Source organism: Manis javanica, chromosome 5 (assembly GCF_040802235.1).
Source record: "Manis javanica isolate MJ-LG chromosome 5, MJ_LKY, whole genome shotgun sequence".
Taxonomy (NCBI): domain Eukaryota; kingdom Metazoa; phylum Chordata; class Mammalia; order Pholidota; family Manidae; genus Manis; species Manis javanica.
The window spans coordinates 20,410,912-20,686,115 of record NC_133160.1 but is presented as its reverse complement, the minus strand read 5'-3'; the positions used below and the strand labels follow the sequence as shown (position 1 = coordinate 20,686,115).

At 45.5% G+C, this 275,204-nt stretch overlaps 7 protein-coding genes and 1 long non-coding RNA gene across 34 annotated transcripts; 3 read left to right on the top strand and 5 right to left on the bottom strand.

Moving 5' to 3' along the window:
* The first annotated feature begins 4,333 nt into the window (after positions 1-4,333).
* On the top strand, positions 4,334-11,154 carry MYL9 (myosin light chain 9). The gene is made up of 4 exons (XM_017645183.3): positions 4,334-4,488; positions 7,409-7,617; positions 9,491-9,652; positions 10,423-11,154. The coding sequence occupies exons 2-4, from the start codon at positions 7,434-7,436 to the stop codon at positions 10,593-10,595; spliced, it is 519 nt and encodes a 172-aa protein (XP_017500672.1). The 5' UTR covers positions 4,334-4,488; positions 7,409-7,433; the 3' UTR covers positions 10,596-11,154.
* A 36,780-nt stretch (positions 11,155-47,934) lies between these two features.
* Positions 47,935-64,382, top strand: TGIF2 (TGFB induced factor homeobox 2). 9 transcript variants are annotated; one of them, XM_073236640.1, is made up of 4 exons: positions 47,935-47,977; positions 50,291-50,362; positions 51,583-51,808; positions 61,705-64,382. In XM_073236640.1, the coding sequence occupies exons 3-4, from the start codon at positions 51,617-51,619 to the stop codon at positions 62,218-62,220; spliced, it is 708 nt and encodes a 235-aa protein (XP_073092741.1). In that variant the 5' UTR covers positions 47,935-47,977; positions 50,291-50,362; positions 51,583-51,616; the 3' UTR covers positions 62,221-64,382. The 9 variants fall into 9 exon arrangements, with proteins under 9 accessions (XP_073092741.1, XP_017501936.2, XP_036868578.1 ...); XM_037012683.2 differs by lacking the exon at positions 47,935-47,977 and adding an exon at positions 48,056-48,106; XM_017646450.3 differs by lacking the exon at positions 47,935-47,977 and adding an exon at positions 48,056-49,043 and having other exon boundaries at positions 51,666-51,808.
* LOC108388033 (uncharacterized) lies at positions 62,389-72,672 on the bottom strand. The gene is made up of 3 exons (XR_001850972.3): positions 72,195-72,672; positions 71,253-71,344; positions 62,389-62,622 (listed from the first exon to the last, which is right to left on the bottom strand). It is a non-coding gene; the product is annotated as an uncharacterized lncRNA (long non-coding RNA).
* A 41-nt stretch (positions 72,673-72,713) lies between these two features.
* RAB5IF (RAB5 interacting factor) lies at positions 72,714-80,522 on the top strand. The gene is made up of 4 exons (XM_017646452.3): positions 72,714-73,024; positions 74,285-74,388; positions 78,468-78,597; positions 79,998-80,522. The coding sequence occupies exons 1-4, from the start codon at positions 72,911-72,913 to the stop codon at positions 80,037-80,039; spliced, it is 390 nt and encodes a 129-aa protein (XP_017501941.1). The 5' UTR covers positions 72,714-72,910; the 3' UTR covers positions 80,040-80,522.
* Positions 80,523-80,665: 143 nt separating this feature from the next.
* SLA2 (Src like adaptor 2) lies at positions 80,666-99,620 on the bottom strand. 3 transcript variants are annotated; one of them, XM_037012680.2, is made up of 8 exons: positions 99,399-99,620; positions 96,148-96,292; positions 92,426-92,525; positions 91,961-92,047; positions 90,148-90,251; positions 82,926-83,075; positions 82,015-82,147; positions 80,666-81,612 (listed from the first exon to the last, which is right to left on the bottom strand). In XM_037012680.2, the coding sequence occupies exons 2-8, from the start codon at positions 96,236-96,238 to the stop codon at positions 81,447-81,449; spliced, it is 831 nt and encodes a 276-aa protein (XP_036868575.1). In that variant the 5' UTR covers positions 96,239-96,292; positions 99,399-99,620; the 3' UTR covers positions 80,666-81,446. The 3 variants fall into 3 exon arrangements, with proteins under 3 accessions (XP_036868575.1, XP_036868574.1, XP_017501933.2); XM_037012679.2 differs by having other exon boundaries at positions 96,148-96,280; XM_017646444.3 differs by lacking the exon at positions 99,399-99,620 and having other exon boundaries at positions 96,050-96,275.
* Positions 99,621-105,054: 5,434 nt separating this feature from the next.
* Positions 105,055-179,175, bottom strand: NDRG3 (NDRG family member 3). Of its 8 annotated transcripts, XM_073236631.1 has the most exons (17): positions 179,059-179,175; positions 163,260-163,356; positions 154,454-154,489; positions 137,191-137,296; positions 135,945-136,065; positions 134,077-134,139; positions 133,018-133,078; positions 131,902-131,988; positions 128,084-128,140; positions 116,378-116,481; positions 115,239-115,304; positions 115,061-115,112; positions 111,188-111,235; positions 109,084-109,119; positions 108,947-108,998; positions 107,723-107,761; positions 105,055-106,624 (listed from the first exon to the last, which is right to left on the bottom strand). In XM_073236631.1, exons 2-17 carry the CDS (start codon positions 163,314-163,316, stop codon positions 106,443-106,445), a joined length of 1,167 nt encoding a protein of 388 aa, XP_073092732.1. In that variant the 5' UTR covers positions 163,317-163,356; positions 179,059-179,175; the 3' UTR covers positions 105,055-106,442. The 8 variants fall into 8 exon arrangements, with proteins under 8 accessions (XP_073092732.1, XP_073092735.1, XP_073092734.1 ...); XM_073236634.1 differs by lacking the exon at positions 111,188-111,235; XM_073236633.1 differs by lacking the exon at positions 154,454-154,489.
* Positions 179,176-182,191: 3,016 nt separating this feature from the next.
* DSN1 (DSN1 component of MIS12 kinetochore complex) lies at positions 182,192-201,951 on the bottom strand. Of its 7 annotated transcripts, none has more exons than XM_037012714.2 (12): positions 201,804-201,951; positions 201,194-201,259; positions 200,238-200,286; positions 199,677-200,006; positions 197,610-197,683; positions 196,903-196,975; positions 195,170-195,257; positions 193,648-193,707; positions 192,699-192,773; positions 184,724-184,871; positions 183,742-183,829; positions 182,192-183,186 (listed from the first exon to the last, which is right to left on the bottom strand). In XM_037012714.2, the coding sequence occupies exons 3-12, from the start codon at positions 200,269-200,271 to the stop codon at positions 183,095-183,097; spliced, it is 1,062 nt and encodes a 353-aa protein (XP_036868609.1). In that variant the 5' UTR covers positions 200,272-200,286; positions 201,194-201,259; positions 201,804-201,951; the 3' UTR covers positions 182,192-183,094. The 7 variants fall into 7 exon arrangements, with proteins under 7 accessions (XP_036868609.1, XP_036868611.1, XP_036868613.1 ...); XM_037012716.2 differs by having other exon boundaries at positions 199,677-199,781; XM_037012718.2 differs by lacking the exon at positions 201,194-201,259 and having other exon boundaries at positions 199,677-199,781; positions 201,804-201,942.
* A 2,478-nt stretch (positions 201,952-204,429) lies between these two features.
* MTCL2 (microtubule crosslinking factor 2) lies at positions 204,430-274,340 on the bottom strand. 4 transcript variants are annotated; one of them, XM_037012710.2, is made up of 16 exons: positions 273,519-274,340; positions 255,356-255,580; positions 249,297-249,455; positions 239,655-239,717; positions 237,839-239,020; positions 235,771-235,911; positions 233,338-233,463; positions 232,102-232,332; positions 220,719-220,823; positions 219,588-219,755; positions 217,829-218,080; positions 216,715-216,786; positions 215,623-215,693; positions 212,950-214,300; positions 212,652-212,843; positions 206,005-212,257 (listed from the first exon to the last, which is right to left on the bottom strand). In XM_037012710.2, the coding sequence occupies exons 1-16, from the start codon at positions 274,191-274,193 to the stop codon at positions 212,108-212,110; spliced, it is 5,163 nt and encodes a 1,720-aa protein (XP_036868605.2). In that variant the 5' UTR covers positions 274,194-274,340; the 3' UTR covers positions 206,005-212,107. The 4 variants fall into 4 exon arrangements, with proteins under 4 accessions (XP_036868608.2, XP_036868605.2, XP_036868607.2 ...); XM_037012712.2 differs by having other exon boundaries at positions 217,859-218,080; XM_037012713.2 differs by lacking the exon at positions 212,652-212,843 and having other exon boundaries at positions 204,430-206,147.
* Between the last annotated feature and the right edge of the window lie 864 nt (positions 274,341-275,204).

Genomic DNA, 275,204 nt, shown 5'->3' with positions numbered 1-275,204 from the left:
GCAATGGCTCACTGGATGTGATACCAAGAGCAAAAGAAACCGAAGAAAAAGATAAACTTCATCGAAGTTAAAAACATTTTGCTACTTGAAACTATCAAAACAGTGAAAAGATAACCTACAGAATGGAGAAAATGTCTGCAAACCATGTATTTGGTAAGGATATAATAGCTAGAATATATATAACACTTTTACAACCCAAGAACACCACATTTTTTAAATCAGTACAATGTCTGAATACAATCATTCCTCCAAAGAAGGTAAACAAATGTCCAATAAGCACATGAAAATGTGTTCAACATAACTAGTCATTAGGCATATGTTCATCAAAAACACAATGAGATACCACTTCACACCCACAAGGATGGCTAGAAAACAAGTGTTGGTGAGAATGTGGAGAAACAGGAACCCTCATATATTACTGCCAGTGTTAAATGATGCAGTATTGTGGAACACAGTTTTGAAGTCCCTCGAAATTTTAAACATTAAGAGTTACCAAGTGACCCAACAATTCACTCGTACATATCCAAAAAAGTGAAAGCATACATCTGCGCATAAACTTGTACACCATCGTTCGTAACAGTACTCCTAAGGGCCAAAGATGGAATAACTCAAATGCCACCAACTGATGAATACATAAACAGAATGTGTTATGTCAACAGAATGGAATACTATTCAGACTAAAAAGAATGAAGTTCTTGATACATGTTATAACATAGATGATACGTTGAAAACGTTATGTTTTAAGCGATAGAAGCCAGACACAAAAAGGCACATATTGTATGATTCCATCTACACTGAAATTCCAGAGTAAAAGAATCCAGGACAGAAAGTTGAGTAGTGTTTGCCAGGGAATGGAGGGAAAGAGAGGCAGGGAGTGATGGCTAATGAGTATAGAGTTTCTTTTGGGGGTGATGAAAATTATCTAGAATTACATAGTGGTATTGGTTGTGTAACTGTGAATATTCTAAAACCACTGAATTGTATATTTAAAAAGGGTGAATTTTATGGTATGTAAATTATCTAAATTTAAAAAAAAATTTAAGCAGAGAAGCCCACAGAATGAGAGGAAATTTCTGCAACTCATAGACCTGACAAGGGATTAATATCCAGAATATATAAAGAACTCTTAGAACTCAACAACAAAAAAAACAACTAACCTGATTTTTTAAATGGGCAAAGAATTTGAGCAGACATTTTTCCAAAGATACACAGATGGCCAATGAGCACATGAAAAGATTGCTTGGCATTAGTTATTAGAGAAATGCAAATCAAACATAATGAGATGCCACTTCATACCCATACAGAGTGACTATTAGTTAAAAAAGAAAAACAGAGAACAGTAAATGTTGGTGAGGATGTGGAGAAACTGCAACCCTCATATACTGTTGGTGGGAATGTAAAATGTTACAGCTTCTGTGGAAAATAGTGTGAAGGTTCCTCAAAAAAATTAAAAACATAATTATTATATGATCCAGCAATTTCAGTTCTGTGTCTATATCCCAAAGAATCAAAAGCAGGGACTCAAAAGGGTATTTGTACACCAGTGTTCACAGCAGCATTATTCACAATGGCAAAGGGTGGAAACAACCCAAATGTTCATCAACAGATAAAATGGATGAGCAAAATGTGGTATATACACACAGTGGAATATTACACAGCCTTTTTTGAAAAGGAAGGAAATTCTGACACATTCTATAAGATGGATGAACTTTGAGGATGTTAACACGAAGTGAAACTGGCTGGTCACAAAAGGACAAACACTGTCTGAGTCCACTTACATGAGGCACCTGGAGTAGTCAAATTCGTACATACACAAAGTAGAATGGTGGTTGCCCAACCATTGTGGGAAGAGAACAGGGAGTTACTGATTAATGGTATTGTTTTATTGGGGAAGACGAGAAAGTTCTGGAGGTGGATGGTGATGGTCATACAATGTGAATGTACTTAACACCACTGAACTGTACTTAACAATGATTAAAATGGTAAATTTTATGTTATTTTATCTCACACCCACACACACATCAGGGAAATTAAGAAACATGATAACTTTGAATTGGCTCCTAGACAAGAATAAACATTTTCTGTAAAGAGCATTATTGGGATAATTGGCAAAACTTGAATATGGATTGCATATTAGATTCTAATATTAAACCAGTGTTAAAATTTTCCTGGTTCTCATAGCAGCAGACTCACAGACTCCAAGAAGGGACTGGCAGTTACCAAAGAGGAGGGGTGGGGAGGGTGGGGGTAGGAAGAAGGGGATTGAGGGGTATTATGATTAGTACACATGGTGTGTGGGGTTCACGGGGAAGACAGTGTAGCACAGAAAAGACAAGTAGTGACTCTGTGGCATCTTACTACGCTGATGGACAATGACTGCAATGGGGTATGGGGGGGACTTGATAATATGGGTGAATGTAGCAACCATTGTTTTTCTTGTGAAACCTTCATAGGAATGTATATCAATGATACCTTAACAAAAACATTTTAATAAATAAATAAATAATTTTCCTGGTTCTGATAATAGTACTATGGCTACATAAGAGAATCTCCTTTTTAGGACACACTAAGTATTTCAGAGTAAAAAGGCTAAATGCAAGTTGCTCTCAAATGGTCCCAGAAACACACACACACACAGAAAGATGAAAGTACAGGAGTTCTCTGTACAGTTCTTACAACTTTATTACAAGTTTTAAATTATTTCAAAATAAAGTCTATAAAAATTATTATGTCCAAAACAGACCTTATCTCTCCTGAAACCTGCTCCTCCCATAGCCAACCCATCTTGGAAAATGGCAGCTCCTTCCTCTCCAGTTGCTCCCATCAAAGCTCTTGGAGTCATCCTTGACTCTTTTCTTTCACAGACATTCCAATCCATGTGCAAATCCTACTGGATGCAATTTCAAAATATTTCCAGAATCCCACCCCTTCTCGCCACCTCCGTCATTACCACACTAGCCTGAATTCACACATCACCTTGCTGAAGTGCACTAGCCAGTTTCCCTGCTTCACCCTTGTTCCCCAACAACCCACTTTCAACACAATACCCAGAGAGATTCAGTTAAAAACCAGGTCACGTTGCCCCTCTGCTCTGAACTCTGATGCCTTTCGGTGGCCTACAAGGAGCCACAAGCTAGGTCCCTACTGCTTCTCAGACCTCCTGTCCCACCCGTGTGCCCTCACTCCCAGCCCACAGTCGGCCTGGCCTCCTGTGCTCCTGGACCACTGGCCGGGCAAACGCTCGCAGGCCCGGCTCGCTCCCTCACCGCGTCAGGCCTGCTCCCAGTCCCTTCCTGCGGGGGCCCCTCCTGTTACCCTCTCCCCTTGGCCTGCCTTTTATTCTCCTTCGGGACACTCAGAGCCACCCTCCAAGCCAGGTAGCTACTTGTTCACTGTATTTCCCTCCGCAAGAAAATGCTTCCGGACTTCACCCTGTTCCACCAGCACCCATCACAGGGCTGGCAGGTAGTGGGTGTCAGTTCATCTTCACAGAGTAAGTAGTTGGGTGTTGGGAAGTCCCCTTGGGGACGTCTGTGTTGGATCAGCGAGGGCCTGAAAAAAAAAGCTGGGCTGGAGTCCAGGCAGGGGCAGAAGGACAAGGAGTTCCTGCAGGGTCAGAATGATGGACAGCACCTGAGGCCCAACTGTGGAGGGGGCGGCTCTGTCCAGTCGGACTCCATCCTCCGACTGAGACCAAGAGGAGGTAGGGGTGCTGCCGAGGAAGCACCCGGGGTCCCCCAAACCCTGCCCCTTGCTGTGGCTCCCCACGCTGCGTGGCTCTTTCTGGCCACTCATTCTCTGTATCCTCACCACCACCCTCCCGTTTTACAGGGGCAGAAACTGAGGGCGGCTGGATAGTGACTGGCCCGGGGGGTCTGTCTCGGCGTGGTCCTTCCCAGCCTCCGCGCACACCCCACATCCGCAGGCGCCTGAAGGCGGCCTTCTTTACAGGATAGAGGGTCCTCTGACATGCCTCCTCTCTTGGACCAGGAAAAAGCCATACTTGGCTTGGTGGAAGGAAGGCCTCCCACGGGACGCTCTGGGCAGGGGCAGCGGGGCCTTGGGAGGAAAGCGGGAGGGGAGGGTCCAAGAACTGGAGGCTCCGGGATGCTTGGCGAGGTGGCCTCGCCAAAGAGGAAGGGGCGGCCCAGACGTCTCCCCCTCCCCAGGATGTCCAGGCCCCCCACTGACCACCATCACCACCACCCCGCCCACAATGGAGAAGGCCCGGTAACTTGGGGGTTCGCCCGGGCGCGCCCCAGCCTCCCAGCCCGTGGGTCAAGGCCAAATAAGGCCGGGAGCCAGCCGCGCCCGCCCCGCCCCCGCGCACATTCTTCTGCCTTGTAAGGCCCTGCGCCGCGCCCCGCCCCGCCGCCGCGGCCCCTCGGCCCCTCGCCACCACTCGCCACCGACGGCGGCTCGGCACCGGCTCCGCAGCCAGCACCGCGCAGCCAGCTCCGCGACCAGCGAGCGCCTTCTCCGTACCAGGTGGGGGCCCGCCCGCCGAGCCCGGCGGTCTGGAGTGGGCGACGTGATGGCCGGGGCTGGAACGTGGGGCAGGCCCCGCGGACGGGGACGTTTGAGGGGCTCGGCTGGGCATGCATAGCCCTCGTGGGGCTGGGCTGCGGGGATGCTGGGGCCCCACAGGGATTCTGCCTGGGGCTGGGCAGCAGGGAGAAAGTTCCGGGCTCTGGGAGCCAGTGCTCCATTATGGAGAGGACTGTCCAGGCCCCGCACCCGCTGCCTGTGGTTACAGACGCCAAGCCCAGAGCTCCGGGGTGCCCAGGAGGAGGGTTGGGGGCTGTGGTCGCCAGGGTTCCCAGCCCCAGTGGACCCCGTGTATTACAGCCAGGAAGCAGAGCCCTGTGAGGCACCCTGAGAACCCTCCAGGGCATCCGTGTCCCCTCCCCCACCTCCTGGGACAGAAGAGAGGGATGGAGACTGGGGCAGCAGGGCTGCAGGCTCACCCCTGGGGGCTGGACAAGGACCTGGGCTGGGAGAACTGGTCCCTGCCCCTCCCCACCCTCTGAGAGCCCCGGCTGCTCTCCCAGCCTTGATTAACAGCCTCAGACTAGCCTAGTTTACCAGCAAGGTGTCTGGCACTGCCCGTCATTGGGACTGAGACCCTGGGGGCCGCAGGCCTTATCTGCACGGTTATGGTGGGATTTCAAGAACAGAAGGGAGGAGGGGGCACCTAGTTGCAAGCCAGGCTAAGTCCCAGCTCTATCTGATCCCTCCTTCCCCAGGGAAAGGCCATGGCTCTGAGGCTAAGCGCCCACCCTACAGCCAAACCTAGAAACTACCTCCGTCACACACAGCCCTCAGCCTCTCAGCTACTGTAGGCCCACCTTGAGCCCCTTAGGATAGATGTTTCCTTCTGCGTTTAGGCATGGAGGGCAGCAAGGACTGACCACCCACTGACCCAAGCCCAGCACTCAGCCCCTCTCCTGAGCATGCACTTCCCTTCTTGGGTGTGTTTTACTCACTGCACTGGAGGCAGCGGGGCCCAGGCACTATCAGAGCAGTGAGTGAGTCTTGGCCTTTCCTGCCCCTGGCCTTGCCTTCCTCTCCCCTCCAGCCATGTCCACCCTGGAGCTTTGCAGACAGGACACTGGTGGTGACAGGGATGATGACCAGCACAGCCTCTGCTGAACACAGGGGCTACTCGGTTACCTTCTGTAGGTCCATGCATCAAAGTTCCCAGAGAACACAAGTTTCAGGGAGAGATTGGGCCCTGCGCAGCACTGCAGCCCAGCCGATGGTGCCAGCCCGCTCCCACCCAGGCCATGGGTGGGAAGGGATTTTGTCTACCCTGAACTGTGTGAGGAACACCGAGGCGAGTGCTGGTCCCACAGGACACACAGAACACAGCAGCCAGTGTCCCATGACTACAGGCAGCTGCGGCCCTGGGGATGGGCTGGGGCTGGGGCTGGCCAAGATCCCAGCTGAGGGTTTAGGATCTCAAAGGCCAAAGAACTCACAGGATAAAGGTCTCTAGGACAGTTCTTAGCCACACACCTTGGGATGAAAACAAGCAGAGGTGGCCTGTAGGCCCAAGGCCCCAGGGCTCAGGGTGGAGGAATGCAGGCAGCAGCGGTTCTGGGGCACTGGCCCGGCCCACAACTGCCCCAGCCAAGGGGAACAGGGCACAGGGTCTTCAGGGCACAGTCCCCAAAGCCATGACAAGGGGAAGGGCCCCTTGCTGGGCCTCAGTTTCCCCATTTGTAGAGTGGGACAGTCGGCTGGCCAAGGTTGCCCTCACAGTCATTCATTAAATAAGCACCCAGGAACCTCACTGTGGGCTTTGGTGTAGATCGGGGTCTGTGCCAGCCCCGACTGACTGTGGGGGAGAGAGACCTTTACGTGTTTCTTGTCCAAGCAGGAGTGCGGGACCTGCTCCCCAAGGCGTGTCTCAAGAACTGGGCTGGAGAAGGGAAGCATTCCAGGGGGACCAAGGACAGTCTAGGGCACAGCCAGAGGTCCATCTCCGCAGGATCACAGACGGCGGGAGGGACAGGGTGAGGGGTACCACGGCCAGTCAGACAGAAAGGCAGAAGGGGTTCTCACAGGGTCTTGAATGCCAGGCTGAGGGCTCAGACTTGCTTCAGGGGGTGGCAGGAACCTTCAAGGGCTTCAAGGGGAAGTGACAGGTGCAGGTCTGGGTCTGTATGGAACAGGAGAGGCTGCCTGGGGGCTGGGAGGCCAGAGCTAAAACAAGAGTGACAAGAAGCTAGGGTTCTCAGCCTGAGGGAACCTTGCACCCCAGTAAGCACTGAGGAGGGAAAACAAGGAGTAGGGCCCACATCAGTCCGCCCCCCACCGGAGGGGCCAGTGTGGGCAGCTGCAGGGAGGGGGGTGCCCAGAGCACAGGAGAGAGGATGGGGAACGTCAAGAACGCAGGGCTGCTGACCCAGCTCCTTCCCACTGGTGGGGAGGCCCCTCGTCGGGCCTCACAGCTCCCATGTGTTGACCCACCTTGTCACCTAGAGAGGAACGGCCAGTGGAAATGCTATCAAGGATTAAGGGAGGTAAAGCATGGAAATGGCCGGCACCAAACCCAATCCTGAGTGTCTCGCCCAGATAGTCACAGCGAAAATGGCTTACTCCACGTGCAGCACCATTCCAGGCAGCACCATTCCATTCAGACACAGTCAGTTAATCCCTCCTGCTGGATACTCTTCGTGTCCCATTCCCAGATGAGGAAACTCCCTCAGAGAGGTAACAGAAGTTGTTTAAGATCACACAGCCCACTCTTGCCTGCTTCTGCGATGAGCTGGATGGCAGGAGCCCCATGCCTGTGGGAGGCCTTGAATGCCAGGCCCAGGCACTGAGAGCTGGTGTGGGGTAGGCAGGAAGGTTCCCTGGCTCCGGGTCATGGGCTTTTCCCCCCCACACCCTCTTTCTGCAGGGAAGTCCACCCGCCTGAAGCCAAGATGTCCAGTAAGCGGGCCAAGGCCAAAACCACCAAGAAGCGGCCACAGCGGGCCACATCCAATGTCTTCGCCATGTTTGACCAGTCCCAGATCCAGGAGTTTAAGGAGGCCTTCAACATGATCGACCAGAACCGAGATGGCTTCATTGACAAGGAGGACTTGCACGACATGCTGGCCTCGCTCGGTGAGCAAGGACGGGGGCGGGCCCGGGAGGGCTGCTCCCCACTGTGCAGCACGTCCTGCATAGTGATACATGCGCTCAGCCTGGAGTAGAAGCCATTAGTGTCTCCATTTCAGATAGGGAAACTGAGGCACAGAGCGTTCAGCGTTGGAACTGAACCCAGACAAGCTCACTCTACAGCAGGACTGCCTGACAGATCTGTGGAGTGGGCTGTCCGGTACCATTTGATTCAACTAAAAAAGTGTACTGTATAAACTTTCCATAGTACAGATGGAGAAAGTGAGGCTAGAGGGAAGGCCTCCCTTCAGAGGTCACCCTGGCCAGGCTCTCTCTGAGTTCAGTGACTTACCTAAAATCAGAATCTTAGAGCTGAAGGGGCTTAGGAATCTAGTACAATTCACCATTCCTCAGATGGGGAACAGGCCCAGAGGCCAGGCCTGCAGACCCCCCACCACCAGCCTGTGGCCCTGACGCCACATCCCCCACCAGCCGCCCTCAGCCCCAGTTCCTGATGCTGCCTCCAGGTGACAGTGTCTCCACCAGACACTGGCCAGGGACAGGGGAAGCCTCTGGCAGCACAGACAGCAGCATGCGGTAGTTAGGCCCCAACTTCTGGGGCCAGATAGGCCTGAGCCAGTCCCCAGCACTGCCCCTTACAGCCTGGTGGCCCCCCTCTGTGCATTTCCCTTCCTGTGCAACAGTGACCCTGCCCTCGCGTGCACCCTCGGAGTGTCAGAAGGCCACCCTGAGCAGAGGTCTAACATGGGACACCACCCCGGCCCTGTGTGCCAAACCTCTCCCAGCTTCAAACCAGCCTCACTCGGAGGTTCCCTCCTCCCGGAAGCCACCTGGCAGAAGGACAAGGGAAGGGGCTGTGCGTCCTGATGTCACAGCTCTGCTCAGGCCTCAGCCCCTCCTTGGGGCACACAACAGGGCGTGTGAGACTCAGAGGAGGGAAGGACACAAAGACTCCTCCCCATTTACCAGGTACCCTGCACCGAGGGCTCTAAACCTCAGAGATTTGAGGACAGCCCTGGGCGTCACTCAGGAACACCCTCACTCCTGTTCACAGCACCTGTCAGGAGGTCCACAGATTAGCTATGGCCTTCTGGTTAAGAACATCACCCTCAGGATAAAAACACAAGAGCAGCAAATAATAACAAGCAGCAGCAGCTCAGCAGGTATCTTAAATGTCAAAGCAACCCTACCTGGTAGATGTGATTATCCAGTCTCACTTTACAGATGAGGAAAGAGGCTCAGGGAGGTTAAGTGATTTGCCCCAAGGCACACAGCTACTAAGTGGTAGAGCTGGGATCTGAACCCAGCAATTGACTGAGTCCATGAGGTCCTGCCCATGTGCATTTTACGACCATTGCCTTCTTCATCCTCACAATTCTCCTAGCGGCAGGGGACACTGAGGCACAGAGCTGGGACCCAAACTCCGGCCTGTGTGACACCAAAGCTCACTGGTTTAACCATTTTCAAAACAGCCTGGAATCTGGGGTCTGGCTGCCTGGGTTGCAATACAGGCTCTACTTCGTACTCGCTGCGTGACCTGGGCCAAGTCTCCTCCCCTCTGGGCCTCAGGTTCCACAGCTGTGAAGGCTGAGGAGGCAGGTGGGGTGGAGGGCTGACCTCAGGCTGGGGAAGGACCACGCAGTAAAGCACATGAGGCACCAGACGCGTGCGCAGTCAGAGATGGCGGCTCTCACAGCTTGGAGTGCCACCCATCTCTGATGTCCCGGGCCAGAGCACCAGGGAGCCCAGGGGAGGGAGCAGCCAGAACTTTACAGTTTCCAAAACTTCAAGGGACAGGACAGGGAGGCGGGAGGGGACAGGGCGGTGACCACAGGCGCGGGTGCCCCACCTGCCACAGGGAAGAACCCCACGGATGAGTACCTGGAAGGCATGATGAGCGAGGCCCCGGGGCCCATCAACTTCACCATGTTCCTCACCATGTTTGGGGAGAAGCTGAACGGCACGGACCCTGAGGATGTGATCCGCAACGCCTTCGCCTGCTTCGACGAGGAGGCCTCCGGTCAGTAGCCCCGGGATGCAGGCCTGGATGGAGCTGGGGCTGGGGGTGGTCACCTCGCCCAGGGCGTCCCTGCGTACGCATATGGGGCTGGGCACGCTGCGACAGCTGGACCCTGCCCCCCAGGGCCAGGACAGAAATCACCCAGCTGCTGGTTTCTGCCTCCAGAACTACAAAAGCCACTCTGCTCCCTTGTTCTCCTCCCCCGAAACGCCAGACTGAAACAGCCCACCTCCACCAAGGCTTCCCACCTCGAGTCCACCTGGTGGCCCAACACACTACACCTCTGCTTTAGACCTTCCCAGAAACAGCCATTCCTCAGATCTTCCAAAGGGCTTCCTGACTCCCAGGGATGGGTCAGGGTGACGCTGGCAGTAGTAGCTTCAGTGGTTTCCAGGGATTGCAGGCCACAACCTTAACAGTCCCCTACCAGGCTGGCACAGTGTCACCCCCATTTTCCAGATCAAACAGACAGAGAGATGAAGCTGCCCAAGGTTGCACAGCTAGAAAGCCGGGGGGGCCAGCACTCCGCCTAGGCAGGGGACTGCGGGGCTCACGCCCTTGAGGTTGGCGTGGCCAACTCCCCCCACCCCAGCCCCGCCGCCCCCAGACACGCCCCACAGACAGTCCGCTGCAGAGCTCTGCCCTCTGGTGCAAGGCCAGCCTGAACCCCGCAGAGTCTAGAGCTGAGTCTCTCCTGGCCCCTCTCCCACCGAGAGGCCTGCGGGTGGTGCTGGGACTGTCCCTGTCTCACGGACCCGGCCCTGCCCCAGGTTTTATCCACGAGGACCACCTCCGGGAGCTGCTCACCACCATGGGCGACCGCTTCACAGATGAGGAAGTGGATGAGATGTACCGCGAGGCGCCCATCGATAAGAAAGGCAACTTCAACTATGTGGAGTTCACCCGCATCCTCAAGCACGGCGCCAAGGACAAAGACGACTAGGCCACCCGACCCCCGCCGGGCCCCAGCCCCACACACACTGCCCGCACCCACTCCCTGCCCACGACCCCATGGGACCCTCGCAGGGACTCTGCCCTCTGAGGGGCTGGGGCCCAGCTCCCAGTGCAGGACGTGGGCCAAGAGCACAGTGCCAGGAAGCCAGTGACGCAGGTGTTTCCGCCAAAGGACATGGCGAGAGCTGGGCCAGAGGGCAGGGAGGAGGCTGCAATCAAAGGCCCATCAGGAGAGCCCAGGCCTCAGCCACTGCCTCATTCCCGGGCTGATCCCGCAGGAAGGGCCCTGCATCCTGGTCTGGGACACCTGGGACACCACGTCACGTGCACCCCCACGCGGGGCATGAAAGCCCTTTCCCAGCCACTACCACAAACACACAAACCTCACCAAGGTCCCTTCTCAGAGGACGGGATGCCAGCCCCCTCCCCTGTGCCCTGCCCAGCCACCAGAACACAGCCCACCCCTGGCAGTGTGCTCCAGAAGACAGCGCAGGGTGGACTTCGTCCCGGGGGGGGCGGCAGAATCTCTAATACAAGGCTGAGCGCGGCTTTGGGTTTGTGTTTCTGTTGTTGGGGTGAAATAAGGGAGCCCCAAATACCCTCCTATCCTCTCCTCCCATCCCCAGGGGCTGCCCCATCCTCCCCCTGGCCAAGGGAAGCTTCGGCCAAGATGCCACCAGCCGTGGGGAGCAGACAGAAGTACTGAGGGAAACAGCCCTCTTGGAAGGGAGACAGTGGGGAGGCCCCCAGAATCACCACAGCAAATCCAGGCCAGGGTTCTGGGTCTCTGAGGGGCACAGGCCAAGGCTGCACAGCCTTCAGGACCGCAGCCTGGATCTCCAGGGTCACCTCAATGGTCCTAGAAAGCCAGGGAGGCTTTAGAATAGTGAGGAGGTGCATCCCAGTAGCCTGGGGTGGGGGGGAATGTCTGGGTTTCATGGATTCCCTGAGGTCTGCTCCAGGCAGCCACCAGGTGCGCTCCGGGGTGCACCCTCCACAGCTGGAGGGCCAGTTCAGCCACATGACCAGCAGCACAGCTGGCCATGGCTTTTCACATCCCTGATGCACACAAGGTGGGCAGGGCTGGGATCCTGTTACATCTGAATGGTGGGGCACTGACAACAGTTCTGGGGGCTCAAGAGGAACAATACTGGTTGAATGAACAGGGACCCAAGAAGGGCTGGGACGTGAGGTCACCCAGTGGGTATGGAGCAGAGGGAGGGATGGACCCTAGCCTCAGGACATTTCATGGGGCTCAAGCCGGGGCTGGACATATCCCACCTGACCCCAGCAAAAGTTAGGTGCTAGGCCTGGCTTGGTCCTGAGGCCTTCCCTAAAGCTCACCCAGAGCCAGCCAGGCACAGCTCACAGCAAAGCTCCAAGATCAGACCCAAGGCAGTGCCAAGCACTAAGGGAACCCTGTACTGGCCTGGGAGGCCCTAACTTCCCACAGGCCTCTGCCCTTACCTCAGTGCCAGACCTGGGTCAAAGCCCCATGAAACCCCCCCTCTTGCCTCCAAATTGAGCCCCACAAGTCCCTGATCTCAACTCCAGATGGAGCAAATCCCAAACAAGCTCCAACCAGGCCCAAATACGGCGGCAACCATACCCTAAACCCCGGCCCCAGACAGTGGGCCCTAAGCAGTCCTCAGCCCAAACTGGCACTAAGCCTGGCCACCCACCTCCTGCAGCCCACCCTGACAGAGGGCCCCCAGGACTCCCAGAGCACTGGCTGCACGTGCCCCATGCCAGGGTCACAGGTCACAGGTTACAGGTCAGAGCCACTGTGGTACCACAGGCCTTGCAGGAAGAAGGCAGGGACATGCAGCCAGGAACAAACCTTGGATTTGACAGAACCTCCAGTGTGCGATCCTGTCAAGCTCACCACCTCCCCATCCCACTTCCCAGGGACGGAAGGATTCACACCTGGGTGTGAGGAGGACAGAGCCAGTCCGGCCTCACTGGTTTCTGAGCTGGCCTGGGCTAAGGGGACCCAGAGGACAGGAAAACGAAGTGTTCTGTGGATAGAAGGGCGGGACCAGCAGGCCAGGAGGAATCTGCAGGAGCAGGGCTAAGAGGGAAAGGGTGCTGCGGCAGGTGGCAAGCAGCTCTTTCATTTCTCACAGGCAATGTTTAGAGGTAACAGTGAAGCGAACTTTCAGAGTCTGGCACAAAACCCAGAAGCCAGAAAGGAAAAGCCTGGTGGATATAAATGCATGAAGACTAAACACTTCTGTAGGGCTAATGAAACCATAAGCAAAGTTAAAGCCAAATGCAGATCTGGAGAAAATATTTGTAGCATATTCAACAAAAAGTTAATGACACTAACCTGTAAAGAGCTTCAACGATTCAATAAGAAAAAGACCACTCAGCAGAAAAAAAAAGGGCAAATAATAAAAGGGAATCTCAGAAGAAATTCAAACACATAATAAGCATATTGTAAGTGCTCATTATCATCATAAAATTGTAGAAATATTCCATTTTTTCCTAGTACTTTTCTAGTTTTAATTTTTATACTTAAATCTTGGATGAAAATGCCTGGGTTTTTGATGACTGTATTCCCAGAACAACCGTTCTATCTGGGAAAAGCAGTATGACCTCAGACAACTCACAATAGTATTACCTTTTTTTTTATAACTAGTTTTATTTTTAAAACTTTGTAAAATACACATAAATAAAATTTACCATCAACCATTTTTAAATGTACAGTTCAGCAGCATCAAGTACATTCACACTGTGCAACCATCACCACCACCTCCAGAACTTCTTCATCCTCCCCTCTGACACTCTGTACCCATTAAACACTAACTCCCCAGCACCCTCCCCTCGGCCCCTGGCAGCCACCATTCTATTCTGCTTTCTGTCTTTATGTATCTGACTATCCCAGGGAACTCATTTAGGTGGAATCATACAATACCTGCCCTTTTGTCATTGGCTTATTTCACTTGGCGTAATGTCCTCAAGGTTCATCCGTGCTGTAGCCTGTGTCAGAACCGCCTGTCTTCCTAAGGCGAATAACAATTCTATTGTACATTGTGAAAACTGATAAAAGGAAACCTCGTTTAAAATGGAGTCAGGAGGCCAGGAGGGGGCGCTCTCATACCCTACCGCTTCATCAACAGCAGACCCTTGGGAAGAGACGACCTGCATTCCCAGCGGGAAGAAGCCTCTACTACCCCAGCAGGAGGAAGATTGATTTCTCCTCGCCCAGCAACAGCCCAGCCAATGACACTGTCACAACTCGGGCCAGTGAAAAGCTAGCGCACTTGGAAGTCCCAGTTTACCCCAGGGGACCCTTAGTTTATAATAATCCTCTCCCAACTCCCCCCTTCCTCCTATAAAAGAGCATTCCCCCTCCTTTGTTCTCCAGACTCACCTATGGTTTTGCAGTAGCTTGCTTGTTTTGAATTGCAATTTTTTGCTATTCCCAAATGAACCCATTTTTGCGATTAAATAACTGACAGTTTTAAGGTTAATAGTATATTATCACATTTTGGTTATCCACTCATCTGTCCACGGACACTTGGGTTGTTTCCACCTTTTGGCTACTGTGAATGATGCTGCAATACACATGGGTGTTGATTAGGCTTTCTGTACAGATGTAGAGCACCTACTGTGTGCCAGGCACATAAAAAGCAAACAGACAAATCACAGTTCTAATGCTAAGGAAGTTCACGCTCTCATGGGGGAGACTGTCCGGAAACTAGATGGCCATGACAGGCTCACTCAGGGATGCCCTGAGATGGGTAATGAGGCAGAGGTCCAGAGGAAGTTATGAAATGAGGCATAAATAAGGCCAGGTTCTCCAGGCAGAGGAAACCACTGGTGCAGAAGCCTGAGGTCACAGCCAAAGGGCCTGAGCTGTGGCTCCCTCCTCAACCAACCCAGAGACTTCCAGGAAGCTAGAGGGAGATGAAGGGACCTGCCAACACTATCCAAAAACAAAGAACCTGCTGGATGAGGTGGGGAGGTGAGGAGAGAAGGAAGGATAAACAGCAGCCCAAAGCAGAACCAGGGTTCTGGAAGGGTTAGAAGTCTCAGCTACGCCTCTTTGGCTCCACCACTTACCCAGAACTTCAGGTTGGCCTCAGGAAGGAGGTTGGAGATTACCAAAGCCCTAAGCACTACACTAGTTGGGGGTGGGCATTTAATAGTAACTGTCGAATCACTATGTTGATATTTGCAACTACTGTAAATCAACTATACTTCAAAAAAGGAAAAAGCGCCTAAGCATTCCTCTTCTAATCATGAAGGACACAGTACTTGAAAAAGAACTGTGCCAGGGTGGAACTAAGAGAAACACAGAGGCAAAGAACTAGTGATCTAAGACCAAGAACTCATCAACTACATGCTAACAATTTTGAAAATGTAAAATGAACAAATTCCTAGAATAATAGAGCCTTAGAAAGAAATAAAAGGTATAATAAGGCATCTAAAAATAGGAAAAGATAAAAGGAAAGCCTGAGTTTTCTTTTACATATTGACAACATTGAAACAGTGGCTAAAAATCTCACAAAGACAACACTGAGCCCAGAAAATTTTATAGGCATGATCTACACCACACTTTCAAGGAACAGATCACCCCAATTCTATCTATACTGTTCTAACATAAAACTATGATACCAAAAGCAGACAAAGATATTATCAGAAAAGAAAATAACAGGTCAGTTTCCCTCATGAATACAGATACAAAACTCTTACACAAAATATTAGCAAACCAAACTTTCTAAGTGTATATAAAAAAAAGATAATAAATAATGACCTAATTGGATTTAATCCCAGGTATTCAAGGATGGTTTAATATTAGAAAAGTCATGAACATAATTTGTCACATTAATAAATTAGAAGAAAATAAAAAACACATATGACTATATCAACAGATGGAAAAAAAGAGTTTACAAAAATCAACTATTTATGATACAATCATCCCTGACATGATAATGTCATAGAGGGGAATATCCTTAACCTGATTAAGAATATCTGAGGGGAAAAAGCCTGGATCAAGTAGCATCCTAAAAAGGGAAAAACTAAAGACATACCTTTTATAATCAGGAATAAGACAATGGTGCCCACTACCACCACTTTAATTCAACACTGTGTTGGAAGTCCCTGATAGTACAAACAGAGAGACATGAAAAAAAATCAGAGGCCTAAGGACTGGAAAGAAAGAAATAAAACTGCCAGTAATTACAGTTATGATTGTTTACAATCTACAAATAATTAGAAATAGGAGAATTTAGTCAAGTGGATGGACCTAAGATTAGTATAGGAAAGTCAACTATGTTCCTATACAACAGCAGCAAACAGCTAGAAAATGTAATTTAATAGGAAAATAACACTAAAATAGTATAAGAATATCAAACATCCAGGAATAAACTAAACAAAAGATGTACAAGACCTAAAGTAAAATTATAAAACTTTATCAAGTGAAATTAAAGACCTAAAGAAATTAAAGAAGGGGGAAGGAAGCTAAAATAAACATGATGGTGTGATATTGGTGGAGAGGTAGACAAACTGATCAATGGAATAGACGAGAATCCAGGAACAGACCCACACAATATGTGGCACCTGTTATATAGCAGAGGTGGCACATCAGATGGGTGGGGAGAGGCGCGACTTAGTGAATGGAGCTGGTGCCCACCAAAGGGGCTGCCATGCACAAAACCCTCTATACCAAGTATTGGTGAAAATGGGAACACCTAGAACGCTCACACACTACAGGGAGGAGTGTGAATAGGTACAACCTCTTTGGAAACTGTTTGGCAATATCTACTAATGTGGAACCTCCATCGACCCTGTGACTCAGCAATTCCACTCCTAGTTATTTATGTCCATAACCAACAGACATTGTGGGCACATTAACCAAAGACAGACTCAGGAAAGCTCACAGCAACACGTTACAGCCCCACGTGAGGCAACAACCCCATCTGCCCACCAACAGAAGGGACAAGGAAATGACCATGAACTGCACGCATCGTGGATACCGCTCACAAACATAATGTGAAGCAAAAAAAAAACAGACACAAAAGAGTACACATTTGTATCAATCAGGGTTCCATCAGGGGACAGAAATCACACTGGTTATTTTGACAGAAATTATTTAATATAAGTAGTTGCTAACTCGGTAAAAACTTTAAATTAAGTAACTGAAAGGGTAAAAAGAAAACTCAAGAGATATGAAAATATGAACGGGATTTTTTTCTGGGGAAATACAAGAAGCAAGAAAATCTGAATACAGTCATCACACCAAGAAAGTAAAAATGAAAACAAAATATTTGCAAATCATACATCTGGTAAGACTTGTATATGAAGAACTTTCACAAGTCAATAATAAAAAGATAAATAACCTCTGTTTAAAATGGGCATGGGATATGAATAGACATTTCACCAAAGAAGCAAATGAGAAGATGCTCAACATCCTTAGGCATTAGGGAAATGGATGACAATAAAAACAAACAACAGAAACCCCAGAAGAGATGTAAGTGTTGGGGAGGGTGTGGAGAGATTAGAACCCTCATATACTCCTAGAGGAAATTAATATGGTGCAGCTGCTGACCTAACAATCCTACTCCTAGGTATATATCCAAGAAAATGAAACTACACAGCCTCACAAAAATCTGTACACACAAATCTACACAGCAGCATTTTCCAAAATAGCTGAAAAACCGACACCACCTAGCTGTCCACCAATGAATGAATGGGAAGCACATATGGTGTCTCCACACACTGGACCATATTCAGCAGCAGGAAGAATGACGTCCTGATTCGTGCTACAAGGATATGCCTGAAAACCATCAGGCTAGGTGAAAGACGTCCGTAACAAAAGGCCACACATTGCATGATTCTATTAATATGCAATGTTCAAAATAGGCAAATCTACAAAGAATAAGGTAGATTAGTGTTGGCCTATGGCTGGCGTAGGGAGTGAAATTAGGTTATACAGCTCTCTAAATATACTAGATGAATTGAACTGTATATTTTATTTTATTTTTTATTTATTTTTGTATTATGGTATCATTAATATACAATCACATGAGCAACATTGTGGTCACTAGATTTCCCCCCTTTATCAAGTCCCCACCACATACCCCATTACAGTCACTGTCCATCAGCACAGTAAGATGCTAGAGTCACTACTTGTACTCTCTGTGCTATACTGCCATCCACATGACCCCCCTACATCATGTGTGCTAGTCATATTGCCCCTTCATCCCCTTCTCCCTCCCTTACCCCCAACTCTCTCCAGTCCCTTTCCCTTTGGTAACTGTTAGTCTGTTCTTGGGTTCTGTGAGTCTGCTGTTGTTTTTGAACTGTATATTTTAAATGAGTAGATTTTCTGGTATGTGAATTATGTATCAGTAAAACTAAAAACAGTAATAACCAGTCAAAAAAAAAAGCCCTCCCAAGGGGAGCCCTCCTACACTGCTGGTGGAAATGTAAATTAGTTCAACCATTGTGGAAAGCAGTATGGAGTTTCCTCAAAAAACTCAAAATAGAAATACCACATGACCCAGGAATTCCACTTCTAGGAATTTACCCTAAGAATGCAGCATCCCAGTTTGAAAAAACAGATGCACCCCTATGTTTATTGCAGCACTATTTACAATAGCCAAGAAATGGAAGCAACCTAAGTGTCCATCAGTAGACAAATGGATAAAGAAGATGTGATACATATACACAATGGAATATTATTCAGCCATAAGAAGAAAACAAATCCTACCATTTGCAACAACATGGATGGAGCTAGAGGGTATTATGCTCAGTGAAATAAGCCAGGCGGAGAAAGACAAGTATCAAATGATTTCACTCATCTGTGGAGTATAAGAACAAAGAAAAAAACTGAAGGAGCAAAACAGCAGCAGACTCACAGAACCCAAGAATGACTAATAGTTACCAAAGGGAAAGAGACTGGGGAGGATGGGTGGGAAGGGAGGGATAAGGACAGGGAAAAATAAAAGGGGCATTATGATTAGCATGTATGTGGGGGGCGGGGCACTGGGCACAGTGAAGACAAGTAGTGATTCTATAGCATCTCGCTATGCTGATGGACAGTGACTATAATGCAGCATGTGGGGGGGACTTGGTGAAAGGGGGAGCCTAGTAAACATAATGTCCCTAATGTAATTGTAGATTAATGATATGAAAAAAAAAAGCCCTCCCAAGCTAACATTTTTGTAAAGTTTGTTTTTCTCCTTAAAGCTAGCACATTTAAACTATTAGAAATTCTATTTCTTTATTTTTTAGGAATTTACTTACATACATTCACTTACACAGTTAGCTATGTAAGCCCCATTACTCTAATAAGCCAGTCAAAACAAACCTTAAATTTAAGAGATGTTACAATGTAAACTATTAATTCACATACTATAAAAATAGGAAAATACTTCAGACTCACACAGACACAACCCCACCCATGTGCCAAAGTAAACCACAAACACAACACCCCGCTGGCCCATATCTTAATGGACTGTTCTCTTTTCAGTCTTTCTTAATTCTACTTCTCTCAATATTTTCTTAATTTATGTGAGCTCATAGATAAGCAAACTATCAAAAAATAGACTAACAAATCAGATAGCTACTCCCTCATCTCCCACTGGATAGAAATAGACTCCCACTGCCTTGACAGGGATCAACAAACAGATGGTAAAACCAATTGTCAATCATCACTGCCAACAATGGGATATACCTGGCTGAGAACTAAAACCAATCCGAGTCAGAAAATAAACAAAGAAAAGAAGAAAGAAAAAGAGATGGTATGGGGAGAGAAACAGGGAGCCAGTGAAAATAAAGTTTTATTGATGCTTAAAATTCACTCCAGAGGACAGAAAAAGGTGTGCCTTAAACAACCCATGAGACCCCCCTTCAGACATAACAGTTTAATTGGCAGGTAATTCCTCTGAGCAGCACAGTGACATGGTCTGATATTAAAGTGTAACGTTCAAGACGTCAGACATGACTCCTGGGCCTTCTACAATGTCCTGACCAGTACTGCTCAGAACTGTCAAGGCCATCAAGAACAAACGGACAGATCTGGAAACAACCCAAATATCCATCAAAGAGTAAACAGGTAAAACAAAATGCGGTACATGCATCCGACGGATGCTGCACACGAATAAGAAGGAACCAGCTGCCTACTGGTACACAAACACGTGGGTGAATCTCACATGTGCTGTGTTAAAAGAGATCCAAACTGATCCAAAGACCATATACTGTACAACTCCTTCTACGTGACTGTCAGGATATGGCAAAACTAGAGGACAAAAAACAGCTTAAGGATTTCCCAGGGCGAGGGGTGGGAAGAGAAACTGTAAAAAGGGCCTGAAGGATTTCAAGGGGTGACAGAACTGTGCTATAGCTTGAATATGGTGGTGATTATACGACTGTACATGTATATCAAAAGATGTAAAAAGGATGAATTTGTACTATATTAAAATGAAACAAGGAGAATCAAATAGGCAAATGGGAAAAGCATATAAACAGGAGATTCACAGAAGGGAAGTTTCAACTAACAAGTACAATATAAAACCTCACTGGTGTTCAGAAAGCAAATTAGAAACAAGAGTCCACTTTATACTCATCAGATTGCTAGACATTAGAGAGATGGAGAACACCAAACACTGCAAAGATGGGGAGGAAGGGGAGTCCTCATACCCTGGCTGATGGAGGACTGGCGTACCCACGTGGGGAAGCACTTGACAGCATGTGTGAACAAGGGAACCCTCTGGCTCAGCAACTCCACCGGACACATCTCCCAGGCACTGGGTGTAGGTGCAGAGCAGGCAGGGCACGTTCGCCCGGGCCGCAGTGATGGTGGTGGGGCGCTGGAGGGAACGGACGCGACTGTCACGAGGCGAATGATGGCTGCGTGCTATGGAATACCATGCAGCACTCAGATGTGATGAACTCAACATTCAGGCATCAACAGGGACGGACACATTAAAGACAAGGTGTGCGGGGGAGAAACAGAATGACAGCAACAGCCCTGTAACTCGGCTGGGATTTTAAAGCCGGCACAGGACGGCTCAAGGGACTCTTCACACATTATCCAAGGGCCCAAAGAAAACAATTTAGAGTGGATTTGCAGGGTGGGGAGGAGCACAGCGTGGGAACTGGAAACAGGGATGATGGCAGTGTGTCACCATGGGGAGAGTGAGGAAAAGGAGGAGGTGGGATCACCCAGATTCAGGGAAAGGAGAAACAGAGTGAGACTTACAAAGAGTTCCTGAAATTAACAGGGCCCTGCCTGAGGGACACATCTCCACAGGACAGAAGTGCAGTGATGGGTACACGCACAACAGATTAAGGTTTATCTGAAGTTCAGAAGGAAATGCGGTCACTTTAACTGATGACAAAAGAATTTCAAGCAGGGGAAGGGACTGTGCACACAGTCTCAGACCTGGAGCGTGAGGGTGTGGGGGGCTTAGGGTGAGGAAAGGTCTGAAGAGCCTTGAACGCCAGGTGGACAGCTGGGTTTTCCTCCTCCCTGTCACCAGAGCACCAAGGAGTCTCTGCAGGGTCTGAAGCAGGACAGAGCTGGATCAGATTTGCTCAGGAACATGGACGTAGGGGAGCAGGCTCATATTCAAAGCCTGAATATGGGACGTCTTGGGTGTTGGGGGATTCTGTAGTGAATAAAGGAGTTTATTGTCAAGCAGGGGAGAGAGACAATAAACGACAAAATCAATCATTACAAACTAGACTGTGTGATACTGGAAATAGAATAATAAGGAGCTGGGGGGATGGGAGACCAGTCCTGAGTGGTCAGCGATCAGGAAGGACGCCTTCCTGAGGAGATGACTTTTAAACTGCAATCAGGGTAAATAAGTTAAAAATAAAAACGAAAACTGAGTGGATGTGAACTTGGCATGAAGTGAGGCTGAAACTGATGTGAGACAGAAGCAGGCAGGGGTCCAGTGAGGAATCCAGAACTCTCTAGGACACTGGGGGAGTGTAGATAGGGCTATAAATGCCCTGGGAACCACTGGAAGGTTCCAAGCAGGGACAGGTTTTTGTTTTTATTGGGCACTTACTATGGCCCATGTGCCAAGACCTACATTTCACATGGGTAATCACATTTTATTCTGCACAACTCCTCCATAAAAAGGGGCTGTAAGTAACCCAATTCACACCTAAGAAACCTGAGTCAGGAAAAGGCTAAATGGCCTCCTCAAGCCAAGGTCACACAACAACCCACACTCAATCACTACACAGGCTGTTGCTCAATAAAATAACATCCCACACTAATGAGCAATTACTATATGCCAGACAGTCTGATTCCAGTGCCCTCTACTTCCCACGTTACTGAGGAAAGGGCTCTTTTTAAGAATTTCTCTGGCTGTAAAATTATATGGGCAAATCCAAGTCCCTCTCTGAGCCTCAGGGTCCTCACACATAAAAATGAAAAGGTTGGATTTGTATCAGGGACAGCTAAAGGGACCTTCCATATCCCAGCCAGGGCCCAGGGAGGAGCAGTTCAGGACAAAGAACTCGGAATCTCCAGCCTGGTCTGCTTTCCCGACGCCGCTGCCTCCTGAGGACCTCCGAGGTCCCTCCAGCTCTGTGACGTCAGGATCCCACCTCAGGCCCAGCATCCCAGGCCCAGGGAGTCATCCGGAAGCTCTGGCCGGCTCCAGTGCACCCAGGCTGAAGAGTCCCTTTCTTCAAAGATGACACTCAGGGTGGGGCAGCAGAGGTCATAGGCAACGACTGCAGTGGCAATCAGAAAGGACATCCCAGGACTACTGTCCTGCCCACCTGTACCCTTGGCCAGATCTCCACACATGCCCACGGAGTCACCCCAGGCAAACTGCTGACCCCCATTTCTACCACATCTACCACATAAAGGAAACAACAGAACCAGCTTTATTTTATCTATGAACTTCAGGGTTACTTTATATAATCAGTTAACATGGAACCTACCTCTAGTGAACGTGTAGAAATTAATCCCCCAGAAGAGAAAAGTGGGTATTCCCTAGGGCATACCCTTCACCACCAGGATGTTTATGGAAGGCCCACTCTATGTAAAATTCTGTGCCAGGCTTGGGGTGGGGGGTGCATATGCCAGGAACTTCGTTGTGCATCAAAATAAATCTGAGGAAAGAAATGTCAATAAATCAAACCTTAAAGCAGTTCTTCACATGTCACCCCCAACCCCTCACCCATCTTACAGATGAGTCTCTGGGGACCTGGGTCACCCTGAAGAGAACTGGGGCTCTGACCCGAGGCTAAGTTAGGTTAAGTTCATCTCTTAGTACCTTATTTACTGGCCTATAAGATACACAAGTACATAAGATGCATCCCAATTTTACATGGAAAGTACTGGGAAAATAATTTTGAAGTCAGAGATAACACAATGGAGTAATTAAGAGAACAAAATTAGGTTATGACCCTGGTTTTCCATTCATTAGTTGTGCAAACATGAGCATATTATTTAACCTGAGGCTCAAGTTTCCCCTGAATAAAATAAGAGTAATAACACCAACCCTCACAGAGTGGTTATGAGGATTAAATGTTTCTAGTTATAAAGCACATAGAACAGTACCTACTACATAGAAAGTACTAATTTCTTCAGTTCTACATAAAAAGAATACTAAAATATATATTATTGAATGTCTTAAAGTAGTTTTATAGGAGAAAACACAAGCCTGAAAGGGACAAAAATCTCAAAAGCTAAGAAAAACATGACATTAGTGAATAATGACACATAGTAAGTAACAAGATACACTGGATTTGAATTTGTTGATAAACTAAGCTCCATTCCACACATATAATGGTATAGAAGAAAATACTAGGACAGCATCCAAGTGAATAAAAAGCAAGCTACAATGCAAAAAATATAGTGAAGGAATTTCCACCTGGTACCTGCCCCAAAAGTATACCAGCAAAATTTGGTTCAAAGCCGCAAAAACCCATCCTTGCAGGGATGTTGTGTGTTGCCACACTCCCCCACTAGGGGTCCCCCAAGGTCACCCAGAGATCTCGGGACAGATGATTGAATTCTCAGCCCTCTGCTTTCCAGGATGCCAGCTGCTTCTAGGACCTGCAAGGTGCCTCCTGGGCTAAGATGCTCAAGGGACAAGTGGCCCCAGGCCCACGGAGTCTTGAAGAGCTTAAATAAAGGGATTCTTCAGCCTGGGGTGCCCAATGCCACACTTTGGGCCATCTACAATATAGGCGCATTGCAAGGCAGCAGGGAAACTGCAAAGTGCATTTTTTAGGAAGGAGAAAAGGGGGCAAAAGTTAAACGTCAGCAAATAAGATAGTATCTCCATTTTACAAGTGAGAAAATTGAGGCTGAAAGAGCAACCTGTCCAGAGTCACACTGCTTGGGAACTTCACAACCAGAATGCATACCCCTGTGAGCCAGACCCTTCTCCCTTGGTTACTAATTCCCCACTCTCAGAAGGGAGGTGAGAAGAAACAAACAGGTAGAGGGTAGTGTAATGAAGGAGGGGTCACAAAGGGATGGCTACTCACTCCCCCCATCCCCCCTGCTTTCACCTCCTGGCCCGAAAACCTGGCCCCTTTCTGCAGTGAGCCATGACACCTGAGGATGGCATGTAGGCTCCCTGGCTCCCCATCTTAGCAGAACCCCAGAGCTACAGAGTAAGTTTATTCACTCAGCCAGGGCCCCTGAGCCCCATTCAGAAATGCTCATCTTTAGTGCTCAAACATGACCTGATTTCCTCCCAGTCCTGGCCCCCAGTTCTTCCCCCGATGCCTCCTCCTCTCAGTTTCCCAAGCTCTCCCAAACCCTATCAGTTCTACAGCCAGAATTCCACTTAAGTCCCTGCACTTGTCCCAGTGCTCCCAGTCTGGCCTGGAGCCCCTTTTTCTGCCCGGTGGACATCATGTGGGCTACACTGTGACAGTCTTTTGTTCTCGTTTTTAAAATTCAAGTATAATATGTAGAGAGAAAAACGCATGCATTTTAAGCATGCAGCTCTGTGAACTGCAAGAGCCCCCTACCACCTTCCCGAGCCCCCAACCTGCCTTTCCTGCCTCCTCCACAGGGAACTTCCCTAAGGGCTGCTCTTCCCAGGCACATCTGATCATGTCGCCGCCCCATCGCCTGCTCTGAGGCTAGACACCTACAGGACCAGAACAGAAGCTCTCCTCACCTTTGAGAAAGAAAAATGTAAAATCAGACATAAACCCATCCTTAAGAAAGGAATTCACTTCAGTTAAAGGGAAACTGCTAGCCTCAAGGTCCTTGGACCATGAAGGATTCTGTTTATCCAGATGATGAGCTGGAAAATTTTTCCATCTGGAATGATGAGAAAGTAAATTACAACCCAGTAAACAAAGAGCAGAGTTCGGTGTATATAAGCTGTTGGTTCACTTAAAATTTAATATATGATTAATTTTAACCATTTGGCTTTGAGGCATTTATTATTGCTTTGTCTATATCCCATAGTTTTTTTTAAATAAAATGTATCCCCTTTAAGTGCAACATGAAATTAATTTTTACAAATGTTTGCTTACTCCCCTTTATAGGAGAGCCCTTCTCCCCACCTCTCAGTGCAGACAACCACTGACCTACCTTTTACAAATTCCTTGCCTTTTCTACAGTATTGTATAAATAGGTCCTAACAAGATTTACACCTTTGTGTCTGGCTTCTTTCACTGAGTATATTTTTGAGATTCACTTACATTAGTGCCCATATCTCTAGCTCCTTTTCAATCCTGAGTAGTATTCCCCTGCAAAAATGTACCACCATTTATTTCTCCTTTCACCAGTTGAATACTTGGGGCTATTACGAATAGAGCTGCCACAAACACTCATGCACACGTCTCCGTGTGGCCATCTACTTTGTCCCCACCAAAAATGACAGTTTTCTCTGTGCCGCTTCCTATTCCATGAAAAAATAAGCACGCTCTTGCCTTTGATTTGATTTACTACAGAAGCCTGGCTTTCCCATATAAAACACACACACACACACACACACACACACACAATGATTTGTGAAACACAGATTAGAAAAGTGTAAGAAGTCATAAAACGTAACTAGCAAAGCTTGTTTTGTGCAGTTTCCCTTCCTATTTGCCAAGCACTAGGTAGAGCTGGGCATAAGCATTTTGTCGTTGGTCTCTCACAAGAGCCTCAGGAGGAGACAGTGCTGTTATTCCCTTTTCCCTTATGGGAAGAAGAGCTCAGGGAGAGGAAGGGAATGACCCAAGGAACACCCAGCATCGGGGTCCACCAGGGTCACAGGAAATCCCAGCGCCGGGGCTTGAGGACTGGCTCTACCATTCACTTGCTGTAGGTTTAACCTGGGCCTTAGTTTGATGACTCACTCGGCATCACAGATCTCTGAGACTCTTCTGGAAAGTCCTGCCTTCAAATATTCTGCTCCTACAAATGATTAAAATGTCCAGAAAATGCCAACATTTTACCCAATCAGCAGAAAATCAGGGCAGGAAACCGGCATGGGAAGCCAGGTAAGTTTTCTCATCTAACTGCCGGCCCTACATTACTGTTAAGTTAATCTTGGTTTGGGAAATACCTTGAGGGCCTTGACCAAAGCAGACAAAGCCTGACCCTTGAGAAGGCCATTCAGTGGCCCTGCAGAAGGCACACTTGGGGAGATGCGGCATTGCTCCGGAGAGGGGGAGGTTAAGGGGAGAGGAAGGGGAGTCTGGAAACAGAGGGGAGAGGAGACCAGAGCCCGGAGCAGGTGACAGAAGGTGATGGAAGGCTGCTGGGCCACGACAAACCCTCCAGCAGCTGGGGCACCAGGGGACGCCCATGGATGGAGACTGTGGAAACCGTGTTTCTGTGGAGTGCGCGTTTCCTCTCACCTCCTGTGGTAATGGCTTACTTCTCCTGTGTTAGCAAGGTTTGGTGAAGGGTGGGGAGCCTGAGGGGAGCCACTGGAGAGGTGAAGGGTAAAGTGATTGGGAAACGTGAAGACTGTACAGAACTGTCGGCAAGCAGGCTCCAGGGCCCACGACGACAGAGTGAGAACGTCTAGCAATCTGCAGGCATCTTGGGAAGGGCTTGGACGCCCCAGAGCACAGAATGGAATTTCAGCTGGTCTTATCAAGACCCAGGGCAGGAAGATCCACTGACACAGAACACGTGGGTGAATCTGGAATGCCTGAGAGCACGGGGCCTGGAGGAACCCCTGGGGATGCACCTTCCAGGAGGCAGTTAGGGTGGGGTTGGAACAGTGACTAAGGAGTGAGACTGTCTGGGTTTAAAATATTATTCCCTACTGGAAATAAAGAGGGACATTTTATATTAAAAGGGGCAATCCATCAGGAACTTATAAAGATTTTAAACATGTATCTGTCTGACAAGGGACTACAAACATACACGTAGCACAAACTGACAGAAATGAAGGGACAAGTAGACAATCCAACAGTAATAACTGGACCCGTCAATACTCCACTTTCAATAACGGACAGGAAAACTAGGCAGAAGATTAATAAGAAAATACACTTGAACAGCACTACAAACCCCCTCGTCCTAGCAGACCCCTACAGACCACCACCCCATAATCATGATGCATTCTCTTGACTGCACATGGAACATTCTCGAGGATAGACCACAAGCTAGGCCACAAAACAAATTTCAACAGACATAAAAGGACTGAAGTAATACAAAATATGTCTCTGAGCACAATGGAATGAAATTAGAAAAACAGAATACCAGAAAGAAATTTTGGAAACTCACAAATATATAAAAAGTAAACAACATACTTCTAGATAACCAATGAATGATGCAAAGAAGAAATTACAAGAGAAATCAGAAAATATTCTGATGTGAATAAAAATACCAAAACATACAGTCTATAGCTAAAACAGTGTTCAAAGGGAAATTCATAGCTGTAAATGCTTATTTTTTTTAAAAAAAGAAAAGATTTCAAATCAACAACCCAAACTTCCACCTTAAGGCACTGAAAAAGAAGAGGAATAAACTAAATTAAATCAAGCAGGAAGAAACAATTAATAAAGATGAAACCAGAAAGTAATGAAATAACAGAAAAATAGAGAAAATTAACCTTTGGTTTATTTTTGGTTGGTTTTAGAGAAGATATTTTTAAATTGACAGCCTTTAGCTAGGTTGACCAAGACACAAAGGGAGAACACCCAAGAACACCCAAAATTACAAGAACCAGAAATGAAAGAGGGGACATTACTACTGATTTAACAGAAATTATATCCTATCTCCTCCAGTGACCAGCCTGTCATACCAGGCAGGTTACTTAGCCTCTTTCCCTCCACTTCCTGCACTCTTCAGAAAGTTACCATTTCTCTCAAAGGGTTAGGAAGAGTAAACAAAAGGATTTATGACGAGTAGCTAGTCAAACTCAGTCGATCACTGCCCCTCCCCCAGTTGCTTAATGTCACTCCTTTCCTCTCCCACATCCAATCCTGCAGCCCATCTGTCTCACTGTCTCTACCCTCAAAATATATCCCGGAACCAGCTGCCCGTGCACCCCATCCCTAGCAGGTCCAAGTCACCATTCTCCCTCTCTGGTTAGGATACCAGCCTCCGAACCGCTGCTGTGCCCACCTCCCCTAGCCTGTTCTCTACAGACAACCACAGCCATACTTTTAAAACATAATGATGCTCGGGAAAGGATTAATGATGGCGGCGTGAGAGGAGAGACAGAGGCTTCCTCCTAAACCTGGATACAATTAGAAAATAGAGTTGGCGCCCTGGGACCCCTGGAAGGTTAACTTGACCCCCTGCCTCCATTTTGTGTCCTCCATCTTAAATAACTTAACTTGACCCCCTGCCTCCATTTTGTGTCTTCCATCTTGAATAACTTAACTTGACCCCCTGCCTCCATTTTGTGTCTTCCATCTTGAATAACTTAACTTGACCCCCCTGCCTCCATTTTGTGTCTTCCATCTTGAATAACTTGACCCCCTGCCTCCATTTTGTGTCTTCCATCTTGAATAACTTAACTTGACCCCCTGCCTCCATTTTGTGTCTTCCATCTTGAATAACTTAACTTGACCCCCCTGCCTCCATTTTGTGTCTTCCATCTTGAATAACTTGACCCCCTGCCTCCATTTTGTGTCTTCCATCTTGAATAACTTAACTTGACCCCCTGCCTCCATTTTGTGTCTTCCATCTTGAATAACTTAACTTGACCCACTGCCTCCATTTTGTTCTGTGTCCTCCATCTTGAGTAATAAGTTTCCCGCTCAAGCCACACCCATTCCCACGGAAACCATGCCCAGCAACCTGTGGAACAATACCCTGACCCTCCTCAGCCAATCAGCTAAGGTCACAATAAACCACCCCCCTTGGAAAGCCCCTACCTGTTTTTCCAAAAGTATAAAAGCAAAAAGGGAACTTTGTTCAGGGTCTCAGACCAAGTCCTGTGTTCTGACAGGCCACTGAGACCCTAGTTCGAACGAGCAATAAAGACCTGTTTTGCTCTTGCATCTCGTGACTGAGGCTGGTGACTGCGGCTCCACAAGGGGGACTCAAGGAAACGGGGCACAACATTTGGGGACTCATCCGGGATCCCCGTGAGGGGCAGCAGCCCCAGCCACCAGGTAAGGTCTTTATTGAATCTGGAAGTGACTAGTCACGCCAGCCACAGGCCGGCTGGAATAGAGGGGGCAGAAGTCCTAGCAGGATCTGCCTCCGTCTGGTACAGGGCAACATAAGGCCGGGGCTGGCGGACGTGCCGGGAGGCTGTTGCAGGCTCAGGACTGTAGCGAACGGTCCTGGGTCTCTGGGGTCAGTCTTCTCTAGATATTTCTGTCAGACTTCTGGGAGAATTTGTTTTTTTGGTTGGTTTTGTTAGTCTTATTGTCCTGATTTGTGTTATCATTATTTACTTTTGTTAGTCATGTTGTCCTGTTTTGTGTTGTCATTGTTGTCTGGCCAGTTATGACTTTTTCCCTCTATCACTCTTATTCTCACAGCCATCATCCAACTATGGGGCAAGGGCCATCTTCGCCACTGACCCTCATGACTGACCATTTCTCTGATTTCAGAACCAAGGCTTGTAATCTTACTTGGGAAGTCCGGAAGAGCAAACTCATAACCTTTTCTTCCGCAGAATGGCCCACCTTCGGGGTGGGATGGCCCCGAGAAGGATCCTTCGCCCTCTCTGTGATTCAGGTGGTTCAAGACAGAGTCATGGACCCAGGGCCCGGAGGCCACCCAGACCAGGTCCCCTACATACTCACCTGGCAGTAATTGTTAAGAACTCCCCTCGCTGGCTAACACCTTTTCTCTTTCCACCCGCTCCCACGGCACCTACCCCTCCAGGACTGCCACCCCCAGCAGTCCAAGCCATGATAGCAACCACCTCAGATGACAAGAAGCCAGCAGGCTCCAAGGTCCCCTCAGAGTCGGCCCACTATCCTAGTGCTCTTGATTTGGAGGCCGAAGCAGTCCAACCCACTGCGCCAGCATTACCACCTCTCCCTCCCCCATATCTGCGGGCCAGCAGTCTGCGTCCGGAGGACCCTGAGCCCAATCGGGCCAGCCCCACCCAGGGACGGCTACCAGGGGGGGTTGGCTTTCAGCACCAGGGGTAGACACCAGACTAGCGAATCCTCTGCCTCCACGGATACGGATTCAGACAACTCCAACATCCAAGCCCTTCCGGTCTGAGCAATCGGGCCCCGGAGGCCCGATGGGGGTTGTAACTATCAATACTGGCCTTCTCCTCTAGTGATCTCTATAACTGGAAAACACAAAATGCCCCTTTTTCCGAGAAACCCCAGGGTCTTATTGAACTGGTAGAATCTATCCTCTTTACCCATAGTCCTACTTGGGAGGACCGCCAGCAGCTCCCCCAGGTACTTTTCACCACAGAGGAAAGGGAGAGGATCTTGACAGAGGCTTGCAAACTGGTGCCAGGCATCGACGGCCGACCCACCATACAGCCTCACCTCACCGATGACGGATTCCCCTTAACGTGCCCCGACTGGGATTTCAAAATGGCAGAAGTTAGGGAGCATCTCCGAATCTACCGCCAGACTCTGATGGCCGGTCTCCAGGCGGCTGCCAGGAAGTCCATTAATTTGGCCAAGGTAAATTCTGTTAGACAGGAGCCCCATGAGAGCCCAGCCGCTTTCCTCGAAAGGATAATGGAAGCATTTAGACAATACACTCCCCTAGACCCTTCACCAGATGAGACAAGGGCCGCCTTAGTCTTAGCTTTTGTTAACCAGGCCACCCCTGATATCACGAGAAAACTACAGAAGATAGACTCGGGGAGCAGACTATACAAGACCTACTCCGAATAGCAGAGCAGATCTACAACAACCGAGAAACCCCCGAAGAAAGAGAGGACAGGATCCGGATGGAAGAGAGGGAAGTTAGGGCAGAAGAAAACCAAAAAAATCAAAAGGAACTAGCCTGCATCTTCCACTTGGGGGCCCAGGATGGCTGTCTGCCCCGAGGCTCCTCTGGCCCCTTAAAGGGAAAGAGACAGGAGGAAGGAAGAGGGGTTTACTCCTGCACCTGCCCAGGAAATGGCAGCTTATTTTGGAATAGAGAAAAAGTGGGACCTTTCCCCGGAAAACTAAGACCCACCCAGTGTGCCTACTGCAAAGAAATGGGGCACTGGAAGAATGAGTGCCCCCATCAGCATTGTCCTCACACCCCGCGAGAAGGGCAAAAATCCGATGAGGCCCCTAGACATTAGGTGATGTATGTAGGAGAAGACATCGACTGAGGGGGTTGGGACTCAAGTCCCCTCCCCGAGTCCTGGGTAACTTCACAGACTGAGGGGCAACCGATGCATTTTGTGGTGGACCACGGGGCTCAACACTCTGTCATAACTCGGAGTGCCGGACCCATTTCCTCCCAAAAGAGCTGGGTACAGGGGGCCACGGGCACTAAGTGCTATTCGTGGACTACTCGCCGAGAAGTTAAGTTGGGGTCCAAAACTGTTCAGCATGCTTTCTTAGTGATTCCGGAGTGCGCCACCCCCCTCCTGGGCCAAGATCTCCTAAGCAAAGTCCATGCGTAGATTCATTTCCAATCACATGGAATCAAAGTCACAGACGGAGAAGGGAGACCTCTACAGGTACTGACCGTGAGTCTGCAAGACGAATACCGTCTCTACCAACCTGCTGAACAGAATCACAAGCTATCACCAGAAATCCAGAGGTGGGTACAGGAGATTCCCCAGGCTTGGGCAGAAACGGCAGGGCTAGGGGAGACGCGGCACAGACCTCCTGTGATTATCCACCTGAAACTGGGAGCTGTACCGACTTGGGTAAGACAGTACCCAATTCCCCGGGAAGCCCAACAGGGGATCACCCCCCACATACACCATCTACTGAGGGCAGGGATATTGCGGAAGTGTCAATCCCCCTGGAACACCCCACTACTCCCTGTGCAGAAACCAGGAGGGGGCTACCGCCCAGTGCAGGACCTCCGAGCTGTTAATGCCAGGACAGAAGACATCCATCCCACCGTCTTGAACCCATACACGCTTCTCAGCAGCCTAGAGCCCCGACAGGTGTGGTACCCCATCCTAGACTTAAAAGATGCTTTTTTCAGCCTCGCCCTGGCCCCCAAGAGCCAGGACCTCTTTGCATTTGAATGGACTGATAATGAACAGCGGACACGGCAGCAACTGACCTGGACTTGCCTGCCCCAGGGGTTCAAAAACTCCCCCACCATTTTCAACGAGGCCCTGGGAGAAGACCTCCAGGAATACCAGGCTAGACATGCAGAAGTGACCCTCCTCCAATATGTAGATGATCTCCTCTTAGCCGCAGCAACGCAAGAAGAGTGCGAGCAGGCTACTGTCGACCTCCTGAGAGAGCTGGGGTGCCTAGGATATCAGGTGAGCGCCGCGATGGCCCAGATAGCCCAGAAGGAGACACACAGTGGATCGAAGAGACAGCCCAGGATAGAGAAAATGGACTCCGGATGGTACCGAGACCAAGACAGACGGCTAATATTACCCGAGGCCTTGGGGAACCAGATACTAACTAATTTGCACTCCTCTACCCACCTGGGCGAAAAGAAGACTCGAGTGCTCTTAGAAAAAGCCAAGATCCGGAATCCTGGGGGCCAAGGCCCACATACAGGCTCTCTTGAGATCATGTACTGTATGCCAGGTAATGCAACCGGACCGACTTAAAGGGACACACACAGGACTTCGCCTTCGGGGCCACGCACCAGGGCAACATTGGGAAGTGGACTTCACTGAGGTGAGACCTGGCCGATACAGGTACCGGTACCTGCTAGTGTTAGTAGATACCTTTTCTGGGGGGCTGGAGGCATTCCCCACATAAAGAGAAACAGCACTAGTAGTGGGTAAGAAATTACTAGAAGAGATCATGGCTAGGTATGGCCTGCCCTCGACCATAGGATCAGACAATGGACCAGCATTCTCCGCAGAGGCTATACAGAGGGTGGCTACCCACACGGAGGTAGATTGGAAATTGCATTGTGAGTACAACCCCCAGAGTTCAGTACAGGTGGAGAGGATGAATCAGACCTTAAAGGAGATGCTCACTAAATTGGCACTAGAAACTGGCGGAGATTGGGTGACCCTCCTTCCCTTCACCCTGTTCTGGGCTCAGAACACACCTTATCGGTTAGGATTGACCCCTTTTGAGATCATGTTCGGGGCCCCCCCCTCCTATCCTACCCCGCTCAACCCCAACTCCTGAGTCCCTGGGATCCCGGCCCTTCGGGAGGCCTTAAAGAGGCTGCAAGAAGTACACCGAGAGGTGTGGCCCCTCTTACGAACTATTGGGGGGGGCCCCACCCACCAGGAAGCACAACATGACATTGAACCAGGGGAAGAGGTGTAGGTGAAATGTCACTGTTCCAAAACGTTAGAACCTCGGTGGAAAGGGCCTTATGTTGTACTCCTTACTACCCCTACAGCCCTTAAGGTAGACAGCATTGGGCCATGGAACCATTACTCGCACGTCCAGTGAGCCAACCCAGAGAAGACACCTGCACCTGCTGGGGAACAGTGGACAGCAAAAGCACACCCGCAGAACCCCCTTAAGCTGAAGCTGCATCACCACTCCACGCCATGACACTCCAGCTGCTGCCCCCCCGTCGCTCAGTCTTCTTTGTCATCGCCATCACCGCGGGCACGACTGACTTTGGACCAAAGGACTCACACCAGGTCCTGACTGTAACCTGGCAGGTTGTCGACACGGCTTCAGGGAAGGTCATGAACTCCACCCACGCGGAAAGCAGATCCATAGTGGGACAAGAATGCCCACTCAGGCACAAAAGAAAAGGGGGGAATGTGGGACCCCTGGAAGGTTAACTTGACCCCCTGCCTCCATTTTGTGTCCCCCATCTTGAATGACTATGTCCCCTATTTGACCCCCTGCCTCCATCTTGTGTCCTCCATCTTGAATAACTATGTCCCCTACCCCGCTCAAGCCACGCCCATTCCCACGGAAACCATGCCCAGCAACCTGTGCAACAATACCCTGACCCTCCTCAGCCAATCAGCTAAGGTCACAATAAACCACCCCCCCTTGGAAAGCCCCTACCTGTTTTTCCAAAAGTATAAAAGCAAAAAGGGAATTTTGTTCAGGGTCTCAGACCGAGTCCTGTGTTCTGATGGGCCACTGAGACCCTAGTTCGAACGAGCAATAAAGACCTGTTTTGCTCTTGCATCTCGTGACTGAGGCTGGTGACTGCGGCTCCACACGGGGGACTCAAGGAAACAGGGCACAACAGCGCAACTAATCCTGAGAGAGCAACAGGAACGAGGACGGCATCAGACTGCATATACTACCTGGAGAAAAGAGCAGACCTCAGCTAACGGGGCAACGTACCAGAGCTGTGGCTCCGCGGGACCCGAGCCCCTTCCCCACCCCAGCTCACCGGCAGGAGGGAGAGAAACAGAGCAGGGAGGGAGTGGAAGGCTCCGGACTGCTGAATACCTAGCTCCAGAGATCTGCTCTGGGAGCACAAACCTACATTCCATGGTGCTTTCATGAGACTTACATGACTACTGGGTTGGAAAGTTAATACAGGCAGAGTTCCTGGGGAGACTGGGATTCTGGCTGCTTGTGGAAAGCAGGGATCCATATCTGGCTGCTCTGGGACAAAAGCTTATATCTGTGTGCTCAGCCCACTGGTTCAGGCACTGGAGACAGGCACAGGAGCCAGGAGGTGGGGAACATCTCTTTCCTCCCCCCAGGCACCAATACCACTCCCCTGCGACCCCCAACATTGCTTTAGGGGCTGAGCAGCTCCAAAATAGAGCTTCTGGACACGAGAGGGCTCCATATACAAATATGAAATGCCAAAGAAACCTGGTCCACAGTAAAATTATTAATACAACTCCCGAGAAAGATTTAAATGATATGGACCTTGTGACTCTTCCTGAAAGGGAGTTCAAAATAAAAATCATCAACATTCTAATAGAGGTAAGGAAAGACATCCAAGAACTCAGGAATGAATTCAGGTTGAGATCCAATCATTGAAGAGCACAATGGAGGGTATTAAAAGCAGGTTGGATATGGTGGAGGAGACGATAAATGAAATAGAAACTAGAGAAGAGGAATACAAAGAAGCTGAGGCACAGAGAGAAAAAAGGATCTCTAAGAATGAAAGAATATTGAGAGAACTGTGTGACCAATCCAAACGGGACAATATTCGCATTATAGGGGTACCAGAAGAAGAAGAGAGAGAGAAAGGGATAGAAAATGTCTTTGAGGAGGTAGTTGCTGAAAACTTTCCCAATCTGGGGAAGGAGATAGTCTCTCAGGCCATGGAGATCCACCAATCTCCCAACACAAGGGACCCAAGGAAGACAATACCATGACACACAGTAATTAAAATGGAAAAGATCAAGGATAAGGACAGACTGTTAAAAGCAGCCAGAGACAGAAATAAGATCACATACAAAGGAAACCCCATCAGGCTAACATCAGACTTCTCGGCAGAAACCTTACAGGCCAGAAAGGAGTGGCATGATGTATTTAATGCCATGAAGCAGAAAGGCCTGGAACCAAGATGACTTTATCCGGCAAGATTATCATTTAAATTTGAAGGAGGGATTAAACAATTTCCAGATAAGCAAAAGCTGAGAGAATTTACCTCCCATAAACCATCTCTACAGTCTATTTTGGAGGGACTACTATAGATGGAAGTGTTCCTAAGGTTGAATAGCTGCCACCAGAGGTAATAAAACCACAGTAAAGAAAGTAGAACAGCTAATTACAAAGCAAATGCAAAATTAAATTAACTATCCCCAAAGTCAATCAACAGATAGACAAAAAGTACAGAATATGATACCTAATATATAAAGAAAGGAGGAGGAAGAAAAAGGAGGAGAAACAGAAAAGAACCTTTAGATTGTGTTTGTAACAACATACTAAGTGAGTTAAGTTAGACTCTTAGATAGTAAGGAAATTAACCTTGAACCTTTGGTAACCACGAATCTAAAGCCTGCAATGGTAATAAGTACATACCTATCCATAATCACCCTAAATGTACATGGATGGAATGTACCAATCAAAAGATATAGAGTCACTGAATGGATAAAAAAACAAGACCCATCTATATGCTGCTTACAAGAGACTCACCTCAAACCCAAAGACATGCACAGACTAAAAGTCAAGGGATGGAAAAAGATATTTCATGCAAACAACAGGGAGAAAAAAGCAGGTGTCACAGTACTAGTATTAGACAAAATAGACTTCAAAACAAAGAAAGTAACAAGAGATAAAGAAGGACATTACATAATGATAAAGGCACAGTCCAACAAAAGGATATAACCATTATAAATATATATGCACCCAACACAGGAGCACCAGCATATGTGAAACAAATACTAACAGAACTAAAGGAGGAAATAGAATGCAATGCATTCATTTTAGGAGACTTCAACACACCATTCACTCCAAAGGACAGATCCACCAGACAGAAAATAAGTAAGGACACAGAGGTACTGAACAACACACTAGAACAGATGGACCTAATAGACATCTATAGAACTCTACATACAAAAGCAACAGGATACACATTCTTCTCAAGTGCACATGGAACATTCTACAGAAGAGACCACATACTAGGCCACAAAAAGAGCCTCAGTAAATTCCAAAAGACTGAAATTCTACCAACCAACTTTTCAGACCACAAAGGCATAAAACTAGAAATAAATTGTACAAAGAAAGCAAAAAGGCACACAAACACATGGAGGCTTAAGAACATGCTCCTAAATAATCAATGGATCAATGACCAAATTAAAATAGAGTCAAGCAATATATGGAAACAAATGACAACAACACACAGCCCCAACTTCTGTGGGACGCAGTAAAAGCAGTCTTAAGAGAAAAGTATATAGTAATCCAGGCATAGTTAAAGAAGGAAGAACAAACCCAAATGAATAGTCTAACATCACAATTATCAAAATTGGAAAAAGAAGAACAAATGAGGCCTAAATCAGCAGAAGGAGGGACATAACAAAGATCAGAGAAGAAAAAAAATAAAATTGAGAATAAAACAATAGAAAAAATCAATGAAATCAAGAGCTGGTTCTTTGTGAAAATAAACAAAATAGATAAGCCTCTAGCCAAACTTATTAAGAGAAAAGGAGAATCAACACACATCAACAGAATCAGAAACGAGAAAGGAGACATCACGACGGACCCCACAGAAATACAAAGAATTATTAGAGAATACTATGAAAACCTATGTGCCAACAAGCTGGAAAACCTAGAAGAAATGGACAACTTCCTAGAAAAATACAACCTTCCAAGACCGACCAAGGAAGAAACACAAATCTATTTACCAGCAAAGAAATTGAAGCAGTAATCAAACCAATTACCAGCAAAGAAATTGAAGCAGTAATCAAAAAACTACCCAAGAACAAAACCCCGGGCCAGATGGATTTACCTCGGAATTTTATCAGACATACAGAGAAGACATAATACCCATTCTCCTTAAGGTTTTCCAAAAAATTGAAGAGGAGGGAATACTCCCAAACTCATTCTATGAAGCCAACATCACCCTAATACCAAAACCGGGCAAAGACCCCACCAAAAAAGAAAAGTACAGACCAATATCCCTGATGAACGTAGATGCAAAAATGCTCAATAAAATATTAGCAAACCAAATTCAAAAATACATCAAAAGGATCATACACCATGACCAAGTGGGATTCATCCCAGGGATGCAAGGATGGTACAACATTCCAAAATCCATCAACATCATCCACCACATAAACAAAAAGAAGGACAAAAAACACATGATCATCTCCATAGATGCTGAAAAAGCATTCAACAAAATTCAACATCCATTCATGATAAAAACTCTCAAAAAATGGGTATAGAGGGCAAGTACCTCAACATAATAAAGTCCATATATGATAAACCCACAGCCAACATCATACTGAACAGTGAGAAGCTGAAAGCTTTTCCTCTGAGATGGGGAACAAGATAGGGATGCCCAGTCTCCCCACTGTTATTCAACATAGTACTGGAGATCCTAGCCATGGCAATTAGACAAAACAAAGAAATACAAGGAATCCAAATTAGTAAAGAAGAAGTTAAACTGTTACTATTTGCTGATGACATGATATTGTACATAAAAAAACCCTAAAGACTCCACTCTGAAACTACTAGAAATAATATCAGAATACAGCAAAGTTCCAGGATACAAAATTAACACACAGAAATCTGTGGCTTTCCTATACACTAACAATGAACTAACAGAAAGAGAAATCCGGAAAACAATTCCATTCACAATTGCATCAAAAAGAATAAAATACTTAGGAATAAACCTAAACAAAGAAGTGAAAGACCTATACCCTGAAAACTATAAGATACTCTTAGGAGAAATTAAAGAGGACACTAACAAATGGAAACTCATCCCATGCTCTTGGCTAGAAACAATATCATAAAAATGGCCATCCTGCCCAAAGCAATATATAGATTTGATGTAATCACTATCAAATTACCAACAGCATTCTTCAATGAACTGGAACATATAGTTCAAAAATTCATATGGAAACACCAAAGACCCCGAATAGCCAAAGCAATACTGAGAAGGAAGAATAAAGTGGGAGGGATCTTGCTCCCCAACTTCAAGCTCTACTACAAAGCCACAGTAATCAAGACAGTTTGGTGCTGGCACAAGAACAGAGCCACAGACCAGTGGAACAGAATAGAGACTCCAAACGTTAACCCAAACATATATAGTCAATTAATATATGATAAAGAAGCCATGGACATACAATGGGGAAATGACAATCTCTTCAACAGATGGTGCTGGCAAAACTGGACAGCTACATGTAGGAGAATGAAACTGGATCATTGTCTAACCCCATACACAGAATGGACTAACAGTTACCAAAGGGAAAGGGAAGGGAGGGATAAGGGTGGGGAAAAAGAAAGGGGGCATTACGATTAGCATGTATAATGTGGTGGGGTGGGGCACAGGGAGGGATGTGCAACACAGAGAAGAGAAGTAGTGATTCTACAGCATCTTACTACGCTGATGGACAGTGACTATAATGGGGTGGGGGGGGGACTTGGTGAAGGGGGAAGTCTAGTAAACATAATGTTCTTCATGTAATTGTAGATTAATGATAAAATGAATTTTAAAAAATATAGTCATACTATATAAAATTAAAGCAAATAAGTATTGATATCAAGTACACAGCAAAATTAAAATTTTGTTCTCAGTTATAAAAACAAAGTTTTTTTAAAGTATTAGTCTGCTTTTAATGTTAAAAAATTGCAAAAAGTTTTTTAATTGTTTTATCAAAGTAGTTTCTCATGCTAAAAATTTCAATAATTTAAGTATTTAAAATGAAATCTTAATATAAAAAGAACTAAAAGCTGAATTTAAATAAATAAATAAATAAATAAATAATGATGCTGAGTCTCCGTTCTCCTGTTCTCAACTCTCCAATGATTCCCACTGCTGAAGAATGAGATGCACCCCCTTTTCCACAGCCTACCAGGCCCTGCATAATCTGGCCCCGAGTACTGTTCTCTCCTTTGTCCACAGGGCTCCAGCCACACTGTTCTGGTTATTCCTCAAACTCGCCCAGCTCACTTCTGTGTCAGGGTCTTTGGCTCAAGTTTCCAATTCATTAAAGACTCTACTCAATGTGACCTCTGGAGATGGCACCCCTCTGAGCAGTGTACCTACAATTGCCCAACCTCTCACTCTATGCCAGGCCTTTGCTTCATTTTTCTTCCTGGTACTTATCCCTATCTGACTTTATCTATTTCCTGTTTCCCTTCTCCAGTATGCAGTCTGGATGAGGCAGGGGCTTTGCTTTCACCTCCAGTGCTTAGACCAGAGCCCAGCACGAGAATGTGCTCAATAAATACCTGGAAACAGAAGGGAAAGCTCAATACTATAACCACAGACAAATGGGACTCTGTATTTGGTACAGGATTAAAGTGGCATCTCAAACCAGAGGGAGGAAGGTAGACTCACCAACACAGGGTGGTGGGACCACTGGGAAGCCATGTGGAAAAATAATGAAGTTGAAGATGGTGGATTTTTTACAGGTATGTAACTTGGCCCCCTCTTAAAACTCCACTTTCAAAAAGCATAAATCCAAAAGAAAGAAGAGAATGGGAGAGGGGACCACAACAAAATTTCTGACGGTAGAAAATAAACGAACAAGTACTATTAGCAAATCAAGCAAGCAATAAGAAAAGGTGAAAATTTAACCCAATTTACACCCAGAATCCTTACAAGGCTCAGAAATTAGCGGTACCACTAGAAGGGAACATGAAGGTAAGATAGCAGAGGGGGGCCACTATAGGAAGATTGATAGAAGAGGGTTTAAAAAACAACTTAAAAAATAAAAACAGTAGAACCCTAGATCCCCTCTCAACCTTCCCCCGACTCCCACCCCTCATGGCTACAACCCAGATCCTGGCAGACCAGAAATTTATTTTTAGGAGAGGGTAGAAGAAGGTCCCTGGACAGGTGGACACAAGGCACGGGAGACATAGAAGAGACCAACAACAAAGGGATTATATGAAAGTTCACATACTAGCTGCTGAGGAGGTTCAGACCCCAGCCTTCTTTTACCCAGCCCTGGGAGCACTGCCAGCAAGGCACAGAGCTCATAATAAATGGTGAGACCTCCCCAAACAGGCTTTCATCCCCCACTAGACCCCCAGAACTCCTAGCACAGGGGAAAAAATACACTGTCATCAGAGCATATCATCAAGAAATTCCAGTTCACTAAGGATGAGAGGAGGCTCTAGAAATTTCTAGACAAGGAAAAGCAGGTCATATACAAAGTATCAGTATTCAGAATGACGTGGGACTTCCCAACTGCAACACTGAAAGCTGGGACACAACAGAGCAATTCCTTCAAAATCTGTTGAGACTTCTGGGTACATGCCCCAAAAGAATCAAAAACAGGGCCTCAAACAGATATTTGTACACCCATGTTCACAGAAGCACTATTCACAATAGCCAGAAGGTAGAAACAACCCAAGTGTCTACTGATGGATGAATGGATAAACAAATGGTTTATATACTCAGTGGAGTATTATTCAGCCTTAAAAGGAAGGACATTCTGATACAAGCTCCAACATGGATGAACCTACACTAAGTGACGTAAGCCAGACACTAAAAGGCAAATGCTATATAATTCCACTTATATGAGGTACCTAGAGCAGTCAAATGTGTAGGCAAAAACTAAAATGGTGGTTGTCAGGGGCTGGGGAGATGGGGGAAAGGGGAGCTGCTGTTCAATGGGAATGGTTTCAGTTTGAGAAGACGAGAAAGTTCTAGAGATGAACAGTTGGTGATGGTTGTACAACAATGTGAATGTAGTTAATACCACTGAAGTGTACATCTAAAAATGGTCAGAATACGGGTAAGATTCCTCAAGGGAGGAACAACCTAAGACAGGCACAGTCGCAGGGGGGCCATCAGGTGAGAAACTGGGGATCAACAGAGGTGAGGCTTAGAACCTCACCTCCCCTGTTTTGAGAGAAATCTTCTGCATCCGTGGATGTTTTAATGCCCTTGTCTAGCTCGGATTAACACATAGTCTACAGGCACACACCTGATCATCTACATTTGCTCTCTTACAACACTAAACTATGTTTTCTACCTTTATCTTGCATCTACCTACCACTTCAGCATTTTATTAAAAACAATAATAATAATATAAATCAAGTATAAAAATCAAACGAATATTCATATTTGACCTGATTGTTTATAGTTCATGATGCATTATCAAAACCGAAAGTTTCTGTGATATGACTGCCCTTGCACTGTTCACCATGTAAGAACTTATTCACTATGTAAGAACTTGTTCACCATGTAAGAACTTGTTCGTTATACTTCAGAAGATTGGAGACTGACGAGAATTAGGCTTGGGGTGGATTAATGATTGTGCATTGAGTCCCCTATACAGAATTTTATTGTTGTTAACAACCAAACCCATTTGATCAATAAATATGAGAGATGCCCTCTCAAAAAAAAAAAAAAAAAAAAAAAAGAGGTAGAAACTAACATGTAATGATATGGATAGACCTCTAAGTCTTGTTTGTGAAAAATAAAAAACAAAACAATAAAAAAATTAAAAAATAATAAAAAAAATGGTCAGAATAGTAAATTGTATGTTAAGTCTATTTTTCCACAATAAAAGTAAATCTGAAGAAAAAAACCGGCTAAACTTTTCTCATACACTCATGGGAATCTATGAGAATTTATCCCACAGTTGTACTTATATGAAATGATAGAAGTTTAAGGTTACTCACTGTAGCATTGTCTGTGATACCAATGCTGGAACCAACCCAAATGACGGGACAGCAGTGAGATAACGTTATTTCCGTACAAGGGAACAAGAGGTAATTGCTGAAAACAATGAAGCTCTTCAAGAATGGAGAGAGGTCTCCAAGATACACTCCTAAGTATAGAACAGAGTGCATAAGGTATCATTCCCTAAAAAGCCTCTTTAAAGGTTTTATTTCAGGGTCAAATAACATAGCGCTTCTATTAATTAACTGCCTGAAACACCTCTAAGTCTTTTTTTTTTCTTACTTTCTCAGGTATATTCTTTGATTATCCTTCATATGGCAATGGCTTTGTGACATCATTTTACAGAGAAAAAATAAAGATGACTCTGTCTTCTAACATGTACATTTATAATCATAAAACTGCCTTCTTGAGCACATTTCTGACAGAAGAAAATTTCCATTTTCAATAAGTGTTGATAAGAACTGAGTCCTCTGCTTCCATTTTTACAGTCTTTATGATTGAAATAACTTTCCATAGATCAGCTTCTGACTCCAGATGCTTCAGATCCTGTTTACCTTCCTTTATGTATGTCCATCTGGGGCAGATGCCACAGGACACCTTTGTATGGTGATACTACCTCTGTTCCTGCAACTTTGTATCATGGCAGCCTTTCCTTTCAACATCACAGACTGACATCTGACCAAGAGCAAAGTTTGAACATTGAAACAAAAACAAAACAAAACAAAACCCAGCTTAGAAAAATGTCAGGCAAACAATAATCTTGTGGGAAAAACGACCTGCAACAAATAAGACAAACATGAGATGAGCATCCTTACTACTGAGAATAGCTTGCAGGTCAAAAACTCATGAAGATCTCAAGAGATACGGAGGTAATTCACAGGTGACAAATGTCCGATAATCATGGACTTGTAAAATACTCAATCTCACCAATAATAAAAAACGCAGATTAAAAGAACCGAAGGCCATTCCTCCGGCATCAAATGAGCACAGATCAACACAAACTTGCAAACACTTGATGTAGCTAAGGACTGGGTAAGACAAACCCTCCAACACTACAAATGCTGTCTTGGAGGGCCCTTCAGTTCATATGCCTTAAAAACAGTCTTACTCATTGTCTCAGTAATTCCACTCCAGAAATCTATTTCAGAAGATTTTCAGAATTGCAAAGATATTTATGTATGAAATGCTAATTGCAGCTCTGTTGAAAATTGGGAGAAATGTAAATAAGAAGAAGGAGAGAAAACACCTCTTGGGATGTGTGTCTATATTTGCAAGTGTTTACAAGAACGTGGAGCAAGGGGGGAGGATAAGTAGCTGTTATCACCCCTAATGCTGGAAGGTGGGGATGGGGGGTTATTCGCTTTTCTTTATATCCCTCTGCATTGTTCAACTTGCCATGATTAACGTGGTGTGTTTGCTTTTGTAATTAAAAAAAAAAAATGCTCCAGAAAGTCAGAAATTCCCACACATAAAAAAGATGAAACCATACCAAATGGAATCTGATCCCCATCTATCCTAACACCCAGACCCTACTAAAAAGAGCGAATTAAAAAAGTACAGTCATTAGGTCTCCCAGGGCCCACAACAGCCAACTCTGACCAGTACAGCCATGATTAGAGGTGCCCATACCTAGCAGTTTATGGGTAGGAAAGCAGGTTACCAGAAAAATCAAAAGGGATTTTTTAAACCTCCAAATTAAAGCACAACATTCGTGACTTAATCTGTGTCTAGAAGCAGAGGGCATCAAAAGAGGAGACTGGCATGCCTACCTGCAAGTCATCACCACATCCCTGCCACACTGACACCCCAGGTTCAAATGCTGTGACTCGGGCCCATTCAAAATATCCCACTGGAACAAAGCTTAGCCTGGCTGTTTAAGAAAGCCATGAAGACAAAAAAAAAAATACAACTTTTGCATAATACTCCTCACCACTTAAACCAGCAAAGATATTTTTTAAAAAAAAGATAAGCCCCAGTGTTGCCTCAGCTGGCAAACAGGTATTTATATATATGCTGCTTTCAGAAACATCTCAGCCTTTGACAATAGAAGGCCAAAGAAGAAACAGACCCATCAGGGTTATCATGTCCAACTTCTCATTTTTCAGAGGAAGGAAAAGAAACTGGAACTCAGATTGTCAAAGGCCACGCAAGTTATTAAAGGCAGAGCTCAGATAATCTGATAAATGGTACTTGCTCTTCCGTAAGCACTGAGCATTATTCACAAATGGCTTTCACATCATTATTTTCTTTGAGCCTCACCAAAACCGGATGTTTCCGCAGCTGAGAAAACTGAGGCTCAGTGGGTTTGGGTGATTTGCCTACATCACCTGGCTGGTAGCTCCAAGTCTCATACCCTTTCCACCAGCCAGCACTGTTGCCCAACCCATCATGGCAGTCTAGGTAATGTGTTCCCCAGCTTCAAGCACACAGCCTGTCAAGTACTAGGCACTCAAAAATTAGATGAATGAGTCAATACCCAACAACTACGAGAAAGCTAAGCAAATTGTGGGTGACCAACAAGATACAACATGGTCTTTAAGAAGGGAGATGTTGGTAAGCTGAAATCCACATTCAGTGAAAATGCAGAAGCTCACATAAGAGGGCCACAAATCTTCTAGGCCTCCAAGACAGGCCTCCACCTGTTTGGCCTCAACTACCCAGAGCTGCCTCACCTGATCACCCTACTTCCCATCTCTTCTCAGCCAGTCTCAGGAACCCGCAGGGGCTCCCTACTGTCCACAGTGCCAAATCCAAATTTACCCTGGCCTTCCCAGGCCCCACCAGCTGACCAAACCCAGCTGTTTCCTGAATTACTCACTGACCCTGGCCTTTCCTAGACTCTCCCCCTGACCCCCGCCCAGAGCCCCTCCTTTGTGCTGCCAGATCCAGCTTTGACTCGTGGTGACTCCCAGTGAACACTGGTTCCTTTACCCATTTCCATCAACCCCACATGAAAAGGGCAGCAGCGTTTTTTTTTTAATGAAAGTGTATTTACATGATCATTTTTTGAACTTAGATGATAACCAAGGTCACTGGAAACGGACACAATCAACAAGGACCCCATTATCAGGCACTCTCATTAGGGTTTCCAGGTATAGAGGGAGGAATTGCCTCATGAAAGCTATCCAGTCCCTTTTTGGGCCTAAGCGGTCTTGAGTTCTTGACTCTTCCTAAAATGGCTCCCTGGAGGCAGCAGGATAGCCTAGGCTCTGATGCGAGGCCCACCTCTCCCTCCCCTCTGAGCCCCACCCCAGAGCTGTCCCAGAAGTCAGCACCCCAGGTGCATTATCAGTCAAGTCTCTTTTTCTCTGAAGGACCCAGCTTTTTCATATGTGAAAAGGGGGAAGGGGAGAGCAAAACTGGATGGGAGGAAATTAACTCCCCAGTTAGAAAAGGTTTTCCCTGTGAAAGCTCTCACCAAGTACATCCAAAGCTGCTTTCGCTGGGAGTCTACAAACCGTCACAGCAAATATACCTCAGCCATCCCCTCAGTCAGTGCACACAGACTTACCCACTACAACATCCCACTGTACCGAGGTCCCAGAGTTGCTGTAACCGGTCAGCTCTCGGGTGAGGGGTATGGAGTGGTTTGCAATTTTCCACCCAAATGAAAGGTGCTGCAAAGAACAATCTTGTATAAGCACTTATCTTTGTTCTGTGATTATTTTTCACCACAGATTCCTATAAGTGGACTTACTGGCTTAAAGGCTGCACACATTTTAAATTCTGATATTTACTAGTTGAGAAACCTTACATGGTAATTCTCAAACTCTACCTGTACGTAGGTTTTACCTGGGGAATTTTTTAGGCTTGGAAATTCTGACACATTACAGCCTCCCTCAACCTTCCAGCCTTCCCGCTCCCTTCCCCCTCCAGGAAGTCTGGGGAGGGTCTCTTGGAGCTGCTTTGTTATCCAGCTCCCAGGTGGCTCTGCTCCAGGCTAAGGGGAGAAAGAAGCTGATCCCTTCCGTCTACCCCAAACTCTCCTCATCGAGCACAAGGGGAAGCACTGGCCTAAGGAGCTGCCACTGCCTGAATCTGTCCCCTACAAATTCTCTGGCTCCAGCCAGGTCCCCAGTGACTTCTCTAAAATGAGTAGTCAGCACAATGCCTGGTGCGGAGCGCCAGGGACAGTCACATCTCCAGGCTCACCTGGCTGCACCCACCTTCCCTTCCAGGCCCCCCTTCTGAGGGCCCCTGCCCCACACAAGCTCTCTGATCCTAGTGGCCATGATTCACGGTTTTACCTTTCTTACCTGAGACTTCCCCAGCCTCCCTTTTCCTCTCAGAAGGCTCCCATATGGTGCACTAAATCCTCAAGAAATTATTTGGGGGATCCATTCTGGGCCTCAGTTTCCTCATCTTTGAAATGGAGAGTGCTGGGCAGTGGCACTGACAATCTTGGTGCTGCTGTGAGAGGGGTGGGGTGGCCAACTAGGTTCCAAGTATTGCAGGGAAGTCTGGCTTCAATGGGGGAGTCCAAGTGCACCTCAGTCATTTAATCAACATTCTGATGGGCTTAGAGCCTTTGGAGAAAATTCCATTTCTTTCAGAATTCTCCATTGTTACAGTGCAATTAAGACCAAAAAGTGTTTCAAGTTTCAGGGTTCCTGATTTCCAAGCTCAGCAGTCCTGGACATCTGGGACCAGATGAGGAACAGAGGCCCACAAAAGGCCTTGCCCAGGTCCAGGCTGACTCTATGCTGGGCTGTGGGAGGCAGTCTCCCCAGAAAGTCAGGCGGGGGGTTGGAGTGGGGGGCGGTCAACAAGTATTTCAGTATGTGGTACAGAAAGCAAAGAACAGGGAAGAGAGCGCTGGCAGGGCTGGAGAAGGCTAAGGGGAATGTCCAGGAGTTGGGAGCTGCGGTCAGAGGAAAAAGAAACCAACAGGAGCGCTCGGAGAGCCTAGACGAAAGGGCTCCCTCCTAGAGCCTGTCCCAGCGGGGTAAGGACTCGGGTTCCGCTGTCAGACCCACCCGGCTGAGTGACACTGTTGACTAGGACAAGACCTCTCTGCAGGGTAAGCCAGGGACTAATACACAGTCACACCTACCCCACAACCCGAGGATTAGACAGGAGGATTTACACATGAAGTGCCTAGCTCTGCGTCAACTGTTACACACTCCTTAAGAATTGGCTGTTTTTACCTCTGGCTGCTACTTGTGTGCCAGACCCTGGGGCTATGTGCTTTCGGGTTGTGTCCGGGGCAGCCTTCTACCCGCTTCTGCGGGTCCTTGAGGGCAGAACAGGCGTCGCATTCAGAGCCCGGTTCTTACCAGCTGGGGGTAATCCCCGGAATAACTGGGCCTCAGTTTTCTCTCGGTGCAATGGGGACCACCACACCTCCGGCGGGAGATCCTAGTGCAGCGGGCGTTCTTAAAAACGTCTGGATTTGCATTATTTCTCCTCTCAGCAATGGCCCTTCCAGCGAGGAGCACACAGTAGGCACTCCGGAAATGCTCTCCAAAAGGGGGAACGAACACTTCCTGCCCCTGAGGGAGCGGACTATCCCGGTCCGATTCCCGTCGCTCCTCCTCGGAGGCCATGTGGCATTCCTGAGGGTGGGGGTGGGCTCAGGAAGAAGGTGCCCTCACGGCCCCGCCCCCTCCGGGCGCGGTGGGCGGGGCAAAGCCCCTCGCCGCCGTCGGCCCGCCCCACGGGGGGTGGGCGTAGCTGACCGCGCTCCGCATAAAGTTTGTTTTCTGCCTCCGGGTGGGTGGGGGAGGGCGAGGAGAGCGCCGCGGGGAGGAGAGGGGATCTGACGTCAGGCCGCGAGGTGCTTTCCAGCCGCGAGCTGTCAGGCCGAGTGTCAGGCCCGGCAGGTACGCGGCGCGGTCGTCCGGCGCACCCCTTCTCCTGCCAGAACTCCCGGGACCGAACCCAAGGCCGCGTGGACGGAAAGCCGCTCGGGAAAGTCAGTGCGGGGCGCAGGAGTGGGACAGATGGGCGCGGAGGCGCGCGGACAACTTGGAAAGTTTCTTTTTCTCGGAGGGCGGGGGAGGGGGCGTCGTCCGGCTCATGCGATTGTGGGTGTGTGAGCTCCGGTGTTTTGAGTCCCGGCCGCGGGGTGCTAGCGGGGGCTGGTGGGAGGCTGCCCTACCACCCGGCAGGAAGCTTGTTGGGGGCCCTTTTGAGGGGCCCACGCCCTCGGATCCCACTTCGGGAGAGAGCCGACCCTGCCCCGAGCTGGGGTGAGCGCGCGGGGGGGGGGTGGCGGGTTTGTTTGGTTTAAAAAGTGCACGTTGCTAACCGCCGGCAGCTCCCCCCGCCCCCGCCGCGGCCGAACCGGGGAGAGGGCGGCTGAGAATGACAGCTGCGGGTGGGGGCAGCGGGAACGGCTCGGAGCTGGGGAGCCCGCGCGAGTTCCCCTTTCCTTTGGAACAAAGGAAAGTCTGTCTCTGAGGCATCTGTCACTCCCAGGCAGGCCAAGGAAGCGGGGCGCGTGGGGCCGGGGACCCGAAGAAAGTTTGTGCGCGCCGGGACCCTCGGGCAGGCCGAGCGTGAGCCGAGCCTCCAGCGGGGGAAGCGCGCAGCGTCTGAGGCAGGGGGCGGCCAACATGGAGTCTGGGCGCAGGGCTGCGGTGGGGGGGCGGTGCGGAGGTGGGAGCCCAGCCCCCTCCCCTCCCCCTTCGGGCCGAGTTCGGAGCACAAAGCCGAGCGCGCAGGCTCGGCCAGCCCCGCGCCCCGAAGAGTCAGTCTGCGCCGAGCGGCGGGGGAAGGGGGTGGAAACCAAAGTTTTTCCTGCCCCGGGACAGACACGTGAGTTTTCTTTCTTCCAGAGCCCCCGCCCCACCGGGACTGCAGGCCCGCCAGGGGACTGGATCACCGACTCTTGACGCGGGCAGGGGGCGCTGAGGGGTGTGGGCGTCCCGAGCGCAGGCTGATTCCCCTCTGCCCCGGGAGCCATGTGCTCCGATTCGGTCTGGGCCGCGGGGGAGGCTGCACGCTTTGTGTGAACTGCTGGGAATGCAGCGCTAGTGCGCGGCCCGGGGGAGTGTCCGACTGAGCTGGGGGAGTTGTCAGAAAGTTGGTGCGGGAGTGTTTGTAGGTCCGCGTTGTGGAGCGTGTAGGAGGGCACACCGGGTGTTGTGTCAAGAGGGTGCAGCCCCAGACCAGTTAGGTTAAGAATTGATCGCTGTTGTGATGACGTCTGGAGTTTTCCCAGCCTAAGAGATTATGGGTGGGCAGATATCTAGGAAAAGGGCTGATTGCGTGGGTACCAATTGTTCGCGCTAGATGTGGGGTTTGTAGACAGTGTGTGTGTGTGTGCTGTATTTGTGAAAATCATTGGCGTTCCAGGGGTTGAGCGTTGGTGCCTGTTTCAAAAGTGCTGTAGAGTTGCCTGGTGTGAGGGTTTGAGTGTAAGATGTGTATGTGGGAAACCTCAACTGTATGCGGACTGGCGAACAGGACACTATGGTGGAGAGGTCTGTGTAGACTGAAGGGTCATCCCCACGGGTCACCCCTGGAACCCTGCAGACTGGGATGTGGCTGGCAGCCAGGGTGGAATTTGTACAGATAACCTTGAGTAAACGTCTCACAGCCTGCAAAGGGCTGCATCCCAGAGCCCAGATCCTAACTGCCCTGGCCAGCTAAACCTCAGAAACTTGACCTCAGAAAGCAGCCTGCAGTCGGTGCTCTCTGAGGAGTGGCTCTTCCAGCCGATGCCTGTCTTGCTTCCAGGTGGCCTGGCTGGGAGGGCAGACCCTTCCCTCGAAAGCCTGGCCTAGTCAGCCCAGATATCTGGGCTCCGACCCAAGTTGAGGAAACAAAACCTGGAAGATGCCAGAGTCTTGGCCCAGCCTGCTGTGGAGCTGTTAAAAGGCTGGGGAGGGAGGAGCCTTGAGATTCTGGCATCAGCTTGGGTTGGATTTAAAATGGATTTAAAATGGATTTAAATTTTGGTTTTAAAATGTAAATTTCTTTCGGGTGTGTGAACCAAGAGTTTGTCACGGATGGGCAACTGAGTTGGGGTTTCTAGGGAAATGCCTTCCTTCATTTGACAGGTGAAGAGGAGGCTCAAGCCCAGAGAGGAAGAACACTTGCTCAAGGTCATATGACCAAGTTGGAGAGCCCAGGTTTGCTTATTTATATGGATTTTTGATGAGTTGATTCCAGGACCAGGCCATGGGCTAGATGACAAAAGAATGTCTGAGAGACCACCTGTAGGGATGACTTGACGCTCTATCTGCAAGGGTACACAGACGTGCAGTAGAGGTTACATGGGCTGCTACAGGATCATGGTGATTGATAGAGTTTGCACACTCCTAACTGGTCTTGAAAGACCTGGGAGGCAAGATAGTATAGAGTCGGGGGAGAAGCAGGGACAAACTACCTTGCTCCAAACCCTACTTCCAGAACCATGACTTGCAGGTGAGGTTTTTTTTTATAACAGTTTTATTGAGATGTAATTCTCAAGTATGATACAACTTACAACTTACCCATTTAAAGCAAACAAATCAGTGGCTTTTAGTGTTTTTACAACTACAAAACCATCACGGGCAATTTTAGAACATTTTTGTCCCTCAAAGGAGATTCCATACTCTTTAGCTATCACCTTTCTATGCTGCTCCAGCCCATTCTGAACATTTCATAAAAATGGAATTGTACATGGTTTTTGTGACTTGCTTCTTTTACTTGGCATATGTTTAAAGTTCATCTACACTGTAGCATGAATTGGGGCTTCAGTACTTTCTATGACCTAATAATAACCACTGTATGGGCAGCCACATTTTGTTTTGTTTATCCATTCACCTGTTGGTGGACACTTGGGTTGTTTACACCTTTTGACTATTACAAAGAATGTTGCTATAAACATTTGAATACAAGGTTTTGTGTGAACATAGGTTTTCATTCCTATCACATGGTAATGGCCATGGTATCTTGGATGGCTTTCTTAATCTCTCTGGGCCTTGGTTTTCTCATCTCTAAAGTAGTAGTGAGAACAGTGTCTCTCCTACAGTGGATTTGTTAGGATTGAATGAGATAATGAATGTAAAGTACTCAGTACAGAGTGTGGGAAACAGACATCAATGATGACTATAATTATTTCTAGTCTGGTACTTACTGTTAGTGAGCTGCCATTTATTTTGTTAGTCATCTACCAGCCCCATGAAATGGAGGCATTTTAGACTCATGGCTTCTATCTTGCCCAGGCTATGGTATGGCTTGAGACTTTGAATTGCCTGTCCCCCGTTTCTGGTGTCCCAGGCTCTAGTAATGGAGTGTCTGAACACTACAAAAATGGTGTGGCCCTGCATGATGACAATGTCCCTGTCCCCTTTGTCACTTATTCCAGGCTTGCCCAAGGTCCAGCCTAGCCTCTAGACACCATGTCAGACAGTGATCTGGGTGAGGATGAAGGCCTCCTCTCTCTGGCAGGCAAGAGGAAGCGCAGAGGGAACCTGCCCAAGGAATCGGTGAGGATCCTCCGGGACTGGCTGTACCTGCACCGCTACAACGCCTACCCCTCAGAGCAGGAGAAGCTGAGCCTTTCTGGACAGACCAACCTGTCAGTGCTACAGGTAAGGTGTGGGCAGCAGAAGACCTGGCTTCTAGCCCTGTCCTAGTCCTGTCGCTCACTGGATGGTACTGGACTGGTCACCTCCCCACCCTTGGCCTCAATTTCTTGGCTGAGATGAGAACACCCACTCTCTCTGCCTCAGAGGAAGACAGCGAATGACATGAGACCATTACAGCTAGATTTCAGATTTTGGAAAGTTCTGAAGAGGTAAAAAATGCTTATTAATGTCTGAGTGTCATCATTAACATAGGAGGGTGTGAAAAAAAGGCGTTGTGTGGCGGGGTTTTGGCTCTTCAGCCTGAGAGATGCTTGGGTGGCTCCTTGGCTGCAGGAGGTAACTGGTGATCTGCAGTGCAGTTAAGAAATGAGTTGGAATCACAGTTAAGGAGAGAGCAGAAGTCAGATGTTCTGGGTTCAAAACTCAGTTCTGCCACATAGGAGCTGTGGACCACACCTTAATTTCCTCACTTGTAGAGAAAGGATTAGAATCTCCCCTCTGGGACTGAACTGTTGGGAAAAACACCCCAGACTGGACATGGAAGTGCTTTATAAACCACGCACATGAGCACACTCAAAAGACTGTTATCCACTTCTTGTCAGAGTTTAAGGTAGTAACTCCTTTGAATTGCCCTGATTGGTGACCTTTAGGTGTTTCTGGGTTTTTATGGTGCAGAACACCTTGAACTACCACTGTGTAACCTTGCCTCCTTTTTGCCTCTCATCTATCTGAGAGACACAGAGCAGGCCTTCAGCCTAGCAAAGGCCATCTGCTGGCGCCCACTGCTCCCTTCAGAGCCAGCCAAGCCTCTCTCCCAAGCATCCCTGCCTCCCTTTACACCTGTACCATTTCTTAACCCATTACATCAATCCATGGTGCTCGCTCTCCCTCCTGCCCTTACCCAACTCTGAGCCTCCTGTATCTTCCCAGCTCCAGACCCCGCTCCATGAAGCCTCACAGTGAGTCTTCAGCCCCTAGAACTTGTATCACCTGACTTTATACTCCTGCACAGTGGTCAGTCGGAGTCTGTCTGCGAGAAAGGCTCTAGAGTTACAAGACCCTCAGATCCCACCTTCTCCACTAGAGGAAGCCTGAAGCTTCACCAAGTCACCGCCTTCCTCACCTGAAAAAGGGAGAATGTTTACAGCACTTTCCTAGCACGTAAGGAGGAGGGCCTGAGAATTCAAGGCTCACTGTGAGGCGTTTGGCACAGAGCGGGTGTCTGTGCTCTCCCTGTCATGCTCATCTCTCCTGGGTCACAGCCTTGAACTCATCCCATGAGTCTCGCAGTGCCTCACACCTCACTGTGTACTGTTGAGCACCCCACTATGCCCAGCTCTATGCTGGGCAGAGTTGGGATCCCAGAGAGCAACCAGACACATTCCTACCCTCAAGGAGCATCTAGCCTGGAATGGAGTAGCAGGGGAAGACCTGGCCACTGATATTTTCAGAAAGTGATCCTTGCTGGAACAGAAGGCAGCAGAGAATAAGGGCAGGGCTTCTGAGCCAGCCCAGAACCCTCAAAGGACCCCCAAAAGAGGTGGACTTAAACTTACAGATGTAGAATATCGCAGGTCAGAGGCTGGAGCCTGAGAGCAGTGATCACCCAGACAGTCTGCTGGTCCTCCAGCCTTGTTCCTTAGGTCCATTCTCTTCAACACAAAAGTATAACTCTGACTGTGTCTCTGGGCCTCTGGGCCTTCTCCCTTGGCCTCTTTCTGACCTGGCTCGCTTCATTTAAGCATTTTCTCGTGAAAGCATTCCTTGACTCCCCCAGCCTACGTTTGAGCCTGCTGCTGTGTATTCCCAGTGGGCTTCGTACCTGTGCTGTCAAACCACTTGTCACACTGTATTGAAATTGCTTTTTGTCAGGGACACGTTCTCAAATCTGATTTATGTACTGACTCTTTTTTTAAATTTTTTTATTAAGGTATCACTGATACATACTCTTATGAAGGTTTCATATGACCAACTCCTTTTTTAAAGAAAGTATTTTTCATCAGTCCACCTTCCCCAAGCATGTTGACTGATTGATTCATTATCACATCACTTCAGCATGTACAAACAAAACTGGGTAAAAAAAACTTACTGCTTTTTGCTCTTATGCTCATTTTTATGACCAGTTTTCCAAAGGAAATAAATGTGAAACCAATGAGATTCCACTATCTAACTGCATTAATGTGGAATGGGTGGTGTTTGGCTGACTGGGCTGTGGAGTATAGAATGACAGGCACTAACTTGGGAGTGGAGTAAATGTGGGTTGTCAGATGCCACAGTGTTCCTACTCACTATCAAAATGTAAACAGAAAACCAAAACATTCTTGTAGAAAACTAGTGGACCCCTAGGATGACATATCGCCAGGTTCCACTTAGAGAAATGTTACGTTTGGGGCAAGGATTGGCCGCTAGAGACTTCAAGGAAGGGCACTGGGTCCCAGCATCCCGTGGTCGGAGGGGTTCCAGTGGAGGCCACTCTGCTCTAGGTCATGTGGAGAGTTCAGGAGCAGTGGGGGGCATTTGGCACTCCCTGATGGAAATTGTGCCAAGAATCCCAAAGAGCTCCAGCCAGACACTTCTGCTTGGAGGTCTCACGGCACCTTGATTTCCTGACTGATGACAGGTAACTTCTGCAGGGTGGCTCCTTCCTTTTTCTAAGGGGTTCTTCCCAAGATAACCCTTTCTCACCTTATTTGGTCAGTCACTGATTCCTACACATTTACCCCTGAAGTATTTCTTTTCTACCCTGGTCCAACCTGTCATTGTCTGATCACTTGTCACCTTCTCCTCCCCACTTCCCCCCCACTTAGAACCCTTCATTGTCTCCCACCAGCCTGATGGCATCACCTGTCCCTATCTGCGTAGCAGGCCTGTCCCTGGCCTATCATACTGCTGCCACGCTGATCAGTCCCCAAGATGACTTGCCCCAACCCCAGACTCCGCACCTGTAGAGGAGCTGTACCCTTCCACAGCACCAGGACTAAGTCAGCATTTTGGACACTTGACTATCACTGCTTTTCAGAATAGAGGCCTAGTCTTATCCACCATTATATCCCAAGTGCTCAGTTAATTCCCCGTATCTGGTACGTGCTCAGTAAGTAATTGTTGAAGTGAAAAAATAAAAGTGTTGGAATGTCCACAGACAGGGCCTCAAATAAAGAAATATAGTGACTCCTCAATCTGGAAAAGTTAGCTTAAGTCCCTGGAGGCAGCTCTCTTTCTTGATTTAATTTTAGAAATTTGTTTATCAAGAACATTTCCAAATAACCACAAAAGAATATTATAATGCACCCCTGGTACCAATCACCTGGCTTCAACAAGCATCAACAGTTTGCCAAGCTTGTTTTCTCTCTCCCTGGGGACCTCTTATTGTCTCCTTTAACCAGGAGCGATCTCATTAGCAAGTCAATGAGTCATGTAACTAACTGGTTTGCTGGTACTTGCCCGGGGCTAGGCAGTTGGGAGAGAGACCAAAAAAAAAGTCATTTATGGAGTTCCACAGATCCCTGTGACACCTTCTAAACTCACTTTATTACTGTGGTTTCTGGCTGTTCAAGGGGTAGGGAGGGAAGGGAAGTGTGGCAGGGTGGGTGCAGGCCCCATTCCTTCACCCTGTAATGCTGGGTGGGGGTGTCCCTGTGCCAGGCCCAGTGTTTGATGCTGGAAACATGGCAGTGGAATAGACTATCCCTGCCCTTGGGTAGTCCCCTGGGGGAGGGAAGACATTATTGAAAGGATTAAGAATTCAGTGTAATTAATTTCCAACATGCTGTCAGCAGAGCTGCCCTTGTTAGGAAAAGCTGCTCGCAGGAAGTCGCATTTGAATGGAGTCCTGACAGGCCAGAAGGAATGGGAGGTGAGGGGTGGCAGTCCCGCTGGTAAGGGCGCGTGGCAGGAAAGGAGCCTGGCCCTTCCTAGCGCAGGCCGAAGCAGTAGTGAACTGCGACGCGCAGTGGTCCGCCCCGGCCCTCAAGATCCTTTGTCATGAGTAGCTGTTCTCTTACTCTGGCTCCAAAGCTAAGTGCCTCCCAGTTCTGCCCCCTGGCAACCTCTGTCTCCCTACCTCAAGGCCATTCTTTTTTGCTTGCATGGCTTGCCCTACAAGGACAGGTTAAACCAGTGGGCAGCAGAACTCTGGGGAGCTTGTTTAAAAACACACATGCTGCCTCTGCCCCCACCCTCACCAGATATATAAAGTGGATGAAAAATAGCTATTTTTTAAAAACTCTCAAGGTGATTCTAACAACCCCAGCTGCCTTTAAGAGCACCTGGATATAGGGGGGGTCACAATACAAATGGAGGTACTGCAATGTTTGAGAAAGGTCTCTCCAAGGCCTTCACTTCTCTCCCCTCTTGTACTTTGGTCTCTCACAGCTGAAAAGATACAAAAATTACAGCATTTGTGTTGCCTTCTTCAAATGCCCTGCTCTTATCCTCCTGGCCTTCATCAGCTTCCTGGTGCCCCTCTTACTCCCATTTGCCACAGTGATTCCTCCCTCATCCTTCATCTCAGCCACTGATTAAAAAAATACTGACAGGGCAGCAGCCTTTCAGAGACAGCCAGTTTTTTTTTTTTTTTTTTTTTTTTTTTGAGAGGGCATCTCTCATATTTATTGATCAAATGGTTGTTAACAACAATAAAATTCAGTATAGGGGGGTCAATGCTCAATGTACAATCATTAATCCATCTCAAGCCTAATTCTCGTCAGTCTCCAATCTTCTGAAGCATAACGAACAAGTTCTTACATGGTGAACGAATTCTTACAGAGTGAATAAATTCTTACATGGTGAACAGTACAAGGGCATTCATCACAGAAACTTTCGGTTTTGATCATGCAATATGACCTATAAACCATCAGGTCAAATATGAATATTCATTTGATTTTTGTACTTGATTTATATGTTGATCCCACATTTCTCCTATTATTATTATTATTTTTATTTTTAATAAAATGCTGAAGTGGTAGGTAGATGCAAGATAAAGGTAGAAAACATAGTTTAGTGCTGTAAGAAGGCAAATGTAGATGATCAGATGATCAGGTGTGTGCCTATGGACTAAGTATTAATCCAGGCTAGACAAGGGCAGCAAGACATCCACGGATGCAGAAGATTTCTCTCAAAGCAGGGGGGGTGAGGTTCTGAGCCTCACCTCTGTTGATCCCCAAATTCTCACCTGATGGCCCCCCTGCGACTGTGCCTGTCTTAGGTTGTTCCTCCCTTGAGGAATCTTACCCGTCTCTGGCTAACCAGTCATCTTCCGGGGCCATACAGGGAGATGTAAAGTTGGTAAGTGAGAGAGAAGCCATATTGTTTGCAAAGGTTAGCTTTTTACTTCTTTGCACAGAGACAGCCAGTTTTATGGTAGAGACAGGCTTTCAGGCACCCAGCCAGTGTTTTGCCATATCAGTTTCAGAATTCACTTTGGCATTCGCATTCTCCCTACCACCTTCCCAAGGACCCTGAGTGGAGGCAAGTCACGTGTTCTCCTGCCTCAGGCATGGGCCAGGTGCTGGAAGAGGCTTTAGAAAGCCCTGATAGCCCATTAGCACAGCTGTGCTGGTGGTGAGCTCAGGCCTCCTGCCCTGGCCAGGCCCCCCTCAGCTGTGCATTTCTAAAGACGAAGAAGACAAAACACACAGCAGGCTGCCAAGTTTCCTTCAGATCAGGGTGAGCATGTGGGGGAGTGGGTATGTATGTGGGGTGGGGGGTGGCAGTTCTGCTGTTCTCTTCTCAAGAATTATAAGCCAAAACAGGAGGCACAGCAAAGGGCTAGGTGCCCACACAGCTGTTAGTAAACGCTCAGGTTCTCTCCAAGACTGCTTCCTCAGCAAAAACACTTGTCCCTACTTCACTTGACCCAGGGCACTGGGACCTGAGTGGTTCCTGCGTGGGGTGGAGAGGTGTCGCGCTCCCCTGTAGCACAGGTAGCTGAGGAGGCAGCTGTGGGATGGAGGAATGGAAGCGTCTGAGCAAGAAGAAAAGGCCTCAGGCTGACTCCCTTCAGTCCTTTCCACCTGGCACCAGGCTGTCTGGATCAGATCAGCCTTTGAACTTACAACCTTGAGCGAGTTACTGAACCTCTCAAACGGGGATCTCTGTTTCATGAATGGTTCAAATGCAGATCATTACAGGACCTGTTCATAGGCTGTTGGGGATTACATAAGACATCAGATGGGAAATGTTTAGAACTGCACCTGATTTGTCTTGTTTTTAACAAGTGTTTGCTTTCAGGATTATGATGATTCAGCTCTCTGTTTGGTAAGTCAGAGAAAGCACAACAGTAGGGGCCAAAGCCAGGGCACCTGGGTTTGAATCCCAGCTCTGTACTTGGATGCTTTGGGCAACTTCTTTCATGTCCTGAGTTCCGGTTCTCTCTTTAGGCCTTTGGGGACACTGCTTACTACCTTCTAGGCTTGTATGCAGATTAAACAATGCAGTAAGGTGGCTGGCATGACATTTAGTATCAAAGGTGCTTAGTTCCCTTCCTGCATTACACCCCACTACTCCACCTTACCTTTCCTTGGGGCTCCCCTGCAGCCTAGCCAAGAGTCAACTCAGCCAGTATCTGATGGCGCATGCTGTCAGGTGTGCTCAGTTGGGCTAGGAGGACCATAGACCTGAAGCAGGTAAATGAGGATCCCAGGAGCAGGATCCTTCCAGCCTGGAACAGAAGGGAGAAGCCACAAGAAGGTTCCCAACCTGACAAGGCCAGGGGCCTAGTGCTGTCCTGAGTTGCTTGTGGAATTGGTGCAGCTTCAGTTTGCTGGAAAACGAGCCGTGTCAACTTGAGACATCAGCTCCTGTCATCAGTGGCTGTCCCTTGATTGGATAGAGGTAGGGAGAGTCCACAAAAAGATGGTGCCCAAGGACTTGCCTAAGAAAGGTGATAAGCAGAGGTAGAAACTGGTGCAGGATCCCTGAGGAGAGCTGGGCTTCTGGTCCATTCAACAAACATTAGAAGAATGTTACGCATTGCTACAGCCTACATAGTTCCCAGCATCCCAGTACATGGGAGGTAAAGGAGGTGGTTCCTATCTTTTTCCTTTTTTTAGCAGCTGGTACCTGCTCTGTAAAGTGTCTGTTGATAAACGGAGAGGAGAGAAGGGATAGGACCAGGACAAGGACTTGGAGTGTAAAATTTAGGATATGTCACTGTGTAGGCCCATTAGTGGTTTACCATGGTGTTCTGGCCTAGTGGGGTCAGCCCTGCCTGCTCTGTCAGTTCCTTAAACCAAACCCTTTTCCTGCCTCAGGACCTTGGCATTTGCCTTTTCCCTCTGTCTAGAATATTCATTCTTCAGCTTTCCGTATGGCTGGCTCTTTCTTATCCTTTAGTTCTCAGCCTTCCCAGACCCCTTATGTAAGGAAACCTCTCTTATCTTTATATGCTACCCATTATTCCTGTGTGTTTCCTTCCTGGCACTTATTGGTGGCTAGTCACCATATATTTATTCATTGCCAGTCTCCACAGCTAGATTGACGGTAAGCTGCACAGGGCAGAGTGCATGTCTGTTTAACTCACAGAGCTATCCCCACCACAAAGAAGTGGGCCTGCCACATAGTAGTAAGCACTCAGTAAGAATTGAGTGAGCACGAAGCTTTGAAAGGGAGACCAAGGAGAAAGTGAGAAGTTTTAACTTGACTATTCTAGTGAATAAAAAAAGCTGGGCTCTGGGGCCCTGTGACAGACAGCCTGAGAAGATTCAGAGAGGAGGGGCTCCCACTCCTCCACATCCAAAGGCCCAGGACTGGGGAGTGCTGGCTGGAGTTGGAATATTGCTTGACTTTGCTAGGCTGAGCTTTAGGTATGTTCATCAGTAAAATGGGATTTGACCAAACTTACAGGGCTGATACAGCCATAAAAAGAAAATTGTGTAAATGTATAGTGCTTAATAAATGGCAACTACTGGTAAATTCTTCCCAGCAAAGGCTCCCAGAAAGATGCCTAGATGTGTGGCTCTCCACGCCGCCCATGCACCACCCACACCACCCTGCCGTACACATCTCTAATGTTTCTCCTCTCCTACTTCTGAGTTGACTAGAAAGTGATTAGGCAGCTTTTCCCCTATGGTGGCTCCTCCAGTAGAGGGCAAGAGGGAGAAAGACTTGGGAAAAATTATAGGAGGTTTTATTTGCCTATTTAAGGAAGCAGTTACTGTTTTAAAACATTTTGTATTTATGAGCTTATACCAGCCACAGAGCTAAGAAACTGTTTTCTAGTCTAATCTGTAACTGTTTTTGAACACTGCCTGGGTGAGCTATTATAGAATTGGTCTTGCCACATCTCCAGGACATTAGGAGTACATGATAGGAAATGAGTGGTTTACTTTTTAGATGGTCAAGAATGACGCCACAGTTAGGTGCCTGCTGCTCTAGGTTATGCAGACACTATTCTAACACTCTTCCTGAACAGTTATCTGTCCTCCTGGCATCATTCATTCATGTACAAAAAGAAACTGCCAGGCCCTGCACCAGCCATAGGTGAATAGAGATGTGCTTTGAATCCATTTCCGCTGTTCTGGACCTATCTCTAATATGTTAGACCAACCAAGACTTAGAGGAGTAGGCATTCTCCAGGTGGATGAGAAGGAATGTGATGTACAAAAGGCATGAAGCTATTTAAAAGGGGGGCGGGGGGCGGCCTGCATGAGAGTTGGTGAGCTATTTCACATGCTAAAGAATATAAGGCTGGAAAGGTAGGCCATGGCAGGGGAGGTTTTAACACCCAGACCCCGAGTCTGGACTTGATTCTCTAGGCAGTAGGAGACAGAAGGCAGTATCTAGAACAGGAACAGTTACTGAATTTTGGATAGAAGTGACAACCAATGAAGAGGCTGAATCGGGAAAGCTATGAGGCTGAGGGTTGAAGAGTCCAGACAGATAGGGGTCAGGGTGCTAGATAGGTCTTGGCTGTGCAGCATACCACTTAACAGAAAGAAACGTCATGCCTCATGCATAGGTCCAAAAAGATTGATCTAAACAATCAGACAGGAATAGGGTTAAGGTTAATGGTAGCTTCCTCAGCAGCTTGTAGAAAACATGCTAGGATGTTAGTTGAATGCACATTCAGCCTGGAGCCACTGACCCTGCTTTTGCTTGGAAGTAGTAATTTTTCTTCCACCAGACAATCCCCTGGTGTCTTGTGGTTCTTTCTCTGACCTGCTGCAATACTCAGTAACAGAAAATTAGGAGTGAATCATGCTTGGGACCATCCCCTTTCCTCTTTTATACTCCTTTATCCAACTGGGCACCAGGCCTTCATTTCTAATTTCCCAAATAAATCAAACATTTGTCATCTTCTCATCACTTCCCTTAACATGACTTGAACTACTAACCTTTCTCCCTGCTTCCACCCTATTCTCTACATAGCAAGTTACTTCTTTGCTTAAAAACCTTCTACAGCTTCCTATCATCCTTAGAATAAAGAACCAGCCTCCACTGTAAAAGGTAACCTCGTTACCACTCTGAGCTCCAGCCAATACAGGCCTGCCTTCTCTTGAGTTCTTATAGGCACTCTGCTGCCACCTGCCACTGGGTCTTTAAAGAGGCTGATCCCTCTAAATTGAATGTTCTCCCTTCCTGCCTCCCACCTAAATTACCGCTGATCCTTCAGTTCTCAACTTAACAAGCCAAAGACACTACTACCGAGTCCAGAAAGACCAGATTGGGTCTTCCATCATTCTAACAGCACCTCTGCACCTTCCTTCACTGGCTGAATCATGGTTGCAATTTTACATTCCTTTGCATGGTTTCTTCTGTAACTCTCTCAACCCAACATAAACCTCTGAGGTCTGAAATTATGTCTGTGTTGTTTGCTGCTATGTTCCTAGGGCCTGGAACATAGGTTGCTTCAGTGCTGGTTTTGAATGAGTGAACTGATCAGTCTTTTATTTTCATTTCAGATATGTAACTGGTTCATCAATGCCAGGCGGCGGCTTCTCCCAGACATGCTTCGGAAGGACGGCAAAGACCCTAACCAGTTCACCATTTCCCGCCGCGGTGGGAAGGCCTCAGATATGGCCCTTCCTCGTGGTAGCAGCCCCTCAGTGCTGGCCGTGTCTGTACCAACCCCCACCAATGTGCTCTCCTTGTCCGTGTGCCCCATGCCACTCCACTCAGGCCAAGGAGAAAAGCCAGCAGCCCCACAAGGGGAGCTGGAGCCCCCTAAGCCCCTGGTGACCCCTAGTAGCACGCTCACCTTGCTGACCAGGGCTGAAGCCGGAAGCCCAACAGGTGGACTCTTCAACACGCCACCACCCACACCCCCAGAGCAGGACAAGGAGGACTTCAGCAGCTTCCAGCTGCTGGTGGAGGTGGCACTACAGAGGGCTGCTGAGATGGAGCTTCAGAAGCAACAGGACCCGTCGCCACCGTTACTGCACACTCCCATCTCCTTAGTCTCCGAAAACCCCCAGTAGGCATCTGCCGACAGGGGTGCTCAAGGCTTGAGCTGGCTGTCCTGGGTTTCCATTTTGGTTCCCCCTCACACAGAGGGTTTTCTTTGGATCACTGCCAAACATTGGGATCATCTCTTCTGTCCAGAGGTCTTCACAGGAAGCTGCCGGCCAGTGTCGGCACACTGGGGTAGGGGCCTTTCCTCTGCCGACTGTGCCGTTTCTCCAGGCCTCCTTAGTGGTGAGACCAAGAGACTGGAGATGGGCATGGCGCTGCTGCTTCTCCAGAGAGCTCCCAGGACACCGTGTTCCAGCCTGCTCTCCTGGGCTGGGCACAGGAAAACTGCCAAGTTCAAGCCTATCCTGGGTCCAAGCTGCCCCTGAGCCGGGCCTCTTTGGTGAGCCAAGTGTGGACATTCCAAGTTCCTAAGTGTGAACAAAAGAAAAGAAGAACCAGCAGATGTAACAGAACCGACTCCAGTTGAATGTTTAGGTTTTCACTAAACTTTGTGTTTATTTTTCCCTTTTTGCTGTGGTTTGCATTAATGGGAGTAGTTAGTCCAGGTGTGGGAGGGCGAGAGGGCATTGCGTGATAGGAGTCTGATGAACTGGGAATGACCCAGCACTGCAACTGGTGATTGTTTTACAAGGAGTATTTTTACTTGGGGGACCAGCTCAATCTCTGCAAAATTCCAGATGGTTGTTTATTGTTGGTTTGGTTGACCCAAAAAAAAGCAGAGAAAAGTTTTATGGGCTTTGGCTTTCTGCCTCAGGCACAGAAGGAGATAAAGCCACAGCCAGAGAGAGGGTCCAATAGAGAATCTGACCAAACCTGGGCGCAGCACAGGGAAGGATGATAAAACCGGAGGTGTTTTGTTTTTTTATTTTTATTTTTACTGTATGGGGGGGTGGGGGAAGTAAGCTAGACAGGCAGTGGGGTTTTTTTTTTCCTCTTTAATGTTTTCTCCTTCTTTATCCTTGAAAGCTTTGCCCTGCAGCCTGAGTTTTGAATTTCTTTCGGAACTTGGATTAGTTGAGCCAGAATATCAAAAGCTCCCAGTCGCTCCCGCTTGGAGAGAAGTGAGCCATCTACTGGTCAGGAAGCCCTTTTAGCTGACTCACATGGGCAGCTTTTCCCACGACGGTGGCAGGAAGCTATTCCTGGAGGAAGCAGAGAATGGTGCCCCAGCTGCCTGAGGGACTGCCTTCAGAGGAGGCTGGGGCTGGCAATCAGTTAAGCCTGTTTTGCTATGTCTTTGTGTTGCACCTTTCTTTAAATTGGAGTTGCCGAGGCCTCTGCTCTGAACTTCACAGTGAAACAGATCAAGGTCTTATTGTCCCTCCGCCTCCCTGTTTTTTATTTTGCTGTTTCAGTGCTGACAGCAACACCCCATCTTCATACTCTAAGAAACACTAATCCTAGGTTATTGTTAGCTGAAATATTTTTTATTCTGAATAACATTGTTACTGGGCCAAAAGACAGGTCAGAAGCCAGCTTTTAGTTTCCTGAAGCTGTAAGGTTGGGCACAAGGAGAGAGTGTGCCTAGGTTTATCTGACTTGGGTGGGCCTGGCCAGGAAAAAGGCAGCGTCATGTGCTCTGTCCTTTCTGGGGTGACCCCTGAAGCCTTTAGGGAGTGTCCTGACCACCCATTGCTGAGGGAGTGGGCATTGGTTCTTTAAGGAGAGCTTTGCTCTCCACGAGTGAGTGAATTTCCTAGGTGCTGTGTTTTGCTCCCCCCTCCACCCTCCTCGCATGCCCCGGGGGATCAGGGAACCTCACTCTCCTGAGGCCCAGCTAGGGAACCAGGTGAACAAGCAGCTTCAAGATTCGCTGCAGCTGCAGTTTGCCCAGCCTCTTCCACCCCACCTGTGTCTGAGTCCTGCTCTTGTGTGACTGTTACCGGACCCTTGTAGCAGGGGACTCTGGATGTACATAGGCTAGGGTGGGGTTTTTCCTTCCTACAGTGCACTGAGCAATGGAGACTGAGGGGTAAGGAGCCATGCTGCTGAATTCTGGTTGGCATTCCCCTCCTGTGCAAGATGGGGACGCTGGGCAGGGAGGCATTCTCTGCCTGGTTTGGTTGTGAGGAGGAGAAGCACTGTTATCCAGTTGAATTATTTGAGCAAAATCTACTGTAAATAACTTGTTTTTGTCTTTGGTCAAATAAAGTTGGTTTTGGTTTTGGTTTTGGTTCTCTTTTTTGAATCAGATCAATTTAATGTAACCCTGGGCCCAGCGTGAGGTGGACAACTACTGAGTTTTTTACTCAACCTCACCTCTTTTGCCCTCTCTCTGTTTAGTAGCCACTTGTAAGTGCTGTGCACCCTGCATCCTTACTTCCCAGGCCTAATTCCATTCCGTGTCCCATATACCACACTGGAAGAGGCACATGAATCATCCCCAGCTGGACCAGTTTTCTCCAGGATTGAGAGTCAAGCTTTGGGGTTGCCCAATAGTGAGAGAGCTTAGAGAACAGGCAGCTTTGTTTTCCCCTCTCCTGATGAAAGCACGGCTCCAGCATGAAGCCATCACAAGGAAGCAGAAATAAGATGGATGCTCAAGTCTCAAACCAGTACCACCTCTGGATTTCCCTATATACAAGCTAGTAAATTCCCCTTTTTGCTTAAACTAGCTGTTTGCATTTTGTCATAATGAAATACCTATACATTGTAACTACAGCCCAACAGTGCAAAATTGAGGTCTGCACTGTTCACTGGCACTGCAGGAGACTGCTGTGTGCCTGGGCCTGTACAATGTTTGTTTATGCTATACACACAAAAGAAGTGAAATGCCCTTCTCATAGGTAAACAGTATTTGTTACACTACTTGCCTGAACTCAACACAGCCAGTATTAAATGGAGTTGGGATGTGAATTCAACTGTGCCTTGCTTTAAGGTCACTCAGATCTGCCCAGACTTAATTTGAACTTACAGTGGTGGGCAGTTCACTTTCTAATGGCATCTAGCTATCTAACATGGTTTGGGCTAAGCACTACAAGTTTTTTTCTACTGACCCAAATCAGCTTTCTGATTTCCCCAGTGCACCTGGGTGGAAGATACTGAATCTCCCACAGGTCACTCTCCTTTGGGAATGGAGACACAGCCTCTCAAGTTCCCCCCAAAAAAGAGCCTCCAACTCCTCAAGTCATTTATCCAAGGTCTTGGTCTTCTTACTTCCCTCAGGTATCCTTCAAACAACGCTTGGCAAAATACCAACATGTTGGAAGGGCTTTTCAAAGTAAGTTTCAAAATCATTTTACATCTGGGAAAAGAATATTGATGCTCCCCTAAAAGAGGAAGTGAATTGGATGGTTCGACAGGCTCAGGAGAACTTCTTACAAAATACTTCTCAAAGAACTAAAACCAAAAGTGTCTTCTGCATGGAGCTTCAATGAGCCCTGTAGTGAGCAAGCACTCTAGATAATGAAAGTTGACAAGGATAATGTGGCTAGGGTTCTCTAAGAATGTTATCTAAGGACATACACCTTTCCTGCAACAATTTCATTTAGGAAATAGCTTTGAAATGCATGTCTGCTCCCTGGTCCTGGGTGTACCTGCTGTTAGGTTGCCGATCCATTACTGGACCCCTTTTCTATGCCCCTATTCTTAAGAAGGGGGCCATGGTGATGCTTCATGTCCCTGGGTATCAATGTAAACTTAGACTCTGTGTCCTATAGTAAAAAAGGGGAAAAAAAGTAGTAGTGATGGAAAAGAGTGTATACCTTTGGACTGGTGGTCAAGGAAGGCCTCTTTCTACTGTTTTTGAAAGTGTAATTTGATTTCTTCATGGACCCCACTGGGAAACTTTTCCCTAACTCACCCCCGTGAATAAGAATCTCTATGGTGGGACTCAGATCTCTAGATTTTTAATGTACACTCTACTCTGGAGGATAAGGTCTGGAACTCAGGAGGGATATGGAATTAATCGTCATCATTGTTCTTGATGGTTCTAGTTTCCAAAGCATTTTTCTTTGATCTAAGCCTGGGTTCAAATTCTAGCTTTGCCATTTAATTAACTGTTGTGATCACAGGCAGGTCGTTCTACCACCCCAAACTTCAGTTTCCTCATCAATAAAATGGGGCTAGTAATATTCACCCCTTAGGAGGATGAAATAGAATAATCCACGTTACTGTTATTATCTGTTATTACTGGCCGCTCAGCACAGAGCTGAGAGTAGAACAGAACTGTTAAAATACCCCATACCACACAGCTTTTAAGTGGCAGAACAAACTAATTAACCAAAGAAGTAGTCCTCAAGCCTTACTATGCATCAAGGTCAGGAGAGCATACAAAATTGCGAATTCCCAGACCCTATACCCAGAGAGTCCAGGAATCTGCACACTTCACTGATGCCACAGAAGATTCTCATGATACTGCTCCAGGAACTGATCGCTTATAATCAGGACACTGACTTATTCCAGGAAACTGAGGATTTGGGAGGGCAGCATTACATCTTTCAAAGTTACAAGATGAGATAGACACTGAGAAGGGACTAGTGGTTACCAAGGGGGAGGGGTTGGAGTTGGGGGTGGGGAGGGAGAAGGGGATAAAGGGGCACAATAGTTCATAATCACAATATAAGTTGGTCAGTGGGGATGGTAGTACAGCATGGAGAATAGTTAATTTTGTAATACCTTACTACATTGATAGCGACCGTACTAGAAGGGGTGAGGATTTAGTATTGGTAACTGTTGAACCACTGTGTTATATATTCAAAGCCAACATAAGATTGTGTATCAACGATACATTAATTTAAAAAAAAAGTCACAAGATGAGAGGAAGAAGGGTACTGCCAAGCAGTTCCCCTGAATAATTTGACCTCTCCTTGGCACCCAGGATTCTATGGTGGCCTGAAGGTCAAGTGTAGCCTTCTTGAGATTGTCATTTTAATTACATGAGTAATCCACATTCACTGTAGAAAAATTTTAAATAAAGGTGAAAGGAGAGGAGTTCAGTATAGTGGTTAAGAGCCCAGACAGCTTTGAGAGGAAGACAATGTACATAAAACATTTAGCAAAGTTGGCACCAACTAAGGGCTCAGTAAGTACTAGTGTTGTAGGCAAAAAGGAAGAGGGCCAGGCTGCGAACTGAGACCTGTACTTCAGACAGCTCGCAGGGTTTCCCCAGCTCATAGGTTCTCCCCAGGACTCCTGACTTCTGTAATTCCATCTGTCTCTCTGGGACCACAGTCTTACCCGTCAGCACACCTTCCTCTCCAAACCTTAACACGAGCAGCTGGTAGTGGTATAGCGGCATTCAGCTGGGATGACATTCTCAGCCCCAATCTGGGACATGTGTTAACTGGTGCCAGAAAGCCACAACCTCACAAAGGCAAAATTTGTCCTACTTCTAAATCTGTCTCTCCCACTTCCAAATCTGAGTCTTCATTAAGTTCTTTTCCATTTTAGACCACCCAGAATGTTTATTTTAACCAGATGGATGCACTGGGATACAGCCAGATTCCCTATTTCCTAAGATAAAGAAAGCAGGAAGGGAACAAGTCTCAGCCCCATAGATACCTTTTAGGCAAGGGCTCTTTCTGCTAGCTCCCAGCTTGGCTTTGCCTGCATCTATAAAGCCAAGAGGAGTAACAAGGATAAGGTTTCGGATGCCTACTGAACCTCTGACTTGCTGTGTGACCTTGGGCTGGACCACAGGATCTGAGGCCCCTTCCAAACACAGCTTTCTGTGACACCCCCATCTCCTTCTACATATACACAAATTTAGTGAATCTCGGAATTAAGGTCAGAGCCTCACAAAATAATATGACATATAAAGAATTAGCTTTTTTTTTGAAAAAATGAAGTTACCATGTTTGCAGATAATGATCATATATGTATAAAGATTCCACAAAAAAAGCTGTTAAACTAATAAATGGATTTAGCAAAGTTGCAGGATATAAAATCAGCACACAAAAATCAGTTGTGTTTTGATACACTAATAATGAACAAAGCTAAAAGGAAATGAAGAAAACAGTTCCATTTGTAAAAGCATCAAAAAGAATAAAATATTTAGGAATTAACCAAGAAGGTGAAAGATTATTATATACACTGAAAACTACAAAATACTATTGAATGAAATTAAAGATGACATAAATAAATGGAAAAACATCGTGTTCATGAATTGGAAGACTTAATATTGTTAAGATGTCAATACTACCCAAAGTGATTTACAGATTCACTGCAATCTCTATCAAAACCCCAATACCTACGATTAGCATGTGTAATGTGGTGGGCGGGGGCATGGGAAGGGCTGCACAACACAGAGAAGACGAGTAGGGATTCTGCAGCATCTTACTACGCTGATGGACAGTGACTGTAATGGGGTTTGTGGGGGGGACTTGGTGAAGGGGGGAGCCTAGTAAACATAATGTTCTTCATGTAATTTTACATGTAAGATTAATGTAAGATTAATGATACCAAAATAAAAATAATAAAAAATAAAAAACCCCAATACCTTCTTTCTTTGCAAAAATAGAAAAACTCATCCTAAAATTCACATGGAATCTTAAGGGACCCCCAATAACCAAAACAATCTTGAAAAAGAAGAACAAAATGAGAGGACTCACACTTCCTGATTTCAAAATATAATACAAGGCTACAGCAATCAAAACAGTGGTACTGGCCTAAAGACAAATGGCTGGATAGAACAGACAACCTTGAAATAAACTCTCACATATAAGATCAAATGATTTTCAACATGAACCCAAGACCATTCAATGGGAAAAATAGTCTTTTTAACAAATGGTGCTGACAACATGGGATATCCACATGTAAAAGAATGAAGTTGGATTCTTACCTAACACCTTATAAAAAAATTAAAATGAACCGAAGACCTAAACATAAGAGCTAAAACTTTAAAATTCTTAAAAGAAAACAGGAGAAAATGGTATTGGATTTGTTAGTGATTTCTTGGATATGACACCAAAGGCATAGGCGACAACCAAAAAATCAAATGAATTGTAGTTCATCAAAACTAGAATCTTTTCTATATCAAAGGACACTATCAAAGAGTAAAAAGGCAACCCACAGATGGAAGATAATATTTGCAGGTTACATATAAGATAAGGGATTAATATCCGAATATATACACAACTTCTAAAACCCAACAACAAAAAAAACAAATGAACAGACTAAAAAATGAGCAAAGGTCTGGAATAGACATTTCTTTAAAGAAGATATACAAATGACCAACAAGCACATGAAAAGATGCTAGGGAAATGAAAATCAAAACTATAATGACAGGCTACTTCATAGCCATTAGGATGGCTATTATGGATAAAAAGAACAAATATTGATAAGGGAGAAACTGTAACTCTTGTGTACCGTGGGTGAGAGCATGTAAGATGGTGCAGCCATTATGGAAAACAGTATGGTGGTTCCTCAAAAAATTAAAAATAGTTATCATAAGATCCAGGATTCCACTCTGGGTATGTTCACAGAAGAACTGAAAGCAGGGACATGACCAGTTATTTGTATATCTATGTTCGTAGTAGCATTATTCACAATCCCAAGAAGGTGGAAGCAGCCCAAGTGTCGCCCAATAGAAGAATGGATAAACAAATGTGGCATATACATACAATGGACATTTAACAAAATTTTAACAAAGTTATTATTCAGCCTGAAAAAGGAAGGAAATCCTGATACATGCCACAACACGGATGAACCTTTGAAGACACTATGCTAAATGAAATAAGCCTATCAGAAAAGGACAAATATTGTGTGATTTCATTCTTAGGAGGTACTCAGTCAAATTAAGAGACAGAGAGTTTAGAATGGTAGTTATATGATCTCACTTATATGTGGAATCTACAAAAAAACCCAACACTCATAGAAAAAGAGATCAGACTTGTCACCAGAAGCAAGACGCTGGGAAGAGGGGGAAATGGAGGAAGGTGGTCAAAAGATACAAACTTCCAGTGATAAGATATATAAGTAGTTTGAGCCAGGGACCCTGGGTGTAGTCAGAGTAGGGTGAGGGCCTCCGGAAAAAGGCAGGATATTTGCAGTCAGGGCAATATAACTACATTCAAGGAAACCCCCTAGATGCTAATCATTTATAATTATGTGTAAGATTCACCTTAGCATGTTAAAAGGCCCAGGCCTATGTGCTGTCTTTTCTCCTTCAGATCTGATGAGGTGATTTTGCAAACTGGTCAACTAATTTAGCAAGTAAACCCAGGCATAAACAACAAAGTAAAAGGCAAGAAGGATTCCACCTTAAAGATAAGACGTTAGAAATTCTTGACTTATTCTTTAGCAAACAATACCTCAGCCCACCTTGGGGGCTGAGCAGGTGGCCTTGTTTCATATGCCCCCAGACCAAGATGCTGGTCTAAATATTCTGGGACCACTTCATAAGTCCACACCCCTAAGCTTTTTTTCATGTTCTCGAAAAATCCTCAACTTCCTATAAAACCCCTAGACAATGCACCACCCCAGACTCTCTTGTCTCCTCCTGGCGTGAGCCAGGAGCTCAGTCCTTTCACTTTATCTCTAAATAAAAGCCTGTACCTTGCTCTCCTGCGTTGAGTGTTTGTGGAGCTCATTCTTCGGCTTCGTGAACAAGAACCCTGACATCAGTATTAGGGAGATAATGTACAACATGATGGCTATAGCTAACACTGCTGTACAAAAGGTAGAGAAGTTACTGAGAAGGAATCCTAAGAGTTATTATCACAAGGAGAATTTTTTTTCCTTTTCTTTCTTTTAACTATATCTGTATGAGAAGATGGATGTTAGCTGAACTTACTGTGGGAATCATTTCACAAAATATATAAGTCAAATCATATTGTATGCCTTAAACTTCTGCAATGATGTATGTCAGTAACATTTTAATAAAACTGGAAAAAAAATTATTCAGCATATCCCTCCCCTACCTTCCCCAGCTTGTGGCTTTATTCCTCACCACTAGCCAATGTTGTGGTTTCATCTCCTGGACTGCTCTCTTCCCGTCTCTCCTACTCTTCCTTCAGGACTCAATTTTCCCTAACCCCCCAGATCAGATTCCCCATTACAAACCTTTACCAGCAGACCCAGCAGACTGAAAACTTACCTTTTCTGTCTCTGACCATGGGCTTCTTATTCTTCCAACATCCTATGACAGAGTGATCAATTTATCTCTAGTGCTGCGTGCCACCAGAGATTCTGGAAAAGAGGTTTTCTGTTAATGGTACACTTTCAAACTGGAATGAGCTGGTTGGGCTCATTTTTGCATTTAGGAGGGAAACTTGTTCAGAAAAGAGGTAGAGCTGAAAGTAACAAGACCCATGAGAAAGTTAGGACTAAAGGTGTACACCCATGTCAGGTATATGGCCCTTGAGCCAGGTCCAGACAGAGTAATGTGTGTTGCAGGCTGTGTACCTTTGGGGTCCAGCCCCACTCAACCTACTGAAAGAGGATCTTGGAATTGGGTTGTGGTGGAAAATACCAGCTATAGTATTCTGATAAAGCTCTCTAGGAGATTCTGTTGGTCATCTAAGGTGAAGAACTGCAGGTGAATGTCGATAGGAATGCAAAGGATGTTCTGAATTTACCGATGTCCTTTAAGAGTTAAAGCTTAAGGTTAAAAATACAGATTTTGGAGTCAGAGAGCCTCAGGTACTAGGTTAGTGGTTGTGGGCAAATCACTTTGTCTCCATAAACCCACCATACAGAAGTGCTATGCTTTCGTCTCAACTTATTACTGAGCACATGGCACCACAAGGAGAGGGCTTATGAAAATGTTGATTATGGGTCCCACCCCACAATGTCTGATTTAGTAGGTCTGGACCAGATGGGGGTCCGAGGATTACATTTCTAATCAAATTCCCAGGTGATGTGGCTGCCGGTGATGCAGAAACACCTGGTGACTAAGGACCATGCACATAAGAGAGGACACAATAGATGAATACTCAAGATACTCCGATATCTAATTAAATATTTTCTCCACTTTCCTCCGATGAGGAACTCTCAGGTGTTTCCAACTTGCTATATAACATTAGGAAATCATTTTCACCTTTGGGTCTCAGGGCTCACATTTGTCAAAAGAAGGTGCAGAGCAGGATAAGACACTAAATTACAGCAGAGTTAAGATCCTGAACAAGGTCCTACGAACTTGCAGGGGAGAAAACAAGCAGGGGCTAAATCCTGAGCGGCTTGGAGCTCCCGGGGGGTGGTCTGGGCTCGAAAGAACGCCTCGGGGACGGCAGGACCGTGTTCTACTCAGCTCAAGGGGACAAATTGCAACAGACTGGGCGACGCTCACGTCCAGCCTCAGCTTTCGCCTCAGACGCCGCGGTTCTTCAGTCTCCTGAGCGCCTCCCTGCGCTCGTGTCACTTTCCACTCCAAGTTTGTCCCCTTCCTCTCACCCTACTACGCGCCCGGCGGAAGCTTGCCATCACTTCCGCCACGAGTAGCGCGTTTGCGCCAAGAGAACAACTGTTATTATAAGCAGGAGGGCAAACGAAGCTGCGCGGCCGCCGATTGGCTGCGTGGGCACGCCGGGGGAGGAGGTGCAGGGTCGCCCTACTCCTCCCTCCGCGGCACCGGGCCTCGGCCGAGCGAGGCAGTTTGGCCGGTGAGGGCAGCCTCCCCGCGCCACCGAATCCGACTGCTGAACCTGTCGCTGCTGTCCCCGCCGCCCCGCGCGCTGTGACCCACGACCCCAGATCCCGATTCCTTTTGGCTAGGCCCGCGCGCCCCAGGCCTGGTCCGGGCGGCGCGACGGGAGGATGAGCGGCGGGCGGCGGAAGGAGGAGCCGCCTCAGCCGCAATTGGCCAACGGGGCCCTCAAAGTCTCTGTCTGGAGTAAGGTGCTGCGGAGCGACGCGGCCTGGGAGGACAAGGTGCGATGGGACCTGGGAGGGCTCCGGCTTGAGGAACCAGCCGGGACTTGGGGACAAATGACAGGCCCGAGCCTGCGCCAGTCCCCTTCCGGGCGCGGCCGAGAGTCTCGCGTGGTAGGGCGCGTGGCGTCAGGGTGTAAGGGAGAACTTGGCGGGCCCGGGCCTGACAGCCGGGGTCGGGGCTCACCGCCGAGTGGCCTAAGGGTGAAGCCGCCTAGATCACGCGGGAAGCGGCGAGGAGGGGGCAGAGAGGTTGCCACTCGCGGGCGGGGCGTGTGCTTGAACGGCGAGAGCTGAATTCGACCTCCGCCTTTTACTCCCAGTAGGACTTTCGCTAAGAGACTTACTTCCGGATTAATTACGTAACACAGTTGTTAGCCTGAACAGTAACGGTAGCGGGTTTTTGCTGTGTGCTTTCTGTGGGTCTGGTGCTCTCCATGCATTCTCTCACTCAATTCTCAGAACAACTCTGAAGTGCGGTACCGTGGTACATTAAAGCATTAACCACAGGCTCACTAAAGGTGAACTGCCATTGCATTATTGTTCAATGACGAAAAACCCAATTCTTTAACAGGTGGGAGAATTGAGAGGTAATACTGAGACCACCTTTGCAAGATAAGTGTAGAAACCACCAAATATGTGTTAGGATTGGTTGTGGCTTCAGTATGTACTTACTGGTCACAGGCATTCAGCCCTGCTCCATGATCTAGAAGGGACCACCACAAACAAATTCCAGTCGGCCAGAAAAAAAAATGTTATATTTGCAGCCTTTCCTTTGTTTTTCTGGACTGATGCAGTTTTCCTTGCCAGAAGGGTTTTCCTTCCTGGGGTTCCCTTAAGGCGGGGGGGGGGGGGGGGGGATGGGAGGCACTTCCGGAAGGTGCCCTTGTCCTGCTGCCAGCCCTGCCCAGCTCTTGTAAAACCTTTCTGATTTGCTGTGTCATTTCTTTCTTTCCTTGTATTAAGACTGGTTTATGCAATCTAGGGCAGGTCACAAACCTGAGTCGTCCATGTCCTTGTATGAAAATTAGATATGCTGGCACCTGCCTCTAGCACTTTAATTCTATACTAAATATATCACTTTTTAAGCATGTTTTAGTATAAGAGGTGGAGCTTCAAGAACCACATACCATTGATCTGGGGGAAAATTTCCCAGAAAGATGTGTTTAGTAGAAAGCTCTTCTGTTCTTCACTTATTATGGGAGGCTCTCTTGTGGCACCCACTCCAGATAATGCATGTATTCTCTTTCTTTTCTATAGGATGAATTTTTAGATGTGATCTACTGGTTTCGACAGATCATTGCTGTGATCCTAGGTGTCATTTGGGGAGTGTTACCTTTGCGAGGTTTCTTGGGAATAGCAGGGTAAGTCTTGGGTGTCTTGCTCTTTCAGCTTACCTTCCCCCCCGCCCCAAATAGATTTTGTTTTCCTCTTAAGGAAAAGGCCATTGCTACTTTTTAAGATATGATTTTTTTTTTTTAATGACTGTGTGTGTGAGTGTGTACAAAATGACTAAAGCAAAAAAGTGGCCCTTTTTTTTGGTAACACTCCTGGGTCTGGTGCAGTGCTCCTCAGTTCAGCAGGCCTAGAAGCATCTGCAATTAGGCATTTTACCTGTCTGAAGGTGGGCCAGTTCATTCATTCATGAGTCCATAGTGACCTCATGCAAGAGGTTGCTTGTTGGTGCTCTGGTGTGACTTTTGTTTATACCTATGGAAGTTTGGGAAGTAGGGGAGCTTCTGTAATTGATGACCACTCATTTGTGCCTGGTATTCTAGATGTCCTGAATCTTGGCTTTGGCAGAAGCTGTTTTAGATCTCTACATTTTAAAGGCACTGAAAAAGAAGATTCATCTGTGCACCTCTTACTGTGATTTTGTTGCTAGTGGCAGCATAGTTGACATCATCCCCTGGTCATGGCTCAGCTTGTTAAAAAGCCACAGAAAGTGAGTCCTCATGCCCACCAAATCGAATTAAAAGGATGCGTGGGAGTTGTCTTAAGATGGGAATTGTAGACAAGCTATAGTGGAGATGGACAGTTTCACACAGGGAATACAAACTCTCCCCTCACCCACAGAAAATCACACTGACTGTTTTAGAGGGCATCACATCTCTTCTTCCTTTTCCCTAGGCCAAAATGGGTGAAACAGATTTCAAACTCATTTGAGTTCCTTATTTTCTCAGAAGATAATGCAAAAGGAATGTATAGTCCCTGCTCCTAACTAAAAAGGTTTCGATATATGACATTGAGCATTTGGCCAAAGAAACCAGTAAGAGTTTGACAGAGTGGACACTTGATGAGGACTGGTTAAGGGTGATGAAACACAGGACCTGGGGTTCACAGAGGTCTTCCCAGGTTGAAGGTGGTATCTAGATATATTTTTAGAATGTTGGTCACCACCCCATTTGAGCTTCCTGTGAAAGAAAAGGTAGGTAAGAGGAAAATGCCAGAGAAAGTTAATCTAAAGGTAGGAGGGAATCTTTCATCTTCTCAAGGCCACCTTTCTAGAAGAGGGTAACATTGGTTCAGACTCCCTGCACCGTCTTGTAGAATTCCTATCTGGGAATAATATAGCAAAGACTAGAGCTAGTCTAGTATCCTTCCCACTGTGGTAGATGAGTTAAGCTGCCCAAATGGACTTTTTTTTTTTTAACTTGATAGAATACTCTGAATTCAAGTTCCAGCTCTGCGACTGTTAAGCTACATAATTTTGGGCTTACCTCTCTGAGACTGTTTCCTCATCATTAAAATGTGGGCCAAAAAAGTGCCTTCCTCATGAGATTGATGTTTGAATTAAATGAGATAATGCAAATAGATTGCTAAATGTAGTGCTTAGTACATCATGGGCACCCCATAAATAGTTTACTGCAATCATCAGATGATTAGCTTTACAAGAAGTGGTAAAATATGGCTGTTGAGAAAACAGGAAACATGGTGTTTTGGAGTGACCTTGGAGTGGCTGGCTTGCCCACGATGCTGCTTTGCACACTGCCTGTTTTCTGGGGTTCATCTCACACTGACCTGCCAGGGCCAGTTGCTCTCACTCCAAATGAATCCCTTTCCTCTTTTGGTTGGCACATTTCCCCTGCTCTTGGAAAGGAGCCAAGGACATTGGTTTTTCCACACACATCCGCTCTCCATCTGCCTGACCCAGATGCCTGGGCTTAGGTGTGGGGCTGCTCTGGTACTCAGTTCTGGTGAGTCTCTTCTCCTCGCTTCTTGCCTTAACTGCTCTCTGTCTGGGTTTGACCAGTTTGGCTTCTTGTTTCTGTTGTGGCCACCAGTTAGGGCCTGTTGAGGTAAAACCATTTTCTTCAAGTCTGTGTTTTGTGAGAACTGAGTGATGGTTCTGCTCTGCATGCTGAGGTTTTGCGTTATCGGAGAGGAGCACTGTCCATCCCTTCCTGCCTCTTTCTGTCATAGAGCTTGGCACATGATTAGTAGATGTTCCGATGAATGCTTGTCAAAATTTTTAAAATAATAATAATAATAATAAATAAAATAAATAAAAATAAAAAACTCAAACAAATTCCCATCTACCTTTAAAAGCAGCGTTGTTACACACCACTGTTGTGTAGGCTTCCAGCCCCATAGTCAGAATACTTTGTTAGAGGTTCATTATTTTATCAAAATCATGTTTGGAGTTTTTTAGGATAGAATTTTTAAAAACCCATTTGAGAGGCAGTCTTTTTAATGGATCCCCCAACCCACCCAAGTCCAGCACATTCATTTCTTTGTCTGCATATTTACTGTGTAGTTCTCTTCCTTATTAATAGTATAAAATTTATGCCTGTCCTTAAAGCTCAGTTTGAGCCCTTCTAGTGCTTTCCCAGTCCCTTCCTATTGACCACCAAATATTTAATGCCTTTGTTTCTGTGACTTCACTTTCTACTTAGTAACTCTTAGAAGGCAGGACTCATGTCAGCCCTTGCTCTCCATCATGCCATATCTCCTCTTTCCCTTGTATTTCCCTATTTCATCTACCTAAGCAGCCACTTTACACCTGATAGTCTCTAGTCATCTCTAGCCCTGTCACCTGACCCCCAGAGTAACATTTCTAAGCCCTTTTAGTAGTCTGTCTAGAACCACTAACTCAGCCTGTCCAAAATGAAACCCTCGTCAGATTGAGGTGGCTAGGTTGGCGAGGTGGCTAGGTTGGCTGGGTCCCAAGATTTCAGGCAGAAGATAAGGATATGGCCACAACGGGGCCAAGCCAGGGACTGTATTTCATGCAAAATCCAAGAAAAACCTTCTGTTCTTCTTGAGTCCCTTCTTGTGTAACTGGAACTATTAAACTCCCAAGTCCTTAAGCTTGAAGCCTTTTGGAAACTCTTGCCCCACCCTTCCTTCAGCCATTTTCCCAGTCCCTGTCCTCAACTTTGTGCTCGTGTCCTGGAACGTGGTTCAGGGTCTAAACCAGTCTCTCAGCTCCTGCTCCTTTCAGTCATGAGAAAGCCTGTACTCACTACTCACAAACTAGACTGCCTGATGTATGCAAACCCTGTATCATCCCCCTCTTGCTCAGGGGTCTGCCAGCACCCCTTCAATGATGTATACTCAGTGTCATCTTACTGTTCTGCCCTGTGCCAGCCCACACTTCATCCTTAGGAGGAACCGCTCTGCATTTTTCTACCATAGCCTTCAGAGGGGTTGTGGCCCAAGACATACAGTCCCCATTTAGATTAGATGCTAACTGGAAAGATTACATGTAAAGTCTTAATCACTTTATGAAAATTACTTCTACGTGACAACACTACCAAGAGATCAGTAGAGTGGATTATGTTACTGCTCACTGCATTCTCGTTCCTGTATCAGTTAAATTAAATAATGTATGGAGGGGTGGTCAGAGACCTTCATGGAGGTGCTCACATACCTCTGGTTTCAATTCCACTCTCCCTGCTGTTTTTAGCTCCTAATAGCTGAGGGCAGAACTGTGATGTTTGCCTCTGTGTCGAGTGCAGTAGCAGACAGTGGACATCCAGAAATTATCTCCCATCGGGAATTATGCAGGGCTCCATTAGCATGCCTTTGCTCACTCAGCTAGGCCATGAAGCAGCAGCTTAACGTGTTTGTCCCATTAACCCCCTCACCCCAGCCGGAGCTACTTGGAGGCCTGTGTCAGGTACTGGTCCTGTTTGGAATGGTTCAGTAGCCATCCTGCCTTATTTCAAGGGAGCTTGGAGAACCTAAATGTGCTTTTACAATTATTAAAATTTTTTTTACTCTTGCTGGGCAACTCAAAAGAGTTGCTCCTTCTTCAAGTCTGTAACTCAGCCAAGTGGGCAGCTCCTGAAGGGCCTAAACATTTTCCTGTATCATTTCACCTCCCTCCATAATACACTTACCTGTGCAAATGATTGCCTTGATCGAGCCAGACCATTGTTGAGGGGAGTCCGGAGTCTTCTGTGCTTATGTTCATGATTGGTGCTTCTCCTCTCTCCAGATTCTGCCTGATCAATGCAGGAGTCCTGTACCTCTACTTCAGCAACTACCTACAGATAGATGAGGAAGAATATGGTGGCACATGGGAGCTCACAAAAGAAGGGTTTATGACATCTTTTGCCTTGTTCATGGTATGTGTAGCTGATAGTTTTACATAAATCCTGTAGTTTCAGGAGGGGTCAGTTGCTCAAGGGGAGCCCACTGGCTGTGTTACTGTGTGTTTGGGGTACCATTTTTCAAAAGGCTCCTGAGGCTGGAGGGCATGTCCTCTCCCCAGTCAGTGTTGTCGCAGATGATGTGGTGTGGTACACTGCAGTCTCCTGTGTGCAAATCCAGGGCCCGTCATCTTCTACATCTCATTCCCAACTCTGACCGCATATTAGAAACTGGGGAACATTTAAAAATACATTCATAGCATTATTCATAATAGCTGGAAAGTGCAGACAACTGTTCCTTGATGAATGGGTAAATAAAGTGTTGTATATCTATACAGAATATTATTTGGCCATATACAGAAATAAAGTACTTATGAGTGCTACACCATGGATAAACTTTGAAAACATTACATTAAATGAAAGAAGCCAGACACAGAAGAACACACCGTGTGTTTCCATTTATGTGAAATGTCCAGAATAGGCAAATCCGTACAAGACGAAAAGTAGATTCGTGATTGTAGTGGCTTGGGAGCTGGAGGGGGGAAGGGAGGTGGACGATAACTGATAAGGGAACAGATTTTAAGGGTGAGGAAAATGTTCCAGAATCAGTGGTGTTTGCACAACTTTATGAATATAAAAATAGGTGAATTGTACACTTCAAAGGGGTGAAGTTTATGGAATTTGTTTTTTTTTTTTTCAGTTTCTTTTTTTATTAACATATCATTGATACAGTCTTATGAAGGTATCACATGAGCAACATTGTGCTCACTACATTCACCCATATTATCGAGTCCTCCCCACCCCCCCACACCCACTACAGTCACTGTCCCTCAGCATAGCAAGATGCTACAGAGTCACTACTTGTCTGCCTTGTATCTGTTATTTTTTTTAAAAAATAGAGCCTAGCCCAGAACAATAAAAATCTGTAGGAGGTGGCACTTCGGTATCTATCTATATATATTTGTCTCAGGAGATTGCAATGGGCAGCCAGTTTGAGAAGCTCTGCTTTATTTGATGTGAAGCTGAGAGGATATGGTGGTTTCACTTTCACGCTGGTTGCTAATCCTAACAATTAATTGGCATTGTTGTCTGCTTTCCCTGTATCATTTCCACATGTGTGACTCCACTCCCTGGTGCTCCACAGCTGTATGGTAAGGGGAGAGGCTTGTCCAGGATGCCTTTGGGAACACAGGTGGGAAATCCTGGGCTTTGTTAGAGACGGCCTGATTTTGGTAAATTATTTAGGCTCCCAAGCAGATTATTCTTTGGATAGCCCCTGAGAAGTCCACTGTGTACACATTCTTATCTGACGTTTTTGTTTTGTGGGATAGGGTGTTAACCAGGTGACCTATGAACATTGCTTGTCTCCTCTCTAGGTCATTTGGATCATCTTTTACACTGCCATCCACTATGACTGATGGTGTATAGCTCACTGTCTGGTCCAAAGGACCCTCTTAGTTACAGCACAGAAACATGATTGTAGGGGCATCCCAGCCACATGGAACCTGGAAGACCCATGTTTCCTGGACCAAGAATAATTATGTTGGGCATGTTTTCTGCAAGGGTTGTGACCTAAAACTTTTTAAAGAACCATCTACCTTTTGGGGAAGCATTTCTGAATTGTCCATCACCAACTTTTCTTCTTGGATATCATCATGAAACACCTCTCTGCTGACTGGAGCTGTCATTTAATTTGCTGCACCTCTGGATCTGGATGAAATATTAAATTGTCTTCCTCACTTCTCCACCAGGTGTACAGTTTTTAAACTATCAGTGGCATTTCAAGTCTCCTGAAAACAGTATGGCAGTTATGTCCATAACACAGTACAAGCAGCATCGAATAACAATTTCCATTGTAGAATGTTTTCAGATACTTGAATAAATCAGTCTTTAATTGAGAACCTGTTGATAATGCCTGGTAAAGCCTTTCCCACCTCACCTCTAGCCTCAGAACCCAGTCTGCCCTTCCCTGTCCCTCTTCCCTCTTCTTACTCTCCCTGGGCAGCTCCAGGTAGGTCCCTTTCCCTTAATGAGCAGCAGGGAAATCAAGGGCTGGAGTTGGTGTGGTCTGTGGCCTTGGCTTTGTGGAGAGAGGGCTCACCACCTTCTCATGCCCCTGCCCACTGAGACGTATGACTGACCTAACTGCAGTGTGCTAGGCTCAGGTGTCATTTTGCATTTGGCCACAAGATGGCAAGGCCACTGTAGCCAGGAAAGCTTGTCTGCATTCAAATGATAAGCCATAAAGTGAAGTAAGAGGTCTGAGAGCTGGGACTTTCCAGAGAAGGGACTTAAAGGAAATATTTGAGGACCTTGGCTGTCAGAAGTGCTCTTTGCTCTGAGGGGTCAGGTAGACAGCCCAGGTTCTGCTGCTGCGGTAAGCCAGCTGTCCCATCTGCTTTCCTGTCCCTTTGAGGACACATCTTATTCTGAGGGAGACTTATAAACTTTCTTAAAATGCTGTTTTTTTCTCCTTGATACTAGTAGTTGTTTGTACCTTGTGGTGGGGTGGTGGGGTGTAGAATGGGACTCAGGCAGGGAGAAGACAGTCCTGGAAATCCCAAGCTAAGGAACCAAGTGGGTCAGACCCCAGAGAAGGTTTAGTTTCTTTCTGGAGCCCTGGCCCCATTCAACTGATCTGTAGTTGAGCCAGAGGTTGCAGGGGGTGGGGTCACAGCACCGGCAGGAGGTTAACTTCTTAGGGCTGAAAAAGGAAGGAGCAGAGGCTACAAGTGGGATCCTGCATGGCCTCTGTGTCCCAGCCCTCCCCGCCTCAGTGTACAGCCTTGCCTTAGGTTCCCAGCCAGGCTCAACTTAGTTGGGTTCTAGGTGCTACAGCCTTGGTTCCCCTTTCGGCCTCTGCTTTGAGCCTTGGCATCATCCAAGGAGATGTCTCCAGTCAGGCTGATGTAGGAGCTGATGGCTTCCCGGAGCCCCTCGCTGAGGAGGGCCGCCTCCCCCGTTGCAGGTGCCTCAGAGAACAGGAGGGAGCTGTGGAGAGGGGGCAAGAATGGGGCAAGGTGCCCATCCCCCTGCACTCACCACATACATCACTGTTCTCAAAAACTGATGAAAAATTCACAGTGGCTCCCCATTCCCTGTCATATCAAGCCCCAGCTTGACATCTCCGTTCAGGACTGGTGCTGTAGGGCCCCTTCTTGTCTGACCTTCCTTCCCTCCTAGCCACCTTGGTGTCCAAGTGTGCCCTATATTCATGCTACTTTCTCCTCCCTGCCAGTCCACCTACCAACCTGCTGAGCCTGGGCTGGCCTCCAGGAGTTGTCAGTGCTCACTGGCCCCCGTGGGTCCCTGAACAGGCCCATTCTGGGGTTTGGGTGCTCAGGGGTGGGTCCTGTCCCTTGTTTCGCCTTCATGTTCCAGTGGTCCCCTCACCTGTCCAGCTCTTCCCAGTTGAGGGGTGTCCTCTGCACAGTTGCAGGTAGGGGTATGGCCTTGCCAGGCAGTAGACCAGCCCTCTGCAGGGCACAGGGCTCCTTGAGGAGGCAGCAGATGTCCTCGGCCAGCTCTGAAGAAGAGACAGACCCTTGGCACAGCTGACTCCAGCCTTGCTCTCCTCCCCAACTACCCCCACCCTTACCCTGACCGCTTTCCACATTTGGCAGGTGGGTGCATGGTCAAAAAAGAGTGATGGCATGAGTCTGGAGCTGTTGATCTAGAGGCTGAGATGCAGTCCAAGGTCATTCTGGGCAAGGTTTTGCGAGACTCAGTTTGCTGTGTGATACAGGTAAGGTGACAGACCTCTTTGAGCCCCAGTTTCTGACAAGGAAAATGCTTTGGAAAGAAGCAAGCTAAGGAATACTCAGTCTCGACTTGTCTGTCAGTATCTACTATGTGGAATGACCCTCCAGAAAACCCCTGATCGGTTTTTCCAAGAGTGGTCTTTCCTCTCTACCCCTTTGCCAGGATGCCCTAGTAACTGCATCTTCTGATGCCTGTTACAGGACAAGCACCAGAAAAATGCTGACAATCAGTTGAATTAGACAACAGCAATAGCTCTCGGCCTAGTTCCTGTGGAAAGAACTCTGCCTGCTGTTTGGGGCTTTAGCTCAGAACCACAGTGGTGGGCGAGGCCTGTGTTCACACAGATTTATATGGCCCTATCAGGGCAGAGTACGAAGACGGAGCTCCCAATCTACATTTCTTGGCACAAGGCTGGCATGAAGAGAGAGGAGGCCCTCTTCTGTCTATATTCTCCAGAAGGTAAAGTACCCAAGGGCACAACTGTCTGCCCCCCAAGACCCCACATTCCATTGTACTCTAATGGCAGCAAGGAAAGGCCATACCAGAATAATGGTCCACCAGGGCCTGGAGTGAGGGGAAAGTGAGGCGCGGTGAGATGTACAACCAGCCATTGTCAAGGCGCTGGATCCTGTAGTGTCTGATTCGGTCCCAGGATGTAGGGCGGCTGAGGCGGACCGACAGGGAGTAACAGCCTGAGGAGAACAGCCGAGGGCGAAACTGAGGCCCTGCTGGGACCCAGCCCAGCCCAGGTTGGGAGAAGGAAGAGATGAAGTAGCTGTGGAGCATGGCCACAGACCCAGACGGAAGGGAAGCAGACGGGAGGGACAAGGACTTAAGTCTCTTGGTCATAAGTGACAACACATTCATAATAGATAGGATTTTCATGAGGATTAAATGAGATCATGACAGTGCTCAGAAGAGGGCCTGGTACAGTTCATATGAATATTAAGTGTTGGCTGTTACTATAAAGACTCAAGCGACAGAAGTGTTAGAATGTGAAAATGTGTCAGATGTCAGCAAGGAAACTGAGGAGTAGGAACTCACCCTGCTGGTGGGAAGATAAATTAGCACAAGCCACTTTGCAAACAGCATTAACTAGTGAAATTCAAATGTGCACATACCTCACAAACCCAGATGTTCCATCCCAACATGTTACCTGTACCATCTAACAAGAATATTCATAGCAGCCCAAAACTTGAAAAGCCCAAAGCTGCTAACAGCCCATAGGCACTCAATAGAATAGGAGAGTATAGAATAACACTATACAGCAGGAAAATGTAACTATTACATACATAAACATAGATAAATCTTGAAAATAACGAGCAGAAACAACAAGTCACAAAAGCATACATTCGGCACTATCCTATTTAAAGTTCAAAGGCAGATAAGACTATATTGCATTAAAGATACATATACGGCATATAGCTATGAGGAAAAGTAACTGAATCATTAACACAGTGAAGCATGCACAAGGCTTCAAAGGACTGTTACTATGCAAGTTTTTAATTATTAGTTTTTAACCTATACATATATATATTATATATACTGATACAGGACAATTTTTCCAGTTTTGCTTTTTTAATTTTTAAAGTTAACTTTGAGGGAAAATTTAAATACAATAAAATGCACACATTCAAAATGTAATTTGATGGGTTTCAACCAGAATTTTTTTAGTGTAGTTGATACACAATATTATATTGGTTTCACCAAAATTATAATGAGAAAAAAAGAACTGGCTAGAAGAGGAAAGTGCATGGCTGAAAAATGAATAGAGAATAAAAACCCTGTAAAATTGTTATAATACACAGGCCTCCAGTAGTAGTTTTCAGCAGAATGAAGATACATACGAGAGCATTTAAAACTGTAAAGTGGGATTCATTTAAGTCAACACTTCATTAAAGCCAAATGGGAAGAGAGTGCTTAGTGTACTAATAGTAATAATCTAATACTATCATCTAATGACCTAAAGTTATCTGTAGCTTTCATTTATTGAGTGCTTACTATGTGCTTTATATGGCTTATCTAATTCTCATAACCACACTATGAGGTAGGTATAGCTATTCCTAATTTATAAATGAGTACACTATGGCAAAGAGAACCTGGAAAAGAGGCAGTGACCTTGTACTTGACCTTCCCCTGTGGAATGCCAACAAAAAGCAAGAGTGTATTTCCCAAGCCACAGGCACTGCTCCATTTTAAGCAGCATTTACTTTGAGGAAGTGCTCTAAACACTAAATTTAAAAGGATTGAAATCATTAAAGGTACATTCTCTTACAACAACGTAAATTATAAGTTAATAACAGTAATCTATACGGAAAATCCCTAAATACTTGGAAGTAACCCAGGGAATGAAGAAGAAATCACAAGCAAAATTAGAAAATATTTTTAAATAATAAAACAAAAATTTGTGATATCAGCTAAATCAGTACTTAAAGGTACATTTGTAGTCTTAAAAGCTTACATTCAAAGAAAAAAAAAGGTACACCCTAAACCAGGAAGGGTAGCAACACTAAAGATCTGGCTGGTAGGCTCAGGGATTATAAGTAAGTTTTGTCAACCCCATGTGGGGTTGTCAGCCCCACTGTAGGATAGGTTGCTTACCTAGGCCATCTGTGACTGGCCCATGTGCCTGGTATCCCTCTGTTGCTTCTCACACATGCTCCATCCCAAACACCTATTCTCTCCCCCAGTTCCAGGACATCTCCTTTTTAACTCAGACTCCCTGGGTTCAAATCCCACACAAAGCCATGTACCATAACACCCCTGCTGTCCCATGATCACTATCTGTGTCTGTAAAGCACATTATTTGACTTCTCAGATCTGTTTCTTTATCTGCAAAGGAGGATAACAATTGTCTCAGTCTCATCAGATCACCTCACAGATTCACATAGTGAAGCAGTTAAACAATTTGGCAGCAACTGGCATGTAGCAAATGCCAATAACCCTTATCAGGCCTCTGTCCTTTGCTCATGCTGTTCCTTTTATATGGGACAGTATTCCACCTGAATAACTCCCAGCCTTCCTTTACAACTCAGTTCTGCTCAGACAGCAACTCTCCAGAACACCTTCCCCATCTAAGAGAAGCCCCAGCTCTAGGCTTGCCCAGGCACGAGGGCTTTGTGGCTCTAAGGGACCTGCTCTGCCATTGTCTGTCCTTTAAGCATCCCCAACCATATAATCAGTCATAAGCCTCCTGAGGGATGGTTCTGATTTATCCTCCCACCAGCATCCCATCTCAGAAAACAGCAGTGCTATTCATCCCCAAGGAAGTTCTTAACCCTCGAGGCATCCCTGATTGCTTCCATTTGCTCATATGTCACATTCAGCTGGACAGATAACCCTGCTGATACATTCAGAACATATACAGAATCTGACCACTTCTCGCCCCCAAGGAGCCTGCAACAACTTCCCATGTGGCTTCCCACTTCCGCCTTATCCTGCCCCCAAATCTCACAGCAGCAGCAGATGAGGGACCTGGTCATGCTGTTCCCCTACTCAGAACCCTCCCCTTTACACTTAAGGCAAATCCAAAGTCTTCACCTGGGAAAGGCCCTGAATGACCCGACTCCCCAAGTGAGCTTGGATCTTCTCCAGGTACACTGCCTCCTGGAAGGGATGTGTCTACCTTGAGGCTTTTGCGTGCTGGCACATGTCCTATCACTCCATTCCTCCTATGCTACTTTACTGTTCCTCCATGGCACTTACCATTGACACTTATTTATTTGTTCACTCTCCACTTTGCCAATTAGATTATGAGCAAGGATTTTGCTTTGTTTACTGTTGAGTCCTGGGTGCTTGGAACAGTGACTGGTGCAGAGCTGCCATGCAATATCGATCTGTTGAATGAATGAATGAATCTTTTGATAAACACTGGGTGGAGCTGTGAATACAAGCAGTTTTGAGAAGTCCCTGTCACCATTTGCACTCCTGCTATCTGGGAGCACAGTGGCTTGTGGGGCAGTCTACCCTACCCCAGATCTTCATCCTCTTCCCTCCCTTCAATGTACACTCACGTACCTCATGCACTCATCTTCCCATTCAGTAAACATCACTGAGCACTTACTACATGTCTGCACTGCACTAGGCCCAGACACAGGTAATCAGATCTTCATACTCTGGGGAAAGAAGTGCTGTCCTTCTGGCACACTGCACTGCAAGAATTTTCCTTTATGGTCCTCATTTCAAATATTTAGTTCCTGTGCTCTTAGACTACATACCCTGATTTTAAGAAATAAGTTCACTGCAGCTAAATAAAAGATCTTTTCAAGATGCTATTGGAATTGAGAGCTAAGAGTGACAAAGGCTGGGGAAATGACATTGCAATGAGCAGTGAAGGATGAGTGAGTTTGCTAAGTAGAGGAATGAAGGATATGGCTTTCCAGGCTGAGGGAGGACTGCGTGCAATGATGCAGCAGTGGAAAGAACAAGGTATGTTCTGGTTATTGGAGTGTTCTGGTGGGCAGTGGGCCACAAGGCAGGCTGTGGAAAGGAGTGGTGGGAGCCATGGCTGGGTGCAGAGTCTGCAAGGAAACCCATCAGGGAACAGGCAAGGAAGGTATGAGGTCCAGATTCCAGAAAGCTCCATTAGGCTTAGCCATTGTCCCACCTTAGCCTGCAGGGACCTCTGGGGTCAGGCACCATGTTTTCCCTGGTGTTTTGATGAGGTCAGAAAGAGAGATGGGTCCACAGTGGTATGAGGGATCAGATTAGGAGCTTTGTGTGGGAGGTGGACTTAGCAGGAACCTCCTGAACTTCCTCCATTGAGGCCTCTGAGAAGCTGATAGCCTTGGGGATGCTGTACCTTGGACCTTCCACTGTCTGCAGCCTGAGGATAGGAACCTTAGTTTGATGGGCCTGACTTGGAGGAGGTGCACAATAGGTGTTTTCCAACTGACAGAATGTACAGAGATGAATCCCTAGTGGCAAGAAGCATGTCTTGCTTATCAGTCTCTCTTACAAAGTCCAATTCAGGAAACACACGTGGTTGGACAGCAGGAAGCTTAGGGGGTGACACTGCTGGGGTCTGGCCTTAGAACTGACCTTGAGCAGTCCTGTGACCTCCACAAAGTCTTCAGTGCTCCTTCAAAGACCAAGGTTTTCGTTCTCACTTGGGCCCTGCCATGGTTCCCCCCAGGCCTAGTATTCAAACCGGTATGCCCGAGGGCCTCTGAGGAAGACGGGGGACTTCCCCTCCCCACCCCAGACTCTTTGAATAGTGTTCTGGGAGTTCATGGGCCCCAGGCCTCCCTCCGTGGTCCTCACACAGGCTCAAAGCCCATGTAGAATTCCCTTTCCAGGGCTATGTCTAGACCTCTGGCCAAAGAAAAGCTGAATCTCATGCCTCTCAGTCCTAACAGTTAATTTCCATTATATACGACAGGATGCATTATGTAATTGCAAAAAAACATTTTCTCTTACTACTTAATTCTAGGTTCCCTAGACTGGAACTGTGTTTTCAAACTTAAAAAAATGTAAGAACCATCCTGACAGCTTGTTAAGGAAGCAGACTTCTGACCTCTACACAGAGTAGTCTGATTGGTAGGTCTGGGGTAGGGCCCAAGAATCTGCATTGTCAGGAAGTTCCCCTGACAATTCCTGTATACTATAGTCTGAGAACCAACATTCTGTGACATCCCTCGGGCCCCTAGATCTGCAGTGTCAAACATTTCTTAAACCATAGTATATATACTGTGGGGCACTTAAAATTACCTAAAATAAGAGTTTGATGAAGGAGTATTTCCTCCAGCTGCAGGGATGCACCCTGAGGTTTTCTGTTATATTTCACGCCACTCACTCACTGATCCAGATCCACTAAATCAAAGGGTGCCAACCTTGGATGTATATCAGAATCACCTGGGGGACTTTAATAGATTCCAGGGCCCAGGCCACACCCCTGATCAATTGATTGAGAAACTCTGGGAGTGGGGTGCAGGCATCAATAATTTATAAAGCTCCCCCAGATGATTCCAACATGTAGGCAAGGTCTAGATGAGTTGTTCTCAAAAGTGTGGTCCCTAGACCAGCAGCAGCACCTATGAACTTTCCGGGAAGGCAAATTCTCAGGCCCCAACCCAGACCTAATGAATCAGAAAATACTGGGTAAAGGGCCAGTTCTTTGTTTTAACAAGCCTTCCAGGTAATTCTGATGCCTGCCCAGGTTTGAGACCCACAAGTGTATAACCACTGAACAAACTGATTTCTTAGCTTGACAAATGTTTTAAGTACTGAGGAAACGTGGCTTTTCCTGCAGAATTGACAACTTTCTTCCTTGTTTGATAATGAGGGCTACATTCTGATTTATCTCCTTTTAGTGTTGGCTGTGGGGAAGCTCAGAGTCAAATCTAACTTTAATCTCAATAATTATGTGGATCCCTATGGAATCTTACCTGCTTTTTCCTTGATTTCTCAGCCAGTTCTTGTGTATGTACCTTCTTTTAGGAAAGGGGCAGAGAGGCAGAAATGCTGATCACTATTATCTGGAGGCTGAACCAGGCAGGAGAAGGGGTGCGGGTAGATCAGCTGAGCATGGAGTACTTCCTGTGGCTTCTCAAGCTCCCAGGGCCCAGTCTGCAGCACCTGCCTCAGGCAGCGGTGCTGCTGTGGTTTCCTGTTTGCAGTTGCTGCGCACAGGCAGCCCCCCCACCCCAGCCAGCCTTTCGGTGAAATGTTGATGCTACCTGGAAAAGGGCAGGGGGTGCTGGGGAGAGGTCAGCCCAGGGAGCTTCTGAAGGAAGTTGGGGAGAGGCCCAACTTTTAGTGTTGGCTGTGGAGAAGACATGTTGGACAAGGGCCCAGGAGGAAGTGAGTAGAGAGCAAAGGACAGTGACCACCCAACACAGTTGTCGGGGTTCAAATGAGGGTGAGGACAGGATGCTGGCCTGTACTCTGTGTATCTCCTCCCTAGTCTACCCCTGTGCTTGCAGTTCTACCATTATTGTCACATATGGGCCTGTCTTGGGTATCTGAAGTGAGATGAACCTCAGCTGGGTTTGAATCCCAGCTCTGCACTTATCAGCTTTCTCTTCAGGCAAATCATTTCTTCTAAGCCTCAGTTTCCACATCTGTAAAATGGGGACAATGGAAGTACGAGCCCCACAGTGTTGTTTGAAGGCCCTTAAAGGGCCTAACCTAAGTGTGGGCACTGCCACTCCTTCAACATCCCTCTCTGCTCCTGCTGAAAGGGACTCGAGGCAGCAGCTAAGAGACAGACTCTGTCAACTCTGTGCCTTGTTTGCAAAGGTCCTGCACCTGACGTCGTTGGAGTCCCATGTAAATGTGCAGTGTGACATGTCCCTACCCCTTTTGGGCCTCTATTTTTCCATCTGTACAGCAGGGAAAGAATGATCATAGGATGACTTTAATGAGTTTTCTGGCTCTGAATGGCTAGTGACCCAAAGCACAGAGACTTTATAAACTTGACAGTTTTTTTGCCAAGCAATCAGGATTGTGTTGTGTCTTGGGAAGGGAGGAATCACTGTAAATCAGGGCAGGGAAATCCTAAGACCGTACGCTATTACAAGTCCCAGTTGCCAAAGTGTTGGCTGAGCCTGGATCCCCACTGTGGGCCTTTCACACCCACTCTGAGAAATGCAGGTGATTGCTTCATTACTGATGGGTTTTCAGGGCAGCAACATGGTGGACAGTCAGCCCAACAGACTGTCCAAGGCCAGGTATTCCAGCCCTTCACATTTGACCTCCTGCCTCTACCCTCAACTCACATCACACTTGGCTCTTGGCATTCAAGGGACAAGCGAGCTTACCCACCTTTCCTGGTCTGGCTCTCGCGAATGAGGAAGGCTCCCCCGGGGTTTCCAGGCAGGAGCAGGAGCTCCTCAGCTTTCTCCCGGCTCAGACCCTCATACAGCCACCTGGGGGAGCAGCAGAGAGGGGGACAGGGTCAGCCTGGCATTGTGGGCTGACTCTCCTATCCTTGCCCAGCAGCCCAGCACAGCATGCTAACCACTCACCTTTCCAAGAATTGCCCCTGTTCTCTCCTTAAAAAAAAAAAACTAGTAAATACTCTATTTGAACATTTTTAAAGTTTAACTTTGTAGCCAAAAGGTGTGGTGGTGAACATTCATTATCACTGAAATCTAACTCCCGTTGGAGCTTATTTGTGGATGGGAAGGTTAAACTGGAATGTTTAAGGCATTCTAAAATCTTGGAAAAAATCACGCAGCCTGCTGATCACCATATGTGGCTCCCAAGGCAGACCTTCTTCCAGCTACGCCTCAGTGTCTCTTTCACTGCTGGGTTGATTATGCTGCTCCCACATTTTCCTCCCTCTTTCTCCTGATCCCTCACCTGTAGATGTCCATGAAGGACTTTACCTCAATAGAAAGTTCAGGGTAGTTTTTCAGGAATTATTTTGCTTACTAGTCTGTCAGCCCCCTAATGTTCCCAGAGCCACCCTGTGGTCCCAGGCAAAGCCTACAGAAACCAACTTGATGGAAATGGCTGCCTCCCTGTCATTTTGTGAAATTCCACCCTCAAAGCCAGAGTTAGGGTTGAACTGATTCCAAGCAGATAAATTAGAGAAGCTGTGACTCGCTTGGTGCCAGCAATAAAACAGTCATTCATATGACTTATGAAAATTGATGGTGTAAATGAAGGGGTGGTAAGGGAAAGGGACTCTTGGAGGTAGTGTTTCCTAGACTTAAACTTCCTTAAACAGTGTGCATGCAAAACCTCTGACCCACCACCAAGCCAGGAGACACATGGCCAAAGTGGACTTCACCAGGCCTGCACACCTCTGTGCAAGCTGATTCTAAGGGTGCCCACACTTCTGTCTTGGGATTCCTGTGTTACTTTCATCACCCAGACATACCAGGAGCCTCAGCAGAGGAAGGCCATCCCGTGCCGGAGCCATACTTCTCAGAACTGGAGGGCGCTGACCCAGCCCACCCGGTGACATATCCCCGAGACTGGGCTATTCAGGGACACCCCACTGAAAGGCAGCTTGCTTCCTTTCTTATGACAGAATTTGCTGTATGATTTCTTTCTTTCTTTTTTTTAATTTTGTTATCATTAATCTACAATTACATGAAGAACATTATGTTTACTAGGGTCCCCCCTTCACCAAGTCCCCCCCACAAACCCCATTATAGTCACTGTCCTGTGTGATTTCTTTTGTCACTCACTCTTGGCAAAAGATGGCTCACATTTTGTAAATGACCTTGCATCCCCGTGTCAAGCCCTCCCTCAAAGGGCAGGCCCGCAGAAGCTTGCCATGATGGGGGGACCACCCTTCCATTTTTGTGCCTCAGAACATTTATGCAGGCTGCTCGCATCTCCTGCAGGTCCTTTTCTGTATTCACCACCAGATTCCTGGCCATCTTGCAAAGCCCAGATGCGAACACTCTATGAGGGCTTCCCAAGGCCCCTCCTCTGGGCTCCTAAGTCTTGCAGGCAGACTTGAGAGAGTTCGTTTTCTGCTCCTTTTGAGAGCAGGGCCTGGGCCTGACTCTGCCCTGACCTCTGTCCACTTTGCTTAGCACAGCACTGGACATAAAGGACTGTGCTTGTGGGAAGAGAAAGCAGGAAGCTCCCCTAAGAAGGGCCTGTGGTGTGAACTCACCCATGAGAGATTTTGGCCACATGGATGCTGGGGATGCTGTACTCTCTTCCTGAGTCTTCTGACAGCACCGTCCACCAGTCTCCATCTCTGGGGAGAGAAAAAAAAGAAGAGGAGACTCTTCTTAGAAGGGCCAAGGCCCCAGAAACTGCTCATTTGGGATTCACAGGGATCCTGCTGCCACCTGTCCCACCTGAGTTTCCCAGGTTTCCTCGCATCTGCCAGTCCAGGTACCTCGTGGGTGGTGGATGACAAGATTCAGAGAGATCCTACCGGACCCCACTCCACCCATCGCTTCTCCTTGCACATGTGGCAAGCTGCCTAAAATTACACCATTAGGGCCACGTGTGAACTCAGCAGCAAAGGCCATGGTTTCCCCTGGTGGGGGGGCCCTTCTCCCATTAGAGCATCTTCAGGTATCAGGGGAAGGTGCAGAGGACCCTACCCAGTGCCCCGGGAAGGACTTACTCAGAGATGATAGTCAATGGCTCCCCCAGTCTCAGTGACAGCTCTGCATGCTCACCTACCGGGTAACTGCCCAGGGCAACGGCTGTGGCCTTGCTCCTCTCTGGACAAAGGACAGAGATGGTCACTCTTTCAGTCAGACCTCCCTCCAGACACAAGGTCTTACGGAGTCTGGGTTGCCACCATCAACCCTCCCACAGGCAACCTGGGAGCATGTCTGCTGGGATCCTGGGAGAACAACCCTGGACTCTGAAGATTTTCTAGAACTAGTGGTTACCAAAGGGGAGGGGTGTGGGAGGGTTGTGGGAAGGCGGGTGGGGAGGGAGGGAGAGGGGGATTAAGGGGTATTATGTTTAGTACACATGGTGTGGGGATCACGGGGAGAACAGTGTGGCACAGAGAAGGCACATAGTGGATCTGTGGCATCCTGCTGCACTGATGGACAGTGACTGCATTGGGGTGTGGGAGGGGACTTGATAATATGAGTAAATGTAGTAACCAAATTGTTTTTTCATGTGAAACCTTCATAAGAGTGTATATCAATCATACCTTAGTAAAAAATTTAAAAAAAAAGATTTTCCAGCAGGGCTCTGCAAAGCCTCAGGGAAGGGTTGTGTGGCAAGAGGAGGGGAGATCTTGGCTACAGTCCCCTTTTATATACAGATCTTCACAGATTTTGATAAAGGGATTCTGCTGCTCAGCCAACTTAAAACCTATAGCTCTGAGCAGCTATCAGCATGGATCTCTGAGCTCAGCTTCTGGAAGGTGCTGATGAGATGGGCAGTGGATGCACTATCAGGGCTGGGGCCCTAGAGGGGGTCGCTTAGGAGGAGGAGGATTCCTGAAGGGCCCATGAAATCACAGATGTGAACAGGCTTTGTAACTCTGGACTGCCCTGCACTTGGGCAGAGGGCTCTGCTGTGCTTTTCCAGAAGGGTGGCTGTAGGTCTGTGCTGCCCACTGAGAAGAGGTGCAGCTGTGCAGCCCACTGCGCCAGGCACCAGCAGGTGGGGCCCAGTCAAGTGCCCTGGCCTCACGTCTGCCACCTTTACTGAGTACCTGCTGCGTGTTAGGCCCTGACAGTGCTGCATGCATCCTCTCCACCCTCACAAGCCCAGCAGTCATCTCTAGTCATCCCTGTTACACAGCAAGGCAACCGAGGCTCAGCAGGGCACTCTACTGGGCATGAGGGCACAGCTATGCTTACTACCCTGTCCCTCACCTCCCAAGAGGCACTTGGGGTGGGTGATTGTCATGGCCACTCACAGCCCCAGGCTAGGGTACTGGGCTGCAGCAGCACATCCCCAAAAGGGTCCAGACTCCCCAAAGATTGACATTCAGAGGGAGTCACAGAGCCAGAGAACTCCAAGCCACTGCCCCCACCCTGCACCGTCACACGAGGACTGGTCCTCAGGCAGCCATGAGGCTGTGAGGCCCAGATTGGAGCTCCTCCTGTCATTCTCTCTCCTTCTCTGAGCCATCTGCATCACAGGGCCTGGCCATCCCATGCTGCAGGGAAATGCCTGATGCCCGAAAAAACGATGCAAGCCAAGTCTTGCAGAGGACATCCTCCAACAAGGGTGGAACCACGTGGCCTGGAAGGGCCCCTTCCCCTCCTGAAGTCCTGGCCTTGCACCCTAGAAGCCACTGAGTTACATATGCCCCTTTTTGAACCGTCCACCTGGTTGACTTGCCATCAGTCTTCACTCCCTGGGTGAAATGGCCCTTCCTTAGGGGAGCCTTCCCTGATGAATCCTTTGGCACACAGTCCCTTAAAACACAGTTACCCAAATCGAACACCATTGTATAACTGATTATGGATTTAGCACCTGTCTCTGGAGCTTGACCGTCCCTGAAGGCAGGGACTATGCCTGTCTTGTACCCTGGTTCTGGCACAAGGCCTGGCATGTGGTAGGGCCTTGGTAGATTTTGGATGGAGGCAAGGCTGATGAATAAACAAATGACTAATGAAAGGGACTGCCCAAAATCTACGCTCTTGCTGGGACTAGGGTCAACCTACCAAGAGAGGCCCATCCTTTTCCCTTAAGACCCCAGCGTGGGGGAACACATTTCCCATCAGAGAGGGCCCCCAGGACACCTATCAGGGGAGTCGGCTCCCTCAGCAGCCTGGGCATGACTCAGGGCAGCACTGGGGCCACTGCCTGTGGCTAGATTCACAGGAAATGAGGTGCAGGTTTGTGTGGTTTCCAGGTCTCTTCCTGTGGGGCCTGCTGGGTGCAGACTGAGTGGCTAAAAGGAGGCAGCTGCCTCCCCACCAGAAATTCTTCAGGGCCCAGGGCTTCAATGGCACAGAAGATATTGGGGTTAGGGGCTGAGGAGTCGGAGGAAAGCACCAGCCATTGTAGGAGAGTTTTCAGACTGGGGACAGTTCCTGCCCATACATGGATATCCAGACATTTGGCCCCACAGTCCCCTAGTTCTGCTTTGGTGGGTGTCCATGCCCTTCCTCCTACAAGTGCTGCTTGGTTTAATCTTGTTATCTGTGATGATTGATTTTATGTGCCAGTGTGGCAAGTCCACAGTACCCAGAGATTTGGTCTAACAGCAGTCGAGATGTTGCTGTGAAGGTATTTCTTAGATGAGATTAATATTTAAGTTGGTGGACTTTGAATAAAGCAAATTACCCTCCATGACGTGGCGGGCCTGATCCAGTCAGATGAAGACCTTGAGAAAAAGACTGAGGTCCTTTGAGGAAAAGGAAATCCTGCAGCATCAACTCGCCCCTGAGTCTCCAGCCTGCCCGCCAGCCTCCATAGTTGCACGAGCCAATTTCTTAAAATAAATTCCGTGCCTGTGCCTACACACACACACACACACACACACAATTGGTTCTGTTTCTCTGGAAAACCTGATGAATACATTATCTAAATCCTAAAACAAGATGTGATTTGAGAAAGGATTTGTTGACTGTTTAGGGGAAAAAGGAACAAACCGGGGACTGTAGTTTTGCCATCAAAATATTAGAATTCTAGGATATTTTGATTGTCCAGCTGTCCTACACACTGGTAATTTAGTGAGGATTATCTTTGAAAATCACAGTTATAGGTTCAGCAAATGTACTTGTATGTGCTGATTTTTTCCAATTACGATAGCTCTAGTTTTGCTTCAAGTATTTCACAGCCCCTCTCAGGATAAGAGAACACTGGAGCACCACTGCCCAGTAGAACTTCCTGTGATGATGGAAATGTTCCGTTATTGTGCTGTCCAATAAGGTAGCCACTAGCTACATGTGGCTACTGAGCACTTGAAATGCAGCTAGTGTGACTGAGGAGCTGAATATTTAATTTTATTTCATTTTAAGTAATTTTAAATTCGAATAGCCACATATGGCTAGTGGTATTGTAATGGACAGCACAGCCTTGGAGAGTTACAGATGTCAGTTGGTCTTAGAGTTGCCAGCTCAGTTTCGGAAGAAAGCAGCTGAAAAAGAGGGAGTTCTTGGGAGATGCCCAGGGGACTGTCATGGTTAGCACCTGTCACTCTCCCTTGTTTTCTAGTTTATCTGGCTGGGGAATGTTCTGACTGCTGAAGTGTAAACTCTACAAGATCAGGGACCCTGCTTCATGGCTCACCGGGAAGGGCCTGGTATATACAGTAGGAACTCACTGATATTTGAAGCTGTGCTGGAGTGGCTGGTCAGGCAGGCCCACAGAGGCCTCACAGGGCCTGGGAAGGGCGTAGCTGTCCTGGGCCCCATGGCCTACCTGCTTGCATTGGCACTAGGCCCTGGCTTTGCACAGAGGGGCTTGAGCTTGGGCTTGGCAGGGGTTTCCCTCTGCTGGGCTGACTTCCCATCGTTCCAAGCAGAACACTCAGAAGCACATCACCGAGGTAAATCTGAAAGAGATGCTGTGATGGAGACAGAGCCATTGGCTCTGGTCCTGGTCCTGACATCCTCCCTCCCTAGCTCAGCCCTGCTGACCTCCTTGTTGATGCATATGAATATCTCACTCCCGTCAGCACCAGGCTCCCACCACTCCACCAGACTCTGAGGGCTCTCAACACCCTGCACTGTTTTCTCTGCATCCCGTCTTCCTACCTGAGCCATGCTGCACTTTGTTCCTGGCCTCTGTGGTCACAGTGTGCCCCGCCATGCGTGGGAATGCCCTTCTTGCCCTTTCTGCCTGCCTGGATCCCATCCTTCCCCAGGAAGTTTTCCTTGAATCCCTCAGACCTTGCTAGTCATTTCTATGGCTTTCTCAGAACTATTTCCTGACCTGGGATCACATTCTGCCACCAGATAGCAGGGGACAATGACAGAACAGAGTTTACTCCAGGCACACCAGAACCCATGGCTAGGCGGGCAAAGGGCACCTAAGGAGGCTGAGAGCTGGTGTCACAAAAGCTAAGGTGACACTGAGCACAGTGTTATTGGTTGCCACGGGGCAACATAAAATGACAAGGAGACTGTGTGCCGGTGGTGACTTGCTTTGGAGGATTGGCTGTTGAGCCACTTCCCCTCTCTTTGCCTCCATATCCTCATCTGAAAAATAGGGATAAAAATACCCAACATGTGGGTCTGAGAGATAGCACATGTGAACAGCCTGGCCAGGGCCTGCTTTTCTTTTATCATGGCCTGACTGTCCCTTCACAGGCCACCCCCGGAAGCCTCCTCTTTTCTCTCTCTCCCTTAGCTCCCCATTATATTCTTTCCCAAGTTTTAATTACTCATTTATTATAGTGTTTGTTTAATCTGCCATTATCCAATAGCTAAATTGGTACAAGGACCTCTTTCTGCCTGTTTCCTCAGGATTTCACGAGGTACCTGACCCATAGAAGATACTCAATATACATTAAGTAGACGAAGTCATTATTAGCTCTTTGGACAGGTTTCTTATCCCTGGAATAATGTAAATTCCCAGGTTTCCAGGGTAATACTGATTCTTCCAAACACTTTTTTAAAGTGTTTCGGGGAGGTGGTTTCATCTTTCAGATGGTTTCATCCTCGGGAGAGACAGGGCACAGTTCCATCAGCTTGGTTCCATTCAGCTGGCATTTATCAAGTCCTTGCTCTATGCCAGGCCCTATGCCAAGGGGCCCAGGGAGGAGCAGGTCACATTCTTTTCCCTGGAGGAGCCCATGGAATGGCATGGTGACACGGCAGGCTTCCTTGCCCTGTGCCCTTTACCATGCCGGGGTAAAGCGTGGGTGTCTGTCATCACGGAGTGACTTCCATGGTCTCACAGGCCAGCCCTGCCTCAGAGGACGGACTACCCCTCTATCTATGCAAGGCCATTGCCCTCTGTTCTGCAGTCTCATGTCAGTGACATGGGGTAATGGTACCTATTTGCTGCTGCCTCTCATGGGAGTTCAGTGTTCATGGGGACGGGAACTCTTTAATACAAAATGGCCTATCTTTAGGAAATGTCTCCTGGCAGCTACTTTCTGAAGCCTTTGACAGCTTGAGATGGTGATGCTCTCTCCTGAGGAGGTCTCTGAATCCCTCCCTGCTAGGGCACCCCTTCCCATTAGGTTTTCAACACCCCTGCTTCCTTTCCCCTTGGGTATGAGGTGCCAGCTCTATGCTTAACCGTGCAGACGTGGGTCCAGAAAATCTCAGGGAGCGAGACTGCCTACGCAGCAGGTAGCACAAGTGATTAATTTAGACCAACCAGGCTCAAGCTATGTGACCTCAGGTAAAGCATGTAACCTCTCTGAGTCTCATCTTCAAACTGGGTAAGACCAACTCCACAGGGTTATGGGAAGAAGTTGAGGAGCCTGGCACGAAGTGGGTGCTCAATAAAGTCTACTTTATTAGTAAATTTCCCCTTCTTCAGCTAGACAAATTCACCACTATCACTGGCTGCACTAAACCCAGAGACCTCTTCCTGCAGCAGGGGGAGCTCGGGGATGGACTCAAAGGAGGTAAGAGAGCTGCGCTCAGGCTAGGAGGCCCCCAGAACTCTGCTAGCTTCCTTCACCTGGTCTGGTCAAGGCCAAGAAGCTTCCTGGGGGTAAAATGAGGGCCATGGGCAGTATAGCACAGAGAAGACAATTAGCATCTTACTATGCTGACAATGACTACAATGGGGTGTGGTGGGGACTTGTTAATATTAGTGAATGTAGTAACCACAATGTTGCTCATGTGAAACCTTCATAAGCTTATATATCAACGATACCTTAATAAAAAAAAACAGGGCCATGGGGTGGGCAGGCCTAGGGCAAGGAGGTGCTGGCCCATACTTTTCAAAGAGAAAAATCTAATCATTAATTACACATGTATTTGAGCAATTTTCTATGTGCTAGACAGGTACTTTCTAGGGGTCCTGGGCCAGGGGGTGGAAGGAAGGAGTAAAAGGCAGCTGAGCTCAGCACACTGCCCACACTTGTTTTTGGTTGTTTGATTTGATCCTTTGAGAGGTCTGCCAGCTTGGAATCCCATTCAGATATGATCCCAGGGCCCAGAGAGGGCAATTTTGGGATCAGGTCACGTAGCTGGTCAGTGCAGATCTGGGTCTACAATGCACATCTATGTTTTTGTGCTTCTTAAGATAATTTCTCAGGGGTGGGGGTATGAGTGATCAATTTGGATTTAATTAAAGGGGGACCTCACCCTCTCTTTCAACTGAGAAATACCACCCTTTTGAGAGGAACTGCAGTCTCGAGCTGAAAGCGTCTTTACAGATTGTACTCGATTCTGCTCATTCTCTGATTTTGGAAGGCTGTCGCCCAGAGAGGGTCCCAAAGCCATACAGCAAGTTGGTAACCAAGGGACCGGAACAGGCATGAAGACAGGCTGGAGAGCGCGATGTAATTCTCCCGAGGGCAGCCAAAGGTAGAGGGGGAGACCTCAGTTCTGTCGGGGACCCTCAGACCACCCCTTACAGCTTCAGCAGAACCACTCTCCCTCCTCTTCAAGCTCATTTCCCAACTGTAAAGCCCACTCCCAGTCTCCGAGGACACCACCCTTCCTCACAGTCCCAAGGCCGTTGGAACAACAAAGCAGCACACTTACTGGATTCCCCTCATCAGAAGCATGTGGCAGGGACTCAGCTTAGACGCATGCTTTGGCCGGAGAGGTTTGGGCTTGGGGCCCTTCTGGAAGTTTGCCGAAGTCCTTTGTCCGAGGACACACAGACCGCTCCAGGCTCAGGACAATCTTCAGCAAGAGGCTCCCCGTATCGCTTCGGGTAGCTCCATATCTGCTGGGAGTCAGCAGTTTGTGCGCCTGAAATGGGGCAGGAGTCCTGGGCTCCTTTCAGATCACCAGTGGGCAGCCAAGCCAGGGAAGAAGGCCCAGGGCTCTTTGAGCTCTGTCACAGGGTCCTTGGGACTCTCAGCTTGCGTCTGCACATTCTGTGGTTCTCACAACCACCTGCTTCCTCTGACAGCATCACAGACCATCAAGGAGCCACCTTCCTCAAGTTCCTGTTTCTAGGGCAGAAGAGGCTGCCTTATCATGATCCTGGAGGGAGAAGTTTCTCTCTGGCTTCACAGCTTGGTCTTGCCCAAGGAACACAGAACTGAGGTAAATAAGCAGGAGTTTCCCATGCTTACCTGAATCATACATAATATGCACCTGAGGAAAATCATTAGTATCAGATTCTGGGATCCTCTTATATCTTCTGAATCCAAGCCACCAGAGCAGCAGCCTAGGTGTCTAATTTTCAGCAGTTCAAAAGATTCCTTTGTCTGGCAAACCTAGGAAGCGCTGCCTTGGAGTGATGTGTCTCAGCCTTTAATGTGTACAGGGGATCTTGTTAAACAGCAGATTCTGGTTCAGTGGGTCTGGGGTGGAGTTCATGATTCTGCATTGCTAACAACTCCCAGGTGACATCCAAGTTGCTGGTCTGAGGACCACACGAGTAGCTAGAGCTGCCAGACCAGAAGCCTTAGCATCATCCAGGAATCTGTTAGACATGCAAATTCTCAGGCCGCATCTCAGATCCTCTGAATCAGAAACTCCTTGGGTTAGGCCAGCAATGTTCTCACAAGCCCTCCTGGTGATGCTGGTTCATGTACTCTGACCTTCAGAGTCACTCAGGTAAGATAAAGCACCTGACAGAATTGTCTTTGGTATGTTATCTTCAGCATTAAAATCAAAATCCCCAGTTCATTAACATCTGACCCACACCCACTTGCTTTCCAGGAGGTGGCTTAGTATTCCTGAGGACAGGTGCTTTTTAACACAAAATGGGCCCCACGTAATGAAATAGCTCCTGAGTCCAGCTCAGACTACACAGCCTTTTCTGGGGCCTTACCAGCAAGGGCACACTCCAGCTCAGGTCCTTCCTTTCTTCCAGGGAATGTTGGTTTGAGATGTAACTCTGCGGGCATTGGCGTGGAGAGCTGAAGAAGCCAGTGTGGGCACTGATCTAACCAGGCCGTTAGAACGGGTGACAGCCACTCCAGGATGTGGCCTGTGGCAGGGAGGGAATTGAGCACAGGCCCACCCTCTTGTTCCTGTCCACATACCACTCTGATGTCCATCTTATTTTGCAAGCAGACTTCCATACCAGTCTCAAGGCGAGGTCCATGCATGAGGTAGGAAGTAGGGAATGACCACCTCTGGTGTCTAAAAAATTTTCAGATACCATTCAGAGAGGGACCCAAGAATTAGCCTTTAAGTCTGGTGCAGGGAAAACGAAAGTTTCTATGGTCAGGATCCTCAACTGACCCTAAGCTACTTGATGATGGAATTGGCCTGATGCTAGGCTACTGCTTCCACACCCACTGGCGATGAGCCATTAGTGTGGTGTTACTAATATAAAGAGCTTTGCCCAGTGCTCTGCCTCCAGAGGCGAATGTGCTTCCAGCACTTGACCTGCCACCGTGAGCATAAAGCCTGGTATAAACCCTTTTATCCCTAATGTTCTGTTGTTAATTTATCTGGGGTCAGTCCCCTCAGGTGAGACAGTGACTTTGGCCCAATCACTTCTCTTCAGCTGTTCCTGGTCTATAAAGCAGACACTGCCCACTTAGCTGAGTTGTCATGAAAACTGGGTAAGGCAATTCGTAGGAATGACCTTGAAAAGAGTATATACTTGGTCACTTCCTGCCTCTCCCTAAGCAGGCATCCTGTGGATAAAGTGAAGGTTCCTGTGGCCAGGATTCTCACCTGGCCCTGGTTGGCTAGCTTACTACACATGTGAGCAATACGTTGTTATTGACTCTATAAAATAGAGCTCTGCCCAGTGCTCTGGGTGACAATGGTGGCATGGCTGCAAGGCTGTAGCAGAGCAGAGCAGAGGCTGGAGTGGCAGAAGCACTGAGGACAGAGGCCCAGAGGACGGCTGTGCAGGCTGAGAGGCCCAGCTTGCTGAATGCAGACTCGATCTGAGTGAACAGGATTTTAGTGATTGACCTGTGTGAATAAAATGAGAGTTCCTGTGGTCAGGATTCTCACCTGGCCCTGGTTAACTAGCTCACTGCACACCTGTAGGCAATACATGGCTGTTGACTCTATATAAAGAGCTCCACCCAGTGCTCTGGGTGTGACATGGTGGCAGGGCTGCAAGGCTGCAGGAGAGCAGAACAGAGGCTGGAGTGGTGGCAGTGCCAAGGACAGAGGCCCAGAGGATGGCTGTGTGGGATGACTGTGCAGAGGCCCAGAGGACAGCTGTGTGGGATGACTGTGTGGGATGGCTATGCAGGCAGAGAGGCCCAGAGGACAGCCGTGTGGACAGAGGGGCCCAGAGGCAGAGACCAGCTTGCTGCAGACAGACTCGCTCTGAGTGAACGGGATTTTAGTGACTGACCTGCTACCTGGAAATAAAGTTGGGTATTAACCCTTTCACCCCAAGAACATTTTGCTGTCATTTTCTTTGGTCACACTGAATCCATAGCGAACTTGCCTGGGGCTGAAACCCATTAGCAAGACAATTAGCATAGTCGGCAGGATTCACCAAGGAAAAAGACAGGCTGCCCTTATGGGAGGGGTGCTTCAGCGGGCTGCCCCTGTGAATGGGGAAACAGTGGATTGTCCCCCAATGGGTATGTGGTCTGAGGTGGCTTGCCTCCTAGAGGACTGGGCCCCACCCTAGGACTGGAGGCAACTGGAGATGACACCTGAGGCAGTAGGGGTGGCTCTTGATATAGTAAGCAGATCCTTTGAGAAGCAGAGTGCCCATGAGGAGTGGGGACTGGGGGTTGGCTGCTTTTCACAGTCTTAAAAAGGTCTACAGAGGAGACCTGAGAAATGGTGGCGCGAGAATGCGAGCTGCAAACTTCAGTCGATTCCCTGAGGAGGGAAATGGTATTGATGCAAGAGGAGGTGGCACGAGAAGGCGGGCTGCAAACCTCTGGGGATTCCCTGAGGAAGGAGATGGCCTTGATGCGGGAGGAGGCAGCATGAGAGCGCCCGCAGCAAGGTGCCAATGGAGACGGCAGCGCTGCCAGATGTTCTGAAGGAGGAGGAGGCCATCAAGGAAAAGGACGAGCTCCTGAGGGAAGCACAGGCAGACGTAGCAAGAGAACATCGGCTGTGAAGAATTGAGGTGAAGGTAAGAGTGCTTCTGAAGACTGAGCTGGCATTGCTGTGAGGCACTGCAGCAGAGGAGGCACTCGGGGGAGGGGAGAGAAAGGTGCCATTAGCCCCAGAAATGAAGGAGCTGGGGAAGGATGAAGGCGTGGTGCTGGAGGCACTGGCCCCTCCTGTATTGAAAGCATGCCCAGTGGCTGTAAAGAAAATAAAGACCCAGCAGCTGAAAGTTCCCCGAGGAGCAGCCCCTCCCCAGGTCGTGGAGCACTCTATAGGGCGCCCCTATACTCAGGCTGAACAGGTGGCTGTGGGACTTAGGGGTGGCTGGAATTGTTCTGTCGGGATCAGAGATAGGCAAGCTGTCTTCCCTGACAGTGCAGCCGCCTTGAGGCAGCAATTACAAGATGCGAGGTGACAAATACAGTAGGTGAAGCAACAAGAACCCGGAAATAAGACCTGTTGCTCACAGGAATTTGAGGGGCCTCGTGAGGGTTACGAGGACCCAGATGTGGGTTGATTTGCTACAGGCAGGAGTAGATGGAAAGAAATTAGACAGGAAGCCAAACAGGATCTTACTGGAGCTATGGCAACAACTGAAACCAGAGCAGTAGTTCCAGCCATTAAGACCAAAGAGGCAGAGGTCAGGGACAGAGCCACGAGTCCGGCCTGTGTGTCTGCAAGACATTTTGCTGGAGAGGCTGGAAAACAATGTTCGAGCTTCCTTGCACAGGGACCATTGCAGAGGACTAAGGGCACATAGATTGAGAGGAGAGAATCCTGGAGGGGTGGAGTGTGGATAAAATGAGAGTCCCTGTGGTCAGGATTCTCACTTGGCCCTGGTTGACTAGCTCACTGCACACCTGTGGGCAATACATGGCTGTTGACTCTATATAAAGAGCTCCGCCCAGTGCTCTGGGCACAACACGGTGGCAGGGCTGCAAGGCTGCAGGAGAGCAGAGCAGAGGCTGGAGTGGTGGCAGTGCCAATGACTGAGGCCCAGAAGATGGCTGTGCAGGATGACTGTGCAGAGGGGCCCAGAGGACGACTGTGCAGGACAGCTGTGCAGGCAGAGAGGCCCAGAGGACAGCTGTGTGGGACGGCTGTGTGGAAGAGGGGCCCAGAGGGAGAGACCAGCTTGCTGCATACAGACTCGCTCTGAATGAATGGGATTCTAGTGACTGACCTGCCACCTGAAAAATAAAATTGGGTATAACTCTTTCACCCCAAGAACGTTTTGCTGTCATTTTCTTTGGTCACACTGAATCCATAGCAAACTTGCCCAGGGCTGAAACCCATTGACAAGACACCTGCTACAGTGGAAATAAAGTTGGGTATAACCCTTTCACCCCAAGAATATTTTACCGTCATTTCTTTGGTCACACTGAATCCATAGTGAACTTGCCTGGGGCTGAAACCCGTTGGCAAGACACACCCCCATGTGTTTTTGGACTGAAAAAAAAGGAAATGAGAAAGGATGACTGGGTAAGGATCAGTCAGGTATAGTCATTTGGGGCCTGATTTCAGGCACAAAACTAGGGTGGGAAAGCAGGTAACCACCTGTGCTGAATGTGGCCAGGTAGGCTGGAGCAACATGAGCTATAAAAGCAACTGTGGCCATCAGACCACCTCCAGGTCCAGAACTCCGTGTTGACCTGTACTGTCAGGAACTCAGCTTGGGACCTGAGTTCGTCCACATGTGTGTTTCATCTCCCATGCCAGAATGAACAGGGTCCATGTCATCTTACAAGTATCTCCCACGGACACAGCAACATAAATGTACTGTGGTAGCAGCAGATCATTCAAAACTGAGGTGACGGCCTCGTGAAATAATTCTTGGTGGGCATAAAGTCAGCCTTTTCTGGAGAAATATGGCCTGGTCTGTTTGAGGAACCCATACAAGTGGCTGCATGTTAGTCGGGGTGGGATCTAGCAAGCCCACTCAGACGGCAGAGCTGAAATGGGAGTGCCTTCCCAAGACGTTGGCACATCCTTCTTCACCACAAACTGCATGGTCGGGCTTCTCACAGTTTTTGGTTTGAGAGGAATACAGGCATGTCAGATGGGCGTAGGCTTTAATCCTGGCCGGGCTTATGACCAAGTATGTGAAAATTCCCAGCATGGAGCTCACAATAACTCGGTCCCTGCCCAAACCCTAGTGAGTGGCTTGAGAGAAATAACACCAGCAATCCAGTAACAATGAGACATATACAGCTTTATTTAATAATCTGTAAAAAGTTGTATTCTGGCAGAGTGATGCATTCCCTATCTCAGCAGAAAGCAAACACTATATCTGAAAAGCTCCTTCCTCAGAGTTGGAACTGTATTACCTGAGCTTACATCTCGATGCCTTGAAGAGCTGGGCCCTCGCTGAGTGGCAGTTGGTTTCAGCTCCCTGCAGCGATACTCTCTAAGCACAATTTTCCCTGACCAGGCTGCCCTTCAGGACTGGCCCCTTCCCTCCTACAGAAGAGAGTTCACAGGATTAACAATCTAAGAAATGGGCTTCATATCAGTTTTGTTTAGCTTCCTTTAAGTCTGATGAAATCTAGGCTATGTATGTTAAACATAATATTCTGTTAATGTCTTCTCCCCTCAGCCATTTCCTCACCATCTATGTAACTTTTAAGTCATACTTCTCCCTTTTCTGAGATTGCAGGATGGAAAAACGCTCTCCATCACAGACCTGGGAGGCACTTCTTGCAGCTGCCTGCTAAGTGGCGTCAGACACCGCTGCGACAGCAGCCTTGCTCCTGCAGAGCAGAAGCCTGACATTTTGTTTTCCACCTTCCTGTGCTAAGACAGCCCAGTAATTAAGCCACATTCACTGCTTGGGAAAAACTCCTTGTTGCATCAGAACCTGATCATTCATGGGCTTCTACTAAAATATGCCCCTTCCTCTTACTTATAGGACAGTATTTGTGAATTCACTTGGACAGAAGGAAGTGGCCGGCCACCCTGTCTGCCTCTTTATGTGACAGGCTCCGTTCTATTGGTCACAATCAATCAACAGTCCAAACAGTAATTGTGATCTTTCACATTCCTCAGAGCTACTCTCCTGAAGTCACTATGGAAATCTTGTTGACCAATCAGGAACCAAAAGAGAATGCAGTGGCCTATTCAACCTACAAATCTGTTCTGCATATTTCCCCTAAAAAACCTTTGAAAATGAAAAAAAAAAATCCCTTTGTTTTTTGCAGAAGCTCTACAAGAAAGCATGTCTAAAATCACAGAACTAAGCACACACAAACACAGACACACGTGCTCACACACATACGTCAAGATCAAAGAATCTTATCAGATACATAGTTGGGAAAGCACGGGAAAGCTGGCAAGAGAAGATATGGAGGTTTGATCAAAGATGCTGGAATGTTACAGTAATGACATGGAAGTGGTTCTTGGTACATACAAAAAAAGAGGGTGGGCAGGCAGATAGAATGACAAATCCAGGATACCAGAGAGAGAGTCAGTGACCATGCAGGAGTTAAAAGATAGATGCCAGTTTGCTGGATGAAATGTTATATTATGGAGTGGTCGTTTGAAGGAGGATGGACTTGCATGGTCCAGGGGAAGAACATTTGCTTAGCAGGACACCTCCATGGTCTGGTGTCTGTCCAGAACATCAGGGGACTCAGAGGATTCTTGAGTTCCATCTGACTGATTGCTGGTGACAGATCGGCTGAAGGTACTTTCTCCAGAGCCGATGCTACTTGAGGTTGAGTGGGTTCGTGATCGGGCGAGCCGAGTCATGCTGGCAGATGGTACTGTAAGAAAGAACCACGAAGACTAGGAGATGGAGCCCTGGTTAAACTCAGTTAATCCAGAAGTTTCACCAAAGGCTTTAGGTTTAGCTTTCCCAACCCATTTAAGGTGACACCCAGGACAAATATAACCATCTCCATTTTGCATTATTTGCTTTAGGTGAGTGGCTATATTCAAGGCTGCTTTAATCCTCTAGAGTTGGTCAGAATCTCAACTGATTCTAGTCCACAGCAGAACAAGGGAACACCTAAGTCAAGAGTGTATCTCTTAGCTATGCCCACACCATTCATACAGTGATTAGGAAGGAGGCTTTGGGAACCCAAATGGGTGACCAAATCCTGCAGTGCATGCAAGACTAAACCAAAAGAAAGACAAACACCACACAAATATGAAAGGTATTTCACAAACACAGTGCAAGCCCGATACAACAAGACTACCATCCGTGTCCACAGGCTACCCTTGCTAGCTGGAGAGGAGATGTGTAGGAAGGTATGGGTGTAGGGGAGGGCAGGTAGGCCTGGAGCTGGCCTCTGCACAGGCAGTGAGGTACAGGCTGCCTTTGAGGGAAGAGTTCTGGGGAATGGTGTTTACTCAGATCCTGTTCTGTCACTGCTTTAACCCTAATGTCCTTCCAGCTTGGCCAGCACAGGGCCTTACCTAGCACAGCCTCCCTATCGTCCTGAGGCACTAGTCACTCCTCTCACTGTCATTTCAACGTGGGGGTCAAAAGATGCCATCACTTGCTGTTCTCTGGGCACAGGCTCTGACACTCCTATTTAGAATCAAGGCTGCCTTTGTCTGGGGGTTAATGCAAGGATCAGGAGGTGGTGGTAGAAGAGGGGCCCTGCCTGTAAAGTTTCACCTGTTGTTATCACCCTAGATTTGAGAGGACAAGAGGAAGCCTGCTTTTTACAACCCGCTCCTTTTTTCTTTTCTAAGGGACCAGGGCTGGACCTGTAGGCTAGTCCTCTTGGGCACAACGAGCCACGTTCTATCGGGCTCTCACTGTACAGGAAAACCGTGGACATGCTGCAGGCAGCCAGTGCAGCCAGGAGAGCGGGGCTGGGAGAAGGGGACAGGGCCAGCACAGGGGAAGGTACCTGACTCGGTGCTCAGGTGACTGAGCTGCACATACGGGACTGGAAGCAGGATGGACACAGGAAAAGGCAGGTTAGTGACCTGAGAATGCCTAGTAGCACTTCAGCTGCCTAGTAGACACTGACAGAATACTCTAGGTCAGGGATGCAGCTTTATTTTAAGGTACAGAGAGGAGGTGAAGCTGGTTGATGTTTCAACATCTCGATTTTACTTTTCTCAACTAGTCAAAAGCAACTGTTTTCCCCTTCACTATAAACATCCATCCTGCTTCAGATTAGGAATGGGCTGGAAGATCAGTTGTTTCCTAGGAAAGGGATATAGAGATGTTTCCTAAGAGAGGGATTTCTGCTCCTCCCAGTGAGCCAGAGGGATGTGAGTGTGGGCTCGGTTGGTAGTGGCTCACAGACAGGGATGACACAGCCACTCTAGATGAGACATACATGGTCTGCCTGCCAGGTACAGGGCTGTACCCAGGGGCCCAGCTGCTGCCCAATGGCCACTTTCCACACTAATACCAAAGATAGGAGAAAAATCACCCTACTGGGTAAAGAGCTCTGTACCTGAGTGGAAGAGGTTTTCTTCTTAAAACTCCAAGAAAGGAGCAAGTGTGGATATTCTGTGACAAATGAGAAAGCTTAGGGGTTTCACAATACAAGAGACCAGGACAGCAGCACATGAAAAGGACACACCCTTGGACTCACTCTAAATACTCTGCAACGTCATCTCCTATGTTGGAGCAAATCTAACTGAAGACACTACCCTTTTTTTCTAGAGTTGCCATTTTGTTTTCAAGGCCACCAGCCGAGTGCAAATGCAAATCATAATTTCAGATTCACAGCTAGGACAGTCTAAACTTGAGTGTTTGAAAATTTGGGATCTGGAGTCAGATTGCCAAGGTTTAAATATGGTTCTGCAACTGAACTGTTACCCTGAGAAATGTGCTTACCCTCTTTGAGTTTCAGTTTCCTCTTCTATAAAATGGGACACATAACAGAACTTACCTCTTAAGGTTATAAATATAGAGCGTTGGCACAAGGTAAGTGCTTAATAAGTGTTAGCTCGTCTTACGTGCATGCAGATGTATGCTCCATTGACACTTTAGTTTCTACTTGACTTCAGGCTAGTTAGCATAGAGGTTATACCCTGAGAATGGTGGGCTCCACAACTCTCAAAATGACCCCATTATCAGTAAATCTCTGCTAGATAGAAAGTTGTATACTACTCACTGTAGCCCATCCCCTGCAAAAAGTACTTGAAGGCCTCAGTAAGCTTCCCGGGCTAGGGGGACAAAATAAGAAGGCATTAATCTTTGCATAAGCAGAGAGGTAGAATCAAATTGGTGCTTTAAAAGAATTCTCCTTACCTGAACTACTTGGGGCAGTCCACCACAGTCTGCCATCTAGAAGAGAAAAAATATGTAAGTTAGCTGGGACTCAAACTTAGGGGAAATGCTCTGAACATCCACAAGTCACCCATAAAACTGAACTGTAAGTTCCTTAACTAACTGCAACCTAGTGTACATCTCCTCAGTGCACTCTTACACAGACTTAGATCCTAGCAATAACCTTGGGTATAAAAGATGATTCATTATTTATTAATCAGTAAGTGCAGAGCCTGGCTTTCAGACCCCTGGTGGGAGGAGTAGAAGTGAAGTTAACCACTATATTCAACCATGGTTCCATCTCCACCTGAAGAATGTTGCTTAAAGAGTCCTCAAGTGTGATTAACTTCTCAGTGTACCATGCTTTCTAAATTCCCTGTCAACTCTGTTATGTTTATTCCATGATTGAGGGGATTTCTCCAATCTGGCACTGTGGCTAAATTCTGCCAGCTCGCTTGGTCAGCCACTTTCCTCTCATAGCTGGATTTGGTGAGGCTGTCTCCACTTCATAAAGCTTTATAGTTGGTTATTCTCACCTGTGCAAAGATTTCTAGAGTCAGGTTTTGTCACCATGCACTGGAATTACCTGGAGGACTTGTTAAAACTCATATTCTTGAGTCCCTGCCCTAGTGATTCTGATTTAATAAAACTAGGATGGGGCTCAAGAACTTGCATTTCTTACAAGCTCCTAGATGATGCAAATTCTGCCAGTCTGTAGAAAGCACCGTTTCTAGGGCATAGTGGTCAACCACGAGCCCACCCTCTTCCTTACAGCTGTTATGCATTCTGTACTCTGTTATACCTATTTGGGCCAACTGGCATTTAAAAAAGAAAGACGTGAACCCCATGGTTTCTACTCACTAGCATGGAAACTTTGTTTGAGGCGGGGATGGAATGCCACAGAAGGCACAGGAATTTGAGATTAACAAGGAACAATCCCCTGATAATTCTAAGCATAATATTAGCCTGATTTAAGTACAAAACAAACCTAACTGGCGCAGGTTGTATTTTCATGAAGTTTAGGGAGTCAAAATCTGATTAGAACCATAAAACAGTTTCCATACGCAGAGAGAGAACACTGGTAGAGACTACTTCCAGGCTGAATACCTATGAAATAGCTGGAAAGTCAGTTCAATCATGTTGTTGTGGATGGGCATTTTTGCCCAGAAATAACCACGTCTATGGCTACTGTAGACTTTAGTTTTATGTTTCTGGATTCAGACCTGCAGTGAAAAACTAATTTGAAACCACATACTTTTAAACAAACATTCATCTTTTAGACTAGTTCATCGATCACTTGGACCCCAGAATGCTGAGTTTTGTTACCTCACAGCATTAATCTCATGTTATATTTCTAGGAACTATGGGCTATTTTTGGTGAGAGCACTCTCCTTTCAAGCACAAGGGAAGAAAACAGAGGCCTTTCAGGTGGGAAAGTAGCAGGAAAAAACATAAGATGAGCACTTCAATCCACACTAAACCAAGAGTTCAGGTCCCTAACACTTCACTACAGGTTCTATAAAAAGTGAGGTTGACACTCTTGCCTGGGGAACAATCACTGGGGGAGACACCGATACCAACCCTAGAAATTTAGTAGAAGAGTTGCTCTTTATTTGCCCTAAGAGAAAGAAAATGCATCCACCCTCATCATTAGGATGTTATTGGACACTTCCTTACAAATACAACAAGATTAAGCATATAAAGAATTTCTAGCCATTATCTTAATTCCTACATTAAATATTGCTTACAGAATTTTTAACGACAAGGGAAAAATTCATGTCAAAAAGCTGAAGAAAACAAATAGGCTATAAATATTCTATGATCTTAATGATGTAAAAATGTATAGGAAAGACACTGATATTTTTATCAGAGGTTTTGGGTGGTAGCATTATGGGTAATTTTTTTCTTTCTACCTTTATTTCCAAATTTTCTACAATAAGAATATATTCAGGAAAAAAACATTAAAAAAAAAAGAGAGAGAGAGAGACAGAAGCTTTCCTTCCTTCTGGGCAACTATTCCAGAAATAGAATAATTTGAACCATGGATAATTTATTCACAAATGGTTGGCAAATGAGGATAGAATACCTTTAGCAAAGTTGTATTTATAGGATTCAGGCGAGAATTGCATTCAACCTTAAAAAGAGAGAGAGAACAATTCTATGAACTGCTAGAAAAATAAGATACAGCTTGACATAATAATGATCTTCTCATATAAACAGCTCAGTTTGGAGATGGCTCCATCGGTCAAAGAAATTACCAAAATACAGAGTGGGAGACAGATGATGAACTTTTTATCTGTTCTGAGCAGATCTAAATCTGGCTAATATCATCTTCTCAATCTGTTACAAGCAGATTTTTTAACAAACTACATATTGAGTCTAATTCCACCTACTGGTTACATAACATGGGGCAAGTTACTACTTCTTTAAAGAGTGAATGGGACTAGGGCCCTCACCTGCTGGGTCCTTGATGGCTTCCCAGCACAAAGGGCCCTGACAGCCTCGCTCATTTCTCACCCCTTTCCTCTGCCCTGAGGTAATTGAGTGTGCCATTCTGTACACCCTCTTTTCCTCCTCAAGGTCTCTGGCTATCCCACCTACTTTTCTCACCACAGTCATCATAATTAAGAATTGCAAACTTAAGTATTTACATGTTTGATATCTTGCATTTTGTATCCACGAAGGAGAAGATGTTTTGGGGAGACACTGTCTAGGTTCAGGAATGTTTTTTGAATAATTTGATCAACTGGATGTCTCCTTTACACATGCTTACCAAGCACACACATACACAACACTATGCTAAGAGTTTGGAATCTTGTGGGGTGAAAACATAGAGGACAGAATGACATCACTTCAAAATTTTACAACCAAGTTGAGTAAGTATAGAAGGATGAGCAGGAGTTCTAGTTACTGTAGGAAAAAGTGGACAATTGAAGGCTTCCAGAATCAAGGTGAAAGCATAAGCAAAGACCCAGGGGTTATGACGTGAATGTGCAGGACACGCATAGGGTTACAGAGGCAAACATGGTATGAAGATACACCAGAGGTGAGGCTGGGGAGGTACACTGGAACTGACTGTGGAAGGCAAGAAGCCATGGAAGGTTTCTAAGGTGGCAGGATTTGAGTTGTTAAGGAAAATAACCAGCAGTGGCCTGTATAACAGATTGTAGCGGCAGCAAGCCTGTTAGGGAGTTATTAAAATTACCTTGGCAAGAACCAATAATCTAGGTGAACTTTTGCTCTGGGCATTGATGATGGACAGGTACATAAAACACTTCTAAAATCAGGGGATAATCTAAAAACCAGGATAACCAAGTCAAAGTTTGTGCTTTATACAAATGACAATGCAGATAGTGATAAACAAATGTACTAGTTTACTATAGAATATGTATTAACCCTAAAGGATAGAATTTAAAAACTGGATCCTTAATTGCCAGGCACAGTACTTAGAACACAGCATATACACAAATAATGTTTTCTGAAGGATGAACTCTCAAGTCTGAATTAAATATAATAAATCATGCTTTGCTTGGTTTACCACTTTGTAACTTCTATAACTTTATAAGAAGTCTCCATATCTGGTAGGCCAAGCAAAATGGTGGGTTTTTGACATGTCTACTCTCTTCCCAGTTCCCCAAACACAGACTCTATCTTATTCATTTTTGTATTCTCCATAACATCGATAAAATAGAAGCTCAAAAAGTCATGTTGAATGAGGAAGTGAGCAAAAATACCTAGCAGCAGTGACCAGAATTTGTGGAGTTTTTTCTGCTTTTTCATGTATGGAAAGCCTTCTAGTATTAGCAATTTGTGGAATAAAATACTCAGTGGGGAAGTTAACATTTGAATCTATTTGGAAGAGCATCTTTTTTGTGGCACAGACGGGGCTCCTGAAGTTCTTCTCTATAAATGTTGAAGGTTTGGAAATCCCAAAAAGAGACCTTACCTGGACTGGCCAATCTACATAGTCTTGAAAAATAATGCTGCTTTAAGTCCACACAATTTGAAAGACAAAAATAATACTATTTTCCTGTTTCAGGTATACATGTTTATGAAAAAATGTCTTTGATAGATATTTTTATAGCATGCATCTCCACCTTTTTAGCCATAAAAGACTGACACCTATAAAACTCCTTTTTGAGGGACTGGGATCATCACTGTAACTTTACCACCATTGGAGAAAAAATTAATTTTGGGGGACTTGAGGGTCATTTGCCTCTGCACTCAAGCCATGCCATGTATTTTACACCAGAATGCTTTACAGGGCAGCTCAGGGAGGTGTGAATATATTATCATATCTATCTCACAAACACACCCCTTTGCCCAATACAACTTCTTACTTATGTCTACACCTCTGATTAGTTAGTAGACCCTTTCCAAAAAGCCTTACTCCCTAACGTTTTGCTCTAAATAGGACAGAAGTGAAAGCTGACAAAGAAAACCAGGTAATTTCACACAGATACTTAGTTAAATTACATATGCTGGGGGAAAGATAAGCCAATGCTAATAGGCAAATGAAAACCGTCAACTTCATTTGTAATCAAAGAAGTGCGAATTAAAACAGTGAGACACCAATTTTAACCTATCAAATTAACTGTGAATAAAATAAAAAAATCCAGTGTTGGACAGCGTACTATGAAACAGGCACTGTCATACAGTGCTGGTGCCAAGAGAGTGCAACATCCTTTCTGGAAAGGAATCTGGCAAAATATATCAAAATCCTCGCAAAGGTTTGATTTCTGACACAGTAATTCCACTTTTGGAAATCCATCCCAGGGAAACGATCAAAAATTCAAAATAAGGATGTTCAAAAGCAACAGTATTAACGGGAAAAATCAGAAATAATCAACTGGAGAATGAGGTTAAACAAAGGTACATCTTTAAGACTGAGTATTATACAGTCATACTGACTTTAAAATATGGAAAAACACATTAATAGTATTAAGTAATCAGGTCCTGAAACCTTCTATAGTTGGTATCATCCTGTGGATAAAATGAAGGCTCCTGTGGCCAGGATTCTCACCTGGCCCTGGTTGGCTAGCTCACTACACATGTGTGGGCAATACGTTGCTATTGACCCTATATAAAGAGCCCTACCCAGTGCTCTGGGAGGCATGACGGCACGGCTGCAAGGCTGCAGGAGAGCAGAGCAGAGGCTGGAGTGGTGGCGGCACTGAGGACAGAGCCAGAGGATGGGTGCGCAGGCAGATAGGCCCCAGAGGACGGCTGTGCAGGCCGAGAGGCCGAGACCAGCTTGCTGCATGCAGACTCGCTCTGAGTGAATGGGATTTTAGTGACTGACCTGTCACCATTGAAATAAAGTTGGGTATAACCCTTTCACCCCCAAGAATGTTCTACTGTCATTTCTTTGGTCACATTAAATCCATAGTGAACTTGCCCAGGGCTGAAACCCATTGGCAAGACACACCCAATCCATGGTTTGTTTGTTTGTTTCTTAATCCAATCTGCGGTAAAAGAAAAAACAGTCTGCCTTTGAGAAACAGGATTTTGATTTTTCTCTTTTTTCATATATTTTACAGTGAGCATATATTATTTTTACCAATGTGCTTTGTGTTAGAAAAGGAGACAGAGAGAAGCTTATAGGCTCTCAGCAGTCCTGCTGATACACTTTCAGATTTATGGTGGCTGCAGAAGGCCAAGGCTGTCAAAAATCTGACAATAAGATAATGTGTTTAGTTATCCTACTTGCCACAAAATAAACCTCACCACACAAAGCAATCAGGGGCAATATGATCCATTCTGATGAAACCTAGTGATCGAAGAGGAATTAATTACTGGGTAACAAAGAGAAAACCCAGATACGTGTAATCAAAAATAACAGAAACCAATATTTACCAACTGTTTCTAGGGTCAGCAGTGTTCTGTATATATGTATACATTTCACTGCATTTTAATCTCATTCCTTTTCACATTCCTTCCAACATCAGGACATACTTACCACAGCTTCAACCGCAGGTGAATTGTCTCCTACCACCAACAAAGTAGAACACCTGGGGAAAGGCAAAATAAGAGGTGACACTGCGCAAACAGCACATATTCTCCACTGAACTCTGCATTAGTCCATGAAAGGCAAAGACAGATATTTAGCAACTTTCTGGGGAAACTGAGGGACTTACTTTAATGTCTTTGATCTATTATCATTTTGGCCCAGCACGGGTCTTTCAATCTCCAGGTCTCTGCGTCTAGAAAAACAAAAACAGCAATACTCTTTTCAGGTAAAATCACAGCAACTTGGGTTATTTCTTGGTTGTGAAAACCAAAATGAATCAAGAAATGTGGAAACTATCTTTCCTTCACATATGATGAGAAAAGGGGCCCTTGTGCACTTTGTTTAGGAGTAGTCATTTCAGGGTTATCTTGAGGGGTACAGAAGAGTTGTTCACAAGGCTGCTGGCTCAACCCTGGGGACTCTGTGGGATACTAAAAGTTTAGAGGCAACCTCAGAACTCAACATCAGTGCTACTGAAACCCACAAGTCCAAAGTGTTTAATTTTCCACTAGTTTACAGGAATAAATTCTTTAAGAGAAGGGGAACTATTTCCTGCAACTAACACAGTTTAGTGCAATATTTAATAAAGCTTTCTGATTTGAACTAAAAATAAGGAGACTGTGTTATACAGAGGGAGGAGGAGCTAGAGAGACCAGGTTCAAAACCAGCTTTGCTCCTTACTGGCCAGGTAACTGGGGTAAGTTATAGCTGACTCATTTTCTCATTCTTTTCCCACATATCCACAAAGCTAGCAGAAGCTAACATCTTTATTGGAGAAGCTGGTACCACGGTAAGAACCAGGCTCTCTAAGTAAGTAGGGGAGATGTGACAGTAGATTTTGGAAAACACAAACAAAAGAGAATTTAATACCATCCATGTGTTACTTCTGTCTGATGACAATGTATGAGTAAAGAGAAACTGAGTTAAGCCTCAAGACTCCAATTCTTAGCATCCTCTACATGTATTTTCCTGTGTTACCTCAAATTAGTTGTGCATTTTTGTGTATGTACACAACTTAGGTACAAAACATCTTAAAACTACAACTGCTATTTGAATATGCCTGAAACAGCTTTTAGTTCATTCCTTCTTGAAAGCTGTTTTCCTGTCTGTGAAAGAGCTCCCTCTTCTATGACGAAACAGCACAAAAGCAGCCCCACCACACAACAGCAGAAGAAGCAGTTTGTTTCCCTTCCCCAGTCCCTGAAATGCCCATTATCTTTTAAGACTTAGTCTGCATGTAAGTGAAGGCAGAGGAAACAACTGTACCCATTATAGGAACCCAGGAAGAGCTGTAGGTTTTCTTGGTTGATATCTTGGGCAATATGTAGTCTGTAGGTTTGAATCAGGTCCAGGTTGGCCTGCAGCTCTTCCTAGAATAATAGAAAGAAGACACAGGTAAACTTCTGAGCTACTGTAAAAATCTAGATTTTAGTTTGGCCAAATCTCCCTGTCCATGATGGGAAATGGGGCAGAGCCTGGGGTCTACTAACACAGGTAGGCTGAATGGTTGGAATTTTTAAAATTTGCATCAGACTGGTTCAGCACCATATTCTGTGTGGGAAAAGGGCACCAAAGAACCTATTATGGAAAAGGTAATCGACTCCAGATCATGTATAAAGACTTGGGATACATTTTGGATATCTTTACTTGCGGGACAATGAAAACTGCACTAGACTTGGATCTAAGTACTAGCTATGGAACTTAGGTCATCTAACCATTCAGAATCCTAGTTTCCTTATCTGTGTTTTATTCATGTTTTGCCATTTCTCATAAAAATAGAGATAAGTGTCTATAAAATGAATAACCAGCTATCTAATATGGCTGTTTAAAGATTAAATAAGAAAAGGTATATGAACTGTAAAGTGTAATGAATGGAAGGTAACATTTCTTTTAATAGCCATAAATCTGTTTAATTATCTGTATCTTTAACCAGTATATTATCTATTTATATAGTATCATTTAATAATATGTTATAGAATTATATATTACATTCCATTTATGGTATTTTATTAAGTCAATTTATCATTTATTTAATATTATCACTAATACTGTTAAAGGTATAAAAAACAAGAGAAACAAAAATGTCTACACAGTGAAAAATGAGTCTCCTCCCCCACTACCCATTCTCCAGTGGACCCTCTACTGCTGGCCTTCTCAGAGACCATAAGAATCAGTTGCTAGGTTCTTGTATGCATAAGCATATATGTATACATTATACACACACACACATGCATGCATACCTCATTAAGCAGAATGGAAAATGTTTGTCTTGGAGGAAAGAAATGTATCAGGGATAGTGAAAGAGTCAGTTAACCCAGGGCAGTATAGAAAGGTCACCATCAAGCCTTGTAGAGAAACAGATAAGGAGAACATTTGTTTGCATCTCACTACCATATGGGTGAACTAAGCCAAAAATACAGTTGGAAACTGACCACATGATCAGAGTCTACCTGAAACTGAAGGGCACTGGAGTCACTCTGAGGAAATTTGGTAAATGATAAAGATATTATAATAAAAGAAAACAACAAATGGAGCACATGGTAATTAGAGATGAAATGATCTAGCCAGTTCTCCCTTGAAGGTATGGAGAGGAACTTGAGCAGCAAAGTCTGAGATGAAAAAGGGAAGAAACTATATTGGTATAAAAGGGTTAAGACCAGCATAAGTGCTAATGGAGCTTCTCAGGCAAGGCTGTTATGTATAAATTGCCCCCCACCCATCCATTTTTTCTAAAAAAACAACAAAACAAAACAAAACACAAATTGTAGCTAGGCATACTGTTATATACCTTGCTTTCAAGTATGATAGAGAGCATTCCTTATCAGGACAAACAGAGCTGTCTTGTTTATTTATACTACCTGTTTCTCCACATCCTTACTAGTACTAGTACATATGGCCACTCTTTTGACTTTTATTAATTTGACAGATTAAAAAGAGGGGGATATCATTGTGGGTTTTTTTCCTCTTATTAGTGAAGAGGAGATTATTCATTTTTAAAAACTTTGTTTCCATTTCAAAGCAATAAAAGCACTACAAGCACTTGCTTGCTTAAATTTTAAATAAGTTCAGCTTTGTGACAACCCACCATCTATGACCTCATTATGTTTTTAACTAAACACACATTATGTATACATTATAAAGATTTTCTTGCTTTATAGAAATTATTAAAATCTGCTCTCAGCTTTTCCATTTTTGAAATAGTGTTTCTAACATATCTGAATGCAAATACTGCAAGCAAAGCCTCATTCTTCCCCATCAGGCACCATCAAAATACCTTAGAAATAATTGCTTTGGCTAATCAACCTACCACAGGTATCCTACACCAAGTCTCCTCACAGGTTACTTAACACCCTCTGAATACATGTTATAGTTCCTTTCTTTTTTTTTTAAGTAAAGGCTTCATTTTTTTTTTTGAGAGGGCATCTCTCATATTTATTGATCATATGGTTGTTAACAACAATAAAATTCTGTATAGGGGACTCAATGCACAATTATTAATCAACCCCAAGCCTAATTCTCAACAGTCTCCAATCTTCTGAAGCATAACGAACAAGTTCTTAAATGGTGAACAAGTTCTTACATAGTGAATAAGTTCTTACATGGTGAACAGTGCAAGGGCAGTCATCACAGAAACTTTCGGTTTTGATAACGCATCGTGAACTATAAACAATCAGGTCAGATATGATTATTTGTTTGATTTTTATACTTGATTTATATGTGAATCCCACATTTCTCCCTTATTATTATTATTTATTTTTTTAATAAAATAAGGCTTCATTTTTTAAGAGCAGTTCTAGGTTCACAGCAAAATTGAGAAGGCAGCTTCCTCTTTGCTTTTGAGCAAATTTTTGCCTCTTCCTGGAATGAACCTCTTCCGCTTAGTCTAAAATGTTGAATTTTATCTATCCTTCAAGGCTGCACTGGGATACTGACTCAACTCTGAAGCCTTCCCTGATCCCCATATCAGAAGTAAAACTCTCCTGCCTCTGAATTCCTCTAGGTCCTTTACAGTGCCTCTAGTTCTAAGAGGCACCCTGGCATTGTATAAAGAAGAAAGCTCAGTCAGGCTCATCTGATTTCGAATCAATCTCCTTCCTTGATATGTTACTAGCTACTGTGTAAATCAATTCATTCAGTGGGAATAACACAATTCCCATTATGAGATTATAAGACTGAATTGATTACTTATATAAAACATCTGTCCGGAATTTATAGGTAGTCAATGAAAGGTAGTTCTTATTACTTTTCCCTACCAGTGCTGTAATACAGTATTTCTCTGTATCTCATTTCCCCAGAGTGAGCTCCTGGAGAAATATACCTTTGTCTCTTGCAGAGCCTTAGCATGCAATTCTGTAAAAATTTTGTGAACTGGTTTTTAATGTCTACAGTCAAAACCAAGCATGCTCTGTCTTCAGGAAAGTGCACACTTTACTCAGCATTATGTAGTGGAAAGATCATGGCACTTAAAGATGTTAGATTAAAACACAGCTTTACTCTTTCCAGAAAAATTGTAAACAGCAAAAATTTCTCTTTATAAGTCATAAACTTGTAAGGACAAAGACAACAGGCAAAGTGACAACAGCAATAACGCTTTTGGGAATGCAGAAGGAAGACTGTAATGGCTCATTTAGTAGGTAGACTCAATGAGGCTGCTAGGCTGGTAGTGGGGAGAGTGAAAGAAGTTAGTGAGGATGTACCAAGAAGCCTGAAAAGGCTCAAGAACTGCTGGCACCAGTTCTCTCTGCAAGCAGAAGATGGGCCTAATAAAGGAGGATTAGTTAAAGTTGTTTAATAAAGGCATAATAACATCAGGAAGACTAACAAAGTACATGAAGCAAAACTAACAGAACTAAAGGGAAAAACACAATTCAACAATAGCTCATTAACTTTAATACCTCACTTTCAATTATGAATAGAATAATGAGACAGAAGACCACAAGGAAACAGAAGAATTGAACAACACTACAAACTTAACAGACTTAACAGACATCTATAGAACATTCCACTTAATGGAAGCAGAATAAACACACATCTCCTTAAGTGTACATGGGACATTCTCCAGGACAGACCATATGCTAGGACATAAAATAAGTCTCAATAATTTGAAAAAGAAATGACCACAGTAGAATAAAATTAGAAGTCAGTAACAGAAGGAAATTTGGGAAGTTATGCAACATATTCTTAAATAACTAATGGGTCAAAAAAGAAATCACAAGGAAATTAGAAAATACTTTGTGATAAATGAGAAACCAAAACTTACGGGATGCAGCTTGCATACTTTTTAGAGGGAAATATATAGCTATAAATGTCTGTATAAAAAAAGAAGAAAGATCTCATATCCATAACTAGCCTTCCACCTTAAGAAACCAGAAAAGAGCAAATTTAACTTAAAGCAAGCAGAAGAAAGGAAATAATAAAGATTGGAGTGGAAATAAATTAAATAGAGAAAAATCAATGAAACCAAAAATTGGTTAGCTTGACTGGCCAAGAAAAATAAGAGACAAGACTCAAATTACTGAAAACAGGAAAGAAAGAAGGGACATTACTATCAGCTTCACAGAAATAAAAAGAATTCTAAGGGAATATTATGAATAATTGTATGCCAACAAATCAGATAACCTAGATAAAATAGACAAACTCCTAAAAAGACACAAACCACCAAAGCATCTCAAGTAGAAACAGAAAAACCTGAAGAGACCTATAACAAGCAAAGATATTAAGTTTGTAACATAAAAACTTTTCACAAAGAAAAGCTGTCCCAGATGTCCTCACTGTGAATTCTACCATACATTTAAATAAAGCATCAACAGCAATCCTTCCCAGACTCTACAAAAAATAAGAGAGAATACCTCTCAACTCATTCTGTAAGACCAAGTATTACCTTAATACCACAATCAGACAAATCCATCATAAAAGAACCACAGATCAACATCCCTTATGAATACAAACACAAAATTCCTTAATAAAACAATATGATACGTGTAGTACACCATATTACAAGAATAAAGGACAAAAGTCACATATATTATCGTAATAGATACAGAAAAATCTAACACACTTTCATGATAAAGACAGTCAACAAATTAGGAATAGAAGAGACTCTTCTTTACTGATAAAGGGCATATATGAAAAATACAGTTAGCATCATACTTAATGGTGAAAGACTGAATGCTTCCCCTTAAGATCAGAAACAAGACAAAGATGTCCACTCTTATCACCTCTATTGAACACTGTACCAGAGCCTAGGAAGTTCTGTTTAGGTAAGAAAAAGAAATAAAAGGTATCCAGACTGGAAATGAAGAAATAAAACTACATCTGTCGACAAATGACATGATCTTGTATATAGATAATCCTAAGGAATCCACAAAAGACAATTAGAGCTAACACATAAGTTCAGCAAGGTTGAAGAATTCAAGATCAATATACAAAAATTAACTTGTATTTCTATATATTAGGAATACATAACTTGTAAATGAAATTAACAAAACATTCCATTTATCAAAGCACCCCAAAAATATTTAGGAATAAATATTAATAAATTAAGTACAAGACTTTACTACCAAAGATTGTTGAAGGAAATTTAAAAAGGTCCAAATAAATGGTTAGATACTTCATATTCTTGATTAAAACAATATTGTTAAGCAATGCTCCTCAAATTGATCTACAGATTCAACACAATCCCTATCAAAATTCTAGTTAGGTCTTTTGCAGAATGAATAACCTGATCCTAAAATTCATAAGGACATCCAAGGAATCCAGAATAGCCAAAACACTCTTGAAAAAGTAAAGTTGGAGGACTCATCCTTCCCAATTTCAAATTTTAATGCAAAGTTATAGTAATCAATACACTGTGATACTGGCATAAGGCTAGACAAATACCAAAAGAATAAAAGCGAGCATTCCAAAGTAAGCCCTTGTATTAATGGTCAATTAATTTTCAACAAGGGAATCAATTCAACAGGCAAAAAAGAGTCTTTTTAACAAATGGTGCTAGGACAATTAGATCTCCACATGCAAAAGAATGAAGTTAAACTACAACCTCACACCTGTACAAAAAATTGACTCAAAATGTATCAGAGACCTAAATTAAAAAGCTAAAACTATAACATTCTTAAAAGAAAGGATAGGAGTAAATCTTCATGACCTTGGATTTAGCAATGGTTTCTTAGCTATGACACTAAAAGCACAAGCAATGGAAGAAAAAACAGATAAACTGGACTTCATCAAAATTAAAAGGTTTTGTGCTTCAGGGGACACTACCAAGAAAGTGAGAGACAACCCACAGAATAAAAGGAAATATTTGCTTATTATATATCTAAGGACTTGTATCCAGAATATATAAATAACTCTTATAACTTAAATATGAGGTAAATAACCCAACTAAAAAGTGAGGAAAAGATTTTAATAGACACTTATCCAAAAAAAGACACAAATGGCAATATCATTAGTCACTAGGGAAATGCAAATCAAAACCACAATGAGATACCACTTCACACCCATTAAAATGACTATAAGCAAAAAGACAGACAATATCAAATGTTGTTGAGGATGTAGAGAAACTGGAACTCTCATATACTGCTAGTAAAATTGTAAATAATGTAGCTACTTTGAAAAACAGCCTGGCAGTTTCTCAAAATGTTAGACAGTTGCCACATGACCCAGCAATTCCACTCCTAGATAAATATTCAAGAAAACTGAAAACATATGTCCACACAACCTGTATATGAGTGTTGATAACAGCATTTTTTTATAATGGCCAAAGAAACAACCCAAATGTCCATTAACTGATAAATAAACAAAATGTGGCACTATCCATAGAATGAAATATTATTCAGCCATAAAAAGAAATCAAGTATTGACACATGCTACAATGAAGAACATGCTAATGAAAGAAGTCAGACAAAAAGGTCACACACTGTATGCTTCCATGCTCCATTTACATGAAATATCCAGAACAGGCCAATCCACACAGACAGAAAGTAGACCAGTGGTTGCCAGGTATAAGGGAAAGGAGAGACAGCAAGTAACCATTAATGGGTATGATGTTTCTTTTTGGGGTGATGAAAATGTTCTGGAATTAGTGTGACGGCTGCATAATTCTGTAAATACAATAAAAACCACTGAACTACATACCTTAAATGTGTGAATTTTATATGTGAACAGTTAAGACACAGCAATTCCACTCTTACATGCACCTGAGAGACTTATCCACAGGCATAATACATGTACAAAAGTGTTCACAGTCATCCAGCAATAATAATATGGTTGAATTAGCAATTTTTAGTGAAATAAGTCTCACAAATTACATCAGCATAATTAGAATTAGAAATATGTATATATTTTTAAAGAATATATATAAACACAGTAAGAATGTCATAAAGGAAAACAAAGTATTGATGAAAGATGATGGTTTCCTTAGAGGGAAGCAAAGGGATGGGTTAAATCAGAGTACCATTTGGCTAGGTGCAGATTATTGTCAAAACCCAGCTTTTGCTTTGGGTAGTAATTTCTTGGGTGCTTATTAAAAATAATTAGTTAATCAATCAAACAAAAGTGGATGTATCATGAACTAATGATGAGGGTGTATCATGAACCAAGGACTACGATTATTCTGATTATCTGCACCTGTGGTCCAATGGGAAAAAAGGCAAAAAGCTGTCAGAGCTCTATCCACATCCCTCCCCTGCATTCTGAGAGACTGCCCTTTTCCCACCCCAGCAGAAGACTGAAGGTTTTTTTTCTGAAATGATAAAATACAAGATCTTTGATCCGAAAAACTACAGGTCCAGGTGGTGGCAGACAAACCATACTAAAACAGGAGGATTAAGTGAACGTTTAAAGCCTGAATGTTGAGGCCTTGGTCTTCTTCTGCACTTGGGTCCCAGAATACTAATATTAGTGTCTGGTGTGTAATCTCGAAGCTTATCTGGGGAATCTGACTAGTCCCAGAGAAAAAATCTAAAGCTGTTGACATCAGGGTTTCCCCAAGGAAATGGACTGTCTGATCGCCCCAGTGATAAGCCTCACCTAGTGTACACAGGCCTTGTAATGATTTACCCTAGACAGCCAGGGATCATTAGCCATTTGGGGAAAGAACCTGTGCCCGTTGTCAATTTCTGGTTTCTCAGACTCATATGCACCATTCTTTGTAATACTGGGGCTAGACTGCACAAGCACATCCCCTTTGCCAGTCCTTTTTAAAAAATAGCACAGGAGCCACTGGCTTAAGGTGCCAGGAACCCTCCCAGACCAGATGAAGCTACACCCTGGTCCATGCTGTCCTCACCCAACTGTAGCTTCTGCAGTAGCTCAGACCTTATTTTAGACAAATGTCTCCCCCAACAGGTGAGTGGCCTGTGGATGGGTTATAGCCCTCAACCTCTGGCAAGTTTCTTCATTACTTGCCAGCTGCGTTTTCTCTGCCTTCTTCGAAGAGGCCTCCATCTGGGGCTTGCTGATGGTGGCTCAACCAAGCCCTTAGTCCCTTTTGGGTCCACACTCCCGCAGCCTAGGAGCAGGAGCTGCTGCTTTTCCAACTGCTACTTCTGGACCCCTCAGAATTCTCTCTTACCCCTTTGAGAAATCAACCACCCCCTGCTAGTTAACAACATTTTATTTTAAATTTTCTCTACTAAAAGTGTGTGCTTTCTGTCTCCTGACTAGGCCTTGTAGAAATAACCCACAGGATGGAGAAAATGTGACCTGAAGGCTACTGAGATGAGTCACTGGGCCTTCTGTATGTAAAACCTTGACTCACCCACTTTATTAAGAAAATAAAAAAGGGCTAGTACCTTCCTGCCACTGTTACTTTATAGTGTCCCTCTAGGGTCCTTTATTTACAAATTCTAACACTGTCAGCTGGCAAAGGAGAAATGCACAGAAAAAGAAAGTAGTCATGGCTTAGCTCTGAATAACAGTTACATAGTATGATAGTGTAAATGCTGGAAATTGATCTAATCTAAATTATGTCACATTGGGAGGATGGAGTGATAGAAAAATACATGTGTCATGGAGCTGGGTGTGTATATGTGTTAGAGAGAGAGAGAGAGAGAGACAGAGACAGAGACAGAGAGAAATCATCCTCCATAATAGAATGCCAACAGATAATGCCTACAACTGAATATTAATAAGTGGAAATATATGCATATTTAGAGAGATGGAGGCAAAAAGAATGTAGTGCCTATGTTCAAAAAGACATGTATAAGAATGTTCATAGCAGCTTTATTCATAACAGTAAGGAAAATAAAGCAAAACCATGACTAGAAACAATCCAAATGTTCACAGAGATATTTGATTAACACAGTGGACTGCTACATAGTAATGAAAAAAGAATGAATTACTGACACATAGAACGAAATAGAAAAATCTCAAGACTATATTGAGCAAAAACAGACCCAGAAGAGTGTACACTGATTGATTCCATTTGCATTAAGTTCAAGAACAGGCTAATCTATAGAGGTAATAGCACAGTGGATCCTGGTCTGGGGAGGGATAGCATGTAGGAAAGGGCTCAAGGAAACCTTTTTGGGTGATGGAAATGTTCTTTATTTGATTTGGTGGTAGTAACATGAGAGAATATGTATATAAAAGACCACCAAGATACACTTATGATATGTGCCTGCAGGGAAAATGGAAGTTCCATGGCCAGGATCCTCACCTGATCCCAGTCTACTCACTGTACATGCAATGATGTAATACTTAGCCTACTGCGCAGGTACATACTTGTAAACCCATTGGTGATAAGCTTTTATTGCCTGTTGCTATAAAAAGAACTCGGCTAAGAGCTTAGAAAAGAGAGCAAGAGAGCAGGAGAGGGATGAGCAGAGGCAGGGAGTGGAGACAGAGCCTGGGGCAGAGGCTGAGCCAGAGATAGAGACAGAGACTTGTTACTTGTAAACTGCCGGATGCAAACGTGATTCTAACATTCCACCTACCACCATAAGAATAAAGCTTGGTATGAGCCCCTTTTTAGTCCCCACTGTTGTCCTTATTTGGTCTCACCAAAACCAGAGTGAACTTGCCCAGGGCTGAAACCCTAAGGTGAGACAGTGTCCCTTACTACATGTAAGTTATACCTCAATTAAAGAAAGCAATATGGAGGCAAAACCCAAAAGAATCAGCTAGAAGAATTAAAGTGGTTACCTCAAAGAAGCAGAAAATGGGGGGGTGGCAGATTCTTTGTAATAAGCCCTGTAGAACTTAACTACTCTCAAATAGATGTGAATTTGTAACTTTGACAAAATGTAATCTAAAGAAAAGAAAAAAAACTATGGACTTTGGAGTTAGCCAGACCTGGATTCAAACCAATTACTGGATAATTGCGAAAAGTTACGTTGCTTCTCTGGCCTTCAGTTTCTCTATCTTAAATCTATAGAACCATGTGAAAAATAGCTGAAAATGCCTTAAAGTACTTATCAAAAGTGCTTTACACATAATGAGTACTCAATAAATTCTAGTTTTCTCCCACCTACCATTTTCCTTCCAGTGCACAGACTAGCTGAACAGGCATTATTTCTGCTTGTATGTTCTCATCTCCTGCCTCCAAATCCCTCGCAGCTCTACTACCTCATTGCTCATTTATTCCCTCACTCTTTCACAGGTCACCTGTGACACCGTGATTTGCAGTAAGAAATAAGTATTTGGTCTTCCATCCCATTCCTGGCACAGAGCTCCTAAAACACTGTAATTTCTTAAGTGATGAGAGCAATCAAGGAGTCTTGTTAATGTTAATGCGGTGACCTCCGTAAAGCCCTTAGGGTCACCTAAGGATGGCAGCTGGTTGCCAGGGGACCCAACCTGGTGATTAGAGGGTTGGAACTTTCAGTCCCAACTCCTGACCTCTGTGGAGGGGACCAGGGGTGGGAGAATGAGCTCAACCGCCAATGATTTAATCATTCATGCCCAAACAATGAAGCCTCCAAAAAATATCCAAAAGGGCAGGGTTTGGAGAGCTTCTGGGTTGGTGAACATATGGAGGTACTAGGAGAGTGCCTTAGAGAAGGCCAAGGAAGCTCCATACCTCATTCCACATTCCTTGCCCTATACATCTCTTCCATCTGGCATTTCCAAGTTATATCCTTTTATAATAAACCTGTAATCTAGTAACTAAAATGTTTCTCTGAGTTCTCTGAGGTGCTATAGCAAATTAATTGAACCCAAGGAGAGGTTTGTGGGACACTCTGATCTATAGCTGGGCAGAAGCTCAGGTGACAACCTAAACTTGCAACTGGCACCTGTAGTAGGGGGAGAGAGGCCAGTGTCATTGTCATAGGACTGAGGCCTTAACCTGGGGGTCTGATGCTATCTCCAGGTAGTGTTATAATTGAGTTGAATTGTAGGACACCCTGCTGGTGTCCAAGAATTGCTTGGTGTGGAAAAAACATACACTATAATTGGTGTCAGAATTATATTATCCAACTCACTTTTCCCTCCGAAAAGAGGACTGGGGTCCCCTCTCCCACCCAACAATTATCCATGTAACTGTCACTTCCTCTGTGAACTTCAGTTTCTTCACCAGTAAAACATGGAGATCGGACAAGATAATCTCTAAGGTTGTTCTAGGACTAATACTTCTTTTTCTTTGAAATTTCTATTTCTGTGAAGCCTTTCCCAGACCTTATAATGGCTCTAAAGATGTTCCGTGAGGCATGTGATGATGTCAAACATTAACAGATGGCATGCTGCTTATAGGGAACAAGTGGGACAGGGGAGGGGGAAATTCTGCCTTCTCTCACTCACCACATGCCAAGAGCCACATGCAAATGACTGAATGCTTCTCCCCTCAAAGTGGCCTCTGCTGGGCTGCATGCATTACCCACTGCCCTGGAAGTGTTCCCCACTAGGATCAGGTGAGTTCTAAAGCACCCCTCCTTTCCTGAGGTAAGTAGGGCTTTGCATGCAAGCCAACACACACAGCTGTCCTGGTTGGCATAGGCACTTGCCTCAGCTGTCCTGGTTGGCATAGGCACTTACCTGCCCAAAGTGGTGAGCCAAAATAATGTCCACAACATTGGTTGTCAAGCCTGAGAGCTGAAAAGATAAAAACTTTGTGTCAAGGGAATAAGCATATGTTAAACATTATCAAGCTGTTCACTTAAGATTAGTGCACTTTCCTTCAACAAACAAAAACACAACTCAGTGTTACACGTGTTCACAGGACAATGGTTTCAAGACACACGAAAATAAGAAATCAGAAAACAACAAAAGAATCTCCCTTCCAGGATAATAATACAACCTGCTATGAAATGGGTGCATGGAAGAAATGCTAGCCCTGTCCTTGAAAACTTGAGACCTACAACTCCCAGCTATTAGCTACTTCATTACTGTTTATATCTCTGCATTTACATTGGATTTATGGCAAATTAAGGATCAACTTATAACCCTCCAAAGCCATCCAAGGGACAAAAACCATTTTTTTCCATAACTCCAGTTTTTGCTATCTTTATTTCAGGGAGTGGGAGTAAATGCTATGTTTACAGAATGTTCTTGCATTTTGAACATTTTTCTCCTAATTTTTCTCAGAATCTCCTATTCTGAAATGATGGATATATCAGTCTAATAAATACAGCAATCTATATAAATCTGCAGACTGCTAGACTATTTTCAGAAAAATTTCCAACTCAAATGATGTTGCTGATTCTCCATGCCTTCCTCCTTGGTTTTAGCTCAGTTTTTACTGCTGACTTGCATCAGAGGTGAAGTACTAAGTTGGGGGTTGAGAGGAAAAAGAAGAGATGAGGGAGACAGACATGATTATGGGTGGAACAGGATCGCATAGTCCCGGAAAGATTAAGGAAGAAGTCCAAATCTCTTCACATGGTTATCAGTGATCCACAGATTAGAAATTAAAGATAATCAGAATAATCTCATTTCATATTTAATACTCATAAGATCATTCTCAAGTTTTATAAAAATTTTATTAGGTTGTAACATGTTATTGAGTGTTTAGGTGAGTTTTAAAATACCCACAACACTAGGTAGGAATTAAAACAAATTTCAAATAAGTCAGGCTGTAACAATTTATACAGCATCAGGCAATAGCATTGTTAATGTATTTCATCCAAAGTTAGGGTATGCATCATTTCTTCAGAACTTAAATGTGGGGAGTAATGATAAATTTTTTAGAATCTTGTCTGCTCATGGGTAGAATATTGTAATGCTTTAAAAATATTAGGAAAATACAGAATATGGAAAGAGAAAAATCATCTGTAATGATACAAGCCAAATATATAACTACTAGTAAAAAACTATTTTCCCTCTTTTTTTATGCCTGTATGTAACTAACAAAATTGTATCTTTTTTAAATATGAGAATTTCTCATTTCCTTAAATAACCAAATAACAATTTTTTGGTTGCAGAGTTAAAAAGAAAACCACAAAATGGAATCAGTTCTGCTGGGCCAAGTTACTAAACTGGGGCTTAATAACTAACCTAATTGCAGTTTCAACCTCCCCCAAAATTCAGTCAGTCAGGAATTTTCTAGTCACCAAAGAGGGCAATCTGTCACATGGGCTCTCTCCATCCCCCTTCCCCCAAAAAAGATGAGGTAATCTGAATGAGCAGATCCCCTGTTCTTCTAAGAGAAGATGACTTCTTTTCTTTTGCTAATAATTTCTTGACCCACACTCCTTCCTGTAAAAATTTTCCATTTTTGTAAGACAACTTGGAGCACCTCTCTACTTGTTAGACGGCATGCTGCCTGATTCATGAATCGCTTAATAAAGCCAATTATGATCTTCAAACTTAAATTTTGTTTTTTAACAATTGTATTCCATTCTATGATTGCATCACAGTTTTGTTTATATTATTGGCATGTAGGCTGTTTCCATCTTTTTGCCTTATAAACAATGCCTTAGTGAATATCCTGGCTCTGCAATTTCCTAGCTGTGTGACCTTAAGCAAATGATTTAACTTCCCTGTGGGATAATAACAGTAGCACTTCACTGGGTTGTCCTAGGAATGAAAAATTTAAATCTACATAAGAATTTAAGAACAGTGCCTGGCACACAATGAGCACTAGACAGGTGTTAGATTTTTAAGGAATTATTATCCTATTTAAATCTTTGTAAGTATCACTATTTATCCTTCAGATAAATTCCTAGATATCAAATTACTGGATGTCAAGGTGAGTATCAATGAAGAGTCTTGATACATGTGACAAGCTGGGTGGTGATATTTTGGAGACTATCTCCAAAGGTGTATCAGAATGAACACTTATGGCAACTTAAAAAGTACTTAAGAAGTAGGCATTTGTTTAAAAATAAGATTATTACATTAGGCATCTTTTAGCAAGCATTGAAAGCTTAGGTTATTTTTCTCTCTGGGAAATTTCATAACATTACTGATTTAATCTAAACTCCAGTTTTAGATTAAAATAATGTAAGATAGTATTTATATGTGAGCAGGGAAAAACGTTTCAAAACTGCTTCCTTTGCAACCTAAAAACAGTGAATTATTTTTTTTTACCACAGGTGAGTTCATTGCAAATGGAATATGACATGGTGCTTTCTCCCTTATTCTCTCTCTTTTCACTGTGGTTGTTGCTGGGATTGTTTATATTTGTTTATTTATTTCAAGTAATTTATATAAAGTCATTAGCATACCCTGTAGTTGCCTAGCTTCTTGAATAGATTTTAGAAAGCATTCTACCTAGGTAACAAATATCTTCATTTTTTTTTCAGATAGCAAACATCTACAATCCACACATCTTTGGAAGTAGTAGCACAGATAAGCTATTTGGGTTCAATGAAGAGTGATTCATTTGCTTATTCACTCATTCAAAGAGTGAAAATGAAAAACATATTGGGAGAAGATATTTATATGTAACCAGTAAAGGCTTCATATATTCAGACTACATGAATAAGAAAAAGACTAGCAACCCAATTTAAAAAAAAAGGCAAATGAGGAATAGTCCTTTCACCAAAGGATATTCAAATGGCCAGTGAATTTTAGAAAAGGTGTTCGATTACCTTGGGCCCTTAGGGAGATGCAAATTAAAACTCAGCATTATTTGCCCATAATATAGCTTAAAATTGAAAAGATGGCACAATTAAAAATAGTTTCTTAGTTCCTAAAGCTATTTTGGTGATAGGTACCATGTAAAAACAAACTAATATTACAAATAAAAGTGCTCATCTTTTACAAAAATTAAAAGGACTGTCAAATGTTGGTGAGGATGTGGGACAACTGGAACTTGCATGCATTGCTTATGTGTAAATTTAAGTATCCACTAAAGCTAAACATACAATGCCCTATGCTCCAGCAAGTCCGCTTCTAGGTAGAGACCAAGAGAAATGAATGAGTATGTCTACTGATAGGCATGTAAAAGAATGTGCAATGAGGCTTTATTCCTAATAACCAAGGAACAACCAACTCATTTTTATATTCACACAATATACTGACTACTAAACAATTAAAAAGAACTACTGCTATACACAACCTGAGTGAGACTCACAGAGAAGGATGAATGAAAGAAGTTATATACAAAAGAATACATATTCTATTATTGCAACTATATCAAGTAAGAGTAGATAAAAGCATTCTGTGGTGATAGGAATCAGAGTAACAGTTAGGCAAGAGGAAGTACTAAGGAAAAGGCACAAGTGAATCCTCAGAGCTGGAACTATTCTATATATTGATTGGGTGGTAATTACCTATTTAAACATTCATCAAGCTGTATACTTAAAACTTCTTGCCCGTAACCGCATATACCTCAATGGAAAAAAAATAAATCAGTAAAAGATAAGTCATACTGAGAAGGGACCATTTGGTGGTCATCATTTGGTGCTTACTTTGGAAGCTGCCCAGTCAATCCAACCTTTAGCACAAGGGTCAACATTAATAAGCAGAAGGCCTTCCACAAGCTCCGGATGATTGAGCTGAAATACGAGACAAACACAACAATATGAAAGTTCCACTCCCAGCATTCCTGTAAAAATACTGGAGTATGATTATCAATTCTTACTATGCCTAATGCCTCAGATTTGGAAGTTAAGACTTCAGAGAAGTGCTGGGAGGACATTTGGGAGAATAGCTTTTTAAATCTAAGTTAGCATCTGGAAAAAACAGTTTCTTAAATTGCCATCAAATGATCTTGCCCTTCAAGAATCTTTGGGGAGACATGTATATTTCTGCAGCAGAGGAACCTGGAGGTATCTTGTAGTTATTCAGCTCATTAGGTCTTGCCTGCTGGGTAAGTGTCCTTGGAACTACTTAGCATAAGAGGCTGCTGAGACTTAGACTGGCTATTTTACACTCATACACTTTGCTTTCAACGGGGACTTCTTAAAATTTTTTTCTGAAGCCACAGGAATGGGTGATACCAACCCCCAGAAGACTGTCCTACCACCAAAGAAGGCATCTGAAAAAGAGTTCCTTACATAAAAATCAGTAGCAACATTTTTATGTAACCTCAAAACTTTTTAGCTTACTTTCTTCCTCTGAATACAAGGATTATGCTCACTACAAAAAATACGTTAAAAAATGAACTTTTATCACACTACACACCATCAATCCCTGTTACTATTTTGGCATATTTCCTTCCAGTCCTTTCCTATGCCTATAACAAATTTTCTGTGAATCTGTATTCTAATTTATTAATGTTATAGTACATGTGAATTTCATTATTATTACAGGCTCTTATAAAATTTTAATGATTGTATAAAATTCCATCATGGGTATTCTCTAAGAATTACTTTTTATTGATGATGTACTTGCCCTCATTCATGATTTTTCAGGTACTATAAGTACAAAGCAAGGTTTTATATAAACCTGTATCTGTTGCTGATGGAATGTACAGAAAAACTGATGTAAGACCCCCAAGAGTACCTGATCACTTAAAACAGCAGTAAGAGCTGTGACCTAGGCAGTGCCTCAAGGGTGTCAGGACTAAACCTCCATGTACTTACTGCAAATTTGCTGAGGATGTAAGCTCCTGCTCCAACTCCAACTCCAATGATGCTTTTCAGACTGTGGAGAGGACACACCAACAGTGACAGGGTCAACTCATTTGGAGGTAACATGGCACAATGGAAAGAATACAACTGAGTTAAAATCTGGTTCTAATGCTCACTGGATGTAGAATTTGTTCAAGTTTCTGAGCCTCAGCTCCCTATCTATAAAATAGTAAATGAAATATGACTAAAACCTGGGATTCATTCACAACAGCTCATTCTCCTATTATCTCCATGTCCAACCCATCAGCAAGTCTACAGAGTCCACCTCCAAAACATTTCCATCTATTTCCATCTGCTTCACTCCAACCACCACCCACAGCCTCTAGTACTAAGTACCTCTGCCCGACTGTAGTAATAGTTTAAGTGTCCCTGCTTATTCCTCTCTAACTCATTCTCCCCACAGCTATAGTAATCCTTTCTAAAAATGTAGACAGCTTTCTAATGTGCAAGTCACGTATATAGAGTGATCATTTTAAAAGGCTAAATTGGATAATACTCCCCTGCTTAAAACCCTTCCATGTTTTTTCTTTGAATTTTGGGATTTTGAATAAAATCCCAAATTCTTACCTGATCCATGAAACCTGTGTAACCTAGCCCTTGTCTGTTTCTTAAATTTCACCCCAATCCTTTTTCCTACTTGCTCATTTCGTCCAGGGCTTCTGGACATAGTATTCCTTCCATCTAGAATCCCCTTGCCCTGGCTCCTCTGAGCAGCATCTTTTTATTCTCCAGGTCTCAGTGTAAATGACACCTTCTTAGGGGAGGCATTACTCAGCTGCCTTATCTGTATGGATCCTGCCCCTATTCTCCATCATGGTGCCCACACTGACTTCTACAGCACATTACTTGTGATTATTTGTTTGTTTACCTGTAAACTATTTTCCTCATTAAGACATAAGCTCCATGAGGGTAGTGACTATCTGCTTTGTTCACCATCATATCTCCTTAGATCAGACACATATAGTAGAAAGTCAATGAAAACTGTGTAAAACAACTGCAGAAAGAACATACCTCAAGTGGGTAAGAACAGGAGGCAGCATTTCAGCCAGCTCATCCATTGTGGGGTACTGGTACCTGAAACCCAAAAGGATATCTTCAAAATTAGAATGCACCCATATTTCTCAATCACCAGAATAGCTAGAAAAGGACAGGGTTCTTAGATGAAAGCAGTCTTTTTATCAAAGGCTCAAAGGAGGTCATGTGGTGCCTGGAAATGACTGTAGTGTGTTGTGCAACTCTGTGACCGCCATGCTAAGAAGAAAGTACAAGAACCTATGTGTTTGTATCCTTAAGAGCAGTACCTGGAAGCAGAGGAAGCCACTTGAAGAAAACAGATAATGTAGCTTTCTCTTAGGTTATTTCCAAATTCCTAACAATCACTTCAATTGGGGTTCAACTCAGTATACTTCCAGAAGTAAGAGTCAACTCAGGAAGTGGCTCTTGATCAGCTGCTTGTATTTAGGCAGCTCAGTGCAAAAGTAAACAAAGCTTTACTGGGCTTAAGCACAGTCACAAATCCTCGACTTCTCATCATGAATATTTTGTTTTACTTAGGCACTGATAACATGATTACTTTATTGCTTTTGAATTTAGTTCGTGATATAAACCATCAGATCCTAAAATGGTTAAGCAAGCCTAAGAACGGATTCAGACTAGGAATCCAAGAACAGTAGAGTGTCCACAGAAATTAAACAATCAAAGATAGAAGAGATCTTAAGACAACCTCCTGTATATGAAGTGGGATCTGCTCTACACCTGACTGGGAAGTCAGCCTGCCACTGCTTGAAACACTTTAAGTGATGGAGCGCTCCTAAGCCATTTGTACACGAAATAGAAAAAAAGCTGGAACTAAATCTTGTTGGATATAAACTGGTCACTGGTCAATTAATGTTTGAGAGCCAGAATAGCCTAGACACAGTTAATAACATGGATTCTAGAGACAGACTGCCTGGGTTAAAATCCCAGCTTTGCTACTTAGTTGTTATGTAATCTTGGTCAAGTTACTTAATATGTCTAGGACTCAGTTTCCTCATTTGTAAATGGGACTGACAGTAAACTTATCCCATAGGGCTCTGAGGGCTAAATGTCTTCATAAATGTAAAGTATTTCAAGCAGAGGCAGGGACAGTGTTGAAGTTCTGTGTATGTGTTAGCTTCTATTTATCTGCAATGACCTATTTCACAATAGCCACCAGCAAAGGCAGCTCTGGAGATGAGTAAAGGGAGAGGGAGAATAAGCACCCTATAGTTTGTGCTTTCACTCCTCCTCCCAGGGTCTTCTCAATAATTATACTGTCTAGGGAAGAGCTAGGGAGACATGGCTCTGCCACACAAAGTGGGTTTAGAATGAGGCCAGAGCTCCAAGTCCAGTCAAAATGCACCTTTATCTGAGAAGGCATAATAAACGGTCAGAATAAACAGTTATATAGATACTCAAATTCCTGTTCCCAGATTGGGAGGTAAGAGTAGGAAGGTGCTCCCAAGTGCCTGAGAGGGATCTGAGTTTGGGCCTAGGTAGTGAGAGTTTCAGGGAGGGATACAAAAATGACAGATTTAAAATGAGTGAGGAAGGGGACAGATAAAAGACAGTGAGAGGTGTGTGTTCCAGACACTTATGTCTTGCCACTACAGAGAGACAGGCTCCCATCTATGGAGAGCCATTCCTGGATATGGGAAAACATGCAGTTTTCCTCAACAGATTGAACATAACAGTCCTCACAGAGCAAGGAGAGAAATATGGGGTGGCTGGTTGGTAAGTACGACCTGTAGGCTGTGTTAAAATCAACTGGGAGGGGAAACACACACTACTTCTCCCACCGGACCTCAGTTGTTTGGTCTTTTGAGTGCGTGCCTTTCAGAAGATCTTGCTGGTGGCCTTACCCTGTTGGGAAAGAGGGCGCGCCTTCCTGCTGGCCTGGGGCATCCACGTGACACACAGCAAAGTGCTGAGTGATCTCCTGCATATCCTCAAAGTTAAAGAACGCATTGAAACAGGATTTATCTGGAAGAGTAAAAACACTCATTAGCCACAGGCTCTCCATTTCTCCTCAGTTTTCGTCTACTCAATCAATTCCCTATCATCATCCCCTTTCACTGTTTTTTTTTTTTAATTTTCCAATACTCTATACTTTACTGAAACCTATAGGCAGGGAAAAGGTATGTGACTGATATCCTTTCACTTTTAATCACTGTTCCACTAAATAAGGTGTCTGAACAATCTGTCTGATTCAAGCTGCCCCTTAAGGCTGAATACCAGACATCTTGACATGAAAATGACAACTAATTCTCAATTCTACCCAATGGCTACAAAGTGGAAATCAATTCTGGTGTTGCATAAAATAATTTTACATCTGTATTGCTGCCATTTCTCATGCACCTTTTCCTCCTATCCGACACAGAGATGCTGCCTTACAGACCAGGCTGGTGTGAACATCTTGGGCTGCTTACATTTATCATGTGGAGAGACTACCTCTAGGCAAAACTGCTGGAGTACAGGAAGGTGTTGTTACTTCAGTTTCTACCCTGTCAGTAAAACTGCTTAAATCACTTCTCATGCTTAAGAGGCTACAAAAGCCTCACACTAGACTGTAGCCTCAAATGCAGGCCATCTCTGAAAAGCCAGAGAAGCATGGAAGAAAACATGCATATGCATGCCAAGCCTGTGACTAGAGCTATAATCTTACACTACCATCTAGAACAGTCCACTTAAAGTCACTGATGATAGGCTGGAGCAAGAATACTTTTACTAATTCATTGAATTGCTCACAACAAATTTAAATTCAAACTCTGATTTTCTAACCTGAAATATGAAAAAATAAAAAGTATAGACTTAAAAAATACCTGACTTCAGTTCTACTTTCTTAACCACTTTTTCATATAATCTTCAGTCCTTTAGGAGATGTGACACAAAGGCAAGAGAATTCCAGCATCCCCCAAAATGCATTCTCCTGCACACTTTCCAGGGACTTTTAATCCTGCCGTTACCATGCACTGAGGAGGAATGGTTAAGACGGAGATGGGAAAGCCCACGCTCTGTCAGAATACTGAGGTTTCTTTTTTGTTTTTAATAAATATACAAAGATTAAGTACTCTAATAAAAAAGGAAGGTATAAAATCAAATACATACGATTCAGGCCAATGTCATGGTATGTTAGAATAACCGGTCTATTTCCCTTTGGGAGGCCTCTTATAGTGACATGGACCACACCATGGGTTGTTTCTACGTCATGTTCCTGTAACAAAAGAAAGTAAAGTCTCAGCAAAGGTAGAATGGACTTCCCAGGTTGCTGAAGTTTCATAGTACCTGATTCACTGCTAGCCAGGGCAGGACACATCACTGAACTATAAGCACACTAGAGAGATCTTACACAGAATATTTTTTCTTTCTAATTCCTTCCAGAAAAACAAACAAATAAACAAGGGAAAAAATACACCTTTTCATTCACAAAGCTGATTGTCTTAAGTGAGGGAAGTCAGGGATCTACTGAGAATACATTTGCAACTGGCTGTGGAAAGGCAATCAGCAAGTTGGGTAAGGAGCAAGGTAAGACCTGGGAGAAGAAAAGTTAAGGAAGCAGAAGACATGAAGTCTCTGGGTGAAAAGCCATAGGTTTCAGAGCCTCTAATGTTCAACATGCTCATGTTCAGCCACTAATAAGTTCAGAAGTCACCTAAGGGTGTGTCTGCCTAAAATCTCTTTACTGGGAGCTTCCCTTTTGTGTCATCCACACACACAGGAATGGCTTTAAGCTGCATGCCTGCAGAGTGGAACATTCTGGACACAGCTTACTGGAGTCAGAGGCCACTGGGGCATCTGGTCCATGCTGGGTCAGCATCTTCCCTAAGGATTTGTAACTGGGACTAAGAAATTTCATCCTTGACTTGATTCTTCTCTTGAAAAGAGAAGCAAACTTGGGAGCGTTCAGAAGGCATTTCCACTGCTCTAATTCCGGGTTCTAAGGCGCATGCTCCTAAATTCTTAGACATTCTGGATTGCCTCTGGTTTAAGCTTGCCTGGGCGGGTTTGTTTTCTGTACGCCAAAGGATCCCAACCAAGGCAATGAGTAAAGATTAAGATAGAGTGAGAGCACAGCTCAGGAACTAAGCAAAGCTGGAACAAGATGCAACTGGAGCTGCTGGGACCAGAACTAAGAGTGGCTGGGTAGAAATGAAAGGGGCAGTAGAAAAGTTAACTGAAATTGATTCTAGTCCTCTTCAATGTCTCTATTTCTCAAAAATAAAAAATTACCATGCCTAGCCTAGTGAGTTTTTGACAAGTCCACACCTCAGAAAGTCTTACTGTAGTTATGACATGATTAACTCTGTCAGTAATAATCCCAGCAAAGGCAAAGGGTTTCCAACTCAATTTCCTACCTAATAATGAACTTCACCAGAGATTTGCTTTCTTCTCTGATGTGGGGCACAAGATAATCATAGGCTTACTGAACACCAGTGTATCTCAAATCATAGGCCCCAGGCTGGAGCAGATATCTCTGTCAAATGAAACCACAAGTGACTCAATATATTCCTGCTATTCTCTAATACTATTACCTCCTATTCAAGCCTATTAAAAGGCTTGAGAAAGGAAGTAAGAAATGAAGGAGAGAATCAGGTCTGCAAACTGTCTATGAAATAAAGTATAGGGTTTGGATGGGATAATTATAAAGAAATAAATCCCTGTTACTATATGAGCACTTCTCTTGTAGTGATGTCCAATTTATTGGGGAACCCCCTCCACCACCACCAGGTTCACTCATTAAACAGCCTAAACTCTGGGAATGAAACCGTGAACAAGAGAGATGTAATGCTTGCTCTCACAGAGATTATGTTCTGGACAAGGAGTCAGACAATAAACACAAAACAATGAACCCATAAAAATGGCTTGTGTTAAATGCTATGAAAGAAACAGGATGCTGCGATAGAAAATCAAGGAGGAAGATGTTAACTCTATTAGCAGTCAGGAAAGTGCAAATTAAATTCAACGAGATATGATTTTACACATACCAAAATGGCAAAAATTTTAAAGTAAGATAATGCCAAGTACTGGCCAAGATGTAAACAAATAAAAACTTTCATACACTGCTGTAGGTTTGTAAACTGGAACAACTACTCCAGAAAACAAATTTGGTAATTTCTAGTAAAATTAAGAGGTGTCAGGAGCCAAGATGGTGGCATGAGTAGAGCAGCAGAACCCAAAACCAAATATATCTATGAAAATATAACAAAGACAACTCTTCCTAAAATAGAGACCAGAGGACACAGGACAACATCCAGACCACATCCACACCTGCGAGAACCCAGCACCTCACAAAGGGGGTAAGATACAAGCCCCAGTCCGGTGGGACCCGAGCGCCCCTCCCCCCAGCTCCCGGCAGGAGGAGAGGAGTCAGCAGGGAGGGAGAGGGAGCCCAGGACTGCTGAGCACCCAGCCCCAGCCATCCGGACCAGAGCGCAGACACAGAGCATGTGTGGGGTCCTGGATACTAGGGAAACAGGCCAGCAAGACCAGCGAGCGGGTACCGGAGGCCAGAGCCAGAGCACAAACAAAAGTGAGCGGCCAATTTTTTTTTTTTTGGCGAGTGCTTTATGGAAGTCTTAAAGGGACAGGGACCCCAATACTAGGGAAACAGGGCAGCAAGACCAGTGAACGGGTGCCTGAGGCCAGCGCCGGAGAACAAAGAAACGCAAGCGGCCATTTTTTTTTTCATTTCTTTTTTTGGCGAGTGCTTTTTGGAAGTCTTAAAGGGACAGGGAACCCAATACTAGGGAACCAGGGCAGCAAGACTGGTGAGCGGATGCCTGAGGCCAGCGCCTGAGGACAAAGAAAAGCGAGCGTTTTTTAAAAAATTATTTATTTAAATTTTTGTTGTTGTTGTTGTTGTTGCTTTGTTTTGGTGAGTGCTTTTTGGAAGTCTTAAAGGGGCAGGGCGGGACACTTAGTCCCGAGGTAGGGAATGGAGATCTCTGGGCACTCTAACCCCCTGGGCAGCAGGGAGCACAGAGGCCCCTTACTGAGATAAATAGCCTCCCGGCCGCTCCCCCTTCAATGGGGCTCCACCATTTTGGAGCAGCAGCCCGAGCCAGGCCAAGCCCACAGCAACAGCGGAGATAAAGTCCATAGCAGCCCGGCAGGAAGCAGAAGGCCTGTCTGCATGCAGCTGCCCAGCACAAGCCACTAGAAGTCGCTGTTCTCCCAGGAGAGGAAGGCCACAAACCAGTAAGAAGGGAAGTTCTTCCAGCTGTCACTCGTTCCAGCTCTGCAAACTATTTCTATGACCATGAAAAGGCAAAATTACAGGCAAACCAAGATCACAGAGGCAACACCAGAGAAGGAGACAGACCTAACCAGTCTTCCTGAAAAAGAATTCAAAATAAAAATCATAAACATGCTGACAGAGATGGAGAGAAAACTGCAAGAGCAATGGGATGAAGTCCGGAGAGAGATCACAGATGCCAGGAAGGAGATAACAGAAGTGAAACAAACTCTGGAAGGATTTATAAGCAGAATGGATAAGATGCAAGAGGCCATTGAAGGAATAGAAACCAGAGAACAGGAACGCATAGAAGCTGACATAGAGAGAGAGATAAAAGGATCTCCAGGAATGAAACAATATTAAGAGAACTGTGTGACCAATCCAAAAGGAACAATATCCGTATTATATGGGTATCAGAAGAAAAAGAGAGGGGAAAAGGGATAGAAAGTGTCTTTGAAGAAATAATTGCTGAAAACTTCCCCAAACTGGGGGAGGAAATAATCGAACGGACCACGGAAATACACAGAACCCCCAACAGAAAGGATCCAAGGAGGACAACACCAAGACACATAATAATTAAAATGGCAAAGATCAAGGACAAGGAAAGAGTTTTAAAGGCAGCTAGAGAGAAAAAGGTCACCCATAAAGGAAAACCCATAAGGCTATCATCAGACTTCTCGACAGAAACCCTACAGGCCAGAAGAGAATGGCATGATATATTTAATGCAATGAAACAGAAGGGCCTTGAACCAAGGATACTGTATCCAGCACGACTATCATTTAAATATGATGGCGGGATTAAACAATTCCCAGACAAGCAAAAGCTGAGGGAATTTGCTTCCCACAAACCACCTCTACAGGGCATCTTACAGGGACTGCTCTAGATGGGAGCACTCCTACAAAGAGCACAGAACAAAACACCCAACATATGAAGAATGGAGGAGGAGGAATAAGAAGGGAGAGAAGAAAAGAATCTCCAGACAATGTATATAACAGCTCAATAAGCGAGCTAAGTTAGGCAGTAAGATACTAAAGAGACTAACCTTGAACCTTTGGTAACCACGAATTTAAAGCCTGCAATGGCAATAAGTACATATCTCTCAATAGTCATCCTAAATGAAAATGGACTTAACGCACCAATCAAAAGACACAGAGTAATAGAATGGATAAAAAAGCAAGACCCATCTCTTTGCTGCTTACAAGAAACTTACCTCAAACCCAAAGACATGCACAGACTAAAAGTCAAGGGATGGAAAAACATATTTCAGACAAACAACAGCGAGAAAAAAGCAGGGGTTGCAGTACTAGTATCAGACAAAATAGACTTCAAAACAAAGAAAGTAACAAGAGATAAAGAAGGACACTACATAATGATAAAGGGCTCAGTCCAACAAGAGGATATAACCATTCTAAGTATATATGCACCCAACACAGGAGCACCAGCATATGTGAAACAAATACTAACAGAACTAAAGGGGGAAATAGACTGCAATGCAGTCATTTCAGGAGACTTTAACACACCACTCACCCCAAAGGATAGATCCACCAGGCAGAAAATAAGTAAGGACACAGAGGCACTGAACAACACACTAGAACAGATGGACCTAATAGACATCTATAGAACTCTACATCCAAAAGGAACAGGATACACATTCTTCTCAAGTGCACATGGAACATTCTCCAGAATAGACCACATACTAGGCCACAAAAAGAGCCTCAGTAAATTCCAAAAGATTGAAATTCTACCAACCAATTTTTGAGACCACAAAGGTATAAAACTAGAAATAAATTCTACAAAGAAAACAAAAAGGCTCACAAACACATGGAGGCTTAACAACATACTCCTAAATAATCAATGGATCAATGAACAAATCAAAATAGAGATCAAGGAATATATAGAAACAAATGACAACAACAACACAAAGCCCCAACTTCTGTGGGACGCAACAAAAGCAGTCTTAAGAGGAAAGTATATAGCGATCCAGGCACACTGGAAGAAGGAAGAACAATCCCAAATGAATAGTCTAACATCACAGTTATCGAAACTGGAAAAAGAAGAACAAATGAGGCCTAAAGTCAGCAGAAGGAGGGACATAATAAAGATCAGAGAAGAAATAAACAAAATTGAGAAGAATAAAACAATAGCAAAAATCAATGAAACCAAGAGCTGGTTCTTTGAGAAAATAAACAAAATAGATAAGCCTCTAGCCAAACTTATTAAGAGAAAAAGAGAATAAACACAAATCAACAGAATCAGAAATGAGAACGGAAAAATCACAACAGACTCCACAGAAATACAAAGAATTATTAAAGACTACTATGAAAACCTATATGCTAACAAGCTGGAAAACCTAGAAGAAAAGGACAACTTCCTAGAAAAACACAACCTTCCAAGACTGACCAAGGAAGAAACACAAAAGTTAAACAAACCAATTATGAGCAAAGAAATGGAAACGGTAATCAAAAAACTACCCAAGAACAAAACCTCCGGGCCAGACGGATTTACCTCAGAATTTTATCAGACACACAGAGAAGACATAATACCCATTCTCCTTAAAGTTTTCCAAAAAATAGAAGAGGAGGGAATACTCCCAAACTTATTCTATGAAGCCAACATCACCCTAATACCAAAACCAGGCAAAGACCCCACCAAAAAAGACCAATATCCCTGATGAATGTAGATGCAAAAATACTCAATAAAATATTAGCAAACCGAATTCAAAAGTATGTCAAAAGGATCATACACCATGACCAAGTGGGATACATCCCAGGGATGCAAGGATGGTACAACATTCAAAAATCCATCAACATCATCCACCACATCAACAAAAAGAAAGACAAAAACCACATGATCATCTCCATAGATGCTGAAAAAACATTCGACAAAATTCAACATCCATTCATGATAAAAACTCTCAGCAAAATGGGAACAGAGGGCAAGTACCTCAACATAATAAAGGCCATATATGATAAACCCACAGCCAACATTATACTGAACAGTGAGAAGCTGAAAGCTTTTCCTCTGAGATCAGGAACAAGACAGGGATGCCCACTCTCTACACTGTTATTTAACATAGTACTGGAGGTCCTAACCACAGCAATCAGACAAAACAAAGAAATACAAGGAATCCAGATTGGTAAAGAAGAAGTCAAACTATCACTATTTGCAGATGACATGATATTGTACATAAAAAACCCTAAAGACTCCACTCCAAAACTACTAGAACTGATATCGGAATACAGCAAAGTTGCAGGATACAAAATTAACACACAGAAATCTGTAGCTTTCCTATACACTAACAATGAACCAATAGAAAGAGAAATCAGGAAAACAATTCCATTCACAATTGCATCAAAAAGAATAAAATACCTAGGAATAAACCTAACCAAAGAAGTGAAAGACCTATACCCTGAAAATTACAAGTCACTCTTAAGAGAAATTAAAGGGGACACTAACAAATGGAAACTCATGCCATGCTCATGGCTAGGAAGAATTAATATCGTCAAAATGGCCGTCCTACCCAAAGCAATATACAGATTTGATGCAATCCCTATCAAATTACCAGCAACATTCTTCAATGAACTGGAACAAATAATTCAAAAATTCATATGGACACACCAAAGACCCCAAATAGCCAAAGCAATCCTGAGAAAGAAGAATAAAGTAGGGGGGATCTCACTCCCCAACTTCAAGCTCTACTACAAAGCCAAAGTAATCAAGACAATTTGGTACTGGCACAAGAACAGAGCCACAGACCAGTGGAACAGATTAGAGACTCCAGACATTAACCCAAACATATATGGTCAATTAATATTTGATAAAGGAGCCATGGACATACAATGGCGAAATGACAGTCTCTTCAACAGATGGTGCTGGCAAAACTGGACAGCTACATGTAGGAGAATGGAACTGGACCATTGTCTAATCCCATACACAAAAGTAAATTCAAAATGGATCAAAGACGTGAATGTAAGTCATGAAACCATAAAACTCTTAGAAAAAAACATAGGCAAAAACCTTTTAGACATAAACATGAGTGACCTCTTCTTGAACAGATCTCCCCAGGCAAGGAAAACAACAGCAAAAATGAACAAGTGGGACTATATTAAGCTGAAAAGCTTCTGTACAGCAAAGGCCCCATCAATAGAACAAAAAGGAACCCTCCAGTATGGGAGAATATATTTGAAAATGACAGATCCGACAAAGGCTTGATGTCCAAAATATATAAAGAGCTCACCCACCTCAACAAACAAAAAACAAACAATCCACTTAAAAAATGGGCAGAGGAACTGAACAGACAGTTCTCCAAAAAAGAAATACAGATGGCCAACAGACACATGAAAAGATGTTCCACATCACTAATTATCAGAGAAATGCAAATTAAAACTACAATGAGATACCACCTCACACCAGTAAGGATAGCTACCATCCAAAAGACAAACAACAACAAGTGTTGGCGAGGCTGTGGAGAAAGGGGAACCCTTCTACACTGCTGGTGGGAATGTAAATTAGTTCAACCATTGTGGAAAGCAGTATGGCGGTTCCTCAAAATGCTCAAAATAAACTTACCATTTGACCCAGGAATTCCATTTACCCTAAAAACACAGCACTCAAATTTGAAAAAGACAGGTGCACTCCTATGTTTATCGCAGCACTATTTACCATAGCCAAGAATTGTAAGCAACCTAAGTGTCCATCAGTAGATGATTGGATAAAGAAGATGTGGTACATATACACAATGGACTATTACTCAGCCATAAGAAGAAAACAAATCCTACCATTTGCAATAACATGGATGGAGCTAGAGGGTATTATGCTCAGTGAAATAAGCCAAGCGGAGAAAGAGAAATACCAAATGATTTCCCTCATCTTGGAGTATAAGAACAAAGGAAAAACTGAAGGAACAAAACAGAAGCAGAATCACAGAACCCAACAATGGACTAACAGGTACCAAAGGGAAAGGGACTGGGGAGGATGGGTGGGTAGGGAGGGATAAGGGGGGGAGAAGATGAAGGGGGTTATTAAGATTAGCATGCATAAAGTGGGGGTGGGAGAAAGGGGAGGGCTGTACAACACAGAGAAGACAAGTAGTGATTCTACAGCATTTTGCTATGCTGATGGACAGTGATTGTAAAGGGGTTTATAGGAGGGACCTGGTATAGGGGAGAGCGTAGTAAACATAATATTCTTCATGTAATTATAGATTAATGATAACAAAAAAAGAAAGAAAGAAAGGGGGATTACTCCTTGATAGGATAAAACTAACTGTAAATCAATGATTAATGCATGCTTTAAATATCCTTAATTTTGATCATTTAAAGGGTGTCAGATGATCAGCTATAGAAGTACATTTTTCTGATAATATTCCTTTCTCTTAAATAACAACAACAACAACAAAAAAGCAGTTTCTGTGCGGTGACCTCCAATAAGTCCTTCACAATGGTATAAAGGGCATATCAAAGTGTGGGCAAAGGGTCTGTTTGTGTTTAGACAGAGGATCAAAGCCTAATTTAGCTACCCAGAAAACGAAGTAAGATACGATATGAAGAAGAAGTTCCAACATCAACATACTCTGGAAGAGTCATTCCAGAAGATGATCATCAAAAAACATCAACAAAGATCCTGGTGCTGTTGCAGTTGTAGCTGCATTCATCCCACTGGTTCCTGGAATTGCCATTGGAATGAAGAAGGAGATATCTAAGCTGGCCTGTGCATACAGTAAAATAACAAATTTGACTAGATCTATACTGTTGGAACTCAACCAAGAATTAGGAGAAGTGCAAGTTGCAGCGCTCCAAAATCTTGAGACTACAGACTATCTACTGTTAAAAGAACATATGGGATGTGAACAGTTCCCAGGAATGTGTTGTTTTAAATTGTTTGATTTTTCTCAAACTATTCAAATTCAGTTAGACAATATCCATCATACCATATGTAAGTTTTCACAAATGCTTAGGGTGCCTAACTGGTTTTCTTGGTTTCACTGGAGATGGCTGGTAATTGTAGGTCTGCTTTGGTTATGTAACTGTGTTCCTATTATGTTAATGTGTGCACGCAATTTAATTAGTAACTTAAAACCTATACATGCTTATGTTACTCTACAAGAAGATATGTCAAAGAAATAACCAATCTTCCCATGTTTTCTTCCGTCTGCTACTTCTATAGCTTTTTTCTTCCTTCCTAATTACAACCCTTAAATAGAATTCGTGCCTCATATCTAATTTACCGAGTATCATAATTCTTACAAGTGGTAAAGATACCTCAAGACAAATGCTGGGCATAAAACCCACAGGGCATAAGTCTGCAAAGAAGTAAAAAGCTAACCTTTTCAAACAATATTGCTTCTCTCTCACTTACCAACTTTACATTTCCCTGTATGGCTCCAGAAGATGACTGGTTAGCCAGAGACGGGTAAGATTCCTCAAGGGAGGAACAATCTAAGACAGGCACAGTGGCAGGGGGGCCATCACGTAAGAAATTGGGGATCAACAGAGGTGAGGCTTAGAACCTCACCCCCCCTGTTTTGAGAGAAATCTTCTGCATCCGTGGATATTTTGTTGCCCTTGTCTAGCTTGGATTAATAGTGAGCCTATAGGCACACACCTGATCATCTACATTTGCTTTCTTACAGCACTAAACTATGTTTTCTACCTTTATCTTGCATCTACCTACCACTTCAGCATTTTATAAAAAAATAAATAAATAAAATAATAATAATAATAATAATAGGGGAGAAATGTGGGATTCACATACAAATCAAGTATAAAAATCAAACGAATATTCATATTTGACCTGATTGTTTATAGTTCACAACACGTGATCAAAACTGAAAGTTTCTGTGACAACTGCCTTTGTACTGTTCACCATGTAAGAACTTACTCACTATGTAAGAATTTGTACACCATCTAAGAACTTGTTCGTTGTGCTTCAGAAGATCCGAGACTGATGAGAATTAGGCTTGGGGTGGATTAATGATTGTGCATTGAGTCCCCTGTACAGAATTTTATTGTTGTTAACTGTTAATAACCATTTGATCAATAAATATGAGACATGCTCTCTCAAGAAAAGAAAAAATTAAGAGGTGTCTATACCCTATAGCAATTTTGCTTTCAAGGGTAATCTAAATATTCTCAAACATGGTCACACACACAAAAAGATATACATGGAATGTACCTTGAAGCCTTATTTATAATGTCAAAAAAAAAACCCTGGAAATAGCCTAAATATTCATCATAGGAAAATTGATAAGTAAATTATTATATATTCATATAATGAAATACAGGTAAAAATGAAAGAACTAGAATTATAAGCATTAATTCATAGAGAAAATCTTGAACATAATGCTGAGTGGAAATATAGGATATGTATATATCATTTAAATAGATTTTTATAAAAGCAACACTATACAGACACTGTGTATGTTCACATACATATATTTAAAGTATTAAAAACCTGGAGAAGGAATGTACACTAACTTGAGGACTTTGTTTCCTTTTGAGAGCTCACAGATTCAGAAAAAGAACTCAAGTAAGACTTTGATCTCACTCCTGTTTTATTTCTTAAGAGAAAAAAAGAGTGAGGGAGAGAGGAGAGAATCTAGCCCTGCCAGATGGGTGACACTCCAGGAGAACCCAAAGCGAAGATGGGATGAAACAATTTGTCATCCTAACAGCCTAGCTGCCAATACCTTCCTTCCATCATATCCAACCTTCAGGGGAGTCTTCTTAAATATTCTAGCTTGGCCTCAGCTGTGCTCCTGACAACGGAGGGGAAAACAAGTTTACACTTTGGCCATAAGGTTAACAGGACCTCCCAAGGCCAGGAAACTGAAGATAATAGTGTTATGTGGGGTGGGGTGGGAGATACTAAGGGGTCAGGGAGGTTCAGGAGGATGATGAAAAGGGAGATCATGAGCATGGGTAAAGGAGAACACTTTAAAAGTAGATGAAGGAATAGGGCACAGTAACTACTTTGTCACCATTTCATAATCTGGATACAATTCAGGGTTAAAATTGTTGGATCCTTACAAAATTCCAACTTTTTAGGGAGATTTCAGTCCCTATTTCCCTATTATATGCCCTCAAATTGTGTAATGACCAAAGTATCAAAGGGCCAAGAGTCCTGGGCCCTCTTCATCAACCCAGTTGCCCTATTTGGAGCAACCCTTGGTGGTCAGTGTCTCAGACAGTTTCTCTTCATTTCCAAAGTAGGTAAATGTAAATGTTCTTGGCAGAATAAAAAATATGAAAAGAAAGGAGACACTCACCTCCATGTGCACTTGCAAAAATATCTTTTGTGACCCTGTGTGTGCATTGCTTGAGCAAGCCTCCATCTGGAGATGAGTTTGCAGAGACCCTGGTTACAGAGCCAATTTAACAGTCAGGCTGTGGCAGGGGCTGAGGCTGCTGCCACCTTTCTGCTTTAGTCAACTACTATCTGTTTCTCAAGCTGTTTCTCTAATTACCTCACCTCCATCCCCACATTCTAGGGGGTTTGACTACACATTGAGAGCCTGTGCTCAAAGGGCATGGCCCAAGGTAGCATCTAACAGGCTCTGGTCACAGACCCTTCCCAGAACTCTGATTATTTACCATCTCCAAGGCTATGTACTTCTTGAACGTGAGCCCTTTATTCTCCAGCTTATAAAACCAACAAACCATACTGGTCCCCTTCTTCTCCACACTGGACTGCCTCACCCTCTTATCAAAGATGTACTGTCAGAGTCTTTTTAAGAATTTAAGAGTTTAGGATATTACCATTATTTTATAATAATCAACTTTCACCTCTTTTCCAAGTCCTGTTCCTTCAGCTAAGTGCACTATCACCAGAATTACACAGTCTGACTTGTAACTCTCTGAATTCAGTTAAATTTTGATCACTTCGTGCCTGTTAGTACTTCTTCTTTTCCAAGGCCATTCTGAAATAGTTTAGGTAAACTTACATGGCAACATACTCTTGGAAATACCAATATTCTTATTAGTATAAAACTTTATTCAGTTTCTAATAAGCAAGATACTCTATAAGCCTCAGGTAGTTTTTGTTATCATATAGGAATTTTTGTGATAATACCCCCATACTTTACCTTTGTGTAGTGGTACAAAGTTTATTTGCATAACTTCTTTTAATTCAATAGTAAAAGAATCTGCCTCCATAATGACTTAGCGTTCTGCCTATTGTGGATTATATTTTCCTTTTTAAAGTTCTGTAATACATTTTCCCCAACTCTAGCCTCAGCCCTGTCCCCTTACCTTTTTTAGCTTAGATCAAGTGACACTGTTTCAGACATCTACTTTTACATATCAACCATCCATTAACTCTCAACCTTCTCACAAATCATGCTCTTTGTCTAAAGCTTCTTTTGTAATATGTCAACATAAAATCTATCTTTTCTTCCTTCAAAGCCAACTCCACACATAGCTTTAGTTAACAATGAGAGAAAAAGAGTAAATGATTAACCTATATACAATATCCCAGAACACCTTCAAATCATGGACTTTGTAGGAAAGCCCAGATAGGAAGGGGTCCAAGTCTGGCCAATTCAAACATCCCACTCTCTGGCCGCAATGAATGGTCTAGGCATGTGTGTGTGACCCACATACATATGTGACCTGTGCTAAGCTGAAAAGAATTCTCTCCTGGACTTCTAGAGTTACAGATAAAGATCTTCTCTGAGTGGTAAGGCTGGTAAGCTGGAAGGATGTGAGTTTGGGGCAGTTGGCAGCCATCATGTGTGCCAGCACTTGTCAGAGAAATAAGCCTGTTAGTGACAGATAAAAGGGTAACGGAGATTGAGGAAACGGGTAACACAGACCTTAGTTTTTCCTGTAAGATTCTCTTTTTTCCACAAATGAGAATAAAGTCACCTATATCCTTAGAACTTAAACAAATGTCCCCTTTACACTACCCTCAAAACAGTAACAAAATCAAACCAAAAAGGGTGAGGAGGGCATCTTAAGGGAAAGAACTGTGAACAAAGGCCACCAGAAAGGAAAAGAACAAAGCAGAAGTGGGATGTATACAAAGGGAAGCAGTGGAACAAGAGGCTGTAAGATGGACTGGGGCCACATTCACAGCCTTCAAGGCCAGGGCAGATGGCACGGAACCAATCAAGCTTCCTAACACTCAATGCAGCAGCCAGGTGAATCTCAGCTCTCTCTACACACCTGTTTTCTGTGGCAGGAACTTTCAGGATATGTATTTCACTTAATTCTTATTCTGTAACAATGCCCATTCACCAAGTAATCTGAAAGATTTTAAAGCTATTCAAACTCCTTTAGAAGAGGCAGGCACATACATACATCGGAACTGTGGTACTGAAAAGCAATCCTCACATCTGGGTTCTATAAATCAGTTCTCTCAAGAGCTACTGCTTTAAACAGCCAGCATGAAATTACTCAACTCTTGGCGATACTTGGATTATTCTAGAAGCAAGAAGTCTATTCTTGTGAGTTCACTCCATTATCAGCTTCTTCCACGGGAATGAAATATCCTGGCAGACAGCAGCTTTTCACTCTCCATTAATATTTATTGAGTCTCTGGTGGAAGTGGAAGGCAATTTGACAAGACACGCCAAAAGCCTTAAATATGCTTATTCCAAAAATCCATATAAGGAAATAATCTATAGTGTAGATAAGATTTATGCACAAAAATGTTCAGTGAATTAATTATAAGCAATCTAGTTTCCAAAAATAATGGAATAGTTGTCATGATATAGCCATATGATGAAATAATAAGCAGCCATTAGAAATTTTTTATGAGCATCTTAAAATGATATGCAAATGAGACTGTATTTTAATATTAAGTCAGGAAAGGGGATACAAAATTGTACATCCAGTGTAACAACATATAAATTTCAAAATTATTTTTATAAAAATTATATATATACACACACAGATCCCAACACTAAACATATTAACATGGCTGTCCCTGGGTTATAGGATTGTGAGGTTTTTTTCCTAGCTATTTTATAATTATCTGTGCTTTCCAAATATTCATCTTTGAGCATGTACTATTTTGAGAATCAGAATATAAAAGTAGAACCTGAAAAGAAATATAACAAAATGCCATTTTTTCTAAGTCACAGCATTATGAGTATTCTTTATTTTTATACATTTCTGAATTTTCTAAATTTGTTTGATTATACACAGATAAGTGGGTTTTGTTGAAGAAATATATCATATAGTCAGAGAAGTTATAGCATGTCTCAGCTCTAATTCCAAACTTTTACACAGTTTCACAAAGAAAGGGAAATTAAACTACTCTGAAGTAGATAAATGGACAATAAGCCTGCTGATTCATTGCATCAGTGAGCAGCAGGCTTTTTTCCTTTCTCATCAATTCTTAACTCTAATTACCCCTTTCCTCATTGCTCTTCTATCTAACTGTAGCTGCTGTTTGCCTCAGAAGCTATACAGCAATGAAGTCACTTAGGACAATCAAAGAACCAGAAAAATGATACACTTTTAAATACATTTTCAATTATCGGTGGGGTGGGGGGCAAAGCATGTAGTTGATTAGTAAAGAAAACACAGAGGGAAAAGACCATTCAGACTGAAGTTGTAAGCTTGGGTAAAGATGCGAAGATTAACTTCCTGGGGATATCATCAAAGATACCTTAAAGATTTTTTTTGAGCCAAGACAGGAGATCAGAAGGAAGCCCTGATTAAATGGCTTCAGGTAACCCCATGCCACAGTTATGCTAATGGACAATACCGATGCCAAGGCTGAATGTCTTTCCATTATTGACCAGGCCGGTTTTAGATTGGCCTGCTCTGTCTCCTGAGAATGCCCAGTGGCTTCTAGGAAGCCTCTAGGCAAAATAGGTTGACTTCTCACATCGCAGCTCCTACCTCTTAGGCCTTCTATCAGCCTGTCGCTAGACTCCTGACCTGGCTGTCCTTAAGTCTCCAGAACATCACAAAAGCCATCAGCAAAGACAAAGAAAAGAATGGTAGAAGAACATTCGTGAGTGCCAGGAGGAGGAAAAAAGAAGGACTTTTTTTTCCTTAGAACAAAAAAGAACATGTACATTCAAAACCAGTGACAGACAGGGGACAAACAGTAACACCACCATTCTATTTGTATCAGAACTGAACTAAGTTTTATTTCATGAGGCCAGATCACGTTACTATATTAAACCTTTATCCAAAATATCAATAATTTTTGCAGACTATTTTTTTTATTAAGATATCATAGATATATAATCTTATGAAGATTTTACATGAGCAACACTGTGGTTACTACATTCATACATATTATCAAGTCCCCCTCCACAGTGCACTGTAGTCACTTGTCCATCAGCATAGTAAGATGCTATAGAGTCACTACTTGTTTGCCAGACTATTTTTAAACCTTAATATTAAAAAATGATTTATAATTATACTTCTAAAACTTAATTTCATTTATATTTAAGTATATTTTATGTGTGAAAAAATCCCAAAGGATATATACCAAAATATTAACACGGTGAAAAGTAACAAGTGATTTTTACTTAGTTACCTTTTGGTTTTCTCCTATTTTGCAATTAGCATGTAATTTTTTATGTTCCAGTTTTTCTTTTTTGGGAACAGGGGCACTCAACTGGGTGAAAATAAATGTTTTCACACTTTTAGGTAGGAGTATATACACACTGTTTCTGGAATTCCTCACAATGAATTTTACTGTCACACACTCTCAAATGATCTCCTTCTAGGTAAATTATATCAAATACTAACAGCAATCAAGTTCAACTGGTTTAACCGAAGATCCAAACCATAACTGAAGTTAGATCAAATCAAAAACAACCAAACCCAAACTTTACTGCCACCATTTATCAAAAAATAATATGACTTCCTGTTTTCAAGTAAAGGATCTATTTAGCAAATGATTCCCTAATAGCACTAGGATGATTGTTATAAAGTAAGAAATAGTCACACCAAGAGGTGTTTTAACACTGGAATTCAATTTGTAACAATGCTATGAGCCTGCCTCTTCCAAAGCAAGTTTCATCTGTCTTACCAAGGAACTTTAGCTTTAAGTAAACCCAATTCCTTACATCTTAGTTCTGGACATTTGCACATGGGAAAGAACAGGCAATAGATTCAGGAAGAATGGGGTCTTTCAATCCCAATTCCACCCAATGTCATGTTATGAAATCTGATCCTCAATTTCTTCACGTGTAAAACAGGGATAACAAAAACCACCTTGTGACATTGCTCCAAGGACTGGAGATGATGGATGTTTAGTATATAAAGTAAATACCCATAAATCAGTATGATATAACTCATTTGCCTATGAGATAGAGATTAGTTCTTCCTTTTGAGGCAAAAGCTATAGAGAGATTCCACTGTACTTAACATAAAATGAGTATCTGAAAATAACTTTGCCAGAGATATATACAGGTCAGCTGATTCCTAGAAGCAAGGAGTTGGTTTCCCAACACATTCCTTTCCCGCCTAGTACCCTCTGAGTCTACATCCTGTCGCTTCTGATAATCAGCTGTGACCTCTATCCCACAAGTAGAAGAGTCAGGCTGCACAGGCTTATAAGGGTCCCATTCCCAAGCACTCATTCCATCTTCCCATTTCTTTCAGGGCCATTCAATAGATAAAGTAGACAGATGGAGAGCTGCTCATTCATTTTACTGATTTTCAGATTGGCAGTAGAGCTACAGGAAAAGCAAACTAGGAGGAATAGTATCCTCTAAGAAAATACTAATGATTTAAGTTGAATTTTGCATTTCCGAACATAAAGCCAAGAAAAACCTTTTGTATTAGTAACAATTTCTCCTTTAGGAAAAGATTTTGTTGTTGATAAGTGTCCTTTCCAATAAGGGACCTTCCCCCACCTTCTCTGCAGTGAGGTGACAACCCTCCATTTGGCATCTGTGAACTGCACTTTCCAGTATCATTTGGGGAAGGAGATCTTAATCACAAAGGAACAGCTCAACCTACAACCATGAAACAGGCACCTAGTGGGCAATTTTTGAACATGATAGCAAATCATTTTAAATAAACTTGATCCAATGACCAAAAGAACATGAAGGGGTCATGATCAGCTATGAAGAGAGATCCACTTCTACAAGACCACCAACATAGGGAGGGAAGCACTGTAGAGATCCTGTACACAGCCCTCCTTGGTGCTTGTACAGTCCTTACCTGACAGTCAAAGTCCTGGAAGTTTCGTGTACCATTCTGTCAACAGAAGGCAGAAAACACAGTCAGTTTCCCCATGTGGCTTCCCCAAAGGCACAGCAAATTCAGTTCACAGTGAAAGCCGTGCATATGCAGCCTCCCTAGTTGCCATTAAAACTAAAATGGTTCTCATCAAAAGGCTCCAGAGGCAGGGTGAGTTCCTAACATGTGTTAGTAAAAGGTGAGATTACTCTTGGGCGGGCTTCCTGTGAAGACAAAGGAAAGGAGCATGGTTTCCCAGTAAAGCTTCTTGCCTCCCTATCTAAGTGGGTAGTGAGAACTTGAGGAAAGAGGGAAAAACATGGATCAGAGTCTGAAAGCACAGTCACACCCACACAAGAAGTACCTGGGAAGAAAGAAGTTGGAGGACAACCCTGAGAGGAGTGGAGGAGGAGCAGCCAGGATGGCCAGGACCTAGAATTAAACAAAGGATCAAGAAAAGAACAAAGACACAGATGGATCAGAAATGGAAGACTTGCAATTTAACAAGGAAGAATGGCAGTGTCACTGAAAGAAAAAAAGACAAAACAGGATATCTAGTACACTGGCATATCTGTTGCATCCCACAAAAATGGTGATAGGAAAAAAGCACAAATCACTAAATCACTTAAAAAAGTAGAACACAGTCAAAAGATCCAAGGAGAACAAATGAAGCTTCTAAAAGGAGATTATATAATAAAGTGTGATTGAAAAAAAAATCAATGGCAATGACTCAGAGGCATTTTTGTAGCACTTTAGATGCCAGAGTTGCAATAACATGACGTAAGAGTATAAAAAGAGTAAAGAATGATGTACTTGGGAGAAAAAAAATGCTTCTGACTTGATGTTTCATAAAGTTCATAAACTTCCACTGAAAAAAACTTCTCATTATTTAGAAACTGTGTTATCATATCAATTCTGTCTACGATGGCTTCCAGAAGATGTGAGCTGCTAATAAGTACCTTCGCAAAAGCTGCCCCTTCAGGAAAGATCTAGACGTCTATCTGATAACCCAACAGAATATTAAATAGTCCCATACCCCTTTCAAGAAGATCCTCTTAGAAACAGTTCTGTACCCTACCACCCACACTGCTGGCAGGACAAAACAAGAGGTGAAAAGCACAGCTAGCTTAGTATGACAAAAAAACACCCAAAAAACAAACTGCCCTTTTGTTTGAGAGGAACTGGTAGAAACAGCTGAGATGATCTGGAGCAGCACTAGCCAATGATAGCCATTAACCACACATGGCAATTAAAATTAAAATTAAAAATTTAGTTTCTTAGTTACATTAACCACATTTCAAGGCTCAAAAGACAAACACTGCAAGTGGTTACTGTATTATTAGTCAGTGCATACAGAGCACATTCCATTATTTCGGAAGCTTCAATGGAGAAAGCACTGCTCTGGAGACAGAAAGCTTTTGAAGGAATAAGGCTATGGATGAGCAGTCCTTGTTTCTCTAAAGTGACAGTAAAGTCCCAACAGATTACCGATCACAAAGAGACTGTAGATGACGCTGAGAAGAGGAAAGAGAGTGGTAGAGACAGCTAGGCTGAAGTACTACTCCTGGCATAAAACCAAGTTCACAAAATAAGGTTTGATACAGTCACAGCATGGCAAGACAACTAAGACAACTAAGAGACTGTGCAGATGGGACTGCGTAGCATATTTTCAAGGAACGCTGCTGTTGTTAAAAAGGATCAAAGTGTTCCATGGCTCCTACCAGCCTCATAAAATGCCTCAGAACTTCAGAGAAGTCATTGTGTTTAATTTCCAGTCAGACTATGAGAAGGGAAGACACTCATGGACCAGGGTAGATGGTTTCAGCCAGTGAGTTCCTGGTTCCTGATTCAACTTATCACCTTTCCCCAAAGACAGCACAGTGCCTGGTGTACAGCAGGTGCTTGATACATATTTATAAAACAAATAAGCCAATGTAACAAAACTAAATAGTAAAATATTTTTGTTAAGACTACAGATCAAAAATAACAAAAAACACTACTTCCAGTTTAATAACTACACTATCAGTATAGTTATTGATAATAAAGTAGGATAAAAAGTAGATTTTACAGTTTGACCTTAACTACATTGAAATATGCCCTAGAAAAAGATAAGAAAAATACCAAAACTTTAATAATTGCAGTTACTTCTGAATAGAGAGATTATAGGTGATTCTAATTGCCTTTATGTTTTTCTACACAAAGCATGAACTCCCCTTTTTGCAATAGAAAATGAGAAACAAAGGATTTGATACGGTACAAAAAATATGTTTGTAACTTATATTTTGTAATATAAGATTTAAAGATTCACTTAATCTTTTGAGGAACCATTTATAATGATATCAAAATGGACTATATTAGGGCTTCAGTCTTACAGGATTCCCAGAGGTTCCTTTAGTGTTAGAAAGATTAGAGAAATTCACTCTAGTCTGACTAAAATCTTGGTCATGGAATAGAGACATAAACTCTGATGTATTTGGGAAGCAGCTGTCACTGTATGCAGGAATTCCCCTTCCTTGTGGTCATGGGATCACAGTCATGATGCATTTCGTGAGGCCCTGAAGCTCCTGAGATGAACACAAAGGGAGAAGCCAAAATCAGAAAGAGGCAATTCTCTCCAGAAACCAAAGCTATCTCTTTGTTATAGAGATAAACAACTAGCAATAAACAACTACATGTTCTTAATTCAATGTACACAGCTAGACTCCCAGAAAAAAGGTACTAATAATTGGACAAAGACTAATACTTGTTTTCTTGCTTTTTTTTTTTTTAAAGAAATGCCAGACCCTTTTTGGAGAATGTCTTCAGGCTTCACACGTGATCATCCTGAGAAAGGAAATGCCTGTGTCTGTTTGACAGTATTTGGCACCCAGAGTTTCTTAGCGGAGAATCACTAGCTGTTCCCCACCCAACTATAGTCAAGGACAGCCATATTCTCTAACTCATTAAAAACTCAGTCTTACTCACTGGGTGAACTCTGGAAAGAGAGACTTCCCTGTGGACTTATTTGTCTCTGATATTTGAGATACATGATACCATTCTATCAAAACTTCTAGAAGTTTCAAGTTCTGGGTGTTTTCCTTTTTCTTTCTGTTCGTTTTGAAGAAATCTTTAATTCCATGTTCAGAAAGATTCTTGCACTAAGCAGACTTAAGTAGCAGAAAGGGATTAAAGAAAAAATGTAAAATAATGTATAATTTTGGGGAAAACAGAAAAAAGAGCAAGTCAAGGAAAAAGATGAATTACTGAAGGTTGTAGTCAAGACAGAAGCCAGCTAAGGGAAGTGTTTCTTGGTGGAGTCTCAGTGCCAAATACAGCAGGTAAATGAAGCAGCTCAAGAAGGTAAATTAAAAATAAATAATTCTCTCAAATACAAGTCTGGGGTATAAGCAAAAAGTAACTGAGACTAGGTCAATGAAGGAAGAGAAGTATGAAAAAGGGGGGGATGGGGAGGAAAGTTTAAAATACAAGTAATTGCTAGGGAGAAGAAATGTGGTTTCCCAACAGGAGATCTAGTCAAGAGAAAAATATATAGCTTCAAAAGACAGAAAGTAACAGATAAAATATAAAGACAAGATACATAAGATGTTAGAACCAAGTACCAAGAAGAAAAGATCTTGGGTGAATCTACCCGCTTCTGTGAACTTGAAGCAGGGTGGGACGGGCAGGCGAACTGTCTGATTCACCACTCTATTCCCAGTCCTGGCACTTAATAAATGCTATAAACATCATTTGTAGAGGTTATAAGCATCTCAAAATAGAGATACTCAAGTTGAGTAAGAAATGAATACCAAAGAAGAGTTACATGCAATTGATATGCTAGGAACTACAGTGGGGAGGAGTTGTTAATAACAGTAAGTTTTAGAAACAAGTTGACTAAAAATAAAACTGTCAAAGAGAATAAAATATGGCATTTCTGTTAAGACAATTCTTACCAACAGAAAGCGGAAAGGTGGGGAATTGTACAGAAGGGTTAGGTAAGCCCAGAAAACACTTTAGCATAAAGATTGATATAATCGATTAACATAAATTAACAAATCAGTGTTTTACAATCATCAGTAAACCATTTTAAAACAGAAGTCTGTTCAAGCTAATAACCCAGAGACAAAAAACAAAATTCCATATATATATATATATGTGAGTATGTGTGGTTGTGCTGGGTGTATGTGCATATATATTTTAAGAATCTGTATTATTACCTTCAAAAAATGCTAATTAAGAAACTGAGACTCTATAAAGAAACTTGTAAAGAGATCAGATACTTAGATAAAACTATCTATAATCAGATAATCATCTGCAGACTGCTGAAAAAGTACAATTTCACCTCTGCGCTAACATACTATCATGCTAATGGTTATGTTTCCCTGACCCCTGCATTAAAAGCTCCATGGGCACCCTTCTAAGTTGTGGCTAACGTTTGGGTTCTTCCCACCATCTCCTGCTGATTTTGTAGCTGGTTGAGGCTTGGCTACTTGTTTGAGAACTCATTTCCTGCTCCACTGCAAATTAGGGCATTTCTGACAATAGATGGGACAATCAACACTTTCAACATATTGAGAGACACCCACCCTCTAGTGCACAGTAGATGTAGCACTTCACGAATATTCATGAAGATGTCAATAAATCTGTTTTTAATTAAAAAAAGAAAAAGAAAAAGAAATCTTGGCACCAACACTCTGCCTGTCTCTGCTCTCCTGCAGTAACAAAAATGCTCATCCCTGGGATCTCCTTCCTTCTTCTAACATTCTTCCACCTCTGCTTACATTTCCAGTCATTAGTAGGAAGGGAAAACTAAAAAGTTAAAAAAGGGTCTATCTCACTTTCTACTTTAACAATCAACATGTATAGTAAGTAACTTGCTTTCATTCTCCCCACTAAATTTTTCTTCCCCTTCTTGATATTTCCTCAATTCTGCAGAAGCCAACTGTGGTCTCCTACTTATTTTCTCAAGCCTGGCCTTTGACTTTCACAAAGCTCAGCAGTACCTGAAGCAGTAGTGGGTAGAGGAGGGCAGGGAAAATGAGGCACAAACTAGTCTGCTCTCTTGCTTGTTACAAGGTCTGCTGGGTGAGGAGGTTGGAATGACCAGCTACCAGAGGCAGCAGAAGGGAGGAAGAGTCCCAGACCCCCAGTCCAGGTTGAAGTCAACAGATGTGGGTTCTAGTTTTGGTTTTGCTACCTCACTAGACACTAACTTCCGACAAGTCATATAATCTCTCTGAGCATCATCTGTAAAATGGAGTTAAAAATGCCTTTAAGCTACTTGTTTCAGAAGAGGTTGGGAGACTTAATATTTTTGGAAATGCTCTGAAAATAGTTAAGTGCTATTTAAAAGAAAAATCATTTCTGCTCCTCAAAACAAAGACAAGTGCCAGCAGTTGCTTCTTTTCATTACTGGAGCCAAAAGAAGCATGACAAAATTACCCATTTCTTCACAATTCTGAGCCAACAAAATTATAGGCATACTAAAATTACACAGCAGAAGTACCAACAATGACAAGAGACAAGTTAACATAAGCCTCAGTTAAAGCTATTTTGAGAATGCTTACTTACAGCCATCTCGGGACAAACTTCTCCCTAACAGATTGAAATCTGGACTTTCTTTAGCTCCCTGAAGCCTGGAAGGATACAGCAATGTCTCTGGCTAAGAGTTTATCTATGAGAAGAATGGATAGAGAGATGAAGCGAAATAATACACATCTTAAAGAGACAGGGCAAGCCATGGAGGTGATGCTAAAACATCTGTGGGGTCCACAAAGTGGAAAGGCCTCAGGTTTTAGAGTAGGAAAGACCTGGGTTTCAGTGCTGGCTCTGCCATTTACTGACTGGGCAAGCCAGTCTTTCAGTCAGATTTTCATCTGGTGAGTGAGGAATACTACCTACTTCAAAGGTCTACTCTGATGCTTACTAGTAGAGAGAAGGTATGCAGAGCAACTGGCACATAAAAGATACTTAATAAATAACAGCAGAATAGGAAAAAAAAAACCCTCCCCCAAAACAAAAAAGCTCTAAACATCTACTCCTATTCAAATCTGGAGGCTTATATCCTAGAGCAGCGGTTCTCAGCCAGGGAGACTGCTCTCAGGGACACTGACAGTGTCTAGAAACACTTTTGGTTGTTATGACTGGGGGCCCTAGCATCTAGCAGGTGGAAGCCGAGGATGCTGCTGAACACCCTGTAATACACAGCACAGGGCCCACAGCAACTACCCAGCCCTGACATTAACTCAATCTGAATAAGGTACTTCACCTTTCTTAGCTTCAGCAATATGGGAATAACTGACCTGTGCTCCCTACATCACCAGGCTGCCAGGAGGAACAAATGAAGTGACTGGTGAGAAGCATTATCATCATCATACCTTTCACAATGTATGCAGAAGCACCCACTTGCAGGGCAAAGCCACAATCACTGATGCACTGGGGTGGGGCAGGGGACAGGGGCAAGTGGGAGATAGAACTCCTTGTTTGTGAAAGCCACCATCCAAAGGGGGGGTGTTTCTTGCCAATCTACTTCTATATAGCTTGGCTGGAGCAGGCTCTCAGGAACAGTGATGGCAAAGGGGCACTTCTCAGGGAGAGAGATGGAGCATGGGAAGTGGGTAAAAACAGCACAGGCATATCAAAGAGGAGCTAACAGACGTTAGGAAGTGAGACACTGTTTGGTGTCTTAGCATGCTTGGTTGGGCTGCTTGAGTGGCATAAACAACAGAAATGTATTTTCTCACAGTTCTGGGAACTGGAAGTCCAAGATCAGGATTACAGCAGGATTTGGTTTCGGTTAAGAGATCTCTTCCTCTTGGGATGGCTGCCATCTTTCTGTTCCCTGACGTGACATGGCCGGGGGAGAGAGACAAAGAGCACTCTCACTCTGTCTCTGTCTCTGCCTCTGTCTTCCTCTTCTTATAAGGCCACCAATCCTACTGGATTAGGGCCCCACCCTCATGACCTCATTTAACCTTAATCCCCTCTTAAAGGCTCTATCTCCAGTACAGTCACCTGAGGTTAGGGCTTCAACATATAAATAGGAGGTGGGCACAATTCTGTCCACAGCATTTATGCATACATCAGACACAGACAAGGAATTACTGTAGCTTCAGAAAGGAGGACCCAAGCATTAATTTGATACTTCTCTATGGTCACATTCACGAATCTTTCCTTTTCTAGCTGCCTTCTCTATGAGATAACCAGTCAACTAACTCCGGCACCTCTTTCACGCAGGTGTGTCCTCAGAGGTCACAGAAATGTCCTTTTATTTGCACTCCAGTCCTCAAATATGACACTCATCAGAGCATGAGTTTTCCAAACCAGCTAATCAAAATCACTTTGGGCATGGTTCTCAATTTTGGGAGTTCACAAAAAAGCCCAAACATACAGCACAGCACACCAATTCAATCAGATTCTTTGAAGGTAGGACCTAAGCATCAGTCATTTTTTAATCTTCCCAAGTAATTCCAATAAGCAGCCAAATCTGAGGGTCATTGATCACAGAGGGGGGTGTGTCCTGTCACCTCCCCTCAGATTCCAATCTAGTTGGCCCAGACTAGGACCCAGGAATCTGCATTTTTAAGGCAAATCCACAGCTGATTCTGCTATCAGCCAAGTTCAGGATAGGTTACTATTTCCTGAAGTTGACTTGCCTGGCTAACTCCTACCTGCCTGGAACGCTTCATTTCTGTGGCTATACAGAAGCTTTACAGATGTAGACTTCCTTTCCTTCATCCTTTTCATGGCACATCATTTTTGGGACAGCCCTTCACATGCACCAAAGAATAGAGTACTTAAAAAGGAAAGAGTTTTCTGTGGGGAAGCAGCATGAGAAACCAAATTAGGACTAAAAAAGTGTGCAGCTTGCAAAGAAAGACTGTAAGAAATCTAGTCAAAAATAAAGGAAGGGGTGGTAGTGGGGATGGAGAGATGAAGTCACAGGGATGAAAATGAAGCTGGTGGCTTCACAGCCAATAATAAAGGCAGTAAGTCAACAGCCCCTAGAAGTAGGTGAAGGACCCTGCATTGGGCAAAAAAAGATAACAGGCGTCGACAGCACCTCCTGGGGTGGCTCCCTCTTTCCCCATCCCAATCTCGTTCATCTTTACCCTTATTCTTCATCAATACTTCCCTCAGGAAGGATGCCATGGACTCATTCACATCCAGCTACAGAGTATTTTAACAGGGGACAATGAAGATACACCAAAAAAGAGAGTTGAAAAGAAGGAATTTCAGGCACATTTACTGAATGGAGATGCACAGGAGAGAGGATAAACCTTTCTTTAGCTTTCTGGTTAACTCATATCACCACACCACACTTTACTTGCAGAGTCCTGGCGGCTGCTAACAGTGCTGCTCAATGTGCAGTTCTCTAACACTAACATAAACATGAAGTATACTCCCAACACCCAGGCATCCCTGATGAAAACCTCAACATTGGCAGTAGGGTCACTTCTAGACTTGACAAACTTTATGGAGAGCCTTGCAGCCTATGTAGATCACCAGTCATGGATGTTAAGTTTTCCTTATAGAAATTCAAAGTCAAGACACTTGGATTCTAAGTCAAACCCCACTCTCACACTTTCAAGGATAACTTGATTGAATTTGGCCCATAGAAACAGAAGTAGGAAGAAAGAAAAAGGAATGAAAACATCAAAAGGAGGGTTAAGAAATATATTTTAAGAAGTATTCCCTCCATAGAAAGTCAAGCTAAACATGTTTTGAGTTAGTTACCATTTAGATACTATGGAAAATGAATGACAGAAGAGACTTAAATATATTTTAGTGAAAACAGAGTAGTCTTTACCTTATCATTTAGAAGTGGTTTGATCTCTGTGAGTTGAACATCCTGGAGTTCATCCATGAGGACAGATGAGAGGATTCTCAAGAAGAAAGCAGTAACTCTGAAACAGAAGAGAAGCAAGTGAAAAAAAAGGCTTAAAGTAGGAGCTGGAAACTAACAGTCACACTACATCTATTTATTCAACTATCAGAGCTTAGTGTCATGCACTTCTCAAGGTGCTAAAGACACAGGAAACTTGATAGTTATGGCAGACAGACTCTAAAGTGGCCTCCATAATCTCTGCCCCCTGATATTCACCTACTCGCATAATCCCCACCATTAGAGTGGGCAGGGACCCATGGCTTGCTTTTAAATAATATAAAATGGCAATGCATAGGCATGCCTTGGAGATATTGTAGGTTCAGTTCAAAATCACTGCAATAAAGTGAGTCACATGAATTTTCTGGTTTTCCACTGCATACAGAAGTTATGTTTACACTACACTGTAGTCTATTAAGTGCGCAACAGCATTGTCTAAAAAAAAGAGTACATATCTTAATTTAAAAATACTTTAGCAATCACCTGAGCTTTCAGCAAGTCATATCACTGATCATAGATTACCATAACAAAAACAGTAATAATGAAAGAGTTTGAAATATTGTGAAAATTACTAAAATGGGACAGAGACATAAACTGAGCGGATGCTGTTGGAAAAATAGCACCACCAGACTTGCTTGATGCCAGGTTGTCACAAACCTTCAATTTGTAAAAAATGCACTATTAGTGAAGCACAATAAAGCAAAGTGCAATAAAACAATATCTGCCTGTACATGAGTATCTGTACATGATTACATTACATAATTAATATCTTAACATCCATCTTGCTGACTCCACGTCATTAACAAGCACCCCAAACATTTGTACCACTTAAGAGAGCACAAACCTGATGATATTTAAACTCACTGTAGAACATGATTTTATTCTCAGATCCCAGGCACCGTATAAACTTGACTGAGATACTAAATGCCCAGAAGTGTACTTTTATCTTGTTTTGTTTTTATACCAGTTACATTTCAAAAGGGGGATGAGGGCTTGAATCTTTTACCATAAATTTCAGCCAGGATCTATAATCCTCTATTTTTACAGTCCCATTTTGGCCCAGTTAACTCTCAAAATATTGGCCTAAGTGGGTTCTATGCATGGTATGCTTACCTATCAGTCTAAACTGTGCTACTTTTCATTTGGACTTCATTATCAGTAATTTAAAATGGCAATTTTAAAGTTCTTTATTCTATTATAAAAGCAAAATGCTCACTGTAGAAAATGTGGCAATCATGGAATAATCAAAAGATGTTTTATTTACATTCTTTCTGTCTAAAGACAACCACTGTTAACATATTAGTCTATTTCCATTTGTTCTTTTTTCCATGTAAAACAGTGATTTCCTGAAACTGTCTTTCCAACCTATCACTTTATTTCCTACTTTAATTCACTCACTTGAAAGCAGGTACTTCAAGATGTTAATTCTTCAAATGTGACTCCACATGTGTGTTTGTGTGTGTGGGGGGGTGGTTGTCAAGGAGCCTCAGGGTCAGAGGAAAGCCTAAGGTGCCCTTAGGCCCAAAGTGCCTGGCACTGACCTAGTGTTCCCATGCACTTTTTAAAGATGAAGAAAAATGTGATATTTGTGCCAGGACAAACATTTAAACAATGGCACAAATTAAATGGGAAGGTGTCCCTATCAGTTGAGCCTGATGCACTCAATGCAGGACAGTAAGTTGCTCCAGTGTGACTTAGAAATTGGCAACAAGACAGTAGATGTTCACCTTCCATATTATAGGGGACCTGATGGATTCTTCCAGAGACTGAATCTTTGCTCAGTTCTTATTGTCCTGAGATCTTGCCAATGGGCAGTTTTATAACATCAGTAAGAAAACTAAGATCACATGGTGGAAAATGCCATTTCCAGATCCCTAAACTACACAGCCTGGCTCCCTTCTGGGGATTTAAGACCTGCAGTTACCTCATCTGCACAAATAAAATAGTTGCCAGACTCAATCCTGGTACTAAGGGCTATTAATATTTTTTAAAGGCTAGCAGGGATTACATAAACTGCAGCAAATAACACAATGTTCACCTTCTTTCCCAGTTTTACGAGGTAGAGGGAAGACTGACAAGTAAAAACCAGCCATCCTCCAGCTGAGGATTTTAAAAAGATTCAACAAGCCAGACCAACTAGAAGAGGAATATTCTGGGGAAGAGAGGAATTCAGTAGTTTACTGCAGCAATCTCACTAAAAAGTGACAGCAGTCTGACCATGCTTTTGGAATCACAGCAATAAAGAGAAAGGAAGATCTGGGATATAAGTTGGTAAAAATAGCTAAGGTCAGAAAAGTCAGATTTTACTAAAGTTTCTAGTTACAGATTTAAAAGAATGATGATGTAATGAACGAAAAGAGGAACTGAGAAGCAATAACAGAGAAATTGGTTAAAAAAATTGATTTTGAGTCAGAGCTGAACTTTGGGCACTGAAGAGACCCAAACACAGACAGGAATTAGAATTAATGAGGAAAATCTGTAGGCACTCACCAAACCAGAGATAAGGCTCTGGGCTCTTCTGAAAGACAACTTAGTGATGGAAAAGAAAGCAGAACCAGTCTGCCTTCTTTTGTCTCTACAAAGAAAAAAAGAAGCTCATAGATGCAAGAGGAAAAGCAAAAATACAGTGTCAAAGTAGTCAAGGGAGATTCACATGAAAGGGGAGTAAAACTCAAAAGCTGAAGAGTTGAGGAGCATGAGGACTAAGAAAGGGCCATTAGCTTTGGACAGTATAAATCAGTGGGATTAAAATCTAGGGAAAATGAGATTCACTTCTCTGTGCTAAAAAGCTCATGACTATGTAGGTCATTTTTAGAAATACGAAACTGACATTTCTGAGTTGAAATGCAAGCAAAAATGTTCTTAGGATGGCCAGGAAAGACACGGGTAACAGTGTTCTTTGATACTCAGAATCAGCACTGAGAGGGCCTTTAAAGATCATCAACACTACTGACTTCTAATTTTGGCATCCAAACTCTGAAAAAGAAAAAAGTGTAGGTGGTTTGCTGGAGTGGTGATGAGACCAGTTAAGGCTCTACAGAACACTGTCAAGTCCATTGATACAGTATCACAATACCTCCCAGGTTATCACAGATGAAAAGACACTGGGGTGTAAAGGAGAGAAATTTAGTAGACTGCCTCACTGCACCCACTCCACACTAAGGACCTCTTTATTTCCGGTCCTAAATCATACTGAGCGATTAGGATCAGGTCTCTAGGACTAAATCCTACTATAAAGTTAGTAACAAGAAGGCATAGATTTGGAACTGGCGTTCACTTTCACCCATTAATTCAAAGGAGTACAGGAGATTAAGTCTATAAGCAAATCCCCACAGTTCAAAGCAGTATAAACATGAGTCTATGAACTGGACAAACTCTAAAGCAGTTTCTCAACCCCAGCACCACTGACATTTTGGGTCAAATAATTCTGTGATGGGGACCAGCCTGTGCACTGTAGAATGTCTGGCAGCAGCATTCTGACCTGTACACAACACATGACAGAAGCACACTCCTCCAACAGCTGTGACAATAAAAAATGTCTCCAGATATTGCCAAATGTCCTCTGGGGGGCAAAATGGCCCCCACTTAAGAGGCACTGCTCTAAGGGTTACTGAGGTTGGGGCAAAGGTCAGTTAATACAAGGTTGTGGGTGCTGAGAGTTTCATGGAGGAGATTAATATTTGAACTGGACCTTCAAGAAGAGATTAAATTTCTGTAGGTGAGGATAAGGAAAGAATAAAAGAAGGAATTCCAGAAAGGAAAGAGAGCTTAAAAGCAAGCAGATGAGAAGCACAGGTATGCTGGAAAATGTTCCAGTTTGGCAGAAGAGCAGAGACTCGGAGATAAGGCTAAAAACACCTACTGGAGTCAGGTCACAAATAACTCTCGATCAACTAATAGGAGACACACACACATAATGAGGCAGCCAACAATATAAGATACCACACAGATGTTTTAATAGTGTGAATCAAACCAGTGGTATTTCCAGGTGTCCTACCTCCCCAAAAGGACAGAATGTTGCTTGAGTATCATGTCTTAACACTGCACCTGGTGTTCACTACATTCAGTCAAGACTAAACAAAGCTCAGAACCAGTTCATAGGTGGGAGAAGTAACTAAGGACTGGAATGGTGAGGAGTTTCCCAAAGAAGGTAAGAATTACAAAACTTGAATGGATATGTTTTGGGTAGTTGGAAGGGAGGAAAGGATATTCCAGGTGCAGACATTTGGGATGGGAAAGAAATAAAGGTCCACAATATTATCTAGGAGATACCAAGAAAATGTAGCTGGGAAAGAAGACAGGAGTGGTCAGAACAAAAGAGCACATGAATCAGGCTTTACTGTGTGCACAACCACTGAGGGTTCCTGAGGTTTAAAGAACTGAGAATAACAGTTCTTTAAAATATGGTCAACTTCCCATCTATATGCTGCTTATAAGAGACTCACCTCAAACCCAAAGACATGCACAGACTAAAAGTGGAGGGATGGAAAAAGATATTTCATGCAAACAACAGGTAGAAAAAAGCAGGGCTTGCAGTACTAGTTTCAGACAAAATAGACTTCAAAACAAAAAAGTAATAAGAGATAATGAAGGACATTACATAATGATAAAGGGGTCAGTCCAACAAGAGGAATATAACCATTATAAATAAATATGCACCCAATACAGGAGCACCAGCATACGTGAAACAAATACTAACAGAATTAAAGGAGGAAATACAATGCAATGCATTCATTTTGGGAGACTTCAACACACCACTCACTCCAAAGTATAGATCCACCAGACAGAAAATAAGTAAGGACACAGAGGCACTGAACAACACACTAGAACAGATGGACCTAACAGACATCTATAGAACTCTACATCCAAAAGCAACAGGATACACATTCTTCTCAAGTGCACATGGAACATTCTCCAGAATAGGCCACATACTAGGCCACAAAAAGAGCCTCAGTAAATTCCAAAAGATTGAAATTCTACCAACCAACTTTTCAGACCACAAAGGTATAAAACTAGAAATAAATTGTACAAAGAAAGCAAAAAGGCCCACAAACACATGGAGGCTGAACAAAAATAGAGATTAAGCAATATATGGAAACAAATGACAACAACACAAACTCCCAACTTCTGTGGGACGCAGCAAAAGCAGTTTTAAGAGGAAAGAATATAGCAATCCAGGCATATTTAAAGAAGGAAAAACAATCCCAAATGCATAGTCTAACATCACAATTATTGAAATGGGAAAAAGAAGAACAAATGAGGCCTAAAGTCAGCAGAAGGAGGGACATAATAAAGATCAGAGAAGAAATAAATTGAGAAGAATAAAACAATAGAAAAAAAATCGGTGAAACCAAGAGCTGGTTCCTTGAGAAAATAAACAAAACAGATAAGCCTTTAGACAGACTTTTTAAGAGAAAAAGAGAATCAACACACATCAACAGAATCAGAAATGAGAAAGGAAAAATCACGACGGACCCAACAGAAATACAAAGAATTATTAGAGAATACTATAAAAACCTATATGCTAACAAGGTGGAAAACCTAGAAGAAATGAACAACTTCCTAGAAAAATACAACCTTCCAAGACTGACCAAGGAAGAAGCAGAAAATCTAAACAAACCAATTACCAGCAACGAAATTAAAGTGGTAATCAAAAAACTACCCAGGAACAAAACCCCAGGTCAGATGGATTTACCTCAGAATTTTATTAGACATACAGAGAAGACATAATACCCATTCTCCTTAAAGTTTTCCAAAAAACAGAAGAGGAGGGAATACTCCCAAACTCATTCTAGGAAGCCAACATCACCCTAATACCAAAACCAGAAGAAAATTACAAACCAATATCCCTAATGAACATAGATGCAGAAATACTCAACAAAATATTAGCAAACCGAATTCAAAAATACATCAAAAGGGTCATACACCATGACCAACTGGGATGCAAGGATGGTATAGCATTCAAAAATCCATCAACATGATCCACCACATAAACAAAAAGAAAGACAAAAACCACATGATCATCTCCATAGATACTGAAAAAGCATTCGACAAAATTCAACATCCACTCATGATAACACTTTCAGCAAAATGGGTATACAGGGAAAGTACCTCAATATAATAAAGGCCATATATGATAAACCCACAGCCAACATTATATGAACAGTGATAAGCTGAAAGCTTTTCCTCTGAGATCAGGAACAAGACAGGGATGCCCACTCTCCCCACCGTTATTCAACATAGTACTGGAGGTCCTAGCCATGGCAATTAGACAAAATAAGGAAATACAAGGAATCCAGATGGGTAAAGGAGAAGTCAAACTGTCACTATTTGCAGATGACATGATATTGTACACAAAAAGCCCTAAAGACTCCACTCCAAAACTACTAGAATATCAGAATTCAGCAAAGTTGCAGGATATAAAATTAACACACAGAAATCTGTGGCTTTCCTATACACTAACAATAAACTAATAGAAAGAGAAATCCAGAAAACAATTCCATTCACAATTGCATCAAAAAGAATAAAATACCTAGGAATAAACCTAACCAAGGAAGTGAAAGACCTATAACCTGAATACTCTAAGACACTCTTAGGAGAAATTAAAGAGGACACTAACAAATGGAAACTCATGCCATGCTACTGGCTAGGAAGAATTAATATCATCAAAATGGCCATCCTGCCCAAAGCAATATATAGATTCGATGCATTCCCTACCAAATTACCAACAGCATTCTTCAACCAACTGGAACAAATAGTTCAAAAATTCATATGGAAACACCAAAGACCCCAAATAGCCAAAGCAATCCTGAGAAGGAAGAATAAAGTGGGGGGGGGATCTCACTCCCCAACTTCAAGCTCTACTACAAAGCCACAGTAATCAAGACAGTTTGGTACTGGCACAAGAACAGAGCCACAGACCAGTGGAACAGAATAGAGACTCCAAACATTAACCCAAATATGTATGGTCAGTTAATATACAATAAAGGAGCCATGGACATACAATGGGGAAACGACAGCCTCTTCAACAGATGGTGCTGGCAAAACAGGACAGCTACATGTAAGAGAATGAAACTGGACCATTGTCTAACCCAATACACAAAAGTAAATTTGAAATGGATCAAATACCTGAATGTAAGTCATGAAACCATAAAACTCTTAGAAAAAAAACAGGCAAAAATCTCTTGGACATAAACATGGGTGACTTCTTCATGAACATATCTCCCTGGGCAAGGGAAACAAAAGCAAAAATGAACAAGTGGGACTATATCAAGCTGAAAAGCTTCTGTACAGCAAAGCACACCATCAATAGAACAAAAAGGTACCCTACAGTATGGGAGAATATATTCATACAGATCCGATAAAGGGTTGACATCCAAAATATAAAAAGAGCTCATGCACCTCAACAAACAAAAAGCAAATAATCCAATTAAAAAATGGGCAGAGGAGCTGAATAGACAGTTCTCTGAAGAAGAAATTCAGATGGCCAACAGACACATGAAAAGATGCTCCATATCACTAGTTATCAGAGAAATACAAATTAAAACCACAATGAGATATCGCCTCACACCAGTAAGGATCGCCACCATCCAAAGACAAACAACAACAAATGTTGGTGAGGTTGTGGAGAAAGGCGAACCCTCCTACACTACTGGTGGGTATGTAAATTAGTTCAACCATTGTGGAAAGCAGTATGGAGGTTCTCAAAATGCTCAAAATAGAAATACCATTTGACCCAGGAATTCCACTTCTAGGAACTTACCCTAAGAATGCAGCAGCCCAGTTTGAAAAAGACAGATGCACCCTATGTTTATCGCAGCACTATTTACAATAGCCAAGAAATGGAAGCAACCTAAGTGTCCATCAGTATATGAATGGATAAAGAAGATGTGGTCATCTACACAATGGAATATTATTCAGCCATAAGAAGAAAACAAATCCTACCATTTGAAACAACATGGATGGAGCTGGAGGGTATTATGCTCAGTGAAATAAGCCAGGCGGAGAAAGACAAGTACCAAATGATTTCACTCATATGTGGAGTATAAGAGCAAAGAAAAACTGAAGGAACAAAACAGCAGCAGAATCACAGAACCCAAGAATGGACTAACAGTTACCAAAGGGAAAGGGACTGGGGAGGATGGGTGGAAAGAGAAAGGAGGCATTACAATTAGCATGTATAATGTGGGTGGGAGCATGGGGAGGGCTGTACAACACAGAGAAGACAAGTATGATTCTACAGCATCTTACTATGCTGATGGATAGTGACTGTAATGGGGTTTGTGGGGAGGACTTGGTGAAGGGGGGAGCCTAGTAAACATAATGTTCTTCATGTAATTGTAGATTAATGATACCAAAAAAAAAATGTGGTCATTTTATTCAGTAGTTATTTTAGAAAGACCCGGGGAGCTTTGAAGAATGTCAATACCCAGGCCCCAGCCTTAAATATCCAATTTAATTAGGTTAGAGTAGGACCCAGCAACTGTTTTTAAAGCACCAGAAGTGATTCTTACATGCAGCTAGGGCTTAGAACCACTGGTCTATAGTCAACCATCATCCCCAAATGAGAAAAGTCTTGAAATTTAAGAAATTTGCCTAAATTCATGCAGCCAGTGGGTATGGGGCTGGGACTGGCATCTAGACTCCCATTCCAAGCTCTGACAAATATTGCAGAGTACTGGGCTGAACTCCACACTTCAGTCTGTAAGGAGCACAATTATCTGATGACTGGGATCTTAAAGTGTACCAGCATTAAAGCCTGAATTAATCTAATCATAAAACTATTGACTTAAGCTTCCCCTCAAGTGTCCAGGGTAATGGATGCTGGGTTCACCACTGTCTCCTGGGGGCCCTTAGGAAAGGATCTCAGGAGACTCCAGAAAGCCAGACAAACAAGCCAAACCACCCAGCTCAAAGGAATAAATGACTTTAAAATACAGCTGAGCTTCTGTACTACCATAAAGGAAAGTCTGGGTTTCTCTTCACCAGAAGAAACACTCTCAGAGATGTTATCCCATAAGCAAAGGTGGGGGAAAAGTGATCAAAGACAGCTACTGAAGAATGCTCACAGACCCCTACTTTAACAGGAAACACCCTGGTGGTCCTCAGCCCTGCATAAGGCAATCCACATACCTTGTGTTTTTCTGAAAGGAAAGCGGCACGCTTTACAACAGGCCTACCTTCCTATTGTGTCACTCCTGGATTCTGGCAGAAGGTGGTAAACAGGTTTGCAAAAGACTGCCAAGCTGGGAATCTGAACCTGCTCTACTTACTCATACTATTTATTCGAGGGTGCTGGTACAGATAACTACTAGAACAAAGCAACACCACCTAGGGACCTTCTTGTTAATACCAGACAGCCACCAACCAGCTGAAGCTCTAACATGGGGTTACACTAATGTAAGTCTAGAAGCAGAAGAAGCACTACCTTCTCATTTCCACTCCTCAAGGATGCAGCTCAGTACACTAGAAAAGCTACTGGCAAAGCTCTAGTAGCTACTACATGTTCTTAAGGTGGGCTCTGGGTTCCCGCCAGCTCTAAGACTGAATCCTTAAAAACAATTTTTTTTAATTCAAGTATAGTTGATATATAATCTTATGTTGGTTTCTAATGTACAACACAGTGGTTCAACAGTTACCCATATTATTAAATCCTCACCCCCTCTAGTGCCGTTACTATCTGTCAAAGTAGAAATATGTTACAGAATCATTGATTATATTCTCCATGCTATACCTACTGTCCCTGTGACCAACTTATATTGTGTTTGCAAACTGAAGACAATTTGTTCTTTAAGACAGCCTGAGTGGAGACAAAGGACAAACAAGAGCCCTAAGATGCAGAATTTAATACTCATATTGATAAATTAAGCACTCATTCTATGCCAAATACCATGATAAGCATTTCATTTCATTTATCCTTTTATTATGTCATTTTACTTCCCAACACACTTATTAGATAGGGACTGTAATCCTTCTCATTTTACAGATGAAGATACCTGAGACCAAAGGTCACACAGCTAGCAACTGGCAGAGTAAAAATTTGCACCTAAGCAGACTGCAGCTTGAGCCTGGGCAGACCTCTAAAAACAACTTTTCCCTCTTGAGGCTGCCAACTGATTTGCTTATTTTTTCAGGTTTGGTTACTGGAGTTTACCAGGATCCTAATGATCAAAGACTTTGAATACTGAAAAGCACCACACAAAATTTAGGTATTATCACTACCATCATCATCATTAATTAAGAGGAGTTTGAAAAGCAATCTGCCCTATGGGCTGTCTAGTCACCCAAAGTTATATTTTAGTCAATGCCCTGCTTAAAACCATGTTCCAACACAAAGGTTTAAAAGAGGCAAAGCTGAAGAGTGGCAGGAGGGGCCCTGGCCTCAGAGTTATCTCAGTTGCAGAATAAACAAACAGTCTGATTCCTTCTCTCTCTGCCAACTATTATGGTTTCACATAAAATTGGCTTTAGAGCTAAAATCTCACAATTTAAAAAAAGCATTCAACTTTTATCCCTAAGTTAAAAGTTAAAGCTTAAAAATAGAGAAGCATTTTAAGTACAAAACTGTCATTTTTAATAAACAGCTGTGTCTGATTTGAAAGTAAATGGTATTTCTGGAAAGATTATCATATGACAAATACCAACTCAATGAAAAGCCGAGACTTCTAATCTTAAATTATCATTAGAAATGGAAAGGCAACCTCATGCTATTTTTATGAACTACATACAATTTTTCTTACCCTGATTTATATCATTTATGAACTTTTAGGCCATCTCACTCAGTTCCTAGAACAGTAACTATTGCCTCCAAACCTGAAACAACATTATCTCTAAAAGGATACTGCAAAATTTACCCAAAAAAACCAAAAAACCTTAACATAATAAGTAATAAAATCAAGTATGAAGAATGGCTGCAACAGAAATTTATACTTGATCAACAGAAAACTCCAACTGCAGTCTGTGGGCATTTTTAGGAGGTGAGGGGATTATAGCCAAATGATAAACAGCTAAACCCTAGGGGAAGCCACCCCTCTACTTGGAAAACTAACTTTAATTTCCTGTATAAAATCTCTGGGGAAGGTAAAAAGCAGCACCTCCAAACAAAAAGTTGGGGAGAACGCCTGCTCCATATCAGATGTTCTTTACCAAGTTTAATGGCATAGCCTGTTTGGCAACATAATTAGTATTTATATGGAATTCAACTCAGAATGTAATGAAACCATGCTTCTTCCAAAGTACACCCCATTCAGCCATCAACAGACATTTATACAGGATTGATAAGATGTCAAATTCTGTGAGGTACTATGGAAAGCACGACAGAATTTTGAGTACACTATACCCTTCGACTGAAGAGATAAGATCAAAAGACCTCATATTACCCATTTTTGTATGACAATAAAACGGTCCTCCAAAGACTTTAAGAAGGGACTAGCAGTTACCAAAGGGAAGGGGGTGGGTAGGGAGAAGGGGATTAAAGGGCATTATAATTAGCACACATAATGTAGTGGGGTCACGGGGAAGGCATTATAGCACAGAGAAGACAAGTAGTGACTCTATAGCATCTAACTACGCTGATGGACAGTGACTGCAATGGAGTGTGGGGTGGGACTTGATAATATGGGTGAATGTAGTAACCACAATGTTGCTCATGTGAAACCTTCATAAGATTGTATATCAATGATACCTTAATAAAAATAAATAAATAAAACATCCTCCATATATCTCAGTTCATTCATTAACAATTAATGGCAAAACTGTATGTAAATATTATAAATACAATACAATCAGCCCTGTGATTAAAGTAAAAAATTTTCATTTAATAAGGAAAGCCCTTAAATCTGATAATTACTCATCCTCAATATAGGTTGTTTTTTGTGTAGTACCTTCAAGCAGTCTCTTAAAGAGGGTGGTTGGTTTTAAAGGTCTTTCAGAATAGATGACTTGATACCCAGTTCTGCAGTAAACCCAAAACATTGTCAATCTTTGGACTTGCAAGTGCTTTGATGCACCCCTTCCTTTCATTATCTCTATTCAAGCTTGTTGATTTTTTCTTCCAGAATCTCCCATTTGCCTTTTCCTTTTCTTTCTGACTCTCCTCACCTCTTGCCTGGACTTGCACTTCACTTACCAAGTGCTTGTTATCTGCTATGCACAGAGCTAGACCCTCTTTCCTTGCTCTTAGGAAGCTCACATGATACTCAATAGCGCTGTTACCTGCCCATCTTGATCACCAGACTGCAAGCTTTAGCAAAGGCTTTGTATTTCCAGAACCTAGCAGCATGTGGCATACAGCTACTCTAAAATGTTTGTTTTATGAAATCAGATTACCTTAGCAAGTCCTTTTAAATCCATATATATTTTAGTATATGTCTTCAAAAAGACTCTTTTCTTCCTTTTTCAAAATACAGAAACAATATATGCACAATACAGAAACAACATAGAAAGGTAGAAAGTAAAAACTGAATTCTCCAACTCCCTAAATCTCACTTCCAGAAGTGACTACTATTATAGTTTGGAATGTGCCTTTCCAGAACTTTCCTACACTGGTATGTAACACACACACAACACTTACACTTTTGGAACAAGTTCTTTGACAGTTTCTGACACTAGTTTCTCGAATTTCTAATCCAGTTGAAATTCTCAAAGTGCTGTCCTTCATTAGAAGCATCAGCATCATCTAGAAACTTGTCAGAAATACAAATTCTTGAGCCCCATTCCCAACTTGCTGAATCAGAAACTCTGGAGAGGGGGGCTCCCCCACAATCTGGGTTTTAACAGACTCTTCAGTGATTCTAATACACATTAGGTTGAGAACCACTGCTCTAACCCAGTTATGCCACCCTAGGCCAGCCAGTTTTTATTACTGCTCTTAAACATGCCAGGCATTGTTATCTTGCTTTAGTTTTACGACCTGACTTCTAGATGCCTTCCTTTGTTCTTTTGAGCAGTTCTGACCCCACCAATTGTCAAAGCCCAGAAAGTCCTAACTCCTCCCCAAAGTGCTCTCATTGCCACAGCTCAGAGCTCTCTTGCCCCTCCCCCAACTCCTATGACACACCTAGTTTTTCCACCACACAATTTACCAATTAGGTATCTGTCTTCAAAGTTAGAGAACAGTTCTTTACTATTCTCCCAACAGATCATAAGCTCCTTGAAGACATGAATATTTTTGTTATCTCTTCCTCACCCCTGTTGTAAGCACATAAATGGAATTTTTAAAAGCTGCTGGTTAATGTCTTTAAGGATGAATTCACTGAGAGAAATACTGATAAAACTTTAATGGATAAGACCTCTGGAATTTCAACTTGTAGTCCCAGTATTGTGACCTTGGACAAGTTCAGTTCTTAGGATGGGGTCTGTAAAAGCCAGAAAGTTGGACGCAATGACTTGATGCTTCCCTTTAGCTTGACAGTGTATGATTTTATGAAATGTCTCATGATGGAATACCTTATTCCATTATACTCTCATATTGCTTCCCTTGTAATGCTATTATGGAAATTTTAGACCTGAGCTACAGTTAGGTATGATGTTACGTGTTAACTAGTAAGCTCTTACAACATGAACTATGTTTTATTCATTTGGGAACTTTACACCATACCCAGCACTATGCCTTACACCTAATAGCTCAATGCATTTGCAAAAATTTAGAAAAACTCTTTAAAAAGCTTCATTTATGTAAAGAACCCGTGCAAAGACCTGCTGTCTCTCTAAGGGCCCTTTTGAATATTATTGTAAATACTACGAAATGATTCATGGTAGAAATTGTGATTACTCTGATAGCATTAGGAGCAGTCAGCCACATAAGGCAAAAGAATGTAAAATGAATCTCACATGTATTTAGTGATAGACTAAAAGGCCTTAACTCTCAGGCTACCTTATTGGAACATGCAAATAAAAACTGGCCTGTACACTTAAGCAGCATACATCAACTCCACTGTTGGTGATAAACAGGTTTCTTGATGCAGTATTCTTCTCAGCAAATTTTCAGAAGCAACAGGGTGGACTAGAGACCTATGAGTGGCAAGTGGTAACCAGAGCTGAATTTAAGGGAGGGACAGCAAAGAGAAATTGAAGGCAAGAGGAAGAGCAGTAGGACAGCAGGAAACACCACTTAAAAGGAGCAGTGGAAATTCACTGGGTCTTTACTAAAAGCCTATTATGAGCCAAGCACTTTTGGCTACAAAGATGGTCACTGACTTCAAGGGGCTAACATTCCTAAGGGTAATACCAAGTCTCTACCCTAGAGTGAGTGAGTGAGTGAGTGAGTGAGTGAGTGTGTGTGTGTGTGACAGACAGACAGACACAGAGAGAGGTTATAATTGGGAAAATCAATCAAGGAAGGCTTCACAGAATAGATGGTGAGTTAAGCTCTTAAGGGTGTAGGAGGATTTGCTAAGGGAGAAAAAAAGAGTTTGAACTAGTTACTCTGGGGAAGAAACATTCACATTTTTACAGCTGTTCCTCTGGAACTTTAAATCATGAATGCTTCTTATTTTCAGCACCACTTTGTCAATGCTTTCTCTTTTTACTTTATCTTAAATACTGAGATGTTTAAGCCCAGTGCTGGAACAGAGCCACAAAGCCCCAGAATGAGGTGAGAGCTCGCCAATTTTGCTCTGTCACCTCTAAATCCATCCAGCCCAGTCCTGCTCTCCTGGCAGCCAGAAAGGAAGGATAATTATATCCTCTGGGGGCAAAATCTGGATGGGCAGACAAATCTTACTCCTGTTCTTCCAGTAAGCCACCAGGAAGAGATTCCCTACCTCCCTAAGCCACGAGGCTCCTAGTCTACCTGCGACAGGGAGGCCAGCTCTGCAGAAAAAAGCCTATGTGAAAAGGAAGGGAGAAGCACTGGATTGAGAAACGTCGGGTTATTAAATGAGATAATCTTACTAAAACGTTTAGCAAAGATCAATAAACCACCCCATGAAGACAAAAAAAAAAAAAGATCAATAGCACACAGCAAGCGTTGGAGGAATGTGAGCTCTTATTAACAGCATTCCTACCACTGTTATTATTACAGTAACACCTCAATTGTACTTCAACACATGAAAACAGCTTTTGCTGCCTCCTTTTATGAGGCTGAAGAACAACTCCAATTTTTTAAAGGTGCAAGATCAAATTCCAAATGCACTGACCTGAGAGCCCGAGTTCAGGAGCCCGCCCTGCCTCTAGTGAGGCGCATGACCTTGGGAGCAACACTTCGCCTGTGCCTCAGTTTCCCTATCTGTAAAGTGGGGCGAAGAAGCCCCTCCCCTCAAGGTCGGCGTGGGTTCCAGGTTGGGGGTACCTTTTGCTGCACCATGGCCGCACGGGTGCAAGGTGAGCTCACGGCCCATTTTCCAAACCCCCTTGGCTCTCGGGCGTCCCGGGTAGATGAATGCCCGGCCCCGAGGCCCACAGAACTCAGCCGCCTGCAGAGCAGGAGCAGGAATGGGGGTCATGCCTGCGGGGTCTGCGATTGAGGGTGTCGGGCGCCCGCACTCTGTCGCCAGCGGGCTAGCGGAGGGGCCCCCAGCACGGGCGCGAGGAGCGCGGGGAGGCCGGACTGCCCGGGTCCCGCGAGCGGGGACGGTAGATGTCACGGGGAACCAAGAGAAGGCTGGCAACGCGGGCCGGGCCCCGCCGCACCGCGGAGACCAGGCGGGGAAGAAGGCAAGGAGAGCGACGCCCCCACAGGGAGCGCCGCACACCCCTCGCGGGCCGGGCTGAGGCGTTCACTCACCTGAAGTGTTGGCACCCGCCGTCAGTACAGCAGCGGCAGCAGCGGTGGCGGTGGCCAGAGGGGCGGGGGAAGTTCTGCGGCTGCGCAGGCGCGCTGATGCTGTCGGAGCTGCGCAGGCGCTTTGCGCCCACCCGCCCCGGGAACTACCGCAAACATGGGGACTGTACCGGGAGGGGCCGGCGGCGCCATCTTGGATGTAGTTTCTCTGGCTGCGAAGCATCCTCCGAGAACGTTAAAACTAGAGCAGCCCGGGGGGAGGGGTGTTGAACGCTGCGTTTTGGCCGGTCTCCTCCCCTTCCGCTGGGTCGCATCCTTAGCAAGGACCTAAGAACTCTTGCAGAGGAGAGCATCCTCGTTTTACGTGAGTCCAGAGGCGTATCCAAGGTTAATATGGCGACTCACATATGGCTTAGCACGTGGAAGGGAATTTACAGTAAATTCTTGGTGAATGAACACAGTAATTTGAGAACCAGAATCCAAGACTCAGGGCTCTAATTCCCGGTCTCCCCAGTGTAGCATCTGTTACAACTGCCAGCCATACCATTTCCTTTCTTCGGAACATCATGAGAAATGTAATTTTTTTTCCCAGAATGATTACACACACAAATTAAGCTTGATGACCCAACACCACCACCAAAATGTACAGGGCATAATCCCCTCCTTGAATAAATTTAATCTTATTAAAAGTAAGATATTGTTACCATATTAGGCCAAATGGAATATTACCAAACATCTCAAAGGCAGCAACTGTCCATAACATTCATCAAGCACAATTCCTGCAACAAATTTGGGGAGGGGGAAAACTAATATTAACTGAGCACTGCCTTTTATTACATGTTTATTGATTAATTTACCGAGTGCCAAGTTGGTTCTAGTTCATTCTCTATTACTAATTACTAGTCCTTGGTTAATTAAGCCTCTCCATGCTTAAGTTTCTCATCCACAATGACAAAAAAACATAAGGTATCTAAGGCTGTGGTCTGTGGGTAAAATGCTTAGAACTTAACTATTTTTCTATGCGTTAGCCTGTTAGCTGTTGAAGACAAACACAAATACACTTATCCTTGAATTTAAACAAATTCTTATAAACAAAAATGCAATACAATGTTAATAAATAAAATGAGGGAAGGTACAAATCATCTTTGAAGAGAGGTGATCTATCTTTATTTTACAGATGAGGAAACTGAAGACGAGATAAAGATTCACTACAAAATCTACCTCTTTCCATCATACTACGCTGCTCCTGCAATAGCCAATTAACACCACTCCTCTGATTCTTAAAAGCTCCAGATTTCCTTGGGGCTGTCCAAAGTTTCTCTTCTTACTCTACCCTGGACAATATTATTCTCAAGGTTTCAATAACTAGGTATCAGTAACTTCCAATTTTATTTTTAGTCCAGATTTTTCTACTCAGTTTTCCACACATTTATCAAACAGTCTAGTTGACTTCTCCATTTGGGATCCCAGATTTCCCATCTCATTAACTCCTCTTTTTCCACCCAGTTGTTGAAGCTTTCACCTCCTTCAGTATACTGATACCACTATTCTAAACTTATATTTAATCTAACTCTTAGTGCTTCTGTAACATTGCTCCTATCATTCTCCTAATCTTATAGATAAGAGGTTAAGTAACCTTTTCTTGGTCACACTTAGTAAGTAGCAGTCAGGCTTTTAACAAATGTTACATAACTACTAACCTCCAGACACTATGAGTAACTCGCCCAACTCATCCACTGCCAACACCTAGCACTGGCCATCACTTCCCATCTAGGCTACTGCAATGGCCTAACTGGCCTTTACAGCCTACATACCTTCCTTCCTTCTATCTATTCTTCACACAACTACAGTGATCTTTTAAAAAGGAAATTTTGATGCTGTCTCCTTTATTTTTAGTTTCTATTAAGGTTTCACATGAGCAACTGTTGTGCCCCGTTTCCTTGAGTCCCCACGTGGAGCCACAGTCACCAAGCTCAGTCGCAAGATGCAAAAACAAAACAGGTCTTTATTGCTAGTTCGGACTAGGGTCCCAGCAGCCCGTCAAAACACAGGACACAATCTGAGACCCTGAACAAAGTTCCCTTTTTGCTTTTATACTGTAGCAAAAAAAACAGGTAGGGGCTTTCTTCCAAGGGGGGGTGGTTTATTGTGACCTTAGCTGATTGGCTGAGGAGGGTTGCTGGGCAGTTTCCATGAGAATGGGCGTGGCTTGAGCGGGAAACTCAAAATGGGGGACACATAACAAAATGGAGTGACAGTTATTCAAAATGGAAGACACAAAATGGAAGCAGGGGTCATGTAGGGGACACAGCTATTCAAGATGGCGGACACAAAATGGAGGCACATAGTTATTCAAAATGGGGGACACAAAATGGAGGCGGAGGTCAAGCTAAACTTCCAGGGGTCCCACATAACATTGTGGTTACTACATTCACCCATATTATCAAGTCCTCCCCACACTCCATTGCACTCACTATCCATCAGTGTGATAAGATGCCAGAGTTACTACTTGTCTTCCCCGTGACTCCCCCCACCATGTGTGCCAATCATAACACCCCTCAATCCCTTTCTCCCTCCCTACCCCCCCATCCTCCCCCACCCCTCCCCTTTGGTAACTGCTAGTCCCTTCTTGGAGTCTGTTTCTCCCTCTCTTAAAACCTTCTAATGACTTCAATTATCTTTATCTCAGGTGGTTCTTTCACAGGCATTCAGCATTCCTGCTTTACCAGTCTTTTCCCAGTATCCTAGAATGCTTCATTCTCTCCCTTAGATCTTTGAAAATGCTGCTCCTTTTGCTTCAAATAATTGCCCTATTTAATTCCCTCATCCTCTCAAATCAACCAGAACACCATTTTTAGAGTTGTCTCTTTTTGTTCCTTGTGCCCCACTAGACTATGAGCATAAGAGGTCCCATGTCTGTTTTGTTCTTTGCTCTCTCCCCTAGGGTGTAGTAGGAGCTCTGTCAATACATGAAAGAATAAGGAATATTCTTATTCTTATATCAAAGCAAGGAGATATCACCTCTCACTAACTGGTGTTTAGGCCAAAGTTTCAGATTTAAGATTATGACTAGGTTTTCAAATGAAATGAGTTTTGTCGTATTAGGAAGATCAGAACATAAAAAACATTAACAACATATTAGTTGGTGTTTTATTGGTAATAAATGCTGAGGCATATCTCTCCAATACTGTTCACTTTCAGTATCTTGGCAAAGAGTCCTATTTTCTGCTAAGCTCTTCTTGCCTTTTATTTTTTTTCATACACTCGAAATATAGATAAAGGGAAGGATTTTAATTATGTATAATTTTACAATGCAGATTATTAGCAAATACAAATAATGAAAAGCTGTACTTAACCCCTTCCTACCATGAATCCAGGACTTAGGATGTCAACTCAATATTAAAAGCTAAAATACACTATAGACGTCAGGACATAACAAACAAGTGGTACTTCCTTCAATTTGGTCTTATGAAGTGATACACATATCCACATGATACAAACAATGCTCACAACTCCTCTACTAAAATCACCTTCTGAGTTACACTAGAAAATCAGTCTCATTCCTTTACATGATCAGAAACCAACTTGACCCCTAAAATGTTTCACCGGACTTGATCCTGAATGACTGGATTGTTTCAAAACCTGATAAAAGATTTCTGACCACAAAGGATATTTAAAAGAATGGGCCACTAGTTCTGGAGCTGATTCCAAAACAGAAGTTGCATTTTGCAGATTCTTGGGAAAAGTGTCTATGCAATATTCTTCCAGATGCATAAATTCTGTCAGTTTTAGAAAAAAATCAAAGTCGGCCACTTGTTTATTATGTCCTGATGTCTATAGTATACTTTAGAAAAAAATCAAAGCATAAATTCTGTCACTTTTAGAAAAAAATCAAAGTCAGCCAGTCATCTTTAAAGGCAATAGGGCAAGAACACCAGCTGAGACTGCCACACTGTCACCACATGCCGGGGCGCACTTCCCATCTCTCTCTTCTAGAGCACCTTGTGGCAGAAAAGCTGAATGAAGTCACTGACAAGATCTAGAGCAACGAAGGGGTAGGTGAGTTTTGTAGCTGAAGCTTGAGCAATTTTCGAGCTGGTGAGGGATCTAACTGTTGCATGTTTCTCTTCCCTGCAGAGGAAAAGAGCCAAAAAGTAAATTTCAAATGAATTCTAATAACATTTATTGAAACCTTACTGTATGGACACTGTGCTAGATACTGGAGAACATTACAGTGACAGACAAGAGTCTGTCCTCAAGGAGATGGCAGTCTGGCAGGAAAGCCAGCTGCAATTCTAACCACAATACAATGTGATAAACAAGTAGATGAAGGTATGTAGTAGCAAATAATTTAGGGCTAAAGGAGGTCAGGAAAAGCAGTGCAGATGTAATGTCAATTTCATTTAGTGGATTCTTGAATGAAGAAGGGAAGTGAGGCAATAGATAGCTCTTCAGTCTTGGGTTTACTGAAACAACAGCATGGTTCATGGGGATTTCTCAGGTTTCTTTGCTTCTGTAGAATTTACATCTAGAAATTTCCCACAGCTTTGAATAGTTATTGTGAGGGGAAAAACAATCACCTGATACAGGCCTTACCCTCTGAGACCATACTCTTGAAGGATGTATCCAGTGGCCTAGCAGATGGAAACCAGAGCAAGCTCCCATCCCCTCAAGAGATAGGCTTACCAAGCTGCACCGACACCTTCTGGAGGCACTGGGTACTTTCGTCCATGAAGGCATGCAGCTGCTTCAATGATCCCTGCAGTTCATCCATCTGCGGATGATAAGCTGTGAGGGTCCATAGCTTCTTTGATGTTACTCAAATAAGCAAGGCAGCCTCCTGCTCAGGGGCTTTGCTTTTGCTGTTCTTTCAACCTGGAATGCTCATGCTAGACATTTTCTGTTTAGCCCTCTAGAGTCACACTCCACTCTTCTCCGTGCTGTTCTATACCCCAGAAGGCTGACCTGGGCAACCTCTAAGAGGATCCCATGTCCTTTGGCTTCTGAGTGGGTATGACCAAGAGGGAGCCCAAGTGGGGGGGAGGTGAATGAGGTCAGGGTATTTTTACCCAGGCTTGCTCCTGGAGGCTTCATAATGAGTTAGTTGTGTCTCTCAAAGCAACCCATATGTGACTTCCTCCCCCCCACCCCCGCCCCGGGGCCACAGTCACTGTTCCTCCCCTCTTCCCTTCAGGCCTACCTATACTTAAGAGCTCAAGCTGCCTCTAAGTCCCAGGTTACTTCACTAACCCTTGTGTTTTTATGATACCCACACTTGTACCTAGCCCTTTTGTAAATAAATTCTCCTTGAATTGCTCTTTAACAAGTACCATTTGCTTCCTGTTGAAACATGGAATGATACAGTATTATTCTCCCAATTGCCCTCATAGCTCACTTCCTCATTTCAAGTCTCTGCAAAAATAGCATCTTAGGCAAACCTTCAACAACTGCTCCATACAGTAACCTGCTGCCCTTGTACACTCTCTCCCTTACTCTGCTTTATTAGCATTTATCACCATATATTTCTTTTTTATTGTCTCTCCAGGTTTCCCTAAGGGAGAATTGAATATACTTACCTTATTACACATATTATCCAGGTATTTTAATTTCCAAGGACAAAAGGTAGCAAAGTTGAATAACTCAACCAAATAAACATTTGTCAACTCACCACCAACTCCATGTAATCAAAGACTTTGTTTTGGTTCTGTACTATCTTCTGGTAGTCAGGCTTGGAATTAAGGACTTCCCTCTGGGAAGACCCAAGATATGTCATAGGTTCCACCTCAATTTCAGTAATTTTGGTTTCATTTGATCCTCTAAAAACAAAACAAAAGAGCTTTCAAGGAATTCTATAATCATTTTCTGGGGAAGATAGAAAAGATTTCCTAGGGAAAACCTCTAGTAAGGCTTTATTAACTATACCAATATTCTTCCACACTATTGTAGGTAGAGGCTCTCTTATTAACAAGGGGGTCTGAAATGAGTATTAACATTTTTATACCACTGGACTCCAAGAAATGCTAGAAGATTCAGGTCAGTTGACTCCATCTAACAGTAAGATCCATTTACAAAAAGGACTATACCTCGGGGTAGAGTAAAGCCAAAGTTTACTATCCTGAACTCTGTGATCTTTTACCAAAAAGAATCTGGGCTACTTCAGTTATCTAAAATAACTTGATACAATGGAGAGTTGATGAAAACTGATGAGGACTCTTTAATAACAACTACTACAATTTACTGAAAGCCAGATAATACTAAGCACTTTCCATTTGGTCTCATTTGACACTCAGTAAGGTAGGTACTAATATTATCCCCATTTTCAAACAAGGAACTCCTGGTTTAGTGATTAAGTGCCTTGTCTAAGGTCACAGAATAAAGGAGTAAAGTAATCAAGATCTCAACAGAGACAGTCTGCTTCCAGAAGCATTCCTCTTAACCAGAACCTATGCCACACCAAAAGTTTTTATTCTGAAACTGCCATCTTATATAATATCTATCTTCATAAACAGCCCATATTAAGTGGTGAATAAAGTAACTGATAACCGTCAGTGTCTGGATTGGGAAATTTTTTAAACTCTCTTCCTCAAAGCACCTCTCTAAGATAGTACTATTGCAGTTAAGGTTTCGGCTAACATTTTATAGTTGAGTTTCCAGCTAAGATTCTCTTTGGGAAAAAAAGCTTAAAATCACAGTCTTGGGTGGCCTACAAAATAAAAACCGAGCACTTTCCCATACACTTAAAACCCAGACAAAGGTCCCCTCTCTCTTGTATATCCTCTTCAATCACCCATTTCCCTGTCTCTGCATTTCCATAAAGGCCCTGAGCACAGTTCTCTCCCACACCTGAAGTTCAAAGGACATGTGGCTCACTGAAGTCATCTAACTATTATTTTTGGCTAAACCTCAAGTTGCCAGGTACAAGGCAGAGATGTGCTTGTCTTCCCCAGATGTGAAATGGCAGCCAAGGACACAGAACAGAGGCGATTCTATTCTTTGACTGAAAACAGAGATTCCAACTCTCTCTTCCTGTCCCCAACTCTCCATTTACAATCAGATAGCACTAATATGCATGTTCCAGAGTTTTAAGAGTTGATCAGCCTGTGAGAAAGGAGCCATCATTCAATTTGTGCTAACAGAAGTGAAATCAATTTAAATCAAATCCAACAAGGTAAAAAGATAGCTTGTTGGATAAGGAGTAGCCAAGATGGTGGCGTGAGAAGAGCAGGGGAAATCTCCCAAAACCATATATATTTTTGAAAATACAACAAATACAACTATTCCTAAAATAGAGACCAGAAGACACAGTACAACAGCCAGGCTACATCTATACCTGCGAGAACCCAGCGCCTCACGAAAGGGGTAAGATACAAGCCACGTACCACAGTGGGACCCGAGCGTGCCCACCACCCCAGCTCCCTGGCTGAAGAAGAGGAGTTAGAGCCCGGAGGCAGTGGGAGCCCAGGAGTGCTAAATAGCCAGCCCTAGTCTTCTGCACCGGGAGCGCAGACACACAGTGCATGGTGTGCTGGATAATAGGGAAATACAACAGTAAAAACTGCAAGCAGGTTCCCACAGCTGGCACCCCTGGGACAAAAGAAAAGTGAGTGCTTTTTGAAAGTCTTAAAGGGACAGAAGCCTCACAGCTGGAAGGAAGCGTCCGGGCACACTCAGCCCAGCAGCTGGAAATCCCAGGGAACACCAGGCACCCTAACCCCCTGGGTGACAGTGCAGTTCTGAGGCCCCTCACGGCGATAAACAGCCTCCCGCCCATTCCCCTTCCAGCGCAGCCCCGCCATAGCAGAGCAGCCGCCTGAGACTGGCCATGCCCACAGCAGCAGCGCAGAGCCTTCTCTGCAGCCACCCAGGCCAGACTCAGATGACCCATTGGCACGCAGCTGCCCAGCACAAGCACTAGGAATTGTTGTTCTCACAGGAAGGAAAGGCGACAGCCAAGCAGGAAGGGAGTTTGTTCTCCCAGCTGACACATGCGCCAACTACCTACGACTATCTCTATCACGACGAAAAGGCAGAATTTGAAACAGACCAGAATAACCCAGACATCCCCTGAGAGGGAACCTGGGGAGAAAGATTTAATAAATCTTCCTGAAATATAATTCACAATAAAGATCATAACCATGCTGATGAAGATGCAGAGAAAAATGCAAGAGCTAATGGATAAAGCTGGGAGGGAGAATACAGAAATCAAACAATCTCTGGAAGGACTTAAAAGCAGAATGGACGAGGTGGAAGAGGCCATTAATGGAATAGAAAACACAGAAGAGGAACCCAAAGAAGCTGATGCACAGAGAGATAAAAGGATCTCCAGGAATGAAAGAATATTAAGGGAACTGTGTGACCAATCCAAACAAAACAATATCCGCATTATAGGGGTACCAGAAGAAGAAGAGAGAGAAAAAGGGATAGAAAGTGTATTTGAAGAAATAATTGCTAAAAACTTCCCAAAACTGGGGGAGGAAATAGTCGCTCAGACCACAGAAGCACACAGAACTCCCAACAGAAGGGACCCAAGGAGGACAACACCAAGACACATAATAATTAAAATGGCAAAGATCAAGGACAAGGACAGAGTATTAAAGGAAGCCAGGGAGAGAAAAAAGGTCATCTACAAAGGAAAACCCATCAGGCTATCATCAGACTTCTCAACAGAAACCTTACAGGCCAGAAGAGAATGGCATGATATATTTAATGCAATGAAACAGGAGGGCCTTGAACCAGGAATACTGTATCCAGCACAATTATCATTTAAATATGAAGGAGGGATTAAACAATTCCCAGACAAGCAAAAGGTAAGGGAATGTGCCTCCGACAAACCACCTCTACAGGGTATTTTAGAGGGACCGCTCTAGATGGGAGCACTCCTAAGAGTAAATAGATGTCACCAGAGAAAATAAAATCACAGCAAAGAAAGCAAACCAACCAAATACTAACTAAAGGCAAAAAATAAAATCAACTACCCACAAAAGCAGTCAAAGGAAACACAAAAGAGCACAAAATAAAACACCTAACATATAAAGAATGGAGGCGGAGGAATAAGAAGGGAAATAAATAATCATCAGACTGTGTTTATAATAGCTCAATAAGCGAGTTAAGTTAGATGGTAAGATAGTAAAGAAGCTAACCTTGAACCTTTGCTAACCACAAATCTAAAGCCTGAAATGGCAATAAGTACATATCTTTCAATAATCACCCTAAATGTAAATGGACTGAATGCAACAATCAAAAGACACAGAGTAAAAGAATGGAAAAAAAAGCAAGACCCATCTATATGCTGCTTAAAAGAGACTCACCTCAAACCCAAAGACATGCACAGACTAAAAGTCAAGGGATGGAAAAATATATTTCATGCAAACAACAAGGAGAAAAAAGTAGGTGTTGCAGTACTAGTATCAGACCAAATAGACTTCAAAACAAAGAAAGTAACAAGAGATAAAGAAGGACATTACATAATGATAAAGGGGTCAGTCCAACAAGAGGATATGACTATTCTAAATATATATGCACCCAACACAGGAGCACCAGTATATGTGCAACAAATACTAACAGAACTAAAGGAGGAAACAGAATGCAATGCATTCATTTTAGGAGACTTTAACACACAACTCACTCCAAAGGACAGATCCACCAGACAGAAAATAAGTAGGGACACCGAGGCACTGAACAACACACTAGAACAGATGGACCTACTAGACATCTATAGAATTCTACACCCCAAAGCAGCAGGATACATATTCTTCTCAAGTGCACAGGGAACATTCTCCAGAATAGACCACATACTAGGCCACAAAAAGAGCCTCAGTAAATTCAAAAAGATTGAAATTCTACTAACCAACTTCTCAGACTACAAAGGAATAACACCAGAAATAAATTATACAAGGAAAGCAAAAAGGCTCACAAACACATGGAGGCTTAACAACATGCTCCTAAATAATCAATGGATTAACGACCAAATTAAAATAGAGATCAAGCAATATATGGAAACAAACGACAACAGCAACACAAAGCCCCAACTTCTGTGGGACACAGCAAAGCAGTTTTAAGAGGAAAGAATACAGCAATACAGACATATTTAAAGAAGGAAGAACAATCCCAAATGAATAGTCTAAAGTCACAATTATCAAAACGGGAAAAAGAAGAACAAATGAGGCCTAAAGTCAGCAGAAGGAGGGACATAATAAAGATCAGAGAAGAAATAAATAAAATTGAGAAGAATAAAACAATAGAAAAAATCATTGAGAAAATAAACAAAATAGATTAGCCTCTAGACAGACTTTTTAAGAGAAAAAGAGAATCAACACACATCAACAGAATCAGAAACAAGAAAGGAAAAATCACGACAGACCCCACAGAAATACAAAGAATTATTAGAGAATGCTATGAAAACCTATATGCTAACAAGCAGGAAAACCTAGAAAAAATGGACAACTTCCTAGAAAAATACAACCTTTCAAAGCTGATCAAGGAAGAAACAGAAAATCTAAACAGACCAATTACCAGCAACAAAATTGAAGTGGTATTCAAAAAACTACCCAAGAGCAAAACCCCCGGGCCAGATGCATTTACCTCGGAATTTTAACAGACATACAGAGAAGACATAATACCCATTCTCTTTAAAGTTTTCCAAAAAACAGAAGAGGAGGGAATACTCCCAAACTCAATCTATGAAGCCAGCATCATCCTAATACCAAAATCAGGCAAAGACCCCACTAAAAAAGAAAATTACAGACCAATATCCCTGATGAACATAGACGCAAAAATACTCAAGAATAGCAAACCGAATTCAAAAATACATCAAAAGGGTCATACATCATGATCAAGTGGGATTCATCTTAGGGATGCAAGGATGGTACAACATTCAAAAATCCACCAACATCATCCAACACATCAACAAAAAAGAAGGACAAAAATCACATGATCATCTCCATAGATGCTGAAAAAACATTCGACAAAATTCAACATCCACTCATGATAAAAACTCTCAGCAAAATGGGTATAAGGGCAAGTACCTCAACATAATAAAGGCGATATATGATACACCCACAGCCAACATCATACTGAACAGTGAGAAGCTGAAAGCTTTTCCTCTGAGATCAGGAACAAGACAGGGATGCCCACTCTCCACACTGTTATTCAACATAGTACTGGAGGTCCTAGCCACGGCAATTAGAGAAAACAAAGAAATACAAGGAATCCAGATTGGCAAAGAAGAAGTCAAACTGTCACTATTTGCAGATGACATGATATTGTACATAAAAAATCCTAAAGACTCCACTCCAAAACTACTAGAACTGATATCAGAATTCAGTAAAGTTGTAGGATACAAAATTAATACACAGAAATCTGTAGCTTTCCTAGACACTAACAATGAACTGACAGAAAGAGAAATCCGGAAAACAATTCCATTCACAATTGCATCAAAAAGAATAAAATACCTAGGAATAAAACTAACCAAGGAAGTGAAAGACCTATACCCTGAAAACTACAAGACACTCCTAAGACAAACTAAAGAGGACACTAACAAATGGAAACTCATCCCATGCTCTTGGCTAGGAAGAATTAATATCGTCAAAATGGCCATCCTGCCCAAAGCAATACACAGATTCAATGCATTCCCTATCAAATTACCAACAGCATTCTTCAGTGAACTGGAACAAACAGTTCAAAAATTCATATGGAACCACCAAAGACCCTGAATAGCCAAAACAATCCCAAGAAGGAAGAATAAAGTGGGGGGGATCTCACTCCACAACTTCAAGCTCTACTACAAAGCCACAGTAATCAAGACAATTTGGTACTGGCACAAGAACAGAGCCACAGACCAGTGGAACAGAAGAGAGACTCCAGACATTAACCCAAACGTATATGGTGAATTAATATACGATAAAGGAGCCATGGATATACAATGGCGAAATGACAGTCTCTTCAACAGACGGTGCTGGCAAAACTGGACAGCTACATGTCAGAGAATGAAACTGGATCACTGTCTAACCCCATACACAAAAGTAAATTCAAAATGGATCAAAGACTTGAATGTAAGTCATGAAACCATAAAACTCTTAGAAAAAATCATAGGCAAAAATCTCTTGGACATAAACATGAGCAACTTCTTCATGAATGTATCTCCCCGGGCAAGGGAAACAAAAGCAAAAGTGAACAAGTGGGTCTATATCAAGCTGAAAAGCTTCTGTACAGCAAAGGACACCATCAATAGAACAAAAAGGCATCCTACAGTATGGGAGAATATATTCATAAATGACAGATCTGATAAAGGGTTGACATCCAAAATATATAAAGATTTCACGCACCTCAACAAAAAAAAAAGCAAATAATCCAATTAAAAAATGGGCAGAGGAGCTGGACAGTTCTCCAAAGAAATTCAGATGGCAAACAGACACATGAGAAGATGCTCCACATCACTACTCATCAGAGAAATGCAAATTAAAACCACAATGAGATATCACCTCACACCAGTAAGGATTGCCACCATCCAAAAGACAAACAACAATAATTGTTGGTGAGGTTATGGAGAAAGGGGAACCCTCCTACACTGCTGGTGGGAATGTAAATTAGTTCAATCACTGTGGAAAGCAGTATGGAGGTTCCTCAAAAAGCTCAAAATAGACATACCATTTGACCCAGGAATTCCACTTCTAGGAATTTACCCTAAGAATGCAGCAGCCCAGTTTGAAAAAGACAGATGCACCCTATGTTTATTGCAGCACTATTTACAATAATAACCAAGAAATGGAAGCACCTAAATGTCCATAAGTAGATGAATGGATAAAGAAGACGTGGTACATATACACAATGGAATATTACTCAGCCATAAGAAGAAAACAAATCCTAACATTTGAAACAACATGGATGGAGCTGGAGGGTATTATGCTCAGTGAAATAAGCCAGGCGGAGAAAGACAAGTACCAAATGATTTCACTCATATGTGGAGTATAACAGCAAAGAAAAACTGAAGGAACAAAACAGCAGCAGAATCACAGAACCCACGAATGGACTAACAGTTACCAAAGGGAAAGGGATTGGGGAGGACGGGTGGGAAGGGAGGGATAAGGGTGGGAAAAAGAAAGGGGGCATTACAATTAGCATGTATAATGTGGAGGGGGTACGGGGCGGGCTCTACAACACAGAGAAGACAAGTAGTTATTTTACAGCATCTTACTACTCTGATGGACAGTGACTGTGAAGAGGTGTGTGGGAGGGACTTGGTGAAGGGGGGAGCCTAGTAAACATGTTCTTTCTGTAATTGTAGATTAATGATACCAAAATAAAATAATAAAAAGAAATAAATAAAAAGAAAGGAGGCATTACGATTAGCATGTATAATGTGGAGTGAGGCACAGGGAGGGCTGTGCAACACAGAGAAGACAAGTGGTGATTCTACAGCATCTTACTACGCTGATGGACCGTGACTGTAATGGCGGTTGTTGGGGGGACTTGGTGAAGGGGGGAACCTAGTAAACATGATGTTCCTCATGTAATTGTAGATTAATGATACCAAAATAAAAATAAAAAATAAAAAAAAGATTTCTATGAAAACCAATAAAATCCTTTTAAACTGAAAAAAAAAAAGAAAAAAAAGATAGCTTGTTATTTCTAGTCAAAGATCTAACCTGGATATGATCTCTTCCGCCTCCTTCTGATAGTGCAGCAAGAGCTGATCCCAAGTGTGACGTTCTAAAGAAAATCTATAGAACAGAATCAGAAAAAAAAATTCAGTTTATTTTGATCATCTCATTCTAAATTACTTAGTGCAATAATAAGTATATTAGGTATCTACTTGAGTTCTAAAATGTGAATGAAAAAGTCATTAAAGGATTGGAAAGCATGACTGATTCAGAGAATATTAAATAATCAATTATTTTCCTAAAACTGTAGTTTTATTATTCACCCTCTGAGCTGTTACACAAGAGCAAGTGGGGTGTGGATGAGCTGATAGCAAGCACTTGTCATGGGGTAAGTATCAAGCTCACACTGGACCCAAGGCTGTCTACCAGATTGGAGAAACGAATGAGTTTGGAGATATTTGTCATTTTATCTGGAACAATCTGCAGGGAAGCCCTGCTGCCATGTCTTGCTTGGACTAGGCCTTGACTTTCACCTCCAGTGTCTACGATGCTATGGGTATCCAGATTGTTGGCCCCAACAGTTCTGTGCTGAAAAGAAAGTACTTCCCAGATGTCACTGACAGTGTAAGAGCTAAAGGAAAGATTACATGTTTATGGAAGCCAGGTGGACCCTGTGGCAGGCTGTAAGGTGCTGCCAATATCCAGATGAACACCTGGGGGGTTGTCTGATGCCAGAGTCAGAGGGTATTAATTTAATCAAATCAAAGATGAGTTTTTAAAATTAAATTAACATGCTTACTTGCTAGACTCCACTCTCTGAAACTGGCCATCAGTACAGCCTGTAAGATCCCAGTATGCAGCTCTCTAGCTTCTAGTGCTGATACACTAGTACTGACACCCTCAACAGGATGTGTACTATTCATTTTTCTCAGGTCTAGTTATTTTCCCAGATGCCTTTAGGTTTTCCAACAAAGGTTCACTCATTTTTACTTACCTTGTTATGTATTCCTTCATCTCAGCCACTGATGTTTCCAGAGACAAATCTGATGCTTTTCTAAAATACAGATAGGATTTAAGGTTAACAGAAATCTTGCAAGAGTACTTGCTTTTAACATGACACCTTACATGATTTTATGGCAATAAAACATGTTCAGAATTTATCTTTCAACAAATATTTATTCCTGGACTCTTTATCACTTTGCTCTAGGTAGTAGCTTTTTCAGTGTTCTCTTATTCTTCTGTTTCCCTCATCAATTCTAATTCAAACATGGCCAGATAACCTTTCTTAAAATATTCCATGAATTTTTTCCCTTGCTTAAAAACTCTGTGACACTCTACTGCATTCAGAATAAAAGTCAAAACTTCTTAATCTGGCATTTAACAGTGTTCCAGCTACATTCAGCTCATTAACTTTGATTCCTACTATTAGCTTTTTCCTATTCCAGCCCATATAATCCCATTCATCCTGACCCTCAAATATCTGGGGTTTTTGACCTCCAAACTTTTGTTTTCATTCCTTTTTAGTCTCTTCCCCTCCCACTAATCAAAATCTTAACATCTTCTAAGACCTAACAATACCTTTTCCTATGACCATCTTGTCTTCTCACTTAAACTGAAGCTATTAGTGGACAGGGATTATGTTTTACACCAATGGCTCAGCTCAGTTGGGTGATCAACCCTAATAGAAAATAAGCAGGGACTGAAAATGCCCTAATTTTGCAGATGTACTTAGTACTCTACCTGGCAAAGACAAATTAGTTGCGCCACCTTTCATGTTTTTCTACCAAGGCCTGTGACACACAGCCTCTATCACCACCTCTGGCTGAGATGCAATAGCTTGTGGCTTAAATACATATTATTATGTTGAGTCAAAATATTTTTCATTTCCTAAATAGTAATGTTAATTTTTAAGGATCTGCAGAAAAGCAGACCTTAATGAAGTCAAAATTAAAAGTTTATGATGTAAGCTCAAGTGACATTACTTGTTACACGGCAAAGGGTAGATGGTTGGGCCCTGCCCCTGTAGAGGAACTACAAGTTTAGAGATGGGATTTTAAATTTTCCCCTAATATTCTTGCCTGTCAGCAGCTAAAGAACATAAGTTTATCTCCAATTTGCATAGCTAGCAAAGATCTGAATGCTGCTTTTCCTCTTATCTTTCCTTGGTTGGCTTCTTCTAACCATTCATGTCTTACAGGTTTCAGTCCAAAGGTCAATTCATTAGGTCTTTGAACACTACCTAAAGTCGCCCATGCCCTCCAGTCACTATCAATTTATTAACTTCTTAGATTATCACTATCTGAAATAATTATTTTCCATATATTTGACTGTCTCTCCTATTAAAATGTGTAATAGAGATCTTGTTTGACTTATTTATCACTATATTGCCAGTATCTAGGAGAGCCTGGTATGTAGAAGATGCTGGAAAAATATTTATTGAGTGGATAAACAACTGTCTAATCATAATGAAGTCTTAATCCAATTATAACTTAGGATGCAAGGGGAACTGTGCTTACCCTTTTGATTCTTCAAAACATTTTTGAAGAGTTCCATTACTTTGCAGTTTGTCTGTAAAATGTTTCAATTCTTCAGAAAGAGAAGATGCTACACAAGATAAAATTACATGTTATAAAATAGAATATTAATTTTCAGAGTGAGCTGCTGACAAAGACATAATCTGATCTCAGTTCTAGGAGCCCATTACATTCTGACCTTCTCACCCATTCAAAAAAGTGATATAAATATGCAGACTGATTTTCTTTTCTCTGTGGGAAGATAAAGGTAAAATGGAAGACAACTTCTCTTTTTGACATTTATGATACTGTTTTTTATACTTGGCTGGTGAAAAAGCAGTTCAAAAGGAATTCTTGCACTGACATTTCATGCTTTTTGAGAGATTTTAACTGCTTGCACTGAAAGAACACATTACATAAGTCAGGCAACAGGCAAGGGTATAATTAAAAATACTGGAAACAAAATTAAAAATTATGGCCATAAAAGGTAAAAACAGGACTCTGCTTAGACTTGGAAGAGTCCACACTTACATTTAGGAGAGGAATACAGAGCTATCAAGGCATATCTACTCTATTCATGGTGATGGTCCAGGTCTGACAAAAACAATTTTAGCTGGCAGGTTAAGTCTGAGTTCTGTATTTCCTAGGTCTTTTAAGTGGGTAACATTGAGTATTTCTGACCCTGGATGATTGTATAGTTACCCTGTAAGGAAAACAGCTGCTTCCTAGAAAGTTGAAATTGATTCCTGGCAAAGAATATTTGTAACCTATACCACAGCCAAACAGCTAATTTTCTAAATATATAAAGAGGTGCAGATCAATAGAAGAGGTATAAAAATCAACATAAAAATCCAACATCCCAGTTTTCAAAAATCAACAAAGGATACAGACAATACACAGAGAATGAAGTACAAGTGGCTCTCAAAAAAAAAATGAAAAAATGATTATTCTCTTCAAAAGAAAAAGGAACTCTATAACTTTGAAACACCCTTATCAACATTCAAATAATAAGATTTGAATTATTTGATAAAACTGTTGGTAAGTGTGAGAAAACAGGTACTTGCATATATTGCTGGTGAGAGAAAATACAACCTTTCTGGAAGGCAATCTGGTCATTTTAATCATTTCATTTGACCTATTTAATTCTAATTCTATAAATTTCTTTTTTTTACTTATGTGTCAAAAAGGCTTTTGTAAGAAGATATTCATTACCCTATTCATCGTAACAGCAAGACTGAAAACAACCCTAAAAGCCCATAAATAAAGAACTAGTTAAATAAATATGGTACATTTATGAAATGGAATACCATGTGGCTCTGGAAATGTCAAAGCTCTCTATGTGCAATATGAAACAATCCCCAAGATAAATTATTAAGTCAAAAAAATAGTAGTTATTCATTTGATTATAATGTATAAATGATGTATGAATAATGTATAATGTATAAATGTTTGGAAACGCAGTAATACCCCTACTGCAATACACAAGAAGCTGCTGGCTGTGGTTGGCTCTGTGGAGAGGAGCCGAAACTAGGGTTTGGAGTGGGAGGCAGGCTTTTATACCTTACGAACTTCATAAGCATATATTATTTTTTAAATACAATTCCAAAAAATGCAAGGGGCTGGTTTTGTGAGGTAGCAGCTCCTATAAATGAGGATCTGATAGTGGGGCTTCAACTGATCTTAATAGAAGGCAAAGCCCAAGGTCAAAGCTCACTTATCTGTTCTTAACAACATACCTTTGGCTCTAAAACTTTCAAGACTGAAGCCCTCAGTGCCCCTTAGGAAAGGCTCAAGTTTCTGAACAGAGAACTAAATAAAGAAAAGCATTTTCAGTACAACCACCAAGATTTTTCAGGCAGTCCTGAGTTCATGTAATTGTATGATTTTTAATAAATGTGAAAGTAAATATGATTAAATTTTCATACCTAAGATTTTTCATATAAATTAATATATTAGGAAAAATCTCTTTGTGGCTCAGACTATACATACTGACTTTTGGTTCAGGAAAAAAATGATCATTTAATTTACACAAATGACTTATCAAAACTGATGTGATCACTAGTTAGCCATATAATACCTACTTAGTATACAGTCAGACCTCAAATGTCTGCTTTAACTTATATTTTGACCTCCACCCACTTTAAATTCCCATCATATGCTGCCTAAGGACAAAAGATACTAGGCTGGGGAAATCTCTGTTAGCTGCTTATTTAGCAGCGGAAGCACCAATGGGATTGATAGAGATTTTCCAGAGAGAAATAGATTTTTCCAGAGAGAAATCAGCTGCTAGGATTAAATCTGGCTTTTAAATTAATCCCAAATGGAGAGAAACATCTTTTAATCTTAACTGATGCATCACACAGCACTGATTTCTCTATGGGGCTGTCACAGTAAACAGTTAAAAAAAAGAAAAGCAAGCATTTCGGGGTACCAAGAATCTCACCTGGAAACTGGATAGCAGGAGAGAGCCAAGCCGTTTGCTTTCGGCTAAATTGACACTGATGGATCTGCTGAGCTCTAACATAAAATATCATCACATTTAAGGAACTGGATTCTTACAGAGTTAGCAAAATAAAAAAACTGAATAATCTCTTAATGCAGTCCAACTTAGGGCAAGAACTCTCAAGAAGTCTTCTCTTAATTAAAAGAATTCATATATAGTCACATCTAATTTTTTCAGGATCACCACGGAATTTACCCATGTGTGTATCCTAACTTCAAAAAGTTATAAGACCCTTTTATGTATTACATTAAAATCTTGTCTTATTCAACAAGGTAGATAAAAAATAATTTAATTTTTGGTGTTTTATATTCACCATCCAAAGAAAGGAGATGGGAACATTTGAGCATTTTCATGACAGGATCTAGTGTGCTTTAAATACATGTCTTAAGAGTCCTCGTATAAACCATAAACTCCATTTTACAGATGGGAAAACTGAAGCTCAGAGGGAAGATGACTTAAGCCAGACATTGGTGGAGTCAGAATTCAATTCCAAGTCTGTCACCAAATAATACCCATTAATACCATGTTGCCTCTCTGTCGTGATCTAATCACATGATAATTTGTTGAACACTTGCTATATAGAAAAGGTGTTTCATTAAATCTATACACACCTCATTAAAACCTGAGGCGAGTATCTTATCAATTCCATTTTACAGATGATGACAGAAGCACAAAGACTGGGTAATAGGTAAATTGCTCTAGGTCACATGGTTAGTCAGTCTGAACTGGATGGGCATTTTACATAACTACCATAATTATGAATCCTCAAACAACTGTAATATATAGACACTGTTTTTTCAATTATGTTCATCTAAAAACATCAATTATTACATAGCAAAGGAAGTTTGCTTTGAGAATTTGAGATACATGTCTTTTTGCCCTCCAGCTTCAGCTGTGTTTTTAAAATTGATTTATCTCCTCTCTTGATTACTTCTCACTGCTCTTAGTCAAGAAAAACAGGATACCTTCTGACTATAATCAAAGAAACCTAGTAAGAGGCCAAGAATAACTGGAACATAACCAATCTTATTATATCAGTGATTTTTTTGTTGGAATTTTAGATCCACATACTCTGGAACAGAGAAGAAAGGAGAGGTAGTCTTAGAGAACTACGGATGTTTTCTTGGTACAGACTGTAAAGTGCATTAGCATAATTGTGTCAGCAATCTTCTGATATGCTAAATGGCTATTTTTAACACAGATTTCCTTATAGACATAAGGCGATCTGAAGTAAGGTATTATTTAAAAAAAAATAATAGCTTAACATTTGAGCTATTTAACTATGTGCCAAATGACTGTTACATATCAATTCATTAATCCTCACATGACTGTGTAGAATAGGTATTATTTTATCTCATCCACCGATGAGGACCAATAAGGCAAAGGAGGTTTAAGTATTAAGTAACCTTCTCAAGGTCACACAGCCAGTAAGTCCTTCCTGAAATGTGTTAGACTGTACACATTAAATCCTATACTTCAGTGCTCACTGAGCCGCAATTATTATTGTAAACCCATACAAAATAACATAAACTGCATTCAAATTCAGCATGTTTAAAAATTTGGTTTCACTCTAGGTATTTTTATGTGCATCTTCCCTCTGAGAAACAGTTATAAAGCCTAAAATCAGGTGGCAACCCATCCAGCTTCTGTTCCACTTTAGGATATGAGGCAGAAAGCCTTAGGAGGAACTCTTTAATGCCTCTCATCCTAGCAGAAGTGTGTTGAACAAATGTAAATTAGAATTGCTATTCATGGAATAGATTACAAAGGGCGGTTAATAATATGACTTAAATATCAATAATACTGAACACTTACTAGGTGTTTGACATTAGTACTTAGAATATCCCACTTATTGGTGAGGTAACAGTCTCAGAAAGGTGAAGTTATCTGCTCAGTCACATAGCTAGTAAGTAGCAAAGTCAAGTCTATCCTGCTTTGCTTTCTGCCATACCTCACTGCCTCTTATCTGAGCTGGAACTCCACTGTCTTATGTACGTAGCACCCCACCTGTGACGCCCTGATGAAAGGGAGGCAGGGACTTCCGCCGGTTCATTCCCTTCATACTTGCTCGCCGCCAGGATTGCCTCCTGTCTTGATCATAGGCAGACTGTTCTTGGGGGGACAAATGAAGAAAGGACCTGGATTGAAGTCCTTCCTGATGGCTGAGATCACAACTTTCCCCCTTTTTAGGGCTAGAGCCAAGGTGAATTCGTTCCTTCAAAATGCCTTGAGTCATCTCAAGGGAGGCAGATGATTTACCACATACTTCCACAGGGTTGGGATCTGATGCTAGTTGAAGATCATGAGTCTTGGATGCCACTGGTTCCTCTTCTAGCACTTGTTATGAAAAAGTCAAAATATAAAATCAAACCCACCACAACTAAGTATCTGTGCAAAAAGGTGGGAAAAGAAAATGTATGCTCCCAGATCATGGAAACACTGAGGAAGTATCTCTGCAAATATGTGAATATGTGATTCCAAATTCACCAGGAGCCAGGAAAGCATTTAGGTATAGCTCAGAAACCTAAACCAAAGGCAAGAGGTACTGAATTTCACTATGATACTTACCTTCTATATTCTCTGATTTAGTCAGTGAAGTCATCCTGAGTGGTGAACCCTGGAAACAGGAAAATGAGGTGATCTTTTCTTTACATTTCAGCCCGTCTCACTGGGGCTTTATAATCCCAGAATAGGTCTTGTGCTTTCTAGCTGTTCTGAACTGCCCATCTCTGCCCCATGAAATCTACCTACCTGACAAGGCCCAGCCCAATCCCACCTCACCTATCTCCTCCACAGAGACCATCATTTCATCACCTGTTCTGAATTTCTACAGAACCAGAAATACTCACATCTCCCTTAACACATATTCTACCTTATTTTCTAATTATTTTGTGTTTAACTAGTCCCTAATTTCCCAATTTGGTTGATGGCATTATGATCGGCAGTCTTCCAAACAAATTAAATCACATCATTCTTTACTTATCCTTAACACTCCAAATTCAAAGTCCTGTCTGTTCCATCACCAACAGTCTCTCTAAATCTTTTCTCCAATTCCAGCTCCTCATTTAGTTTCATTCTCACAACTTCCACCTCTCCTCCTCCCTCAAAAGTCTAACAGCCTCTCCACTAGTTTTCCTACATCCAGCACTGCTCCTCTCCCATCCATTCTATAGACAGCAGCAGAGATTCTTCCAGCGTTTTTAACACTTCTCATAAACCAGCCCCACCCACCCATTCCTGCTCCCTCCTGCTACTCCCATTCCCTGTACTACTTTGAATCTTTGCACACATTTCCTGTAAAACTTACTCATTTTTCCCAACCTAGCTCAAATGTGAAGCTTTCACACCACTTCTCTTTGGGAGAGTTGGTTGCTCCACCTTTGGTCTCCCTAGCACTGGCTGTACAGTCCGTTCACACGTCTGTCTCCCCAGGTAGACTGTATTATTCCTAGTGCCTGTCACAGACAACTGACTGGAAGAGGGCAGGAACATGACTGAGGCAACTCTACACCTTCCAGGCTTACCCAACTCTCCCAGCAGATCTGTAATGGGCAGTGGGGGAGGACGAGGTACTTCCCTCAAAGAAATGGCTGTAAGTGGAGGGACAACACGGAAAAGGTAACAGAACGTCAGGTAGGTGAAGGATCTAAATCCCCACAGTTATGACTGTATCACAAATTCAAGGCTGGAAAATAACAACGACACATTTGTTAAACTGCCTGATAAGCGCTCATATGCTAGAACCTGTGTACGTCTGTAAACGCTTTGTCTACACCTCTATCTCATCATCCCACTTAATCCTTTCCACAGCTCTGTAAGTAGTGTCATTAGTTCCTCCTTGCAGAGCGGGGAGCTGAGGTTGGGAGGGGAAAAGCCGCGGCAAGCCTGTCACACAGTCTGGTACAGGCGAAACTCCAACCCAGGCCTGTGACCCCAGCCCTACGTCAGCCACTGTACGGAGTCTAGACCGCCGGCTCTGCAAACAGGCTCTGAGAGCCGTCCGCCTGTTTCCTCTCACCCGTAAGAGGCTGCAGAGCCCCGGAACGCCCCCTGTCCCTGCTGTTGGGGGGCGGTTATGGGACCGAATTGGGCTGAGAGGGGCCGCGTCCGGGAAGAGGTCTGTGACTTCCTGACCTCGGAGAGACGCCCGTCCAGCCCGGAGCCTCCGTCCCTGAAGTACAAGGCCGCAGGTCACTCTCCAAGGCCTCGGGTCATCCCTGGAACCCTGCGCCACCTCGGCCGCTTGTCTTGGTCCCCGACGGGTGCACCCTCCGCTGTTGGGGCCACCGCTGCCTAGCCCGAAACTCCCGCCAACCAACAGCGCATGCGCAGCCGACAGCCTCCTGGGTCTGCGCGCGCGCGACGGGCCTCCTTCCAGCGCATGCGCAACTGGTGTTCGACGTTCTTGCCAGTCCGGCCCTGCCCTATCTTTCCCGGCCAAGTTGTCACCTCCCCAGTTACCCCACGCCCGGTGAAGTCTCTTTTGGGGATGTGCCTCACCATCGTGTCCTTGAATCAGACGGGCCCAGAGCCCATCTAAAAATAGGGAAACAGAGGTCCAGAGAGTTACTTGACAAAGGAATACTGTGCATCATGGGTCATCTTATGCCCGGCTCCGTTGATAGATTACGGCCCCCCCTGTCCCTTGTCCTATTAACTCCAAAAATGTGGACTGTGAATTCCCAAAGCAGACTGGAGCTCGGTGGCCAGTTTGCTTCATCCTATCCCACTCCTGCTTCAGCGCTTTTACTCCTGCGGCCCCTTCAATACATGGCAAAGGTCAAGAACTCTTTTGCAGCCTCATTGCAGGCCACTCCCCAACTGCTTAGAACTCCTCTGTCCAGCCCCATGGCTTCTTGCCTCTGCTCTTTGCTTAAACAATTCCCTTTGCCTAGGAAGCTCATCCCTACTTTTTCCCCAAAAATTCTCCAATTTTAAGCCTCATTAGAGGATTCATCTCTCTCAGACCCTTCTCTGAGGCCCCAAACTGCTAACCAGATGCCCCTTCTGCATTGCTAGGAGCCCAGCCAGTGCCTTTTCCACTATCCCTTGATGGCCTGGGAGACCCCAGAGAGGAGGTTGCTTCCTCAGCACCCAACATGATGCCAGAAAAATGTCCCCTTGCATAACCAGTCCTTTCTTTCAGATATGAAACTTCCAAATGCTGATTATGAGCAGTCTGTGAAGCCTGAAAGAGGAGTTGGGGAGCAGCAGCTGAAAAGTGACTGTGGTTATCCTTCCATAGCAGCTGTGGTCCTTGGGAAAATTTTCTGGTGAAAGGTAGAAATCTGCCTTCCTAAAATTTCTACCCTGTGGTTCTAGCGTACTGGTCCCAACGGCCATTTGAAGCAGAGTTTGCTCTTGGTTCCCTGAATGTCACTTTTTTGAGGCACAGTGATACCCAGTTCCTTCTACACCTGCCCCCCTCCTTCAACTTCTCATTTGTCAATGCCCTGAGAACAGAACAGTGCCCACCAGGGCTGGCCATCCTGGAGCACAGTGAGAATATTGCTTCATGAAATCTAGACCCAATACCTCCTCTTTCCCTGCTTTCAGTTCTTTAATGCTCCCTACTGTCCAGAGGATGTAGACATCCCCTACCTCACAAGGCCCTGTGTGATCTGACCCAGCCTCTTCGTTTGGCTTTCCCCACTCCAGTGACATCAGATTTATTCAGTTCCCCAGTTCTGCTCTGCTTTCTTTCTGCCAGGAATTCGTGTATGCTGTTCTCTCTTCCTGGAAGCACCTCTCCACAGTTTCCTGCCTACAACACACCACTGTCCCCTTCATCTGATCAGCATCTCAGCCTTAGATGCCCGTTCAAGTGCCCCTTCCTCTGTGAAGCCTTTCTTAATTCCTCTCGGCTCCCTGAACACCCAGGGCTCTCCCCTGCCACCGACATTTGCTTTTCTGTGTTCCAAGCCCATCTATTGTACCCTCAGTGCTTAGCACAGGCCAAGTTTTAGGCCCTCAAAAAAGACATTTGTAGAATTACAGATGATAGCCAGCTTCCTGGTGTTTATACTCTGTGCAGTCCTCTCCCACACAGAATAGGGCTGATTGATATAGCAAGTAAGATATTGCAGAAATGATAGTGTGTGATTTTTAAAGTTCAGTCATAAAAGACATTGTGACTTTTACCCTCCTTTCTCATAGATCTACTTGCTCTGGGAGAAGCCCGCCACCATGATGTGAGGATACTCAATCAGCCCTATGGAGAGGTTCATGTGGGGAGGAACTGAGGCCTCCTGCCAGCACTGACCTGCCAGGCATATAAGTGATATTCCAGCCTCAGTCAAGCCTTTACATAACTACAGCCTGACTGACACTTGACTGCAACCTCATAAAGCCCTGAGTCAGAACTACCCAGCTCTCAAATTCTTGGTTCACAATATCTGTAATAAAATAAATGCTTTAGGATAATTAATCCTACTGTAATAGGTCATTAACCCATGTCTAAAGTGTCCTTTTTTTTTCCATGATAAAAGTTTTTTGCAGGTTCAATTCCATTTTTGAGCACTCTGCATTTGTTTCTCTGTGGTCATATCACACTTCACGGGAGACTCTGAGGTGTAAGCAGTCAACAGTTGGGACATCTGGTGGCCCCTCTCAAGTGACCCCAGATCAGCAAGCTGGCTGTAGCATTCTCAGGGGTCCCTCCTTCCCAGGCAACTGGGGGTAGGGTAGAGTCAGGACTCAGATCTGATCGGGACCCCACCCACCCTGCAAGAGAAATCAAAGAGGAGGCCAAGTCCAGGGAAACTGTTCATATGACATACTTTATTTCCAATCTACAACCATTAAAAACAATTTGTAAGTTTACACTGTACAGTTTTTCTCACGTCCAAAATAAGACACAGAGGCAGGGAAAGCTGGTGGATTGGACCAGTCATCCCAGCACCCAATCCATCCTGGGAAGGAGCCTTTTGAAGACAGGAGTGGGAAGAAGAGAACAGTGGACAGAAGAGGCAGACAGTTTGGCCCAAGGATGCCCTTGGTCCCTTCCCTCCCGAAGGCCTTTCCCTGGGGGTCCTCGGGGCCTTTGACTGCAGGACCCTCACCAAGAAACCAGGCTGGACAGGAAGGGGGCTTCACAGTATTGGTGGGGGTGGAAGAGGTGGGGCCAGGATGAGATTGAAGGACAGCTTCTGGCTCTTGTCCCCAGCCACTGGCGGTTGGAGCTGGTTTTTTTGGGCACTCTCTACAAGATCTCCTTGGAGGTGGGAGAAGGAGGAGGAGCTGGGGATTTAGGATTCTTTCCTTGTGGAGTTAGGTTCCTTCCCATCTGAAGAGAGGCCATGAGCCTATGGTGAGGTTCTCAAGGGTAAACGGTAAGGGTCTTTTGTCTCCTGCCTCCGGGACTCCCATCACCTGCCTGGTTGGCACAATCCACACAGCCTTTTGTACAACCCAGAGAAATAGGGGAAGTGATCAGAGCTGGAAACAAGCCAGGGGCAAGCAAAGGAAAAATGTCTGCCTGCTTCCTACCCTCTGGCTTCCAGGAAGAGGAGGACATGGTTTTGTTTGTTCTGTTTTGTTGTAGGGGGAGGGGATGACAGTTCCCGATCTCTCAGGAGTCCAGGTGGGATTGGGGCTTTCCCCCTGTTCCCCGACAGTCCCTTACCAGGCTGCACTAATTGCTAGTGTAGGTCAGCAGTTGGCAAACTCCTCTTATATTAGAATCACCTGGAGAGCTTGTGAAACCCGCATCTTGCTGAGTCCCACCCAGAAGCTTTAATTTCATAGGTCTGGTGGGGAGGAGCAATATTTTTCATTTCTATCAAGTTCCCACGTGTTGCTCCAGCTGCTTTGAGAACCTCCCAGCATCTCAGCCTCAGCAACCTGGTGCTCTGAGGCAGTGCCAGGGAGGGGGTATAGCCAGCAAGGCCTGGCCTGAGAGGCACCAAAGTACCTGGGAAACCGCTGGGAACAGTCTTGTGAACCTCACTGTGCAGAGAGGTGAACTAAGGCACAGAGATGAGAGGCAGAGCTGAGGGAGGAGCCAGGACTCCAGGGCCCAGTGGAGAAAGGACGGTGATGAAGGACCCCAAAACACAAGGGGTGCTCTGGGGCCCAAGGATCATCCTGGTGCTCATCGTAAGACCAGAGAACAGGGAGGCTCCCAGGACCAGCCCAGCTTGGAGAAGTTCAGAGATCTGCCCAGCCTTGGGCTGGGTGTCACCTCCCAGCTGAGGTTCGTCTCCACAGGGGCAGTGTGAGTGGGGCCAGAATAGGGGGTGACAAGGCAGCCATGCCCTGCCCACCTCGGCTCTTCAAGGACGCCTAGAGAAAACCAGAGCTCCTTTCCTCAGGGCCCGGGATCCAGAGGGCTGGTGAAGGGCAGGGAGGGAAGCCAGTCTGATAGGATGGACGAGGGAGGGTCCAAGGCAGGTGAGGGAAGAGCGCTGGACAGGGACTCAGGCCCAGAATCATGTCCCGTTTGGTACTTGAGTCTGCGGATTCTCCAAACTGCAAACACTGTTGGGAGGGGTAAGGGGCAGAGCCAGGATGAGCAACGGGCTCTGCTAGGACAAGCTGTTCCAGCGGGGAGTGAGGCCCAGGGGAGAGCAGAGGATGGCGGCACGTCAAATGGACAGACAGACGGCGGGATGACCAGGGAGAGCATAACGCAAGCCAGGCTGTAATCAGCAGGACTGGGCAGGATGGAGGGACCCAGGAGGAGGGATGTAAGCCCTCTCTCCCCCACCCCATGGGAAGTGCTGGGATCCTGCCAGAAGCTGTGGACAGAGACAATGTGGCTCAAGGGTGGGTCAAGGGATGTGTTTCTGGGCTGGGGGCGTGCTGGGGCCAAGCACAATGAGAAGGGCTGGCAGAATTGATGCCGCCTGAGGTGTTGGGGAAAGGTGCCCCCTTTGGTGTGAGAAAACACAGACTAAATAAAACTGAACCCAGGAAACACCACCAGACATGAAAGCAAAGATTGGAGTTGGGGGACCACAGACACAGGCACCTCTGTGAGAGGAGGGAAATGCGAGCCTCAGGGGGCAGGTAGGGGCTGCTGGGGTTACAGAGAAGCACATGGGAGGGGAGCAGAGCTGGGGAGGCGGTTCTGGGAAGGCTGAGGGATGCTACACAGAAGCTCTGGGCCCAGAAGAGGAACACCTGGCCATGGGCCAGGGCCCCTCGGTCTGCTGGCAAGAACCAGCTAGAGGAAGATGGTAACAGAGGATGGGTGGGAGGTAGAGAGCCAACGGACTGAGCCCAGAGAGAAGAAGGGGCTCGACTAAGAGCACAGAATGGCAGGGTGGTGCCTCATTCACCACTGGGGCTGCAGAACCTGTAGGGAGTCAGGAAACACAGGTTCTGCTAGGCTCTGCCTCTAGTTTGCTGTGTGACCTTGGGTAAGTCAGTTCCTTCTCTGGGCCTGATTCTTCATCTAAAAAAGTAAGGGACAAATATTGTATGGTTCCACTTATATGAGTTACCCATAATAGACAAATTCATAGACAGAAAGTATAAAAGGGGTGACGAGTGGCTGTGGGGAAGAGGGAATGGGGAGTTAGTGTTTAGAGGGTACAGAGTATCATCTTGGGGTGATGAGAAGTTCTGGAAATGGATAATAATGGCTGTACAACATTGTGAATGCTAAAATGGTTGAGTTTTATGTTAATGTATATTTAACCACAACTAAAAAAAAGCAAGGGGATTGGTTCATATTATCTTATGGCTCCCATTCGATTCACTGAAGTTGGTGAGGGGGATGAGGGAGGTGTCAGGCCCAGGGCCAGGGCACTGAGGACCTGACCTGGGGACAATGAGTGTGATCAGACCACTTTACATTTGTGTAGAACCTTATGCTTTTCCAAGTAGATATGCAGGCAGGCACCATATTGTACTTGGTCCCCACCACACCAATGTGAGGGAGGACATTCTCCCACACTATAGTGGAGGAAACTGAGGCATAGACTAGCCACCTCATCCTGGGTCCAAGGTCATTCAAGTTGGTGGCAGTTTTGTTTTTTTTTTAATAGTGACCTGGGAAACATCTTTGTATCTCAGGTTTACATTGCAACTGGACACATGCTCTAAATTAGTAGCATAAAAGTTTGTCACCTGGGACAAATATGCTTGCTTCCCATGGCTGGAAGAGAATTATGAAATCTCATGTGTTTCTCTTTTTATCGTGGCTTCCAGGAAACTCAAGAGTGAAATTTAATTGCATGATTATGGGAATTACATCAGACAGATCTGGGGAATGATAACTCTTCCTGCTTTTTTCTTTCTTTTTTTTCTGTTGTCTTATTGAACCTTACAGCTATGATTGGAAGTTGCCTCTGGTGCTTTCTGGAAATCCTCAGGGTAATTAAACCAAATCAGAACTGGGATGAGGACCAGGTCTCTTAATTCCAAGTTTAGTGCTCTTTTTTAAGACATAGCATTGTGATTATTGGTAAAGATGGCCTAACTGTTAGGGCTGTGAACAAAAACAATGTGGCCACTGGTGCTCAAGATTTCCCTGGGAGTTTGTTAGATACGCAGTTTGCTTGCCCAGAAGGCTGAGGTGGGACCCAAGAAATGGCAATGGAGCCCTCAGAGGATTCTGAAGCAGGGAGTCCCCAGATCACCTCTGGGATTCAGAGTGGACTAATGCCATGTCTAGGCAGGACAGTGGCATATTCTGGGTGTCCTGTACCCACACAAGCCCTAGTGGGGCAGTGGGTTTACACAGCAAGCAGGACAGAGTTGGGCTGGAGGACCCAGTGGGCCCAGGGTCTAGTCTAGACTCTATGACTTCCCACTTAGGTGACTCTGGTTGACGCCTGTACCTCAGTATCTTCATCTGCCAAACGCGAGCACTAACCTCTGTCCTGACAAGGCTTCCTCCCAGTCATCCCTGAGAGGCTTGAAGGAGATGTGGGACAGGAAAGCAACTTCTAAATAGTAAAGTGCTCTAGGTGGGGTGTGCAGGGGATTGTTGCAATTAATGAAGCAGAGTGGGAGCCTGGGGAGCTGGTGAGGCTGGAAGGGGGGCATTCTGGGACAGGGGGAGAGGGAGGAAGGGCCTTGAAATTGGATGGGCAAGAAGAGAACAGGCTGGGTGATGAAACTGGAAAAGATGCATGGGGCGGCCATGATGCATCCACGTGGTGCTCAGGGTACAGGAGGGTCATCTTCGGGCCCTTGACTTTATCACTTGGGAGAGCAGCTGGTAGGGGAGGATCCCTGGGGAGGTCCAGGGGAGGCCCATTTTGAGTTTGTAGAAAGAAAAACCTCTTATAAGTGTTTTTTAAATTGGCCAACCTTTGGTGGGGTAATAACTGGGAGGAAAGAGTTGCCAAGGGGACAGGGAATTGGCCACTGATGCCTTGTGCATGCAGGATCTAGGAGCCACTGATAAGCCAAAGAGATCTGCTTTTCATTTCAAACATGGACATCACTGCCCCCAGGAGGGTCTAATTTGGCTCTGTGAAGTGGTCAGACATAAGAATTATGAGTGGTCCAGTTTAGGGTCAGCCATGCTAACTGGTCCCTCATTTTCCTCCAACCAACTTGTGTCAACAGGATGAATCCAAGCTTTGTGGTCTATAGAGGGATTAGGACCCCAGGGTTCCTTGGGACTTTGGCTGAAGAGAGTGGAGATGGGAGGAAAGGAAGAAGGATGGAAGAGGGAGAAGGTGCCGGGAGAAAAAAGGCAGAGGATAGTAGGAAAGGAAAGAAAGGGAAGAAGGGTGGTGTTCCTTCCTGGGACCCCAGTCTCCAGAGGAATCCCCACTGTGGGTCAGGCAGTTTTCTGCTTTGGGAAAGTTACCAAGACTTAAAAAGCATTTGAAGAAACAAACAAACTGAGAAATCACATTCCGAAAGAGTAGAGAGTTTTTACAAACCAACCCCCCATCCCCCAAAAGAAAACATAACCAGTGACTAATTAAAATGCTAAAAATCAAACCAAACCAATATTTACATGTAACATTTTCAACCCCATCAAGTCCCGTGTCCAGAGGCTACTGTAGGAGCAGTTGAGTGGTCTTGCACAATGGCATGCAGGAAGTAGAGAATGGGACTTTACTGAGATACACGAGCTGGTGCCTCTGACACCAGCTTGGGGCCAGGTGGCCACGCACAGAGACAATGAGAATGGCAAGGACAACCCTGGACGAGGACAACGGTAAGGCTGAGCGGTCCGTAGGCCTTGGGGTTCAGGTCTCAAGGATGCCCCCCAAGGCTAGGAGTATAGCCTCCTGGCCCTCTGAGACTCAGGGAGGTGGCAGAAGGCCTCTGGTGGCTTGTGGCCTGGTATGAATCCCCTCACCTAGAGATAGCGTTGGAGAAGACCCCTGCCCTTTAGGGTGGGAGCAGCAGCTTCCCAGGGGTACTGGCCCCATTGGCCTACCTGCTCCGCCCACACGAGTCACTATGGCATGAGGAAGTGGCTGGTCAGAGTGACATGACCCTCATGTCCTGCCCATAGGGAATAGAGATGAAAGACTTTGGGTAATTTGTCCAGGTGACCTTGAAAAGGCAGGACTAGAAGCAGGTGGGAGAGCAGAGTCATCTCCTGAGTCCTAGGGCAACCTAGCAAAGCTGCTGGTTTTTGGTCCTCCCGATGGGGAATTCCACAGACAAGCTGCTTCATCCTGGTGTTTCCACTCCGGGCCCCAGCCAGGTACTGCAGGGCCACACGTCTGCGTGTGTGCAATCAAAATGGTTCACTGGCACCAAGGAGGAGGCCATCTGAGGCCCTCCTCGCCACACTGTACCGAGCCATGCAGCAATCCGCCCGATGGCTCCGGCAGCTCACACGGCATGTGGGGAAGGGCAGGCCGTGAAGCTGGGACTGGGAGAAGAGCCAGAAGAGGCCATAAGGCTAAGGAGAGAAGCTGGTGAAAGGTTGGCAGGCTGGTGAGAACTGAGCAGGCTGGCAGACAATCTCAGATCCATGTGCAAAGCTGCAATAAACAACATTCTCGAAGTTCAGTCCTGTTTTCCTGCGAGTTCTCATAGGGAACTTGGAGATCTCCATGCTCTTGATTGAGCCTTAGTGATCTATCTATGTTTGACTCATTAAAAAGGTGTAGAGGGAGGGAGGAAAGTGAGGAGGGACATGGAGAATGTTTGGGAAATGATGACATCAGTCCAGCCCTCCACCCTGTCAGCAAGCATTTATAGGCTCACTGCTGGGGGCTGGCAAGTACCAGGTACTGGGTGAAAAACAGTGCTCTGAGGTCAAACGGTCGGTGGTATTGGGGGAGCAGGCTGCAAGGCTCCATCTCTACCAGGCGTGCCCCCGTCCAAACCTGACCAGGAGACCAGAGCTTGGCTGCTGAGCTGCCGCATCTGCATGGGGGACCCCACGCCTGTTCATTGTGTTAGAAGCCTCGCATTGTCCCAGTGGCAAGAATACATGTCTCAACCTCCAATAAATTACCTTAGGGACTTTGGGGTAAATTAAATTATTAAAATAAAGTAAAACCACCTTAAATATTTATAGCATGAAAAATTCAAATAAACAACGAAAGCAAGAAACATGTTTCCAGGCCGCAGTCTACTGCCATGTCCTAGGGCATGGGCTTGCTGGGGTCTCTGGCCAGGCCTGGCCAATGGGGTGTTTCTCATTGGGACTTTGCCCTCTGCCAGCCACAGGATATAAACACAGGGGTCCAGGTGCCAGAGAAAGAGGCCCCAGAGGTCAAGGCAGTAGGCATTTAGGTGTTGATCTGTGAACCAGGTCTTGAGACTGACTCTACCTATTTCTGTCTTCAAGGAGTCTCCTGGAAAGGTTGGAGTCCCCCAAGCCACCTTAGCAAGGGAGGCAGTTCTGGTGGCTCCCCGACCCTGAGCCCTGCACATTCTACCTTGTCCTCCAGTCCTTGCTGCATCCAGGCTACAGGCAGGAGGATCCAGGGCTCCAGGATTCCAAGCAGATGCCTGGTCCTGGCTACAGCCCTATCATACCCCCTAGAATCACAGCCCCCAGAGCAGCAGGGCTGGGAGCAGGGGCTGGTGGCGGGAAGGAACAGGCGGGGATGATGCCCAGTTCAGCTCCACCGGGAGCCCCAAGGTGAGCCTGAGAGCAAAGCCTGTTCTCCTCGGTGTTTCCTCCCCAGGAAGGGGGATGTAGTTGGCAGGGAACAACTGTGAGCCCTTTTCCCTGAGGGGCACGGCCAGAAGTATATCCTTTCCTTGGCTCTTCTGACCCAGGCATCAGCTCCCAAAGGATTTGCTCCCAAGGGATCTCTCTGGAGATGCTTCAGAAGCCCAGTTTTGCTCTTTCTCCCCTAGGAAGTCAGAGATCACCACCCGGCAGTCAGCAGGCAACCCCGCTTTACCTGGACAGGAAGCTGTTCTCTGGCAGTGGAGCAGCTGCTGCTCCCGAAGGTGACGTCAAGGGCAGAGTCCCTCACCTCATCTCCTCTCCGCTGGTTCCCTTCGGCTATCCAGGGACTGGGCTGGTTGATGTGGGGAGCACAGCTGCTTTGTCACTCGCTGGGCGGGGCTGCCCTCTCCTCCCCACCCCACCCGGGCTCTGAAGGGTGCAGCCTGCACTTGGAAGGAGAATGGCGGATGGCAGAGCGGGAAGGCCGGACAAAGCAGGTGAGAGACGGGGTGCTGCAGTCACAGACAGCATCCTAGGAGGAGGGAGAAGGAGGTCAGGAGGAGCCGGGAGGCATGCATGGGCCACCCAGGGCCCAGTTCCCTGGGGCTGCAAAGCTAACTTAAATGCATTCCTTTACTAATGTGTAAATAATGTCCAACTAAATCTGAAATTGGTATCAGGAGTAGGGTGTGCAGCAAAAGATTCTCAGAGAAAATGGAAGCACTTAAGCATAGAGTCTTGGTTGGGTAGGGGCAGTGGTATGCCAGTAAATGTTTAATAACTAGTTTTCCAGGAGTGAGGGGAAAAGCTCTGATTTGGAGCATCTGCCAATTTTCAGGGGTATAAATCTTCCCACTGCGGCCAATCTCAAGGTACTACGGTGAGGTCCCTGAACACAGAGATGCACACAATTGGCGTTCACAAACCAAGTGAGCTGGCTGTAGCACACAGCAGGTGGCAGGAGAACAATGAGATGCTGGCAACATCTGGTGTGTGGTGGCAAAGCAGCTAGTCAAGCCACGTTCGCTCATCTCTTGGTACTCAGACCATGCATCCATCAGGTCTGCTGTAGTCCAGGTCTGGGGCCTTCTAGCTCCCACCCCTGAGCAGCACGGAGACTTTTTGAAATATACAACCATATTCCTGAGTTTGAAAACCAAAAGAGTTTGGAACTTATAGGCCAACCCCACCTCCCAAGAAAAAGGGCAGAACCCACCAACCTACCTCACTGGGAAGGACCATGGCCCCATCTCCGTCCCGGGGGACACCATCCTTCCCCACCTGGGGAAGCACGGAGAGTCTGGCCTCCTCACTGCTGCCTGACTTGGCTGCCTTTTTGTTCAGGATCCTGGCCATTCCCTCTGGCTGATGGTAACTGGCTGGGGAGAGGGGCTCCAGCTTCCTGATGCTCTCCTCCCCTGCTGCCGAGGTGGGGCTCGGTACCCGGCCACACACGTCGCGGAAGAACTCCTGCACAATGCCGTACTTGGGAGGCTCGGGCTTGGCTCGCGCCTCCGACATGCCCAGTTTCCAGACAGACTCCGTGCTTCCTGAGTGCTCCACCACACTGAAGAGGCTGGACAGCCCATCGTTGATGTTCCTCAACACGGGGCTGTCCCGTGTGGTGGTGGAACGGGCCCAGGCCGAGCCATTCTGCTTGCCCTGGTGCAGGTTCCACAGGCTGCGGTCCTTGGCGCTGTCCAGCTTGGACACGGACCGCCTCTGGAGTTTCGGAGAGCCATACTTGGGTGAGCAGCATGGCCGCTCGATACGTGAGTGTACCTTGTCCAGGGAGGAGGAGATCTGCTTGCTGCGCACAGACACCAGCGAGGAGCTGCGGGGCGACCAGCTCTTGCTGTGGAGGCTGCTGCGGGGAGGGTCGGTCTGCAGGCCTACGCTGACAGTGCGGATGGTCTGTGTGCCCACACTGGCCAGGCCTACTGTCTGGCTGGACGTGCTTTTTACCTTCCTCTCCAGCGAGCCTGAGCGCATGGCCTGGCGCACGCAATTGGTGATCTCCTTCATGTCGTCACTCATGTTGCCCGACATCTCGAAGTCATGCAAGGCTGCTGGGAAGCCAGGCCCAGCTGCTGCAGTGCTGCCCCCTGAGCCCCCGTCCAGGCGCTGCCGTGAAAAGTTGCAGAGCCACCGGCTGTAGGAGCTCTCGGCCAGTCCATCGGCCTCAGCCGACTCTTTGGGCTTGGCTGTGGTGAAGAGGAAGCCTGGCTCAATGATGATCTTGCCCTCCCTATCATGGACCACAGGGACGCCCAGGCGCCGGGCCACTGGGGGGCTGTAGTAGACTCGGATGCCCGTCTTGTCCGGAGCTGTGTAGCTGCGCTGCATCTGCCTCCCTGCTGGCTCCTGGCAGCCCAGGGCACCCAGGCGGTTGCAGTCCCGGGGTGAGAGCCCTGGCTGTTCCTGGGCATCCTTCTCTGGGTCCACTGGCTGGGCACCCACAAAGGCAAAGGCAGGGTTGTTGGGCAGCTTCTTGCCCCGGGTGGCTTCACTGGCAAGGTATGGGGAACAGTCAAGCAAACTTTCAAACTCAGACATGGAGGAAACAGATTTGGTCCTGGGAAGAGTGGAGGGGAAGAGTGGTGTTAGCGGAGGAGAGCACACACTGAGCAGGCCCACTGGCTTCTCTCCTGGGCTGTGCATGGCACGAGGGCTGGGACCATGAACGCCCGCTCACAAGACCCTGCTGGTGTTCCATCCCTTCCCCACACACACCGACACACCCAACACCACACACTCTGGCCACCGGCCGTTCTCCACCCAAGGGCTTTTTTCTGACTGCAGGAGCACACTTGGCCTCTACGCAGAGGAAGCTAGAAATAACAGTTTATGTGCCTAGACGTAGCCCTCAATGAACAACGGGTGGGCTTTGGTGGCTCGGCACCCAACCTCCTTTTTCCTTGGGTGGGAGAACTCTGAGTCGCATATTCCACCCCAGCTCCCAGGCTGGAATTATTGCCCCAACCTTCCCAGCTCCTCAGCGAAACTGAGCTCCAGTTGTCTGTGGAATGATAACATGCCCTTCATTGGCTGCTTCCCCTTCCCTGCCTCACTTTCATATGCTTCCTAAAAATCCTCTCCCAATAAACCATTCGCTTTCAAACCCTTGAGTCAGGATCTCTCAGATGAGGCCTCAAACCACTGTCTTTGCATCTGAAGGAAACCAAATGAGGATGCCAGTGAATAATGGCTGGCCCCAGACCTGGCACACGTGCTGCCTGATGAGTGAAGGTGCCAGGCATACCTAAATGCACTTCACATGTCAGCCCATTGAGTCCTCTGCTGGCTCCAGGAGGTACTTCTATCATCCCCACTAGATAGAGATGCGAGGCGTCACCCAAGGCACAGAGCGAGAAATGGCAGAGCTGGAATTCCAAGCCTGTACTCTGACTCCGGAACCTACCTCCTGCCCTGGGATCCGCCTGGTTTCAGGCTGCTCTCCCAGCCCCTGTGGGGTCCTGCCGCCCTCACGCCTTTCATGGGTCTCCTAAGGGTGGAGACAGGGTCCTGAGAGCCCCAGGAGTCTCCCTGGCCACAGCACAGGGCAGGGCCCAGAGGAAGCTGCTCAATAATCCCAGGAATGGAAACCCAGCTTGCTGTGCTGTCTCTAGACACAGGAAGAAAGAACCCCAGGAGAAGCTAAACATTTCCCAGCTGGGATATGCAGGGGCCCCAGTTTTGCATGCCCAGAATCAAACAGTCAAAAAATTACAGGCTGGAATATTGCCCCAAGCTTCCCACCTCCCAGGTGGCCTGGGTTCCATAAAAAACCGTATCCCAGTGTTTTCCCAGCTTTGCTGAGACATGGGGCTTGAGGGAGAAGAGAGGCCAAGGGCAGGGCAGGCCCACAGAGTGGAGCTGGAGGAGAGGATGCCACACCTCTTCAGGCCAGTTCCCCCAAGCTCGGCTTCAGAACCGGCCTCCTTGTCATGGATCTTCTCACTTCGTGTCTGTTGAGGAAGAGAGACAGGAAGGGTCAGTTCTGGCCACCAGCACACTGAGGGAAGGTGACAGGAGGTCAGCATGGGAGCCGACCCTGAGTCTCCTCCTGCAGAGCAGGAGTGAGGTCCAGAATGCCCCTTGGTCAGTTTCTGGCTACTGTGCATCTTAACCATCCCCCATAGGTACGTGATTTAGGCTTGGCCAATCAGAGCTCCAAGAGAGAACCCCAAGGGAGGATCCATTTAAGACTTACTCTGAATGTGGTGGCAGCAAGAACTCAGGGGTTCCTGTTCATTTGGTGATGACAGAAGGGATCTGAAGGTTCCTGCTCTGGGCTCATCACACCTGGTTCCAGAGCAGGTCCCTGGGACATGCACCAGCTCTCTGAACTTGCATCACCAGCCCTCTTGAGTGCCTAATAAAATCTCTCCTGCCTCAGTTCCCCAGAATTGTTTTTTTGTGGCTTGCACTAAGCCTCCTGATGAACACACCACTTCCTCAGGCTATCATGAGCAAAGGGCCTGTGTGTTCACTGCCTGGCTGCTCAGTGTGTTGCTACATGAATGATGCACCTGAGACTTAGGCACAAACTTCACCAATGTGTCCTAATTGATCTCCACACCCAGGGCTGGGCTAAAGCACAGAATGTGACTCTCATTTTACCAATGAGGTAACTGGGGCCCGGAGAGGGAGAATGACTTATCCAAGATGGCACAGTTATTTAGAGGCCCTGCTTTTCAGAAAGAGACAACCGAAACAAAGAAAGGGTAAGGGGACGGGCTGAGAATACACAGAGAGACAGCCAGCCTTTCTCCCAGGCATGGAAGGATGGAGCTGGCAGAGGGCCCTTCTTAAGTCCTAAACCACAGGCTAGAACCAGGGGTAGAAACCCCAGGATTGAGGAGCCCCAGATGTGAAGGTGTAACCTGTGGAATAGGGTTGCATCCTTCTTGTCACATCCCCCAAACTGAGGTATTTTCAAGTGTAGCCAGAAGCCAAGAGAACATGGGTGGCCTGCTACCCACTCACCTCTTTCCAGCTGTTGTCTTGCTTCTCCAAGTCCGAGTGCTTCAAGGCCCAAGGGTCAGCAGCCTTCTGCAGCTGGGCAAGGGTAGAGAGGGTGGTCAGTGACAGACAAAGCTGGCAAGCAGAACCCTGCCCTGAGCAGGGTCACTCCTAGGCTCCACTCTGCAGCCCGGAGGACCCAGATCGTGGACTAGGAGCCATCTGCCCAGTGGGCAGCAGCTCTGAGTCACCAGATGGATTTGAAAATGACCATGAATGCAGCCACAGGCATCCTTACAGATGCCATTATACCTAGAACAGCAAGTTATTCTACTATATTAATTCATGCTACAATTCCTGGAACAGTTAGAATAGCTAATTGGCAGCTGAATCACATCAGAGTAGTGTCTCCACGCTAGCAATGCTAAGCAGCAAGTTCGGCTGAATGACACCAGCCTCTACACTCTGTCATGAACAACTCTCTATGAAAGAGGCAACGTGTAGGCAGTACGTACATTATGATTCTATTAATGAAGAAAAGAACCTCTGTGAATATAAATTTAAATAGCAAGAAAGGGAGGCAGTGGGTTGAACTATGCTTTTGTAATATTTAGGTCTTATATAAAGATGAAGTCCTGATTTACATGCTTAAAACTAAAACTAAAACAAATGAAAATGTCAAAGTAAAGAATGAAGCACGGCAGCTGTGTACATGATGAGAACTGTAGTGGTGCAACGATCAACGATAATTGTTCCAATCTCCCCTTGTTTGGTTAGAGGGCTCCGATTTTCCTAAGGGCAACCATCCTTGGTTCTTCCCTTTTGGTTCCTGGGTTTCCACAGGTTCCAGGGATAGGGACATGATTTACAACTAGCCAATCAAAGCTTTGTGTGGAAAAGAAAAATTCTCTGTTGCAAGTGCTAAGCTGTGAGCATATGAGCACAAAACTGACAGTGGCCATATCTGAGGACAGCTTGCTTAAGAAGAAGAGGAAAGTGAGAGATTGGCAAAGAGAAAGACCTAGTTCCTGCTGGGCACCTGGATCAAGCTATGCCTGAAGGAGGAACTACCCCTGGACTTTTCCTACAGTGATTCCCTGTTGTGGCCCGAGCCAGCTTGGGCTGGGACTGGCCTCACCTGGCTCAGACGGTTCTGCAGCTCCTTTACCTGCTGCTCCACTTGCTGCTTCTCACCCTGAAGCCGCTCCACCAGCTGCATTTTCTCCTGGCTCCAGTTGTGCTCGCTGATCTGCAGCTGCCGTGTCAGCTCCATGACAGCACTGTAGGACTCGGCCAGGAGGTGCTGCTGCTCCTCACGCTCTCTCTGCAGGGCTGCCTTCCAGTCTGGCCCTGACCGCTCTCCAGCCCCCTTCCCAGCCTTCAGCTCCACCTGCAGAAGGAGAAGCAAACAGGGTGGCTGGTGCCAGGAGGTCCCTCCTCTCTGTCCTCCTCCCTCCTCCCTCCTGGACATGGCAGGGACCAGGGGGAAAGAGCTCTCCATGAAGGATCTCCTCACTCAGAGCTAACCCCTCCTCACAACCAAGTCTTCTGTGGAGCTCTTTCTACTTGCCAAGCTGTGCTAAGGGCTTTTCAGACATCAGCTCAATATCCTCATAAAACTGAGCAAAATAATTACCATTTCTGATATTTTACAGAGGAGAAAGACGTTCAAAGAGGTTGTCCCAGAACACACAGCTATGAAATGGCAGAGGTTCCCAGTTACTGCTTCTCATGATATTTTATCAACTCTTACCATAGTATGGGTTTAAGCTGGTGTGGGACAGGCACACAGTCTGAATGTGTGCAGGAATCACTCCAGTGTGATGGCTTTTTCAGCCCCAAACCTTGAGGTGGCAGGAGACAAACGTGCAACCTCAAGAATCAGTATACCCCATCTCCCCCAGGCTGTGGTCCGGGATGTTACCCCCATAGGGCCGGTCAGGTTCTGGTTTTCAGGGCTGGTTTTCGGGTGGTGACAGGAGCTGTGGATGCTGTGCAGATAGGGCAGGAACAGTAAGATGTGTAGGGATGGTGAGGAGGGAAGAGCGGGGACACTGGGAAGCCAGAATTCTGTGAGCTTTGAGAAGACAGTGGGATCATGGCCATGGGGAGCCAGGAGAGGCAGAGGTCTGAGCAGCAAGGGTCAGGTCTGCCACTTATTAGCTGGGTGACTTTGGGAAAGAAACTTAACTTCTCTTTTGCTTGCTCTGTTACTTATCTGGCCAGGATGAGTAGCCAGTGCACGCACCTCCGCAGAGCCCGTGATGCGTGGAAATGCAGCCCTGCAGTACAGGCAGGCTGGAGGAAGCTGGGACCTGCAGAGTCATGGCAGGTGTGTGTGCTGTGTAGGTTCGGGGACAGGGATCAGAACATTCTGAGTAAGAGGAAACCTGCACTCTCACTTTCAGACCAGAGGAGGGCAGCAACTTGCCTCCAGCCACATGGCAGAGAACAAACCTCCAGGGCTCATGGTTAAGGCGCCTTTGGTCATATTAGATTGTGGGGTGGGAGCAAAACAGATCCAGGTATCAGGGGTTAGGAGACCCTTATAGGGAGAGGAGGGAGCGAATGAGGACCGCAGGCAGCAGGAGTCGGTATGTGCGTGAAGGATGTCGCCAGGAACATTTAAGCATTCTGGCCTCCCCTGTGAGCCCATGGTGCAGCCAGGTGCCTGTGACCCCCCCATGCCCCTGTGTCAATCCCCCACCTTCCTTCCCCAGCCCAATAACTCCCAGTCACCACTGTTTCTGGTGCCCTTGTGTGAGTCCAGGCGAGTCTCGCTGTCTCTGGGCCTCAAGGTGAGGTGAGGGGGTTTCTATGAGCGTGGCCTGGGCATCCTGCTCCCAGGTCTGACAGCTGAGGGCCTGGCTGGGAAGGGGACAAGGTGGGAGACTCACCTGGGCGGTGTGGCCCTTGAGCTCTGCCCGCTCTGTCTCCCACGTGGCCTTGGCCTTGGCAAACTGCTGCTGCAGCTCAGTCAGACCGCGGCGTTCATCCCGGAGCAGCCAGCACAGCTCCTTCAGCGTCACCTTCATGTCGGCCAGTGTCTTGACGTACTCATTAGGCTGCAGATGTGGGCAAGACCCTGGTCAGGAGCTTTGGGCTGGGTGGGGAGCGAAGCCTGGGCTGGGAGTGCTCGCCCAGAGTGCCCATCCAGCCCCGGACTCTACTAGGCCTTGGACAAGACCGACGACCCCTTCAGGTCACCTCACCCATAAAATGGGCATGACAAACCCAGCCCCCCTGGCCACTCAATAGGTCAACACATGCCTCAGTCTCACATAAACACTAACCCTACAGTTACAGCAATTCAGCTTCTTCGAAGCTCTGCAGGGTCTAGCCCTGGGTCTTTTATCCTTGCCCAAGATCTGCCTCACCACGGGATAGATGGGGAGTCCAAGCCCTGGACCCTTCCTGACTGCTGACTTGGTCTCCATCTTCTCTCCTTGGCCCATGGCCTTTTCCCATCTATACTCAAGCTCACTGTGTGACCCTGGGAGCTCTCTACCCCATATGTAGACTTGAGGGTTTCTGACTAGATCACAAGGCAGATTTCATACAATTCCAGCCTGATATCCTTACTCCCACTATGTGCACTCCAAGCTGAAGCCAATCCAAGAATACCTTGTTACATCAGAGATGTATAGTATACACAAAATAGTATACACGGTTTTTTCCCCAGTCTCTACTGGTTTGAAATGGCCTTTTCCCTATGCTCTATTATGCAAGCTCCTATTCGTCCTTCAAAACCCACCACCTATGACCCCTCCTTTGTGGTACTATTCCCTATACTCCAAACAGAATTAATAGTTCTCTTGCCTTTGACCCCACAGTCCACCATCTGACCCATTGTCACTGCCCTGGGATGACCTATGAACCCCACAGCACAGAGCACCTGGGGCCAGGGACCAGGCAATAACCTCCTGCCACTTCAGTAGCCAGTTTAAGACAGATCAGAGAAGCTGGCAAGAAGTGATCACTAAACAAAGGAATAAATGGACAGGACAGGGACTGGGCTGAGAACGCACCGTGTTTTGGGTCCAGCTGTCCCCTGTGCAGGTTTTGTTATCAGAATGCTGGGCATTTAATTCTTCTTCTTCCATTAGCAGGTACAGCTCCTTCATGCTATTTACCTATTTTTAAAAAAACACACTCAGTGGGTAGATGGGAGGGTACCATGCCTGGGTGTCTGATCATCATGGGAGGGGATTCAGGTGAGTGGCCCAGACAGCAAGGGAATTGCACAGTCAGACAGGACTGTGGGCTTAGGGGGATTTTTGGTGCACAATGGACCAAAGGCACCCAGGCTCTGCCCTGATTTCAAAAACTTAACTTTGACCACTGGGTACCATTTAGGCCCAGGAGCAGAGTTGGAGAGTCAGGCCCTTCTCATTTCCCACACCATCTCTTTTGCCCCAAGGACCATGAATCATTCCCAAGAGCTGCCCAAAAATAACCATGTTGTCAGATTGGGTCAAAGTAGGCCCTTTGGTTGGAATAAAAGGGCCAGGGGGCACCCTCGTAATTATACATAAGGGCAACCAAAGGTTTGAGTGGACAGAAGGGAGACTGCTTGGGGTGGGGGTGGTGGGAGTTGTGGCTAATGGATTCTGGGAAGGAATCCAGAACCACCCAAGGAGTCCAGGGTACCAAGTGCAGGATGGCAATGAAGCAGAAGAAAGCCACCTCCTGACTGGGGTGCTCATTCATCATTCATTCATTCAACAAATATTTATCAAACACCTACCAAGCATCAGGCCCTGTGTTTGGTGGGCAAGACAGACAAAAACCCTGTCTCCTTTAGCTTCCATTCCAGTAGCAGAAACACAAACAAATAAGTGAAATGTATGAAATTAAATATTAGGACTGTCACATAGTAATAGATACTCTGGAGAAAAAGAGGGCAAGCAAAGAGCTAGGAAGTGCTGCAATGCGGATGATACTTGGGCAAAGTCCTGAAGGAGGTAAGGGAGTCAGTATGTGAATAGACACAGGTCAAGAATTCCAGGGAAAGGGCACAGCAAATGCAAAGGCCCTAAGATGGGAACATACCTGTTTAAGGAATTGTGAGAGAGCCAGGGGGGAAATAAGACAGATACAGGAAACAAGGCTGGTTGGCCAGGCTACCGTAGGGACTTTGGCTCCTATTGTGGGTAAAATGGGAGCCAGGGACAATTGTGAGCTGAGGAGGGACACTGGGCTGACTTTCAGATCACTGTGGCTGCTGTGTTGAGATAAATTGGAAGGGAGGAACAGAGGCCTGTATTGCAAAACTCCAGGGGACACCCTCCATGTGGAGGACATGCTGCCTGGTACACTTCTGAATGTAAGATGATTGGTGCAAGGAAGGGTGCAAGGGCAGACGCAGGAGAGGCCAGTTAGGCAGCTATGGTGAAAATCCAGGGAAGAAGGGAAGATGGCTCAGATGGGAGGGGGCAGAGCGGCTGGGTCAGATTCTAGACAGACTCTGGGAAGGTTCGCAAGAAAGGCCATTTAAGCCATGTGCCTGGATAAGCTCCCCAAGAGGGAAAGTGTAGGTGCAAGAGAAACAAGGCACAAGTACGGAGCCCTGGGGACTCTGACAGGAAGACATCAGGTCAGGGAGAAAGGAGGGTCCAGCCAAGGAGACTGAGGAGGAGCAACCAGTGAGATGGAAGGCAAACCAAGGGAGTGTGGTGTCCTAGAAGCCAGGCATAGAATAGTTTCCAGTGTCAGGGCAGGCATGCAGGCTGCAAAGTATGTGGGGCTGGGGAGGACAGGGTCTGCATGAGTTGACACCCTAATTCCGTTCCTGGTCATGAGCATTTAAACACACAGGCTTTGGTTGTCTATATACACAGGTGCAGGATTCTTTCTCTGAAGTCCCTGGAGCCAGGTGTGCTCGGAATTCAGAATCAATCGGGAATTAGAAAGATAATATGGCCCTTACCCTGTATATTCTGCAATAGCCTGGCAGGGTCTGGCATAATGCTCTATGCTCAAGGACACTGATATTTCCCCTACAAACATATGAATATTAACATAAAATGGGATAAATAAAGGTTTCGCTGCCAAATTAATGTCAGGCCAATTTTTTCCAACTGAGTTAGACACACAAAAATTCCCAAGCCCTAGTAATCTGCACAGGGAGCACAGACACACATCACATGGTGAACTGGATATTAGAGAAACAGAAAAGTAAAATCTGAGACAAAGACTATGAGCGGATCCCCACAGCCAGCTCCCCTGGGACAAAAGAAAAGCTGGTGCTTTAAAAGTCTTAAAGGGACAAGGGTTTAACAGGTGGATAAAATCATCCTGGGACACTCAGCTCAGCAGGCTGGGAATCTTAAGGAACTTCAGGCGCCCTAACCCCCTGGGTGGCAAAGCAGCTCTGAAGCCCCTCACAGCAATAAGCAGCCTGCCATTCGTTCCCCCCCACCAGCACTGCAAGCAAACCAGCTGACCCGCGCCACTGCTGTGGAGCAGCCAGGGAGCAGCCCCGCCCACAGCAATCACAGAGTCTTCTTCTAGCGCACAGCTAACTGGGACAGACCAGGAGGCTGCTGCCTATGCACAGCTTCCTGGCACAGGCAGACGAAGCTGGGGCAAGGTCCAGAGAGCACGAAGGGGTGCCATTCTCGCAGGAAAACACATCCAGCACACCTGCAACCCCCAGCAGTGCTCTAGGCTATCCCAAGGGCCATTCCACCCATGGCAGCTCAGGGGATTAACCCAGAGACGGCTCCCTGTGTGCAGGTAACCAGCACAGGCAGCGAAGAAGGGCAAGGCGACCAGCAAGCAGGAAGGGACTTTGTTCTTCCACCTGACACACACGCCACCTGCTGGCAATCACTTCTATAGCCATGAAAAGGCAGAATAATCTGGTCCAGTCAAAAATCACTCAAACAACCCCACAGAGGGAACCTGGTGAGATAGATAGAACCAATCATCCTGAAAAAGAATTCAAAATAAGAGGCATAACCATGCTGATGGGCCTGCAGAGAAATATGCAAGAGCTAAGGGATGAAGTCCAGAGGGAAATAACAGAAATGAAATAATCAATAGAAGGACTTAAGAGTAGACTGGACGAGGTATAAGAGACTATTAATGGAATAGAAATCAGAGAACAGGAATACAGAGAAGCTGAGGCAGAGAGAGATAAAAGGATCTCTAGGAATGAAAGAATATTAAGAGAATTGTGTGACAAAGCCAAATGGAAGAATATCCGCATTATAGGGGTACCAGAAGAAGAGAAAGAAAAAGGGATAGAAAGTGTCTTTGAAGAAATAAATGCTGAAAACTTCCCCAAGCTGGGGAAGGAAATAGTCTCTCAGGCCACAGAAGCCCACAGATCTCCCAACACAAGAGACCCAAGGAGGACAACACCAAGACACATAATAATTAAAATGGCAAACATCAAAGACAAGGACAGGGTATTAAAGACAGCCAGAGAGAGAAAAAAAAATCACCTACAAAGGAAAACCCATCAAGCTATCATCAGACTTCTCAACAGAAACCTTACAGGCCAGAAGAGAATGGCATGATACATTTAATGCAATAAAATAGAAAGGCCTTGAACCAAGAATACTACATCCAGAAAGATTATCATTTAAATCTGAAGGAGGGATTAAACAATTTCCAGACAAACAAAAGTTGAGGGAATTTGCCTCCCACAAACCACCTATACAGGGTATTTTAAAGGAACTGCTTTAGATGGAAATACTCCAAAGGCTAAGTAGATGTCACCAGAGAAAATAAAATCACAGCAAAGAAAGCAGACCAACCAAATACTAACTAAAGGCAAAAAATAAAATCAACTATCCACAAAAGCAGTCAAAGGAAACAAAAAAGAGCACAGAATAAAACACCTAACATATAAAGACTGGAGGAGAAAGAGTAAGAAGGGAGAGAAATAAAGAGTCATTAGACTATGTTTATAATAGCATAATAAGTAAGTTAAAGTTAGGTGGTTAGATAGTAAAGAAGCTACCCTTGAACCTTTGGGAACCAAGAATCCAAAGCCTGCAATGGCAGTAAGTACATATCTATTGATAATCACCCTAAATGTAAATGGACTGAAGCACCAATCAAAAGACACAGAGTAAAAGAATGGATAAAAAAGCAAGACTCACCTCAAACCCAAAGACATACACAGACTAAAAGTGGAGGGATGGAAAAAGATATTCCATGAAAACAATAGGGAGAAAAAAGCAGGTGCTGCAGTACTTGTATCAGACAAAATAGACTCCAAAACAAAGAAAGTAACAAGAGATAAAGAAGGACATTACATAATGATAAAGGGGTCAGTCCAATCACAGGACATACCATTATAAACATATATGCACCCAACACAGGAGCATTGACATATGTGAAACAAATACTAACAGATTTAAAGGAGGAAATAGAATGCAATGCATTCATTTTAGGAGACTTCAACACACCACTCACTCCAAAGGACAGATCCACCAGACAGAAAATAAGTAAGGACACAGAGGCACTGAACAACACACTAGAACAGATGGACCTAACAGACATCTATAGAACTCTACATCCAAAAGCAGCAGGATACACATTCTTGTCAAGTGCACATGGAACATTCTCCAGAATAGACCACATACTAGGCCACAAAAAGAACCTCAGTAAATTCAAAAAGACTGTAATTCTACCAACCAACTTCTCAGACCACAAAGGTATAAAACTAGAAATAAATTGTACAAAGAAAGCAAAAAGGCTCACAAGCACATGGAGGCTTAACAACATGCTCCTAAATAATCAATGGATCAATGACCAGATTAAAACAGACATCAAGCAATATATGGAAACAAATGACAGCAACAACACAAAGCCCCAAATTCTGTGGGATGCAACAAAAGCATTTCTGAGAGGAAAGTATATAGCAATCCAGGCCTATTTAAAGAAGGAAGAACAATCTCAAATGAACAGTCTAAAGTCACAATTATTGAAATTGGAAAAAGAAGAACAAATGAGGCCCAAACTCAGCAGAAGGAAGGACATAATAAAGATCAGAGAAGAAATAAATAAAATTGAGAAGAATAAAACAATAGAAAAAAAATCAATGAAACCAAGAGCTGGTTCTTTGAGAAAATAAGCAAAATAGATAAACCCCTAGCCAGACTTATTAAGAGAAAAACAGAATATACATACATTAACAGAATCAGAAATGATAAATGAAAAGTCACAATGGACCCCATAGAAATACAAAGAATTATAAGAGAATACTATGAAAATCTATATGCGAACAAGCTGAATAACCTAGAAGAAATGGACAACTTTCTAGAAAAATACAACCTTCCAAGACTGACCAAGGAAGAAACACAAAATTTAAACAGACCAATTGCCAGCACTGAAATTGAATAGGTAATCAAAAAACTACCCAAGAACAAAACCCCTGGCCCAAACAGATTCACTGCTGAATTTTACCAGACATTTAGAGAAGACATAATATCCATTCTCCTTAAAGTTTTCCAAAAAATAGAAGAGGAGGGAATACTCCCAACCTCATTCTATGTAGCTAGCATCACTCTAATACCAAAACCAGGCAAAGACCTCACCAAAAAAGAAAATTACAGATCAATATCCCTGATGAACATAGATGCAAAAATACTCAACAAAATATTAGCAAACCAATTTCAAAAATACATCAAGAGTATCATACACCATGCCCAAGTGGGATTCATCCCAGGGATGCAAGGATGGTACAACATTCGAAAATCCATCAACATCATCCACCATATCAACAAAAAGAAGGACAAAAACTGCATGATCATCTCCATAGATGCTGAAAAAGCATTTGACAAAATTCAACATCCATTCATAATAAAAACTCTCAGCAAAATGGGTATACAGGGCAAGTACCTCAACATAATAAAGGCCATATATGACAAACCCATAGCCAACATCATACTTAAGAGTGAGAAACTGATCAGGAACAAGGCAGGGATGCCTACTCTCCCCACTTTTATTTAACATAGTCCTGGAGGCCCTAGCCACAGCAACCAGACAAAACAAAGAAATAAAAGGTACCCAGATTGGCAAGGAAGAAGTCAAACTGTCACTATTTGCAGATGACATGACATTGTACATAGAAAACCCTAAAGATTCCACTCCAAAACTACTAGAACTAATATCAGAATTCAGCAAAGTTGCAGGATACAAAATTAACACACAGAAATCTGTTGCTTTCCTATACACTAACAATGAGCTAGCAGAAAGAGAAATCAGGAAAATAATTCCATTCACAATAGCATCAAAAAGAATAAAATACCTAGGAATAAAACTAACCAAAGAAGTGAAAGACCTATACCCTGAAAACTACAAGACACTCCTAAGAGAAATTAAAGAGGACATTAACAAATGGAAACTCATCCCATGCTCTTGGCTAGGAAGAATTAATACTGTCAAAATGGCCATCCTGCCTAAAGCCATCTATAGATTCAATGCAATCCCTATCAAAATACCAACAGCATTCTTCAATGAACTGGAACAAATAGTTCTAAAATTCATATGGAATGACAAAAGACCCTGAATAGCCAAAGCAATCCCAAGAAGGAAGAATAAAGTAGGGGAGATCTCGCTTCCCAACTTCAAGCTCTACTACAAAGCTACAGTAATCAAGACAATTTGGTACTGGCACAAGAACAGACCCACAGACCAGTGGAACAGAATAGAGAGTCCAGATATTAACCCAAACACATATGGTCAATTAATATACGATAAAGGAGCCATGGATATACAATGGGGAAATGACAGCCTCTTCAACAGCTGGTGTTGGCAAAACTGGACAGCTACATGTAAGAGAATGAAACTGGATTATTGTCTAACCCCATACATGAAAGTAAATTCAAAATGGATCAAAGACTTGAATGTAAGTCATGAAACCATAAAACTCTTAGAAAAAAACATAGGCAAAAATCTCTTGGACATAAACATGAGCAACTTCTTCATGAACATATTTCCCCAGGCAAGGGAAACAAAAGCAAAAATGAACAAATGGTACTCTATCAAGCTGAAAAGCTTCTGTACAGCAAAGGACACCATCAGTAGAACAAAAAGACATCCTACAGTATAGGAGAATATATTCATAAATGACATATCTGATAAAGGATTGACATCCAAAATATATAAAGAGCTCATGCACCTCAACAAACAAAAAACAAATAATCCAATTAAAAAATGGGAAGAGGATCTAAAAAGACAGTTCTCCAAAGAAGAAATTCAGATGGCCAACAGGCACATGAAAAGATGCTCCACATCACTAATCATCAGAGAAATGCAAATTAAAACCACAATGAGATATCACCTCACACCAGTAAGGATGGCCAACATCCAAAAGACAAACAACAACAAATGATGGCGAGGTTGTGGAGAAAGGGGAACCCTCCTACACTGCTGGTGGGAATGTAAATTAGTTCAACCATTGTGGAAAGCAGTATGGAAGTTCCTCAAAAAACTCAAAATAGAAATACGATTTGACCCAGGAATTCCACTTCTAGGAATTTACCCTAAAAATGCAGTACTCCAGTTTGAAAAAGATATATGCACCCTTATGTTTATCACAGCACAATTTACAATAGCCAAGAAATGGAAGCAACCTAAGTGTCCATCAGCAGATGAATGGATAAAGAAGATGTGGTACATATACACAATGGAGTATCATTCAGCCATAAGAAGAAAACAAATCCTACCATTTGCAACAACATGGATGGAGCTAAAGGGTATTATGCTCAGTGAAATAAGCCAGGTGGAGAAAGACAAGTATCAAATGATTTCTTCACTCATCTGTGGAGCATAAGAACAAAGAAAAAACTGAAGAAACAAAACAGCAGCAGACTCACAGAACCCAAGAATGGACTAACAGTTACCAAAGTGAAAGGGACTGGGGAGGGTGGGTGGGAAGGGAGGGATAAGGGGGAAAAGGGGGCATTACAATTTGCACACATAATGTAGGGGGTGAGGACACGGGGAAGGTAGTATAGCACAGAGAAGACAAATAGTGATTCTATAGCATCTTACTACACTGATGGACAGTGACTGTAATGGGGTATGTGGTGGGGACTTGATAATGGGGGGAGTCTAGTAACCATAATTTTGCTCATGTAATTGTACATTAATGATACCAAAAAAAAAAAAAACAAACCCACAACTCTCAGAGCTTCTGGATGTCAGAACTGAGGGAAGGAATCTATGATCTTCATCTGCAGTAGAATGGGATAATCATCATCTCCATATCCTAGGGTGTTTGTACAGGTGAAATGCAATACCCACGTAAAGCATTCAACCCAGGGCCCAGAACACTATACTCAGTATATGAGGGTTATCATTCACATATATAGTTTAAATTCTGCAAGTGTGGACATACATATTCCTTAAAAGTATGAATATATATCAATTTATAATTTCTATAGTGACATGCATTTCATTTATCTATTTGTGTTTTTACACACATGGGCTTTATATTGTTTTATATACATATATGTACATATCTATTTTCATAATATATATGGTTATGTTTATATCATGTCTATTTCAGTAAGTACGTGTATTTCTATTCATTACAGTTCAAAATTATTTAATTTTCTATACTTAAACTTTATTTTTTTCCTAAAGTTTTGTTACTCCAATACATGGAAATGGCTAGAAAGATTTTTTAACAAATATGGAGGATATGCCTGAGGTAAACTAATTTAAAATATAGGCTATGTGGCCTGTAGACAATTCGCTTGGGAGGGTGCAGGGGGACATCTACGTGAGCAGCCAAAACGGCTTCAGCTATGGAAAACAGTACACTGGTTCCCCGAAACATTAAAAATAGAACTACCACAGGATCCAGCAATCCCACTTCTGGGTATATACCCAAAGAAAATTAAATCTGGATCTCAGAGAGATTGTCTGCACTCCTTCATGTTCACTGCTGCATTATTCCCAGAAGCCAAGACATGGAAACAACCCAAGATTATACCACAAATGAGCAGATAAAGAAAAGGTGGTATATACATACAGTACATTATTATTCAGCCATAAAAAAAAAAAGAAGGAAATTGGGCATTTTTGGTAGCACGGATGGGCCTGGTAGACATTATGCTAAATGAAATAAGCCAGACACAGAAAGACAACTACTGCACAATCTCACTTAAATGTGGAATCTGAAAAACTCCCACAAGCAGTGAACAGAACGGTGGTTGCCAAGGGCAGGGGACGGGGAGGGGGTGATGTTGGTCATAAGGTACAAAGTTTTAGTTATGCAGGACTAATACATGCACAGCGTGGTGACTAGGGCTAACATATCAAGTTACGTACCTTAAATATACATAATTTCTATGTGGCAGTTATACCTCAATAAAGCTGAAAAAAATGTGCTTTATCAATACAATGATAAACCTTAATAGGCTTGATCAATAAGGCTTAATAAGGAAGAAAATCTTGTCTTATGCTACAACATGGATGAACCCTGAGGCTATTATGTTAAGTGAAATAAACCAATCACAGAAGGACAAATAAGTATGATTCCACTTATGTGAGGCACTTGGAGCAGACAAAATTATAGGGACAGAAAGTAGAATGGGGGCTGGGGGAAGGGAGGGATGGGGAGTTAAGAGCTTAATGGGGCAGAGTTTCAGGTTTGCAGGATGAAAAGAGCTCTGGGATGGATGGTGGTGATGGCTGCACAAAAATGTGAACGTATTTAATGCCACCAAACTGTAAACTTAAAAATAGTTAACATGGTAAATTTTATGTATATTTTACTACAATTAAAAAAAAAACTGAGCTTTATCCAGAGGCCTGTGTAGGACTTCCAAACGGGAGAGGTAGTTCTTTGTTTTCAAATACCACAGAAGAGAAAGCAGACAGTGGCTTCAAATAAGAGACCCCAGGTATGACACCACCCATATGACAATGGGTGGTACTTGAGGGGCAGCAGAGCCAGGCTCTCGATTGGCTTCTCACAGGGGACCTTCTGGGTCAGATGCCCCAGGGTGAGCGCAGTAGGGATTGGGTCCTTTTAATGATGGTTGGTAACTCTTCCTCAAGGCCCTTGGGGAGGAGGTAGGTGGCTGGGGTTATGAGCTCCATTGGGCATAGGTGGAGGGGATTCTTGCTATGGATTTAGGTCTAGTCATCATCCCCTGCTCCTGGGGCATTCAGACCACTCTAGAGAATCCCTGAAAGGGGTATATGGAAACTTGGGAAGTGTCACTGGGCCCCACTGGCTCTGGAAAGAATAGCTTAAGCCACAGGAGGGTGAACCTGAGCTAAATCAGAGGTACCTGTACCCAGAAAGCCAAGGTCAAGGTGAGCAGTGCCGGCTCAGGCGGGGGTCTGAGGTATGGCGGCCTTACGTGCCCCCTTCTCCTGGCAGTGTCAGCAGGCTGAGGACAGGAGCAGGGGCTTTGAAGACAAACGGTCCTGCAAAGGCTGAGGTATGAATGGACCATACGACTCCTGCCTAAGCTTCATACATTCCCAAAGTTCCCCTCCTCCTGTTTCCTGCCACGTCCACATACTATCTGCGCTATCATTAATGTTCTTAAGTCAACTTGCTATTTCTATTTAAATACATACATCTAAAAAAGGAAGTTGATATTATTACTAAAAATGGAAAGCCAGTACCCATTGCCGTAAGTCAAAAGTAACATTAAAAAAAAAAAGTATGTCATAAGTCAAAAATGAACACAACAGAAAAGAATGAACTACTTCTATATTCAAAACATGGATGAATCTCAAAAAATTACATTGAGCAAAAATAGCCAGACACAAAAGATTATATGCACCTATATGAAGTTTAGAATAGACAATAAATCCACTGTGTAAGAAGCCAGAGTAGTGCTGACGGCTGGGTCGGGCATACTGACTGGGGCCCTGGTAATGTGCTCTGCTGTGATCTGGTGGGAGCTCATTTGGGCATACACTATAAAACTGTCAGCTGTACACTTAAGATGTGTGTACTTTTCTGTATGTAAGTTATACTTTAGAAGAGTAAAAACATTAAAATATATCATATTTGCATGTAATGCAATAACAACAAAACCAGATTAAATTCACCTAGATACTGTACCCTGCTAAAGACTCGAAGGTTTGTTAAAAGGAGAAATGAACAAGTATTAGAGAGGTGTTAAAGACCCACCAGCCCCCAGAAGACCCACCAGCCCCCAAAGAGTCTTCCTCCTGGTGAGGTGGGGACCAAGTTTGTCTTCTTGACCATGGGATCCCCAGGCCCTGCCACAGCGCCCAGTAAAGAGCTGGTTCCCAACAAATAGATGCTGAGTGAGTAAATGAATGCAGGGATGGAAGCCTGCAAGCTGATGGCTCGAATTTGAGCCTCAGGGCTGTGTCGACACCAGCTAGGTACCCCTCTCCTCCTATCTCCCCGGGCCCACGCCCACCCCAGTCCCAATCCCAGGGGAGCCATACCTCAAGGAAGTCATCCCCCTCGCTGGGCAAAACCTTGCCCTGCCGCCAGCGCTTGAGAAACCACCGGAGCTTCATGAAGAGCAGCAGGAAGTTGTGCTTGAACTGCTGGGACTCCTGCACCAGCATGTTCTTCTCCTGGCTCCAGAATTTCTGCTCCAGCCTGCGCTGGAGGCCCAGACTCTGCAGCTCAAACTCCCGCCTCAGGAGCGCCCTCTGCTGGTCCTCCTTCAGCTGTCGAAGGGGACAAGAGTGTAAGAAATTCCGGCGGTCTTCCAGGGCACTGCCCCTCCCCATCCCAGGTCTCAGACAAGAGCAGCAAGAAAAATTTGGGTGGCGCCTGTGAGTGATCCCTGCCAGGGATTCCACCAGTAGTAGCTCATTCTGTTGAGATTAACAGTGCCCTTTGCTACTCCAGGGGAAAGAAACTCATAAAAGCAGCAGCAATAACAGTTACAAATCAGTGGAAGAGCTGGCAGCTGAACCTGGCTCTGATTATTAAAAACCATGACATCATATAGCGAGCTGAAACTGGGTGCCAGTGTTTCACATGGACTCTCACATTCAAAGAGGAACTTAGGAGGGTGAGTGATAATGGCAGGGAGGGGTGATGCGGAGAGCAAAGGGCATGCTGGGAGTAAGGAAGGCTGAGTCTATGCAGTACCCTAGGAAGCAGTGCAGAGTCATGGCTGAGAAAGAGCCAGAGACCTGGATTCAAATCACAACCCCCAACTCCCTCTGGACAGGCAACCCTGGGCAAAAGTCTTCAGCTTTCTAGGCATTAGTGTCCCCATCTGTAAAAAGGGGACACCTCATAGGAGAAGACATGAGGATTAAAGGCCATAATGTATGGGAAGAACATTGTACAAGCCTGACATACAGTAACAACTTAATAAATGCTTTCTATTAATAGAATCACCACACTGGATTGCCAGCCAGGCCTATGGCCTTTCTGCCATGGTTTTCAGCTCTGGTGGGGACAGTATTTCACAGATGAGGAACTGAAGCCCAGCAAGGAGACAGGATTGGCCTGAGGTCACACAGGCAGTCAGTGGCAAGCCCAGGACTCCAGCCCAGCTAATGCACAATCACATATGCAGTATGGACCAGGAAGACTCAGGTTTCCCCTGACATTCTGGCCATCTGAAAAACTGAGAAACTCCACGGTTTCCACCTTCAGTTCAAGGACGAGAAGTTGGAGTAGCTGCAGGGCCGGGGAGGGCACTGGGAACCACCCACCTGGACCATTTTCTGGTTGAAGTTATCGGCCTCCTCCTTCCGTAGCTGCCGTTCCTGGGAGAGCTGCTCTTGCAGGCCCCGGAGGCTGTCGTGGGCCTCAGCCAGCACCAGCTGCAGCTCTTTGATCTGGGGTATGGATAAAGGACACAGATAATGAGGAGGGAGAGAGCAGGAGGAGGACAGAAGCTGTGGTCAGAGGATAGAGTGGTAGGGGGACATCAGCGCATGTGGGACCCAAGCCGCTCTTCAAGTACAAATAAAGCATAATGGTTGTCCTATCTCGGTGAGTTGTCATGACAACTGAACAAAACAATGCACATCAAATCTAGCTACTGTTACCATTTTAACTTGATAATTCCTCTCTTTGAAGTTTATTTGAAGAAAATAAATAGTGTGAAAACTAAGTTTGAGCCACAAAGATGTTCATTATCTCATTGTTTGTAATTGCAAAAATTTAGAAAAAACTTAAAGGGATTAATATATGTGTTTAATGGGTCTATACATATGAAAAAACTACTCAACTGTACACTTAAAGGTAGTGTCCTTTACTGTATGTATATTATGTTATACTTCAATAAAAATAAAAAAAAAAAAAGATGTATACCTCCATAAAAAAAATGAAGGACATGGACACACACACACTAAATGTTAACAACTGTCAACCACATGATAATCTTGTGATCCTGACTTATTTCTTTATATCTTTATGCAATGCTGCTTAGGTATTTTGTTGTAGTTATTTGTTGCTTATAATCACCATGTAATAAGATCTTAAGAAGAAAAAGACAATAAAACTCTACATTTGCAGGGGAAATTGTGTTTATAAATATTTGTAGCTAAACAGGCAAAATTAATCTATTCTGCTAGAAGCTGGTGACTAGACGGAGGCCAGAAGGAAGGCTCCTGGGGACAGGACATGCTCTGTTTATACCGAGATGCTTGCTGATTACATAGGAGGGTTCAATTTGTGAAAATTATTTGAGCAAATACAAGCAAATAAGAGTTACATTTCAATTTTTAAAAATTTAAATATTTCTAGTATCAGGGAAATTTTTATGCTGCTATGTTAACTAGGCAAGAAAAGGAAATGTCAGCTCTAACTCCTACATAAAACCTTCCCAGGCATAGCAAGATGTCCCTCTCTGACAAAAACAAAATTATTATCTGGCCAATAATGTGGAAATGTGGCAATGAAAGGCACTCTGATTTGAGGTATATCTTGTATGTCTGTTTTGCATTAAAAATCCTTGCAAGGCTAGGCACTACCTGCCATTTCTAATGTTCTCCTTGAACTCAGTGCCCGACAGAGTGCCTTGAAAATTATAACTTCCCCACAAAGAGTGGCTGAATGAAATTAATGAAGTAGTTGAATACATGCAGGAAATTATTTTCTCTGCAGGTGAGCTGGCCTGTCTCCTTTTCTCAGAAAATGAGAACTAAGTAGCTCATGATTCCCCCCTCCGCGGTTTTGTGCCATGGCTGCTAGGAAACTCAAGACCATTTAGAGAGTTTGATCTACCAACCTCACGGGGACTTCTCCCCTTACATAGTTGTGGATGGCCTTCCTCAGCCACACAATCGCCTTCCTGGGGATGGGAAGAGCTCAGAGGAAAAAAGTGCTCAGTGTGGATCACACTCAAGGCTCTCCATGGTTCAGGAGCCACAGGGAGGCCCCACCTGCTCCATGGGAGGCTTTTCCTACTTCAGGCTCATTGTGAGGTACTGGGGAGAGGCTTGGGAGGCACTCAGAACCACCCCAAATCCCTCAAGGTCCAGGGGGTCCTATCAACTCTGCAGCCATCACCCACTCTAATCTCCCCACATTTCAGATGGGGAAGCTGCAGCCAGAGCGTGGGGACATGCCCAAGGCCACAGAGCCACACCGGTAAGTCCCCTGAGATCCAGCGATGTGTCCCCATTCTCCTCATCCTCACCTAACATGGACCAGGCCTTCAGCTAAGACTTTTCATGTATTTAATCTTTTCAACAACCCTATGAGGGATCATCTTTATTTTAAAGGTGAAAAAACTGAGGACAGAGAGATAAAGTGACTTATCTACAATCTCACAACCAGTATATAGTGAAGCCACAACTTGAACCCAATCAACCTGACTATAGAGGTTGCTGCCTTCCTGATAAAGAAATCAGCGGTTCTATTAAATGACATATTATTAAATTCCCAGTGAAATTTAGTACAGGAAAACAAAACCAATTTCTTCAGATGAATTTATAAGCTTCCTTTCATCAAGCCATGAGAATGGCCCAAATTTCCTTGTTTCCCTTTTAGCCTTTGCTGGCAGGAAGGTCAGAAACAAATGGAATACTCAAAATCCCTATCATTATCAGCTAAGATTCTCCATGGATCACTCTGCACATTGGGAGGCCCCAGCCACTCTCCTACCCTCCCCACTGCTTGCTTAGGCCTAGGCCCACCTCAGAGGCATAAGAATCATTGTCTTCCACTCGGTAAGGTCTGAAGCTCCGGCTGGGGTCAGGCTTGGAGTCCAGGTCACCAGTGCGATAGGCTTCTCTTATCCTGGGCTCCCATTCTGGCAGGTCCCTGTAATCAGGCGGCTGCACCCAGAGAGATAAAATATATCCATGAGGACGGGCTCAGGAGGTGCCAGAAACAGCCTTACCCCAGGCCTCTGGACTCTATATGAGGCTCTGACCACCCACTTAAGGACTGGAGCCTAGGCAGATTCACCTGTGGTAGCAGACCCAGCCCTGGTGGGGGCCCTGCAGCTACTCCATGAACATCTGTGGAAAGCATGAATGAGCAGGTAAGTGGTGAGGGAAAACACTGCTTCTGTGAGTGTCTGTCTTGTGTACAAACCTCCTGAGCCGGTCTCAGCTGTCCTACACCTGTGCGGCCCAGTGCATTCCTACCTCTAGAACCAAGAGAAAGACCTAACAATGGGGCAGTCTGCTTGATGAGAAAAACAAGATCAAGTCAGGTCCACAAAGCACAGATTAGAGAAATTACGGCGTAACTCCAACAAGTAGTCGTCAAAGAGAAAGAGCTAAATGTCTGCAGACATGGGAAACCCTTACCCTTGTCCTCAGGATGAAGAGCAAGCCTGTCTGATGCTCCCTGCAATCCAGGCACACTTGGACACACCATGCCCCTTCCAGCATGACACCTTTGCATAGGCTGTTCCCTCTGCTTAGGACACCCTTCCCCTGGTAATCCATCCTTCCGATCTTGGCTCAGATCAGAGGCCTTCCCTGACACAGGATCTAGGTCAAACTTCCTGGTCCACAGAACCAAGTACCTTTTCTTGAAAGCCCTCATCTCAGTTTGTAATCAAATTCCTTGGCATGGTAGTTTGATTATCATCTCTCTTCCCCACTAAAGGATACAGGGTAGAAATCCTATCTGTGTTTGCTTACATGGTACCCAGCTCTGAGCATAAAACGTGTATGAACAATAAACAGAGCATCGTAAGTAAATGAACAAACAGAATCATAACACAAGAAAAATAAGCTGTGTGGTAACAGTAGGCATCACATCAAACAATCTGGGTGAAAAACATACAGAGAGTATCTGAAGAGGAAGATTCAGAAGAGCGTGCTATCATGGTGAAATATTCTAGATCTGTTCCATGACACACACACCACTCCTGAGCACATGAAATGTGGCTATTGAGACTGAAGGACTGAATTCAACTGTATGTAAATTTTATTAATTGAAATTTAAGTAGCCACATGGGGTTAAATGGCTACTGCACTAGAGGGTGATCTTCTAGGCTGTTAACAGTACTTCCCTAGAGAGAGGGTCTTTCATCCTTTTCGCCAGGTACTTCTGAAGCTCTTTGAATATGGATTACTTTGGCAATAATGCCTTTTTCTGGAACAAGTACATTTGCTATTTTAATTCTTCTAAGAAGTAGCTTATGGACCTCAATAGTGGAAGTTCATTACCTTTAGAGAGCCACGTTTCTTGCCTCTGCATAGAACCTGACTGGGGTTTTGGTTTAGTTTTTTAAAAACAACACTTGGTTCAAAATACAAAATTGCAAAAGAAACCAGCAAAGAAGGGTGACCTGGCAAAACGATAGGGCTTAGGAATCAACCCCTACCTCTATCAACAGTAAATGACCAGGTGGGTGAGTTGTATATTCACTCAGTTAATCATATCCAGTAATGAGAATGAACAAACCATGGCTATGTGCAACCACAACCGGAACGGGAGATGAAAGAAGCCAGGCACAGGTGAGTGTGTACTTATGATCAGCAGTTTATAAAGAGCTTAAGGAAAGACAAAATTGAATCAAGAGAGGGGTCACCTTTGGGAGCAGGGAGAGTGGCCAGAAGGGGACATGAGGAGGGACCTCTGGGGTGCTGGTCACATTCTATTTCTTGTTCTGGGTGATCGCTTGAGTGTGCTCACCTTGGGAAAACTCATCCTGCTTTGTGTGCTTCTCTGTCTGTATGTTATGATTCAATAAAAAGTTCATATCAAAGAATAGCAATAGGGCCTGTGACTGGAACATCTTACCTGGAAGTCTGAGACAAGGTCTTTGGCCAGAAGAATCTCCTTGGAGGGCACCTGGGAGCCCAAGGTGGGCAGTGACGAGAAGGACTCAGGCTGCTCCTTGGCAGAGCTCCCAAGGACCGAGTCCGCCTTCCTCGTGAAGGCATTGAGTTCCTGCTGGAGCAGGCTCAGCCGTACCAGGATGGCATGGATGAGCTTGGTGTCCTTGGGACCCTCACTGTTGTCAGGGGCTTCATGCAGCCGAAAGTCAGCACACTCATTGTCCAAATACAGGCGGAGGCCAGCCGAAAAGCCATTGGCATCAGCCACCAGGATGTCGATGGCCTTGCTGACCAGGGCAGCCTGCTCCCTCAGCCCAGGCAGTGCTTCAGCCTCCCTGGCTCTGCAGAGCCGGGTGGCCTGGGGGCCATGTGCCTCGCCAAGAGCAGCAGGCACACACTGGGCAGAGTCCCCAGCCTCGGCATCCGTCTCCAGCATTGGCCGTGTGCTCTGGCAGGAGGCAAGATCACAGCGCTGGAGGTTGGACAGGAGCACGCGATTCTCGTACTGTAGCTTCTTGACCTTGCCGCTGAGCTCGCCGATCTGCAGTTTGGCAGCCGCCAGCTCCTCCTGTGAGGCCTCGCTGAGCACGGAGCAGCTGTCCTCCGACAGCGTCACGTCCAGCTCATGCTCCGAGCGGTACTTGGCCAGCTCAGTCAGCAGCAGCTTGTTCTGGTCCTCAAGCTCTGCCGAGGAGCGCCGCAACAGCTCTGCCTCCTCCTCCACGAACTGCAGGTGTCGCCGCAGCTCCACCAGGCTCTCCCCGCACTCACTGCCACCCAGCGCAGAGAAGGCCAGGCGGGCCTCCGGGCCCCCACAGCCGCCCCCGTGGTCTTTCATGTCATCCATCTCGGCCCGCAAACCTCGGTTTTCCACCTCCAACTCCACGATGCGGCGGCTCAACAGGTTGGCTTCCTCCTCCACCAGCTTCAGATGCACCTTCAGCTCAGTCTCACGAGAGTGGGGTGCATCGGCCAGCTCCTCAGCGGACAGGGCGCTGTCCAGATCTCCGTAGAGCGAGCGGTACTTGAGCAGCTCCTCCTTCATGCTGTCGTTCTCTTTGGCTAACTTGGTGAGCTTCTTGCACATGAGGGCTGACTCCTCTTTTGCAAAGTGCAGCTGGCACTTCAGGTCCGCACTGTCCTCCTGTGGCCCGACGGGCACAAGGACAGACATCACCCAGGATGGTTAGTGTTTGAAGGCTCAACACCAGCCACAGCATTTCAGGGAGCACTAACTATGTGCTGGGGACACAGGAATGAATCAGACACAGTGCTGACCCTCATGGAACTGGGAGGTCCAGAAGGGAAACAGCAAGGGGGATGTTGACACTGTGGCAAAGATGGAGCACCACACATAACTGAGGGGTCCAGGAGGGCTTCCTGGAGTAGGCAACATTCTGCCAGGGTGACTGTTGCTGCTACAGTTTGCTCATCTGTGAAAGGGGACGACACTCCCTCCCTCACAGCCATGGAGAGGACTAATGAGATAATGTATGGAAAGTGCCTAGCACCCTGACAATCCAGGACCACCCAAGGCTAACTGTACTCTAAGCCGGACCTGGGCTGCATACAGCAATTCATCTGTCTGAACATGGGGGAACCATGGGCTCAGGGCTTTGGGAAGGGAAACGGGCAGGCAGCAAAGCTGAGAAAATGAACAAGGGGAGGATGAGGGAGAAGCTGGGGAAGGGCAAGCACCTCTGGAGACTCAGACCTTCAGACAAAATCCTGCCTGTTGGGGGCCTGCAAAGGGGACCGTGGCGGCTTCGGGAAAGTACCTGCATGGAAGACTTCTTGTCTGTCTTCCCCAGGGAGCGAGTTCCTCTTTTCTTCAAGGAATGCTGGAGAGAGATTTAAGAAAACTGAGCTGAAAGCTCATGAAGGTGGTGGGCATCCACAGAGCAGTCACTGAGGGGCCCCTACCCAGCCTAGCCCCTTCCCACCCTGCCCAGCCAGGTCCAGACCTTAACCAGCACCAACTGCTGAGCCAGAGGGCCCTCAAGACCACCCAGTGGGCTGCAAATGAGCAACTGGCCAGAAGCACTGGAGGAGTTGATTCTGAACACACCTGCCCAGGCTTCCTCCCTTCTCCCACCCCCACATTGTGATCAAGTCTGCTGTGCCAAGACCCAGAAATCTGGGTTTCTGTTCTGGTTTGTCTTCCATTCAGTCACCAAAGATTTCCTGAGCACCAATTCTGTGCCTGGCACAGTCAGGCATAGAGAACAGAGCAGTGACCAAGACAGACAGACAGGGTCCTGGGGAAGATGCTGTTGTGCTCCACCCCATCTCTCCCTACCCCTCCTTCAGGACTGGGGCACTTGTTCCCCTAGCTAAGACCTCAAAGATGAGCCCCCTCCCAGAGATGGCCCCTGGCTGAGGGCAGCCATCTCATCGAAGGTCAGGTGCCCTCCCTGGGGTGACCGGTCCGTGTGCCCTTGCCTGAACTCAGGACAACTCTAAAGGGCCACCCCGGCTCTACAGCACCACGGGGTCAGCAGCGGCCATTGGTGGGACTGCTCCCACGCCTCAGCCTTACTCCCTTGGAGTGTTACACTCCAGGGGGCTCCTCCATAAGCCGCCACATGCAAAGCTCCATCCCAGCAGGAATCCTGTCCTCATGGCCCTGGCATCCAAGCGAGAAAACTTTAATTCAGAATGAATACTAAGAAACGAAATGAATTTGAAATCATAATTACACAGGAGGCTTAGAAATGATGAAGGACTGACCATTTTTTTACAATTTAAATTGGAAGTTTTCATGCAGATGAAAACAAAATAAGGCTATAATAATAACCATGATTCAAAAATCCAGAAGCTATACAAGAAATCAGTACACTTGATTAGATAAGCAAATTCTACATGGAAAAAATAATATCCTAAGAAATGGGAAAAGTATAAATGAGTAACTGGGAAAACGTATTTGCAATTTATTACACTGACAAAGGGTTAATGTCCACAATACCTAAAGAGCTTTGGAAAATAGAGAATAAAAAGGCCAACAAACCTACAGGAAAATGGGCAAGAGACAGGAAAAACTAGAAAAGAAAGGTAATGGTTCCTAACTTAGAAGACGCTCAACCTGATTCATGATAGAGAAACGCAAATTAAAACTATACTAAGATACCATTTCTCACCTATCATGACTGGCAAAAATCCAAACACCTGACAACACATCCTTTTGGTGAAGCTATGGAGCAGCAGGTATGCAAGAATGCAAATGGCACAAGCCCTACGGAGGGGATCTTGAGGAAATGTTAAAATAACATTCTCAAGTTTCTCAATGTTTAAAAAAGTTACTCAGTTAGATGAGTGGCTCCATTGCACACATCTTCCCATGAGAGGGGTGATTCATGTTACTGCTATATAGAACCACACTTAAGTAGCTTTTGAGTTTTCAAGTTGAGCAGATATTTTTTGAGAAAGCTCCCAGGTGGTTTGAAAACATGCCTTCCCCATCCCACCTCTCATACCCTATCCCTGAAGGTGAGAACCACTCATCTAATCCAACCCCCCCGCCCCCGACACACACACACTTTATTGAAGGCTACAGACACAGACAGAAAGGTCCCATAGCAAATCCAGAGCTGAGCTGGAACCATTTCTTGACACACCACTCGATCTAATCTCAAAGACTTAGAGAAAGAAAATGTGCCTTCTTTGATGAGGACCAGAGGGGAGCTAACATAGTGGCTCTGCACCTGGGTGGCACAACAGAATTACTTGCGGGGATTTAAAAAAAATACTGATACCCAAGTTTCCACCCCAGAAATTCTGATATGATTTGTCCAAAGTAGGTCCCAGGCATCAAGTATTTTGAAACAGCTTCCCAGGTGATTCTAACACTCAAGCCAGGCTGGGAACACAGAGGCAGGGAAATGAACTCCAGACGGGCTCTTAAGTATATCTTAGCACCCAATCAAATCCTCAAGAGACCTTGTGAAATGCAAAGGAGGCAGGAAGGCAGAGGCTGAATTTCAGATGCTTGGGTGATAGGAGCAGGGAGCCAGTACCTGCGATGGGCTAACCTGGGATCTTTCAAAAGCAGGGAAGGAAGAGTAGGAAATGGGATGAGGGCCACAAACCAAGTCCCTCCACAAAGGATTCCCTCCCACAAATGGGGACTAGAAGGGGGGTGCTCAGAGGGAGAGCCCCACGTGCAGTGGTGAGGGTGGGGCTCTGGGGTCAGGCTTGCAGATCTGGGCCTGCTTATCACAACTGAGGAGGAGAGGGACTGAGAGCTGAACTCTGGGAACCCCACAACACTAAGGTTATAATCCTGGGTGGACCCCTTCCTCTCCTGGAAACTCCATCTTACCATTTATAAACCTGAGCCATGGATTAAGGACCACAGCCTCTTTAAGCACTGCAGACTCTCTGGAGGAAGGAAGTGGGGTTACGGGAAGGGGAGCCAGGGATCTCCAAAGGCACTGAGAGGTCCCAGCTGTCACATATAAGAGAATGAGATAAATAGAAAGCCTAAAGCCCCTAAAAAGGACAGACAGTGTGATTCACTGACACGGTAAAACCTCTGACATCTTACAGAAGGAACCTGTAAAAAAACCCCTACAACCCAAATGTTCACCAACTGATGGAAGATAAGCAAAACATGGCATGTGCACACAAGGGAATATTAACAGTGTTCAGCCACAGAAAAGAATGAAGACCTGATACATGCTACAACACGCATGTGCCTTGAAAACATCATGCTAAGTGAAAAAAGCCAATCACAAACAGTCACGCAGTGTATGATTCCATTTACATGAAATATCCAGAATAGGCAAATCCACAAAGGCAGAAAGTACACTAGGAGTGCCAGGGATTGAAGGAGTGGGGAATTGGGGGTGACTGTTGATGAGCTTGGATTTCCTTTTGGGGTGATAAGAATGTTCTGGAATGAGAGAGTGGTGATGGTTGTACAACTAGGAATATTCTAAAAACCACTAAACTGTATACTTTAAAAAGAAACTTTATAGTATGTGAATTGTTATCTCAATAAAGCTGTTACTAGAAACAACCCAGAACATGTTACCATTTTTATAAAAATAAGATGTGCGTGTATACCGTTTAGTATATGCATGGTGGGGGTCAGTCAAATTCTTAGCAAAGAGAATGCAGGGAACTTGCACTTTGCATTTTTCTTCACCCACACTTTTTTTGTTGTTGTTGGGGGAGAAGACATAGTCCTCCAGTGTTTTTTCTTTAAAAATATTTTTTAATTACACATTATTTTAAAAAATAATATACAAAAATACATTCTCACTGTGATGCTGTACACTGGTGACCAAGCAGAAGACCCCTGTTTATACCCCCACCCATTTTCCTCCCCAACCTGAGGGTGACCACAGCTGATGGTCAGCTTGAGTTCCTCCTAGGCTTTGCTCTGTGTTTAAAATATGGAAATAGACGGTGTTCTTTTAGACTTTCTTTCCTTCCCATGTTTACTTGACTCGGTGATCTTTGATTTTTATAATAAGCACCTTAGGCAGAAGAAAACCCACAACATTCAGCATTTGAAATCACAGTCTATGTTCATGTTACATTATTCTATGCATTACAGAAACTATACAACATAATCCCATCTTTATTTTTAAAAAACTACATAGGGAAATATACATTGTATGAACATACAGGCCTGTAAAGTTACAAACCAAACTGCTAATCATGGGTGACACTGAGCCAGGAGCAGAACTGAGGGAAGTAGTTAGGGGAGGATTTCTTCTTTTATTTTGGGTATGGGTCCTATTATTTCTGTTATATTTTGGATAACACACTCACATGTCTACTTCAAAAAGCGCAAAAAGGAATACAGTGAACCCAGTCACAAGTTCTGCCCGGGGCAACCCATGCAACCAGTCTGCAGTATCCATCCTTAGAGGTATGCTAGGCATGCATTTATGTGCATTGGTAATGACATTATTGCTCCATTGAGCTTGTATTACTTTTTTAGTAAAAAAAAAAAAAAGCATATATACATATACATTTCAGTATGTGGGTGCATATAAATAGAAAACCCTGTAGGAAGTAGATGCACCTCCCACCCAAATAGCAATCTGGCAATGTCTCAGAATAATTCCCTCTGTGTATTAGATTACAAGGGCATGTTTTTCTCCTAAGGGTTTACTTGTATTTTCTTGTCTTTCTCTACTAAGCATATATTAACAGTTGCATGGAGGGGAAAAGTCACAGACATTTTAAAATCTCCCCAAGAAAAGTCATGAAGCACCTTTCCAACAGGCTGAATGTAGTAAGTTCTGAGGGGCATGAGCCTCACCGGAAAGGGAGAGCAGTGGGCAAAGAGGGCCCAAAGCAGCAAACCTTCCCAGGACCAGAGTGGTTCCAGCCTTTTCTAGTTGGAGTTGACCCTTCCTCCACCTCTTGGGCTCCCACACTGCTCTGCAGCTCTGGAGGGAAAACAAGGCAGGCTCACAGAGCACAAAGATCTTCCTCTCCCTGCAGGGCAGCAGCTGGCCAGGCAGCCTGGGGGTCTGCGGTGCCCCTCAAGGGGGCCAGGGCCTGTCAGAGCCCCTTTGTGGAGCCCCCAGGGGCAGATGCTCTGGCCCTGGGCCTCGGGAGGGTGGGATGGAACAGGGCAGGACGGTACCCAGGCACCAACAGGAATGCCAGCAGCAAGCGCAGGACCCCAAGCGCACACTCTGACTTGTCATGCAGCAGGAGCTTCCCCACCCACAGCAGTCACAGGCCACTTTGAGCAGCCAAAGGCACCTCTAAGAATCCCTGGTCTAGCGGTCCCAGTAACAAGATGAGGTGTGTCCTCCCTGTCCTCCTGGAGACTAGTAGATTGCATTCCAGCACAGAGGCTGCCTGGGTACAGCTCTGGAGGGGTCCTGCCCTCTAACACCTTCCATGCTTCCATGAAACGAAGATCAACCTTCAAGAAATAAAATGAATGTTCTGCCAAAACAGCTGGGCAGATTTCTGCCAAATTTGGAGATGTTTGGAAAGGTCTCACTGAAAACACAGACTGCTGTGTGTACAAAATTTACTCTAGAGGGGTCCTGGGGTGGGGGTGCATCTCCCAGACCAAGGTATTCTTCCTCCAGGGCAGCGGAAGCAGCTACACAGAGAAGCTGTGTGGCTCCTGGCCGGGGGGCAGGGGCGACCCTTTGGGGGCAGGAAACAAAGAGTGGTTCACACAGGAGCTCCAAATCACAAGTCACTGGAATTGTGAGGGTTGATATGCAATGTAACTGCTCCTCCCAGGGGCTGCTAGCAGCTCCCCTGGAAGAGTGCCTTACTGGAGGCAGCAGAACCGCTTGTTAAATGATGGTAAACGCTTCTCTGGACTCACAGCCCTTGTGAGGGTTGTAAGGGTAGCGATAAAGATAATCAGTATTTACCCCACCCTTATTCTCTGCTCAGCACTTTACCTGCCTGTCTCAACTGATTCTCAAAAACACCTCTAAAAAGTAGGGATTAATATGTCCATTCTGTAAATGAACAAACTGAGCCTGGAACAGTAACATGATTTGTCCAGTGTTACAGCTATCTGCAAGTAAGTGGCAAAGGCAGGATTCAAACTCAGGCCTGTGTGACTCCAAGTTCAAGTCTGCCCTGTACCACACAGACCAGGACGAGGACACCGGCAGCACTGACTTGAACCCAGCTGATGACATGTCAGTGCCCTTCCTGCCCCATCGGTGAGAATCAGGACAAGAAGCCTGTAGTACTCATTGGAATGAGAAGCTGATTTGGGGTCTGAAAACATAGCAGGGTCCTAGGAAGGCCCCTGGATTGGGAAAGGAGGGCAGGGGCATCACCAGAAGTCAGTGTGGCTTTTGGAGAGAGAGTCCTAGGTGAGAATCCCACCTTTGTCCTTCCCCACTCCCATCTATATACAGCAAATCAATCAATACAGCAGGTATATATATATACCCAAGGAGAACTAAAAACACATTTACATAAAAACCTGTACACGAATGTTCACAGCAGCATTATTAACGACAGCCACAAAATGGAAACAACTCAAATACCCATCAGTGATGAACGGACAAACAAAATGTGTTTTGTCCATACAATGGATTATTATTTGGCCATAAAAAGTAATGAATTACTGATATATGCTTCAACATATATATGCCTTGGAAACATTATACTAAGTGAAAGAAGTCACAAAAGATCATATGATTCCATGGATTAGAAATTTCCAGAATAGGCAAATCTATAGAGACAGAAAGTAGGTTAGTGGTTGCCAGGGGCTAAAGGGAAGTGCGAATGGGGAGTGACTGCTAACAGGTACAGGGTTTCAATGAAGATGTCCTGGAAACAGACAATGGTGATAGTTGTGACACCATCACAACATCATGAATTTATTAAAAACCAATGAACTGTATGCTTAAAAATGGTGCCTTTTATGGTATATGGGTTATATTGCAATTAAAAAATTGCCAAGTAGACTATAATAGAAATAATAAAACAGGACAACACACATTGAGAGGTTATCGGCTGCATAACATGAGGAAGTACATAAAATGCCCAGTGTGGTGCCTGGTACAGAGCAAGCTCTCAGACACAGCAGCTATGTTATAACAAATCACGTCAACACTGATGCTGGCTTTCTGCCTAAACTACAAGAACGGGGAGTGATCCTGCTAGTGTTACGATCCTTGGGCTGCAGCCTAGCCGGGCACCAGGAGCATGGCTAGGGCTGGCCACTCTCCCTTCTCTCTAGCAAAGGGGGATTTCCATGGCAACCACAGCAGCTCAGGCCAGGGGCTCCTGTTCTCAGCCTGGTGACAGCATCGCCACAGCAACAACCTGTCAGGATGGCAAAGGCAGATCTCCACGATGGGACTCAGCAGCTCTAGGGAGGTTCATCTCCATAGAAACCACGTCAGGAAACGGAGGGAGGAGGGAGAGAGCAAACAGCAAATAAACACAGGGCCACAGGCCCAGATCCTGAGACACCAGGGGCACGTCAGGGGGAGCTAAACTAGCCTCACTGACATGACCTTCCAAGGGGAAGTGGATTAGTATTTCTCAAGCACTTACTATGTGCAGCTCTATGTACAAAGAGCTGTTTACAGGCTTGGCTGCCTTTACAATTTCACAAGTGCAAAAAAGAAAAACATCTAACTACAGCATTAAAAGAATACAAAGCAAAAGTCATTCTCATCCTATTCTCACCATTTCTAACCCCTCAGTTCAGGGAATTTTCCTCTAGACTTTTGCTATGCATTTGCACATATGCACACATGCTTCAAAACCAGTTTGCTTTGTATGGCTTTTCAAAATAATTACTGGGATTGCACAATATGTATAGTTCTGTAACTTTCTTTCCCTGCTTAACCATGTACCTTGGAGATCTTTCTATGACAGTACACATATGTCTACCTTATTCTTTTCTTAACTGTGGTAAAGTATACATAACTTTGTATATTTGGATTTACCACTTTTAGCCACTTTCCAGGGTACAAGTCAGTGTCATTAAGTACAGTCACATCATTATGCAGCCATCATCACCATCCATCTGCAGAACTTCGTCATCATCCCAAACTGAAACTCTCTACCTATTAAACACTAACTTCTCCCTTTCCCCTCCCCCTGGCCCCTTGCAACCTCTATTCTGCTTTCTGTTTCTCTGAATTTGACTACTCTATCTCCTGTAAGTAGAATCACTAATATTTGTTCTCTCATGTCTGGCTTATTGCACTTAGCACCACATCTTCAAGGTTAATCTATGTTGTGGCCTATGTTGGTATTTCATTCCTTCTTATGGCTGATCAACAGTCCACTGTATGTACAGACTACATTTCTGTTTGTCCATCAGTGGACATTTATGTTGTTTCTACCTTTTGGCTATTGTGAACAATGCTGCTACAAATACAGGGGTAAAAACATCTTTTTGTGTCCCTGCTCTCAATTTTTTTTGGTATATACGGAGAGTGGAATTGCTGGCTCATGGTAATTCTGTTTCATTTTTTCAGGAACTGCCACACTACTGTATTTTTTTCAACTTCTTCATAGTGTTCTATGCTTACCCAATCTTATTAACGATCATAAAAATCCTCATAAGCTGGGTACTGTTATTATCCTGATGTCACAGATGAAAAACCCGAGACTTAGAAGGGGAAGCAGCTTCACGTCTCAGTCACATCTCCACCACATCTCCGCCAAGGAAAAGCCTGGTGAGCTCAGGCAGGCCATCCCTCTGTGCACCTGTTTCCTCTCCTTTGCAATAGAACAGGCTGACTGACCTCCAAGGTGCTTTCTGAATTTAGCTCCCCTTTTCACTATCAAGTGTGGCAGCAACAAGATATGTGAAGGGGGCACAGGTTATGGGGGCAGGAGGCTACTTGAGGGGAAGGGGTCCTTCTCACCCAACCCTGGTGTGGGGCAGGCCTCCACAGAAGCCCTCAGCCACAAACACCCACTGTCTCCACATCAAGAAGCTTCTTGCACATCAAACAGACAATCCACAGAGCAATGTCTTGTCTCAGTCCTGGAATGCTGGCATGCCTGCCCTCAGGGAAGGTGGGGAGTGCCCCAGAGCAATGTACATCCTAGGATACCTCTCATGCAGGCAAAGAGCAGAGGCCCAGCTGTGCCTCTTCAGCTGGAAGCCACCTCGGGCCACCTGGAACACGGACCCCTGAGTTCTGAAGGATTCTAGCCCTTAGGAGTCACCTAGGCTGATGGCTTCTAATCATCATTCTGCAGAGCCGTTTGGCCCTGTGTGACACTGAGGACATCCCTCCCTCTCTCAGAGACTGTTTTCTCATCCATAAAATGGGTATAATTATAACCTCATTGGCCCTTTATGAAAACTGTTGGGATAAAAGTGTCTAGGATGGTGTTTAACATGCTGTACACCTACAATACAGCAGAAGGAAGGACATGCCAGGTGGTGGGACATGCAGAGGCTGATGTCTGGGGCCCCACTCAGAAAGTGTCTACTGTCCTGAAATCTGTGTTGATACACCAGCTGAAGGCCCTGCCCTGGCACTGACTTTACACCAAAGGGCAGTCCCTAAAGCATGTCCCCACAAGTCAGCCCAGCTGGCTCTCACAAAGACTCAGAGCAGTGGTGTCCATTTTGTAGATAAGGAAACTGAGGCACAGAGGGCCAGGCCCTGTGCTGGCAGTGCTGAATGTTTTCTTAGCTAATCCTCCCATAGCTGTGGTTCTCTGATGGTGACTGTGTCCTTCATTAGCCTGTGGCTCCTTGAGGACAGGAACTGGATATCTTCCATTTACTTTACCACTCTGTCCTTAGTGTCCAGCACACAGTGTACATAGTAGGTGCTTAGGAAATGTGTGCTGGAGGAAGGAATGAATGAAGAGCTCTACCAGTTATGAACAAATAATTGTGCAGAGACAGAGTTCAGAGACACTGGCTGCGTGGGGCCAGCACATGCCCACCTGCCCCGGGTCTGGCCCTGCCTGGATGGGACCCTCACCTCTCTTGGACGCTCCAGCTCCGTCTGTAGCACCTGCTTAGCCAGCTCAGTCTCGATGAGCCGCTGCCGAAGCTCCTCATTCTCCTCCTCCAGCCGCACCCGTTTCTTCTCTACCACCTCGAGTTCCTTATGCAGCCGCACAGAGATGTCCTTAGAGACCTGGGCAGGAGGGGGTGATGAGCAGGGTGTGAACAGGGTCAGGGACCATTGCACTTCACGATAGAGCAAACCCCCAAGCATGCAGGTTCTCTTACCATCCCAACTTAGTAGATGAGGAGATCGACGTGCAGAGAGGTCAAGTAACTCACCAAGGATCACACAGCCAGGAAGCAGTAGAACTAAAACCCAAACTCAGGCACCCTGTGTCCACAGTGTGTATATCACAGTCCAGCCCCTGGAAAGCTATACGAGCCCTGCCTGTTCCTAGGACCTCCTCTTCACTTACTTGGGCATTTAATGCTTCCAGGGTCTCTCATCCACCCGCTTGCCCAGCTCTCATGAGAGCCTGTGGCAGAGCCAGAAGGTCATCTTAAAGGGAGGAAAGTGAGCCAGAGTAGAAATCCAGAGCAACATGGGAGGTTGCAGAGCCATTCAAACCCCATCTCTGCCAGTAAGCAGCATGTGATGCTGGGAAAATCATTTCCCCACTCTATGCCTCAGTCTCCTTAACTATCAAATGGGTGCAATTATAACAGTACCACCTCATGGGCCCAACAGGAAGACTGAATCAGCTATTGCACAAACAGGCTTGGCCCTGTGCCTGCACAGTGAACGCTGGGTGAGTGGTGGCTGCTGCTATGAGAAGATGAAACCTGGAGAGGGACATGACTTGCTGGAGTCACAGTGTGACCCCAAGGCCTGTTTCCAATTGTCTGAGATATAGAACATGCCCCAGATGACAAAGGCTGGGCAGGTGTCCAAGTCATCCTTACATAAAGGAGCTAACAGAGTGGCTAACTCCAACCCTGGCTCCAGGCCTCTGCAGCAACAGCTCCCCATTTCCTCAAGAACACCCTTGGTCTTGTCCCCTGCTGGCTGGGGGTGAGGCCAGAAAAGGGGGTCTGGGGATGAGGAAGGCCTTTCAGAGCTGCTAACTCACAACCAGACTCCATCCCCGAGTGGGCTGGGCACTACCATTTGTTGAATATCTACTGTGTGTCAGATTCATTCATCTTCACCCCAATTCTGTCCCCATTTTACTGGCAAGGAAACCGAGGCTCAGAGCATAAGTGACTTCCTCAGGGTCATGCAAAGCAAATGTGGGCTGGGCTGGGGGAGCCCTAGGGATGTGAATGAGGGGCTTCATGTCTAAGGGCTTTATCAGCAAGAAGTATGTGTGCGGCAGACAGCCCAGCAAGCACCCCGTGCTTGCCAGTCTCGGAAATAACCATGGCACCTCCTCCCTCCCAGAAGGGAAGAGGCCCTCCCTGGCTCTGCCCTCTGCCTGGGCCCAGGCCCAGCTCAGCCCGGACCCCTTGGCAGTGCGAGAGGCAGGCCAGGAAAAACAAGGGCCAGAAAGGAAATTCAGCACTGCCTCCCCACCCTCGGTTGCCTACTGCCTCTCTCTACCCCTGAAGATCCCTCTGTCCAGCCAGACGCTGGCCCCCGAGGATGGCCCAAGGTCTCTCCAGGTCACTAAACTTTCCTCATCCACAAAGGGAGGGGAGCAGTCCCCCATATCAGAATGAGGACTTTGCAGGTGGGAAAACTAGATGCAAGCCTGATTCCAGTGCTCATTCACTGGGTGTGTGGCCAGGACAAGTTATTTAACTATTCCAGTCTCGGTCTGGCCATCAGTTAAAGGGGTTGGCACAGCCTCCTCACGAGGGCTGCTATGAGGAATGAACAATACAGGGTTTGGGCCCATGGCTGGAACACAAAAACATGTGATTTTTAATGTATTGTCCAGATTACTGCTTCACCACTGTGTGCTGATTTTATCCGACTTGGCCCAACACCCCACATCCTCACTATTGAGTTTGGTGGCAGGGTTTCTGCAGTAGGTGTTCAGCTCCACCCCAAACTGGCTATGGTTCCCAGTTTGGGGCTATTAGTGAGCCCTGCCTGATCAACACTCCATTCATTCCTTCTCATTTATTCATTCATTCTTCCTGGTTGGCCCTGGAGGCAGAAGTGGTGGGGCACAGAGATCAAAGCCCCAGAACATGCCTGGGCTCCTCCGTATCTCTGTCCCAGCAGCAGTATATGGTCTGGCACACACTAAGTGCCTAATAAGTGCTTACAGACGAACAAACAAATCCAAGGCTCTAATAAGTGAAAGGGGAGGGAGATGAAGGAGTAAACGGCTGCAACATGAGGAGCTGCACCTGCCCTGGCTTGGCTAGGAATGTTCTCCACAACCACCCACCCCACCACGTACAGGGAGGGAATGGCCCTGCTGGGGTGAGAGACCAGGTGCTGGGGGGCCAGGGCTCCTCTCCATCTGAGGGGTCGTTCTGTCCCCTCCCTGGTCTCGACCTGGAGAGGCAACCTGTTCCCCACCAAGAAGTCATGATCCCTATGGATTCTTGGATTACCCATGGTTTATGAATGACTCTTTGGATTTCATCCCCTGCGGGAGCCCACACTCACCTTGTGGCCCATTCTCTACAGGCTCTCCTTCCCCATTTGCTCTCCACCCCAAAGGGCTGCTATGTCAAGAAAACCCAACCACAGGCAGCTTACAGGATTCCAGCACAGACAAAAGAGCCCTTAATCTCAGATTCTACAGAGCCCTGTGCCGTGATGGAGGCCCATGGGAGACAAGAGCATGCCAGCCTGGAGGGCAGGAGCCTTGCGGCCTGGGCCTGTCCCTTTTCCCCTCTCTGAGCCTCAGTGGTCCGGGGCCCCCGTGCCTCTCTCAGGTGATTCACAGAATCTGCTGTGACTTCCCAAGTAGGTGTCACAGGAGTGCTTCATCCCTTTGGAAGGGGCTTTCTTCTCCCTATTTTGGGGCTCAGAAAGGAAAGTTTGGGGCTCAGAAAGGAAAGTTCACTTGCCAAAGGTCACACAGCAAGGAAACGACAGAACCAAGATTTGAAATTAGGGGTATCAGCTCTAGAGTCTCGCTCTCAACCTGACCCTACTGTTGGCCTGTATTTATATCAGCAAAAAAGTATTAATAATAAGTCTAACAGAGGGTTCACAGTGTCAGGTGCTCACAGGGCCACACGTGCCTGTCTCATTTCATCCTCTCATGATCCTCCCAACTAGTGCCAAGGTAGCGGGGCTAAGACATGCGAAGCAGCTGCAGCTTCCGGAAACCAGGGCAAATCCCCAAAGCGCAAACAATGCACTCAGCCATGAGGTCACTGTTTACAGTGCTGAGGCCTGGATCCTGCCAAATGCAAGCAGCAGCCCCCACACCACAGCTCCCCTGCTCATCGGGCCCCTTGGCTCATGGGCCTCCAGCTTCAGGGTGTCCCTGTCACTCTGAATCCTCATAGAGAGGGGGATGGGAATGCTCACTAAGGAGTACCCCCTGGCCAGGCAGTTCTATGTGGCTGAATTTTCCCAGGAACCCTGGGAAGGTCACGCCTATTTTATAGATTGGAAAACTGAGGCTTAAATCGGGGAGGCAACCTGCCCAGGTCACCCAGGAATAAAACCCAAAGCAACAACCATTTCTAAGAAAAGAAACACTTTATTGTATGTCCTTTGGCCTCCCAAAGGAGTCCCGGCAGGTGAAATTTACATCCCAGTTTCCCAGGATCTGACACTCTCCCATGGGATCCCAAGCTTCAAGGGCGGGTCCTGGGAATCTGCATTGTGAACAAGCCCGCCAAGTGACTCTTATCCACCCAGAGAGGCTGAGACTCTGGCATCTCCTTCCAGGCCCTTGCCCCAGACACTTGTCTTATTCATGCCTTTTAAGTTCTCCTGAACAACAGTAACGCCCAACCAACATTTGTTCACTTGCTGAGTGACAGCGCCCCATGCCGGACTTTGTGTTCAGCACTCCTTACTTGAGTATTTCTAGCCTCACAAAAATCTCACTAGGTAGGGACTAGTCTTACCTCCATTTTCCACATTGGGAAACTGAGGCTCAGAGATGTGAAGGCGCTTTCCAAAGTCCACAACACAGCAAGCAAGTGGCAGAGCAGGTCTCTGCCCCCAACCCGACCCGGCCCTCCTCATGCTGGGTGACATTCCCACTGAAGTTCTGTGGGTCCTGCAGGCCATGAGGACCTGCAGTGAGTGAGTCCAGGGGAAGGGGCACCAAGGTCTGAGGTTTCATTCATGGAGTACCCACCAACCAGACCTGCTCAGTAAAATCACTGGTGCTGCAAAAGCCCTGAAGATTTGGCTGCTGGAAGCCCCACATTTAACAGAAGGGAAAACTGAGGCTCCAGCAGGTGGCCCCATGACAGCTGGGGCATGGGCCAAGAAGCTGCAGAACAAGTCGGAGTTCCCAGGGAGGCCCTTGTAGGCAGCTCCCGGCCCCTCCCCCCGGGGTCCATCAGGCCCTCCCAGGCCATGCCGGGGAAGTCAGCATTCTGAGGACCTCCGAAAATGCCCCAGAACACGCCCAGCCCGTGGGATGCAGTGTGGGGGCCAGAGGCTTCCAGCAGAGACCGGTAGGGGTGAGCTCAGTGCTCCAGCTGCAGCGGCGGGGAGGGGGCGAAGGGAGGGCGGGTAAGGGGCAAGGTTGATGCTGATTGGCTAGTTCAAACCCAGCAGAAAGGGTGGCTCCCCTGCGCCCAGAGTGCAGAGAGCCCCCCTACACACACACACCAGCTGCTCCCAGCTCCTCCCACGGAGGCTGTAGCAACCCAGCCAGCCTGCTCCCAGCCCCAGCCATCCTCCACCCTGCCTCACTCTGTAAGGCTGACTTCTGTGTCCCGGGCAAAATCCCCAACGACTGGGCCCCAACTCGGATGCGTCTGAGCTTCCCAGGCTCAGGTAAAGGGGCACTTGCACTTTGGAAACATAACCTTTGTGAGCTGAGTTTTCTCAGCTGTACAGTAGACCTATAATCCCACTGTGCAGGTGCCAGGCAACTGGAGAGGGAGAGGCAAAAGCCCATGTGGGGCTGGAGCTGACTGTTAACCTCCCCTGGGCCTGGGGGAAGGGAGAGCTCTTCCTCCACGGTCCTCCTTCCCCTCCCCGCCATGGCTCACGGTCACTTCTCCCTCAGGCCTCAGCTCAGAAGTCACGCTGCAGGAAGGCGCCCCAGGACCCTCAGGCTGCTCCAGATGTGCCCACCCCCAGCTCGCCTCCCCCTGACCACACTGGGCTGAGTTCTGAGAGCAGGGGCTGGGCCTGGGTCCCCAGAGTTCTCAGCCCTCAGCCCAGGGCTCACACACACAGGCGGGGTGGGCTTCGCCTCTGGGAGCCCCACATGCCAGCCTCCGGCACATCCCTCTGCTGCCTCCTAAGGCAGATAGCGTGGAGTTCGGGCAGCGACGCAGGGGAGGCTGAAGGCCCGTGCCCTGCAGCTACACACTGAGTGCCATGGGACCTTGCACAGGCACTGCCTTTCCCTGAGCCTCACCTCTCTCACCTGGAAAATGAGAATAATAATAAGAGCTTACGTTTTTGAGTGCTCACAGTGACCATTTACTTGTATTATTTCAGCTAACCCTCACATAAGCCTGTGAGGCAGGGGCTGCTATTATACCCATTTAATAGATGAGGAAACTGAAACTTAGGTGACTTGCTGAAAATCACAAAATTAGGGCACATTGAAGCCAAGATTTAAACCAGAGCTATTCAACTCCAGCCTTCACTACTCTCCATTAACACAATAAAAAAGCCTCCACAGAACTGTGCGGGGACAGCTATGAGTCCAGCACCAGTGTGGCTGGTACTCAAATAGTAGCTGCTTTTAGTAGGATTCATATTACAGTATCACTCTGGGGCATCCCTGGTAGGTGGCTTGTCGATTCACCAGGGAACCCCATTTTACAAATGAGGAAGCTGAGGCCCAGAGAGGTTGTGTAACTTTCCCAAGGACACAATGAGTGCACTGTGGGGTGACCTGGGCAATACATATGGGCTGGTGGTCCCACTCCCCAACAAAGGTACCAAGGAGGGTTAGAGGGCGGTGTTGGGCTTACCTTGACGTCCTGCTCTAGGCCTCGGATGAGCTCACCATCCACCTGGCCGGTCTGGGCAGCACGGAGGCTGCGGCGCTCGGCCTTACGCAGCCGGTACTGCAGGATGCGGCAGGTTTTGCTGGCCTGGTCCAGCTGCTGCCGCAGCTCCTGCAGCTGGTACACGTCCTCCTCCATGTAGACATCCCGCATCTCCAGCATCTCTGCCCGCAGCTCCTCAATCTCATCCTGCAGGGGGAAGAGGTGGTCAGGTCACTGGGCCCTGTGGCAGTGGCCCACACCCTACACTGTCCTGCACACCTCAGGGGGCCTGGGTATGGCAGGCTGAATAATGTTTTCCCAAAGAATCATGTCCTCTTTCTCAGAATCTGTGAATATGTTACCTTATGGGGTAAAGGGGACTTGGCAATGTGATTAAGGATCTAGGGACCAGGAGATTTTCTTGGAATATCTGGGTGGCCCAATGTAATTGCAAGGGTCCTTATAAGAGGGAAGAAAGGGGATCAGAGTAAGAAGACGACGGACGACAGATGGACAGGTTGCAGTGATGCACTCTGAAAATCAAGAAAGGCCCACAAACCAAGGAACGTAAGCAGCCTTTAGAAGCTGGAAAAAGGAATGGATTATTCCTCACAGCCTTCACAAGAAAGGTAGCCCTGCCAACACTTTAATGTTCAGACTTCTGACCTCCAGAATTATAAAATGTTAATCTGGGATTGTTTTAAGCCACTAAAATTGTGGTAAATTGTTACAGGAGCAATAGGAAACTAATACACTGAGGAAGTAGGAGAGGCTTATTCAACATTGATGAATGTCAGGCCCTGTGTAAGACCAAGGGTGTGGGGAGGGACAGAGGTGACCAAGACTAACATGTATCTTCCACATGTAGCCCCCAGTCTCCCTGGGGAAACACACAGTAAACCAACCAGGAGAAACATTCAAATACTGTTAAGAGCTCTGGAGACAAAAACAAAAACAAACCCACCTGTGTAATATGATAGAGTTAAAAGGGGAAAGTGCTATGGTAGAGGCCATGGTGAGGAAGGCCCTCTCCACAGAAGGGACATTTGAGCTGAGGCAAGAAGGAAGAGCCATGCAAACAGACAGCCATAGGAGATTAGCCCAGGCAGAGAAAACGGTGTGTGCGAAGGCCCAGGGACAGGAAAGAGCTTAGTGTGTCAAGACACAACAAGGCAGGCAGGGTAGCTCCAAGGGTAAGCTGAGGCTGGGGAAGCAGGGGTCAGCCATCCAGGGTCCTGCAGGGCTGAGGAAAGAGTCTGGGTTTGGGTTTTAAGAGGAGAGGGTTGAGGGGTGACCTCACTCCCTCAGGGCAACCCCTGGCCATCTCTGTCACCAGCTCCCAGATGTTCCTCACTTCCCCTTTGTCCTCATGAGCACATCTACAATTCCTTATTTAATAGCTCGTCTGCCACAATGCACCACCCCAGGACTCTCTTGTCCCTTCCTGGCTTGAGCCAGGAGCTCTGTCCTCTCGCTTTCTCTCTAAATAAAAGCCTCTGCCTTGCTCTCCTAAAAAAAAAGTCTGCCAGAGATACTTTGTGTGGAGGGCCATGCCACGTCTACCTCACAACCCCATACCCAGCACAGTTGTTACATCCCATAGACTCCCAACATTAACTGAATGAGTAAATGTATGTCTGGTTAGGTAAACAACCACAAAAATGTATAAGGGGATGAATGGAGAGAACCAACAGGAAAAATGGGTCATTATTATGTCTACTAACAAGTGTGAACACTGAGTCACACATGGCAGTAATAATATCTACTCTTAGTGTGACTAAATGGATGAAAGAAAATTATACAGTAAAAAGATACTGAGTCACAGGGGAGGAATGACCTACCAAAGGCACCCCTAAGATGCCAGAGACAGCACCCAAGGACTGTGCTGATGCAACAGCGGGGGTTGGTCTAAGCAGTGAAAACCAACTCTGCAGGCCCTGGAGAGCAGGCTACAATCCAGAGAGCTGAGTTCACTGGCTCTCTCTGAACCTCCCTCTCCCCAAAGAAAATGGGTGGCTCCGTTTGGGGGAATGGTCTGGGGTTGTCCAGCTGCCCCTGAGACTGGGTGGGTCAGTTTAATAAGGGCAGGGTTAGAAAGCGGTACCCTCCAGGCCAGCTCCAGTATGAAAGCTCACTGAGGTGTTTACAGCACCTGTTGGACCCTGGGACTGTTTCTCAATGGTTCTGAACTGCAGAGAAGAAGACAGAGGGGACATGTATCTGCTTCTCCCAACCCTAACACACACTGTTCCGTTACCCCCATCAACTGAAGGGTTTAATCCCCCTTTGCCACCACAGCCTCCTCCTCAGGGCAGGCTCAGCAGCAACCCCCAGTGTAGATGGTTCTGCCTGCACCCGCTGCAGGGATGGTCACCTCACCGGAACCCCCACCCCCACCCCAATATACCCACAGACTCATTACCACGCCAAGTGGACAGAACTAAAAGTGGAAAAGGAGGAAGTGGGCCAGTCAATGATCACACCAGTTAAAGAAATGAGGAAGTAAGGGCTCCACATGCCATTTCAGCTCGTGGATGAATGAAGCATAAAGGAAACAGCACTCAGGAAGTGCAGGCCAGTCAGCTAAATCCAGGCTAACCCAGCCTCCAGACAGGCCTGTGTTCAAACCCTCACCATGCTCTTTACTGGCATCTGTGCAGTCATACCAACAGGACCTGGTGATGAGGAGGATGTGGTGGTCTGGGTGGACCCAAAGCTCAGGGTGAGCCAAGGAAAGTGTAAGGGACACACGACGTCCCTTACATGATGTTAGGCAACATTAACACATGTGTGACATTTAGATCATGGGAGGTGACATCCCCTCAACATAGGACCACATCTAGAGCACTGGAGTCATTTTTGAGGACGATTTATTTTTTTAACTCTTAAATAGTTGATTTTTCTATTGCTAAAAGTAAACAGTGATCATACAGTTTTGAAAATACAGAAAACATAAATCACTCATATTCCTCCACCTGGTCCTGAATCGCAGTGGCTCTCAAACCAGCACCATTAGCATCCCTAGGGAACTTGTCAGAAATTCTCATGCCCCAGCTGAGACCTACTAAATCAGAAACTCCAGGGATAGTGCACCCCACCCCCACCCCAAGTGACTCTAACACAGGGTGTTTCCTTCCAGTCTTTTTCTCAAAAAGAGCAAGAGTCACGTGTCTCAGCACCACAAATCCCCAGCCCAAGGCTTAACAGAGCAAGGACTCAATACGCATCTATTGAATAAGTGAATGAATGAATGATCTTTCTCATGAGCAGCTGTCTCTCCAGGGCCTGCCGTTCACCATAGTCAATGTCTGAAAACGCAGGATGTTGCATTCATGCCAGCTCCATCTCTCCGGGGGCCAAGGGGGGCCCAGGGCCCTGGGGGCTGGCTTCAGCTGCAGGCAGAGTGCGGGTCAGCCCCTCCTGGCTCAGCCCACCCTAGAGGGTGATCAACCACAAAGGCTGGTTTACAGGCCGCACAGGCCGAGTCTGCAGGGATGTGGGCAGCAGAAGCTGGTAAGCTTTTGGGGCCTGAGGTGGGGGCAGGGAAAGTGACTGCTGGGATGTGGGAAGGGGACCCAGGAGCGCAGGACCCGGCCTTACTCTGGAGGTTATTAGACCTCACTGAGCCTCTGAATCTCTGGGGGCCCCTCAGTCCAACAGTCCTGGCCCCAAAAGCTCTCTGGTGACTATTATCTGATCCAGCCAAGGGAGCTGGTCAGGAATAGGCTGGGGGGTCGGGGTGGGAGCTCAGCCTTCCAGGCTCCTTAAAGACAGCTCAGTGGCCCTGCTGAGCCCCCTCTCTTCCCAGGACCCCTAGCCACATGGAAGTGGGGTCAGAGTAGTCCACTCCACTGGACTCGGCAGGCCTGGTGGCTACACAACAGGGCTCTGAGGAGAGCCCCAACATCAGTTGGGAAATCAGAAGCCTCATTCTTACCCACAGACAGGAAAGGGACCCTCTGCCCAGCAGTGCCCACCTCAGAGCTGGGGCCCCCGACTTTAAAACCCGCAGTCAGAACGGCTGGCCAAAAGAAGCTGGGGAAAGGTGCCTAGACCAAGCAGCCTGCCACACCCTCCATACCCATCTCCTCTGGCCAAGTTGACCTCTGTTCCCCTTGAAGCTTACCCTGATTATTTAACCCAAACTGAAAATGGGAAGGTGGAGGGAGTAGGCCACATTGCTGCCAGGGTAGTCAGCCTTTCCCTTTACAGAAAATGTTTATTTTGCTCTGATTACAGAGGTAATTCCTGCTTACTGGAGAACACCTGAAAAAAAGCAGATAGCTGTCTGTCTCCCCTACTAGCTGCTGGTCGCCTGACCCTGGGAACCCCAGGGTGTCTTAACTGCGTGTTCTACTCTCAGGTGTTCCTGGGCTAGTCCCTCTGCTAGAATGGCCTTTGCCAGCTAACCCCTAATTATCTCATCCTTCCAGAGCATTCCCTCCTCCCCAAATCTGATTCAAACCCCACCCTCTGAACTCTGTGCTTCTCCTATGCTAACAACTTCAGGTTGCAGTTGCCTCTTTTCAACTCTATCTTCCTCAAGAACTGAGGGATGGCAGGGGCTGGGTCTGACTCATGCCTAGTCTGCGGCATCACCCGGGACAGGCCATGGTACATAGCAGGCACTGATCACTGTCTATGGGTGGATGAATGGATGGAAAAATGAGTAGGGTTTCTGCCCAGCCCGTTCTCTCTCCAGCCAGGGCAGGAAGGCCCTCCTGATCCCAGCCCCAAGCCAGCTACGATGCATCGGGGAGAGCCTGGGCTGCTCCAGGGCTGGCCTCAGACCCCCATGCCACTCCAGGAAGATGGGCAAGGTCTCTACCCAGGGAACCTCCTGCTCACCCACCTACTCCCTGACCACAGAGTGCATCTCTGTCCATCCCCCTACACACCTCCTGATGATCCATGAGGTCAGCCTGCAGGAAGCAGCCTCTCAGAGGCACACTCGCTCCCTGAAATGGATTGGTTCCCAGGAATCCTGGGGGAATTGGCCAGGAAGAGTTTCTTGGTCCATGCTGGGCCAGAGGGCCAAACATGAGCTCACACTGCTGCTAATAATAGCTAGAACTTGCACAGCACTACGGGGCTTCACAGTTTACAACAACATTCCATCTGAATCATCTCATGGGTCCTCACAGAAACCCATGGACAGACAGGACAGGAATCACCAACTTGCTCTAGAAGTGAAGAACCACAGAGAAGCACAGAGAAGGTGAACTGTGCCCAAAGTCACACAGAGAAACCTCCAAGCAGGACTTGGATGGCAGAGTTCAGGGTCTTTTGTCTGCAGCAGAATTCAGGCAGTCCATGAACTTGGATGGGAAGGGAAAAAACCCACATCTTTATTTTTACTAACCTCTAACTAAAAATTAATATTTTCTTCTCTTCTGGACAAGCCATAGTCGTATTAGTAGTACTTTGACTTTACCACCAAAAGAAACCACACATATTTTCATATCACATAACAGTTGTTGCAGAAATGTCAAAATATTGCTTACACTCATCAGTACTTTGAAATTACAGTAGTTAATAGACCTGTCATAAGATCTTATGAGTTAATAAACACACATATTACTCTATCATAATTTTAAAATATACTCGGAAACTGTATTTCGATATAGTTGTTTTCATTTGTATTTTATTTTGAACATTTAAAAACATTATTCTAAAAATGAGTCTCTGCAGAGAGTCCCTGGCACAAAATTAGGTGGAGCCTGTGTTCTCTCTGGGGCTGCCACACCTGGGGGATCGGGGCCGCTTCCCTAGACCCTCACTCTTCACCATTGGGACATAAAGCTGGAGAAGCAGAGCTCTGCTGTCAGGCCATGTTCCAAATGTCCCAGGAAAGAGTGCTTTCTGCAGGAAACCTACACACATGTAAGATGATTAATCTTTGTACAGTGAGGACAGAAGGGGGAAGTTTAGATTTGAAGCCCACGGGAGCACTTGCAATGACCCTGAGATGCAGGGGACTGCCGGGATTGGTTTGTAGAGGAGGCACTGGAAGGTCTTCGGACCTGCGGGGCTGGAAGTCAAAGGGACCAAACACAGGGCCCCTCTGCAGAAACACAGCAAGTGGCAATGGTGGCTTGAACCCCAGCAACAGCTCCCAGCTGGCCCTGAGGGGACAGGGAAGGAACCAGGGGGGAGGCAGGGCTTCCTAAAGGCAAGAGGAAATCATCTCTTACCAGCCTTTCCAGAGCAGGGGACCCCCAGCTGCCTCCTACCCAAGAGAGTCAGCCCCTGTCGGACCAGGGCAGGCCCTGGGAGGTGCCTGCTCACCCAGCAACCCCAGGGAACTTTGGGATGGGCCCTGCAGACCACGTTCTAGAAACTCTGGTACCTCAAGGCTGAGTCAGGGGCAGGGAGCCCAGATCTCAGCTCACCCTGCTCCCACAGGGGCCCTGCACTGCCTGCATGGCACACTCTTGCCACCCAGCATCTGTCTCCCACCTCCTCAAATGCCAACTCCACCAAGAGGCCTCCCCTGCTGCTCCAGGGCACAGACCTTTTGTATGAACAATTAGTGAGTATGTATGGTGAGCCAGATTCATCACCAAATCATTGAATTTAATCAGCACGATGGCCATTTGCTCCTCATTAATTTGTTCTCAACTCGGGACACAGAGTGATGTTTTTTAAAACCACATTACTCTCCTGTTTAAAACCCTCCAATGATCACCAAAATCTGGAAACAATCCAAATGTCTCTCAACTGGTGAATGGACAAAAGGGGTACACCCATCTAATGGAGCACTACTCAGCAAGAGAAAGGAACAGCCTGCTGACACCCAACACCATGGAGGAAGCTCAAATGCATCATGCTAAGTGAGGGAAGCCAGGCTCAGCAGGCTACATACTGTATGATTCCATTTACGTGACATTCTGGAAAAGGCAGGCCTATAGGGACAGATAAGAGATCAGTGCTTGTCACGGGCTGGAGGAGGAAGGAGGAACTGACTAGAAAGGGCCACCAGGGTAGTTTTCGGGAGGCAATGGGACTCTTCTCTATTTGACTGCGGTGGTGGTTACAGAACTGTCCGCCTTTGTCAAAACTCATTTAGCTGTATGTAAATTACATGACCTAAAAGCCAAACAAATGTCTGAACCCTGCCCATCTCTACATATTCAACCCCGACTCCTCCCTCTGGCTACACTCCAGCCAATAGGTCTTCTCCCAGCAGCCAGAAGACCCCTGTCTGTCCCGCCTCTAAGGCGCTGCAGAGTGCCTGGATTTCCCCGCCCTGCATCTCTGCCCTCCTGGCTCCCTGACCTGCTTGAAGCTTCTGCTTAAATGCCACCTACTCAGAGAAGCCTTCCAGACCCTTCTAGGTCCATTGTGTCCATCTCAAACCTGTTATTTTCATGGAGTATGTCCCAGGCTTATTTGCTATACCAATTGTTTTAAATATTGTTCGGTTTGCTTGTGAAAGATTGGACTCTACCACTAGGATGTGACCTTCAGGAGGGCAGAGCCCAGCACGGTGCTGAGCACACAAAGAAACAGCTCAAAAAATAGCTGCCAAATGAGTCAAGGGTCCTAAGAGAGGAAGATTACTACCAGCTCCACTCGCCTGCAGAAAATCACTTCCAGTCAGAGCTGCTACATCCAAATCTAATTCTTTGATTCTGTGAAGTTAATGCCCACAGGGGCTTTGGATCCCAGGGGTGGGCCTCAAATCCCAGCCCACCAGCACCCATGCTGCATCCCTGCTACATTCCAAACCTTACCCAAATATGTTCCCTCCTCCCAGGTCCTAGGGACCTGAACCGCCAATGGGCAGACAGACTCAGGAAGAATGACAGAGCACAGCGTCAGGACCCAGAACCTTCACGCTGTGGGACAGCAACCACTTACAGGGAAAGGAGCCTCGGGCTGGCCCACCTTCTCCCCACCTCCCCACCCCGTGACCACAGCCCCGCCCTCAGGCCAGAGCCCAGGCTCCCTGCCCATCTGCCACTCTGGCTCTGGCTGTGGCTACTCATCCCAGCCCGGAAGGGCTGACCTGCAGGGCAGGCCAGCAGCGGCCACAGGGGCGGCCTGCCAGCCCCCCGGAGAGGCCAGGGCAGCCATCTGCCGTCCCTTCTGCCTGTCCCCCAGACTCTGTCAAGGCTCCAGATGAGATCATCACACTTGGACCCCAATGAGGGCAGAGGCTCTGCAGAGCTCCCCTTCCCTCCCAGCATGAAAGCAAAGACTCTGGGACAGCAGCAGGCAGAGGAGAACCCAAAGACTCCATCCCTTCATACACTGGGACACTGAGGCCTAGAGAGGGACTGGGGACACTCCTGCAGCCCCCAGAGGGTCCAGAAGCAAGGAAGGAGGGACTCTGGGCTCCTGCCTCCCAACCCAGAGCTCAACCCAGCTTTACCTCCTTGGATGGGAGCTGTGCTCTAGTTTTGGGAAGTTAGGATCCAAGGTTTGGAGGAGGGCAGGATGCCCAGCCAGGCATCACTGTGCCACACAATTACCCAAGTCCAGTGGCACAGAAGCTACCTGGTCCCGGCAACCCACAGGGTCAGGAGGGAAGTCTAGGTTCCTGACTTGCTTCTCCAGCACCAATAAATAATGACTAAGCACTCCTCGTGCCAGGCACATGCCAGGCAGCACAGGTAATCTCGCTGTATCCCTGCCATCCCCAACTGGTAAGGCACCAAGGTCAGAAAAGTCAACTATGTTGCCCAAGGTCACACACTAAGTGGCACAACCAAGAGTCCAGTTCAAGCTCTTGTAAACTAGACAAGGCAGTTTCTATCATGGGACAATAGTGACAAAAATATAGCTAATACTTACAAGGGCTTACTGTGTGTCAGACACTGGGCTGAGCTCTGAATGAACGTCTATTATCTCGTGCTCAACGACAGTCCTTTTGAGGTGGGTTCACTGCCCCCTCCCAGGCCTCTCCCGACAGAACAGGGAGCTGTGCACAGCCCCTGCTGCCTCTGGGTGGTGTTCACAGCGGGGGCACCTGATAATGACCCTCCTGTCCTTTATGTAAGGCCAGGAAGGGAGGCAATATTTGGATCTGGAGACGTTTAAAACATCCCCCAAATGGTCTCCGGGCTGCAGCCAAACCTCTGAGCAGGTAGAGAACAGGACTCAAAGGTCTCTGCAGAGGGAAAGTGAGGCTGGCAAGTCAAGGGACTGGCTCCGGTCCACCCCAACCTTTCATGCCTCTGAGCCTTGTTTGTGCCATTCTCCCTGCCTGGCACCCTGGAAGAGCACCACAAGACCCCATCCTTCTGCCTCTTGCCACTTATAGGTTGTGTGACCTTTGGTAAGCCTCTTAACCTCTCTGAACCTCAGTTTATACCTGTGTAAAAGGAAGGGGCTAAGTCCTGCCCAAGTAAGATCCCTGCCCTCATGCAAACACATAGGGGAAGGGGCTGACATGAAACCTGTAATTACCCAACTAATAATCAAATTACCATTAAGGTAAATGCCCCAAAGGAGCCTCCAGGAAGCTCCTAGGTATCTAACACAGGAGCCTGGCCTGCAGCTCAATACAGGAAGAAGGTGGGAATACACTCAATTGTGTGATGAAGTGAAAGGCAGTGATCAGGGTCTGCAGGTGGGCTGCAGGCTTAAAACCAAATAGGTGGAGAGAATGGTGGGTGGGGGTGGGGGTGGGGGTGAGGGGGAGGCATGCGGGGTGGGGGGTGGGCCTGTGGGAAAGGCACTGAATGACGAGCCGAGCTGGGGCACTGTGAACACTGTGAAGGTGGGAAGAAGCTCAGTACAGGGCAGGGGGAAGGCCCCGCGGTGGGAAAAGCACAGGGACAGAGGCCTGCGGTGAGTTTGGGCTTGAGCGGGGCAGGGGTGAGGCAAGGTTAAGGAAGGCAGGACCCCACAGGCCTCCAGGCACGTGGGCGGGGCCAAGGAGCAGTGGGAGTGGCTGATGCAAAGACTCAGGGGATCCCATGTAGATCCAGGCAAAACCAGGGAAAAGATGTTTAGGTCCAGCCTAGCTGCAGGACCCCAGACTGTTTTTCCACTGAAGGCTGAGCTTCTCTTGGTGTCCCAGATAATGGGATATCATTCACCTCGGTCTGCCAGCGAGGCAGCCCTAAGGCAGCCATCCATCAACAAAGGAGCATCCCCAAGTTACAGTCTACAGCACGGGCAGCGACTATTGAAGACTGACATGGGCAAGGGGGAAAGGGGATATGTAGGGAGAGATGTGTTTGGAGATATCCACGATGCAGTTCAGCTCCACACTCACCTCAGGCCCTGCTCCATGCTGAGCCCCACACCCAGAGCCAGGGAGAGCTCCTACTGTCAGGGCCCAGGGCTCATCGGCAGCCAGGCCCCAGCCTGTGGAAAATGAGTGATGAGGGTGGGTAGCTGTTGAGCCCTTGCTTTAAGCCAGGCTCTGCCAAATCCTTATATGCATGCTTTCCTTTACTTAATCCTCCCAGAAACTCTGCAGCCAGGGCACTGTCAGCATCACCATTTACACGAGGAGACTGAGGCTCAGAGGGGAAGCTCACAGAGGAAAAGGCAGAGCCAGGACTCAAGCCCAGGTCAGTCTGGCTGTAGACCACAGCATTCTTAGCTAACCACCTTGGACTCCAGAGGAGGGAAGGGCTGGCCTGCTGCTCCCACCTTCTCTGACCCCCCACCAGCTCTCTGGGAGGCCAGTGCTCCTACGTGCAAAGAACGCAGATGCTGAGCTGACCTGTGGGCCTCCTGGCCCAGAACACCCCTGAGTCCCGGGCTCCTACCCCACCCCAGCCCCAAGCTCCTTCTGACACCAGAGAACAGAGGATATAACTGCAGATGAGGCCATGCCTATGGGCACCAGGAGAATGACCTCGGTGATAACCTTGGCTGCTGGTCAGGCCCCTGCCTGGAACACAGCCGAGCCCCTCCCCTGGGGAATTTCCGGACCCCCGCCACCCAGAGGCTACGCAGAATGTGGGCTCCCTGCCTTCCTCTGCACCCAGGGCAGTGCTGCATGTGCCATACACCTGAATACCAATGCTCCCAAGTGCCCTGAAAGAAAAGGACTGAATTACCATTTTACAGACAGGAAGACTGAGGCTTGATTGACGCAGGGCCTTGCACATGGAGATCATGCATAGGGAGAAGGTGACAAAGCAGGGTTTGACCTCAGGCCTGACTCTAAGATAGAATTTGCCCACAAGACCGCACAGCCTTCCCTCCCTCCTACGCTGGGCCCCTGGGCCATGTGCTGCTGCAAAGAAAGGGGGCAGCTCCGAGCTTTGTTAGGTTGATATGGCCCCCTCCCAGCAAGGTATTCACAGTGCCCCAGCTCGGCTCAGCATTCAGTGCCTTTCCCACAGGCCCAACTCCCCCTTCATGCCTCCCCCTCACCACCACCACCACCCACCATTCCCTCCACCTATTCGGTTTTAAGCCTGCAGCCCACCTGCAGACCCTGATCACTGCCTTTTACTCCATCACACAACAAATATTTATTGAGTCCCTACAGTGCACCAATCACTCTTCTAGCAGCTGGGCACAGAGGCAACCACTCAAGGCTAACTCCTCAGATCACGTCTCCCACTCCAGGAAGTCTTCCAGGTCCCTACTCTGAGTGCCCACATTTCCAACCTCCTCTATCCTGGTTTCTTTGGTTTCCCAGGCAGAACTGAGCACCCTTTAGGGATGGGAGCAGCATGGCCCTCCACACCCCCAGCAAAGGGTGAGGGGGAAGAGAAGGGACAAGAGGGCAAGCAGGAAATTCCAAGCAGATTAAGAGGGAGTTGCCCCTGGGCAGTGTTTCTCCAATGCACAGGCCTGACAATTACTCCATTGCACTCAGTCCAACTGGGCTCAAGCCCAAGTGCTGGGCATCAGGGGCTTAAGGGCCTTTGGTGCAACTTCTCCTGACCTGCCAGCCTTGGTGGCCTGCCAGCCTCCCACCTACCACCCAGCCCAGCTCCTAGCACCCACAGATCCACGAGGTTGCAAAACGAAGCCCCTGCCATACTCCTCACTGTTCCCAGCAGCCTTGTGGAAGGAAGCCTTGTGGAGGGGCTGAAAACAGTAGTTTGTACACATCAGCCCCAGGAAGACAAGGACCAGGATTTCCTGTGTTTCTGTGCGGGTGAAATGTCACAGCCTGTGTGTCTGCGTGTGTGCGTGTGTGTGTGTGTGTCTGGGCACCCTGGTTCATGGGTCACTGCCTCCTATCAGCAAATGCTATGGGCCTGACATATGCATGCTCTGGGCTTGTGTCCCTGCATATGTGTACACGGCTGAGCATTTTGTGACTCTGTGTTCACGTCTCCTGGGTGTGTGCCTGTGATCTCCTGGCAGGTGTGCAAGAGCCTCTGTTGCTCTCCTTGTGGAAGAAGCAGAGTATCTGGGGGATGAGTTTGTGTCTGCCTGCCTGGCGGCGGATCTGAGCATTTCCGTAGATGCTAGCGCCTGTGTGTAATAAGTCCGCGTGGGTTTGTGTGTGTGCCTGCATCCGTATGTGTACTTCCGATATGTCTGAGGGTGTCTCCAGGCTGTGTGTCCATCTCTGGGACATGGCCAAGTGCATCTGGAGGTGTAAGAGGTGAGTGCACGGGGTCTCCTAGATAGTGTGAGTTTGTTGTGTCTGTCTGATAATGTGTGGGTGTGATGAGACAGGAGGTTGTATATTTGCAGGGGTTTGTGTACTTCTCTGAGCAAGTATCCTCTCTAATGTGTCGAGAGGTGTGCTCTGGAAGCATGTGACATAAGTGTGTCATTGGATGTGTATGTGAGGTGTGTGAGATGTGAGTGTGGATCTCTGAGTAAAAGCTGTGAATATGTGTATGCGTCTGTGTGTGCAAGAGTGTGCCCGGGACACAGGCCCAGCCACTCTGCAAGGAATGCTGGGTGCTCTGGTCCCCCAGGCCTCAGCAGCAACCACCTCACATTTTCCATCTTGCTGGAGCTGCCCCCTCCCCCTAAGACAGACAAACTGCTGTGGATTCCAGGCCACCGCTCAGCTGCCACAGGGCGGGCTGAGACTCAGGGTAGGGACTGGCCAAGAGCTTTGCTGACTGTGATGACTGCCTCTCTTCCCCACCCAGTGACAGATTTTGGGAGCTGAGAAGAACTTCACAACTTGCTGGCTCCTGTCCCAGACATCTGGCACAGGGCCTCGTACCCAGAAGGCACTCAGAAAATATATGTTGAATGAATGAATGAGTGAGTGAGTGAATGTCTAAAGAAGTAACAGGCGCTAACATTTACTGTGCATTGGTCTATATCACCATACTGAAAAGTGTCCCCACTCTCCCAGGGGCAGGCATGCTTATCCCCCATTTTACAGAAGAAACAGGCTCAGAAAGACTGAATATCTCACCAGTGTCACACAGCTTGTAACTAGCAAAGCCAGGTGAGATCACTGCTCAGTGAAACTCTGAGGCACAAGCTGCCTCCTGCATGGGAGTGGGCGCTGCTACATGGGAAGGGTGAAAGATGCCCAGGGAAGAGGAGTCCCTTAGGGTTGTCTAGAGAGGTTCCCAAGTACATCAGCTGTGCAATCTTGGGCATGTTACATGGCCTCTCTGTTTCTTCATCTGCCAAGCAGGTCTGATATCAGAATCAGAACCCTCCACGCAGGCCGTGAGGAGTAAAGGGCTTATTTAACCCAGAGCTTGGCACCCTGGAAATGATCAGTAGTTGGCATGTGAGACAAGGGCCATAAAAGCCCAGGGATCGGTAGTGTGGGGGTCCCCAGGCCGACTCTCACATTCCAGCATGCTGAGTTCCAGCCTAACCATTCACTCACCCTGAAGGGTGCATCCCAATGCCCATCACTTCTTCCAGGGTCTCAGATGCCCCAGTCCCAATCACACTGCACTGGTGCAAGTACACAGTGACACATGCAGGCACACACACACCCTCCACCCACTGCCTGAAGGCTCCAGGCCCCAGACCAAGCACATGTAATTCCCCACTTGTTCCCAACAAGTCTTAGCCTAGAGCCTGGCACACAATAGGATTCCTCTCACCAACCTGTGCCCTGGACTAGACACACTGTTAGTGACCAAAAGCTCCCTGCTCAAGTCACACCGGAAACAGAACAGGACCCAGAGTTAGACCAACCAGGTTTGGAAACCTGGCTGTGTGTGATCTGGAAACTCCATTTACCCAACTGTGCACTGGGAACTGGGGGCTGGATTAGATGCTTTCTCTGGGCCCTTCTGGGCTGACATCTAGATTGGCGGCATTTCAAACACACCTCTAGTCCCTCCAAGGAGGTGGGAGGCCCTGCTTCATGGAGCCCACACAGCATGCAATGTGATCACACCTTCCTGTACTCCCTGGAGCAGTTTCTGCTTTGTTAACTTCCTAAAGCTGAGGGGATCCACCCTCCTGGCTTCTCCCAGCTCCTCCAAGACTAAAGAGGTACACATCCTGTCTGCTCACTGGCTAACAATAATAACAATTCCACAAGAAATGTGGGATTTCACTACTTGCAGAATGTTTTCTTGTCCATTCATACCTCCCTGATTTCTGAAAAGAGTCCTATGAAGTTGCCGAGGCAGGTTCCATCATCTTCATTCTACAGATGAAAACAAGTACTCAGAGAGGCCAAGTGACTTGCCCATGGCCACACAGTAAATGACAGTCAGGTCTCAAAGCCAGGTGTTTGGGCTCCAACTTTCAGATGCTTCCATCCACACCCCAGGGGATTCCCAGCATGTCTTCACTACATGACATATGAGTGACAGTTAGTGGTGGCGAGCAGCTGGAAGACCTCAGACCACCAGGGCTTCGAAGGTCAAACATAGTTGATGTGTCTGCTCTAACCTAAGCTGCATCTCAGAATCCTAGAATTCCAAAAGTCAATAACCTTCAGACATCTTTGCCTAGAGGGGACTCTGAGGTTAACCAGCTCAACTGTAGCCACCACTTAAATTTCTTCCTGAAGCCACCTCAAGTAATCACAGCCGCCACCATTTTGTACAGTTTACAAAATGCTGCATTGCACAAGCCCTGTGTCTTTATCCAAACAAAGTCACCCAGACTCTCTTCGAACTAACTCAAGGGACAGTGAGCTCACTCCCTTTTCGGCAGCAGCTCCTTCTACTGCCTCCCTGGGAGAGAGCTGCCCCATTGATGCTTTCCACTTGGTCCCCAGAGTAGGTCTCCTGAGATAGGGGACCTGACACCACCCATGAGGCCTTCCCCGGGTGGCAGTTCCCAGCGCCCCCCACCAGCCAGGAGATGAGCCTGAGTGGGCCCCATTGGACTCAGCGGGACTCAACCCAGGCAGCATGAGGCCTGCAGGGGACATGCTGGGGATCTGGAGTCCTTCTCCTGGTAACTCAGCTTCTGCGTCCTAGATGCAAAGTGGCGCAGAGGGGCAGGGAACACATCAAGAGTGTTAGGCACTCTTACTCCAAACCCGGCTGCCTGGAGAAGCGGCTCTGCAACAGAACAAGTCTCTTCCCTGCTCTAGGCAGAGTGTGCCCATCTGTAGGGTGAACCAAACAACACCTCCTGTAATAGCCCCTCCATTTATGGTCCACATCCATGGTCTCTAGACTTTCACCTGGCCTCTGAGGTTGGCAGCTGGGTTAAGCAAAGTTCTAGAGAAGTTTAGGGACCAACTCAAGTGTACACAGTGGGAACTGCACGATCTGGACCTGCTCACCTCTTCCATCCAATCCCTTTACTCTCTCCGTCCTCAGCACCAGTCCTCAAAATCAACAAGCTTTTTCTTACTTCCTTTAGCCTGGAATGTTCTCACTGCAGCTCCTTATTTAGCCGGCTCCATCTCGGCCTTCAGCCCTTGGTCTCCCTGAGCACCCTCAGCCCCACCTGCATATGCTCTTGGCACACTGGGCCCTTCTCCACCTTTATTGTGTGGTGATTTATAGTACGACATTGGTAATTCCAGTCTTCCCCACTAGACCCAAAATAAAGCTCCATGAAAAAGACACTCCATTGTCACCCAGGGCTGTATCCTCAAGTCTGTGCTAGTACCTGTACACAGTAGGCTCTAAGTAATAGTTGGTGAATGAATGAGGGGCCAGGAGAGAGTCATGCCTGCTTCAGACAAGGAGAAGGATCTACTCTACCCCCAAAGAATCTGCAGAGAATATGATGGCACCCATGGAATGTGTCACATGCCCCTGAATAAGCACAGTGATGACTGCAGCCCTCCTATGAGGCTCACTCCATGCCAGGTGCTCTGGTGGTGTCTGCACACATTAGACCAGTTAACCCTTAAGGTTGGAAGATGGGTGGTGCACCTTTTTATGAGAAAATGGAGGTCCAGAGACTTATGTAACTAGCCCAAGATCACATAGCCCAGAAGCTACAGACCCCAGACCCAATAGGAGACTAAGGCCTGTGCAGGAAGCCTGAAGCACTGACTGAATGGCAGAAACCAAAGCCCAGCCATGGCCTAGGCAGTGGCTGGTGTCCAGCCACGCTCTGGCCCATGAGATCTTGGGTTCAGCTCCAGCCTCTGGGACTATTTTCCATTTTAACAGTCACAGTGGCTCAGATGGATTCCAGAGCTCTGCCAGTGACTTCCTGGGATGGGCAGGAGCCCACAGGAGTGGGTACCTGGGAAGACCCTGAAGCAAAACTCCCTGGCCCACTTTCCCTTGCCAGGGTGAACAGAGCAGGCCAGGAGGTGGGAGTGAGGAGCTCAAGGTCTGGGCTTAGAGCAGCTCAGGCAAGCAGTACCAGAAGCAGCTCTCAGCAACAAGAGGGCAGGGCCAAGATTCTTTCTGGATTGTCTCCCTCCTCCTACCACCCTCCGCTTGTCCTCTCCTCACCACTGGCTTCTGAAGACTGTGAGAGCTGACTGAACCCCCAGCTGTCAACAGTGAATGGAGCGTCTGGGAAGACTCACCCTCCACTTAACAAATGAGGAAACTGAGACCTGGCACAGGGACTGGCTTGGGACTGGAAGGGGAGGTTACCCTAGTTTGTTATTCTACAAGCTCTTACTGAACATAAGCTGGTAGCAGATCCCAGGGGAAAATCATCAGGGAGAGACACAGTTGAGCAAGACCCAAGCTCTAATGTGAGAGAAACCTATTTGGCCTGAAGAGCTGCAATACCAAGCTAAGTGTTGTGGGGCAGACATAAATCAGCAGTGTGGTGGTGATTCCGTGGCTCTTCGCCAGGGTTCTTCTGGTGTTGAGGTAGCATCAACTGGCAAGAATAGGCAACATTCCAGCCTCTTCCAAAAGCAAGCCCTGCCAGTGGCAGTAGAGCCCATGAAGCTTCCAATCTCCCCAGCCAAGGTCGACACGCGAGGGCTGGGCTGTCTCTCAAGCTGCAGGGGTTCCAGGCAGCGGGCAGACCGGAGCCTGGCCTGCACTCAATATGTGCTCATGTCCCCTGAAAGGGTGAAGGCAAAGCCTGCTCTTCTAGGGGGGCTCTCGGTTCCCCATGTGCCCAGAGGGATGCGCCTTTTAGTGAGGCAGCTTCCCTCCTCCCACTAGGAGCACGGGAAGGACCTGGCCACCCACCGTGAGGGGCTAATGGGTAGCTGTGTGTACAGGGCATGTCCCGGACAGGGCAGAACACAATTATCTTGGGATTTAGGAAGCTGCCTCTGAACTGGTTCTCCCACAACATCACCCTCCCAGGCTGTGGGACCGTTAGACTGGGCGGAAGTCGGACTCCAGCCAAGGGGATGTTCCCAGATGTCATACTTTCAAACGGGACCCGCCCTGAAAGGCAGGCGGGGACAGGCCTGTGCCCGGGAAAGCCCTGAGTAAAGCCTCAGGATGGTGTTCCGGTCTCTCGTCGGCAGCGGACAGCCACAGGTTTCCCCGTAGTGCACACGGCTGCCTGTCCCAGAAAGGAGGGCCAGCAAAGGCCTCGCCACTGGCTGAGGGCAGCGGTTCTGAGCTGAAGGCTGTGGTCCAGCTCCTCACTAACCACCCCTCTCCCAAGCACTGCATCTACTAGGCAGGCTCCAAAGCAGCGTTCCCAAGCTCCCCCTTCCCAGCTCATCTAGGTTCCTCCACAGGACGGGGTTCCCCAAATAAAACCGGAGGAGGGATATGAGGGGGCCCTAGGTCGGTCAGGTGGTCCCCAAGGGTTTAGGCCTCTTTTCCCATCTCGTTTGGTGGGACAGTGGGCCGACTGTGCCTCAGGCCAGTGGGGCTGAGGCCCGGCGCCTGCCGTGACCCCCTTTCTCCCCCATCAGCGCCCCCACCTTGAGATAGTCGTTTTCCGAGCGCAGCTCCTCCAATTCTCGCATGAAGCCGCCGGGCCCGCAGTCCAGCATCTCCTCGGTGAGGTCGGAGAAGGCGAGAGAGGCACTGAGTGGCAGGCGGCTGCTGCCCACAGACGACGCGGTCACCGACGGCTCATCCGGGGAGGTGGGTGGCCGCGGAGGCTGCTGTGCGGGCAGCGCGGGCTGGGGCTGCTGCCCGGTGCGGGCCCCCGCCGGGCCCCCGGCCGCCGACTCGGCGTCGCTGCTCAGCGCCAGCTCCAGGCCCAGCAGGCGCGCCTCCTCCGACGCGCAGTCCGACACCTCTGAGCTGCTGTCGGTGAGGCTGGGCGGCGGCGGCGGTGGTCGCGGCCCGGCACCCGGGCGCGGGCGGCCCTTGGCGCGGACCCCAGTACGGACCCCGGCGACGCGCGTCCCTGCGCCCCGCGCCCCGGGCGCTACCGCGCGCCCCTTCTTGTCGGGCCGCGTGGAAGACGCTGCGCTGCCGGCGGCTGCGGAGCCCGGGCCTGGGCCGCGACGGCCCTTGGCCAGAGACCAGCCGGCCACGTCCCTGGGCCGGGCCGGCGACGGCGCGCGGTGGTTCTTCTTCCTCTCCGGGGCGGGTGCGGGCGGGGGACCGCAGCCCCGGGCCGGGGGCTCTCCCGCCGACACCTCCATCGTGGCCTCCCTCGGCCTCAGGGAGCAGCGCGCATGGCCCGGGCCTGCCCGGCCTCCGCGCCCCCGGGGAGCGTCCTGGCGCCGCTCCGGCCGCGGCCCCTCTCGGCCCACCTCGGGCTCGGGGCTGTGCTCCGGCCCTGACGCCCGCCGCACGGCCTCTCCGCTGCTCTGAGCCCGGGGAGAGCGGCCCGCTCGCCTCCAGGCGCCCCGGCTCCGACTGCGGCTCCGCCCGGCGCCCGCCCCCTCGGCCTCGCCGCGCCCCCGGAGCGCGCCCGGGCCCCGGCGGCCAGCGCGCCGATCGCTCCCTCGGGCTCCGAGTCCGGCTGCCGCCCGGGCCCCGGCTCCGCCCGGCGCGGCCCGCCCCCCGCGCAGCCCCGCCAGCTCCCCGCCCCGCCGCCTCGGCTCGGGGGCGCGCGGCTCCGCGAACAAAAGGCGGACGCGGCGGGAGCGGCAGGGAGGGACGCAGGCAGCAAGCGAGGGAGGGATCTGCGAGGCAACAGCGACCCCCTCGAGGGTCAGGCGGGCCGCGGCGGCCGCGGACCAGGCTCTCTCCGCCACCCCGCCGACGCCCCCAGCCCCGCGGGCCTGGGTAAGGCACCCAGCGGTGGCGCCCCTGCGCCCAGCCTGGCCTGGGCCGGGGCCGAGCGAGCGGCGACAGGGGGAGCTCCCAGGCGGAGGCCGGGCGGACCTCAGGTCGCCCGAGGCAGCATCCATAAACCTCCCGCTACCTCGCCCCTCGCCGCCGTGCGGAGCGTGCGCGAACTCCGCCTCCCATAACCTTGCAAAGAAAGACCAATTATCCCATTGCACAGATGCGTAAACTGAAGCCCCGGGAAGACTTGGGATTTGCCCAAGGTCAATGGCACAGCCACGATGCAACAGAAAGTTCACACCCCCAGGGTGTGCTCCGACTGTCAGGCTTGGTTTCCCGCTCACTCGTGTAGCGACCGAGGAGCCCTGGGTGCAGGACCTGCTCCACGCTCCTTTGCTGGCTATAATCTCAGGCATACT

Excerpts from the sequence above, each read along its gene's own strand:
- RAB5IF (XM_017646452.3), top strand. The coding sequence starts at position 72,911 with ATGAGCGGCGGGCGGCGGAAGGAGGAGCCGCCTCAGCCGCAATTGGCC. Across the intron at positions 73,025-74,284 it reads ACGCGGCCTGGGAGGACAAG|GATGAATTTTTAGATGTGAT; the intron begins GTGCGATGGGAC and ends TCTTTTCTATAG. Across the intron at positions 74,389-78,467 it reads GGTTTCTTGGGAATAGCAGG|ATTCTGCCTGATCAATGCAG; the intron begins GTAAGTCTTGGG and ends TCCTCTCTCCAG.
- TGIF2 (XM_017646450.3), top strand. The coding sequence starts at position 48,842 with ATGGAGTCTGGGCGCAGGGCTGCGGTGGGGGGGCGGTGCGGAGGTGGG. Across the intron at positions 49,044-50,290 it reads TCCTGCCCCGGGACAGACAC|GTGAAGAGGAGGCTCAAGCC; the intron begins GTGAGTTTTCTT and ends TTCATTTGACAG. Across the intron at positions 51,809-61,704 it reads CCAACCTGTCAGTGCTACAG|ATATGTAACTGGTTCATCAA; the intron begins GTAAGGTGTGGG and ends TTTTCATTTCAG.
- SLA2 (XM_037012680.2), bottom strand. The coding sequence starts at position 96,238 with ATGGGAAGTCAGCCCAGCAGAGGGAAACCCCTGCCAAGCCCAAGCTCA. Across the intron at positions 90,252-91,960 it reads GTGGCCAAAATCTCTCATGG|GTGGCTGTATGAGGGTCTGA; the intron begins GTGAGTTCACAC and ends CTGCTCCCCCAG. Across the intron at positions 81,613-82,014 it reads AACTGGGAAGAGCTGGACAG|CTCCCTCCTGTTCTCTGAGG; the intron begins GTGAGGGGACCA and ends CCCTCTCCACAG.
- MYL9 (XM_017645183.3), top strand. The coding sequence starts at position 7,434 with ATGTCCAGTAAGCGGGCCAAGGCCAAAACCACCAAGAAGCGGCCACAG. Across the intron at positions 7,618-9,490 it reads CGACATGCTGGCCTCGCTCG|GGAAGAACCCCACGGATGAG; the intron begins GTGAGCAAGGAC and ends CACCTGCCACAG. Across the intron at positions 9,653-10,422 it reads CTTCGACGAGGAGGCCTCCG|GTTTTATCCACGAGGACCAC; the intron begins GTCAGTAGCCCC and ends GCCCTGCCCCAG.
- NDRG3 (XM_073236631.1), bottom strand. The coding sequence starts at position 163,316 with ATGGATGAACTCCAGGATGTTCAACTCACAGAGATCAAACCACTTCTA. Across the intron at positions 108,999-109,083 it reads GACTGCCCCAAGTAGTTCAG|CCCGGGAAGCTTACTGAGGC; the intron begins GTAAGGAGAATT and ends TTGTCCCCCTAG. Across the intron at positions 107,762-108,946 it reads TTTGCAGGGGATGGGCTACA|TCCCGTATGTGCAGCTCAGT; the intron begins GTGAGTAGTATA and ends TCCTGCTTCCAG.
- DSN1 (XM_037012714.2), bottom strand. The coding sequence starts at position 200,271 with ATGACTTCACTGACTAAATCAGAGAATATAGAAG. Across the intron at positions 195,258-196,902 it reads TGAAAGTTTTAGAGCCAAAG|CATCTTCTCTTTCTGAAGAA; the intron begins GTATGTTGTTAA and ends TATCTTGTGTAG. Across the intron at positions 192,774-193,647 it reads ATGAAGGAATACATAACAAG|ATTTTCTTTAGAACGTCACA; the intron begins GTAAGTAAAAAT and ends TCTGTTCTATAG.
- MTCL2 (XM_037012710.2), bottom strand. The coding sequence starts at position 274,193 with ATGGAGGTGTCGGCGGGAGAGCCCCCGGCCCGGGGCTGCGGTCCCCCG. Across the intron at positions 239,021-239,654 it reads ACAAGAAGTCTTCCATGCAG|GAGGACAGTGCGGACCTGAA; the intron begins GTACTTTCCCGA and ends GTCGGGCCACAG. Across the intron at positions 235,912-237,838 it reads ACCTTGTCTCAGACTTCCAG|CCGCCTGATTACAGGGACCT; the intron begins GTAAGATGTTCC and ends CTCTGGGTGCAG.